The 267,500-nt window shown below is 35.7% G+C and overlaps 1 protein-coding gene, 1 long non-coding RNA gene and 1 pseudogene across 3 annotated transcripts; 2 read left to right on the top strand and 1 right to left on the bottom strand.

The window, feature by feature from the left end:
• Positions 1-4,230: 4,230 nt before the first annotated feature.
• On the bottom strand, positions 4,231-5,462 carry LOC149538967 (1-acyl-sn-glycerol-3-phosphate acyltransferase 2-like; annotated as a pseudogene).
• A 47,935-nt stretch (positions 5,463-53,397) lies between these two features.
• LOC149538966 (alpha-1,3-mannosyl-glycoprotein 2-beta-N-acetylglucosaminyltransferase-like) lies at positions 53,398-262,470 on the top strand. 2 transcript variants are annotated; one of them, XR_016356149.1, is made up of 18 exons: positions 53,398-53,704; positions 79,060-79,110; positions 106,461-106,548; positions 117,638-117,700; positions 144,569-144,606; positions 144,779-144,855; positions 145,001-145,046; positions 145,231-145,293; positions 213,064-213,130; positions 213,212-213,280; positions 213,400-213,469; positions 213,603-213,664; positions 213,759-213,849; positions 213,952-214,045; positions 260,857-260,919; positions 261,166-261,262; positions 261,400-261,570; positions 261,708-262,470. XR_016356149.1 is itself a non-coding variant. In XM_089800356.1 (18 exons), exons 1-18 carry the CDS (start codon positions 53,618-53,620, stop codon positions 261,816-261,818), a joined length of 1,350 nt encoding a protein of 449 aa, XP_089656482.1. In that variant the 5' UTR covers positions 53,398-53,617; the 3' UTR covers positions 261,819-262,470. The 2 variants fall into 2 exon arrangements, 1 of the variants encoding a protein (XP_089656482.1); XM_089800356.1 differs by having other exon boundaries at positions 261,224-261,262.
• A 729-nt stretch (positions 262,471-263,199) lies between these two features.
• LOC149538965 (uncharacterized) lies at positions 263,200-263,927 on the top strand. The gene is made up of 2 exons (XR_016356148.1): positions 263,200-263,422; positions 263,672-263,927. It is a non-coding gene; the product is annotated as an uncharacterized LOC149538965 (long non-coding RNA).
• The last annotated feature ends 3,573 nt before the right edge of the window (positions 263,928-267,500 follow it).

Genomic DNA, 267,500 nt, shown 5'->3' with positions numbered 1-267,500 from the left:
GTAGCAAGACAAGAACTAATAAAAACCCTAAAAAGGAGAAAGGAGTTGGCCATCAAGCTAAATGAGTTGAATTATGAAGAATTGATACTCAAGGACTATTTGATATTGGAAATTCAAGTGAAACTAATGCAGTTGTTGCAAGTCTACTAGAAAATAATAGTATCCTAAATGAAGAAGTCAGAGGACTAAAAAAGGAACATGAGATATGGTCAGTAAGGCTATGTGAAGTGACCGAATAAAAGAAGAAACTAAAAGAAGACAAGGTTGTTGCTAAGGAAGATAAAAGGAAAATGGCAATTAGACTTGAAGAAAGGTCATCTAATGTGCAAAATCTTACAAACACTCAACTAGACAAGATGAATCAACTAATGCTTGCAATTCAGGAGTTGAATGAAAACAATGTGGAAATAGCAAATCTAAGATCACAGAAGGACTCATTATGAACTGAAAACTGAGAAAGAACTTGAAGAAAAATTCAACAAGCCTAATGAAGCAATGAAATATTTTGAAGAACTAATGAGGCATTTGGAAACACTTCTAAATCAGGTCATTCATCTACTGAGCAAGGAGTATCATCCAAGAGTGGATAACAAAGGAATATAAAGACATAAGGAAAGACAACATGTTACCATTGTGGAAAACTTAGTCAGACTGTAAACATCTATAGAAGCAAAAATGGTATGCAAAACCCTAAACCTAAGTGTACTAGTTATTTTTTTTACTACAATAACCGAGGACATCATATACATGAGTGTAGATCAAGAATGAAGAATACATTTACTACACCCATATTTGAAGGCTATTATTACAATTGTCAAAACTATGCACATAGAGTATATGAATGCAAATCATAGACAAAGCCCTATTGGACTAACAAAAGGTAGAATTATGCACCTAACAATGCATGTTCCAAATGTCACAAGTTTGGTCATTTAAGGAAAAACTACGAAATCTGTGTACCAACATCACATCACAATTACAGCAAGGGTAAAGAAAAAGTGGACATTGAAAAAATAAGGAAGGAGATGAAACAAACCTGGAAGAAAAAGGTAGAAGATGGAAACAATGGAACAAATGGAGTTGAGATCATCTGATCCAAAGGAGGCAATCATATCATCTCAAACTAATCGAGAAAGGTATGCAAGGAACTATGTATTCAATGATATATCTTAGATTAGTTCCGAACATAAAATGAGCTGAAGTTCATAATTGCATAAGTATAGATGCATAAGAATACATCTTTGAAAATACTAGTGTAAAAAGAATCATTTACATAGTTAGTGTCAAACGTCAGTAAAATTGTTTATATTGACCGAGCATTGCTATATGGACCAAGTAATTTAGATGTCAAACTAGAGTATAGACTGAGTTAGATGGAATAGACCTAGTTGTATAGTAAAGACCTAGTTCAAAAGGCATAATATTGACCAAAATAGTTGGATTCCACCTACCAGTGACCACAACATTAATGGAGACCCTAATTCAAACAAAAGGAAGTATATACTAAAATTCAAAAGACATTGTTTCACACCTTGCATATAGATTATGAGAGCACAAAGAATTTGAGTGATTTGCAAAAGAGATCTTAAGGCTATTAAGAGAAAAATTGGAAAAGGAGTTTGATCGAGTGAAGATTTAAGCTGTGCCAAAGTTATCCAGAGAAAATAAGTTTGAAACCCTAACAGAGAAAAATGGTAGCTTCATCGTCCACAATAAAGAGCCAAGGAGAAGAGGTACGTAACATTCAATTGGTAAGGGGTGACACTTGTCCTCCACCTAAATTTTGTGCTATTCTTAAGATCACAATAAAAGGAAACTCAATCGGTGCATTATCCATGATACCACCTAAAGTAATCATGATCCATGACATATGAAGTTATTACATGTGTAATATTGGAGAGTTTGGTCACTATAAAATTTGAGAAGCATATAAAAAATTGTGTGACGAAGGAGTTTTGAAGGATAAATTCAAAATTATTGAGACAAAAGGGTTAACTTGTGCCCTATATTTTCCAAGGAACTTTAATATTGAATGGATCAAGGTTGTACTAAGCAAGATCCATGATATGAAGTTATGGCTACATAATGGACCAATTAAGATTTTTTTTATTAAAAAAAAAAAGTCAATTCACAAGGTTATAGGTCATCCCACTCTAGACAAGAAAAACACCATGTGATGTCTAAGTTGTGAAGAAACTGAGGCGAATACAAAGGTTGAGTGGAATGGGTGAGGATTTTCCATCTCAAATATCATTAATCCATTGATTAAATTGGCAGTGAGTGATTTCTCACAAATTCCATCAATTAAGTAGACTAAACAATGCGCCATGTATGGAAATTGACCAAACATGGAAAATCGTCATGAAAGATCATGAATACGATATTGTCAAGTTACAAAAATTACAATTGCCAGAAAACCTGATATCCATCAGGAAAGCAAATAACTCTATGTGTGAGTTTGGATCACTTATTATGTGTATTTCTTTTATGATCAAAAGTATTTTCCTAGTATTGGTAATATTGTTTGGGAGAAAGGCAAACCAATGAAAGGATAAATCAATGAATACATAACTCAACTAGGAGAAAATTTTGAAAATGTTATGGACATATATTTTGAAGAATTCAAACAAAAAATGAAGATGAGGATGAGAATACCAGAAGAGTTGGTAATGAGATACTATAATGATCTATTCTTTTTAGTGGACATAGATATCACATTTGTGCAGGCAGTGAAGTTGAGAAAGACATCGCTAAAAGTATTTGGATATGAAATTGATAGGGATTCAGTGAGTGCAAACATTGTTGCACTACTCAAAGAGGAGACTAACACTAAATCAGAACCTTTTGGAAAGTATGAAGAAGCTAAGGAAAGAATTACTATTGACATCAAAATAGCTTCTAAGGAGAAGAAAGAAATAAAATGATTAAAGACCTAAAGAAAAACTAGGCACACAAGGAAAAGGAAAAGAACCTTTGCAGCTCACACGAGGTCTTGGAGCAGATGAAGTGAAAGATAATGGTGATGAGGAAGAGGAAGAAGAAGAAGAAGATCAGGGAAAAATCCTAGTTGTTGTGATACCACCCGCCAAGAAGGCTAAATTTGTGTTAGTGAATAGATTGTCCTCCAAGAAAATGCATGCAAATATAACCTAGAATGCCCAATTGAGAGGATTAATCAGCACCAAAAGTTGGACAAGTTATCATTGGATTGATAACCTTCCTCTGAATTTTATCGGGTATAGCTCCCCATGTAAGATATACAATGAATTAATTATGGATGATTTTAACTAGAAAGCATGAAAGGATTGCAAAAATCTATCCATAAACACAGAGTAGACACAAAAATCTAATAACTGAAAAGAAAGAAAAGTAGAAAATAGTAGATTACACAAAGTTCATTTGTTGTATGTTGCATTACAAAGGATGAAGATCAAAGGAATATTTTCCATCCTCTTGAGAAAAAGAAGGATCAAAGCTTCAAAGAGATCTTGATATCAAAATGTGTTCAGAAAATAGCAACATCAAATGCACTTAAGGAAAATTGAAAGTTATGAAAAGACAACAATCAGTGGAAAGTAAACTGCCTAAACTCAAAGATCTAGTTTGCAGTTATCTTTCAAATCTCCCTTCTTTAAGATGTAAAAAGCTATACAAATCTTATTACACGTTGCATTAGATTTACTATCTAGAAGAAAGTGAAAAACCCTCTCCCAAACATTAGATTTCGAAATCAAATTCCCTTTAATAACTAACACAAAGTTTAGCAAAGTAAAGCTCTATTTTTCCATAGCTCCAAAGTTTGCTTTCTTTTCCCTCAATAACTAGAAAATCTCTCTATAGAAAACTTGAATCCTCTCCCTATAGTAGCATAAAATCTGCTTCCAAAAAGGAAAAATGGAACCTCTAGGTAATGTGAAAATCTTCAATAAGTAAGCCCCCCTTTTGTCTTTCCAATTTCTCAGCAGTTTAAATAATTGATTCTTGGTATTCCCCTGGCTTTTCAGTTATAATAACTGAATCTTTATTATTCATGGAAGCCATTCCCTTTTATAACTTTATATGACCCAATGTTTATTTAAAATTATCTTTATAAAGATAATATGATTGAGTTGAATTATTTCCAAATTTGGAATTTCCATGTGCCTTCTTGTACTAACCATATTACATAACTGGGACATCAATGCTTCAAGAAACAAAAAAACCTCTAGAATTCATTTCTTTATTAGAACATTATGTACCCTTTGTGCCATTTGTATCCTTGCCTCTAGGGGCAACTTTTGTTGGAGTTGAGTGTTCTGATTGAGAGAAAACTATAAGAATATGCATCAAGAGTGTAACCATAGCAATCCCTCCAATTAACAAAGAAACACCTTTTTGGGTAGTTGAATGAGGCTTTAGAAGTTTTGATGCTGTAATTATCGAAATGGAAGACCACCCTATGACAACCAACAAAGGCTTGGCTCCCCTTTGCATTGGCTGGTACAACTCCTCTTCGAATGTATTAGCAAGCTTGTGTTTATCTAACAAGTTATCCTTATAAACAAATACATCTCTACACCATTGAGCAACTCCCTTAGTTGTTCTAGGTAAATCATCCATAACCTATTGCTTAATATGCACGTGCATCACAGAAGGTTGACCCTTCAAAAGGTGCAACATTGTGGAAGATGGTTCCTCTTTAGGTATCGCAACGATGATATCATAAATGACTGGAACAAATGACCGTAAATTCCCAATAGCTAAAACAAAACCCCGATGGAGGTATAATAACACTGCCACCCACGCATACAACACTCTGTGGACTGGATTCCTCATCTCTTGTTTTAGCTTTTGTACATACAGTATTCCATCCCAAATATTAAGTTGCTTCAACTTTTTGATATGTAAATGCAAGTATTCTCGACCTTTCTTCACCATATTTGGTAAGATGAGTTCTAGTGGTGTCTTCATTCGAGCAACCCATTTAAAAATTCATGTTATCATAAAACTTTGGAGATTCATCTATATTTATCATTATGTATGCACAGGTATGGGATGGCTCGGGTCGGTTTTAATATTATATGGAAGACCCGAGATGAACATTTAATCAAACAATTCCATAGACGTTTACCTTTAAACAGTATGAGCATGACTTCTCTCCAAATGTTTTGAAAGTAGCTTTGCTAAATATTCTAAACTTGTCCAATCTGAAAGTGTCCATAATTAGAACTGGTTGCAAAATAACCTCTTTCCCTTCGTCGAGCAGCTATCATATCAGCACTCATATTGATATCAACTTGTGAGCAATTGACAACTCCAACCCATGGATTTTGTAAATGATTTGATCACCTTCCAAGAATTTTGGAAGCATCGGTTCCCTTATCCATGAGATCAAGCTTTGTCAAGACATCGAATGTCCTTTCACCTGTAGGATACACTTCTCGAGCACATTCCATAAATTTGGTCTTCACAGCCAGTACCATGAATCTAAGAAACAATTTTGAGTTCCTGCTTCTAATCTCTATAAATCATCAATGTTTGATCATTTCATGATAGACAATTGTAACTTCTATTGCTTTATATTTAAAAATACAATGTCTTTCTTCCCCTTAGCATTTAGCCCGAACCTCTCCAGTAACATCATGCATAAAACTGAGGAAAGTTGTGTATTCAATCCTTTGAGCATTTTCCTTCGAGCAATAAGTTACATATACATTTCTAGACTTGTGTATGTTGAACCTTTAAAACTCATATGCCTTAAATCTGAATTCAAAATCTCTGAAAACTCTAATCCTGAAGTTATGACTATAGCTTCATACATTCTGAGCAGAATCCTCTAAATACATATGTCCTTTACATCAAATCATTGATTTTTCTTGGAATATGGGATGAGCTTTTAGAACTACCAAAACACTTGAACCATTGAACTTGAACTCAGATTGGGAACTAAAAGTTGAATTTCAACATTGATAACTAGATGAACCTTTTGAACCAAGCCTTTAAGTTTGTGAATTGAAAAACTGCATCTTTGAACTGGAAATGAATCATCGAAAGCAGGCTAATGAACCTCTCAGAATAGATCATTAAACCTCCATGAAAAAATTGAACTATTTTGAACCAGTTTGAATTACTTCGAACTGAAGTTCGAAGTGGTTCAAAAATTTGCACTTGAAATTTTAAAGTCATGTCCATCTCAGGTACTAATAGGGGCTCTAACTGAGGGACTATTTTTTAATGCAAAAATAGAGAACTCCAGAAATCTCTAGCAAAAGATGAGTGCCTTGTCCATTGGGTGAATAGAGTCCACCAAGAAGAGAAAATTGGGAGCTACTTGCAGAACAAGTAGAGTGGAGTAGGGAAAAACCAACCAATAAAACAAACACCTATACTACTGGCAAGCATGAAGCTTGCACATTCTTCAAACTACCACTATGCACAACAAAAACTTATTTACAAAAAGATAGGCCAGCAACCCATACCTTTGGGAATGCATTCATCTGCTCATGGAAACCCATTGACTAGTTGAGAGAAATACATGCATGTTCAGAAGAGTGACTGATATGCAGAATGCACTAGCATTAGTAGACACCTTGTGATGACTGTAAAGATAGATTCAACAACCACATACTATAGGAACTCTTGCTCTTTGTGAATAGTAACTTCGTCATAAGAATGACATGCCTCCCATTCCACTTGTGTTTGCTGCAACATGATAGGAATGAAATGTTGTACAATATTCTGCAACTCTGCTTCATCAAAATTCATGGATTTTTTAACTTGTGAAGTTTCTTTACCATCAGTGCTTGTTAACAAAACCAAATATTTCTTGGTTTAACCCACCACATTCTTTGAAAGATATCCTTTCTTCATCACTACTTTAGATTGTAAGCATTCCTCTTGCTGTGGTACATATGAGAAAGATTCAGAGAGAGAAGTGTTGTACCCTGCTTCGTTGTTCATCTATTTTTTCTCTTGTTAATACACCATATCATGCTGATCAAAATCAATAACAAAGTGTATTGCCAACTTTACAAGCATAGCCTTGACATTCTAGAAAAAGAGCAACCATTGATAACCCTTCGTTTGACTCATATGCAACAAGTCCTTCACTTGCAACTGGTACGTTTGAGCTGGTCACTATTTTGTCTGATTGAGCAACACACTCCTCATTATTTTCAATATGAAAGCAACAAAATACTATCATCTTCAAAGTATTATCTTCAGCCAACAAGGGTTCTTGGAGATCTTCGTCATTAAAAATGGTTAGATTATGAAAAAGAGAAACATTGGGAGTGGATTTGGTTCCTTGTAGAACATGCATCTTATTTATAATTTCCTCATCAATGTAGTGTTGTTGTTCACAAAGATATTCTTCCATTGGTGGAGTCTTTATAGATTTCATGCCACTAAGAATCAAGGCATTGTCCAACCTGATTGCTTCCTTTTGTGTGTCCACCAAATTTTGCACTCCAAGGCGTTGTAACAAAAACTTGACTTCAACATCCATAGCAGCAATAAAGAAGCATACCTGATTGCTTTCATTTGGTTGGTGGGCTAGAGGGATTTTATCATCAGTCCAATTAAATCTATCAATGAACTCCCTTACAGATTCATCATCTTTCATCTGAGTTTGAATAAGACTTACCAACAATTGGTAGGAATCAATTGTGGGTTGAAACCTCTCAAGGAATCTTTCCTTAAGATCATCCCAATTTATGATACATCCATCTTATAGATTCTAAAAACATTCCATGGAATTTCCCACAAGGCTTTGAACAAACAGTCTGATGAACACATCTTCTTCCTGCACACCAAGAATCCCACATGCAACAGTAACTACTTTAATGTGATCAGTCAGATCTTGCGTTTTGTTTCCATGAAACTTAGGGAGGTATTCCCATGATCTTTTAGGTAAGGCTGAATATTGGGCCAAGGAAAATGGTCTCGTCCGAGCCCCACATGGCTGAGTTGCAACATCAGCCATAATACAGATTGAAACTCCAAAATCAAAGATTCAATAGGTTTGTAACGTAGAGGCATCAATGTCCTACACACAGAGATAACTGTAAAACTAAGGAAACAAACATTAGGCAATGATCTTCATTTCTATTCCCTAGCAAATTCGCCAAAAATTTGTTAGTGAACAGATTGTCCTCTAAGAAAATGTGTGCAAATATAACCTTGAATGCCCAAGTGAGAGGACTAATCGGCACAAATAATTGGACAAGTTATCATTGGATTGATAACCTTCCTCTGAATTTTGTTGGGTACAGCTCCCCATATAAGATATACAATGAATTAATTATGGATTCTTTTAACTAGAAATCATGAAAGGATTGCAAGCATCTATCCATTAACACAGAGTAGATGCGAAAACCTAATAACTAAAAAGAAAGAAAAGAAAAAAAAAACAAATTACACAAAGTTCATTTGTTGTATGTTGCATTACAAAGGATGAATATCAAAGGAATATTTTCCATCCTCTTGAGAAAAAGAAGGATCAAAGTTCCAAAGAGATCTTGATATCAAAATGTGTTCAAAAAATAGCAACATCAGATTCACTTAAGGAAAATTGAAAGTTACGAAAACACAACAATCAATGGAAAGTAAACTGCCTAAACTCAAAGTTCTAGTTTGCAATTATCTTTCAAATCTCCCTTCTTTAAGATGTAAAAAGCTATACAAATCTTATTGTAGGCTACATCAGATTTACTATCTAGAAGAAAATGAAAAACCCTCTCCCGTACATTAGATTTTGAAATCAAATTCCCTTTAATAACTAACACAAAGTTTAGCAAAGTAAAGCTCTGTTCTGCCATAGCTCCAAAGTATACTTTCTTTTCCCTGGAGAACTGGAAAATCTCTCTATAGAAAACTTGAATCCTCTCCCTATAGTGGCATAAAATTTTCTTCTAGAAAGGAAAAATGGAACCTCTAGGTAATGTGAAAATCTTCAATAAATAAGCTCCCATTCTATCTTTCTGATTTCTCAGTAGTTTAAATAATTGATTCTTGGTATTCCACTGGCTTTTCAATTATAATAACTAAATATTTATTGTTTGTGGAAGCCATTCCCTTTAATGACTTTATATGACCTGATGTTTATTTAAAATTATTTTTATAAAGATAATATGATTGAATTGAATAATTTCCAAATTTTGAATTTCCATGTGCCTTCTTGTACTAACCATATTACATAATTGGGATAGCAATGCTTCAAGAAACAAAAAAACCTTCAGAATTCATTTCTTTATGAGAACATTATGTACCCTTTGTGCCATTTGTATCCTTGCCTCTAGGGGTAACTTTTGCTGGAGTTGAGCATTCTGATTGAGAGAAAACTATAAGAATATGCATCAAGAGTGTAACCATAGCAATCCCTTCAAGTAACAAAGCAACACCTTTTTGGGTAGTCAAATGAGGCCTCAGAAGTTTTGATGTTGTAATTATTGAAATGGAAGACCACCCTATGAATACCAACAGAGGCTTGGCTCCCATTTGCATTGGTTGGTACATCTCCTCTCTGAATGTATTAGCAAGCTCATGTTTATATAACAAGTTATCCTTATAAACAAATGCATCTCTACACCATTGAGCAACTCCCTCAGCTATTCTAGGCAAATCATCCATCACCTGTCACTTAATATGCACATGCATCACAGAAGGCAAACCCTTCAAAAGGTGCAACATTGTGGAAGATGGTTCCTCTTTAGGTATCACAACGATGATATCATAAATGACTAGAACAAATGACCATAAATTCCCAATAGCTAAAACAAAACCCCGATGGAGGTATAATAACACTGCCACCCACGCATACAACACTCTTTGGACTGGGTTCCTCATCTGTTGTTTTAGCTTTTATAGATATAGTATTCCATTCCAAATATTAAGTTGCTTCAAGTTTTTGATATGTAAATGCAAGTATTCTTGACCTTTCTTCACCATATTTGGTAAGATGAGTTCTAGTGGCATCTTCATTTGAGCAACCCATTTAAAAAGTCATGTTATCATATGGCTTTAGAGATTCATCTATATTTATCTTTATGTATGCATGGGTATGCGATGACTCGGGTTAGTTTTAATATTATATGGAAGACCCGAGATGAACATTTAATTGAACAATTCCATAGACATTTTCCTTTAAACAGTCTGAGCATGACTTCTCTCCAAATGTTTTGAAAGTAGCTTTGCTAAATATTTTGAACTCATCTGATCTGGCAAGTGTCCATAATCAGAATTGGTTGCAAAATACTCTCTTTCCCTTCATCGAGCAGCTATCATATCAACACTCATATTGATATCAGCTTGTGAGTGATTGACAACTCCAACCCATGGATGTTGTAAATGATATGATCGCCTTTCAAGAATTTGCAAAGCATCGGTTCCCTTATCCATGAGATCAAGCTTTTTCAAGACACCGAATATCCTTTCACTTGTAGGATCCACTTCTTGAGCACATTCCATAAATTTGGTCTTCACAACTAGTACTATGAATCTGAGAAACAATTTTGAGTTCCTGCTTCTAATCTCTATAAATCATCAATGTCTGATCATTTCATGATAGACAATTGTAATTCCTATTGCTTTATATTTAAAAATCCAATGTCTTTCTTCCCCTTAGCATTTAGCTCGAACCTCTCCAGTAACATCATGTATAAAACTGAGGAAAGTTTTGTATTCAATCCTTTGAGCATTTTCCTTCGAGCAGTGAGTTACATATACACTTCTAGACTTGTGTATGTTGAACCTTTAAAACTCATATGCCTTAAATCTAAATTTGAAATCTTTGAAAACTCTAATCTTGAAGTTTTGATTATAGCTTCATGCATTTCGAGTAGAATCCCTAAATACATATGTCCTTTACATCAAACCATTGATTTTGCTTGGAATATGGGATGAGCTTTTAGAATTGTTGAAACACTTGAACCATTGAACTTGAACTCAAATTGGTAACTAAAAGTTGAATTTCAACATTGATAACTAGATGAACTTTTTGAACCAAGCCTTTAAGTTTGTGAATTGACAGATTTCATCTCTAAACTGGAAATGAATCACCAAAAGCAGGTTAATGAACCTCTTAGAATAGATCATTAAACCTGCATGAGCAAATTGAACTATTTTGAACCACTTTGAACTTTAGTTTGAAGTGGTTTAAAACTCTACACTTGAAATTTTAAAGTCATGTCCATCTCAGGTGCTAATAATTTGTAAATCCTAAAGAAAAGAAAGTTGCAAATAAGACATTGGTGGCACTTCCCCCCCCCCCCCCCCCCCCCGCTCTCTCCTCCACCACCAACCTAACCAAGGACCAGGGAAGCAGTAGCAAGTACCAAGTCATTTGCAAATAGATGAGTAGTAAAGATTACTAAACCAAGTGGCTCAAATGCACAGAAGAAGACATCACAAGCCCCTGTGAGCCAACCTAAAAGGAGAGTATTAGTCAAGAAGAAAGAAGTAGAAGAAGATGATATAGAGAGAACATAATTAGATGAACTAACTACTGTACATAGAGGAGAAAATAATATTGATAAGGTATGTGTCGACCTATGAATATCTATAGGCTTATCCAGTTTTAGATTTGTAAAATATGACACATTGGATAATGTTTATAGAATTAAAGTTGAGGAGGCCATGATAGATATGATGGAAAATAATAAATTGGCTCCTAATGAAATAGATAAGAAGATTCCTATTGATTTGTTTAATAGACTAGATAAAACATGGGAACAAGCATTGTCAGTAGAGAAAGACATTAGAGAAGGCACATTAGCCAAGGTTATGCCCGATTTATCAAAGGGGTACAAGGAAACATTTTTGGATAAGTATAGGAACTGATTTGTTCCTAAGTTCATAATTTTTATGATTTTACAAAATAAAATTGAATCTGTAGTTTAGTAGAATGAGTGACTGTGGAAGAGTATTTTTGGTCTCATCACTAAAGAAGTGACACTGGAAAATGAAATTGAGATAGTGACCATCCAAGATGATCAAAGTAATGAAATGGGCTTAGGTGTGCCGATTTTGCAAGGCAATATTTCACCTATTCATGCCTCCACACCTAACACTTTAGTTGTCTGGCAAGAGAAGCCCTTAGATGCATAAAAAGAGAAGCAAGTGGCTGAGGAAATAAATAAAGACACAAGATTTGACATTTCTACCAAAGGTCAAGAAGGACCAAATATGTCAGAACCTCAAATTGAGGAAAATAAGGAGGAAAACATAGTACCAAATGGTGACACCCCTTCACCTACTTCTATAAAGACAGTGTTGAGTAGCAACACTCCTTCACCAAGTAAATGAAAAGCAATAAAGGATAGCTAGCCAAATATTCAAGTTAATCTAGATGAAGTTGTTGAGATGTCAAAATAGCATTTGGAAAATCTTACTCTTGAACAAACCATCATGTTGCAAAAAAAATTGGTGAAAAAGAAGAAATGGGAAGAGATGTGAAGAGAGCAGCAACAGAAACAAGTGTTCCATGATATAAAGAACATTTTTGTTGATGATTTTGATATACAAAATTTTGATGAGAAAGCCCCAATTATTTCCCAGCTTGTACATATTGCTAAACAAATAAATGTTGGAGACATAGAAGCTAATGAAAAGTTAATGGCATAGTCAACCAAGAAATTTGAGAATAAGGTTGTGGAGAAAATCCCAACAATCATTGCCAAGAAAAAAGTTGAATCACAAGAATGTGTACAAAATACTAAGGAACTTATTTGAAAGGTACAACATTTCTGCAACATTTTGTGTGATGTGCCAAGATTCACAAGTGATCTTCAGGCAAACATCTAGTAGATTCAAGCTGAAATGTAGCAAATAAGTAGTGCCATTTCACAATCAGCTAAATCTAGCTCAAGATATTATAATATATTATTGTTTGCTCAAGGAAAAGTGGTCAAGCTTTAGATAGTTGATAGTAGCATGAGGTCAAATTTGATCTCTATCCAATCCATACTGATACCTCATTTGGAGGTTATGCAGCATGAATTGAAATCAACACAAGATCTTATTCAAGAAGATCATAATCTTTTTATTGTTGATAGTTTGATTGATTTGGTAGCTAAATTGGAGTTTTAGAATCACACTTTGGAATCAACTAAAGCCACTTGGGATCAAACACTTTCTATGATTAACCAGGTTCACAAACCATTTATTGAGAGATATGGTTTGATTCCACCCATTCAACCCCAACATCAACCATAAGTGACAAAAACAAAGGGGGAATGTAATGATGATTTCACATTTTGAATGGAAAATGATCACAAGGTGGAAGGTCATATCAAAAAATATCAAAGTTAGAATGAGAATTCAAAGATCAAAGTTCAGAAGACAAAACATGGTATGACACTAAAACAATTATATTACTTAGATTCATGTGCATATATGTATTGATGCATTGTTATATTGTTGCATCATTCATTGTTCATTCATTTGGCATAAGTCAAAAGTTTTGTAGTTCTATAAGAATTAAGTCATAGGGTTCAGGAGAGTACTCTTATTATCATTGTAATGATGTAATCATGACAAAGTGTTTTTGTCACTAATGTCAAAGGGTGAGATTGTTGGCATCTCTAACTATTGTTGTTTATTAGTGTCAAACACTTAATCATATACTAGGTAGAGTCAAATGATCATCACTACAACACAGATACTCTATACAGGTGATGAAGGGTGCTCCCCTTAATACAATAAACACATAACATAGACAAAGAAATAATAGTAATTTGCGAGAACAAAATATGAGCTTCTTATTATCACTGCAAATGTGGAATTACAAAATTTAGGATTACAATATGCTAACCCACATGGGCGCCTTCATTATAGTAATCTGCAAAATAAAGCTGTGAACTATCACTGAGAGTTGTCCTAGACAATGTTTGGGCATTTCTTAAATAGGCAATTTATGTCACTCGAGAAGGTTCTAGACACTCAAATTTAATACCTAGGGCCAATAGACCCTAACAATACATGTGCAGTCAGCCAAATATATATTTTACATTTATTTTGGAATTTTTGGTGGGCCCAACTTCAGAAGGCCATAACTCTCAAACTATTGCTCTGATTGTCTATTATAACCACTCTTCAGAATCCTTAGTTTCTAATCTATAGGCTTGGTTTGGCACAAGCACCCATCTGTTGAATTTTTGGGCATCATCTGGGCACATTTAGGCCTTCAATAGTGAGCCTAGATTTTTTATACCAAAATTACATACCAAAAATATGCAATAAATCTATGAATACACATGATATCACATTGAGCTTCAATTGGTAGACTGATATATCCAAGATGAGCATCCACCTCTAAAATTAGGACATTCCAAGCTCGCATGTTTGACTTACTCAGTAGGAAGCCTCCATAGACATCAACTCTACATTAAAATAACCCTTATTCAAAAAAATGAAATGAAATATTTTTGGGTGATGCAAGATTCCTCTTACACCTAGGATTCTCCTGCATCAGACACCTGGGGTAATTTGAGAAGTAACCATGTCACGTCTGAGGTATTTAGAGGAAAATCAAGATGGTTAGCCTCCTCCCTTGCCATCCATGATGAATCTTCTACTGGCATCCCTTTCCACTTGACTAGGTATTCTTCATAAGTTCTATTCCTTGTACTTTTTTCAACACGATTATTCAGTATCTCCTTAATCTCCTTTGTAGCCGAACTAGTTGCTAGAATATTGTACTACACTTCTACAATTTCATCCCTATCATCTCCTTCATAATACTTTGTCAAATCTAAAATACTAAATACTGGTGAAATATTCAATTCAATAGACAACTCCACTTCATAGCCATTTCCAAAATCATGCCTTTTCACTATCTTGCATGATCCAAACTTCTTCATTTTCAGCTTATTATATGTACCCACTAGAAAACACTCCTTTCTCAAATTAACCATGACTTCATGTCCAATCTAAAATTCCTTATACCTTCTTATTACATCTACCTTAGCCTTGTACTATGTATTCATCCTTATAATGTGCTTGCTCACCTCCTCATGGATGTTCTTCAACTGTTCCGAAAATTCTTTTGTTTTAGCACTATTTATCTCTCCTTTATCCAACTACCTCAATTCGAAAGCATTTATGGGAATGCTCCCATATGCAATCTAGAATGGTGATTTACCAGTACTCCTATTGACAAAATTATTAAATGAAAATAATGCATATGATAAAATTAGATCTCATCCTTTTGGTTTATCCCCAACCAAACATCTCAACAAGTTTCCCAAACTATGATTCACAACTTTTGTTTGTTCATCAATTTGTGGATAATGTGATGAACTAAACTTCAAATTTGTCTTCAATTTCTACCATAATGTATGCCAAAAATAACCAAAAAAATTGGTATCATGATTTGAAACAATACTCTTTGGAAAACCATGTAGTCTAACTACTTCTTTGAAAAACAACTCTACCACATGAACAACATCACTAGTTTGTAGGGAATGAAATGTGTCATCGTTGAAAACTTGTCAACCACCACAAAAATAAAATCATGCCCTCGTTGAGTCCTCGGTAATCCAAGAATGAAATCCATGCTGACATCCTCCTAATGGAACTCAAAATTGCATCCCCTTTTTTAGTACCATTATGAATTTTGAGTCAAATTGAGCCCCTATAAGAGCTTTTCATGCATGTGTACCCTAACATCATTTCGAAGCCTATAATGTGTTTCAGTTGTTTCACACCTTTCATTTAACATATGCTTACATCCCATGACGATAGATTTCTTCTAGCCATTTTGTCCCCCATTCAACCCATGACTGATAACTGATCTAAGAGATCTTCAATGGGTTGTTCTCTTTGTTGTAGGTTAACGTGCAATTTGTTTGGGGTTAACATTTCATGTTAACTTGATCTATTCATGGACTGAGTTGGCTTGGTTCCTTCATTGATTGAGCTAGTTCAGTTTGTTATTTAACTGAGTTGGCTCATTTTTCTTCATTAGTTGAGTTGTGGGTTAACATGCGTATCTGCAAGGGTTAACAGTTTGTGTTAACCATTTTTTCCATTTTGGGGAGTGACTTTTCTTGCTTATGCAAAATTGCATGATGCCTCCTCCACCATGTGTTTGCGAATGTATCGACCAATAGATTCATGCCAGGTGGCATATCCTAATTGTGTTGGGCTATTTTTAATTGGATGGTGATTGTATTTTTGCATCATTGCTTGGGCCTCTTGTGAAGATATGATGGCTATTAGATTTTAGAGCATCTTTGGATATTTTTTAGTGCATCTCAGTCGTCCATGGTTATGTGGAGATCTTCGATCTATGTTTGGGTTTTAATCACTAGTTGAGGAGATTTCTTGCATAATCTAAGTCTTCTATTTCAAAATGAAGATCTACATCGATGGCTCATCTTATTGGGGGTAAATTAGATTTATTCCACGTAGGTTAACTCTATATTTTTGTGGCGGGTTAACATTGTGTATTATCCCATCCTATGTTTTTTAGTAGAGATCTTTTTTATCCCACATGGAGAACTGACAAGTGACACGTGGGGATCATTGAGAAACAAGGTAAAGTGATAAAATCAAATATTGATATATCTCCAACCTACATGCATTCTGAAGATTTGAATTTTTTAAAATAAATTTGGGATATAATGTAAAGTTTAGACTTTATTAAAAAGTAAATACTTTCAACATTTAAATGCTTTGTTCATGGCCAAGGGCCAAAATTTTCAAATGCACACCAAGGGCACCATTTTTATTAGAAATATGAAGTATTATATAATGCTAGAATTGGGAGAAGCTCAATTTTCCATTTTTGAAGTCAAAATATGCACAGGTCTTAAGTGGTAGAAGTTATTGGTAGTTTTGTAATTCTGGGGCATTCTCAATAATAATGAGGATTTGATTTTTTAGATGGAATAAAATCATATTTAGATCAGATTTGGATGAGATTAGATTCACTGACAGCCATAAAGAATGAAATGAATGTTTTTGAAAGCAATTGGAAATGATAAGGTTTTGTCAGCAAAAGTAGTTGAAGGATTTTATGATTAAAGGTAGTAGAGGATAAATTGAATGAATTTGAAGACTCCTGAAATAATTACTTTCTACCAACTTTGAAATTACTTCCCCAAATTATATTGAATGTAGAGAATGTTTTAAATGTATTATTATGGAAATATCTCTATAGTTCTATTTCCAATCAATTTTTGACATGTGTCTTTCTCTCATTTATAGCTTGTTGCAATCCTTTATAAGGACTTCCAGGATAAGGAGGAAAGGGGTTCTAGTTTTACCACTGTGAGACCATAGTTGGTTTCAGTTTTGGACATTTTTCATTACTATATGACCACTCTGTTGGTTCTAGTCTAATTGAAATTTCATCCATAATTGTGATTCCACATTTTCTCAGCACTTTCTTTATTATGAATAGAAGTAGTGTAGTTTCCTGAAGCATTTAGATTATATAGTCATTCATTGTGTATTCTCTGAGTTTTTTGCATATACTATGATGTATTGATTTTAAGGAAATGAATATAAAGTTTCATTGAAAGCTTCATTCAAAATTTATCTCCTTTTCTATGGGTTTGTAGTTTTTTGTTAATATATGCCCAAAGTGCATATTGTCTAGTTGCAACTTGTTTTTTGAAGTTGTATGCCACTGTTTGTCTTGTTGTTGGGTCAAGAACCTAAGTAATTTTCTTGATATGCATTAACAGAATTGTACAGATCATAGGAGGATTTCATAAGTACAAATTTTGTTTGAAGATAGATGTCTATTTGCAAGGTGGATACATAGATCAAATATTCAAGTATTTTGGGTATCCATGTGTGTGTTTTTGACTTATTGAATCCCCAATGGATAAGGGACTGGTCAGCTTGGACATTACATGTTTTTTTTGTTGCATACTTGGGTTATGTTGATTCAATCTTTAATCGAATATCTTTTCCCATTTATGTTTAGGAGCTAACAAGAGTTACCCTCGCTTGGTTTATTAGATTCATGTGTCCTATTATTAGTTATTTCGTGTCCATGAATGGTTGCATAACATAGAAGATTCAGGGGTTTTTATGAATGGTTGCATAAACATAGAAGATGCAAGGGTTTTTATATGTTATCTAGGTTCAGTTATATGCCTTTACACTAGTACCATATAAATAATTTGAGGTCCACCCACCTAGGTTTTGTAGAGCCTGAAGAAGAAGGAGAGTATATCCTTATAGTTGGCCTTAGTGTCTAAATAGGTGCATTGACCATGGGAGTTAGCTTCCCCTAGGTGTATTTGTTCTTATCACTAGGTTATTCAAAAGCTATTAATTCAGAAGCCAATACCTCCCATGACTTCTCTAGTATAGGTAATGGTTGATAAAACCCCGTGTTTCACTTCACTCATTTTGCCATCTGACATACTCTACAACTCTATACAAACTTCTTGAAATCTTCCTATTGTTGAAAATATAAGAGGACTGACAAAGAGGGGAGGGGTGAATTAGTTACCACTAAAATAAATCTTATATCCCTTAGATGTCAACACACAACACAAACTTCACTGAAAATACTGGTGCTCGGCAAACACACAAGCACTTGGTTAATACTTATAATATGTTATAACTCAGTAAATTCTTAACATGAAAATCTTAAGATATTATCTATGATTAACTTAACTTAGTTGTATACACATAAAATAAATAACATGAACACAAGTGAAACCAAGATTTAACGTGGAAACCCAATTTAAGAAAAATCACCAATTGCAACTAGTTACTGATTTTCACTCTTCTCAAGTGTGCCCTATTAGGAGCCAACCCTAATTACTAATGCAACTAATTTTTTTATTACAGATCTCAATTCTAGCTTGTATACTTCATCCTTCCTAATAGAATGTATCTTTGCAACTCCACAAGGATATTTTGCTTATCCTTCTGATTCGCTTCCTCTAGGTACCTTCTATTCTTCCATACACTTCCATACATTCAATCCTCAACTTGACCTTATACTTATACCTTATGCATTGTCAAGTCAACTTGAAAACAACTTAGAATAATTAATATTCATTTCCTTAATCAACTAGAACCAACAAAAAATTCTATTAAACTCAATATAAGAAAATAAGAAAATTCTTCCTTAGCCAACCCTCCTCGGTAGACACTAACTCAAAAAACATTTTCATGTATTAACCAAGTGAACTCAGTTGACACTGCATCTTCACAAACTTCCTTTGGTAACTGAGTGAGCTCGATTAACACTAGTTGAATCCAACTTTACCTTCATTAACCAAGTGAGCTTGGTTAACACTCAACTTCTATGAACTTCTCTTTGTCATCTGAGTGAACTCAGTACACATTTTCTTCTAAACTTGGTAGACACTGGAATGCTTGGCAAGCACAAGAAACTATCTTGGTTACCTAAGTGAGCTCAACATACACTTACTAGAAAGGATATGATAGTTGTGTAACATCAAAGACAATACATAGTTAATCAATCATTTTCAACAATCTCCCTCTTTGGCATTGATGGCAACACAACATGTCATAATAAAATGAAATTTTAGAGTAGAATAAAGTAAGGAAATCATCCTTAGTTTTATCTTGATTCTCATCCATGAGAACTCCCTCTATCAATGTGAATGCCTTTTGCCTTCAATTTCACCCTCTGTCAACAAACTCTATCTTCAACATCTTCTTTTGATAGCAAAACTCTGTCACTTTTGTATTAGACCAAGTTCTTCCTCTTTGACATCTTGAAACAAAATGTATGTGATATGACAACAAACTCTCCCTCTTTGACATCTTATGCTAAAGACAATATCTGGTGAATATCAATGTACCTTATGTACTAATTCATATGCAATCTATCCTTCCAATACGGCATCAACTAGTTGATCTTCAACATGCTTTGGTTGATGCATCACTAAACTTCATTTAGTGAGCTTCAAATAGAGGAATAACCCCTAACTTACCTCTTAGATACCAAAAATGCATCCTTAGGCAATGACTTAGTGAATATGTCTATAATTTGTTCTTTGGAATTCACATATTCCAATCTTACCTCTTTATCTTGCACCAATTCTCTCTGAAAATGATATTTTATTGTAATGTGCTTGGTCTTGGTATGTGTCATAGGATTTTTTGATATATTAATTGCACTAGTGTTATCACAGGGGATAACCATTGGATCCTTGATCTCTACCTTCATACCTGCCAAAATTTGCTTGAACTAAACAACATTTGAGTAATTAATTATTGTTGCGACATGCTCTACCTCTATTGTATACTAAGAAATGCAATTCTACTTCTTACTTGTCCAAGGCACTAGTCTTTTACCAAGAAAGAACATTCCACCACTGGTTCTTTTTTTGCCATCAACACTTCTTGCCCAATCAGTATCTATGAAGGCTTTCAAATTTAAATTGCCTCCTTTCTTGTACCATAATCCATAATCTTCAGTACCCTTCAGATACCTCATGATTCTCTTGATTGTCATCATATGATTTTCTTTAAGATTTTCTTATAATCTTGCCACCATACCAACTGCTAATGCAATATCAGGTATTGTATGCACTACATAATGCAGTTTTCTAATCATTGATCTATATGTGGTCTAATCTACCTCCTTGGAATCATCATTCTTGGAAAGCTTATGTCTAGTAGATATAGGTTTTCCAACTAGTCTTGAATCTTCCATTCCAAACTTCTTTAGTATTTTTTTTATATATTTAGATTAAGTAATGTAGATACCATCTTTCTTATATTGAATCTGCAATCCAACAAAGAATTTTATTTCTCCAAACATGGACATCTCAAATTCTTTACTCATCTCTTCTAAAAAATCTTTGCACAAGTCATTATTTCAAGTAAACAATGTGTCATCCACAAATATTTATGCCAGTACAATCTTCATGTCTAGTCCTTTGATATACAAGATGTTGTTATCATTTGTTCTTTGAAAACCAATCTTTATCAAATAGTTATGAAGTCTTTCATACCAAGCTCTAGTAGCTTGCTTGAGACCATACAATGTTTTGTGCAATTTGCAAACCATATCCTTTTTACTAAGATCTACAAAACCTTCAAGTTGTTCTATGTAAACTTCCTCTTCAAGAATTTCATTCAAGAATGCAAATTTCACATCCATTTGATAAACTTTAAATCCTTTACATGCAGCATAAGTCAGTAAAGTCCTAACACCTTCTAATATTGGAATAGGAGCAAAAGTTTCACCATAATCAATACCTTCTTCTTGAGAATAACCTTTTCATACTAACCTTGCTTTGTTTCTTGAAACTTCTCCATTTTCATCCAACTTATTTTTGAAAACCCACTTTGTACTAATTACATTCTTATCCTTAGGTCTAGGAACAAGAATTTGTTAGAGATAGGTATTACTAAGAGGGGGGTTGAATCAGTAATATACAAACTTTAGTTGCCAACTGGATATTATTTCTTATTTTAAACCATACATAACAAAGTAATAAATAAATTTTGAATAGTAACAATAACCATGCACAAAGACAACTCATAACACCATATTTTGCTAACTAGGGAAACCCTAATGGGGATGATACCCACTAGATAATATACTGATATATAAGTTCCTTGTTAGAGGATGGACCTTGTTAGGAGTCAATCAAGAAATTCAATATATAATATGTCCCTATTAGGAAACGTTGAATCCTTATTAGGAAATTGCAACCCTATTAGGAGTTGTGACAACCCTGTTGGAGTTGTAGTATAGTAGATGCAAGATGAGCCCACTTCCCAAACGTGCACTTCTAATTACAAGAAGAGCTCACTGCCCAAACAAGTACTCAGACTTCTAGAATATAGGTAGTGTAACTTCTTTCTTGACTAATCTCTAATCTTCAGCTCGATCTTGGATCACAAAAGAGCTTTTCAAAACTTTGCATATATCGATTTCACAAAAGTTTGCATACAGTTGCTCAACACAACTATTACTTCAAGATAGCACACAAACCTTATCACAAGATGTCCTTTGCATAAATGTGATGCCTTTTCATAAATTACTACTAGGTCGGCTAAGATCATAGTACACTTTTCCAACTTAGAGTAAATATCCAGGATGTCAGTCGTAATTGGACAAGTAATTATTTTGTAAAAAAAATAATTCGTTTCCTTTAATTCTACTGTCTAATTTCATTAAAACATGAATATCTCTTTTCTGTACAGTTTGTACTAACTTCTGAGGTTATACATGTCATCATCAACATCTATACAATCTCCATCTAACTTCACTAGTCATAATATGATGTCAGCAACAAGTTACAAACAAAAAAATACACTGCTATATACCAAGCTCATACTTAGACAATTTTTTGAGTACCAAAAGCTAAGTATCTTTATTTTTGAGGTTTCTTGTAAGAGTGTACATCATGTCTTGCCATAAATGACAACAATTACATATCCTCATTAGCCAATTTTCAACATATTCTGGGTCTTGTTTCTCTCTAGTTGTTCTATCTCTTCATTCATAGATTCAATCCAATTTTCATTTTCCAAAGCATCTTTAACTAATCTAGGTTCAAATTTAGTAAGCAAACATGTACCTTTCAATTTGTTTCTTGTCATTGTACCATTTGACTTCCCTCCAATGATCTGATCAAGTGCATGGTGCCTTATGCCATATCTTTCTAACATAGGTACTTTGGATTTAGAACTCATTACACTAGCCTCGCCATGATCTTGTAAATCAAGCTCGGGTCCCAGTATCTATGACTCGGGTCCATCAGACTCAGTTTGCTCTAGTTGTAACTTGGTAGCCTCTAATTATGACTTAAGTCCTTTAGGCTATGACTCAGGTTGCATTGGTTGCAACTCGGGTGGTTCTAGAGATTTTGGGGACTTGAGAGGTGAAATCTCCTGACTTCCAATTAGTTTTGGCAATGTATCAGGTTCAAAGTAAATAAACCTTTTGTGATACTCAGGTTCTTTGATGCTCTCTTATTCACTTTTTTCTACAAAATCATCAATGCTCACATGTGCACTTTCTATTATCTTATGATTGGATAAATTCAAACATTTATATACTTTACTTCTATTGGAGTATCCTAGGAATATTCCTTCATCACCTTTGACATCAAAATTACCTTTCCTAGTCTCTTTTAGAATATAACATTTTCTACCAAATATTTTTAAGTAACTTACATTAGGTTTGTAGTCATACCATAGTTCATAAGGAGTTTTATTTGAATCTTTCTTCAGCTATACTCTGTTCAAGGTATGCATTGCGGTACTAATTACTTCCTTCCAATATTTGATTGCAACATTCTTTTCTATCATCAAAGTTCTTACACAATCCATGATGGATTTGTTCCCTCTTTTAACTATACCATTATGCTAAGGTGTACCATGGGCTGATACTTATCTTTTGATTCCTCTTTTAGTACAGAATTCATTGAACTCATTAGAGATAATTCACCACCTTTATCTGACCTTAAACACTTCAACTTCTTTCTAATTTCCTTCTCTACTCTTGCCAGATACCACTTAAACTTTTGGAAAGCTTCTAAATTCTCTTTTAGATACATTATAGTCATCATTCTAGAATTATCATCAATTAAAAGAATAAAATCTGTATCTCCACTATAGCTCTCAATTCCAATGGGTCCACATAAGTTTGTATGAACTAGCTCCAAGACTTCTCTAGAATGATAGTTCTTGCTTTGAAACTTGTCTTGCCCATCTTACCAATTTGACAATTCTTGCATAGGCCCATATTAAGTTTCCTCAAAATAGGAATTCCTCTTGCTCTTTTGTTTTTTCTTATCTTGATCAAATTATCAAATTTCACATGACACAACCTTTTATGTCATAACCAACTTTCTTCTACTTGAGAAATGAAACATGAAATTTCACTGAGATCTAGGTAGAATAGATTACATTTATTTTGTTTACTAGACCCAACTAGATTTCCTTTTCCATCCAGAAACTTGGTCTTCCCATTCATGAATTCTACCTTGAATCCAATGTTATCCAACTATGCCACACTCAATAGATTATGCTTTAGTCCTCCAACCCAATAAGCATTATCACATCTAAGTTCATTGGTTAATATGATACAACCTTTTCCTTTTATGCAACATGGTTCGTTGTTTCCAAATCTCACACTTCCTCCATCATAATGTTCCATATGTTCAAACTTTGTTTTGTCACCAATCATATGATATGAGAAAACCCTATCAATAATCCATGTATCATTTTTGCTAACATGACAGATAAGTGCCATTTTATCTCCTTCATCATCAGATTCATCTTTTACAATAATATAGACCATTTCATCATCTTCACTACTATCTAAATCTTTGGCCATAAAACAAGATTTCTTACCTTTATCCTTATAGTCCTTGAAGTTCTTGAAATCTTTCTTGCCTTTGTACTTGTTGTGCTTCTTTTCATCTTTGTCTTCTCTATTTGGACATCTTGTAGCAATGTCTCCAACTTCTTCACAAGAGAAATAGATCAAAGGGATTTGACCTGTGTACTCTTCTTTGCATTTGGGATAACCTCTTGCAAGTAATGCTTTAATGGCTTCAAGATCATTGTCAAAACTATCTTCCTCTTCACTTTCAAACTATTTTCTTTTGGAAATTTTAGCTTTCTTCCTGAGTGATAACTTGGCTTCAAATGCAGACTCAAGATTGCTAGAACTAGGAGTATAATTATCATACTTATCTAGTTCAAATTCAATCGATCTTCCAACTAGAGCATCCAAATTTATCTTGTTATTTGGATCACATATCATCTCTTGAATAACAAACACTCTGATTGTATAGATAGGAAGAAGGGTTTTGAGTACCTTGCTTACCACTAACACATCTTCAATTGTTTCTCCAGAGGCTTTGATAGCACCAGCACTAACTTTGATTCTCTTAAAATAGTTTGCAATGTTTTCATCCTCTCTCATCTTCATCTGATCAAACTAACCTCTCAAGATTTCTACCTTGGCTCTTTTCACATTATCATCACCTCTTTAGATATCCTTTAGTTTGGTCCACATGTCATGAGCAGTAGCACATCCTTTGACCTCATCAAATTTAGCATAGTTAAGAGCTTATGCAATCTCAATCATCATGATGCTATGATTCTTTTTAGCAATTTGTTCCATAGACAATGTTCTAGTAGGAGCCTTATAAGCATTTTCTATATTTGTTAAGTAGGAGATAATTTCCACAAGTAGTCAAATCGTGATATTGCTATTAGGATTTAACTGTGTGATTTTTGAGTCAAACTCATTGACCCATGTTTCATGAGTAGTGATTCAATAGGAATCCATCTCTCACGAGAATAAATGGAACACTTAGCACTCATTGGATCTAGGTGATGCTCACAGGGGTGAAGCACCGAGACTTCCCAGGAGGTCACCCATCCCAGTACTACTCTAGCCTGAGCGCGCTTAACTACAGAGTTTCCTCCATGGTTAAACCCAAAGCTTGCAACCCCATTTGCAAAACCTTCACCAAGTGTTGTGCACAAATGTAGAATTACATAATTTAGGATTACTATATGCTAACCCACATGGGTACCTTCATTACAGTAATTTGCAAAATAAAGCTACACATTATCACCCAAAACTATCCTAGACAATGTTTGGGCATTTCTTAAATAGGTAATTTTATGCAGCCCGAGAAGGCTCTAGACACTCAAACTTAATACCTAGGGCTAATAGACACTAATAATATATGTGCAGTCGACCAAATACATTTTTGACATTTATTTTGGAAGTTTTGGTTGACCCAACTTAAAAAGGCCATAACTCTCAAACCATTGCTCTAATTGGCTATTATAACCACTTTTCAAAATCCTTAGCTTTTGATCTATAGGCATGGTTTCACGTAAGCGCCCATCTATTGAGTTTTTGGGCCTCATCTAGGTGCATTTAGGCCTTCAATGGTGAGCCTAAATTTTTTATACCAAAATTGCACATCAAAAATCTGAAATAATCTATGAATACATATTATATGGCACCGAGCCTCAATTGGTAGATTGATATATGCAAGATGAACACCCACCTCTGAAATTAGGGCATTCTAAGCTTGTATGACTAAGTTATTTAGTAGCAAGCCTCCAAAAAAAACATTACATTAAGAAACCCTTATTAAAACAACCGAAATGAAATATTTTTGGGTGATGCAATACTACTCTTACACCCACAATGCTCCTACATCAACTGGTTGAGTCATATAAAGACTTGTAAATAAACATGTATATGCTGAGCTCTATAGGAGCCGAGCAATTCTTTGGTCGTCGAGTCTTTTTAATGAAAGATAAGCCTAATGATTGTCGATAAATTTGAGCACATTGATGCTGAGTTACATGGAAGGTTCCAACCACAGTAGAGATAAAGCATCAACAATGAGAATAGTGAATGTCGAGCATTAGAGACAATAAGCGTCGAGTAACGCAGAATTGACATTCAAGTTAGGAATGATACAAACTTTGAGGTAAATCATTTCAAGCTAACATTAACAAGATATTTAATAAGAGTAGAGGTTTTTACAAAGGTTATTTGTGTTTTATGATGTGGATCACAGATCCCTATGTGTTGTGATCAACCAATCAGATGAAGAGGAAAAATAAGGAAGCATCTAGAAAACTCTTTATGAACTCTTTAAATGGAGCAAATCAAAAATCTATTTTAATTCATGGTGAAGAATGAGCAAGCTATTCATGCAATCATAGAGAAGATCAAGTGTGAATATTGCAAAGAAGGCAAACGAGTTGAGTTTTATTATTGCAGAACAAAGGAATCACCCTTATCAAGCAATGAAGGACAATAAAGATATATCATATCAGATTGAAGAGAGGAGATCCAAAACCAAATTTTTGGAGAAGATTGAGGATTAGGTACTAAATCTATTTTGATAGATTCAGTTAGGGATAATCTCTTAACAGAGTGATCTTAAGAGATCTTTTGTAAATCTCTTAATTAAGTCCTTACTTTGTTGTAATGTAAAATCCTCTCATAGAGTAAGACCTAATAGTCTTAATAGCCTTTAGCAGGGCAGACCCCTCATAGGGTAGATCATTAGAAGTGATCAACATTGTAACCCTAACAGGTTAACTTTATTACTACAGTGGTGAAGATTTATGGGTGTCATCCCCACCCTAGTTTTACCTTCACCTTAGAGGGTTTTTGGGTAACCATATCTTTGTGTTATGTGCTTAAATTTCATGCATGTGATTGATAGATAAGATCTACATGTTATGTTATAAATGCATTAGGTATCAGATGGTAAATGTGGTGTGAAAAGGTTTAAGTGTTATAGATCTTGATTCACACCCCCCGCCCTTCTCAATATCTTAGTTTATCAATTAAGACTTCTAAGAAGTAAAATGATTCCAAAATGAGTTAACACAATCTTCTAAGTGAGGGTATACATATAGGATGTCATCCCTGCATTACTGAGTTCTTGAATTGTTAAGATGATTCAATATCTTAGCCAAATTAGCGAGTATTTCCCATGTACTCTGCCTTTACGATAATAGACCATCTTCTATTTATCTATCCAATTATCAAACCAACCATCATAGTAATGCTAGAGAACATAAGTATATCATGTATACTTTTTATTCTACCATAATTCAAAATTGTGTGCTTCCCTCTAGTTCTAGTTAACTAATGCAAACTGTTTGACTACTTATTTCTATTCCTAATGTACTTCGACAATTTTTTCACAATATAATACAGTAACTTTATATCTAACATGGGGAACCTTAACTACACATAGTGTTTCCATTAATGACAACATCTAATTATTTACCTTAACCAAATTGCCAATAAAAAGGCTTGTGATAGATATGGTCTATAGGCAAAATACTTAAAATGAGCCCTAGAAGCCCTCGTGTCTCACATCAAAAGAATATTTTTGGAGTCATTCTAAATGAATTTCTAACAATTAGACCAATAGCGTTATGATCCCCTTGCACCAAAAAAGTGACATCAATAACCATTCAAATTATTGCACTATAATGATGAACCCTTTATTTAGTAAACTTTTTGGGAGCATGGTAAAAAATCAAATCAACATTCAAGATAAAAATAAAGGAAAGAGTGCCAAAATACAAATATGATTTAGGTCAAACAATTATATGATTGATCATTACATAACACTTAAGCACTTTATTGAGAAGATTTGGGATACATAAGGAGGAGAGGTCTTTTATTACTTTGTTTACTTCGAGAAAGTGTTTGACATGGAGCTTGTTGGTATCTCTAACTATTGTTGTCTATTAGTGTCAAACACTTAGTCATTTACTAGGAAGAGTTAAAAGGTCATCACTATGACTAAGCTACTCTATATAGGTCAAGTCATGTACACAAGTATGTGTATACCAAGCTCTATAGGAGCCAAGTAAATATATGGTCACCGAGTATTTTCTATACAAGTCAAGTTCAACACCTACCGAGTTGTTTCAAAGCATACAAGTGTCGAGTTAAATAGTACATGTTGAGCACATTACAAAATGAGAAACAATAATGCCAAGTATCAGAAAATAGTAAAGGTCAAGAAATACAAAGTTTACATAAAAGTTAGAAATGATACAAATTTTGAGGTAAATCATTTTCAAGCTGACATGGAAGGAACATTTAATATATCTAGAGGTTGTTACAAAAAAATTTAAGCATTAATGATGTGGATCACAGATCCCTATGTTATGTGATTGACAATTAAAATTAAGAGGCTAATTATTGAAGCATCTAGAAAACTCTTTACATAACTCTTTACGTAGAGAATAACTTACCTAGATCAAATATAGTGATGGGATAAGAGGAGCAGAGTGTGTATGCAAACAAGGAGAAACATGTGAAAGGTGAAGTGAAATATTGAGATCAAATCAAAAGTTAGTGGAAGTGTTATGTTATCTCTTAGCAGAGCAAGTGACCTAATCAGAGCAGTGAAGGAGAAGAAAAGTATTATTAGATCATAACAGAGGATCAGTTAGCAAGGACAAGACTCAAAATCAACTTAAAAAGCATACCAAGAGTCAGGTACTAAATCAGTTCTAACCAACTTGAATAAGCTTAAATCTCTTAATAGAGTGGTCTTAACAGATCATTCTAAAACTCCTAATAGATTCCTTACTTTATTGTAAGTGTTAAATCCTCTAACAAGGTGAGACCTAGTAGTCTCAAATGCTTTTAACAAGGCAGAACCCTCACATGGAAGACCATATATTATGATCAAACATTGTAACCCTAACAAGTTAACTTTATTACTCTAGTAGTGAAGATTTGTGGGTATCATCCCCACCCTAGTTTTATCTTCACCTTGGAGGGTTTCTAGGTAACAAATATTATGTTATGTGTTTATCTTCATGCATGTGATAGATCAAATTTACATGTTACACCAAGTTTATTATTACAAGTTTTACATGCACAAGATAACTAGTGAATGGGTGAATAAATTGTAGAGAAGTAAAAGTGCTTAAGATTATGATTCATCACACCCCCCCACCCTCACTCAGTATCTTGTCATCCTATTTATACTTCCATCAATCAACAATTGGTATTAAAGCATTGGTTCTCTAAGAGAAGCTTAATCGCTTGGAGATTAGATCTTGGAGATGGAAGCTTTTAAACTGAACAAGGTCATTGACATCCAACTCATATTGCAGAAACTTGAGAAAGCAAAACAAGATCTAAAGAAATCCTTAAAAATTCAAAAGGAATTCGCTATCCAAGATAAACAATTCTCCTATGAAGAAGTTGAGACTAAAGGACTATTTGAATCAATCAATCCAAATGACAAGGTATCTACAAATATAATTGAAAACAAAAAACTCTCGAATGAAAAAATAAGAGGATTGAAAAGAGAACATGAAATCCAATTAGTAAGATTATGTGAAGTGACAACAAAAAGAAGAAAGATGAAGAAGACATGACTATGGCTGAGGAAGACAAAAGAGTAATGGCTACCAGACTTGAATAAAAGATATTAGATGTGCAAAAGCTCACAAACACTCAACTAGACATGATGAATCAAATGGTGCTTGCAAATTAGGAACTGAATCATAAGGATATGGAAATAGAAAATCTCAAATCACAAAAGGACATACTAAAAAAAGAACTAAAAACTGAGAAAGAATCTATGGAGAGATTCAACAAACCAAAAGAAGCAATGAAATACTTTGAAGAGCTTATGAAGTCATCTAGTAGTACTAATGGTTTAGGACATTCATATAGTGAGCAAGGAGAATCATCCAGGAATGGAGAATTAAGGAATGCAAAGTCAAAGGACAAACCGACATGCTATCACTGTGGAAAACTTCATCATACTACAAAAATTTGTCAAAGCAAGCATCATATGCAAAATCCTAAGCCTAAGTTTATTGGTTATTGTTTTTACTGCAGGAAATAAGGAAATCAAATACATGAGTTTAGGTTAAGAATGAGGAATGCACCTACTACACCTAGATTTGAAGGATATTTCTATAATTGTCAAAATTATGGGCATAGAGCATACAAATATTGATCTCATACCAAACCTTATTGGACAGATCAAAGGCAGAGTTATGCACCTAACAATGCATGTTCAAAATGTCACAAGTTTGGACATATAAAAAAGTATTTCAAGGCTCAAGTACATACAACAAATCAGACAAGAGACAAAGGAAAAGGAAACATAGACATTGAACAGATAAAGAAGGAGATGAACAAAAAATGGTAAAAGAAAGAAAAAGATGGAAATAGTGGAGCAAATGAAGTTGAGGTCACACAATCCAATAGAGAAGGTGATCAGGACATCTCAAACTAAGAAAGAAAGGTATGTATGGAATTGTATATTCAATTGATATATCATACATCAGTACCTTACATGAAATGTGCCAAAGTTCATATTTGCATATATGAAGATGCATAGGAACATATTTGTGAAGGGTTGTCAAACATCAGTAAAATTGTTTATGTTGACCAAGCATTGCAACATGGACCAAGCATTGTAGAAGAAAACTAGTATAGTGAGTGAAATGGTAGAAACCAAGTGATATGGAAGAGACCGAGCTATAAAGAAAAGACCTAGCTCAAAGACACAAAAGTTGACTGAGGTAGCTGGCTTCCACCTACTTGAATACATAGTATTAATGGAGACCCTAAATTGATCAAAAGAAGGTATATATTGAATTTTGAAGACATTATCTCATACCTTGCACACATATTTCAAGAGTGCAAAGCGATTTGGCAATTTTAGTGTCTAGCAAAAGATTTCAAGAGCAATTTCGATGAGAAGCTTGTACAAGTGAAGAACCGAACTATGCCAAGTAATTCAAAGGAGAAAGAAGAGACTTCAAACCCTTACAAGGATATGGAAACTTCATCTACTACTAGAATGATCCAAGAGGTTAGTAAAATTCAATTGGTGAAGATTGACACTTGTCCTCTACCAAAGTTTTGTGCTATTCAAGAAATTGCAATGAAAGGAGATTAAATGGGTGTGCTATCCTTGATACCACCCAAAGTTATTATGATCCATGATGTAAGGAGTTGTTATATGTGTAATATCAAAGAAGCAGGAGATTATTTGATAAGAGAAGCATATGAGAAGTTATGTAATCAAGGAATCTTGAAGGATGAATTTAAAGTTGTTGAAAGGAAAGGGTTAACTCAGGCCCTAGAATTTCAAGATTGAATGGATTAAATTTTTTTTGAGAAAAATCTATGATATAAAGTTTTGGTTATAGAATGGACCCATGGAAATTACAAAGAAAATGATTCACAAAGTTACATGCTATCCAACCCTAGATAAGAATAAAACCATGTGATGCCTGAGTCGAGAGGAAATTGAGGCAAATACAAGTGTTGAGTGGAATGGACAAGGTCTATCCATTACAAACATTTCTGATCCACTAATTGAATTCACTATGAGAATTATAGCTCACAAATTTTACTAATCAAGCTGATTGAACAATGTGTTGTATATGGCAGTGGATCAAGAATGAAAGATAGTGATGAAAGATCATTAATATGATCTTGTCGAGCTTCAAGGACTATAATTAGTAAAGAATCTGTCATCTATCAAAAAAGAAGAGAACTCAATGTGTAAGTTTGGATCCCTCATTATAAGTATTTTCTTTTATAACCAGAAATATTTTCCTGGTAATGGTGATATTGTTTGGGAACATAACAAACTAGTGACAAGACAAATAAGTGAATACATTACTCAATTAGGAGCAAATTTTGAGAATGTCATGGATGCTTATTTTGAGGAATTCAAGCAAATAATGAAGGCAAGGATGAGAATACCTGAGGAGTTAGTTACAAGGTATTACAATGAAATATATTTTCTTGTAGATATAGATAATACATTTGTATAGGCAGTAAAATTGAGGAAGTCCTGGTTACAAAGTTTTGATTATGAAATTGATATTGATTTAGTGAACGCAAACATTGTGGTACTATTGAAATAAGAAAAAGACATTGAGGTTGAATCCTTTAGAAAATATGAGGAAGTGAAGGAAAAAATAACTATAAATATCAAGATAGCTTCTAAGGAGAAGAAAAGGAAAGAATGATTGAAGACCTAGAAGCAAAAATAGGTACCCTAGGCAAAGGAAAGGAACCATTGTAGATAATACAAGGTCTTGGAGATGAGGAAGAAAAATATAGTGGTGATGAGGTAGAAAAAGATAGTGGTGATGAGGAAGATGAAGAAGAAGAAGGTGACAAGGGTAAAGCCCTAGTTGTTGCCACTCCACTAAGTGAGAAGGCTAAAAGAACTAACAAGAAGCTAGTAGTGATACCCATCTCTCTACCACCACCAAATAAGCCAAGAACCAAGGCAACTTCTAGTACTGAGCATATTGCAAAGCAAAGAGTAGTGGAGACTATTGATCCTAGTGCATTTAAACCAAAGAGAAGTAGATTGGTAAGAGGAACACCTAAAGGTAAAATAAAGTCTATTGATGAGGTATGTGTAGATCTCAGAAGATCTTCGGGATTATCTAGCTTTAGATTTGTAAAATATGATACACTAGATAATACTGACAAAACCAAAATTCAGGAGGATATGATAGATATGATTGCTAATCATAAGCTAGCTCCAAGTGAAATTGAGAAGAAAATACCCAAGGATTTATATGATAGACTAGAAAGAAGATGGTAGTAGGTAGAAGAAGAAGAGAAAAAGATAAGAACTGACACTTTAGCTAGAGTTATGCCTAATCAGTCCCAAGATCACCAAGAAACATTTTTGGCAAAGTATAGGAATAGATTTGTTCCTAAGTGTAGAGTGTTTTTTATTTTACAAAACAAAATAGAAGTTGTATCAAAACATTATGAATTTCCTTGGAAAAGCATTTTTGGGTTATCAACCAAGGGAGTAGATATAGAGAATAAACTGAAATTATGACCATCAAAGATGATCACAACAGTGGAGAAATTTTAGGTGTAGTGAATTCACAAGGTAACATGTCACTAGTATATGTCAACACCCCTAACGCTCTAGAGGGGGAGCAATCAAGGCTCACAAGTATAGAGGCAAAAATTGAGTTGCAAGACACAAGTGTAGTTAATCAAGCTACTTCAACACCTCACATTGAGGAAAATAAAGAGATGAGTTGAAATGAGTGCAACTATTGTTGTCTCAAGCACTGGTGCACCAGCATGATCGAGTGATGAAACTCCCTCACCAACTCCCAAAGCAGTGTTAAGCAGCAACACTCCTTCGCTGAGTAAAAGACAAGAAATGTTAGACATCTCACTAGATATTGATGCGAGTCTAGATAAAGTAATTGAGATGCCACAAATATATTTGGAAAATCATACCTTGGAACAAACAATTTTGTTACAAGATATTTTGGTGAAAAAGAAAAGGCAAGAAGAGCTAAGAAGAGAGCTCAAACAAAATAAGGTACTTCACGATGTGAAAAACATTTTTGTTGATGCTTTTGATATTTAAAATTCTGATGAAGAAACCTTAATTATTATTCAACTTGTAAATATTGTTGAACAAGTAAATGCTGGTAATATGGAATCCAATGAGAAACTCATGGATTGGTCAGCAAGAAGATTCAAGAATAAGGTTGTGGATAAAGTTTCCATAACCATTGCTGAGTAGAAAGTGCAATTATAAGAGCATGTACAGGTCATGATAGAACTCATACAAAATGTACAACATTTGTATAATGTTTTGTCAGACGTACGAAGATTCACAAATGATATCCAGGCATAAATACACCAAATTCAAGCTGAGATAAACATATCCAACAACATTATTTCACAGTAAGAAACATCTAGTATGGACTAGTACAATAAGTTAGTGAATGCTCAAGGCACATTGGTCGAGCTTTAGATAGTTGACCGCAACATGAGATTTAAATTGATCTCTATTCAATGGTGTTGATTCCTCATTTAGAGGTCATGCAGAGGGAGATGCAATTAAACTAGGATCTTATCAAAGAAGATCACAATCTCTTAGTGGCTGGTAGCTTAATTGACTTAGTTGCACTTGATTACAGTTGAAGAACCACATTTTGGAGGCAGCAAAAACCACATGGGATCATGCATTGTCCATGATCACCCAAGTTCATCAAACATTCATTGATAAACATGGTTTACTTCCACCCATTAAACCCTAGTCACCATGACATGCATGTTCAAAAATAAGGGGGAAATGAATTTTTTGTCATAGAGTAGAGTATGTGGATGAGTATTCATTTTACATTGTTTGTTCATTACTCATTTTGACATAAGTTATAAGACTTAGGGGGAGAGCTCAAAATCATATCATATTCATGATGATGTAAATATGACAAAGTGTCTTTTAATTATTACAATGTATTTTTTCCACTAATGTCAAAGGGGGAGATTATTGGTATCTCTAACTATTATTGTCTATTAGTGTCAAACACTTTGTCATTTACTAGGTAGATTCAGACTGTCATCACCGTGACTAAGCTACTCTATATATGTCGAGTCGTGTACACAAGTATGTGTGTACTAAGCTCTATAGGAGTTGAGTAAGTATATGATCACTGAGTATTTTCTATATACATGAAGCTCAACACCTATCGAGCATTTTCAAAGCATACAAGTCTTGAGATACACAATACGTGCTGAGCACATTACAGATCAAACTACAACAATACCGAGTATCAGAAAATAGTAAAGGTCAAGCAATGAAGAGTATACATAAAAGTCAAAAATGATACAGATTTTAAGGTAAATTATTTTCAAGACATTATAGAAGGAACATTTAATATATGGAGAGGTTGTTACAGAGAATTTTTTATGTTAAGGACATGGATCACAAATCCCTATATTGTGTGATCAACTATTTAGATGAAGAGGCTAATTATGGAAGCATCTAGAAAACTCTTTATTAAATTCTTTAAATAGAGAAGATCTTAACCTAGATCAGATATATTGATGGGATGAGAGGAGAAGAGTGTGTATGCAAAAAAGGAGAAATATGCAAATGGTGAAGTGAATGATCGAGATTGGATCAGAAGTCAGTGGAAATGTTACGTTATCTCTTAGCAAAGAAATTAACCTAATTAGAGTAATGAAGGGGAAGAAAAGTATTATCAGATCAGAAGAGAGGATTAGTTAGTAAGGAGAAGACTCAAAATCATCTTATAGAACATATCGAGAGTTAAGTACTGAATCAATTCTAACCAACTTGAATCAGGGTAAATCTCTTAACAAATCTTCGTAAATATCCTAACAAAGCCCTTATTTTATTATAAGTGTTAAATCCTCTAACAAGGTGAGACTTGCTAGTCTCAAATGCTTTTAACAAGGCAAACCCCTCACAAGGTAGTGAAAGATTGAGACTGGATCAAAAGTTAGTGGAAGTGTTATGTTATCTCTTAGCAAAGAAACTAACCTAATCAGAGTAATGAAGGGCAAGAAAAGTATTATTAGATCAGAAGAGAGGATTAGTTAGCAAGGAGAAGACTCAAAATCATCTTATAGAACATATCAAGAGTCAAGTACTGAATCAGTTATAACCAACTTGAATAAGAGTAAATCTCTTAACAAATCTTTGTAAATATCCTAACAGAGCCCTTACTTTATTATAAGTGTTAAATCCTCTAACAAGGTAAGAATTGATAGTCTCAAATGCTTTTAACAAGGCAGACCCCTCACAGGGTAGATCATATATTATACTCAAACATTCTAACCATAACATGTTAACTTTATTACTCCAACAATGAAGATTTGTGGGTGTCAACCCCATCCCGGTTTTCTCTTCACCTTGGAGGGTTTTTGGATAACAAATATTGTGTTATGTGTTCATTTTCATGCATGTGATAGATCAAATGTGCATGTTACAACAAGTTTATTGTTGCAAGTTTCACATGCACAAGATAATTGGTGAATGTGTGAATGAATTGTATAAAAGTAAAAGTTCTTAAGATTCTAATTCAACCCCCCCACCCCCTCTCAATATCTTGTTATCATGTTTATACTTCCATCAATGAATAATTGGTATCAAAGCATTGATTCTCTAAGAGAAGCTTAATCACTTGGAGATTAGATCTTGGAGATGAAAGCTTTTAAAATGGACAAGGTCATTGCCAATTAGGTGATTGACATCCAACTCATACTATATAAACTTGATAAAGCAAGAAAAGATTTGAAGAAATCCTTAAAAAGAAAGGAATTGGCTATCCAAGATAAACAATTTTCCTATGAAGAAGTTGAGACTGAAGGACTATTTAAATTAATCAATCCAAATGATAAAGCATCTATAGATATACTTGAAAAGAAAAAAACTCTCGAATGAAGAAATAAGAGGACTGAAAAGAGAACATGAAATCCAATTAGTAAGATTATATGAAGCGACTAAACAGAAGAAGACAAGATTATGCCTGAGGAAAACAAAAGAGTAATGGTTACCATACTTGAAAAAAATGATATCAGATATGCAGAAGCTCACAAACACTCAACCAAACATTATGAATCAACTGATGCTTGCAAATCATGAATTGAATCATAAGAATGTGGAAATAGAAAATCTCAAATAATAGAAGGACATACTAAAAAATGAGAGAGAGTCTATGGAGAGATTCAACAAGCCTAAAGAAGCAATGAAATTCTTTGAAGAACTTATAAATTCATCTAGTAGTACTAATGGCTCAAAGCATTCATATACTAAGCAAGGAGAATCATCTAGGAGTGGAGAACTAAGGAATACAAAGTCAAAGGACAAACCAACATGCTATCACTATAGAAAACTTGGTCATATTGCAAACATTTGTCAAAGAAAACATGGTATGCAAAACCTTAAACCTACGTTTACCATTTACTATTTTTACTACAAGAAACAAGGACACCAAATACATGAGTGTAGGTCAAGAATGAGGAATGGATCTAGTGCACCTAGATTTGAAAGATATTGCCATAGTTGTCAAAAGTATGGGCATAGAGCATATAAGTGTATATCTCAAACCAAACCTTATTGGACAAATCATAGGCAGAGTTATGCACCTAACAATGAATGTTCCAAATGTCACAAGTTTAGACATATAAACAAGTATTGCAAGACTCAAGTACATACAAAAAATTAGATAAGAGACAAAGACAAGGGAAAAGTAAAAGTCCTTAAGATTTTGATTCCCGCCCCGCCTCTTAGTATCTTGTTATCTTGTTTACACTTCCATCAATCAATAGGAGCCAAGAAGAAAATTATATAGTGAATTAGAAGATTTGAAAATTCCAAAACATTATAGGGTTGTCATCCATATGTTATATGACCAAGTATAGGAAAAAATTAGAACCAAACATGGCTTATTAGAATCATTTGAAAGTGATGTTAGGTTTAAGTAAGACTTTCCTTTATCCCCTACTTTATTTGAGATATACATTCAAAAAGTAGATGAATGACTAGAGCAATTTGGTGGTGGTAGGGTTGATTTGATCAATAATGTAATAAAGCTAGTCCTATATACAAATGACCTTATTTTAATAACAAAAAACATGTGATTTGAAGGAACACTTGAAATCTCTTGAATTGTTTTTCCATGAGGTGGAGATTCAAGTGAACACTGACAAAATTGTCATGATCTTTACCTTAGAAATAAAGAAGGTCCATAGAGAATTTATCTTTGAAGAAAACCCTTAATAAGTGGTCAATGAATATAAATAAACGTCTTGATTTTTATGATAAATTCGATTGAGAAACATATGGAGAGAAAAAGCTACAAAAAGGATGGAGAGCATTGCACTAACTATAAAATAGATGTAGAATTGTTGCACCATGGAACTAGAGAATGAAGAAAAATCTTTTTGGACCTTTAGTGGTTATAGTTGTACTATATGGTTATGAGGTATGAGGAATCAAACACTTCAACAAGTAAGTGGAGAAAGATAGAGAGACAAAAAATATATTTAATCGCAAGTAATCTTAAACTTAAAACATCTATTGTGAATGAGATTGTCTTGGCAGAGACAAGGGCCTTTCCCATTGAAGTAACTATTATGTCGCGTTTATTAGCCTACTGAAGAAGATTTGAAAACATGGAGTTAGAATGCTAGCCAAAATGGCAACAAAAGGAGAAATTGGATAGAACATAGAGCATGCAAGTGAAAAAAAAAATGTTTTGAATATGTGGGACATTAAAATAAGTGAGTGCCCAAGAACCAATAGGAAAATAAATCACATGTTCAAGGTAGACTCAAGGAAAGCATGTGGCGTGAACATCTTGAGAGGAAAAATGAGTACAACATTAGGTGTTTGAATTCCACACATGATCATACTAAAAATAACTATACAAGAATGGGAAAAAAAATGGAAAACAAAAATATTAATTGCCTAGATAAGAACTGGTTCACATTAGCTAAGTTGTGAAACCAGACAATGGAAGATATGTAAAGAAGAGTGGGTAGATAAAAGATGTTACTATTGCACTCAAGACATGGTGAAGAACAAATAGTATTACATCATAGAGTGCTTGGTGTACAAGGATATTTTGGACCAATTACATGGATACACTAAATATAAATACCTTAAGCAAGTTGTTTAAACAAGAAAATATTTAAAAGGTTGCATATTTCCTGATCATGAAACAAAACAAAAGATCCAAGCTATATATATATATAAGCAAATCTAGTCATGAGAGCCCTCTAATATAAACTCCATTACTTGTCTTGTTTGCTAGCTACCAGTAGGCCCCATATACTATTTCACCTTATAGACATTATTAGAATACTTCATTTCAATATTGATAGCAATATCACAAGTTTTTTGAGTCTTTGATTATTTGTATATTAATTTTACCAATTATTATTACCTTTTGTTCACTCAAGACATTTCAATCTTTTAAGAAACAATTTTGATATTATATTTGGATGTTTCTTATTTGTTCCAAATTTAATGATTTTTTTTTTCTCATAATGCATTTCTTTAAAGGCTATATAACCTTATGTTGGTCCCAACATGTATAGGGAGGTTAATAAGCATCATTTGTAAAATCAGTTACTTTCACTCCTATTTCAAATATGCTAACTAACAACCACTTGATTGTCAACAAGAAGATAAGTGTAGTAAAATAAAACCAAATATGCTCATATACAAAAGTATTCATCAATGGAAATGACCCAAATTTTATATGTGGAAACCCTCGATGTGAGGATGAAAACCATAGTGGGGATATATACCCACTACCATTTTACTACAGGTAAAAGGTTTCCCTATTAAGAGCTACAACATGTTCCTTCTGAGAACTCATTCTATCAAGAATGTTAGTAACTTGTTAGGATTACAAACAACCTATTAAGGCTACTTGGTTACAAGATTTAACACTCCTTCTAAGTGTCACCTCGTTAGAGGATTTAAAAAATGCTTACTAGTAAAGCATGTTCATTTAGGAGCTTACAAGATGATTGCAATTGTTAGAAAGAAATCAAAAGTGTGATCTAAGATATATAACACTTGTTTTCTTGAAAGATTTCTAGTGTCTACCTTGTGAGATGTCATGATCTCTCTCTGCCTCTTGGGCACACTTGGTGATATCATTTTGTATCACTTTTCTTTTTAGCTCACCCTGCATGTAGTGCACACTACTGACCCTAGTTAGATCTAGCTCTTTGTGTCTATCTTCTCCTTAACAACTCTTGCTTTCATTCTTTCCTTCTTCCTCTTTGGGTTTGTGTGGCATTTTTTTTTTCTCTTATTTTCTCTTTCCTAGATCTCTATCTCTAAATACTCACAGTTTCATTCCTTTTCTACACGTGCTAAATGCGTGAAGTTTTTCCTTATCGATGAGTGTCAAAACCCTAAGAGAGTATCCCACTCAAACCAGTAAATTCAAAATTTAAATTCAAACTATTGAGTAGTTCATGAGCAACGTATGACACCTACAATGTAGGGTCTAGACTGGTCGTGCAATCCATCTACTCTAGGTCTTGTTTGAATTCAATTGTCCTTTCCCTGCTCTATCATTCTTGTTAGAGTAAAAGACAACTTTGAATTTTCTCCATACCTGTTCTGCCATGTCATAGTGATGACTCCTTATGCTAATTATATTAGCTTCTCCCTTTTCTTATCCTCCTGTGCAGACTAATGAAGACTTCTTTAAGTGAGTGAGGTAATATATCTCTTTGACTACCTGCCAATCAATGACAACACACTTATACCAACTATACTTCATGTTTCCAAGGTGATTGGTTGGGTCAACAATCTCCCCCCTTGGCATTGATAATGAAACATATACCTTTATTTTACTAGAGGCTGGTAGAATCTTTACCCATGCATGGACTTGCCATTTTCCTTCTCCTTGTTGCTCCTTCTGGTGTGTCTTCATCTTGCTTTTTTTCCTACATTTTCTCCCCCTTTGTATATCATCTTCCTTTTCTTCATTTTCTCCCCCTTTCTTCATCATCTTCAGTTTCTCCCTCTTTCTTCATTTGTCTCCCCCTTTTTGTCATCAATGACAAAGGGTATTTATCTTTTGTAGTCTCCAGCATTTTCTTCCAAGTCATTGGTAGCTTACAGAGTGCTCTGGTTAGATTGGTCAATGTCCGTAGGCATTATTCCATTCCTTCAATGGTGTCTTCAACACTTGTGGAAAGTAGCACGTCTACCTCTCGAATGTGGCCTTAGATAATGCCTATGAGTGAAAATAGAAAACATTGTAGCTCAAAGAGGTTGAAGTTCCTCTTGTGTTGTTTTATCGCAATCTGGTTGATCTGGTGAAGTTTTTCATGAATCTAATCGGTGTATATGCACTCAATGAACTGGTTGACATGTCAAAAGTTGTTTTAGTGGTTTGCAATCTCTCATGTGTAGATTTTAGGATGCCATTGAGATCGATTAAAAAGTTTTGAGAATTTGATATTCTATGGAGTGTTGGAGAAATGTCCTTCAATAACTTTATTGTATTGTGTCTTGCTTCTTCAAATTTGTACAAGCGATGCTTAATCAGTTGGTTGAGCTTTTCCTTCTCATTCCAGTTGTTGAGTGAGCATGTTGTGTCACTAATGTTTGAATGTTGCAAGGTGTGCTTTAGTTGATCAATAAGATCACTATTAGTGTCATATTGCACATAACCAAGTATTTATGTGATCAACTTCTTTGCTTTGATCAAAGTGTGTGCATGTTCTTTTCACAAGCTTGCTTTCTTTACTATTGTAAGTTTCTTTAATAGGTGATTATGGTGATCAAGTTCTTCACTGTTCAAATCTTGCACATTGTCAATATACTTATCTAATTCAATTTGGATCATCTCAAGATTTTCTACTCCTTGAGTATTCCTCTCATATAGTTCTCTTCCATGTTCTGAGCTTGTGGATGATGAAGACAAGGATGACAATTTTATCCTCTTCGTCCTTATCTTTTTGGATTGTTCTAAATCAGTGATTCCCAGTTGCAACTTTCTCTTTGTAGATGTGGCCTTTATGAAGCTTTTGGTCTTCTCAGGTTCCAAGTGAGTGAATGGTTGGTCATCTGTCTTCTATGCATCTCTTTGTTCTTGTGAATGTTTTTTGACAATGTCACTTCTTGGATTACTTTTGCCTTTGTCTAGTACTTTTGTGGCTTCTGTTGATGTGACTTCCTCCATGTGTGATGTCTCTATTGGCTTGATTGATTGATTATTGCCTTCATCCCTCCTTTCTTCATGATGGGTTGTGCATGATTTCCTTGTTTTTGTGGCCAATTGCTTCACAATTGTCTTCATATCATCAGTTGATCTTTTTGTTGCTAAAGTGTCATGAGGTTTTATTAGTTTTGGTGACACTTCACCCTCTATAACCATTGTGCCTCTGGTTGTTGTATATTTTTCTTCTCCTGGTGAGGTCAGAGGATTGAAGGTGACTAGTTCTTCATCTAGTTCTTCAACATACCTCGTGTTTGATTGACCTGCTGGGGCCAATGAGTGAGATCCCTTTTACTTTCCCTTTATCATTTGGATTTCCCCTTGTTAGGAGCCTTTGTTTGTCTTATGGGTTTTAGAACACACATGAGCTCCATTTGATTTATAATTGATATCAAGTCTTTGATTTCCCTTTCAAACATTACCTTTCCTCTACTTGTTGTGATTAGTGCAACATTCTCTTGAGTTAGGAATTTTGAGATGTATGCTCCTACATACATTTGCCTCTCCAATGGGGTATACTCTAGCCTAACCCTTCATAGTGCATCAATGAGAATTCATTTAAGTTGTGTTTCTATAACTTGCCACTTCTTTACTGTAACTTCTTCCAATTCCTTTGGTAGGTCCTTTTTCACCATGTCAGATGTTTTCCAAAAATTTCTAATGCTAACTAGTACTAAACTTATTACACTACTCTAGTCCTTCTCACTCATTAGTATGTATCATAATCTTATTGTGTTGCAATTCCCATTGTTAAAAATATGGTTGATTATATCCTCAATTAAGAGTGGAGGAGTAAGATTGCCACATCCTCTTATAGGTTTTGTCATTCTCGGTGATGATGTACCAATGGATGAGATTGTTCTTCCCTATACTAGTGCGGGTTTTGGTTTTTTCTTGGCCACTTATTTAGCCTTCTTCTTTTTACTATAATCTTCCTCACTTGACTCTACTTCTGGTGAGGTAGTCTCTTTTCTTGAGTCAATATTTATTTCTTCTCTTTCTTGCCTCCTATAGTTTGTAGCTTTGGTACTAGTTGTCTTCTTCTTCTTGTTTGCTTTATTGGCTTCCTTTTTGTTTTCTTCTTTGACTGTTTCTAGCATGTCTACTATGCTTCTTTGAACTGTGTTGGTACCTTGTAGCAATAGCCTGTTGTCTACATGCATTGACAATATTAGTTTAATAAAAGTCCTTGACTCTCCTTCTATTATCTCATACTAAAATCCAGTAAGCTAGTGGGTTCTTGGCTTCACAGTTTGAATCATACATGTGTTTTTCCATGCTAGAAAAATTACATCATGTTTTTTATTCTTCTACTAGGGTAAAGGGTATCCTTTCCCTTTTCTTCATTATGTCCTTGAAACTTTCAAAGTATCTCTTGAACAAATTGTCCTTGTTGTCTCTTAACATTATGTATGATTTGTAAACTTGTTCACAAATTGGCTCATCCTTCAACCAACTGACACTGCCTTGTCCAAGAAATTGTCATGCAAAATAGAAAAAATATACATACTAGGAGAGCTCCAAACTTGAATAGGTGTACCTTAGGGTTCTCTTTAATCTTCATCATGTTCATCATCACTTGCTCCTACAACCACCCACCTAGGTCAAGTGGTGTACCTTTATGAATGATTTGATATGCTGCATGTACTGCTCTATAGGGTATGCTATTGGACTTGTTAGAGAAGTGGAGTCTGTATGCAATTTCTATTATGGAAAAATTCATTTAAGGGTCAAGAATTTCATCAATAACCAATGCTCGCCCTACCTTCTTTGCACCGATCATCTTACAACTTCATTGAGTGTAATTCTTCTTGTGTTTGGCCATGCTCCAGTTTCATTTAGTCCTATTACCCTAAGAAAGACTTGCTTTGTGATTTAATAGGGTTTATCAAGCTACATAAATTTTCCACGTACTTTGCTTAGTACCAGTCTTACCTAGTCCTCATGAATGACATCAGGCTATGCAGTGCAATGTTCTACTAAATAATTGTGACCATTCTTTTTTCAAAACATCTTCTAAAAATGTAGAGAATGCTTCATACACCTTGTCTTCTCCTAATTCCACAATATTTGCACTCAAGTATGCACTTACATCTTCAAGAAGTAAGACCTCTTTGGGTAGTGAGGATAATTCAACTATTTGGTTTCTTGTGTCTCCTTCCTAAGGTAATTGCATTTTTTGGTTTTAAAAGCTCTTCGTTGTTGAAAAACTCACTTTTGGGCATGTTGTCTTCCATGACACTCTTAGCCTTTATGAGACAATTATCTTTGTTAGATATGGTGTCAAGCACCTAAAATTTCATAAATTTTGTTGGTGGTAGAGATGGCACACAATTGACAGCTGGGTTTTTCTCTGATTTGCTTATCTCATGAGTTTAGAGTTCACAAAGTGATTAATCAAACCCTTCTTTAGCCTATTTGTACCTTTTGGTGATTTATCATTAGGTTTACATTAGTGATAAATGGTAAACAAAATGATTAATTACCTATCTTTTCACATTAAATGTGCATGATCCGTGCAACAACAATCACATTCTCATCATTCTCTCTTTCTCGATACAAACTTCCTATACTTTCTTGGTTCTTTAATCTACCAATTTTGAATAGGGGACTGATGTCTAAAGTATGATTTGTCATCCAACCCCTTTTAAGCTTGAGTAAGATTAGTTCATTATAGAGGTCTTAGCAGTAACTAGTGAGTTTTCTACCTCCTCAGACTTGGCTTCTTTGTTCTCATCTACTTTTCGTGCCCATATTTTGTTGAAGTCCTTTCCGAATTCCTCCTTGTCCACTACCTTTCTCTCTCCTTTGTACTCCATGTTGTACACTTGGGCTGCTTTCATTGATCTACAATCTTTAGCAAGATGCCCTATCTTGTTGTAGTAGTAATGGGTCATGTTTGTTCCTTTCCATGGTTTATAGCGGTTCCTATGTTTGATTCTTTTCTTCTAATGTTCAACTGTATATCCTCTGTTCTCATAGGTTGAGCATGCAGGAGTACTGAGCATGTTTTTCCAACCAGAATTGGAATGTAAGGCCCACACTAGTACCCTCTTCTAGATCTGGATGAAAGAAATATGGTTAGGAGTTAATTGAGTTATGATTTATATTTTGTTGTTTTACTAAGGGATCCTATAGGAGATTAATGTAGATGTTGATACTTATCCAGCAAGAGTAGGTCGATAAGATAAGACCACGTGGAAATGAGATTTAAAATGTCCAAGACAAGAACCTGACCATGAGACACTATGGATGATCTACGAGGCAGTTAGGAAGGATAAAATAACACTCAGTCTACTAAGAACAACTATGAGCATAGGTTATGATGATAATCAGACCTATGGGTATGTTTGAAATTGGTTCTAAATTATTACGACATAATTAATGGAACATTTTAACAGTCTGTGGAGTTAAACCTGCAAAATCACATAAACCTCTCATAATGAGATAAAGGGATATTGCTAGGAACATCACTATGTTTAACTTGATCTAAAGTTACTAGTTAACCGGTTTGTACATCCGTGATTTTCACCTAGGACCTATATGTTAAGATCCATTTTATATTGGTTTTACGATTTATTAAAGATGACTCAGAGTTTCATTGTTATGTGAGAAAGAGCTGTGATGATACTCTAATTGTAAAATGACTTATATTAAGAAAGATTATTGTTGATACACATTTTCAATATTTCAATGTTTTTAAATATTTTATGAGAATGATAATGCAATGTTTTGAAAATATGCACTTAGATGAAAGTTAAATGGAATACGATATTGCAATGTTTATGGATAGTGCTTAGAACAGAAACGATTAGATGACAATTAATTGTATACGTTAATGAGAAGTATGAGATATTGGATCTATGATGTACGTGTTTGTAGGTATCTTATATTATTATATTGGGTTACTGATGTTTAAATTGAGTGTGCAAGGAAGTGGAACTATGGAAACTTTACAGGGAAACAAGGCATAGACACATGTTTAATGACTCTGCTAAGGTGAATCTTTGTAAGATTCGTAAACCTCGTTGTGACGTGCTTATTTCGTGAACGTGTGATGCATGTGTGTGATATGTTCCTCATGTGTAGATTTTGAATATGTTATGGGTGACGTTCTAGTGCATTTTGTGTGTGCCATTTAGCACTTGCACTTGTTATGGGTAATGACATGTTGTTCTTCAATGGATCACGTGGCCACCTTGCTCCGTGTTATATGCCTCCATTGAGAAATTCAATTATTATCTTAGTTAGGAGAGGGCAAGGTTGTCACCTTTTTAAAAAAAATTGCAATTTGAACTACTTAGCTTTAGGAGGGTCATAGAGTAACTTTAAGGCCAATTGTGATTAAAATTAACTTTATCCATGATATTACTATAGGTTAGGGGGTTATAAATGACCTCTATGGTGTCTAGTGGACTTAGGAGACCCCATGAAAATGACATTCTTGAGTGAATCCGAAAATAAGAGGGTTATAAATAGAGGCATGGCTGAAAATTGAAGCTCACTTGGAAACTCTCTACTACTTTTAGAGACTAATAAGGCTGAAGAAAGAGAAGGGAGCTCTACTGCAAGTATTCATTGCCTTGCTTGGAGGAAGGTTGGTAACATGATCCATGAAGTCTCTTCATTTTTGCATGTAGGTTAGAATGGTGTTTTCATTACATGATGGGATTGTGGTGTCTCGTGGTGTATTTGTGAATAGATCTTGTTGTATGTTGCATGTGGGTAGTGTTGTGGGAGTCTTTCTTAAATGTGTTGTTTCATGTTATATGTCTTGTGAATGGGGTGTGAGGCATCACTCACCCTTGGGAGGGAAGAGATGCCTGGGGTGAAGGGGTTAGTTGGGCTCACACGTGGAGTTGAAGAGTTCTCCCTTGTGTGGAGATGGTTGAATATGTTTTATGGCATGCAAATTATCTTGCTCTCTTGCATCTTGGGAGGTATAAGGAGGTATGTAGAAGGGAAGATGCTTATTGCCCCGAAAGGACATTTTGATATTGAAAAGAATTGCCCCGAAAGAGCATTTTGATATTGCAAAGATGTGCAAATTGTGAATAAAGGCTAAGAAATCCTCCTCATGATGAGAACCCACCTTCATCCGATTCTTGATTCATTTGTTGAATCTTTGTGCAAAGCCTTGGGATGGGGTGTGTTAAGATTATATTGTGTAATCCTATCCATTTATTGTGCATATGCATGGCATGTGAATGTGAAGCATGAAACTGTTTATACCTTGTTTCCCTAAGCTTGGTGGGTGGCCCCCTTGAGGCCTAGGTTGGGAGGTGAGCCTCCATGGTTCCATTTGTTTTTTTTATTGCAGGTAGACATCTTGAAGAATTTGGAAGTTGATGTTCATGAGATTCTTCTTTGTATAGAAGAGGAACTTAATTGTTGTGTTGCAAATAGAGGAAAGAACTCCATTTTATTATGAGAAGTCATAATGTTGAAAAGTGTTGTTATTAGTCTCATGTAATTGCTAAAAGAGTGACTGTGAGATTCCTTGTTGCAAGTTATATCTTGGAAAGAGACTGACTCAAGCATTTGATATCGTCAATTCCTCAAGTTTTAGGAAAATTGTTTAAATATTTGATGATCAACATTGTTTAAATGATTGATGCTCAGTATTGGATTCAAACTAGATGTAAACTATGAATTGGATAACAATAGTTTTGGAGATAACTTAAATTTACTAAATAGAAATGTTATGATGCTTTCCTTTGCAGTTGTTAGTTGAGTTACAATGGATTTCATTCTTGTATTCAACTAGTTATTCTAGTTAGTAAATGGCTATGCAAGTGATTACATTATGTAATATAGAGGTTATGATATATTTTAAATTTGATGTTCATGGGATAAGTTAGCTTGAAATTCACAAAAGATCCATGTAAATTTTAGTTGAAATTGCAAGAGAAAAGATCTATGCTAAACTTGCTTAATATATAGAAAAACAAAAAAAGACAAGAAATGAAACAAGCCTATAGATACAAATTAGTTGAGTTACAATGGATTTCAATCTTGTATTCAACTAGTTATTCTAGTTAGTAAATGGCTATGTAAGTGATTACATTATGTAATATAGAGGTTATGATATATTTTAAATTTGATGTTCATGGCATAAGTTAGCCTGAAATTCACAAAAGATCCATGTAAATTTTAGTTGAAATTGCAAGAGAAAAGATCTATGCTAAACTTGCTTAATAGATAGAAAAACAAAAAAAGACAAGAAATGAAACAAGCCTGTAGATACAAATCTGCCCTCTGGAAAATGTATGGGCTAACAACCTATTCTATTACAGACATTAAAATAATAATTTAAAAAAAAAAATAAAAAAAATCAAGATAGATACTAACATGTCATCAAATATAACTTTAAAATGTTAACTAGGTAGTGATAAGATGGCAATGTAAATCTATTTATTAACACCTTCTAGGGCGACCTAGCATTTAATGGATGTCAGAATATGTTTGAAAAAATAAAAAAAAATAAAAAAACTTCCCTAGGTTGAAAGGGGAAAGAATATACATATTACATGGCAAATCAAAAACAAAACCACTAAAGAAAATACCCACCACATCCTAGGTGCCTTCATCTTACAAAAACCCATTGATTATGGATTCGATGGCTGTCTTGTCAAGTGTCCACCTTCCTCATGCTACCAAGTCAAGGCTGAAAAACGTGGGCAGCAAGAGAGGTGACCTTGTGGAGGGCAAAGTGCAGATTTCCAAGAGTTTAAAAGTCAAACAAAGCTGCCCTTATTTATGGTTATATAGGTGCTAAGGAAGATGTATAAACTAGAGCCTGGTACTTTGCCAACCACTGACGCCTAATTGGAAATATGGCTCACGTGGGCAAGGAAGAAAGTGCTGTTGGAAATTTAAATATATGTGCAGCACATAAAACTTGAGATTATGATGTGACCACATAGGTTTGGGTAATCTGATAGGATAGTGTAGGTTGAAGATATTAAATAGAGTATGTTGATGGGGTGGGCATAAATATTTATAGGTTATAATTTAGCACACTTTAAATGTAGTAGTGACATTAAGTATGATAGATATACATTAGTAGATCTTTGATAATTAGTTAGTGTATAAATAATATTTAAAATAATGAATAGAAGAGAAAATTGAAAATGATCCTTGTGGTTGTTAAATGAATTATGTATGCATTAAGGGATGGTAAATTGGATTTATCTTTTCAAGAAAATTGATTTAGGTGTTGAATAGATTGTGTTTTCCTATAATCATTAGATAACCGTAGGGATATTACATAAACGTAAGGTCCAAGTAATAAACGTTCATTGATAATAATGATGATTAAATGGGGTACAATCACAATCATGTAACAGGAAAATAATAATAGTAAGAATAAAAATATATATTAAATAAGAATTAAAATACAATGATAGTAACTAAGTGATAGAAAGGATTAAGTTGACATAGGATATAGAATTGAGAAATGTATGATCTTCCTGTGAATCAAGAACACCAGTATTAGATACTATGAGGAATTTTCTACTATGATGAATTATATATAAATGTGATATATGTTGTCAGCTATATTTATTAAAACTTTAGGCATATTATGAATTGCTTAGACGGTATGGGAAGCATTGAACCTGACGATAGTATTTTAATGACAATTGAGGATTAATTGCAATAGCTTATATTATGTAATAGTAATCTAATGAATAAAGAGTACATATTTAAAAGTAAGTAAAGGTAGTTCCAAATATTAGTAATCATATTAATCCTTTGCATATTAACAATAATGACATTATAATAGTAATGGTATTGTAATAATTAGATGATGGGACTCTTATGTACTTCATCCTTAAAATCTTCACCTGTACCCTGATCCAAGTTGGGATTACACTCGCACATCATAGTGCCTCATATTTGGGCTTGTTCCCATGGCATCTCAACGTAGTAGTTTTCTAGGATTAGCAACCATGTATTCCCTCTTGAGATCTTGAATTCATAATCCGGGGAAGATAGTTTCATTCCTTCACCTCTCTTCATCAAGTCTAAGTTATAGTAAACTAAGCCTTTATCTTACCTTGAGCCTTCAAAAAAGAAGAAGAAGAAAAGTTGTGTTTTGCCTCATAGTTTTGCCTCGTAGAATTATGGCAAGACATGGAGGTTCTCTAAGATTGCTGATTTTTCTATTGTTTTGATTTGCATACCTCAACCTTTTGTCCGTACTTGTTACAATAGTAACAATGCCCATCAAACCTTTTCTCATGAAAATGAGACAAACATTCTTGGGAGGAGTGGCCTTACAAGTGGCATGTGTTATGATACCCATAAAAGGTATATTGCACATTGGATGTAGCTTTTTTGTGCTAGCATACATTTGAGGCGTGACCTACTCTGCCACAACAATGATAGGTTGGTTTATTAGGTTTCTTACTTATAGACAATATTTTCCCTTGTCCTTGTTTGGTTTGGGTCTTGCTTTCAAATGTTTCCCTAGCTTTAGTTTTGTTTTCTCCTTTATAACTAAGACTAATTGTATCCTTGATCCTTCTTCGAGCTTTGAATTGCTCATTTATCTTCTCTAAGTTGTCGTTGAACCTTCTCATCTTCTCGTTTCTTTCATTTGTGCTTCTCAGTTCCTCAGTTAACTTTAGAATCTCCTTGTCCTTTTGTTTTGCATACTTTTTGTATGCTCTCTTTGCTTCCATGGCTTTACCTAGTACTTTCTTAGCTTTCTTGAGAATCAATGTATTATCATCTTTCTCCTCTTGTACTTGTCACATTTTATCTAATGCTTCCTCCAACTCTCTCTCTAGCTTTGACACTAATTTGTTCAACTTCTTGTTATTCATTGTAAGGTCAGAGATAGTTTCTTCGGATCCATCTAAGCTGCTATGTTCTTCCATTTGTGCAATAATCTCTTGGCTCTTTCTTAGTTTCTTTACCATCTTCTTTCTTTTTCTAGTGACTCCATCATCTTACCTTTTAGATCTTCTATAGTGTCAAGAGCTTCTTCATATAATTGATTGTACTTCATGGTTGCTATATGATCTTCTCTCAAGTTCTGAGGCTTACTACTATTAGGGTCCAGGCTTTGATACCAATTGTTGGTCCCAACAAGTACTAAGAGGGTAAGGGGGTGAATCATTACCATCTTTAAAACTGATTACTTTCACTCCTCTCTCAAATACACTAACAACCACTTGATTGTCAACAAGAAGATAAGTGTAGTAAAATAAAACCAAATATGCTCATGTACACAAATATTCATCAATGGACATCCAAATTTTGTATGTGAAAACCCTTGATGTGAGGATGAAAACCACAATGGGGACAATATGCCCACTAGCTTTTTATTGTAGATAAAAGCTTGCCCTATTAAGAGCTACAACTTGTTCCTTCTGAGAACACATCCTATCAAGAATGTTAATAACCTGTTAGAATTACAAATAACCTAGTAAGGCTACCTGGTTACAAGATTTAGCACTCCTTCTGAGAGTCATCTTGTTAGAGGATGTAACAAATTCTTACTATTAAAGCATGCTTGGTTAGGAGCATACAAGATGATTATAGTTGTTAGAAAGTAATCAAAAGTGTGATCTAAGATATGTAGCACTCCTTTGTTTGAAAGATCTCTAGAGTTTACCTTGTGAGATGTCATGATCTCTCTCTACCTCTTGGGCACACTTGGTCATATCCTTTTATATTACTTTGCTTTTTAGTTCACCCTTCTTGCAGTGCACACTACTGCCTCTAGTTAGATCTGGCTCTTTGTCTCGATCTTCTCCTTAACAACTCTCATTTGTCATTATTTTCTTCTTCCTCTTTGGGCTAGTGTAACATTCTTTCTTCTTTTTTGCTTATGCTCTCTATCTTAGTTCTCTATCTCCACATTCTCACTTTTTCATTCCTTTTTCACACACGTTGAATGCATGAAGTTTTTCCTTATCTATGGGTGTTGAAACCCTAGGAGAGTATCCCACTCAAACCAGTGAATTCAAAATTTAAATTCGAACTGCCGAGTGGTTCATGAGCAACTTGTGACACTTATGATGTAAGGTCTAGACTGGTGGTGCACTCCATCTACTCTAGGTCTCGTCTAGATTTAGTTGTCCTTTCTGTTCTTTTCCGTTCTCGTCAGAGTAAAGGACAACTTAGAATTTTTGCCATACCTTTTTTCTCATGTCATAGTGATGACTCCTTATGTTGACCATGTTATCTTCTCCCTTGTCTTATCTTTCTGTACGGATCGGTGAAGACTTTTAAATAGTGCGTGAGGTAATATATCTTTTTGACTGGTTGCAAATTAATGACAACACACTTATACAAACTATACTTCATGTTGCCAAGATGACTAGTTGGGTCAACACCTTATGTCCCCATGCGGTTGCTTAAGCACAATTTTAGCTTAAATTTAAGCCATTAGAGTGTCCCCATGGAAACTTTTAATCTTGGGAGAATGATAAATTGGAATTTTCCACATTAGTGAAGAACTATTATTTAGGAATTGAAAATAAACTATGGGAAAAATGGGGGTGAGGGGGCTAGAAATAAGTGGTGACTGCTTATTGTGAAAAACTACACAAGTCATCATCATATTTTTTTAATCTCTTTTTAAAAATCGGTTATCTTTTTGTTTCCAAATATATATTTTTAAGAAATATATTTAAAATTCTATTTAAAAATAATATTTATGAGGTTGCCTTAAAAATAAGCCGCAAACTTTACCATTCAGGGGTCATCTGCTCCACAAATTGTTTCACAAAAAGTAAACTACACATGGTACCTACTCTAAGAGATATCCCCTCTACCTAGCCCAACAACCAACGCCTTGTATCTTAAGTACATAATATGAATTAAGGCTACACTAACACCATGAGTGAGGTCATCAACTAACAAGCCATCTTCAATCCAGAGAGAACTACCCACAACCTCACTTTAAACTTCAATTCCAAATATCATTAATTTCTGGTCCATAATGCAAAGATTTAGTTGTAATGATACTTATATGTTATCCCTGGGTAGATCCTTTAACAATTTCATATCCTTAAGGTGTTGGTGTAGCGACTATATCCCCAATGAGCCCTCTCCACCACCAACACATGCTTTTGGTGTGATGACCAAATCTACATAGTCTTAGAGGGCAGGTCATTGGTTCGAGGCCTTCTCCCACATGATAAATGGTTGTATTTGCTCCATCGTGAGGGATATTGGGGTAGCAACAATATTCGCAATCAGCCCTCACCACCACCACTTGATGGCAAAATCTACAAAAGATAAAAGATAATAGTTGATCCATGATGTTTGGAAAATCCTCGTGTTTTACTTAGGACTCTTCCCCGTCTTACTTCACGATCATGCGTTCTCAATACGAGGGCCCGACTATAAAGAGTTCGGACACTGGACCAAGCTTTGAAGGATCGGTCGTTCAAACAATTTGAGTACACTTCGGGGCACAGACCACGTTAATGACGACTGGAAAAAGTTGGCTTGTAACATTACATCCTGGTGAGAGATTTCTCACAAAATAATAGCCTATCGGCTAATTATGTAACCCGCGAGACCACAATTTCATTAAAACACAAGGAGGGTACCTCAAGTTTGATCTGCCACGAAAAGGGAGGAAGAAGCGACGATGCCACCAGCAATAGCAATGGTCAGGCACATCTGTGACATGCGCATCCTACTTCTCTTCGCAGCTGTACTCTTCATCGTCATACAGGTTCTTACTTGTCTTACCCGACTTTCACATTTACACATCACTTCAACTAAACTAAAATTAAGCACAAGCTGTTAATTTTTTAAGAAAAAAGATCCAGATCTAGAGCTATCTGATCTTTGTTTTTGACGGTTAGGTCAAATATATGTTACCAGTTTTATGTTGATGGCTGTATGTGGCTATGTTGTGTAGTAGAGAATTTATGTAATTAATCAGACGCCAATGGAGTTACCTGAATTTCTGATAGAAATCAGCAAAGCCTATTTTTCATAGGTCTCTATTTGAGCTTTGAAATTCCGTTAGTTACTTGAATTGCTTGTGAGTTTCATATATAAGAGTGAGAGAGAACCATAAATATAGTGAGAAATGTTCCTTTGCTTTTAGAAAATGCGTTTGATATACTAATTTTCCATCTTCGTAGGTTGTGAACCTTAAAAAGCATTTTTTCGTTTATACTTTTTAAGCCAGAGTATGCTCCCTTGTTGGCAAGGAAAAGGTCGGGATAAGGGAAACGCTATTTAAAAATGAATCTTTTTTAAGAGGTCGATGTCGGCAATCTGCAGGGTTATATACTGCGGCTAGATCTTTGCTTGATGCCAGTAGGATGAAGGGCCGGTGGTTACTGTCACTGATAGATTAGGGTTTTGTGATATCCTAATGAAAGCATCCAATTTTTCAGCTTATTCGAAGAATACAGGTTGAATCATAAAATAAAGACAATGAAATTTGGTAAAACTGATGAAAGATGTTCTTCACATTTCTAATTGATAGCAGATTCTAAATGACACAGATATGCTTGTACCTCACACACAATGTATGCTAATTTTTATGGAAATGATCTTTCTTCATTTGACATAAGAAACTTGAAAGACCCTATGTCGCTTTTTCGAGGTCATCTCCAGTGTGCAGAAGAGTCGACAGATACAATGGTGTTAATAGTGGATATGCGATTTGAAGCAAGAAAATATGTCCCTTTTCTTTGTTGCAATAGAAAGTATTCTTTGGTAAGGAAAATTTAGTTAGCCTTTTCAAAATGGCTAAGTTTACACAAAGTAAGATACAATTTGGATAGGTGGAAGTGGACAATGGAGTATTTATCTAGAAGATTCTGGTGAGATTTTGTCATTCTTGAAATAGGATTAAATAATAAACAATAATAAGTAAGTTAAAAATATAAAAGAATGAAATTAAAAATAATTAAAATTTAGTTAAGTTCAACAAATGGTCAAAAGGTAGGAATGCAAAAATTGTTTCTCCCTCAAATGAAAGGGACAGAAGAGAACTTAATTTGAGTGGGAAAGATAGGGAGGAAGAAAGAGTGGAGCAGAAGCATTAAAGAAGGATAATGGAAAAGGAAAGGGAAGGAAATAATAAAAGTGACTTAAAAAAGGTGAAGGATTGTGACTCTTTGAAAGCATTGTGATCTGTAAGGTCCATGACTCTTTTTGAAAGGGTTATAATTATGAAGGTTGTAACTCTTCGAAAGAGAAGTTATTATGAAAGGTCATGGCTTTTGCCAAAGGTAGACATGATGAAGAGGTGTAAACTCTCCCTCACATGGGAAGATATAAAAAAGAAGGATTAAATGAAACGAGGAAAAAAGGAGCAGAGGAGATCTATAGGAGACTCAGAGCAGAAATATAAGGAGGGATCTGAAATAAGAATTGAGAAGGGTATAAGAAATAAGATAAGTAGATGTAGAAGAAGAAGATATGGAGATCTTAAATGGGTTATGTGCAGATTTGAAAAGTAGTACAGAAAGATTTGAGAAGTGAGAGATAGGAAGTGAAAGGAGCAGCAGTTGTTGTGAAATAGATGTATCTTTTCCAAGGTTGCACGGGTACGGGTACGCATATTTTTCAAAACAGGGGATGGGGGTATGTGTGTATGCTTTATATATATAATTTTAGTATTTTATAGAAAATCTGAAAATATCGGTCATGAGCATTCAAAACAGTAAATTTGAAAATATGAGCCATAAGTCATAAATTATAATATATATCTGCTGAATGTTTAAGCTTTAGATGCTTAACAGTGAACACAAAAGACAGACTTAAAACTTTAAATATGAACAAGAAGATCATTAATTTGAAATTTACTACATATTGCAAATGATAAACTTCTAGTTCTAACTTGAACAGTAAAAATCATAAAAAGTTTAGTAGTTTACTGTTATAAATTGTTAATTACTACTAAGTATTGTACGAAAGTTTCAAAATTCAAACTGATTACATATTGCCATATTGGATTAAGCTTGATAAACAGCAAGCTGATATGCAAATCACAAACTAAAGCAAAAATCAGACACGAGATGTCTTAATCTAATCATATTGTCTAGTCTTCTATGCCTTGATCATCCATATCAAGGTTCTTGGTTATGATACTATCCAAATAGTCATCACTCTCGAGCTTAGGTTCCTCTGTTGGTAGAATAACAACGGGTAAGTCAATAAGGCCATCTACTTCAACCTCTCCATCTACGAGGGCAGCAAGTTCCCCATCTGGTGGGATTTGATCCCATTTTGATGAAGGATCCTCATTGTATCCAGGATCTAGACGAGAGAGGAGACAAAGTGAGCTATGGATGTACACCAATTTCTCTGCTTTCTTTGACCCTAACCGATTCCTCAATAGTGAATGAATGAACCTGTAAGTACTCCAATTTCTCTCACAAGATGAAGAGCTAGCTACTTATGAGAGCAATCTTATTGCAAATGATTGCAATTCAGGACTTTACATCACCACCACTCTATAGGGTCTATCTTTAATTTCATATCATATAAAGCTTCCACAGAACCAAAATCACCTTGCCCACATGAGAACTTGTTCCATTGACTCCGCAAAATTGAAGCATCCTCACCTCGGCCATAAATCTTCTTTATTGCATCCCAAAATCCTTTCATTACCTCTCTATCCTGATGTGGAGCCCTCTTCCTAGTCGCTTGTATATCATGCCATTTAGGATTAAGAGCATATGCAGCACAATGAAGAGGCGTGTTAAGCTTATTCCATCTTCCATGTAACTTCTCCACTATCAAAGGATATAGAGAAGGATCTTTTGCATCAGTTATTGTCTTGACTTTTTCACACACGGAATCTACTGCTTCATTGATTTCTCCCAAATGTGCCTTATCCAAATCTGCAAATCTGATCAGCTCACATATGGGCTTAATAAAGTCCACAACAAATTTGACATCAGCCCAAAAATGCTCATCAAGAACCATACCTCTCACCTCAATTGCAGTATCTGATGTAGATTGTCTCGAAGTTGTCCATGAATCACTAACAACTGTGGAACAAAAAGCACCTTTGACTTCACAAAGGCAGTCAAGAAGAAGTGAGTAAGAACCAGATCGTGTCTCAGCAGGTTTGAGTAGCTCCACTTTGGCAAGTTTATGAAAGATGGCTTGTGTGTGGTGATGATTGCATATAAACATTTGTATTTGCCTCCCCTTCTCTATGAGATCTGTAATTCATTGAAACTTGCCAATGTCTTTGAGTGCATTATTCAACAAATACACACAACAAGGTGTCGAAAATATATGTTTGTACTTTTTTTGCACCAACAGGCAGCATCAGTAACAACTTGGACCACATGTGTAGGCCCCACTTCCTCAATGTACTCACATAGCTGGGTATGTAGAAATTCTGCATTCTTTTCTTTCCCTGAACAGTTTATTGCCTTCAAAAAATAAGGCCCTTTGCTGCATGTTACCATGATATTAAGTAGTGGACGATTTCTAGCATCTGTCCACCTATCCATCACAATACTGCAGCCCTTTGTAGCCCACACTCTTTTCATTGGTGTAGTTTGTTCATCTAATCTGGTTTTTTCTTTATCAAGTAAGGAGAGTCCAAAGCTTTTCATATCCAAGTGGTTTATACCCTGCTGGTGCATGATGGATAGCTTCGACCATCTCAGTGTAGAAAGGGGAATGCGCAACATTAAATGCTATTCCATTTCCATAAAAGAATTGTGCAATTGCTGCATCAACAATATCTTGACCTTGCACATCAAACAATCTTCCAATGGGGTTTGAGCTACAAATGTGTGCTCTCTCACGAACATGTTCCGTTGATACATCTGTAGATGAGACATCCACATCTGAATCTTGAATGTGACTCTGTATAGGCGTTGTTGAAGCATGAGAGCTCTTACTAGCAACCTTCCCTTCAGCCCTTTCTTGCTCCCTTATAGCATCATACCGTTCCACCTCATTCATACAAGGATCAACACCTACCCAAGATATGTGAAGGAAGTGAGCCTTACTCTCGTGTAAGAACCTTTCCACCCCAAAGGACAAAGCTTGCATTTGACATTGGCTGATCTACCCGAGCCCTTCGACCCTGCAACATGATCGACATATTTCCACAAAGGATACAACCCTTGCTTTCCACCGCCTGACATTCTACATGGAAAAAAAATTACATTGTTAGTATCAATTTTCAAACAATAAAACTCTGAATTCCATAAAAAAATTAATGACACTTCTGTAAGTTGTAGCCTATAATGCTGCTAATGAGTTAATAACACTCTGATTTTTTTAATAAATAATTAAAATTTAATATAAATATTTAATAATTAACGAACTAATGAATTAATATTAAATAATATTTATGACTATTGTTAAATATTATTAGTATTACTTAAATATTGAATAATAAATAATTGTTGAAATGTTTACTGTTTACAACTTTATTATTATATTAATTTTTAATATTATAATTTTTAGTTTTACTTTTTAAAGTTTTATTTATTTAATTACTTAATAATTAAACTTAATTGTACTAATAGTTAAAACTTAAACTTAGTACTAATTGTTAAACTTAAAAGTTATAGTAATACGATAGTAATGAGACCTACATTAAAAATAATAATAATAATAAAAAAAAACATAACATTGCAATGCATACGGACGATGCCTACATTAAAAATTAAAAGTAACATTAGTAATAATTTTTTTAGTTTTTAACTATTACTTTACAAATTAATAAAATCAATTGTTGATAATGAATGTTTACGATAGTCTAAACTTTATAGTATATAGTTATACCTTATAAATTAAAAAATTTAAAATGGCTTGTGTGGGCTCTTGTTTACATCAGTTGGACGAAATAATAAAAATTAAAACAACAAACTAAATCATAAAATACCTATGTGCATTTTTCTTTGCCTGCGAGCATCCTTGCCTCCATGTTTGAGATCATGACGTCTTTGCTTGCATTCGATTAGAAACCCTACTATGTGTTTGTTTGCGATGCGTTCGTCTGTGATTTTTAAACCTTTGTTGTGCGTTCGTCTGTCTTCAAAACCCTTGCTGTGCGCTTGTCTTTGCTCGTGAATGTGTAATAAATGTAAATGCCCTATGAATGTGTAATAAACATAAATGCCCTGTGAATATGTAATAAAGTTGCAATGTGTGATTGCATAAACTCAAAATGTGTAAATGGATAGACCTAAATGACAAAACGCAGCTTTTTTTTGTGACGTGGCTTTTATTTGACAGATTTTTTAATTTTGACAATTTCATTTGCTGACGTGGAGTTCCCAAATTTTGGGTACGTACCCCTGTCCATATCGGGTATGGGAAACATGTTCCAATCCTTAGTACGATTACCAGGGAGCTAGGTATGCATACCCGTGCAAACTTGATCTTTCCATAACCAAAGGATGAGACCGTTTCATTCAGGCATTAACAAATGAAAGGGTGTGAATTGCGATACTTAAAAGGAGGTATAAAAGAGAACATTGAAGAGTGGCGTGGAATGAAAAAGAGATATCAATTGGGAGAATAATACATTATTGTCAAAGGCACCAATGCGAAGTGTCGACTCAAATCTTATGAAAGGTGGTGACCCTTTCACTTGTAAATTATAAAGGGGAGATCATGTCATGAAAACATCAATACATCATCACAAAATCAAGCAATCTATGAATCAACAAAAGTTGGATAAAAAAATCTACCAGTCAGCAAAGATAATTTCAACAAAGTGATTAAAGAATCAATCGAATCATCATCAACGAATTCACATGTGGGAATCATAAATCAATCATCAAATGTTTGTCAAAACAATCAATTCATTATTCAAACATCAATCATTTGAGTGTCACCCTATCATACCCACATTAATTCATCATCATTGGAAGGGATAAGTAAAAGAAAACTGAATAGTTCAGAGATTTTGGCAGCAAGAAAGAATTATTGAAAGGAAGAAAACCCAATATCTTTAGACTATATATATGTATGTATGTATGTATGTATGTTGTTTATGATTAGTCTTGCTTGGTCATTCTGTATAGTAGAGAAATATAAATTATATTGATGGACATTTGTTGTCCTGTATTTTGTCACCACAAAATGTAGACAATACAAAATTTTTTCAACTTAGTTTCGCATTTCTCTGAGATAGTTCATTATTTAATTGGCTAACATTGATCAACCAATCAACCCCTATTTGAAGGCTTCCATAAAGTCCATTTCCTTTTTATTATATTAAGCTTATGTTTGATTTTTGAAGCCTTCAATGTCCTTTCTTGCATTTTTGCATAAGTGTTTAATTGCTTTTAGTCATTTTGAAGGCTTCCATAAAGTCCATTTCCTTTTTATTATATTAAGCTTATGTTTGATTTTTGAAGCCTTCAATGTCCTTTCTTGCATTTTTGCATAAGTGTTTAATTGCTTTTAGTCATTTGGTTTTGTTCAATCTTTTGCTTTCGTTTTTTCCTTTGATTTGGTATATCTTAGGGCTTAATCAGACTTGGCAATTAAAAGATATGATCATTTAAGTGCCCAAAACGTTGGATGCAATTGCATATTTAAAATATCATGTTATATTTAATGATGACATTCACTTTTTTGAAAAATACAACATAAATTGACTTTATGTTATGTTTTTAAGTTACTTTATCATTTAAATTTATCACTTAAGTGACTATAGTACATTTTATGTTATATTTTCATGTTGAGTTGCTTTTAATTTTTCTTTATTAACTATATAGCTCTAATTTAATGTTGAGTCTTACTTTATGTTTTATTTTAAGACGTCTAAGTTAAATATTACTTTTGGAGTAATATTTGTACATAATATATAAACTATATAGTTTAAATATTATTTTTGACCCAATTAAGTGATATCAACTAAAAATCAATTAGACATGTTCATTTAAGTTGTGTAAAACTCAATTACATGTCTTTTTTACATGTAAATGCATATTTGAAATATGTAATGGACTTCTAAGAGTGCAACTTCCGACCAATGAATTTAATATGTAATGTGTCTTGGAGAATCTGATTTTGCATTCAAAACTCATGTAATGACTCTCCAAGCCCCCGTTTTTGCACTACCAAGCCAAAAACGCCTAGATATATCATATGTAATGCCTCCTCTAGAGTGTGATTTGCACTTAGGAAGGAAAGCACATATGTAAGGACCCACTAAGTGTGATTTACACAATAATATTTATTTTAAACAAAATACAAATATGTAATGGCTCATTGAGAGTGCGATTTGCACTTTCAGCCATCATATGAATGCATTATTTACATGTAAAAGCATCTATAGGGTCTGATTTCACCATATCAATTCATGCAAATACATTTGAGGAACCTGTTTTTGCTTTCCTAAGTCAAATCACTTCAAACACTTCCATTTTTTGGCCACATTTTCACTAAAAACGCCCATAAATTTGGATTTTCATCCACATTTTTGCACTAGAGAGCCACATTCTTGCATTTGGATCCATATTTTAGCATTTGGGGAAGACATTTTTGCATTCTCAAGTCAGAAACGACCAATACATATGCATTTCGGAGCCACGTTTTTGTTAAAAATGCCCAGAAAATTGGATTTTAGAACCAGATTTGTGCATTTTTAGGGCCACACTTTTGCAAGAACATGCATTTTAATGCATGAGAAGGGCATGTTTTTGTCTAAAAAGGCCAGAAATCTGCACTTCCAGCTTATGTGTTTGGTATTGGAGGAGGTATTTTGGCATGTTAATGCCCATTTTGACATTGGAGAATCATGTTTTTGCCCTACCTATGCAAAATCGACCCATTTCTTTGCATCAAGAAGGCACATTTTTTATTGAAAATGTCTCATGAACACTTTCATGCAAAAAATGTTTTTCATTTCAAAGAGTTTGTGACTTGTATTTGCACCATTAAATGCAAAAACGACCCAGTGTTTGAGTATTTTGTATTCCATTTGCAACATTGAAAAGATCAAAGGATATTGAGTTGTTGCATGCATATAGACTTGGAGAGTTCAATTTTGAAGAAGACTTTTCCATTCCAGCTTCTCTTTCTTCTGCATTTGGCTCTTTGAGCTCCAAGTAAGTAGAAGAATTCAACTTTGCTTTCATGTCTTGCTTGCTTTGCTTTTATATTGCATGTTTTAGCTCATCTTTGTCCATTTGTTCAAGGGCATGCCATATCTTTTACATTTTTTCTTTAAATAAGATGAAATCTTCTCATTCCAAATGTTTGAAATTCCTCCAACCTCCAAAATCGAAAATGCATAATGAAGTTTGTCATGTTCGAGTCTATAGCAAGAGGTTTTTTTTTGTGCTTAGTTTTCTTGTTTGTTGGTTTGCTTGTATTGGTTTCGGGTTTTCGAAGAAGTTAGTGAATTTCCATCCAAGAATGCAAGTGCATCCACATCCTTTCACCTTTCATCTTTCCATGTCATTGCCTACTTCGTCCATTTTTGAACACATGCAATTACATCCTCTGAACCCAATTACATATTTACCTCAAGTAATTATTACATGTAATTACCACATGTAATTACCTCTATAGAACCCGATTTTGGTAAAAGGTTACTCTTTTAAATACCGAAGTAATCATTTGCACACATCCCTATGCACCTAGCTTGCATTCTTGGTCACACAAACAAAAATCCATCCTCACCCACATGCAATCCATCCTTTTGAGTCTCATTTTGTCCAAATGCATATACTTTCTATATTATATCCAAGCCATCACATTTGTTCCATGAGTATCTAATCAATACTCCGAACACGTTCCTCATAGATCTACCCTTGCCAACCAAAGACTAACATCATCATGGAATTGATCCCTTTAGATGACGTATTCACTCTTTGGAATTTCCATGTTGCTCTAAGTCCTGTTTTAACCTATTCTATGCGAATAACCTTTACCATTGGGGCACAAAGACTTCCAAAAGTAGGGAATTCTAACTATTTTTTGTGAATTTGAGATGGTCATACAAGCTATAGTCAAAGCTCCTAGTCTATGTATTGCCACAATTGCTCCCAGTTAAAGTTTCAGCTCCGATTGCTTCTTAAATCACTATGCTCTACCATTGAACACACAATAATAACATGAATCAAAGACAATAGGTACAAATTACAGTCAAAGCTTCTAATTTGCTCTATCACAATTGCTTCCAGTCAAAGCTTCCAATCCAATTGCTTCTTTTATTCACTTTTCTCCCAAATTGGTACTACACAATCAAAGTTATGCTTACACAAGTTTGGCAGAGCTTTCTTGCATACAACAAAAGATGATTTTTACAATGAGGGGGCACTTCTTTATATAGGCAAAGGAGTTGAGAAAGAAGTGGAGGAAAAAGTGGGAGCAACTCAATCAACTTTGACCTGGTCTAACTAAGAGAGAAATTATTGGGTTGCATGCAATTGCACATGCAACTCGCATTACATGTAATTACTTCCTTTCATGCAATGCATCCTCTCCAACTACAAACATGAAAGAACAAGAAAGAAGATGGAAGAGAAGGAAACAATCCTAGGGATTGTTCTGAAGGGCCTTGTACTTGGCGATGCAATCTTGGATGATCATAGGATCAAAAGTTCTTATATTTTCTGCCACTGCATTCACCTTGATAACCATGGTCTTTTGATAACCTCTGATTTTCTTTGATGAATTATCTGTTGTCATTTGAAATCTTGATGTGATGAAGCTTTTTCTCGTTCAAGTTGTCGTAAATTCTCCTTTGTAGATTGGCACATTCTGGAGTCTCTGACACTTTGAAAACCTTCTCAACGGTGTCCGGCTATAAACTTAGAACAACTTTCCACCAACACATTTAACTTTTTTTTTTTGAAACAAAGTGCTTGGTGCATTCCATCACGAACTCGGGTTCTCAGACAACCATTGGAAAAATGAAGACTAGAAGAATTCTCGCTTCTTTGATTTGAAGCACGCATTCTTTACTGGATATCTTTATTCTTTATAGAAATCTAGGCATATCTTGACTTGCTGCAACATGAAAGTTTCAATGGGATTGAATCCATGAAAGCTTTGAGATTTGATTTACAATGACGAATCCATGAGGAGTGGGTATTTGAAGTATGGATTAGATACTTATGAAGCACACGTTATGGCTGTAAATGAACTGGAAAGCATATGTAGAGGATGGAAAACGGTAGGTGGAGACAGAGAGAAAACATGAAGTGGGTGAAGAATATGCTTTGGGACATGAAAGTGAAACACATGAGAATGCGTGAAAATGAAAACTCTTGACTTTTAAAAAGTGACTTGGGCTTTCAAGATGTCATTGTGCGGAAAGTGGATTACATGTACATGCAACATGTAATGAGAAATGGAAAGTAAGATGACATGCGAATGTGGATGGAGGATGAGCTTACATATAAGTATGGATGATGGATGAGATGAAATGCGTAATGACATGAGAAGTGAAATAACATGTATTTGCTCATGGAGGTGTAAGTGCATATGGAAAGATGAAAATGCAATGTAACTTGATGCAAAGTGAACTTTATAGTCGTCTTTGTGGAAAGGTGAAGTCAAAGGACATGGGAAAACATGCACATGACAATTTTGACCTTTTAAAAAGTGTCTTTAAGTCAAAAACGGGTTTTAGAGATGCAATTACATTTAAGACTTTTCATGTAATCATGTTGTGCAATTGGATGCGGAAAGTGAGATGAGTGGAAATGGAAATGGAAAATGAGATTATATGTACGTGCAGATGATGAATGAGATAAAAAACATGTAATCGCATTTGACGAATGAGATGCGAAGTGTTGTGATATGTAAAGATGAAAATGGAATGAAATGATGCTCTTGCATGAAATGGAATGTAGAGTGAAATGAAACATGCTCAAGTTCTTGGGAAAGAACTTGCAACATCTCCAAAAATGAAGAATAACCGAAAAGCAAACACACAAAACACAAAAACAAACTTCAAAAGAAGAACGTACCTTTGGCAAAAGACTCAAACATATCAACAAACAAGTCATTTCAACATGCAAATTCGAATTTGGAGTTTGGGAAAAAACCAAAAACATGAAAATGAACCATTTCATCATATTTAAAGGAAAAATGCACTATTCATGGCATATATTTAGACAAATGTGCAATAACAAACCATAATATGCATGAAAATAACAAGATAGGCATGAATTGATGAGCAAGTTTGAAAATGTCCACTTATTTGTAGGTTATGAGCCAAAATAGCAAGATTTATAGATTTTGAAGACCAATTCTTCCTCAAATCTAGATTTTCAAACAACTTGTTGACTTCTTTGATACTTGCATTCAACAAATATTAATGAGCAATGAAAGGTCAAATTTGACATGAGAATGCCAAAAACGTGTTCTCCAAAGGCAATGACGTGCATTAAAACTCAAAAACAATCCGTATTGATCCAAAGGTATGGGCTAGAAATGCCATTTTTTAGTCTTTTCAAAAAAAAGTGACTTTTTAATGCAAATATCTGGGCCGTTTTTGCATAAACGTGACAAAAAGATGCATGTTTTTGAGTCATCTTTGACTTGTGAATGCAAAAACAACTTCCCCAAATGCTAATACATGGATCCAAATGCAAAAAAGTGATTTCGCAACGCATAAAAGTGGATAAAAACCCCAATTTTCTGGGCGTTTTTAGCAAAAACGTGATTAATAAAATACATGAAATGAAGCTTTTTTGACATCTAATGGCAAAAATGCGTTCTTCCATAGTAAATATTTGGATTGAAATGCCAAAATGATGACTTTAAAGGCCCAAATCTGGGTGTTTTTGTCCAAAACGTGGCTGTTTTTAGCATGAAAGAGGTTGCCAAATGCATGGGAATGCATAAGGATGCAAAAACGTCTACCGAGGGAAAGATTTCAAGTCATTCCATGGAAGAATCTAAGATAAATCATCAAAAACGGGTTCTTGGAGTCCATTGCCATGAAGTTTTGACTTCAATCTTCAAAAACAGGTTTTAGAAAGGCAAATGCATGAAGTTGAATGCAAAACGGACCTTTTTTGTGTGATTACATGTTTTAAATATACAACATAGACCCAAATGCACCTTTTAAGGCCATTACATATTTTAAAACCATGTAATGGGCTCTCCCAAGTCGGTGCATATGCATGAATTAAAAACACACTTTTTGCCCAAAAACGGGTTTGGGAAGTGCAAATACATGTCTACATGTCTTTTATGCAAAAACTCACCTTTTTGGTGTAAAGACATGTTTAAGTTACATGCATATGCAACTCAAGGCAAAAGTTCACTTTTTTGGTTTAAAGACATGTTTAAGTTACATGCATATGCAACTCAAGGCAAAAATTCACCTTTTTGGTGCATATGCATATAAGACATGTAGCTCATTTTTTTGATGTCATTGCACATTTTAAGTGAGTTTACATGCAATGGCATAAAAAAAGTCCACTTATAAGTGATTTTACACTTTAAGTTGAGTTTTACATGCAATGGCATGAAAAATGTCCACTTTTAAGTGATTTTACACATTTAAGTGATTTTAATAAACACATGTCAATTTAATTTTGATAAAATATTACTTAAGTGGGACATAAATTATATTTATTTCATCGTGTTAACAATATAATGTATTAACAATATAATGTGTAAATATAATTTAATAAGTAATATTTACGAGAGCACTTGATTTAAATGTCAAAAATTAAATTGAGAAAAATAAAAAAGCAACTCAACTTAAAAATATAACATAAAGTGCACTACAGTTACTTTAAGTGAAAATTTAATTGATAAAGTAATTTAAAAACATACCATAAAGTTAATTTAATTTATATTTTTCAAAAAGTGAATGCCAAATTAAAAATATATATTCTTAATTCGTGCAGTTGCATAAAAAGGTCCACTTTTTGGGCACTAAAATGGCCATATCTTTTGACTGACAACTTCGATTAAGCCCCAAGCTAGATCAAATCGAAGGGGAACCCGAAAGCAATTAATTGAGAATAACCAAAGGACTAAAAACCAAGAAACACATTCAAAAATGAAAGAAAGGATGTTGAAGGCCTCAAAAATCAAGCATAGGCTCGACAAACAAAAAAACGAAAAAGACTTGATGAAACCTTTAGTAAAATGATTCATTATATTAATTGAAGTTGATTGGTTGATCAATACTAACCAATTAAATAACGAACTAAACTTAGGGAAATGCGAAACTAAGTTGAAAATTTTCGTACTTAAATAGGACAACAACTGGCGTTGTCTAGGGAATGTTACTCATTTGTTCTTGGAAACAAAGAGTGACATAGAATCTAGTTCTCTAAGTGCTTTCATCCACTCTATTGGGCTATAGAGTCAGGCGACCAAAAACAAAAACTAATCTAACGTGACTAAAGCAAAGCAAATCTAATTAAACAAAAATGTGCAAGTGCACTTATTGAAAACTAAGGAAAGCTTACCTAATTAAAACTAGCCAAAAATGCAAATTTTAGATGAAACCATTTACGAGTTCAACAAAATAGCTACTTTTTTAGTAGCTTACAGTACCTTGCATGTTTAAATGCAACTTCATATTGATGGAACATGAACAACTGGAGCAATGATGTCAATGCCTAATGTAGCACCTCTTGGAAGAAATAAAAGAATTCACCTTTTTGAGATGAATCATGTGTACTGCTGCTCCAAGAAAGGTTCATGAATTGAAACTGCTCCTCCAGAACTAAACATTTTTCTTTGACGTCTTCTTGAGTGGTATTTTCATGTTCAAGTACATGTGGAATCTCTAACTCTCCATTAGCTTCCAACCAAGCAAGATGTCGGATTGGATATCCTCTTGATTGAACAAATTTTGAATTTTTCTTACCAACTACAATTTGCTTGACTGGTTCATTAAGTACTAGCACCTAAAGATGCTTGAGAAAACCTTGCTCATGGGATTTTTGTAAGGACATTATTGTATTGCTTGCCTCAACATGCTGCTTACAAACTTCTGACTTGGGAAAATCTTTATTGTTTATGAGAAATTCCTTTTCAAGCTTCGGGTTAGAACATTTATGCAAAGTGTTCCCAAGTTCATGACCTTGAGACACAAACATATCATTTTCAGCTTGACTAGAACTCGCTTGCATGCCAACTTTTAGGACACAACCATCTTGAACCTTGGAAGAAAAACTTTCCTTCCTCATCTTTTCAACACGGGCCCTTTTGAGACTTCATACACCAGATACGAGAGTCGTCAGCTATGTCTTCTTCCTTTTCCTAGAAGAGAATAGCAAGATCACTAGCTTCAAACATAGGGTGCGTCATTGCTACCTTTGCTAAGGGTGCTTCAATTGCAAGCTTCTTAGATGGTCAAGCTAACTCTTGTTGATTTTCAACAATAGAACTATGAGGAAAAGTTGGAAGAGGCCTGCTTGGTACATCTTCACTAGGAACAAAGAACATACCTTGAGCTATTTGCTTTTTGAGGGCAAGTAACTCATTCGCTAACCTTTGTACTATAGGATCCATCCTCGTGCTAGAATGAAGCAGGAGCATCTTGCATGGGAAAATTATTATTTAAAAAAAAAAAAAAAAAAAAAAAAAGTGGAGGAGAGAGAAAGTGACGAAAATTAGAGGAAATAAATAAATAAATAAAAAGGGAAAAAGGAGAAAAAGAAAAAATGAGGAATTTCTATTTTCGAGGTGCATAGGTTGCATAAATAGAAAAAATAAGAAAAATAGTTGTCATTCCATTTATCGAGGTGTGTAGGTGGCATCTTAGAAGCTTGTGAAAAGTTTCTTAAATCTTGCATTTAATATTTGTTGTGATCCATAAAGGAAATGTAATTTTCTAATTGGGCCACATGGTGGTGCTTAGTTGTAATTCTAGAAGGTTTTGGATATTGTGTAGGAGGAATTCTAGAAGGTTGTGGATAAGTCATGCATTGGGTGGTAAGTGCCTATTTAAGCAAGGCATATGAGCATTTCTAATCAAGCTCGAGAAGGAGAAGCTCGAGAAGTGGAAGCTTGGGAAGGTGAAGGCTTCAAGGTGTGAAAGAGAAGGAGGAAGTGAAGAGTGAGTTTTCCTGAGTCTGTGGACAAAGCGCCGAATGTGAGGCAGTTTACAGTAGGATTGTGATGGACTTGTGAGTGTGTAGGCAGTTTACAGCAGGATTGTCTTCATATTGTTGCATTCTTGGTTGTGAGTTGGTAAGGGTGGTGTGGCCCTTTGTTAGTGGTATTAGAGCGTACCTTCATCATAGAAGAAGGTGAATTGTAAGAATGGTGACTTTCTTCAAATTCACTTGCTTCGATTCTTATTTTCCTAGCAAGAATAAGATCATCTTCAATTCAAACGCCAATGCCTGTGCAACTGCAAAACTAGTTGGGGCTTCTCTCTTTAATAGAAAACTGACTTCAAGAATTTGAGCATCAACGAAGAAACACTTCAGATTGGCAGTTGTAGGTTGAGCAGCAACTGGAAGTCTTCGTGTCAATTTGTTGAAATGAGCAACAAATTCATGCATAGGCACGTGAGATGACTTCTTCAACTGAGCAAGTTGAGCCAATAATGCATGAGCATCTTCGGGAGGCTTGAACCTTTCCTCAAACTTGGCTATGAGAGTAGCCCAGTTTGTGATAGTACGTGGTGGTAAATGGTAAAACCAATCAGCAGCCACGCCTTGTAGAGTTTCCACAAACAACCTTATAGATATGTCCTCGTAGTCAATAGCATGAACACCACATGCAATGTAGAAAGTAGCAATATGCTCATCAGGATGTTGTTTATCACCAAAAAACTTGGGAAAGTTCTTCCGCGAGCCATCAGGAAGATCATGTAGAGGCGGAGCTAGATTCAACGGTTAAGTGATTTTTACACATTGAAGTGATTTTAATAAGCACATGTCAATTTAATTTTGATAAAATATTACCTAAGTGGGACATAAATTATATTTACATTATCATATTAACAATATAATCTAAGTTGCCGGTTCGGGTTCGGTTCCAAGTTCCAAGTTTGAGAACCAGTTCACAAGTTTGACAAAATTTTGGAAAGGGGTTTGGGTTCGTTAGTACAAAAACATGTAAAAATTATAATATATATATGTACATTTTTATGAAGCATGTCTTAAAATTAGAATTTAGCATAGTAGCATAAACACATTTAAAGTCTAAACAACAAAAACTTTAAAACACCAACCCCACTTAGAACCTAAACACACCCTAGAATTCACTGTTTTTATAAAGTTTAAAAGATATCCATGCTTTATTTTGCCATCCAGTTCACTTTGCCTCTTCTTTTTCATTTTCTTTAGTGATCCCTATCCTGCTGCATCTAGTCCCATATATCATACAGTTATTGGAAACGATATATGTAAAATTATACCTTTACAACAATAGCATTTACACAACTGAATGACAAGAAAATCCAAACAGTCCTGTGAATCGGGCTAATAGCATCATCAAAAGAATGATATATCGTGTAAATTAAAAACAAAAACAAAAAAAACAATTCTTAAGATTCAATAGAGTTAGGAATAGTTAAGTATAAAATTTTCTACCATAGTGATCCTTATTCCATAAGATATTGTATAAATCAAATCCACACTTGTTGCATTATATATAATATTGAAGCAAGCTGTGTACTATGAAGTATAAAACAGATAGTAGAATGTGAAGAAATCTAAGGGTGTTAAGCAATAACTGAGAGTCTTGATATACAAACTTCATAAGTAACCTTCATCACAATAATAATAGAATCTCATAAAAATGATTCAGCTTAGCCGTGGGTTTGAACTAGGTTCGAAAATTTCAAGGTGGTTCGCTTGGGTTTGAACCCAGTTCAAACTAGGAGTGCAAAAATCGCACCCTAGTCGAACCAAGTTTGAACCGAACCCGAACTTTGAACCAGTTTGAACTTTCTTGGGTCCGGAGGGGGGCGTGGGGAGGTCCTTGTGCAACTTAGAATATAATGTATAAATATAATTTAATAAGTAATATTTATTAGAGAATTTGATTTAAATGTCAAAAATAAATTGAACTATATAGTTAATATAGTCACTTAAGTGAAAAATCGAAAAGCAACTCAATTTAAAAATATAACATAAAGTGCACTATAGTTACTTTAAGTGAAAATTTAATTGATAAAGTAATTTAAAAACATAACATAAAGTGAATTTAAGCTATATTTTTAAAAAATTGAATGTCAAATTAAAATTATAACATGATATTTTTAATTCGCGCTGTTGCATCAAAAGGGTCCACTTTTTGGGCACTAAAATGGCCATATCTTTTGACTGACAACTTTGATTAAGCCCCAAGTTAGATCAAATCAAAGGGGAAACTAAAAGCAATGAATTGAGCAAAACCAAAGGACTAAAAACCAAGAAACACACATTCAAAAATGAAAGAAAGGACGTTGAAGGCCTCAAAAATCAAGCATAGGCTTGACAAATAGAAAAACGAAAAAGACTTGACGATGGCCTTCAGTAAAAGGATTCATTATATTAATTGGAGTTGATTGGTTGATCAATACTAACCAATTAAATAACAAACTAAACTCAGAGAAATGCGAAACTAAGCCGAAAAGGTTTCGTACTTAAAATGTAGGACAACAGATTAATGTGGAAACCTCAACATCATTTCACATGAATTCATACCTGGTTTATATTGCTACGGCCATGGGATCCCTCTGAGGACTTTCCACAAAAGTAGATTAGACTCTAGTTCTTATATGGGACTATTATGATCAAATTACATCGACCCAAAGAAAATTTCATTATAGGGGAGTTGAAGATGCATTTTTTGGACATTTTAGGTGTTAGTTTGATAAAGAGCTGGTAATGAGAAGGGTATCAAATGAAGCCTGGGAGAGGGGGTAAATCAATTCAAGATGCATCTTCTTGCATTTTCCAACTTTCACCTATTTGAAGGTTGGTGATTTTCAAGAACCCTATACCTTAACAAGATATCCTACTGATAGGATTATTTTGATGGATTTGGCCAGACATCTCATGGATGTGCAAACGTACCAACATACTTAACATAGGCTAGGATTTGGCATCACCATTGCTAAGCCCCTTGTAATTGGGCATTATATGCTCAGTTCGATATACAAAGCAAAGGCAATGGAGGAAAAACTCCAGCTTATCACCTTGAATAAATTCAAAGCTAGGTTCGACTTCAATTGCTGAGGAATGTATTCAAGAATCAAAAGAGCATTCACCCATGTTCATCGCATGGAGTATGTATGGATTGATTTGCGCACAGAAGTGAACATCATGAGAACGGACTATTGTAGACTCACATTGCAGCAAATCATTGACCTTAATATGGTTGAAACTCCACTAGGTTTTTGATTTAAAGATGATGGCAACATCCTAGATCCAGAATATCACCGGGTTAGTTTTGACAAACGTTGTCCATTTCCTATTCAATGGCAACAAAGAAAGGCATGTCCACCTTAGATAGATTCCAATCTATCTTAGCAAATAATAATAATTGGCTGAAAATTCAAGGCATCAGAAGAGTACATCCCAAACCTTGGCTAGATTGCAATAGTTTTGGATTTTTTGGAAGAACATCTTAGGTGGAGATTACAAGCAAAGATGGTTCATCTTCTCCAGTACCAACTAAACTTCTAAAGTTTAAGCTCAAAGGCGGAAAATGATCAAAACCACCTTTAGAATCCTCTCAAGCACCCATACAAGATCAAGAATCAGAGGAAGAGTCTAATGAAGAAGATAAAGGAGAAGAGGGAGAGATCATGATCATATCTTCTTCTTAGCCAACAAATAATTAAGGTCCCTCCACTCAGGAAAGACCCTTCTTGGATGACATAGACAATGATGTGGATTCATTCTTCACCATTTTTACACCTACCATCTTCGTCGCAAAAGTAAACATGTTGACACTTCCTATCTCCTCAGTAGCACCTCCTATCCTCATAGCGAAGCAGTGTGAAAATTTGGGAAATGTGTTTGAAGATTTCCCAACTCTCACAAAAGGTTAAGTTTCCCAACTTGATACCTCAGTTGTAGGGTTTGAAATGTTCATGATAGAATCATCTCAAAGCTCTCCTATGGTTACAACAATGCAAACTGAAGCATGCACGGTCACAACAAAAATACAATTAGGATCGATGTTTGCTGTAGCTACTATCCCTTGTTTCAACAAATGAGGGTTTCAATTTGAACGCATAGTTGTAAAATCCTATAAGCATTCAAATTGAATCCTATAGGGTTTCAATATTGGTAACACCCTTTCAAAATCTTTCAACTTCTTGCTTACCTTGAGTTGATTCAAGGAACGACAAGAAGGGAGAGCCTTCCCTTAAAGGTGTTGGGCAAATATCTTGCAACTGACGGTTTGGGAGCCTTACTCATTCGACAGTTGTGAATTCTCCGTTGTAGATTGACAAATTTTGTAGTCTCTGACACTTTGAACACTTTCTTTATTATGTTCAAATGTAAACCTCAACAACTTTTCCACCAACATCTGTAACTTTGTTTTTTCTTTTTGTCTTTTGAAGCAAAGTGCTTGGCGCATTCCCACATGAACTCAGGTTCTTGGATAGTCATTGGGAAAATGGAGACCAAATGAGTTATTGCTTCCTGAGGATCAAAGCTTTTCTCTTGATGTGATGTCTTTGTTCTTTGAAGAAGTTTTGATATATCTTGAAGAGTGGGATGCAACATGAAGATGAAAACATCTTCCAATGAAATTGGATCCATGAAAATTTTGGGATTTGAGTTATAATGATGAATCCATGAGGGATGAGTGTTCAAAGAATGGATTAGATACTTATGAAACACATATGATGGCTGGGAATGAACCGAAAAGCATGTGTATCTAGTGAAAAAGGGCCAAAATTGGACTCTCAAGGGTGGATTCCATGTGGGCAAAGATGGGCTTTTGTGGGTATGGCCAAGAATGCAAGTTGGAATGCATATGGATGTGTGCAAATGACGACTTTGGTGTTTAAAGAGTGACCTATCAAAGTCGGATTCTCCGGATGCAATTACATGTTAAGTGATTTACATGTAATCATGACTTGATGTAAACATGTAATTAGGTTCGGAGGATGGAATTACATGTAAGTGGATAAGGAGGTATTTACATGTAAATGCTGATGGAGAATGAGATTACATGTAAATGTGAATGGAGGATGGAATTACATGTATTTGCTCTTGGAATGTAATTGCATATGAAGGAAATGGATGCAATATGCTTTGACATGAATTGGTGGGATACAGAAAGATGTGATGCACTTGCATGGAAATGTGAAAAATGAAGTGGTGTAATATGCTCTTGCAATCTTGGAGAAGAATGCTTAACTTTCCTGAAAAAGGAAATCAAAACAACAAGCAAACATCAAACAAAAATATGCACAAAGTAAAAAACACATACCTTTGGTTATTGACTCAAACATGACAAATAGCAAGTTGGCTTCCTATATGCAATTTCAAAATTGGAGTTTGGGGAAAATCCAAGCATGTGAAAATGAAGGTTTTCATCTTATTTAAAGGAAAAATGCATTATTCATGGCATGCCTTTGAACAAGCGTGCAATGACAAGCCATAATATGCAACAAAATAACAAGATACGCATGAATTGACAAGCATAGTTGAAAGTGTCTACTTACTTGGAGACCAAAGAGCCAAATATGGAGGATTAATAGGTTTGAAGAATGTTTCTCCTCCAAATTCGAATCTTCAACCATTTTGACCTCTTCAACACTTGCAAATGATAACTTTGAATGAGCAATGAATGAGGTTTTTTTTGTATATGAATGCCAAAAACGTGTTCCTCAATCCTCAAATACACAAAACATTTCTGTAAATATCATGCATTTGGACGTTTTTGGGAAAAAATGTGCCCTTGTTTTGCAAGAATATGAAACGTTTTTGATCAACAATGATAAAAATGTGATCACCAAATGCATAAACATGCAACAAAACTCCAAAACGCCTCCAATCGAGCTAAAAACGTGAGCTCGAAATGACAAAATCTGGGAGTTTTTAGCAAAAATGTGGCTCCAAAATGCATACATATTGGTCGTTTTTGACTTGTGAATGCAAAAATGCCTTCCCTACATGCTAATACATGGATCCTAATGCATAAATGTGGCTCCAAAATGCAAAAACGTGAATGGAAACCCAATTTTCTGGGCGTTTTTAGCAAAAACATGCCCTATAATTGCATGTATTTGAGTTGTTTTTGGCTTGGGAATGTGAAATCGTGGTCTCCAATAGCATTTGCATGTGTTGAAATGCCAAATCAGGGTCTATGGATGCATTTACATGTTTAAAATGTATTCATATGATGGCCAGAAGTGCAAATTGCACTCTCAAGACTCTATTACATATTTAAAATATGTAATAGATGCCATGTGTTTGGATGTTTTTGGCTTTGGAGTGCAAAAAATGGGGACTCTAGATGCAATTGCATGTAAAGTGGATTATATGTAAAGGATTATATGTAAAGTCCATTACATGCATTTATAGTGCAAAACTCACTCTTGGAGGTCCATTGCATGTAAACATGTAAATAGGTTGAAAAACATATATATGCACAACTTAAGTGATAAACTAAGCACATGTCTAATTGATTTTTGAGGAAATGTCACCTGAACATTTACACTATAATTAATGTATTATGTGCAAATATCATTTCAAAAAGTAATATTTCACTTACATGTTTTAAATAAAACATAAAGTAACTCAAAAATAAATCAAACTATATAGTTAATAAAGTCACTTAAGTGAAAAATTTAAAAAACAACTCAACATGAAAATATAACATAAAGTGCTCTATAGTCACTTAAGTGATAAAGTAACTTAAAAACATAACATAAAGTCAAATAATGTTACAATTTTAAAAAAGTGAATGTCAACATTAAAATAAAACATGATATTTTAAAATATGCAATTGCATCTCGAGGTAACACTTTTTGGGCACCTAAATTGTCATATCTTTTGATTGTCAAGTCCGATTAAGCCCTAAGATATACCGAATCGAAGGGGAAACCAAAGCAAGGGTATGAACAAAACTAAAAGACCCAAAGCAAACAAATGCACACTCAAAAATGCGAAAAAGGACATCGAAGGCTTCAAAAATCAAGCATAGGCTCAATAAAATGAAAAACAAAAAGGACTTGACGAAAGCCTTCAGTAAAATGATTCATTATACAAATTGGGGTCGATTGATTGATCAATGTTAGCCAATTAAATAATGAGCTATCTTAGAGAAATGACAAGTTTGAGGCAGTACTCGTTTTAATCAAATCTCTCCTCTGGCATAATCCATATCACGTGTTTCATCTTGTTGGTATTTGTCATTATATTAATTAATGATTACATTTAAATCTTTGTAGTGATATATTGGTGCGATGTGGCATTGGTTATGTCGGTCATCTGTCAAATATCGTACACAGGAAGCAACCAAACATAGGTCGTATGACCTGGCTAACTGTATGTCATATCCATGCACTCCCATCACCTTGCCTCATCGTAAATCTCTCTTTCCAGCACTGTAGGAACACTTTGCGTCCACACACTACCATACATGCACACTAATTCCACCGTAGGACCTCCCAAATAACCACAATACGATCTACACAATTAGCTTGAACCATACGCCTTCCATACTCATCGTACTTCTTGATTGGTGTTGTACACCAAGTACATCCCGTACACTAGTTCATTCTATACGACTTGTCATTGCATGCTCTCTCTGCAAGACTAACAAAGACATTGTTACATCTGAAATTTTTGATCTTTTAAAATAATATTATAGCCATTGTAATGGTTAGTTAGAAACTATCAGATATCATGATCTTGTGAAATGAAAGTTATGATTAACCAAATTAATGCACGTGTAAATGACTTGTTAGTTGATTATTGTTATTTTGACTAGCAATGAATGCTTATATTTTAAGATAAAAGTTAGCGGTGGTTAGCCGTTGTGACAATTATTAGTTATCATGTTGTTTTGATATTTAAATTTAAATGGAGGAAGATGTTACTATTGTGGAATACACATTTTTGGTTGCAGTAGCAGATAAAGGGGGAAAGCATTGCTAAATGGGATTCAAGGAATGGGGCACTTATTTAGTCCATCGTTAGAACATCAAGTATGGGCTTTAACTACCTTGATGAAGGATTTAACAGCTAGGCAACAGAGTATACCTTGGACAGTCATGAGCTACTCAGTCAATTTTTTATAACACGAGAAATATTAAACATTTAATATCATTAAAAGAACTATTACCTCTCTCTTATTTTTAGATTGTGGAAGTGATCAACATTATAAACTTTATATATATATATATATATATATATATTATGCCACGATGATACTCTGATAATATCTATGAATTGTAGTTACGTGTCTATATACATATATGCGTGCAACCTAGAGAGAATATAATAATAAAAAGGAATTATACGTACTCTCAAAATTACACACGTGTATAGATATATGTATATATAGGTACAATTATAGGTAAAATTCAATAGCATGATGATATAAAACACACACACACACACACACACATATATATGTTTTAAACCATGAAAATGTATAATCTTTATGTTTTATTATGACTCCAAATCGATGAGCGTTTGCCACCTTATCTGCATTAACTTTTTAAAATTTGAAAATATAAAGTTCTTGTAACCGATATCGAGCTTCTTCTTGTAACCAGAAGCGTTGGAGGCTTTATCGCCCTTCCCTACGGCTGAAGGATCATTCTCTTTTTTTCACTCCCTTCTTGTTATGCAATTACTCTTTGAACCAAAGTATCCTTTCTTTCCACTTGTATTCTGGAACACAGTACCATACTTAATCTGCAGTGTTGAGCCGTGCTAGTGGAAGCCATATCGCATGGAGTTGTTTTCCCAAGGAATATTAATACCGAATGAAGGAGTATCATGATCACGAGCTTGGTTACGTATTTGGGCCGTAATTAAGGCTCAAATGTAGTGAGAAATTCTGAGAAGCATCAGCCTTGCTCATTCTTTAATTTATGACTAGTTCTTATCTATTCATATCGGGTCCATACCCATAGGGACTTAAATGTTATATTTCCCTTAAAACTGAATGCTCAACCATTATTTAATGCATAATATTTTATGTTGTACAAGGTATGCTCCATCTTTTGGCTTGAAGTATTTTCTGACTTATACACTGGTATTCTCTACATACCAGCTGTGGTTATAATCAGAATAGTATTCGCAAAATCTGGTTGATAAGAATCTCATAATTGATAGGCATGGGTCAATGAGTTTGACTCAAAAATCACACAGTTAAATCCTGATAGCAATATCACAATCTCATAATTATCAGCAACCTCCTAAGATGCACCCAAGGCTAGCAGAGCCAAGCGTAAATGGGTGAAGAGGAGAGGTATTCCAGCAAAAAGAATAAATTATTAGTCAATGTCTTAATTACTTGAACATTTAAAGAAATAAGTTGTTTAGTCCAAGTCAGCTCATGATTGTTTAATATATATTCAGTTGTTGAGTTGAGCGGTTGTGATCGGGCTGTTCATTTTCCCACCTAAATCCTTGGTCAGGAGGTCAGCATGCTTGCCACAAAATGATCACGAGAGGTCAGGAGTGCTAGTTGACAGGGGGAAGGTTGATGGAGGAATTCCTCAGCCTTCTCTGCTGCTTAGCCTTGTGTTGTGACCCTGCCTTGTGGTTATCATCAATACATGTGAGAGAAAGGTAATAATAATTTTTTTAAATGACACAAACTGATGATTCAAATGTGCATGGTTAGAAATCTTGAGAAAGGTAATAACTTTTTTTAAATAACACAAACTGATGATTTAAATTGGCATGGAAAAAAATCCTTCTCACCAGGTATTGCACATTTAATTTCTTTCTTTCTGCCTTCCTTGAGAGTGACATTCCACTAAAGCTTCATTAATCAGCTTGCAAAGTGGCTTTGATTTGTATGATGTATTTTATGTGCTAATTAATATTTCTTTAGTATGGATGAAGTAAGTTCAGTCGTGAAAGTGGAACTTATAATTGTATTGATACTTATGTTGGAAAATGGCACTTTTGGAAATTGTTATTGCCGTGATTTTGATAGTTATAAGATATCAGTTTTATTATTAATTTGTTTGTTTTGTGTTTCTTATTATTGCAGATGCGACTTTTTGCAACACAGTCTCAGTATGCAGATCGGCTTGCAGCTGCAGTATGTGTCAAGATTCCTCAAACATTGTATATTTATGAGAGGGAAAAAGGGACTGTTTGATACAAATTCTTTAAAACATGCTTTCAAATTGTTGTACACTTACATAGGTCAAACATTTTGGGACTTCAGAATTAGAGAGACAACCTACTTTTGTTCCATCTTCCTCTCTTAATATCAATTGCAGATTTAGGATCTAGTGTTTATTTGCTACTGCTGTTTGTCCATTTTGTGCCCATTACTCTCCCACTTCCTTCTTACTAGACAAGTAGATTTCATAGTTGTTTTCTAAGCCACATGGTTCAAATTTGAATTTGAGTTCATTGGTCATAAAATTTGGACGAAATTCAGCGAGGGTAAAAAATTCGGAAAAAATCGACATTCAATTTGCCTTATACAAATTTATTTATTTTTATATATAACTAATATATCCTCAAAATTGTCAAAATAGTTTCATATTGCTAAATAATTAAACTAAGTAGCTCAATATTATTTTAAAATAAAATATTATTATATTAAATGACAATATTATATAAAAGATAATAAAATTGGGATGAAGTTTGGAAAGGGTAAAAATTTGCTGAACTCGAATGGATGAAATCCGGTATATCCCGTGACTTAGGATATTTTGTTAATGCATTGAATTTACATTAGGTAATAATGCTGGTGATGGAATTAGTGGTTGTTTATTGGATGCTATATCCTTACATCTGATGTAATTTGTGGCAATCAAGACACGTAGTGTGTATAGCTAGTGATGGCAAATTTAAATTTGACATGGACCTTCTTTAGACATTGATGGTGTGAATCTTTATGAGCTTCCTTTGTACTATTGGTTCATTTTATCTAGAAGATCTTTGTGCCTCATATTTAATTTTAAGTGAGATTCAACTCTTATGCTCTTTTGTTAGAGTTAGAGCTACCTGTGTAGCACCATTGGATTTATTCTAATGCGCCAAATAACTTGGAAATATCCTTGTTAAGGTGGTCCCAAAGATTGAAAAGGCTTTATGTTCTTTTGGGAAAGCAGAGTGAAAGGAGTAATATTGTTTAGATGCTGATATCAAAATTTTCAATCGAGGTTTCGTCTATCTGTCTTTATATTTGTCTTTGTCTATGTGTTTGTCTATCTACCTATTTGTATAGCTATCTATCTGTCCATCTCCCTTTTTGTCTATTTGTCCATTTTCCTGTCTATCTATTCGTTGGCCTATTTGTCTGTCTATCTATTTATCTCTCTGTCTCTCTCTTGAAATGAACCTTACTAGTAATCAATTAAAATAAAACTGAAAACTAACATGCCTCAAATAATTTATCACCAAAAATGCAATGACAACTGAAACACCAAGACTTGCTGAAATTTGTATTACCAGCTTTGACAGTATTGAAAACAGTTTTTTTAATAATAATCCTGGTGTAATAAATTCCGCCCTTACTTTCATAGAATTATTAATAAGAACCTGAAATTATTGTGGCTCCCCATATTCGCCGTAGCATGGTGGATGACGCTGTTCCTGATGTAATCCGCTGATGAAAAATGGTGGAGATGAATCTGCTTCCTTGTACCTCGAGCTATATCTGTTGTCAGCAACCATCTTTCCTAGATCTGGTTCTTAATGTTGCATGTCCCGCGATCTTAACCCGTTTCCCAAATCGTTTTCGAAGATAACTCCATTCTGGTTATATATTGTTTTTCCTTATACTCTTGAAATGGTCCGATGATATCCAAGGACTGTTGGGAGACGCCCGTATTAAAAAGAGGGGGTCACGACCTCCGTTTCGGTTGATGGTGAGCGGACGGGAGGACGGGTTTTCTTTTTAAAAAAAACTTCACTGCTTGCCTCCGATCTGTTCCTTCACTTCCCTCGCCTCATACTGCGATTTTCCAATGAATTAATACCCACCCCGACGAATGCTATTCCTGACGTGGTTAAGCTGTCCGGGCACAGGAAATACCAAGTAATGGTCCGCTTGCAGATTCGACCAGATTCGGGTAATTAATGTATCTCCTCTTTCCTTCCCAAATTCCCCAATTCGGCACTGGTTAATTCCTTCCTTCACTGTCAATCCAACCACAAAGTTTGGCCTCAGGCCATAGATTTCCGATCTGATGAAATGACTGAAATGTCACCTCCTGTTGTGCAATAATTCGGGTGATATTCCACACCCTCAAAATTGCTTATCAATGGGAGTTTTCGTTCCTAAAGATAACTTGAGGAATTTTGCAGACCAAAAGTCTACAAACTGCTCCAACTGATAATAGAGATCAAATCCACAAACCGCTTGCCTCAAATGGGTGCCTCATGTCCTCTATTTATTCACTTTGTTGAGAAGTTACTGGAAGTTTTCCGGAATTATCTTTTATAATGTACTTTTATTCTTAAACTTTATAAAATTAAATAAATAACTTTATAAAGTTAAAGTACAACCTTAATTTAATATTAGAACAAGAAGGCCCCACTTACTGAATTATTATTCTCCGAAAGCAAAAATGTAATCATCTGGAAATAAAATGACTCTCTTTCCAAAATCATTTGCCTACGAGAGTCGATGATAGGCAAATTCCTTGTTAAAGTTATGTCACTAGAAAGGGGACATGACATCTCTCTCTCTCTCTCTATTTTTCTATCTATGTGTTTACCTTTTTGTCTATCTACCTACCTATCCATCTATCCATCTAATGTTCTTTTTGGGAAGTAGAATGAAAGGGGTAATAAATTGTTTAGTTTTTGTTATCAAAACTTTGAATCAAGGGTTCTATCCATTGATCTATCTATTTATCTATATATATTCTTTCAAAGGAGATGATTGCCCTGCCCAATATATTTATAATTGTAAGCACTTCCCAAACTGAGAATTTTCGACATTCTCTAAATAAATGATGGCTACTTTGATGGTCCTTTTGTCATGTCCCCTTTGCAAAATCAAAGGAAAGACTTATTGTTCAGCGATATGTTAAAGATCAGTGGTTGAGATTGCTGATTTACTTATGCTAGGAAGAGGATCGAAGATATTAGAGATCAGGCTTCGAGCTTGTGGCTTGATTCATGCTAAGAATTGTTGGAAATCATGGATCAAAGTTCTTGCTCAACATATGCAATGTAGGTGTCGAAGTGTGGAGTTCAAGCATGCCGCTTGATTCATAAAGGAAAGTAGTTGGGCATTAAGATTTGAATATACAACTCGTCTTGTGCTAGGGTGAGAGGATTAAAGAACTTAAAAACATATTGTGGCTTGAGGGTTAAAGATATTGCTCGACTTGTGGTAAGTTTGAAGGTAGGAGAAACCTTGAACCGTTGGAGGAAAGATTGTAAGGCCTAGAAGGCTGACCTACATTGAAATATGTAAAACACCCATTAAGCTAACCTAAACTATAATGTGTAAAGTATGAATTTGGGGCCTTGGTGCCAAACCTGTCTTGGGCGACTAGTTTAATTTGTATGTAGGTAACATATAAAACTAGGAAGGATCCTCTATTGTAAGGCATTGTAAGAATTTGCCTAAGGCAATAATTCAACACCAAGATCAAGAAGCTCAATAGATAGCACAAGAGAGACTAATGATGATCAAATGAGAATCTCAATAATGATCAAAATAATAATTGATATCAGATGAATACGTATCTAGAAGTGCCAGTCAGCAAAGAGATAAACATCACAACTAAGTACATGTCCACCAAGAGTGGATTATCCTCTATTGTGCATGAATGTACATGCAACAATGAGAGGATAAGAATACTAAGGTGTATCTCGTAAAAAGATATAGAAGACAACATGTGCTCAATTGGAGTGCAAACAACTGTGTTGTCTACGTGACAACTCAGATGAATATGCAAACTCCTAGGTGTCTACAACTAATATGCTAATGCATTAACCTAAGTAAACTTAAGTAAAGTGTAAATAGTAAATACTTATTTACACCAACACACCCCCCCCCGCCCCCCTTAAGTGCAACTTAGGGGTATGCACTTAAGCTTACAAAAGCTAGATGAAAATGCATGATGGGTTCCGGCTACAAGGCCAGGTTAGGTACCCATGTACAAATGCAATGCTATACATACAATGCTATGCAATGCAATCTCTTTGAAAACGGAAAGAGAGGGAAAACCTTGTGGGAAAAACCTCCTCCAAAAAGAAAGAAGTACAATAAAGAAGAAAAGAGTCATATGACCCCCTTGGTGAAAAATCCTACACCCCCAATAGATCTCGCAAATGAAGATACTTGACCTTAGTGAAGGGCTTGGTGAAGATATCTGCAATCTTCTGTTTTGTAGGACAATATTGCAATGCAATGCCTCAGTAGATGAAAGAGCAATAGTGTTTTTCTTTTTACTCTACCAAAAATGGGGTTGGAACCAAGATGAAACATGTATCCTGAAGTGCTTTTGCGAGAATCAAGATCCCCTGCATAGTCTGAGTTTGTATAACCCACTAACTGTAGTCTAGTACCAGCTGCATAGCATATCCCATATGTATGTATACCCTGGATATAGTGTAAGATGCGTTTGGTTGCTTTCGAGTGAAGTTCATGTGGCTCTTGCATGAAGCGAGAAACCATGCCAACGGCAAAGGATATGTCAGGGCGTATATGTGTCAAGTAGATGAGTCTTCCAACCGACTGTCTATACAAAGTAGCATTGACAAGTGGAGTGGAACACTTTGCTTCTAACTGAACACCTGAAAGAAATGGAGTAGATGCAGCCTTGCAGTCACTCATGCAAAATCGAGAAAGTAGATCAAGAGCATACTTGGGTTAGGTTGAGATAATGTGATCCTTGATGAAGATTGTTATATCTCAATACCAAGGAAATAATGAAGTAGAACCAAGTTTGTCATTGAAAATTTGTCCTGCAAAGTAGACTTGACACTATCAATGATGGATGTTGTACTCCCTGTAATGATTAAGTCATCAACATAAAGAACAAGTAGCAATTGAGAATCATCCTGGTGAAGAATGTAGACATTCGAATCTGAATGACATCTAGTGAACCCTGCTGAGAGAAGGAAAGAATCCATCTTGGCATACCAAGCTCTTGGAGCTTGTTTTAGTCCATAGATAGACTTTTTCAACTTGCAAACCAAAGTAGAATCCTGAATGAAACCCTGTGGCTGCTCCATAGAAATCTCCTCATAAAGATCACCATTCAAGAATGCACTCTTCACATCCATCTGATGAACAACCCATCTCCAAGCTGCAGTTACAGCTAGTGTCAAATGATTGGAGTTCATCTTAGCTACTAGTGCAAAGGTCTCAGTATAGTCAATACCAAGAACCTATGAGAAACCTTTGGCAACAAGTCTAGCCTTATACTTATCCACACTTCCATCCGCTGCAAACTTGCTTCAATAGATCCACTTACACCGAACCAATTTTCTTCCCTTAGGAAGAGAGACTAAGTCCCATGTGTTGTTTCTCATAAGAGAATTGTATTCTTCCTCCATTGCTTTATCCCATTCTGGAAGATGCTTCTTTGAATGATTGAGGATCAGAAGCAACTGCAATATAAGCATGAGGGAGTGACTTGTGTTCTGATCTTGTCCTCCTAGTATCGGAAGGATTCCCTACCGATGGTCCTGCTGCATCCAATCTCTACTGAGCTCATTTTGGTCTAGTGGAAGAAGATGTAGAAGTAGAAGGGATTTCCTCAACCTCATCTGTTTGCTGCCTCTATTTGGGTCATGGACGAACATCTTCCAAGTCATTGTCATCATTGTCACTCTCTTCAATAAAGGAGGAAGATGGAGGAGTTGAAGAAGTAAAGCTTGGACAACTTTCTTCAAAGTGTACACTTCTCTCATAGAAAATTTCATGTGTATTTGGATTCATCAATTTGTAGGCTTTATGAGAGTCCGCATAGCCAACAACGATGCAAGATTTACTTTGAGGTTCTAATGCCTTGCGTTTTTGTGGAGGTATGTATGCCCATGCTAGACAACCAAAGATGCTACAATGCTTTACAGTAGGTTTCCTTCCATTCCAAGCTTCAAAAGGAGTTAAACCATCCAAAGCTTTATGAGGACTCCTATTCTGGATGTAGTTTGCACAATTCATTGCTTCAGCCCAAAAAACTTGATCAGGAGACTTATGTAGTAGCATGCAAGTGGTCATCTCCTTGAGGGTTCTATTCTTCCTTTTTGCAACACCATTCTGTTGTGGAGTGTATGGTACTGAATGTTGAAGGTCAATTCCCTCTTGAGTACAAAAATTTATAAGTCTTGAGTTCACATACTTCCTTCCATTATCTGTTTGAAGAACCTTGATGGCTTTCTCTGGCTGCTTTTCTACTTGAGCCTTGAAGGTGAGAAATTGTTCAAACACTTCACTCTTATGAGCCATGAAGAATACCCAAGTATAGCGAGAGTAGTCATCAATGAAGGTGAGTGCATAGCGAGACTTTCCAAATGATGACACTGGAAATGGGCCGGCCACATCACTATGAACTAGTTCAAGAACACTGTGCTCTCCAAGACTTCCCCTTGTCAAACATTTTTTTTGGATGCTTCCCAAGTGTGCAACCTGAACAAACACCATCTGAGAACTGGACTTGATGTAGACCATGAACCATGTTCTTGCTGCTAAGCTGTTGAAGATACCTGTAGTTGAGATGTCTAAACCTCTCATGCCACAGTTTGCTTTCTGTATTCAAATGAATTAACAAGACTTGTGCATTAGATTTAGGCACGAAGGAAGAGAAAGTGTAAAGCCTTGAATCATGTTTAGCTTCACCTATTGCAATCATAGAATCATCTTTAATGCTTTTCACAACAACTGAATTTGGAAGAAATTCAACCTTGTTTCCATCTCCATAGTGAGTGATTTGGTAAACTGAAAGAAGGTTGGAGGTAAGATTAGGAACATCCTTGAATGCTCCACTTTCCATCTCAACTTCACCGTTTCCTTCAACTTCCACTTTAGTACCATCCTGTATAAAAATGTGAGGTACCCCTGAAGGTGTCATTGAAGAAAAATCTCTCTTTGAAGCACCCATGTGATGTGTGGCACCTGAGTCAATAATCCATTCCCCCTAATTGACAATGTTTGTGAGGAAAGCTTGCCCTTTGCTCTTAGAATTTGAAGATGAAGACCCCTTTTCCTTATGAGCATTAGGCAATGGAACATTGTGCTTCTTCATGATGTTTTTCAATTCATCATCTGCGTTTGATAACACTGATGTTCATCATGACCAATTCTTTTACAATAGGCACACTTCTTCTTTTCCTAATTATTGTCCCCCTTTTTGTTGGTATTAGGAGAAGATTTTCCTTGTTGATTTGATTTAGTTGGTGACTTTTTTGTGTCCCCTTGTTTGTTATCTTTCTCTTCTTCTTTTTGCCCTTGCCTTTGTTTTAACTTTCACTAGTTGGATTTTTAGAGCTTTCATTGTTAGCCACCAATGCCTTAGACTTTGAAGACTTGAGAATCCCCATTGTTATCAACTTAGCTTGTTCATCCTCTAACAACTGGGCATAGTCATGAAAAGTGAGTTTTTGATAAGAAGCCCCTGAGGTAGCCTTTGAGGTGTTGAAAGAAGAGACAAATTTGGAGTAGTCTGATGGCAGCTTATTCTGAATTAGATAAATCAACCTGTCATCCTTAATGGGACTACCACAATCATTAAGTTTTGTTCTCAACTCATTCACCTTAATGATAAAATCCTAGATGGAATCAAAGTTCTTAGGATCTAGGGAGATAAGTTCATCTTCAATCTTGTAAACATCCTCCTCAGTCACTTTCCCATATAGCTTTTTAAGGGCATCCCAAGTTTCCTTGGATGTATCATATTTTATGATCTAATAAAGGATCTTGTCAACAACCCCTAACCTAAGGATTCCTAGGGCTTTTCTATTTGCCAATTCCCAAGCATAGATATCACTTTGAGTTACTTTATCACCTGTGGGTTTAGGAAGAGATCCATCTACATATTGAGAAACTTCTTCATTCATTAATTGACACTATTTTTTAACTGACCATGTGGCATAATTATGTGTTGTTAATTTTGGAACCTTAATGTTTCCCATAATGCAAGGATACAAAGATAACAAGAAGAAGAAAGACACACAACATGAAGAGACACCCCCCCTTTTTAGTCAATCAAAGAAACCCCCCCCTCCCCAAAGAATGCTTTAGGCACTTTATACTTAGTGCGATTACAGTAGTCACTTGCCAATTTAGTGCCTAAGTGGATTTTTGATTTTGCTGTTTACAACCTCCTCTTGGAGTTCAAATCTAGCACTTAGCAATGTAGCTCAGATATACAACAAATTTGAAGTTTGATCAAAGCAATACAATGCAAAAAAAGGACCTATTTCTGAAAGTGTTGTTTTTGTCCACACAAACCTATAATTTGATTGCAAATCTGGAAAGTAGACGAAAAATTATGCACTTAAAAAAAATCAAAACTTGAATATGTGTCCAGATGAGCCTGTACGGAGCATTTGAAGTTGTAAAATGCAGGATTGGACAGATACAATCACAAAAATCTCTCAATTCTGTGAAATCTGCTCACCAAAACCAGAAAGTAGTTGCACTAATGCATAATTTAGGAAATGTAGCCCAAAATCAAAAAAAATTGTGCCTAATTTGAAGTCTGGATGAGTGACTTATGGCCCTGTGAAGTCGGACTACCAAACTAAAAATTAATGTGGTGAGGGGTCGAATTCCTGAACACCTATTGATGTCAGCAAAAACTAAGCCTGAATTTGATGGTTTGGGTTCCGTCAAGGTAAAAAAATTTAAAGAGACCACTAAGTACTGTCAGACGGGCGAATGATTGGCAAAAAAAACAAAAAATTGATAAATGTTACCAATTTGTCCGATGTGGCAACTAATGGATGTGTGATCCAATGTTGATTTTGCCCACGATGCTTCACCTTGGATGGTCAAGTATGATGATATCCGTGTCGGCGAATGCTATCATGTTTGTCATGTAGGACCTGGTCATCTTGCGGGAGACCATGAATTCATGAATTGGCTCGAATTTGAAGCTTGAGAAGTGGTATTTTGCCAACGCCTGCACCAAACATCGCCTTTCCGTGAGTGAAGCCCCAATTTGCCTCTGGACAAAGAGCAGAAAGACTATTGCCAATGGATCTTCGATGGGATTGTTGAATGGATTGCGTGGATCGGCTATGGGCAATTCAACAACAATCCCCGAGTCCTTGACCTCGACCTCACTTGCATACAAGACCTTGTCAGTTGGAAAGCCAACCTTCTTGATAAGAGCCAAGGTTTGCGATCCATGGACAAGATCAAAGCCAATAGCAGAGATAGCCTTTAATCCAATAATTGTCTTGTAGGTCTCAATAGGGATATTGACAAAGTAGGTCTCCACTAGCATTTTGACATCAGTTGCTTCTTCCAAGTAAGAATAAGCCTCGGAGAATGCCTCCAATTGTTGAGCTGCAAGGTCCAATTCAAGAGATGGTTCATCCAACTGCACCAGCTGCCATCAACTCAGAGATAACTTCCTTGTAAATTGGCAAGATTGAATCAAGCAAAGACAGGAGATTGAAGGTCTTTGACACACCCTTTGTAGGCTTTGAAAGCAACACGTACGACACTAGTCCAAGAGAAGATGTAACTCGGATTGGTTCTGCCAGTGAATTAAGACGACAAGCAGTTGATATATCTCCCTTGAGACATGTCAATCAGGCAGTCTATCTTCTTACCACTGGTGCCTGGGAAATACTGTTCTAATACAAGCCTCCGACCAAGTATTTTCTTATTTGAAAATATGCACAAAATAATGCCAAATTTTTAAATCTTCAAATAATGATAGAATATATGCAAATTTGAGGAAAGAATTGAAAATAGTGTTTTTGATAAAAACCTCAAATCCGTACTACAGCAAGCTTGTCCGATTTGCAAATTTTTTTTGCCTTGGATTTGACTTTTGCCAAATATAGCCAAATTTATAGTCAAAATTTATGGAAACGGCCACTCGGACACTATGGTGAGGTCAGATCTTCCTCAAAATGCTCCTAATTTCTACAGATACTCCGGATTTGAATCCTGGCCCTCCAAAATGAAGCAAGGTGAAGCTCTCCAATGGCTATACAATGAAGCTCCTGTCGCTCTGATACCATGTAAGAATTTGCCTAAGGCAATAATTCAACACCAAGATCAAGAAGCTCAATAGATAGCACAAGAGAGACTAATGATGATCAAATGAGAATCTCAATAATGATCAAAATAATAATTGATATCAGATGAATACACACTAGAAGTGCCTATATATAAAGGCAACTAGAATGACTAAGATTCAACAAAGAGATAAACATCACAACTAAGCACATGTCCACCAAGAGTGGATTATCCTCCATTGTGCATGAATGCACGTGCAACAATGAGAGGATAAGAATACCAAGGTGTATCTCGCAAAGAGATATAGTAAACAACATGTGCTCAATTGGAGTGCAAACAATTGTGTTGTCTACATGACAACTTAGATGAATATGCAAACTCCTAGGTATCTACAACTAATATGCTAATGCATTAACCTAAGTAAACTTAAGTAAAGTGTAAATAGTAAATACATATTTACACCAACAAGCATCTATATAATTTTATCCTATTGACTAGATACTTTTTGTTTAAATCTTCCTATGGACGAAAACTCATAGGAGACTATGATTAGTGGACAAAATTCCATTGGTTGCTATAATTAGAGGATGAAGGCTCTATGGTTCTTGGAGGACATTGTCAGATAGGGACTGCATTGGAGTTTCACGGATTTGCAAAAGAATCTAGTGAGTTAGTGTGAACATTGTTTATAATTGTTGTGTAGCGATTGTCATAATAGTCCGTTGCTGTAGAGATTAGATTATAATCAATAAAGTCATTGTGGGAGTTTCTAATCATTTGTGTAAGTTTGTGTGTTGTTGAATGTAATTGTTACTATTGTTGGGTGTAGTTAGTGAAGAGTGGTTCATGTTATTCATTGAATGTTGTTTATGTTTTGAATATGCTATTTTGATATAAGTCTAGGAACAAACATTGTAGGGATATTAAAGAAAACTTTCTTGCCATCATGTTAGCATGCATTGATACACATAAGTGATAGGGAAACTAGGTGCCCACAAAGGGAGAAGAGTAAAAGGAGCTAGGGTTTCAACAATGTTTAGATTCAGATCGAAAATTTTCAAACAAGAAGAGCAACAATATTTTAATAAAAAATTGGCAAGATATCACATTGAATTTATGGGACTTGGATCTAGCCCTTTGTTAAGACATGTTTTTTATTGAGTATTTTGAATTTTTGAGTTTCAAAGAAATGGATAGGGGAGAAGTTGGGACCTAGCTAGTACTATAGCTCGAAAAGCATAATATAAAGCAAGTTAAGAAAATTTGAAGGGTTAGAACTTATAAAGGAAAAATGGCTTGAGTAAGGAGAAAGGTGAGTTGAAACAAAGAAAGAGCTTGTTTGAGATAGTCTCAGTGTTTGTTGCCCCTTTGTAGTAGATAGAGATAGAGTTGTTTAAAAAGCTCTTCAAAATTGTTCAAATCATTATTTTTTAGAAGTTTCTCTTAGTGAGCTTATAAGTAAGTATTCCGAGCATATAGAAGATAATAAGAGTTGCGTCAAGCTTACATTGTTGATGTTCTTGTTCTTCTCTGAATCTTGTATTGTCATAGTACAAAGCTTGAAAACTCAAGAAATGAAGAAGGTTGCTATTTAACTTTGTGAATGATTGAGGATTAAGTTCCTAAAGTAGCTTTGTATGGTTCGGAATTACTGCTTGCTTTCAATCTTGCTCTTTTGTCAATCTCTCTTAAAAACGTCATGTTACTTATATGTATATATTCATATGTTTATGTTTATCCATTGATCTCTACTTTAGTTATTAAATTAGTGTTTAAACTCATGTTATAAGTTGGCTTCAAAAACTTAAAGTTTGTCATGTCCCCTGCTTAAAACCCAAATTATAATGTTTCCCTTCTGAAGAAAGATTTAATAGTAAACAATAAAGATAAATAAATAAACTATATACTATATTTTCAATAATTATTATTGAATATATAAATCCAAAATATATAATAATAATATATTATTATTTGCTTGCTAACAAGGGGGTTGAGTTCGAGCAGGGGTCTATGACGATTGATGGCCCAAGACTAGGTGGTAGTCTTAATATTTTTCCCATGTCAGCAAGTTTGGTTGAAGAACTAGGCCTTTGAGTTTAGCTATTGATAAAGCTATAGTTTTCTTAGTGGTTTAAACTGCTAGCTATTGGGGAGTTTTTGTGCCTTAGGGGTCCTTTGGAGTCTTGTTGGCTGCCCTCTATTGTAAGAATTTTAAACCCTAGTATGGATTGTAGTTCAGTATCACAGTTTTTGGGTGTGAAAGTAGGAAGTATGCATTGTTTTTGGTGAGCCATTTTGTTGGTGGCAATTGTCACAGATATTTCAATTATTTTGTTGGGGTTGAAACCTATTTGTTTCTTATGTCAAGTCTATCTATCGCTTGGGCGCAAATAGTAAAGTCATACTTTTTTTTTTCCTTATGTAATTGAGTGGGGATAGGAGGTTTCTTGCTGGTTATTTCCTCCTTGAGCTCTTGAGCGAAATTTTAATTTGAATAAAGTTTGGTGGCTTGACATTTTTTTCAAAACAAAATAAATAAATTATTATTTATTAACATAATAATAATTAACAACATATATTTAACTAAATAAATAACACTACTTGAATAAATTATATATATATATACATATCAAGCATCATATATTTGAAATGTAATATAATAATATATATTAGATAATATATTATAAACAATGAATATTAGTAATATATTAAAATAATAATAAGATAATTTTCATTAATATAATAATAATAGATAACGAGCCCTCTTGGTCCTAACTGGATGCTGAAGAAAAAGATAATGTTTTTTTAAAGTTTTGTCTTTGTTTACTTTTTTTTTTGTATTTTTGAAAGTATATGTTTTTTTTTGAATTTTTGAAATATGGCAAATAGTGAAAAGTAAACTAAGAAATAGACAAGCAATTTACTCTAAATTAGCAATTCCTTGCATTGATGAATAGTAAGTAATGGCTTCACAACAAGGATTTAAAATAAAAATGAATCCAATAGTAGCTGTAGACATTCAATTTGCACTAAGCACTACACTTCCTATGTTATGTACCACACAGAACTTGGGAAGGAGAAAACGCTACCTTGTTAATTGCTTGGAAAAACCCCATACATGGCTATAAGACAAACACCGCACCAAAGAGAACAAACTCATGCTGAATCGTGAGTGTTCGCAGTGAGAACAAACACTCAATATGGCATTAATAGCAGGGCTTGTAAGGATATCTCAGGCAGCCCAAAATGCAGTGCCACACCACACTAGTAAAGCTGCCAGCTATGTCTGGAATGCTGAAACAACAATATCAAGAATGCAAGACAATGCCACCTCCAAAATAGAGATATTAGATGCCCATACTCAGTGGCAACAACTTCTAGTTTGCATAGAAAAATCGCCTTGTTAGCAGAGATGTTAAACACCTAACGATAGTGATGAGAAACCAATTTACAACACAAATAATTGCCTTCCCAGACACAAAGGATACTGTAAAGGAAGACACTACAATTCAGATTGCATGAACTCAATACAAATCCACTATACCTCAGCAATGGATTGAATGCACAAACTCACCCAACCCTAGAAAATATCAAAAGCAATAAACAATGAGATGATTAATTCTCCGCAATGGAGTCATATTTACAACTTAAATGTGCAAACCAACTTCTTCATCACACTTCTCACTTAGGAGGCTTCTCATTCACAATTTCAAATTGTAACATGAAATAAGATGAATTCCTTTTAATAATTAATGCCTCATTTATAACTTAATTGTATGACTCCATAAATATGCTAAATCTACTGTAGATGATGACCAACCACTTTAGCCTCCACTGCACTGCTAAATATAGCAACCATCCCATAATAGACTTATTAAAAATAGCAAGTACGCCACAAAGGCCCTCAAAACTCACTATCAGATCACGAGGGTCGCAATGATGAATTGGTTAGTCCTGGCAAGAGGAACCTGTTAAAATGGGGAGATTACAGTTCTCTCTCCCCAAGATTGCTTGTCCCCAAGCAATCACAATCTTTGGTGTTGAAATATATCCTTAGGCTCCCAAGTGGCATCCTCATTTGGAAATTCTTGCCCCTTAACCAAAAAATCGCTGATAGTCCTTCGCAACTTGCTCTCCCTGGTATCAAGAATTGCCTCAGGATCAACTCAAGCCTGCTCAATCATCCATCGGGGGTAAGATAGGAGATGGGACAATATGCCTACCCAATGCCTTCTTGACGCGTGAAACATGGAACTCATTATGCAGCCTGTTGTCCTTTGGCAGATCCAACTCATATACCACCTCACCCATGTTCCTCACTATGCGGAAGAGACCATAATATCGGAGCTTGAGCTTCTTAGCTCCACTCTTCCCGATGGAAGACTATCTGTACAGCTGCAACATCAGATAAACCTTATCGCTCTTTTGAAAAGAGAGAGCAATCCTCTTGTTGAGTTTTGAGATTAAAGCCATATGTTTCATTGTAGGAAAGTAATTAACAAATTCTTTTGCAATTTCATTTGCTTCTTGTGCTATGTGATTTTCCCTTCCTGATATGATTTGTGGATTGTCCTTCCAAGTGCTTCTGCCATGATGGCAAGGAGGAAAGGGGACAATGGATCACCTTATCTTACACCCCTTGTTAGTTGGAACAAACCTTTGGGATTACTATTGATTAAGATATACAATTTGGGAGTGGATATACAACTGAAGATCAAATTTATCCATCTTTTGGAGAAACCGAAGGATTCTAAACATTTGCATAGGAACCTCCAGTTCACCTTTTCGTATGCTTTTTGGATATCAAGTTTTACTAACATACATGGTTCTTTGTTGGCCTGCATTGTGTGGATGATTTCCTAAGCAATAATGACGCCTTCTAAAATAGGTCTGTTTGGAACAAACCTTGTTTGTTCTTTTGAAATAATCGTGGGTCATAACCGTTTCAGTTTGGTAGCTATTGTTTTGGAAAGGATTTAATATATCTTGCGGCATAAAGCGATGGGTCTAAAGTCTCCTAATTCAGTATAGTTGGATTTCTTGGGTATGAGGGTAATGAATGTGTTGTTGATCTTGGATAGAAGGGTCCCTGAATTGCGAGTAGCTTCTATGGCTTCATATAGCTTGTTGCCTACTATACACCAGTGTTTTTGAAGAAACATATTGAAACCTTCCAGGCGCAAGGCTTTATCAAGGTGCATTTGAAAGACTATCACCTTGACTTATTTGAATGCTAATTTTCTATTTAGCCATTTGTTTTTGCTATCTAAAATTAGTTTTGGGATAGAAGTCAGCATCTCTTGTTGAGTTTTGAGATTAGAGCCATATGTTTCATTGTAGGAAAGTAATTAACAAATTCTTTTGCAATTTCATTTTCTTCTTGTGCTATGTTACCATGTTTTTCTTGATTTTAGTGATTCTATTAATTGTCCTATTTTTGGTACTGTTCTGATTTTTTTTTGTTCCTATCTCCTTTGGCTAACCATGTTTCTCGGGATTTTCGTTTCCAAAAGGTTTCTTGCTTTGCTAGGATTTTCCATGTTTTGGTAGGAAGTCCTTTTCTTTGTGAAAACTTTCTTCATTCATACCTTCCTTAATGACACTATTTAGTTCATCCAGTGCTTGTTCTATTTTTAGTTTTTCTTCAAAGATATTACTAAAGCATTCTCTATTCCTTTTGATAAGTTTGTTTTTTAGTGCCTTTAGTTTTGACATAAAGAAAAACATCTTGGAAGCTTCAAATATCTCCTCATTCCATCATTTTTCTGTTAACTCCATGAAGTCTTTATATTAGAACCACATGGTTTCAAATTTCAAGGTATTTCTGGTTGGCTTGTTAGGTTCTATATCTAGTCTTACCAGGAAGTGATCTGATCCTAAGAGTTTCAGAATTTCGGAGTCTAATGTATAGTTAAACTTAGTGGGATCGCCTTTGAAGAAGGATCTGTCTAATGTTTCTGCTATTTTACTAAAACCTGCCCTTTTGTTGTTCCTAGTGAACGCCATTATTAATTTTTATATCAATAAGATTATTATTAATTACCCAATGGTTAAAAGCTTTTTCTGATTGTAAGGTGAAGGATGAACCCCCATATTTTTCACTTCTGTCTAGAATTGCATTAACGTCTCCCCCTAAGATATGATGATCTGTCTGATATGATACTAGGTGGTTACTTAATTCTGTCCATGGGGCCAGCTTATGGTTATTGTGCATGGGGCCATATATATTGGTGATTATAAAAGATGGATTACTATTAATGCTTTTAATCCTACTGGATAATCAGATGTTGCTGTTAATTAATGGCTGATAAGATACTTTTCTAGGGCCCCACATGATTACCAATTCACCTGACACTCCCGATGATTCAGTCCATACTGTTTTCCATGTTCCTAGTTTGTTGTTCGTTTTCTTTGCTTTCTCTAAACTGAGTTTGGTTTCTCGGACTGTAATTATATGCAAGTTACATAATTTGAGATATCTTTTAATTAACCTTTGTTTGTTAGGGACATTAATACCCCTAATATTCCAAGTTCTGACATTTATTGGTTCTTTGGAAGGAACTGCCTCTTACCTGCATGAAATAAGTTAGTGTGGCCTCAGAGTTTTCTGGCCTTCCTTTTTATGTATTTAAACAATTATTGGAATTTCCAATCCATCATTTATAGCTGATAGTCCAAGTTGTTTTTCTATTGTTGCATTCCTTGTAGCAATTTGCACTTCCGAGTTCTGATCCACCTCTTCTTCAATTTCGTCTCTTAATGTTCTTTCAACTATCTTATTGAAATTGATTAAATCTTCATCATACTCTTTTGGGGCTGCTGCAGTCCTATATTATGTAATTTTGTCCTATTGAAATCCTTAATATAGTTGGATAGTGGATTCTGTCTCTTGATGGATGTTAAGTCTCTGAGGGAGTGTTTAGTTCTTTATCCTCTGATTTCAAGACCTGAGTTGGATCCTCTTGTATTTTACTGTCAGTACTCTGTATGTATTCCATTTTGGAAGTATCATGGATTTGGTCAAAGAGTTCTTGCCCATAATCTTCAATAACCTCTTTTGCATATTTTGCTGCTAGGAAGTGCATTGCGTTATTAATAGATGTCAATTCAGTTGGTAACAAATATTCCTTCTTAAGATCTTTGCTAGTTGAGGGATCTGCTGATTGTTGTGCTTTTTGTGCCATTTGCCATAAGTAAAGCTGGTCGCACACATCTTTGTGAACAAGGGTGATATCTTTGATCATTCTGTTGAGTATTCCCATATTTTCTTTAAGTTCTTCCATATAAATCACCTGGTGTTGATAAGAATTATTGCTCACATTCTTTTCTTTAATTTTATGGTCATTGTTCTTCACTTTTTTTGTGATTCTGTGTTGTTCTATCTGTTCTTGGTTGTTGCATTTGTTGTTTCCATGTTGTCTTTGGAACCATTGCTGCATTTTGATACTGCCAATTGAGGGAGCCTCTGTACTGCGTTTGATTGGATCCCCTGTGATTCATTTATCCCTAAGTTCTGATATTGCTCTTCCTCAATGATCTCTCCTATATCTCTACTAGGAATATATATTTGGCTGGCTATGCACACATTAGCTTTTCTACATTTTGTTTTCCCCCTAATCTGTGCATAATCTGAGTACATAGTTTCTTTATCCTTGCTGTTGTTTCCTTTTGTCCAAATGGGTAGTGTACAGTGGCGAAATTGGGATTTTTCTTTTAAGCTTGGAAGTACGAAAGGAAAAGGTGACTGAGTCTACTTCGTAGTTTTGTCTGGTTTCATGATCATATAAGGTGATTCCTGAATTTGCCCTTTAAAAATTGCGGTTGAAAGGTTGTAAAGAGATGTTTATTATAATATGAACAGGTTCTATCTCTTTGATGTCAGGCCCGAGTTTAACTAATTATTTGATTTCGTTGGAGTCTAGGAAGCAAGTTTCTATCCCTAATGTTTCTCCTATACAGTTACCAATGCATTTGATGATGGCTGTGGAGTAGTTCTGTTGAGTCATTTTTTATTTCTAGCCATGTTGGAATTAGAACACACTTTAGATTTTGTATATTGAAATTAGGTTGCCATTTGAAAAAAGTCATGCTATAACCTTCATAAAAACAAGCTGGTCCACATAGAAGTTCATTCCCGATGTTTCTATTTTTACATTGCAAAAAGATCAAATTGTTAGGATGGGAAGTAATACCTACCTGTTCACCAAAAGCTTCTTGAAATCATTTGACCATATTTGTTGCCTTTGTCCTAGGTCCATTCCAGAAAGCAAAAAGACCAAGTGATTTGCATTGGACCAAAATTCTTCAGTGTGACTATTGCTAATGATAACTATGTTAGCATTTGTGTCTTGATTTTTTTTGCAGTTCACTTGTGGGTTTTTTATACTGGCTGTTTCTGGTGGGATTTTTGTAATAATTTCAACCTTATTGCTAAATCTAACTTTTTTATTTTGCATGACTTCTACTTGTGATGCGTGCATTTTTATCTTTTGTTGCTATCCATTTGTTACCTTGATTGTCTCTGTTGCCCTTGTTTATAACCAGATCCTTGCTGGACAAGACTTTTATGGGCTCGATAAGGTTTAGGGTGTCGCCCCGAGAGCCGAGTATACGCTTATTAGATCCCAAGGGAATTGAATTTGCGCCAGTGATTGGAGTGTATCTAGACTTTTCAGCTTTCTGTCCATTTTCTATTTGCTTCTTCTTGATGAGCTTCCAACGCTCTTCTTGATCGATAGTTGAGGTTCTATGCCATGGGATTTTAGGTGTGTCACTAATGCCCACACCCTTCTTAAACCTGTTAGTTGTTTTGATTGACGAAGTGTCTGTTGTTGTTCTGTTTTGTCCATGTTTGAACTATGCTCTTGCCTCTTTCATCATGGAGTCTCTCGAGAGCTTCAAAATTGTTTTTGCAAATAATGTTACAACTTTTAGCCCTTTGAGATTGTGCCAAGTTTACCAAAGATTTGATGGATTGAATCGGGCCGAAAGCCGCTCTATATCGGATTCTATCCGCAACTTGATTATGTAGTGCTATCTGCGATCTTTGGGATGCCATATCTAATTCTGCCTGTCTAGAGTTAGAATTTTGGCTATTAGGGTTTCGCATTTTGTTTTGGGTATAATTTACATTTTTCGCACTTTATTCTGCCATAGTTTGCTTTTCGAATACATGTGGCTCAAATATACACCTTCATTTTGTGTTGTCACAAAAGTGACAATTGAATTGCTAACAATAATGAAGTTGAATTGCACGAAAGAATTTCCATCCAAATCAATTTTTCTTGTAATGCAATTGTTTATTGGAGATGCATAATTACAATAGTGTATTCATGAGTGACGAGATGAAAAGAGTAGAGCCATGTGATGGAAAGAGGACAATAATGAACAAATGTACAATCAAGAGTAGAATAGAAAAAATCTCCACAATTTGAGTGATGTGAAAGTAGAATAATAGATATTAGACAAACCATTTCAAGGGGGCAACCTCCACATTTCTTACAATTAAAACAACATTCATAATATGATGGAAAATATCAAACTACAAATATCTATTGTCTAATTTTATCATACCAAAGAACATTGGCTATTGTGGTTCCAACAATCTTTTATGAAATAAATTAACGTCGCTATTTGATCCGTCTTAGTAGATTTTGTAATCTTGTAATATCCCCATTTTTAGCACCTTCCTGCAGTTGGCTTGGTTAGTTCACCATCGCGACCCTCGTGAGTTGATGGTGGGATTTGAAGGTCTCAGTTGTAGTGTTATAGGCTTTCTAGCAGCTTTTGGTGTGTTTTGGCTTCGTTTGAGGGACTTACTATTTATAGTAAGTCAATTGTTGGTTCTGATGAGCTTAGTTGAGTTATAGGAGTTGGGGGATGCTCTTAGTTTTTATTTTGGGCTTTTGGTTTGAGCTCCATGAATCTTGGAGGGAGTGTCTATTTATAGTAAGCCACCCTGTTAGGTTCATTCATTGTCTTCCTTCATCAGGATCACTTTGGTGTTGTCAGATTTTGAGTCTGATGCTTCTTTAGTTGTTTTGCAAGACAAGTGAATTATTATTATTCATCTAAATATGTTGAGGTTGCTATTTTTGTCGGTGTTGTGTGTCGATCACCTCAGTATCATAGCTCATTGGAATCGAGTTGAAAAGTTTTACATTGTGGGCACAAGAAACAATGACCTTGTGTGCTAGAATATTATGTTATGGTCGAAAAGGTCATTTTTGGTAGCCAAAAACAATTAATAAATTATATTATAATGACACTTTATTATATTTTAATGTTGTGTGGAGGAAGCTCTTTAAGTGAAGTTCATTTGGGAAACTTGTGCCATTTGGAGATTATAAATATGAGCCCATTTGATGGGAAAGGCATCCGATTGAATATTATTTTTCTTTTGTTGTCTTTGTGACACTTTTGAAGTTTTGAAAATTTGTGCCCTTGCTAAAGTATAAGGTTTTGTTCCTGAGAAGTTCATAGTAATTCACAGCTGAGGTATTGTGAATTAGTTTTCTGAGAATTGTTCTTTATCTCCATTGTTGTATATGCTTTGGTGTTGGAATTTGGATTTTGGTGTCTACTCATACTGTTATTACTGTTGCTAAGAATCGGTTGTGTGTTGGTTAATTTGGAGTTAGTTGAGCACCTGTTTATATTTGCTGCTAGGCGTTATTTTCTAATTGCACTTTGGGAGCAACGTTTTCCATATCTGTAGTTGTGTTTGTTTGTTGAAGAATTATTTTGCTGCTGCTAGTCTTCATTTCAAAGGGTTTCAAGGCATGTCTTACATATGGATAGTACTATATTCCCTATGTAATATTTAAATATTTGAGTTGAAATTATTATTGCAATATCTTCTATTTTGCTGCTATATTGTTGTATTAAAAATTGCAAAACCTCAAAAACAAAAAAAGAAATCAATTCTTCAGCACAGATTGTTTGAGAGCCAGCAGGGCTCATTACAGATCCACCTAAAAAGATAACAGTGATGGCTTCGCCATCTGGGAGTAGTTGTTGTTCCCTTCATTACTGTATCAAAAATTGCAAAACCTCAAAAACCAAAAAAGAAATCAATTCTTCAGCACAGATTGTTTGAGAGCCAGCAGGGCTCATTACAGATCCACCTAAAAAGATAACAGTGATGGCTTCCCCATTTGGGAGTAGTTGTTGATCTCCTTCATTACTTATTTAAGAGGCATGTACATGAGAGGAGGCAACTCAATATTAAATTGCACCTTTTGCAATAACATTTCTTTCTATTTATGAAATTCCATTCCTTCTTATCATTTTTATTGCTTGTATTCATTCACAATCTTGTTGGCTAATGACTAATAATTAGCCTTTCCTTAGCTAATTGTTACCTTCTACAATGGATCAACATTGCTATTTGATTGACCTTGTGCCTGCTCATAATTGATTCTTGTCCATGTGTTTGCATATAAATTATTTAATTGTTATAACATTTCGTTGACTAATACATAGTCAATATCCCATGTTATATCGTTAACGCTCTGCATAATGGTTTACATAGTGGAATAATCCTTAATGTCTATCTTATTATGCTACATATTCTTGTAGTTGATAAAGAATACTAATATATCAACTTCTGCACCCGTGGTGTTATATATTGTTCACATTGGAATGTCTCTTCATTAAACTTGATAATAGTTCTGTTCTGTGCTTGTTCCAACAGAGGTGCATGTTTAGTTGAGGCTCGATAAACTCTGATGTCACAGGAGACTCAACCTTACTGAATTTCAATATACGGTGGAAGCTCCATATTGATGTGTCCTACATTTTGGTATCACTTTCAGTGATAGTATAATCATCTCTGATCAGTGCTTAGCTTATATTTGATAAGTTTTAACTGTTATGTATTAGATCATCAATAGCAGTTTGACTTCCTCATGTTTAATTATTTTATTGTATTTTTTCAGAATATTGTCTCTCTAGAAACTTGACAAAATCATATTTCTATTGTATTCTACTATTATTAGTGATTTATTTTCATATTTTTAAAATTATTATTATTTATCAGTAAATCCTATCTCATAAAGGGGACATTACAACCACAATACTCTTAGGTTGATCACTATTATATTCTTGAGATCTAGGAAGTATGAAATGACTAAGTCAAAGGTTATGGTTCCAAAAGTTGTCCACTTTATAGCCTGATACATCCAACGATTGAAGTGTGGCAAGACATTTTCCTTTACGAAGAAAGGAATTAATGCTAAAAATAAGCAGAAATAAAAAATAGGCCAATCAGACTCAAAATTACTATCAGAGACATTGGCAAGCACTAAAGTTTGAACCATATCATCTATTGTGCTACTGAAGGGTACAAACAAAAATGAAAAAATTTAACTGGTAAAGAGGGAGTTACAAATTCGTTGTTGATGTCAGGTGAATTGTCATTAATGATTTGATTAATAACAAATGCAGAGATGTATTACAAATACAGAGATAATAAGCAGCAGATGGCATTAATATTATGAAGGAATTTCTTATATAAAAGATGCTTACTTCGTTACATATTTGCATATCTCACAGCTGACTCAATAAGAAGCATTGATCAGTGATTATGTCTTAACAGCTGAATTTATTGAGAATATAGCAGCAACTCACATGCTTAAAACATTGACTCTTATTAAAAGAAAAATTAAGGAGCAAGGAAGACAACAATTTATTAAGGTTCTAATATGTAGCAGTTGGTTAGACTTTAGAAAAGACAATACTTCTATTTGTCTTATTCAAAAGACAAAATAGCGATTTAGAAACTAATGGGTAAACTTTCATCAACAAACAGATATTTGTAAATAATGAACTTCCTAATTAAAGGCAGTGATTCAAATGAAAGTTAAAAAAATTGTTGACAAAGAGTCATGTCTTTGTAAAAGGTTGTATATGTAAGGAAAGGTTTACTGTTTTAAATGAGTAATATACGAGAGATGAAAAGTATGTGCGGCGAGTGAAAAAGGCAATAGATCAAGCATGTACGCCAGAGTTAGGAAGAACGATTTATATGAAGATCATTTGCAGATCTATGAGGAACTTACAAAATCATTTGCAGGTATGATGATGATCGTTGGAGAATGACATGGATTGCATACCTTGCTGATCAATTCCTACAGAGTGCATGGAATGCTTCGTTGAGAATCTTGTAAAGGCCATGGCCAGTGATCCTCTAGAATTGGAAAAGAAGCTTTAAATGCTTTTTTGTTTGAATACCCTGGCCTAGGGGCAAGGGGGCACTATATTTCTTTTCCTTAGAGTGGTCGACCCACTACACCCGAGTTTGAGAATTGTTGTATGCTAGTAACTATTTGCAGAAGGGATTTGTTCTCATTGATCTATTAGTCTTTGTAGAATCATACAATCTAGCATTTGATTCTTATATATGGTTTTTGATGCTTCCAACCATTGAAACATGTGGGAAGAAGAAACTATATAATGTGACATTTCTTACAGTTTTCTGATTCTCCTACGAGGATGGACCTTTGAGAGTGCCTGCTTCTCAAACCTAAAGAAGAAGCAATTCTGGTTCGGGTAACACAAAAGGTAGCAAGTGACTCTGCAATATCTGAAAAATGAAGTAATATTGACCATGGATGGGGTCTGGTTTTTCAGTGTACAATTTTTTTAATTTGTTCTATTGTGATCTATTTTGTGGATTGATGGTTATTGTTTCCCCATGGGCGTCAAATTTATTGGTAAATACCTTTGTCTTGACTTTCTTGATTTTCCCAACAAAATCTTCTTTTAGGGGTTGTTTCCTGTTTTCAGTGTAATGGCATTAAATTGTAGCATTCACAAAATTCTAGAAGCATTATTTTCTTGATCTTTGGCTCTACGCTTTGACTCTATTGGTTAATACTCTCAGTATCTTTTAAATTCCATGTGGTCTGTTAGAGTGAAAATAGTTTGTCAAAAGATTAGTAAAGAGAAATAATTAAAAAGAATTAGTTGACATTCAGCAACAGTACTTGGCAATAATTTGACATATTTTCAATGCTAACCTACATGAAAGTCAAGAGTAGGTGAGATCATAATGGATGAGAACATGAGGTGTCTGGATGAAACCATTCAGAAAAGTGTTTAGCAAGGTGATCTAAAATGCACCAGATGGCCTACACTGGTGTTTGTCAATATGGCAATTTGCACATACAAAAAGAGACTATTCCAAAGGGAATTGCACTTGGTAAGGATATGCCATGGAATCAACTGCTTCAACATTATAAATGAACCTGGAACTCTGCCTTTTTCCCGAGAAAGGAAACTCAGCAGCTTTAAAAAAAGTAACCTTGCATGCTCATATCAGATTAAAATTGAAATAAAAATGATCTCTTTTAAATTGCCACACTCTAAGTTCAATATTTTTTTATGGGCAAATTTATTATGTAATACTTGGTATTTCAGCATATTAGCTTTGTATATTTTGCTTTGCTTCATCTTGCTTCTGGTTTAGTAGTTTTTCTTTTCTTAGGGCTGTTGGCAAACTCAACGAGCTGGTGAGCTCTTGCCAAATTCTTATCTTTCTAAGTTGTCTGTGAATTAACTTATTGGTCAAATTGGCTGAGATTTTGTTGAGTACTTACTTTTTCTGATGACCACTCATTAGAAACTCGACAAGTTTGGAGAAAAAGTCACCAAACACATTGAAAATGTGAAACATGGAAAAAGTAAGTAAAAAGGTAAAAACATTAAAAAAGTCACGATTTTGCCATGCAAATGCATGAACACTCCTCACACTGATAAGTAGGAGATAATTTCCACAGCAAGTCAAATTGTGATATTGGTAGCAGGATTTAACTGTGTGATTTTGAGTCAAACTCATTGACCCATGCTTCATGAGTAGTGATTCAACATGAATGCATCTCTCATGAGAGATGGATTCATGTTGAATCACTACTCATGAAGGATGGGTCAATGAGTTTCATGTTGAATCAACATGAGTAGTGAGTTCAATGAGTTCATGAGAAGTGATTCAACATGAGAGATGGATTCATGTTGAATCACTACTCATGAAGCATGGGTCAATGAGTTTGACTCAAAATCACATAGTTAAATCTTGATAGCAATATCATACTCCTCACAAAGCACTTGGAGAGGAATTTTTTTCACAGAAATGCGTGAAAAACTTAATTTCTCCCTTAAGTGATAAAACTGTGCAAATGGTGTTTGACATGTAGTTTTGTGCAGTTACAAAGGCCTTAATTTGGGCTTGGTGGTAGGGGAATCACCCATCAACTTCACCTTGTATTGTACTCGGGAATGTTCAATAGATGTTGCCCCTGAGCCTCATGATAAGCATAACCGCTTCACCCCATTGGAGGCATTTCACATAGATTTCCACAAGGTGCATTTTCCTTTCATCCTATTTGGGAGGCATAGCCCCGAATTACCAGTGAGGGGTGCCACTCCTTAATTGAGGCATTGCCCCCAACACCCAGGAGTGACACTACCCCTCAATCCCATTAGGGTTTACACTCCCAGACCCTCATTAGTTATTTGGGTCTTCTCTAACATAAAAAATTGATTGCAATAGTGGGATTAGAGAGGGGAAACATGAATTGACAACTTGGACAGTTATCATTATCACTATCATAATATCATTGATCGATGATGAAGTATCATGCTATTTGTGTCAAAGATCTAAATGTGATTATTATTAGAAAATACAACACAAAAGTTTCAGCTTTGCACAAGAAAGGTTGATATCTTACTACCCTGCACTTTCTTATCCTGATGATGGATCATGTAGTGTGATCCGAAACGTTGATGAAATAAACAAACACAATCTAATCCAGAAAACTTAGTACTTAACAAATTAGAGGTCATTGATTTGGTTGAGTCACAGCCAGAAACACAGTCTTCAATGTCGAGCAAGGAGTTGCAAGGGAGTGCAAGGATTAGAACCTCTCCCAAAATTTATAATACTTATGAATTATGATAATGATTTCTCAAGGCAATCATCATAAATTCATAATAGCTGCTGCCTAACTATTGTATCAGTAATTTGCATGATGCAATTTTGTATTCAGTTTGTTTCAAATGAATCAAATTTTATAGAAAATTCTTTTGGACTCATTGGATATGTTTGTGATTAAGCAATTTTTTAAACTGTCCAGGTTTTGCAGAGTCACAAATTTTGGGTCTGCCTAGGTTTTGCTGAGTCTAAGCTAGCCAACTATGCAGTAATCCCTGTGCCTTTGAGGTTTGGTCAAGGCTTTGGGCATTTTGTAATATCACATAATTTAATATAATAGTATCTTAATTAGAAAGAAATCTGTCAAATTACTAGTGCTTGTGTGTGAACTTCGAAAAAATAAGAACATTATGATAGTCCTGACAAAGTGAACCTTGTTGTAGTATTAAAGAGATTGAAGCATGTTAACTAGCAATTCTAAACCTAATTATTAAAATCAACAAAATTGGAATAGTGCAATTCTGTTCTTGTAGCCATACTTGACTATCCCTATTGCCGCTAGTGGGAATGTCAACTAGAAATTATTGTTAGAAAAAATGTCTCACAAGGTGATAGCTTGAATTAGCTTTGTGGGCATATATTTTGCTTTAATCATGAATCAAGGATATGCAGATTCATCATTTGTTTTTGCAATACCATATCTACAGTCTAATTGAATGCTGTGACCCAACGAGCGACACACTTAGTATCATATTTGAAATATTGGGTTTTGCTAGTTGCATTCTATTGAGACATTAGAACATGTGTTTGGTGCTATTGCTCTCACAACTTTTCCTCTAGCTTGCTGAACCTGTTTGATTGGTAATGAGGTTATGAATTGCTCCTAGAGGGATGGTTAAATTAATATGGCTGGCAGGAATCGCTCTGTTGCAAATTTGTGTTAATTACATCTAGAATTATCATATGTATGCAATATTCAGTAGCAGACCATTCTATTTATTCTGCTCATGGTACATGGAAAATACGCATCTTACAAGAAAGTTTTCTGAGTCTGTTATTTTCCTAAAGTCATAAAGTTATTGTCACTGTACTCAAGTTGCAAATCTTTATATTGTGATCCTTGAATGACACCACTTTAATGTGTAGTGAAGGCAGGTTTCCTTCCTCTGCTGTGTAAAATGAGGAGCTTCATGTGCAGTTCTTTAAATTGTGCTGTGCTTATGCGTTTAAAAACTGTATAGTTTAAAAATTTTTGTTGGAATTACAGATTTTTCAGAAATATGTATGATTTACCAGAGTTGTTTCAGAATATGAGAATGTACCCATTGATTCTTAACAGGTAGAAGCTGAAGACCATTGTACGAGTGAAATGCGGTTGTTGATTGACCAGATAAGCACACAGCAAGGAAAAATTGTGGCCTTAGAAGGTACAACACAGATATCAAAGAATTATTTTAATAGAGAGCAATTGCATTCTTGTGTTTAATTTGAGCAAGTTGACAATAATTTGGGTGTGCTGCCAGCAATTGATATTTCTTAAGATTGACTGGTTGTCTTGAAAGTTACCATCCTTAAATATAAATTTATTTAATATTTCTTCCTAAAGACAGCATAAATATATGGAATAAATTCTCAAAAGGGCTAATTTTCAGTCAACCAATTGTGGGATATTGTAGCATTATTAAAGTAGGATTGAAAAATGAATAAATATGATGAAAGTGATTTGTCTTGTGATAATTTCACTGAAGGAGCTTCAGCTACTCCTTTAAAGTTTATATAGGTTCTAATTTCTTAACAAGCTAAGGTAGATACCATTCACTGGACTATCTTTCTCCTGTTTTTGTAGTGTGGTTGGGTAAAATGAAGATTAAAGAAGATCAAATATAAAACAAAAGTTGAAAAGAATTAGTTAAAATATAAGGTCAATGCAAGTACTGCTAATACTTATTTCGAAAGTAGATGCAGGTTAAAAAATTGAGTTCAGTTCTTCTATTTTTCCTGTATGCAGACTAAAAATAATTCCCTTGCATATACTCCCTTTTTAAAACTATGGGAACTTTCATAGAGAGACCACTTTCTGTATGTTTTATCAATCTACATATTTTAATCTAGAAGGCTAACATCTGAATGAATCATAGTTTACTTTCTGATTTGTTTTAAAATTGTAGAAGGATCTTGTGATGGGAGTCGATATTTAGTATTACATTATGGTAAGTGAAAAAGTGGTCTTTGTGGTCTGCACAGATTAAGTTAGGAGAAGTTGTTCAATGAGGAGGAATGGGAGGAACTAGTTTCACCAGTTAATACTCAATAGGTACTTGGTTTCTGTATGTGTTTTCCTCTATTGGAGGTAGGAGGTTTGCCTTATTTGAGTGCACGGGCATTTATATCCTTCAAACATTCAAAATGAGAGCCGTTCTATAATTTCTGCTGATCTGTTACTTACATGGACAAAATTGAGTTTTTAAAATTCTATTGAACTTATCATAATGTGCTCACTTTCAAAATATTTAATGCTTTATCAATTAATGATCAAAAGAAATCCCTTATTGATAATCCATTTCTGATTGTAATCTCAAGTGGAAATGTAGAAAGCTTAAGGGTATACATTTTGGCTTACTAACTATTATGACTTAAAACTGGACTGAGTTATCACATTTTAACACACATAGTTCTAGTTTAAATAGGTTATGATAATATTATTGGAGAAAAAACTAATCATGCATTCTGACAATAGTGCCATATATAGGAAAAAAAGCCATTTTATGATCTTTGAAAGGGGATGCAGGAGCATCTTGGGTTCGGAGCAATCTTGCATCAACCAAAAGAAAATCCATTTCAAGTTTGTGCCAGTTTGTGTACAGCCTGGAAGATCAATCCAATGGTTCTTCATATCCTCGAGTTAGTGATTACGATTATCAGAAATATTTATGTAAAACTAAAACTAAATACATCATTACAATTAAATCTTCCTCTTCCCATCTCTAGTAAAAAGTAAGGGGGAGGTATAGCTAGAGGGGCTAGTCCTAGAAGTTTGCAATGGCATGACTGTACCTCCTTGCTTGGTATGTGTGAATCAGTTTGTGGCTTGCCCTCCATCCTAGATGTTGCTCTGCCTTTAGCTTTTCCTAGCACTAGCATTGGCTACTAAATGAACTCAATGCCATCTAGTGTGAAATCAAATCCATTCCCTTCCTCCATAGCCTACCTCTCCCCAAGACCATAGTGAGCGACAAGGACAACAAATTCTTGAGTTCCTTTTGGCAAGAACTTTTTAGGATCACGGGCACAGAGTTGACACCTAGTACTAGCTACCACCCTTAGACGGATGGGCAGATGGAGATAGTTAATAAGTGGATTAAGGGGTATCTGCATAACAATGTGTCGGGGCAGCAGAAGGCATGGGTGTGTTGGTTGTATCTGGGTGAGTATTGTTATAATACTACGCACCACATATCCATTGATATGTCTCCTTTCAGAGCTCTTTATGGCTATGATGCATTATCTTTTGTTGATCTGGCTTTGAGTGACAACAAAGTTCGTTTGCAACAGGATCGGTTACTGGAGAGCCAGGATATCATGAGTTCTCTCAAGGAGAATTTACAGCATGCACATAATCAGAAGAAGATGTACGCTGATCGGCATAGGACCGAGAAGGTATTCGAGGTGGATGAGATGGTTTTTCTATGCTTACAACCCTACCAACATAGCGCCCTTAAAGGGGGGGGGGGGGGAGATGAGAAGCTCAAACCTCGTTTTTACGAACCTTACAAAGTTCTCAGGGGAGTTGGAGAGGTTGCTTGTGAGGTTGAGTTACCACCTGATAGTAGGATTCATAATGTGTTCCACTTATCATGCCTGAAGAAGGCACTGGGGCAGCATATTATAGCATCACTCGATTTACCTCTCTTGGATGAGGAAGGTAAGTTGACTTTGGTTCTTGAGGAGATTTTTGAGGTGAGGGAACGACGGCTAAGAACCACGATGATTCGGGAGTATTTGGTACGCTGGAGAGGTCTACCCATAGAGGATACCACTTGGGAGGGTGAATCCATTTTGCAAGACCTAGCATTGCAATTGCTTGTGGGCAAGCATCTCTGAGAAGGGAGGACTCTCATGTCCCCTCGTTAGTCTGACTAGCAGAGTTATGTGAGTTAGCCTATCATGGGGGTCTTGTAGGGTAGCAGTAGTGGATAGAGACTCATACAAGATATTCAGTGATTGACCTTGACTTTATAGGCAATTGGGAGCCAGTTGGGTGCAATTCCTTGATTTTAGTGGGTATCCTACATTTTAGGAGGATGTGGTAGTTTCTAGATGTGAGGTTCCACGAGACCATTCCATGGTTTTAGTTTCTGGATGACAGGGTGTATTCCGTAGTTTCTAGGAGCATCCCTAAATTATAGGGAAGAGACTGCCAGTTGTCCCATCTCATTTGGTATCAGTCACAAATAGGTGACATGGTTGGTTTCACATTTATTTGGTTGGTTTGGGCTTTTAGAGGCAAAATGGGGAATATTTTAATATATTTAAATATTTCCTAAGTTAGCATTTAAATAATTTATAATAAGGCTATTTATATAGCCATTTTGGAGTAATAAGGGGAATATGGCTTTGTTTGGTCAAATGTGCTCTTTTGTTATAGCTCGTTGGAAAGGTCTTGAATTATTATAAACTATTTTCACTACTCGGAGACCTTTTTGGCGCTTTGAGTTATGACATTTTAATAAAGTAATGTTTTTCCTATAGCTTGGATGCCTTTTTTAGGAAAATGTTAATTTATTATAAAGTGCAAAGTGTAATTCTCATTTAGGGTTCAATTTGCACTTGGGAGGAGTTATAAGGAGATGAAGTCCTAATTGTGGAGTATCTTTTGAAATTTTGAAACTTGCGTAATTGGAAATTGCTCTAGTGGTGCGATTCAAAAGCTTGGAATGAAAACCCTAAGTCAGGAGTGTTGGGACGCAAACGTCAACAAGGATATGGTGGTTCAGTATTGGAATTGGAAGGTGCTATTCTCTGTGGCAAGGATCGACATTCTTCATAGCACCATTTATCAAAAGGAAACATCACATTCAACTAGGCAGCTAGCTTATTCCAGCTTGGGCATTTATTCCAGAGGCAACTCGGGCTTGTATTGTGGGCACTATTCCTTATTAGCAGCCACGTATTGCAGTTTGGAGATCATACAAGGGTTTGTGACAACAATCTTTCCATAATTTGTGATTGTAAAACCCTTCTACAGCTGGCTACAGGTTCATTTAGACTACAACAAATCCATTTGATCTATTTATTTCATTAACTGCAATAATTTGAATTTTATGCTTGGTACGATTTGAATCATTTCTAGATTGTTAAGTGTTTTCAATATATGGATGCAGCTCATCATTCTTAGTTCGAAGTTATTTGTTGTTTTTTATTTACTTGCATATATCTTCAAAAACACCTAAAAACTTGAAAACGAGAAAAAACCAAAAAGAAATCAGAATTCTATAAAGTCTATTTAGAGGTACAAAATTTTGGTCAAAGTCTCGAATTTTGAAACAATCATCACTTTCCAAGGTCATTGAGATTGGGGATCTTTCAACTATGAGAACTTTCTCCGGGCTCTCTATCAAGGGAGATAGGGCCTTTCCGATTTGGAGCTATTGTGAATAACTCACTCTTACAAAACGCAAGAACCATTATAGAGTACGAGATTCCTTCTATGGACATTTCAAGTGTTGCTTTGATAAAGAGTTGGCAAAGACTAGAGTATCTAATGAGGCATGGAAGAAGGTGCGTCATTATGGATTGTTGTTTTTACTGGTCCCAACTTTCACATATGTGAGCACTAGTTGCTCCGAAGGAGACCCTACACTCTACCAAGGCATCTCATTGACAAAATCATCCTAATGGAATTGGCTAGACAACTCATGATTGCGCAAGCATACCAGATTAGTCAACACCGGCTAGGATTTGGGATCTCCTCTACAAATCCTCTACAAATTGTCAAGTATATGATCACCATGGTGCACAAGGCCAAGTCTATGAAATTTGAACTTCAATTAATTACATTGAAGAAGTTCAAATCCACAGAAGATTTTCACTACAGAGTGATGAACTCCAAGATGAAGAGAACATTTACTCATGTTCATTGCATGGAGGATGTTTGGAATCTTGGATAGACCTTTGACCAAAACAGAGGTAACCAGAATGGACCATTGCCGGCTCACATTGCAACATATTATAGATCTTAACTTAGCTCCTATTCTAGAAGAGGTTTGGGATGATGATATGATTTTGGATCCATAGTACCATAGAAGTCAAATCACAAAGCTTCCTCCCGCTCTTACCTAGTGGCAACATGAGGGATCTACTTCCATATTTGACGGATTTTAGGCCATCCTCATGAATACCAATTTATGGCTGAAAAGTAAGGGTCTGAAAAAGATAAAGCTGAAAGCAGGTATAGATTGCAACCATTTTGGTCCCGTGGGCTGGACATCACAGATTGAGGGTAAAAAGAAAGATGGTCCCTCTACTTCAGAACTAGAAAAGGGGTCAAAATCGAAGATTAAGAAAGTAAAGGGTATTTTTCAGGCATCTCATTCTTTTCCGGCTTCACCAAAAGTGCATGATTAGGATGAAGAAGAGGTAGTCATCCTTTCACCTCCGCAATGGTCAAAAGCCAACGAATCGTCTATCCTAGATTTGCCTTTCTTGTCTACATTGGACAATGATGTGGATTCCTTTTCTACAGTCTTTGTACCTACCATTCCTATCACAGAGGTGAATGTTCAATAGTCCCTATGTCTTCTGCAGCTCATCCTTCCCTCACAACAAAACAATGCAAGAATGTGGAAAATGTTTTTGAGACCTCTACTTTACCGACTCTTGCAGAAGGTCAAGTTTCCCAACTTGATACTTTAGCCGCCGGATTTGAATTTTTCATGACAGAGTCATTTCAGCAAGCACCAATGATACCAGCTGTGCTAACAGATGTATGCATCATGACGACAGAGATACAATTAGGATCAATGTCTTCAATAACAACCATCCTAGTCTCCACATAGGAAGGTTTCAGCTTACCAACACGGTTAAACAATGTTACAATGAAGAGGAGGAAGATAGAATTGCCACCTGACTACCTTTTTCTTTAAAGGAATAAATCTAAGCTTCTAGTACACAAAGCCAAGATTGTCTCACGAATCCTTTTTGATTATGAGAAAACCAAATATGCTGAAATTAAAGAACCCTTAGTAGACAAATCGCCTGGAGAGCTTCAAGATTCAAATTACAAGTTCACCAAAATTGAACTTGGTTAACATTCACAGTTGGGATGTCAAAAGGTTGCATAAAATGTAGTTTCTACCTTGTCACAATGCAATGATGAACTTTGAGAAAGAAAAAATCAGCTCAAGATGGAGAATACTCACCTTCACGAGATTATTTGTCAGCATTCTTCATAATCCATTGTCACCTCACCTCGTTCTAAACAAGTGAATTGGAGAGCTGAAGCCGCATAGAGTTGGGTCGAGAAAATTGTCATAGAGGGAGTTTAGGCCATAAGAGCTGCGCATAAAGTCCTTGGACGCCTTAAAACATTGTCTCCAAGCTCAAGAGTACTCACTTTTCCTTCAACCAAGAATTAAAATCCTTGAACAAAGATTTGAGTATCTTTTACAAAATGCCCGAAATGGACTTGGATGTCTTGGCCACATACGAGATCATCGCATCCTATGAAATGTTTGATGAATATTAGGGCCTCATTGTTAACAAGGTACGAGTAATAGAGGGGATGGTAACAAAGGTACAAGAAGCCCTTAGAAGCTACAATATTGTTGAGATTGACATAACAGACTGTCTTGACCAAATGGGATGCAAAGTATTCATAGAGGATAATAACTTGTTGGCAGAGGAAACTATAACCTCAGAATTCACTAGAAGGATCATTTCAAAATTGAAGTGGATGATTTTGGGGTTCACACTATGAATAAATTTTTAGTCTATAAGTTCTCAGCAAAGCACCTATGGTAGTTTATTGAAGAGAATTGCCAGGTTGTCAAGAAATACAATGCTATAGGTATCAAGGTGAATGCAGTGGTGCAGAACACAAGAGCCCCTCACCTTTCAACCATCTATGATTGCATCACCAAGTACAAGGCCTGCAGTGATAATTTGCTAGATTGATTCAACAATTTTCAAACATTTTCTTCATTTTTGTTTAATTGTGTTTTCAGTATCGTAGTTTAGAAGGTACACAATGTGTAATCCATTTGCATGCAACCCAATTACACCTACCTTCAGTCATGTAATTGAATAAATCTTCTTTGTTTGTTTGACTTAGTCAAGGTGGTTTGAGTTTCTCCCAACTTTTTCTCATATTTGCTCACTCCTTTGCCTATATAATTAGGTGAGCTTCATTGTAAATAATCATCATTTTATATGCAAGAAAGCTTTGCAAAAGTTGTGCAAGCATAACTGTGATTTATTGTACAAGTTTCAAAGGAAGGTGAATAGAAGAAACAATCCTTTTGGAAGCTGTGTTTGGAAACAATTGTTGTAGTACAAATTGGAAGCTGTGACTACAATTTGTGTTGCTATCTTTAGTTTATGCTAATCTTGTTTGTATTTGGAGCAAGTGAGTAGAAGAAACCATAGTTTAAAAATTCAGTATTGGCAATATCTCGGCCAACCCAAAATTATTGAAAATCTTAGAATCGACAAAAACTTGGCAATCAATCAACACTTTTATCGAACATTTGAAAATATCCCATATTTCCATAAAAAAGTATTAAAATAGTAAAAGTTAAAATAGAGTTACCATTTTAATATTGTATGACAGTATTAAATATTAATAAACATAGTATAATAAATATAAATTATAAACGTAAAGTATTACTATTCAATAATATTGTATTTCATAATATATGTATTTTACTATTTTATATATACTATAAGATTGTAAGTCTATTTAATTAGTTAATATAGGTAATATATTATTTAATAATACATAATAGTAAAGTTACATATAGATACAATATTATATTATATTGATTGAAATACTATATAATTTAATTATTACTAAATTAAATATAATTTAATAATGTAAAATTACAGTGGAATACAAATACAAATGCCTGTACTCCTACAGCCGGTGACTTTGCCCCTAGTCGATTCTGCCTGAAACTAGTGGATTCAGCAAAATCACCAGACGATTCAGATTCAACAAATCACCATCATGATTCAGCAAATGCCCACACGACGATTCAGATTTAGCAAATGCCCACACGATTTAGCAAGCGAACACAAAAATAGTCAAAACAAAATATGCATTCAACGTTAGCTATCCATGGTAAAATCTAAAAAGAGTTCAACATGTTTTAATATAAAAAATGGTCAACAAAAATCCATGTTTTCAACCCTATTAATTTGCAAGATTTGGCAATTTTTTGAAAATAAACGTTGCGATTTTCTGGGAAAACCAATGTCGATACTTTGGGCGATTATATCGGTTGTAACATTCACCTGCGATATTTCACGCAACTGGTGATATCTCGCCATTTTTTTGAACTATGGAAGAAACAATCTATTTTAAAGCAGTGTCTAGAAACAATTGTGGTTAAAGAAGTTGACATCGTGTCTCCAATCTGTATCGCTTTTTTGAATTCATGCATCTTATTAGAATCAATAACTTTCATGTCTATGTTCTGAAATAACATATAGGTTTAGAATTTAGAAAGCATCTACTTTTGGAAGTCTATGTGCCCCAATAGTAGAGTCTTATCTTTGAAGGATTGCATAGTATTCTGTGAGGTCCATAGCTGTTCTTATAGCGTAGAAATAGACATAGATCTAAGTTGTTACGCTTACAATCAGCTTGTGTATTGATTTGAGTTTATCAGTATCATTGGTCCAATTTAAAGATAGAAGTGTAGTTAGAGATCCATCTTTCCCATTACCCACTCTGTGAGTAAGTGGATTCTTTCTTGAAAAAAGAAGAAAGAATATAAGTAACACCCTTTTTAGTATCTCTAAACTTCTTGCTTACCTTGAGTTGATCCAAGTAACAGTGAGTAGGGGGAGTCCTTCCTTTAAGGTAGGAGAGACTTTGTCCCACACACGTTGTGGCTAGTACTCTTCTTTTCTGATAGAAGTTACACAAATAATCAGTTGCAAAATATCCACCCAACATACAACACACAAACATTACAAAATCCTTATTCACAACCGTTTCTTCAAGCAAAGTGAATATTTACATTTTTCTTGCTTCCTTTTATGTTTTACATTTCAATTCCAAAGTTGGTTTCTCAATCTAGGGCTTGTCAAAGGCAATCCCTCATCAAACCAAAAGAAAAGCCAAGTTTACTGTATGCAGAAGCAAAACATCAAAATTGGCACCACAGATCTAAAAACTACTTGCCGAAACATTTTTGGAAAAGTAGGGCTGACTTTGGTACTGTGTTTTGAGAACATGTCCATCTTCCTATAAGGTGTCCAAATACTTTATAACCAGGTCGACGTCTTCCTAGAGGCTTGAGAAAAACAACATTTTCTGGGCTTTTTGTTGTGATCGCATATTCACGGTCAGAAGTTCAATCACAAGTTTAGATCCACAATTTTCAGAGTGAAAAGGTACTATCCCTTGCACATTTCAAGGTGAGTATTTGGTCATTCATTTCACTTTTTTGTCTATACCTATTTTCGTATCTTAAATGGGCCGATTGCATATGTTTAGCACCTAGATCTATCTTACACTTGTCATTAAATCAGTTAGTTCAATTTCATATTTATATTGCATATCTTTAATTAATTTACATTGCATGAAAGAGGACTTGCTTGCGTACTTCCTTGATACAATTTGGGTTTAGTATTGGCATCCCTTCATCTATTTGGGTTTTGCTAATTTGACTTGAATGATATTGAGAGTTATGTTTGGAAGCCCCTGTTTTTCTTGTATTGTATGTTAGTGTGAAAGTAGAAGTCTTATATTTACACATCTTACTAAGTGCTTCCATTTTTCACTTAACCAGTATTGTTTCTAAATTTGATTTGAATGCATAATGACGTATGATACTAACATTCTCTTAGTATGAAACATTACAAGTGTCCATCCCAACGTGCAATTCAAACCCTAATTGGGAATTCTAGAACAAATCAAGTAAGGTCCCAAAGAGGGGTTATTATATGAACTTTGTAGAATTACATATCAAGTATTCTTTTTGATTTGGGGCCATTTTGTATGTTTTAAAAAATTTGACAGTAGAAGGGATGACAAAGGAACATTATGGATGGATGCATACAAAAATGGACATCATAAAACATTTTGATTTTGGGATAAAAGAGGAATGTTGTGTCCATTATTAGATGTCATTGAATGTGGCATGTCCAAAACATATCATAAGACCAAAGCCGTCCTAGCAATAAGGATGGACATTATAAAACATTTTGATTTTGGGATGGGAGGGTATTTGTTTGCATTACTAGATGTCATTAAGTGTGGCACGTCAAAAACATATCATAATACCAAAGCCATCCTAGCTATAAGGTAGGAATAAATAGGATGGTAATCAAATATTAAGCTATTTTATGGTAAAAATAAATGAAAATGCAAGTATGTTTTAGAAATATAGAATAAAGCAAATGAAGAGTAGAGAATGCTACAAATAGATTCTCCTATTAAAGTAGAGTAAAAAAGGTTTATTAATTAGAAGATTTGAGCGGTGATTCCTTTAAAATAAAGCAAAGGTTGCTTATTTTGCCTTGTTTATAAATATTGCAACATCTATTGCAATAAGTGCATGATTATTTGTAATGAAAATATATGATCTTTAACCTATTGAAGATTGGTCGTCTTCAAAATGGAGAGTAGCTCGCCGGTGAACTTGACCTTTTCTTGTTATAGGATGCAATCTTAACAGAAATACTGCCCGTTCCTAGAAGAAATCTTCATAAATCTGTTTCTTTTCACAGCTTAGAATTTACATTTCAAAATTTTATAGACAAATTTGTTTTTCAAAATTTTATCAATATCAATTCGGATTGATTGAGGTTCATGATAGCTGATAAAAATGGAGTTCAAATTCCTTAAATTTCTATGACAATAACTTGGATGCTGAAATGTTTTTGTCATTTCCTGTATAAATAATATTCGTCGATTGCCTCATAACTTTGACATGTAAAATTTTATGCCTTTTTACCTTATGTATACTTGTATGTCATATTTTTTTGTTGGATGAGATTTACAATGTAAAAAGAGTTGTGAAAGCCCTAATCACAAGGATGCCGTTTTTCATTTTTGTGTTTATTATTTTATATAAGAAGACACAACCTTAATTATGTTCAAATGAAAATTTGTACAATGTTATGAAAGAATAGCTTAAACATAAATAGAAATTCCTTTGTACTGACATGCAGTTAGTATTGTGTACTATTTCACTTTTAGGTTAATCTAGGTATATCTGTGTTTATATTGACCATATTGAATTTTCTGAATATGAGTCCATTTTATGTATCCCTCTTCATTTGTTACAGAGGCAAAGCAACGCTTGGACATAGAGTGTGGACAACTTCGCAGTCTTGTTCAGGATCTTGAAAGTAAGTCATATTTTTCTCCCATTTTTGAACAAATTTGTCTTTCAATCCTTGATATTAACAATTGGATATTGTTTGCCTCTACATATTTTCAGTCATTAACTGATTTTTACAGTCACTCTTAGAATGCCTCTTACTTTATGTTGTGTGTCAATAAGAGTACATTGAAGGATGCAACTAGTGGTAAATTAGGCATCAATTTTCTCTTGAAATATGTAAGCAGAGGACATGTTGGAGTCCACCTTTTGGATTGGCAATTTTATGAATTTTTCTATGGTGGCTACAATGTGAATGGTAGAATTCTGTTTTAAAACTTCAACATTTGCCAGATCTAGGTAAGGAAGAGCTCTATGACAAGTGGTTATTTATCTTTGGTTCCAACTGAAATATATCCAGTATCCCTGATGGTGTTCAAATCACCCTCCCCCCTGTTCAAACATCCAAATGTTGCTGTACAGTGCAGAATTTCCTAAAGATATCCCGTAAAAAGGACCAGTACATTTTGACAGCCCATTTTGATTTTTAGAATGCTGGCGAATTTGTACTGATGGATCCATGCTTATTGATTACTGTCGGCAACTTACACAGGCATCTGCTTTCAGCTGATAAGTTGTCTGTCCAATACTTTCTGTTCTATTTGATAAAATAAATACATGAATTAATAATGGAGATGACATTGTATACTTGATACAAGAGTAAAGAATACTTTTCTTTGCAACCTGGAATCAATATAGAAGATGACTGGAGATCAACAGCTAAGGATCCAATTTGGTTCTACTAGATAATCCTACTTTCCTTGACGATATACAATCTGTTTAGGGACCCGATTATCACTAAGGGAAAACATCTACTAATTGATGCGTATAACTACCCAAAGCAAACAAACACTTATTATGTTGTACGTGATTGACATCATGCCCCCTGCGCCCCCCCCACCCCTCCGAAGAAAAATGAAAAAAAGAAGAGGAAAAATTGTCTTTCAAACTACAAGTAAACAACAAGTAGTATTAAGAAGATTGATGCTGATATTGGAGATGAAGACTTGTACATGAACTTAGTAGTTAGAAGTGTACAAAGAGTTTCAATGATCTTCATAAGAATGTGAGAGCTCTTTTATTTTACTGCAAAGTGTCTTTGCAATTGTAAATATCCTCTCCAATAGAATCAATGCTTTAGAAACCTTCAATTATCCTATAATCGTACCTTGTACCCAGATTGCAAATAATATTTCTTACATGATCTTCGGATGACACAAAAATCTCGACTTCTCCATTTTTGGTTCATAGATTTTGTCTTTGGCTCTTTATTTCAAGCCTTCTTTTCAACAAGGTTATTTTGTGTATCACTCCATTTGGTTAAACTATCCACACACCTTTCTCACTTGCATGCATAACCGATGGGAGCACTTAAGTTGTAATATTTGACACCACTGTCATCTTGTGATCCTTTTATGATTTCTATGTTCTTGTCTCAATTCTCACTATCATTTTTATTCATTATTGTCATTTCCATGATATAATCTAGCATTCAGCTCATATTCTGTTCTGAGATTTCACATTCACTTCATGTATCTATAAGGACATTCAAACTTTAATATTGACCATAGATGACAAATTCTGCAATCAAGATCTCTATTTCACACATGATCTACAATTTGTAATTACCTCGTTCCATTATTGACGATCTTTGCATTCCATGAAGCTTGTATTAATTTAAGGCTTTTTCTCAGAATATTCTGGTGCATTGTTTGCCATTCTACATCCCACAAGCATTGTATTCACTTAGCTGCAAATACAACAAAAATTCTTCATCCCTTCATGTCATTCAATTTTTCCATAACTTGTTCCAGAGCTTACGTTTTCTATGGGTTTGAAGGAAGGTTAGAGTTTGCAAAGCCTTTTTATCAATGTCCTTCGCGATGATACCATAACTATCATACTTTGTTCCTTGAGATGAAACCTCCGTGATCCATTTTGACAAAAAACTACTGCACAATGACTTTGTATGTGCTTGTATGCAATATGTGCAATAACACCTGATGATATTTCCCAACTGTTATGCTCTAATGATTGTTCACAACCTTCTTCAGAATTGACACTTGCATTTACTAAGCAGTTTACAATCATTCCTTTCATTGAATAAGCTGCTATTTCTTTATGGAATTATGTCAAACAATTCAAGTGTGATGTTTGTTTCTCTGCATTTTGAATGCATCTGTGACATTCTAATGCCTTCTTTATGATCCCTTACTTTGCATGCACATCTATGGTGAGCATCTTGTATGCTTGTATAATTTAAAAAAAAAAGATAGTTCTCATGTTCTCATCCCATTACAGATAGGAAGAACGATGGCAGTCGCTTCATAGTTTGTCTCTTACAATGCCAAGTACATTCACTTGGATAATTTTATGTTTTTTCACCATTAGTGAGTGTGGGCAGAGACACAACTATCTGTTGGAAGGTGGCTGCTGAATCTGCAGTGATCAGCTTCATGCTTGCTAGTCACACAAAGCTTTCCAAACTATTTTCTATAAGAGCCATATTCAGCAAACCTGAAGATTCTTTACCTGAGGTGATATCATGACTCTAAGGCTAAAGTCAAACAATGTGATTTATTGTCTGCGATTCCACATCTTTGAATGCATGCTTTATTGAGTTTCTGGACTACAAAATCTGACAAATTACAACCTTCATTACGTTTTAATGGATGAACTTACCATTTTGTAAACCTCTGTTTTTAGTTTGGTAGTTGAATGGAAGCAAAGGTTATGCAATTCAGCATCACACTCGCTGATTTGCAGTTTCTAAAGCTATTTCAATGAATTACAAGATGTATATGCACTTCTATGGTGGATGTTGCTCACATTTTGGAACCATTTCAATTTATTTCCTATGACAACCTCTTTCCCAGGAATCCTATCAATCATTCCAAATGTCAAGTTTTGTGATTCACATTTTGTATACATGTTGCATCCTGTACAAAGCCATGAATTTGACAAATTATTATATAACTTTAATGTATTAGAAATCTTCTGCTTATATTGCAACAGAGAGGATGTAACAAAATTGTTGAGCTTGGCTCTATGGCTGCCAAAGGCAATTGAATTCGACTTCAAACCCACTGATTGCATGTAATAACCCTGTCTGGTTATACCTTAAGCAAACATCAATTTCCCTTACAATTTAATGGTTGGACATTTTGTCAAACACTTGGTAGTTATATTCTAATAGTTTGCTCATGTTGTTTATAAGATTTGCAAACATCTGGGATTAAATAATAAATACCAATATAAACTCCATGTTCAGAAGGAAATAACAACAATAACCGTTTCAATTCCTTCAATTCAAAAGGGATGGAAACAATGGAAATTTATTTACTCTGAAATTCGAATTTGCATACAAAGTAACCTGTTTTATTTGCTGGTGTATGAAAGCAAGAACGACGATTACAATCTTCAGATTATGTCCGCAACTCCCAAATGTATAGCCTCTTTGTTGTCATTTCCCCTCTTTCGCACTAGTTCTTTTGGCGCCTGGTTAATCTATCTCCACATCCGGATAGATTAATGGCATTACCAGTAAGGATGCCTGTCAGTCACAAGGGAAGATTTGTCTTAAGTTCGTCATTTAATGTATTAAAGTATTTTAATAAAGTTTCTTTATGTTTTAATAAGACATTCACTTTATAAAGTGACTTAAGTGACTAGAAGACGAAATTGGTGTTTTATCCCACATCTCTTATTCAAACACTATTCTCTCACTTCGAGGTTATAAGTAAGGAACTCTGTCTTTGGAAAGACACAATGAATATTTGATATCTTTTACAAAATCTGAAAGGTTGCTTAAATGCGGTTGGATATTTCCTAGGACGAAACCCCTAAGGAAAATAGTGAGGCTGGATGCAAACCTGGCACTCACATTAGTTTTCAGTATTGATGTAATTCACCAGATTGATCTATAGAAATGTGAAACTCAAAGTCAAGGAGAACAAGAGGTTAAAAATCAGTCAGCATATGACAAGTATGTACGGATTTCATTGTTAACTGGACAATATTCTGCAACTGAGGATTCAGTGATTTTGAGGGGTGTACAGCTGGTTGGCAGTAGTGATAGTTATGCATTAACAGTGGGACATCAGTCTGTGAAATTTGAGCATGGTATTGCACGACGTGAGCCATCTATCTGCAGCTACATAAATCATAACTACCATTGCAGTAACCATTGATAAGTACATGGGTTTGGCCACAGTAGAGTTATCAAGGTGAGCATCCAGTTAACGAGAATGGAAGGAACTCTGCAAGGTAGTGCAGAGCAGTAGAGCATGCTGTTGGGAGTGAACTTCAGTTTCGTTGGGTGGGAGAAGAGCGTAGCTGTGGCTGTTACTTCCAAAGCCGTGGAGTTATGACGTCTTCCTTCAAGTTCTGTATATGCTAAGGAACCAATCTAGGAAGTGATTGCGGGGGAGACATTGGCAGGCAGCATTCAGAGTAAATATCACGCCAGTCTGCAGACGACGGGATTGGGGCTGTATTGGTAATCATACATAACTTCAGCAGGCGGCAACTCCCTGAATGAATATGGGTGTGTTCACTATCTCAAGATCTGGTTAAAATGTTTAAGTTTATTCTTCTAATTTCTTGGCATAAATGAAATCGCAAAGCCTGTATTTACTGAACTATGACTATATATTCGATTTTTTCTTGGTCATTGTTGAGATCACTGTGTTGTAATTGTTTGGCATTAACAAGTTGCCTTGTGAGAAATAGTTGTTTATTTACATGAGATTTTACAATCACAACGATAGTATCAACATAGTTCTTTATCCAGCCTGCAGGCCAATTATTTGACTAAGTTCCTAGGGTCAGAAATTGATTTTTTTTTCTAGTCAGATTTAAGGGCTGGATTACTAGAGTGGTATTAGAGCCACAGGTCTTGCCATCTTGTGTGTTAAACAGGAAACAAAATGATAGCGGGGTATGAAGAAAAAAACTTTATAATTTCCGTCCTCCAATCGGAACAAGGAGGGTCTTCTATACAAATTGATATTGAAGATAGCTAATAGTGGATGAGGAATTGATTTTTGGAATAGGTGAACAAACTAAACAATCTAAATAGGTTGATCATTTTGAACAGGTAGAATAGGTAAACAAATTTCAAATGACACATAATAAAACTGAACAGGATAGGGAAGTAAAGGAAACATTGCGGGCTATTAGAGATGGGCAGAATAACATTAGTTGATGCACTTCAACAACTTGCAATTAATATACAACAATTAGCCCCTGTTAATAGGAGAGCCCCAAGCTATCACAGTGGAGGTAATAGTGTAGCTGGACCACCCCGAGCTGTTAGGGCTACCACACGTAATACTAACAAGCCTCTAATGCCAGTGTTTAATGCAGAAGAAGAGGTAGTACCACTAGCAACACCAAATTTACTACTGGACAATGTTATGGCAATGTATGCTGAATGGGATTTGTTTCCTAATCCTATTAAACGAAATATGTCCTTTGTCCAATATCTAAATCAGAAAAGGGAGTTAGATAGACAACAACAGGATAGGAGGCCTAGAGCACCATACAAAGACCTAAAGCATGCTATGAACAAATTATCTTTCCCTACTTTTCATGGTAGCAGTAAGACATCTGCGAGAACATGGATTCACAAGCTAGACACGTACCTAACTCTTAAACCTATGTCAGAGACAAAAGCCATCAGATTTGCTACGATGCATTTGGAGCAGCATATGATTGGTGGCACCACGGGTTGGTTACACAAGATCATGGTCTCATTACATCATATGAGACTTTCAGCTCTAAGATGATTACTCGCTTTGACAAGAAGGATATAGACGTTTGTTATAGGGATTTGGCACAGCTACAACAGGGCGGATCTCTAGATGATTTCATTGACAAGTTTCAGCAGATCTCAGTGATGGTTCCTGACATGACAGAACAATGTAAGGTAATGCTGTTCACTGAGGGTTTGTAGGATAGGTATAGAGGTTTTGGTTAAGGTACTTAAACCAAACACTCTGGATGATGCTATTAAGATCGCACACGATCTCGAGTCACCCTCTTCGATATTACAGCCTCCTAAGAAGACGTATAAGGGGACCTCTTCTTTCCAAAAGAACAAAAACCAGCATAAGGCTACACCTCCCAGGATGGACTTTGAGACACAAAATGAACTCAGGAGGAAGAAGCTATGCTTCACTTGCAAAGAGCCATGGATGCCGGATCACAGATGCCTTGGAAAGGGCAAGATACATTATGTAGAGGCACTTACAGAGGAGGAGGATGAACAGGAGGAGGGCAGTGATGTTGAGGGTAGTGATGAGGAGAATGAGGATCAACTACCTAGAGGGAAGAAGGCAGGTACCCAGGGCTAGCCTCCTATCATAGCGTCACTTTCTAGCGATCCCACAGGGTACCCCTTTCGTTTGAAAGGAATTGTTAGGGGATAGCGTATTATATCTCTTGGATACAGGTGCCTCGCATAACTTCATAAGCTCACGATGGCTTACCAAGAGGAATTTATAGATTGATGACATACTTGAGTTTGAGGTTAAGGTGGGAGCAAGTGAGAGATTGAGATGCGCAGGGAAGGTGTCAGGACTTCTGATTCATTTTGATGATTTCCTTCTTGAGGCAGATTTTAATGTGGTGGATTTAGATGGACTAGATGCTATGTTGGGGAGACAGTAGTTACAGACCATAGGCAGATATACGGTTGACAACGAGAAAATGTAGTTGGAATTCTTACAGGATGGCCAACAGGTGGTCCTCAAGGCTATGCCAGAAGGGGAGCCTAGATAACAGCTCACAAGATGGAAGCCATTTTGAGGCACGATGATATCGAGTGGGCGACACAGTGTTTCATATCTTTTAAGGAAACATAGGATACAAGACAGCAGTACCATTGTGAAATCCAGATGGTGCTTGACAAACATAGGAGAGTATTTGAAGATCCTTGATAATCTGATTCACACACTTTTTGTAGTCATTTCATTTGGTTTCTTTGGATGATAAATTTGAGGTACTTTGTCAAGAAAACTGTGAGTTTCCTATGCTTCCACATTTTGCATGTAAATTCTAGAGCATTTGCCACTACATCTAATGAGAAGATCTATGAAAACATGCTTTGATTAAATGCCATTTGTGCAAAAATGAGCTGGACTTTTACTGGTGCACTTCGCTGCATTCAATCTCCTTGTTGTTCACAAGGTGATTAAAGACGAAAGTGGAGGTAGGCTCGTGTATGTCAATTACTTGCCACTTTTTTAAAACTTAACTACAACGAACTTACATCAATCATTACTATTTAGATGCAGTTACCAGAGTAATTTGTCAAACAACTTACTATCAAGCTCCATTCTATGTAGGCGTCAAGCATGGAATCACGTGAAGTGTGTCCAACAAGGGTATTTTATAGCACAGTCTCTAAGCAACAAATTGCTTCTTTCACTAGTCATTGGAAGCAACTAGCCGAGCCCTCCAACAGTGCTCTATCTTATGGGAGCATTCTTCTATTTTCCTGCCTATTTTCCTCATATTAGAGTTACTAATTATCCTTGTTCATTGCACGGGACATTGAGGCGTGCTCTGAGATGATGCGTCTTTTGGCATTTTGTCAAACAATTAGTGTGCTTTCACTCTCTTTTGCCTTCTACACCCCCTATTATCTAGCGATAGTTCATCCACGCTTTGGAGAAATCAAATAGAAGCCCATGTAGATGATGCAATCTTACACTGAAATTCATATTAAATTTTTTAGATAGTGCGCATGCATCATTTAAACATCTCTCCTTGTATACAGACATAGCAATAATCATATCCTCCTCAACTTTACCTACTAGCCCAAGGTGTCTCGACAATCAATTTTTCTTTAGCATCAATTGGCACTAGATTTTGAACACGCATATGTCCATGGTGCTAACTTGGCAGCTTACATTTGCTTGATAAGTTCTGAATCTCCTTTAATGGATGTATTTTGCATGCAACATAACAATTATTTCCCTCTACGGGACCTAGAGTTACAAAGTGGAGCTTCATTGCACCCATGGTTCTTTAAGGCTTTGTACTGAACATTTCACATGCCTTTTTGCGAAACAAAACTAGAAACCAATTTTTGTCAAATCATTGCTATAACTTTTATTGGAGGTGTTTTTTTCATACCATGGATGCTTCTCATTTTCTATTTCAATAATCAAGCAGCAAATCCATAACACGAGGTCTTCCACTTTTCTCAAATCCTGCAAGCCAAGAAGTAGTTATTCAAGGTTCGAGTTTTAATTCTTGAAATTTCACTAGGTTAGGATTAGGGCAAAAATTTGGCCAACATTGAGGTTTCGACCCCTAACTTTTTATTTTTTAGAGTTAAGGTTGGGGAAAAGGTTAGGATGTTAACCAACTCAAAACGTACATAACTTTAATCCTTGGCTTTGCTATTTCACAAATTAAAATGCTAACCATTAACCCTTAACTCTTTAAAAAGTTATGGTTTGGAAAAATGTTAGGATGTTGACTCTAGAGAATGAATTGTTAACCCTTAACTATTAACTTTTTTTGAAAGTTAAGGTTTCATTTTTGAATTTTAATTTTAAGTTTTAAATAATCTTAAATAAAAGTACTAATCTTTAAAATAACATAACTTTTGACTCATAGCTCCAATTTCAGAAATTTGAAGTGCGGGACGGAGTTGGGAATGACCGAAGAGGTTGTAATCGCAACACCATTCAAAATTTGATAAAAGACTGACTATTTTAAAGCTCAAAGTTAGATGTTCCTTTGCTCATTTTGACTAATTTTTTTGAAATTAGGGCAGGGTAAATACCAAGGGCACAAGTCTCCATAAAGCTTAACTCCAATAGTATAATGCTACCTCACACAAAACATTCCTAGCAATATCGTAACATGCTACACAAAGAAAGTTCTCACCAGAAATTGAAGAAAAGAGTCCTACTTTGCAAAGAATTTGAAGCTGCCCTCATTCACAAATGAAAATGTTACAGATCCAATGTTGTCAAAGACAAGCTATTGCACCTAAAAAGTAAGACAAATGAAAGAGTCTTATTCAAATAAAATGCCAAATATTAAACTATTGAAACCATCCATGTATTATTGTCGCACCGCATAAATCACTTACATAAATGAGTGATAAGTGCACCGCAACTGATTGCACCAAATAAGGATTGATTCGATTCCACAGAAGATCAATATTTTTGAAGATTCAACCAATGATGTGGTACATAATCTGACTTAGCACTAGCAAGTAGTTGAAGTAGACAAGCAACCAGCTTAAGCAGATAACCAAGGAGCTCAAGAACACAACCTAACAGCTGAAGCACACAACCAAGTAGCTTGAGCAGCTTGATAGGCATTTTGTATGACCTTGATCATCAACATTCGACATCAATGGTAAAATATTCAACAAAAAATGCTCACTTAGTTTTAACTTTTAGTTTTGATTCTCCTCCTTAGTATCTACATTTCCTAGTGATGGCCTCTTTGAAGAAATTTTTGGCACAGGGAGATTCATATGGTGTTTAATCTTTTATGGAAATGCCCTCTAATGTGTTCGTTTGAGGAGCATCTTCCAGCAGAGCTGATGGAGGCATTTCTATCTAAACCTAGATATGGTGGGTCAAAAACAATGCTGTTTTATTTGCATTGATACCATAAAAATATAATTTAGATATTTTGATGTGTTTGGCTTCTCTATTCATGATGTGAGCCCCACTTTTGGCGAAGAATAACATTTCTTTAACTGCTTATATGCTCTTGCCTAATGCATGGGAATATTGTTAAAATTTCATTGAAGTCAATAATTACTCTATATTTCCAATTTATGCATTGTTTCTTCCTAACCATGTCTATAACAATTTCCAAGTTTGGAGTTGCTCCAATAGCATGTCCAACCACCTTTTGGCCTTGAAAATCTTGAGGCTTGCCATCACTGAGTTATTCTACTAAATTTTTAGGAGTATTGTTTTAAAACTTTGACCTGTCAATTCATTGTGTAATGTTTTAAATTGCATCCTTGCAATTCTTCATTGCATAATGCCTCTGCTTTAGCCAAAATTGAATTTCCACGTAGGTTTCCATCTCATCCTGCTTGCTTATGTTCCCTCTTTGTTCGAATCCTGGACCACGTGATCTGTTTGGTTTAGGATATGTGCACACTGCGGAGATGTCCATGTGGTGCACACTAGTCCTGAAAATCTGCAGACTGCTAGTGGCAATTGGGATATTACAGTTGCTGTTTCTTGCAGTGTAAATGCCCGTATAGCAGGCTACAGAAATCCAGATTCCTCTTGATCTGTTTAAACCTCTGGTTTTGCTTCATATTCCCTCACTTGGATCTCACTTAGTTATTCAGATTGCTCCGTGAGCTATCTCTGCAACTTCTTCAATGTTTTTGATAGTCGTCAGTGCTCACAACTTGTTGGTCTCTTTACATTGCTGCTCCACCACTTTCCATCACATGCAAGTCTTTTCTCACCTTCAATTGAAATATCCCTGAATGGATAGAAAAGGAAACCAACACAATCTACCTCAAATTTGTATAAATGAATGTATTCAGATATAGATTTGCTATGAAAAACTTCAAGTTCATATAGGGTATATATAAAGATCATATAGTGATAGCATTTACCGAACAAACAAGATGTCAGCTTAATGAATCCTGACCTTATACAGCTGATAGTAATTGGATCGCATTACCTTACTGCTGATGATTTATATTGAGTGAGCCTTGGCATAGGAAGTTCGCAAAAACAGAATGCAGTTATTTGCAGTGCCATTAATATCTGAAGGTGTTCTTGTAGAAATTTCTGAAGTCCAGTAGAATATTCCTACAACCAGTGATTTTCAGGAGTTGATGATCTCTGACCAATATACTCCCAAAGAATGCTCCCATGCTGAATGATGAAACCTATTGATAAATTTTGAATGCTCAATGTTGAATTGTAAAGGTCAAGGCTTGTATTCACACCATCAACAAGGATTTTGTTATGCTCTATGTAATGTCCCCAATTTAGTAGGGTCCAGAAGAAGGGGCATGTTAGTTCATCATCGTGACCCTTGTGAGGTGAAACTTAGATTTGAGGGTCTCAGTTTGTGCGACTTGCTATTTATAGAAAGGTGAATAGGGTTTCTTGTTTACCACATAGGTTAATTAAGAAATGCACACAGATAATGAACACGAACACAAACAGCAGAACTCTTCTTTATTATTCGCATATCCAAGATGTTACATTAGGTTCTCATGATCATGATTACAATGATCTCGAAGGGAAATATAAATACTGTTCGAGGAACCTTCTCGAAGGTATCCGTCAGCCACATACAACATGCCAGTTATAATAATAGAACCTTCTGGATACATCTCGATACATGTCGGCCTGATGGCACACATCCCGATACACTAACAGAAACCTCCCGATGCACCGTCGGGAACATCCTAATCCACTGTCGGGAACCTCCCGATACACCGTCGGGAACATCTTGAAACACTATCGGGAACCTCCTGATACACCGTTGGGAACATCTTGAAACACCGTCGGGAGCCTCCCGATACACTGTCGGGAACATCCTGAAACACCGTCGAGAAGCTCCTGATACACCATCGGGAACATCCTGAAACATCGTCGGGAAGCTCCTGATACACCGTCGAGAAGCTCCTGATACACCGTCGAGAACGGCCCGATACACTGTCGGGAGCCTCCCAATACACTTTCCTGACGACATCATCTCCCCCAAAAAGAAAAGTCGTCTCCCGACGACGAGACCACAAAAAACCCACACTATCTACATTATTCATAAAACAAAAACAACATGGATGTATACATCATCAACCCGAAGGTTGAGTCTCGGACTGTGACGACCGGCTGTGTCGAAGCTGATACACTTGTTTTGTCCGTATCTCCAAATCAGCTCTAATCTGTGAGTTCTCCTCCACCATTTCTTTCAGCATCAAAGCAACCTCCTGACACTCAGCTTCCTTCTGATCGTGAGCCTGTTGCACTGAGTCCTTCTCCTGACATGCTGTTGTCAACTGCTGCTCGACTGTTGCTAGTTGCTGCTCCCCTGTGGTTAACTACTGTTCTGCCTGCTGTTTCCCTTGCGTACTCTCCTCGAGCTGTGCTAGCAGCGCTGTCCGTTTCGCTTCCCATGCAAGGTGCTGGGTGGTAAGTTGGTCAGCCATCTCCTCTCGAGCCTTTTCTGCTGTCTCCTAAGCCTTCCACCCAACCTTTGCCCTTCTTCGCTCTATCAGCACCATTTGCGCTATGGACTTGCTCTGCTCCGCAATGATAGCCAGGCGAGAATGAATATCCATCTCCTCCGTCTCTGCTGGTAGAGGATTTGACGCTTGCACTCCCATGGCCACTTTCTTGGTTGCCGTTGCACTCTGATCCTCCCCTTCAGGTGATGCCGGTATCTCGACTATCTCACTGTTGGACCAATGGGTCTCCAAGGGCGTGTGCTCTCTCATGGGAGACTGAATGGAATGACTTCTGGTGACAGGGGCAAGTAGTCGGCGCCTCAGGTACTCACTCGCTCGACTTGCTACACTTGTTGCTGGGGCTTGGGGTGCCGCTTTAGGGATACCGGAGTGAGCACTCTGATTCTCACTTTGCAGAGTGTCGGCTACAGTGACTACCGCATCTGACCCAATCACTTCCAGCCGAACCTGCTCTTGCGTACCTCTCCAACTCCCTCCTCTATCACAGGCTTCGCCATAGGAAGTGGCTGAGGCAAACTCTCTGGTATAGGTATGGGAGTTGGTTCGTGAACCGCTGGCTGCGTACTCGTGGCTACAGGTGCTGCTGTCCGCTGGCGCACTGCTTGGTGCACAGGTGCTATTGCTGTTCGTAATGCAGGATGTAGAGTAACCGGGGTCATCACCACTGGACGCCGAAACTGACCAAACCCTGGGATGTAAACATCTGCCATGGTGTGAATGTGAGGTGCCGAAATTACCAGAGCTGAAGTGATAGTCACAGGTGTAGCTGGTCGCGGAAAGCGAAGTGGGATTGTTGAGACTGTGCTACCTTCCTCATCTTCTTCCTCCTCTTCTTGTTCTACCTCCATACCTTCAGAGTCGTCATCCTCATCGCAAGATGTGTCCTGATGGCCACCATCGGTGTTACCCGATTCCTCCATTTCCTGCTGTGTCCTCTTCTGACCCCCGCTCTTCTGACCTATAGGTGTATCCAAATGCTTCCATTGCATTACCGGAGGCTCGCCAGGTACTGCCGGAGTCGGCTTGACTTCTAGCTGCTCATGGGGTATTGTCCTGGCCGTGGCGTCCAAAAAGAGTTCGATGGCGTAGTGCGGCATATAAAATGTTTTGTGTTGTAAGGTCATGAACTCCTCCATGCGCGTGGCTAACAATGAAGCCCAGTCATAGACCTTACCATTCATGATTCCACTCATCATACTGACTAAGGGTAAGGAAATGTCAGATGCCCTGCTGGATCCGGTAAGCCTGCTTTTAACCACATCCATCAAACACTTCCAATGTCCTTCACGAATCTCAGACTTCCGCAGCCCTCTTTTCTTCGACGTGTTCATGAGAGTATCGATATGCTTCTGTACTTCGTCGTTACACACCATCCATATGAGCTGCAACTTCGTCTCCTTGCTCATCTTTTTGGGTTTGCCATCAATCTTGGTTCCACCTTGCGCCGCCCCTGGTATACCAAAGACTCGTAAAATCAGTTGGCCGAAAGGATACCACTATGTCATACCCCAAATATGGAATTTAGCATTTTCGAGAATGCCTGTCATAAGCCTCAATCATCGGCCGCAAAACGCCCTCAAAGTCTCTAATACAAAAAAGTGGCATCCGGATAGCCCACTCCACCTGCACCTTTCTGATGCTTGCTTTAACTAGGTGAGTATCGGGATGTTCCTCCCACCATTACCTACAATCCCCTCCATTCAGCCCTTCAAAAGCTACAGTTTGTGGCGTTGTATGGACATCCGGCTGAGTTTGTACTTTTGCCCTGTGCTTGCCTGTCTCCTTTCCCTGTGGCCTTGCTTGCGAGGGTCCTGTCTGCACCTCTTGATTCATGATTGAATCCTGCTCCAGGTGTTTCCTCCAAGCTCTCTTACCAGTTGATTGCATACTATGCCTTTTGCTGAAAAGAAAGTTGTTATTTCAGTGACGTGTCCATACAGCTTGCAAATTTTTTCCTTCTTGACGTGAGTGCAGATGCTTATTATCTTTTCCTGTGCCTGCCGTATAGTTGTACGTATTCCCTAATTTCTCATGTTTTTCCTGCTGCTTGAAATTTGCCGATCCCAACGTATAACTATTACAATAGCTCAGTATAATCATGGATGACGGGATGACGTGTTCTGCCCGTGTCACTGTTGATAGGGGGGAACTTAGTTCTGCTGTGGACATTAAAATTGTCTCTCATGCTATTACTTCATGCTAACCCGGCTTGAAGGAAAATTTGCGTGAAACCTCATACCGCCCAAGGGTCTGTGCAACCATCTTTATCAGTTTCGCCCTCAGAGCACTGTAACTCCTACTGTAAGTGCCTTCCGATGAAAACTTTGAAAGTACTACTTCCAAGCTACAGTCTAGACGGCTTCCAAATACTCACTGACGGTACTCAACAGGCGCATAGACCTTTGAAGAAACCCTCTAATGATATTGCTATAGGCAAGGGCAAGAACATATGCAGAATGTGGTCTGTCAAGTAGCGGAATGGAGTAGAGCTGATGATAGTCTGCAAACTCTCCTCCGCGTTGTTTTACTCATTCACCACATCAAGGGCCTTGATGAAGCCACAACTCAGCCAAATGAAGAGAACTCAAATCCCGAGAGGACTAATGACGCTTCATGTAAGGATGGTATCGTTCAAACTATTGTGACATTGATCCCTCTACACCAATGAGTCGAGTTCAGGCACTGGAATTGAAAAAACAACGAATGCAAATTCCGTAGAGCAAAACCCTAATTATAATAACTCAATCCTCCAATTTTCAGATTCTTTGGAAGGAGCTAGAGCATTCGCAGTAGAGGATCGGAAAAGAAAATGGGTTTCAAGGGGATGAAAGCGGAGAAAAAGGTGATCTACGACAAGAAGATATGCGAGATGCTGGAGGAGTATTCGCAGGTGCTAGTGTGCCTCGCTGACAATGTGGGTTCCAAACAGGTGCAGTTCATTCGGCAGGGCCTCTGCCCGGACTCCATCGTGCTCACGGGCAAGAACACCATGATGAAGAGAACTCATGTAAGGAGGTTCTTGCCGGTTTGCTACTTCGCCCTACGCCCTCTCTCTCCTAATCCGCAAGCACTGTGCTGAGAACAGCTGATTCGAAAATGGTCTTTGTGTTCAGCTTTCACTCATCTCTAAGTCGAATGGCTTCTTTGCACATTTCATTTTCTTATACAACCAAAATAGGACCGTACGGTGACATGGACAACACCGTACGGTGACAGTGACATGGAATAGCCTGCCGTACGGTGACCACCGTACAGTGCTCTCTTTTTTTTTTTTAATTTTAATTTTTTGTTTTTTGTTTTTGTTTTTTTTTAAAATTTTTAAATTTTTTTTTTTACACAACAGAGTCAGTTTTCTCTTCGACCGTCAGCAATTTCAGTCTGCGACGAGGTCATCCGAAGGTCATTTTCTGACACAAAAGTCTTCTGACCGTGGTATACCTTGAGCTTTGAGCCATTTATCGCCTGGGGCACTTCCTGTCCATCCAAAGTCCATGATTTTATTGCTCCATTGTCTCCTACTTCCCGAATCTGATACGGTCCGACCCACTTAACTTTGAACTTGCCCGGCTTGATCTCATTTCAGTCGTCGTACTTCAACACCCACTATCCGGGCTGAAACCTATTCAATTTCAAGTGCTTATCGTGCCACACCTTCCGCCTGTTCTGGGTTACTTCAATTGCCCACTGTGCTAATAATCACTTCTCCTCTAACCTGTTCAGTTTATACAGCCGCTCCCTTAAGCTTTCCATGTCGCCCAACTTGTTTTCTAGTGCTATCCGCAAGCTTGGTATCATAAATTCCACTGGTACTACGGCCTCTTGTCCGAACATCAGTTGAAACGGCGTGTGACCTGTTGTAACTTTATACGCCGTGCGGTAAGCCCACAGAGTAGAAGGTAATTTCTCCTCCCAATCCTCCCCTTCGACTGCGCAGGATTTGTATATAATTGATACCAGGATTTTGTTGGTAGCTTTGGCCTATCCGTTTGCTCTTGGGTAGTACGGACTTGACAGTGAATGATAAATTTTGAACTCCATGGTAAGCAGTCGGACCACATGATTTACAAAATGTCCGCCTCTATCACTTGTTAATTGTAACGGAATGCCGTATCTAGTAATTATTTGTTCATAAATAAACTTTGCTGTACTTACCGCTGAGTTGTCCGGTAGTGCACGCGCCTCCACCCATTTAGTCAAATATTCCGTCGCAACAACAATGTAACGACACCTTTTGATTCTGCTTGTCTTCAGCGGTCCTACGAAGTCCAAACCCCACCGTTCAAAGAGCTCCTGAGCATGAGAAGGATTCAGAGGCATGAAATCTCGTTTCAAAGGTTTTCCAGCTCGCTGACATGTATCGCATGCAACAACCCATTCCCTGGCGTCATTGTATACTGTTGGCCACCATAATCCTGCTAGAAGTATTTTTCGTGCAGTTGTGTCCGGCCCCATGTGTCCTCCTGCTGGTCCTTCAATACCCGTGGAATTTCTTCCTTCAGGACACAACGCCTCAGGATCTAATCGAGTCCCATTTTATACAACAATCCATTAATCAGCTGAAATGTTCCGCTCCGTATCACCAACCGTCTTTCATTCGGTGGGATGGTATTTGGAAACTGTCCTGTTGACAAGTATTCGCCGATGCTTGTATGCCACTGCGGTAGTGCAGCAATCTGAAATAGCTGTGCGTCAGGAAAGTCATCATTTACACCGTCTGCTGGTTCTCCTATTCTCATACGTGACAAATGATCCGCGCTTACATGTTTCTTTCCTGGCCGTACAATGATTTGGAAGGTAAACTCCTGCAACTGGAGTAACCATCGGCTGATTCTTCCTTGAATGACTGGCTTGTTGATCATATACAACAGGGCCTGATGATCGACATAGAACACAAACGGAGTAGCCAGCAAGTAATGTCAGAATTTCTGCACAGCATAGACCATCCCCAATGCTTCCCGTTCGGTCGTACTATAATTTTGTTCTGCTTTTGATAGTAACCGACTGGCAAAGTAGATTGGATGATCCAACCTGTGGCTACCGGTTTGTGCGAGAGTTGCTCCGATCGCATAGTTAGATGCATCAACATGCACATGAAACTCCTTATTCCAATCCGGGTAGGCCAGGATGGGTGCAGTAGCCAACCTTACTTTGAGCCCTTCAAATGCTTCATCTTAATTCTTTTCCCATCGGAATGATTCTCCCTTGCTCGTCAACCTGTCCAGTGGATATGCTACCTTGGAAATTTTTTTGATGAAGCGTCTATAATAGCCTATATGTCCAAGGAAAGATTTTACCTCCGTTACATTGGTGGATGGTTGCATCTCCAATATGACTCGCACTTTGTCCGGATCTATCTTTAGTCCCTCCTTACAGACTATGTGTCCGAGCAACCTCCCCTGGGGAACCATAAATCTGCATTTCTTTGGATTTAGGGCCAGGCGCGCACGTCGGCACCTTTCCATACACTCGCCCAATGCTGCCAGGTGTTTGTCCTCCGCATTGAACAACGACCAATTATCCAAAAAATGCCTTGAAGTTTCCGACAGACATCTTATCAAAAATATGTAGTATGATTCGTTGAAATGTTGCAGGTGCATTGCACAGACCAAACGACATCCAATTATAGGCATACACCCCATCTTCTACGAAAAATGTCGTCTTCAGCTTATCCTCCTCTGCGATGGAAATCTGATTGTAGCCGGAAAAACCATCCATGAATGAGTAGATCTCGTGTCCCGCTACCTCTTCCAGGATGCTGTCTGTGAATGGAATCGGAAACGGATCCTTGATGGTGACGACATTTAGGCATCGGAAATCAACACATATTCGGATCTGAGTGGAGTCCTTTTTCAGTGAGATCACTATCGGGGATACCCATTCACTGGTGTGCACCTTGAAAATAATGTCGACCTCTAACATGCGATTGATTTCCTCCGTAACCTGTGCCGCATAATTTTTGTTCATTCTGTAGGGCCGCTTTCTTACAGGTATTGCTCATTGGATCAACTGAATGCGGTGCACCCACAACTCCGGCGGTACTCCTTTGAGGTCCTTGTATGCCCACTCAAACACATCCTTATATTCTAAAAATATCTTGAATGCTGCTGCCTTTAGTACTGGGTCCTAGTTGTCTCCTACCAGAATGTTCCGTGGTTCGGCTTCGTCTCCCAAATTCATGGTCTGCAATGCGACTTCATTGTATTTGATGGGTTCCCCTTCAGCGAATTTATGTGCCGGGGTCAGATCGAGTGACGCATCGCCTTCCTGTATTTCAGTAAACTCCTTTGGAAATTCATCATTACTGAATCCTTCTATTGTTAGTACGTTGTAGCTGTGAAACAATTCATAATCCTCTATCTGCCAATGGTAGAGACAATTTACTGAATCCAAATCATCATCTCCTTGCAGTCGTAGTACTCCCTCCTCATCTGGTTCCATACTTTGCCCCTTTTCATCTTCTTCGCCTTCGGAGTCTGACAATAGGGCTTCTTCCCCGACCATCTGAGTGTGCAGATCAATAACATACTTCCAGCCTTTGCTTTCGAGTGATAAAGTATTTTTCTTCCAATCGTGCTTTACCTTGGCTTGTATCAGCCACCCCCGACCTAGAATAGCATCGTACCCCTTCCGCCTTAGAGGAATCACAACGAAGTCCAACAGGAATGGTTGTGTTCCAATTGTCACTGGTTGCGCTGTGAGTATTCCCAATGGCTTGATTCCATGTTGATCGGTTGTTAACAATTGGAAGGTAGGTGGCCACAATGTCGGCTGTCCTAACTTTTTCCAAGTATACTCTGGTAGCACATTGACACCGGATCCTCCGTCGACGATCGTGTCCGTTAGCACAGTCCCGAGAATGCCCATTTCAACAACCTCCGGATAGCGTCTAGATGAAAGAGCTAAGAGCATCGGGTCTTCTGTACTTGTACCCCCCTGTTTCTCCTTGTCTTTATCTATGAGTTGCTTAGCACTCGGGACTATATTTGTGAGGGCCGTACGGAGTTGAGGCATAGTGAGCAATAGATCATTTATCCTGACGGGTATCTCAGCTTGCAATATTTGCTGTACAATGTTCTGTTCTGCACAGTTCCGGACGAAGGTACTTGGCGGGTCCTTCAGGTGTGCCATTTCTGCCTGTGTTGCTTTTTGGATCTCTACCCGTGCTTCCTCCAGTCTCTTTTTTTCCTCCGTTGGGTTAGGGTATAGCTTCGCCTGCTTCCGAGTGATTGCCAGAACTTCTTCATCCATCCCGACAGTAATCAAGTTGACTCCGGACTTCGGGCACTTAGCATCGTCATGATCGCCAGGTCCACACCATCGGCATAGTAACTTCGGCGTGTTCGTTGTTGTGCACTCTCGGGCAAAGTGACCCCACAGATTGCATGCGCAACATTGAACAATTGGCCGACCATTTGCATCGTACTGAATTCAACTCCTTCTGCCATTATTGTTGTTGCCGCCATTGTTGTTGTTTTGACTGCGCCGGTTGTTTCTGTATCCTCCCGATGTGGCACCCTCCGTACTGTTGTTCCCGCTCCCTCCGGACGTGGATGCTTCCTGTGTTAGGAACACTTGCTGTGGTGTTCTTGTTTTCAAATTGAAAGGGCATTCCTTTACCGAGTGTCCCATAATCTGGCAGATCTCACAATATTGCTCTTTCGGGCAGGATCCGTTCGTATGGCCTTCCTTCGTGCACTCCGTGCACCACAGTTCATTGCCCTTATTCTCCTTGTTCATGTTCTTGAATTCCTTCATCATCCGAATCATGTCCTTTTGAAGGGCACAAACCTTTTTGCTGCTGCCTTCATCATCACTGCTATCTTCTCCTGAAGAGGCGTCGTCATCTGAATCGGATGAACTATTCTTCCTCTTCTTCTTGGTCTTCTGCTCACTTTCCAAATTCATTGCCCGGTTATATGCTTCAATGTAGGTCGATGGTGGCACGATCTTCATCTTCTTCCGCAGCTTTGGGTGAAGGCCCTCAATGAACCATCGTTTCTATAACCCGTCAACTGGCTTATTCTCCATTTTATTGATCAAGTCCTTCAATTTCCTTGCGAAGACTCGGACTGTTTCATTCTTCCCTTGCTTAGTATTGAATATCTCCGCTACAATTTCATTATCGTCGCGTAGGAGTTGAAATTCAGCGATGAACTCCTTTTTAATGTTATCCTAACTGTTTAACTTTTGTGGATCGGTATCGGTAAACCAATCAATTGCAACACCTCGGAGGGTTGCTGAAAATTGCCTCATCCATTCATTTGTATCCGTTATGCCATTAGCTCTCCAAATCGTTTCACAGGTTTTACAATGTCGGATGGGATCAGCTGCTCCATCACCATCAAATTTAGGTAACTTCTCCTTTGGTCCCGCCATCCCGACGCTCACACTTGGTATTCCGATGCTCACGCTTGGTATCTTGACAGCTGTGTTTGGTGAAGAAGGATCTTCGTTAAGTGAATCTGTTCCTTTTGGAAGTGGATCCTGGACGAAGAGTTCCCTCTATGCTCTTGCTCTTTCGGCACTCCGAGTGATTCTCTTCCGTTTGGACTGTCTTCCCTCGGCAAACACCAATTCAAAAAATCCTCCCTTGCCTCTTCCACCAATTCCACACGCTGTCGTGTTTCCTCCAATAATGCATCCACACTTTTGCGTCCGTCGACAACAATCTTGTGGAATCTTTTTCTGCGTTCAGCTTGCTACGCCAAAATCAGATCGCCATGTGCTGTGCGTATTTCATCCTTGTCCTTTACTTTGTTCTTATTCTTGTTCAGCTGATTCGGCATTACTCTTCATTCTCTTGCCTTTCCAGGTCCATCGGGCAACGGCGCCAAATGTTTACCGCATAGGTTAATTAAGAAATGCACACAGATAATGAACACGAACACAAACAGCAGAACTCTTCTTTTATTATTCGCATATCCAAGATGTTACATTAGGTTCTCATGATCATGATTACAATGATCTCGAAGGGAAATATAAATACTGTTCGAGGAACCTTCTCGAAGGTATCCGTCGGCCACATACAACATGCCAGTTATAATAATAGAACCTTCTGGATACATCTCGATACATGTCGGCTTGATGGCACACATCGCGATACACTGACAGAAACCTCCCGATGCACTGTCGGGAACATCCTGATCCATCGTCGGGAACCTCCCGATACACCGTCGAGAACATCCTGAAACACTGTCGGGAACCTCCCGATGCACCGTTGGGAACATCCTGAAACACCGTCGGGAGCCTCCCGATACACTGTCGGGAACATCTTAAAACACCGTTGGGAAGCTCCTGATACACCATCGGGAACATCCTGAAACACCGTCGGGAAACTCCTGATACATCGTCGAGAAGCTCCTGATACACCGTCGAGAACAACCCGATACACCATCGGGAGCCTCTCGATACACTTTCCTGACAACATTTCTATCTTTGACAATGTAGTTGTCACACTCTCAGTCCAGACTTCGTTAGTATTTATTGGGCTTTAATAATGAGTTGCATATTGAAAGTTATTTATTAAGTCTAACTTGATAAATGATTTTATAAGCTTCATGTTCTAATTTGATGGTGTGTTGAAGAAGCCTCTTCAGTGAAAAGTGTGCACAAAAAGACTCTAGCCATTGAATTATAAAGGAGTTATTATATTCAAAAGTTGAATATGATTCTAAATGCAAAATCATAATTCAAGTGAGAAGTGTGAGCATTAAGTCTTTTAAGTGAAAGGTGTGATCATGAGGCCTTCTAAGTGAAAGGTGTGAAGGAGAAGCTTTTTGGATTGAAATGTTAAAAAAACAATGCTTTGTGAGAAAACATTTTATTCTATTATCCCTTGTCATTTGCTTTAATGAATTTTGTGAGTTTCTTGAGGGTTTCAAGGTTGGCTGTTGGAGAGGATCGATTCCTCCTTTTTGATTGACACAGTGAGCTGTTGAAATACAGAGTGATTTGTGTTTCTGATTCTGAGAATTAATTCTGTATTTGGGCTTGATAATTTGGGGCTAAAGTATACCTAATTATTCTTCAATTTGCTGCAATTTACATAAAGAAGGGTTACTGATTCGGTTGCCTTTCTATGGCCTTTATTTCTATTCAAAATACTGTTGCTTTGAAGCCGTTTGTGGGCTGCAATCAAGTGTTAAATCTGCATTTGAATTCCTTCCTTGAGTGGCTTGTTTGAGAGCGTAATGCGGAGAATTTCTAGAGCAGCGTTTTCCATATCTGCAACTGCATTTGTTTGTTGAAGAATTCTTTTGCTGCTGATATTCTTCCTTTCAGAGAGTTTCAAGGCATGTCTTACTTGTAAGTTCATGGATTGCAACTTCTATTTTTTCTGGGTATTCTTGATTTAGATAATAGGGGATATTTACGAAGTAGGTTGTTGATATTTTGTGAAAATATTGAGTATCTCAGTTGATATTAAAATCTGGAATTTGCAGCTGTATATTCCCTATGTAATATCCAAATTTTAAGTTGAAATTATTGTCATTTATCTATTTTGCTGCTATATTGTTGTATAAAAAATTGCTAAACCTCAAAAACAAAAAAAGGTATCAATTCTTCAGCACATATTGTTTGAGAGCCAGTAGGGCTCATTACAGTGGTATCGGAGCGGTTTCTTGCCATCCTGTAGGGTAGGGAATTTAAATTTATTGTGCATATATCAAAATTATGGCCACTACTCAGAAACAATGAGATGGTATTGTGAAACAGTTGCATGCGCTGGTAAATGAATCGAATGAAAACAACAAATAGATGACAAAAGTGATTTTAAATCCAAAACTTAAGCAACACATGATATCATTTTTTGAAAGGAAGAAATGTGATGCTACAGCGGACACCATTAGAGATCAATAAAATATTCTCAGTCAAAACAAGTCTGATTTTGAATTTCAGCAATGGCTCACGTGAGATTACAGTTGCACTTGGTGTCACAGAAATGTTGGTAAATATTGTGTGAACAGAGAAATGGATGATAGTGCACATGGTATTGATGATACTAAGGAAGATAAGATGGATATTGATAGTCACATTAGTTCTGATTTGCATGACAATACTGAGGATTTTTGGCATCATGATGATGCAATTGTAATACAAATGTGCAAGACATTTGTTTTGAGTTACCACATGTCTTTGCTCAAGTATTGGACACATTGGATGTGGGGTGTGATTGGAATTCATGTCAAGTTTTGAGTCGGATAATGTAGTTGTTGGTACAAGTTCCCAAGATTTTGCATTTGATTGTAATGCAATGATAGTGGGAGTAAGAGTATGTGATGATAATGTTAGATCACCAGCTACTTCCATACCATTTGAGTCATCTATTGAGATGTTTAGTAGTATGCATGGGTTTTTGATGTGTGCATTGATGATAGCACACATGTTGATATAAGGTGAGTGATGTTTTGATAGTGTCATGGTATAGTACAAATGAGCTAAGTGGTGAGGTTCACTTTGTAGACAATCCTCTGTTCGAGATGGATGCAACAGTCTTATGATGATCCACCTTTTGAGATTGATGTTGATCACTCATCAGAGTGGAGTTGGCTATAGTTTACACCATTTGTCGACATAGTTCAATTTCCTATAGGAGCATAGTTGGTGATGCTCCTATACTTATAGGTGCAAATGTTACAGTTGGGATGAGTGCATCTAAATAGGGTAGCGGGAATGCACATGTTGCATTGGGTTCTCCTATGGTTACACCTGCTATAGATGTTGTTGGTGATGAGCTAGATGTCAAGGATTACATTTAGAGCTATGATGGTCAACGTTTGGTCAAGGTGGGAGCCTTTTACTGAGACTACATAGGGAGGAGTACTTATCACTTTTTCCTATGACCCACACATAGAGCTTTTGGTGAGAGATCAATGTGGACTGATTTCAGGGCTGTATCATTCTTTTTGGGATGAGTATTTGTCATTTGTAGTAGATGGGATCGGTGGTTGCAAGTTGGATTACTTGCAGAGTCAATACATCCATGGGAGCTTTGTAGAAGATAGAGTCGGTGCTCGTGATACAACCACTTTCAAATGTTCTGATCTCTATAGTACAGATGGATATGCATTTAGTGTGCTTTGGCCCGCCACTGTTGACATGGTGAGCACTGAAGTTTGGTAGATTAGCTTCACCATTCTGGGCTTGGTGATGTTGAGTTTAGAGTTGAGCAATAGATGTTGGATGCTGGCTTTGGTAGGCTTCTATTCTTTGTTTGGGATCCTACTAGTGCATTGAGATTTCTGATAGGGCTTGCAAAGGAGTTTTGGGATGTGTACATGATGTCGAGTACATATGCTTTTACTTTTGACTTTCATGTGCATGATCTTTTTCAGGTGCATAGTTTAGTTAGGCATGTGTTAGATGGTGTGTATGGCAGCTCACTTTGTGCAGTTTGGGGAAGCAATTACTGAGTCGCTTCCCTTTGAGATGTTCACTCCTCCGATTTATGCAGTCAGATTTGATTTAGTTTGGCAGGTTCATCCAGGTGTATCGCTGATGATGTTACAAGAGCTGGTTAGTGATGACAAGGACATTACTCAGTCTTATCTTTGGGATTTGGGCGGGCTGATGGGTTATGTGTTTCTGAGATTGTTGGGGAATAAGCAATTTTAGGGAGGGCAGATTGTAATATCCCCAATTTAGTTGGGCCCAAAAGCATGGGTATGTAAGTTCATCATCACGACCCTCATGCACTGACACTTAGATTTGAGAGTCTCAATTTGTGTGATTTGCTATTTATAGGAAGTCAGGTGAATAGGGTTTCCATCTTTGGCATTGCAATTGTGACACCCTTAGTCCAGTCTCCATTAGTATTTTATTGGGCTTTAATAATGAGTTGCATAGTGAAAGTTATTTATTAAGTCTAACTTAATAAATGACTTCATAAGCTTCATGTTCTAATTTGATGGTGTGTTGAAGAAGCCTCTTTAGTGAAAAGTGTGCACAAAAAGACTCTAGCCATTGAATTATAAAGGAGTTATTATATTTAAAAGTTGAATATGCTTCCAAATGCAAAATCATAATTTAAATAAAAAGTGTGAGCATTCAGTCTCTTAAGTGAAAAGGTGTGAGCTTGAAGCCTTCTACGTGAAAGGTGTGAATGAGAAGCTTTTTGGATTCAAATCTTATAAAAGCAATGCTTTGTGAGAAAGCAATTCATTCTATTATCTCTTGTCATTTGCTTTTATGAATTTTGTGAGTTTCTTGAGGGTTTCAACATTGGCTGTTCGAGAGGACTGATTTCTCCTTTGTGATTGGCACTTTGATAATTTGTGTTTATGTGAAAATTAATTCTGCATCTGGGCTTGATAATTTGGAGGTGAGTTTTACCAAATTATTCTTCAATCTGCTGTGATTTACATCAAGATGGATTACTGGGTCAGACGCCTTTCTTTGGCCTTCATTTCTATTTAAACTACTGTTGTGTTGAAGGTGTTTGTGGGTTGCAATCAAGTGTTAGACCTGTGTTTGAATTCCTTCCTTGAGCAGTCTGTTTGAGAGGGTGACATGGGTTATTTTTGGAGCAGCGTTTTCCATATCTGCAGCTGCATTTGTTTGTTGAAGAATTCTTTTTCTGCTGATATTCTTCCTTTCAGAGGGTTTCAAGGCATGCCTTACCTTTAAGTTCATGGATTGTCACTTCTAATATTTCAGGGTATTTTTGATTTGGATAATAAGGGATATTTTATGAACTTGGTTGTTGATATTTTGTGAAAATATTGAGTATCTAAGATTCTAAGTTCATATTAAAATCTAGAATTTTCAGCCGTATATTGCCTATGTAATATCCAAATTTTGAGTTGAAAGTTTATTGCAATATTTTCTATTTTGTCGCTATATTGTTGTATCAAAAATTGCAAAACCTCAAAGACGAAAAAAGTGAAATCCATTCAACACAGATTGTTATATAGCCAACAGAGCTCATTCCACTCTGTGTGGAGAAGATGAGTTAACATTCATAAATGCTCCCACAATGATAATTTGGTATCTAATACCATTTGATCTGGTGAATTCTGTGATCACCTGCTACAAGCAGTTTTTGTTGCTGGCAGGTGCTTCTCACTGATATTCCATGAATGAGTCATCATGCACATGCTTACCTAACCTAGGCTTATGTTTGCTATCAAAATCAACCACTTGAGGCACAGGATGTTAAATTGTCAGCATTAGTATTTTCTTTCTTGTTATATCAATATCATGTGATTTAAAACTTAAATTCTGTTTTTGATTGTCTATTGATTCAGTACAAATGTTTAAAAGTTTAGCAAAAATATTGCAAATTATTAGTTTGTTTGATTAAATTGCAAATTGATATCTTGTACACAATTTTATTCTTGGACATGGACAATTAATTGAGAATGTATTGCAAAATTTTATTTTCCCCATCACACCTCCTGCTTTGCCCCCGATCATTTATTCAATCTTTTAATCCTTTAAGAATGTGTGGGACTAGCATGTTTCAAAATTATGCCATATTTATGGCACGATTTGAATTTCCTTCTGCTTTGATGCATTGGTATCATTTATCAAATAGCTTTATGATAAAATAAAAACTGTTCTATTCCACAATAAACTTATGTCTCGTCCTCATTGTCCACACTTTGTGTAACATGTTGCTTGCAGAAAGAGGAGTAAATGGACTAAAGAATGAAGGTGTTGAGGTGAGAGTTCTAGAGAAAATAAGTCGTTAAGCTCTTTGGAAATCTGATTATATTGAAATGTTTGGCAATTTAATCTGTATTTTTTTATTAAATTTCCAAGAGATGCTTGCTGCCAAATTTGTGCTAAGCAAGATTATGTTGGCAACTCAGTCGGGAATTTTAACTTGAACAGGATCCTGTAGCAGCTGTTGTGATAATGGCTTGCAACCGTCCTGACTACTTAGAAAGAACAGTGAAGTCTGTACTAAGGTAGAGTATGGTTAAACAACACAGTTCTCATGAAGAATATTTTTGTTCATTGTATCATGGCTTTTAGATTTTATTTCATTGCCATCCATGGGAACCACTATACATGTCCATTCAGATCACTGAAACCAGGGTTTCTTGTTTTCAGGTATCATGGATCTCTGGCTAAAAAATTCCCACTTTTCATTTCACAGGTATTTAAGCAGTATCTACACTAATAATATCAGGTTCTATGCTTATCACTGATATGTTATCTTTTTTCATTTTCCATTCTTTTCAGAATCTTCTTTTGTTAAAAAAATGATTGTCATATGATTGATATTTAGTTCTCTTCTAAATTTTTTGATTTGGTATCTCTTGTTGCTGACTTTAATTCAGGATGGCCCAGATCTATCAGTGAGAAGCAAAGCTCTGAGTTTTACTGAGTTTAAATACATGCAGGTATACTTCAGAGACACACAAGTTTGACATTATGCATAGTGACATAAATGATAAAATCCAACCTGTCCTTTTGTTCAAATATTTGACTTGCATTTTCTGTATGTCAAGAAACTTGTGTTAAAGAAGAATGGAACTTTTTCGTCCATTAGTCAATAATCATAAGAAAGCCACATATGCAGAAATCAGTAATTATAACAAATGATGCTATACTAGATAACATGATCAAATCACACACAACAATACATTGAAAGCAATGCTATTGAAACATTGGAATGATCCACAAATAGAAAATCACAGTGTACGCATCACATGAAAGAAACCATCGTTGATAATATACATAAATAGCAATCCCGAAACATCATTGATAACCATAAACTACAATATCAAGATAAAGCATAGACAAGCAGCTATACAAGGTACATATGTGCAAGGAAGTACAAAAGATGCTGCAATTCATCTGGCTTTCTAGTAATTTTGTAGAAGCCATTCACTCACTTAGCTATGATGCCAACATAAATAAGTGTATGTAAAATCCATAGTGGCTATAGGTCTTGATGTAAGATCAAGCTGGAGTAGCACTAGGATGGGTGACCTCTCGGGTAGTCCCGATGCTTCACCTCTGTGAGCACCACCTATACCCAATGAGTGCGAAGTGTTTGATTTATTCTCATGAGAGATGGATTCTTGTTGAATCACTACTCATGAAACATGGGTCATGAGTTTGACTCAAAAACTACATAGTTAAATCCTAATAGCAATATCACAATTTGACTTGTTGTGGAAATTATCTTCTACTTATCAATTGATGAGCTTAAGGGGCTTTCTAATGACTGGCTCATAAGGCACAACACTTGGTGAAGGTTTTGCAAATGGGGTTGCAAGCAGAATGGGTTTAGCCATGGAGGAAACTCCGTAGTTAAGCGCGCTCAAGTTGGAGTAGTACTAGGATGGGTGACCTAGGAAGTCTCAATGCTTCACCTTTGTGAGCATCACCTAGATTCAATGAGTGCTTAATGTTCCATATATTCTCATGAGAGGTGGATCCATATTGAATCATTGCTCATGAAACATGGGTCAATGAGTTTGACTTAAAAACTACACAGTAAAATCCTGATAGCAATATCACAATAAGAAACCATCTTAGTTAAGTGATGTGTACCTTGGGCTGTGTATTTAGTTGCATCTTAGAATATCATGTTGTAAGACCTTTGGTTTTGGATGGAGCTTTGGCCCTAAAATAATTTTTTTGCCTAGATTAGATTGAAAGCATTTTAGAAGAAAATTCACTGTCAATTGCAAATAATATCTAAAAATTGGTAGGATTTTTATTAGAACAAATAAGGGAGTCGTCCCCTATGGATAAAGGTTGTGTGTCAATTGTTTATCTTTGATTAGCGTCATGATTCTCAAGGCTTCGGTAGACTTTCTTCACTGTTTTTTCTACATTGACATCTACCTGAGTGATTCTTCCCCAATTTTGAGAATTTTCGGATTGAAATTTTGAATTTGATTTAAAAATCTCCTTTAAGTCTGCATAAAATGACTTGGAATCTGTTTATCAGATAAGAGAACCTTAAGAAAATTCTCAAGAAATTTATGAAAATTGCTTGACAATTGAAAGGCTTTGGAAACTTGAATGGAAATCTATCGTCAACTTCGAGCAAACATTTTGATGACACTCCTGAGCTTAGCGAAATTCTAAGCTTTGATTAAACTCCTAAATTTCACACTGGCAAAAGACTAGAGACTGAAATTTAAACACTTAAGCAAAACTCTAAAATATAAAAACTTTGGGGTCTCCTTTTGCAATGAGTTAATATTTGATATTGTTATAACAAGATCTATGTAAATGTTTGGAAGAGCCTAAAAATATCAAGTATAGAATTGAGTTCAACAAGGTTTGGGGTATTCCTAAAGACAATGTAGTTGTAATTCCTACTAATTTGTCTGGTAGGATTCAAGTTCAAACAATTCAATAGACGCAGAGGCAACCACATGTTTTTGCTTGTATGTTATATTAGAGAGTAGGAACAATATTAGGCCAGTCTCAGAGCATTTATCTACTCATGGTGTTGTGGTGGAATCACAAGAGGGCACGAAGAAACACAAGATGCAAAGCAACCCTAGCTGATTTGTTCAATATGCAGTTAAAAGATGAGATGATACTCTTGACAAGCTCTTTGCCAATGGTGTCCCGTTTTATGTAACTTAATCTCCTTGTTACAAGGAGATGATGTTGATGATGATGAGGGGAACCATCATATGTGCCACTAGGTGAGCACAAATTGAAGACCAGAATCTTGGATAAAAACTATGGTAAGGTCAATGTTTTGATGGAGCAAATAAAGGCATGTTGGATGAAATTTGGATACAACATAATAATGGATGTGTGGATGACCATTAGCCATCATCCACTCATCAACATAATGGTTAAATGTGCAGAGGGCCCATACTTTCATAGGTTAGTTGATTGATTGTTTTGTGTTTAAGGTCCTTAGGGAGGCTATTGAGGAGGTTGGGCCACAAAATGTGGTTTGAGTAGTGACAAATGCAACAAATGTGTGCAGAGCTATGTTGTCAGTAAACTTAGATCTTAGTATATGTTAGTGTGTCCGAAGGGATACATAGTTTGGGTTGGCAATTTGGATTACTTGCGATGGTTGGTTGTCGCATCCCTTTGATACTTATATATGAGATGTAGTTGAGAACGAGAAGAATCATTATTGTGGAGTAAGATTTGTGTTAGCATTGTGAGTTTGGTATATATATGGCTTTAAGCATTTTCTGATATTAATAAAGAAGACTCGATGAGTTCTTTGATACTTGTGTTACATTGCATTTCTTTTTGTTTCTATACTCTTGTGTGTATCAACTTATTACCCAAAACACTAAACAATTGGTGTCATTGTCTATAAACAACTTTAGAGTGATAGAGTATAGTATATGATAAAGGATGAATAATGGGACAACCAATAGACGAGGGTAGTAGCCGTAATGAAGACAACACATTCCAAGGGTTGTTTGAAGGGGAAAGGGCACTAACATCTGATTGCATCTTACTGTTGCAAGTGTCAATAGAAACTCATGTACAGAGAGAAGCTGCGAAGGAATAGGTCCTTGAGAGTGAATTGTGGCACTCTCTTGGAGTAAACCCTGTACTCGACCATTGATGAGAAGGCTCCCACGTCTATTGCCTTTTATAACTCACTGGAGGGAATTAATAGAGATAATAGATGTCAATAGATTCTACAAACGTTTGAAGAAAATAGGCGAAGGGAGACAAAAGATAGAAAAAGAAGACAAAGCAACCCTTTTGAGAGGAGTAATTTATGCCAAATCTTCTAAATAAAGACAAAAGTCATAAGGAGCACATAGACAAGTTTGAGGCCATTTAGAGGGCATTAAGACAATAGGAAAAAGAAGAGCATGGAAGAAGACCGTGAAGCCTTGCCAAGGGATTGCATCTTACTATTGCAAGTGTCAATAGAAACTCATGTATAAGGAGAAGCTGTGAAGGAATGGGTCCTTGAAAGTGAATTGTGATATTCTCTTGGAGTAAACCTTATAGTTGACCATTGATGAGAAGGCTCCCACGTCTATTGGCATGAACATTTTTGGCCCTTTATAACTCATTGGGGGAAATTAATAGAGATAATAGATGTCAACAGATTCTACAAACGTTTGAAGAAAACAGGCGAAGGGAGACAAAAGAGAGAAAAAGAAGACAAAGCAACCCTTCTGAGAGGAGTAATTTATGCCAAATCCTCTGAACAAAGACTAAAGTCATAAGGAGCACATAGACAAGTTTGAGGCCATTCAGAGGGCGCTAAGACAAGAGGAAAAAGAAGAGCATGGAAGAAGACTATGAAGCCTTGCGAAGGGATGACTAAAGGGAAGGTTGTTGGAGGAAAACCAAGTAGGTGCTACACCAAGTGACAAATCGAAGTCACAGGGTATGATATAGAATCAAATCTAAGTCATGATAAAAAATCAAGGTCTATTATTCCTTTACCTCAATGCTTCCAGAAAAATGCTTGCATGATATCATAAAATAAAAAATGAAACACACACTCACCTGAGTTTACTTTAGCGTACTTGTGGCCACATTAGCATCACTTTGAGTTGATCATGTTTTAGGATATTCTATTTCATATTCTTGTCATACTCATGTAGACACTCATAATATCTTTAGTTCAATTCTCATATTGATATCTCATGTAAGAGAATTTTTAGTGTTCAATAATTGAGAGTAAGATAAGCATTCAAAATTTGTAATTCCTCAACTAACATGTTCTAGATCATAAATAATTTAAATCACTCATACATACCATCTGGCATATGGTACTAATTAATGAGTAGATCATCCTTGTAAGCTCACAAATCACCTGGAAGAGGTTAGTAGATCCATGTTTCCATTTATGTAACCTCAGCCTTCATGCCCATATTACCACAATAACATTTCATTAGAATAATCGTTTCATGATAGAAATATACTTCATCTCTAAAACAATATGAAACAACTCAGTATGTTGTGATATTACCATATAAAATCAATATCGCATGTGTGTGCATAACAATGCGTGAAAAGGTTAAAACATGTTATACTATTAAAGATCACCATACATCTAATCAAAATCATAGAGGTTAGGATAGACATGGTACCACACTATCTGTATGCTAATCTCCTAGCACTTGGACTACATGCCCACACGCAATCCCTGAGATAGGGGTGTGGCCTTGATGCTTGTATGTTTTGTCCACCATATCTTGATTGTGGCTTAGACATTGTGTTTTATCTATCCACAAAACTCTTACATTTCTATGGCACTCCACCATTCATGCTGAAATTTCTTAGCTCAGCCCATCCTTGGGTCGTGAATTGATCATAAGCATCTGAAACAATTTATATAGGCTTCTTATCGAGTAGATCATCTAGGCGTGCTCACTTGTTGACTATAAATATTTGGGAATTTACCTTTCCCATTTGTGTGACCTAGGCTTTCATGCCCACCGTAATGTTTCAAGGAAAAATTCAAGTCAAACATAAGTTACATTTATAAATAAGCATTGATAGTTTCAATTATGCAAGTGTTCTTACTCCTATTGGAGCACAAGATGGCCTTCTTGTCATTTAATCAACATTAGAAAGGATCATCATTTTCAAGTTAAAAGAATTGTCAAAATCATGGTTCATAATTATGTTTTTTCCTTCAGTTCGAGTCCAAAAATGGATAACAAAATATTACTACCATTTCATATGAATAGGAATGTACTTGCATAAAGTATAATGCTGAAAACATGCAACTGAAAAGAAATATCTAGTCACCATCAAGGTTTAGATAACACTGCATCAAGATTTATAGAAATTGGTTTGTATTGTGCAAGCCTTGGCATTTGGACCTAGTGTAATCTTCTCATTCTTTACCGAGAATGGCTCTCCCTCTTGGGATAAGGCACATGTACCATTTTGGTCCTAACATTCGAGCATCCCGGTGTTAGAGTGTCCGCTCAGCAACAAACAATGTTGAGGATAAACCGCCACCAACCTTCTCCTTGTTAGCTTGCACCATCGACCTCTTAGTGATCCATTTAGGCAAGCATGCCTTTAATCTACCCTGGCCAAAGATTTAGATAGGCAAATGAATAGCCCGATCATGTCATAGCCCCATAATGAGATATAATGGATGTAAAACTAAACATTATTATAAAATAGGTATTCAATTCACTTTTAGTAAATCATTGTGTCTCATTTATCATTATAATACCAATTATTTACATTAACACAATAGAAGATATCATATTGAATTGTTATATTAAAAAATGATCATATTTGATAAATGGTTATAACAATTATATTTAAATAATCATACTTATATAGTAACAAATGGTTATAATATAATAATATTCAATAAATGGTATTCTTATAACATTGTTATTATATAGTTGATATATTCGTCAGGAGTCAAAGGGACACGACCCTCGACCATACAATAAGTGTGTAAATGAAAAGGGGTATAAATAAAGGAAAAACAACACGTATCTTGGGGGCAGCAATTCGACAATACTAGATATGAAGGACACGTAGAAACTTGACAATAAATCAAGAGGCCATTTGAAGAGGTCAACACATAAGTAAAAAACCTAAGGGAAGGACATTTGAAAACAGGAGCAAGTACATTATCGTTGAAATCCAATACAATGGATTAATGTAGAAGGTGTGATTAACATCACCGACGGTTCACTAGTGATCCCATATCACATGGTAAGAGGAGCTACACCTACAGTTGGGCAGCGAAGATTACAAAGGTACATCCACGTGGATAGACACCATGGATACTGACGAGACTTGGAACGACAAAAATAGCAATATCCAATTGTAAAAAGGCACCAAGGCTATGTGAATAGGAGCGTGATAATAAGTGATTTATCCTTGTAAACCACTGCACATACCACCTATGGAGATTGAGGTAAAGATAGTTGCTTGACGTGGATGTGACAGAGACAAAGTTTGACTATGTGATGTGGCAACCTCATGCACCGAATACAAGGGACATTCTTCTTATATCAAGGAGGCAGTACAAGAAAGGGTCCGGTATATGTGAGGAAGCAACGTTATTGTGGGCCAGTGTGAGGAGTCGACAGACTCATAAGGTAAGGTTATTAATAAACTGCTTACAATATTGATAAATGGCAATCTATTTACAAATACCAATACTAAGGTAAATACTAGTTTTAAGATTCTTATTTAATAAGACTATGGTTATAGATGTTGATCCATTTATATTATAATATAGTGTGATAATAAATGTTGCATGTATATATTATATATAATGGAATCAATAATCAAAGTAATGAAAGATAGAATGAACAAAATATCTTAGATCCAAGAGTAATCTTGGTGGAGGGCATTCATGGCGAATGTCAATATATGATCCAAGCATAGCTTGGTAGAGGACATTCATTATGAATGTCATATTATGATCCAAGTGCACTTGGGGAGAATGATCCGAGTATAACTTGGTGAAGGGCATTCCGTATGGATGTCATAGTTGATCCAAGTTTTCTTGGTGGAGGGCATTCCATATGGATGTCATAGTTTGATCCAAGTTTTCTTGGTGGAGGGCATTCTAGAGGAATGTCGTACATAATTTGAATTATTCCGGTGGAGAACATTTCTTGCAAATGTTAATTAATTATTAAGGATATAAGCTATTTAACTAGATTTATTATGATCATATCAATCTATTATAGTTTTAATGTATTCCAATCTAATCCTAATAGTGGGGACACTACAGATCATCACCGCTCGACTTGCCAATCTTGTTATTTTCCTTAGTTCTGATTCATCTTTATGATTTTGCAAATTTATCCATCCGTCCATTTCATATGGATCACACCATCATCTCAACCCTTCCTTGGCTATTTTGGATGATCTCTAGTGTGGTTTTCCAGCTTACATAATATAATATTCAGTTATACAAAAAAAAATTGCTCATCCTGTCTTATTAAACACTACAGTTTCAGCTTCCCTCAAACGGTGTTGGGCCCAAGGTTCAGTGTCGAATCCAGAGCTCTCATACCATATGTAACCACTTTTTTCCGGGTCTTAACTAAAAACTAGCATATCAAAGAAATACAATTATTACTTCATATTCATAGGAAGATAATATAACAGTTATGTTCATGTGAATGAGATTAATGGTTACAATCAGATAAATGAAAATTCCATAACTAACAATTGATAGCATCATCAATAAATCTAAATATAGAATTTGAGTTTTACATTCCCTAAATTACGAAACCGAAATTTGCCTAGGGCAACATTTGTAAAACCCAGGTTAATCCACATATACCACTTAGGGCACAAATAGTTTTTACCAATATCGAAATGTCAATTACCATTTAGGACATCAAATACCACTGCATCATAATGATAAATACTATCTAGGGCATCAAATACCACTGTATCATCCTTTTTTATTTCCTATTGCTAAATATGGCAATAACATATAGTTTAAAAGATATGTTCAATTTCATTTTTCACATAAAAGGAGGACAGTTATAATATCCATCAAGTAGACCTATCTCAAGTATACAGATATAATTCATGTCAAATTGGAAGATTAATTGATCTAATTGGTTGCCATTTACATTGACGAGAAAGCTGATTTCATTGAAGGAAATAACTAAATTCAATGATATAAATCATTCTAACATATCTTCAACTTGTAATTTCAAATATCATAAACGTAAAATCCTTGTTACCAACAGATGTTGAAACTTGAAACTTATCTTTGTCTTGTGCATGTTTTTGCATCTAATGGAGAGGGGAAACATTGTCAGGTGCTTAACCTCCCAACTGTGGATCCTTAATTATCTCCACACAATCTCATCAGAGAAAAACCCTCCCTACCCGGAAATAGACACGGAACACCTTGTCTAGCCACTGAGCAACCTGGTATTTAATTCCACCACTCAACTTGACAACTGAACTTGGACAATCATGAGCTGGCTTGGATTTTAACAATTTCTTTTTAAAATGTTCATGCAATTGAGAATTTGATCATAGATTGTTCTTCCTTGCAGGATTCCTCTCCTCTTTACCCATTCACATGGCTTCACTAGCCTTGGGTGCATCCCAGGAGATTGCTATTAATAATGAGATTTTTAACATATGGTTTCTTTGAGTGCCACTTTGATTCTTACCACAGCTAGTGTAGAACAAATACTAGTGAGTAAGTTAGAGTATCATAATATAGGATTCAGATTCTCACAATTACTTCATGCATAATATAGTAAAGAACATGTTATAGGGACTATGATCCGCTCCTATGTAGTTATCATGCAAGATCAGAAATAAAAGAAAAGAATTAGAGCTTATGTTTTTTGGTTTCCACTACTATGATGACCCGTGGTTGCAGACCATGGTAATTGCAGGTTGTATTAAAGAACCATTATTCGATTGATAACATCAGAACTTGGTATTGATAACAATAGATAATTATGTGAAATGAAAAGAAGCATGGAAAAGGAAATATCTGTGGTCGATCAATGACTTGTAAAATAATATTGATCAGCTCTTGCTGAGATAGATCTTGGTTACGCTTCAATCCACGTTACTGTTGCTCAATCCACGTTACTGTTGCTCAATCCATAGTGCCGATAGAGAAGGAGAAGAAGAATAGGGAATAAGTTTAGGAAAGAAAATACTGAACTTCTCGTTTTGAGATGTTGCTCGATAGTAATATGATTTTCTATATGCTTAGCCATTTGTAGCCGCAGAAATTTATAGTTTCACAAAGCATTGGTTTCAATAAGGTTTCGGAAATTAAAATATTGAAAAGATGAATGCCAACTTGAAGATGGCCACTACTCATGTAGAGGAGTTTTAAAGATTTTATTTCTCCATGGTTCAAAACAAATGTATGTGTATATATATATATATATATATATATATATATATATATAGACACACACACACACATATATATAGACACAGACATATACATATTATGTCATCATGCTATTTAATTCTACTTATAATTGTACCTATATATACATATATCTATATGCGTGTTTAATTTTGAGAGTATGTATAATTTATTTCTATCATTATATTCTCTCTAGATACGCAGGCCTATATATATACATATAAGTACAATTCATAGATATGATCTAAGTATCATGGTGGCATCATATATATATACAAAGTTAATAATGTTGATTACTTCCATGGTCTCAAAATAAGAGGAGGTAATAGTTCTTCCTATGATATTAAATGTTTAATATTTCTCTTGTTATAAAAATTAACCAAGTAGCTCATGGTATTGTCCAATGTATACTCTTGCTTGTCTAGTCGTTTACCCTTAGCCATGGTGGTTCAAGACTTGTACCTATTTGCCCAATGATGGTGGTGCTCCTAAGCCTTATTCTTTTTTGACAATGGTTCCTCCCCTTGATGCGCTTCTGCAAGGAAATTCTCCACAACTATATCATATTCCTCAATATAATAATAATTACCATAACAAGTTATTAGTCATAAACTATCATAATAGCTAACCACCATTTCACTTCCCATGAATTAATGATGAATAACCAACTTTCCAAAATAACATTAAAATATCATCATAATGGTTAACTAGCATGCCAACTTCATATGAAATTATAACGATTAACCATCTTACCATTTCACATGATCATAACTAATTTTACCTGTCAACTGACTTCACATGAAACCTCAACGATTATATGAACATTTCAAATGGAGCCAAAATTGGGATGTGACATACCCTCCCCCTTGTGTTTCATCGTCCTCGATGAATTTTGAAATTTTTAACGAACACTATAAATGAGCATTAAAAATTGGGATGCAACACCCAAGCTATTAGCGGATGCACATAAGCTGGAAGTAACTGCATTCATTTTCTGCTCACTGTTCTTAACAAATTGCCTAAGTTTTGCCTCATAGTCCAGGAGCTTTCTAGGAATGTCCCCATCCTTTTCTTCCAACTCCATTCTTTTCAGATAGCAGGTAACCTTACCTTTTTCAGCTGCTCCAAACAGGTTGATTCTCTTTCCATGCCTTACAATCCGATGGCTCTTGCTTTCTCGGCTCACTTCCCATTTTCCAAGCTAGAAAAAATAGAGATCCTTCATAGAGAAGAAATGACACTAACAAAAAGGATGAAAAAGAACAACTTTTAAGACCCAAACGCTCCTTTGCCAACACCTAGAATACATGCCTCATTAATATGATAATAATGAAAAGGTACTCACCCAGATTTTGAGGAATCGTTTCATTATTACCAAGGTTCCTGCAGTTTGTATAAAAAATATTATTTAGTCCTCCCCACATTAGAGTTAGGCACATCAAATTTTAATAATTCCTTAAGCTCCATATAGGCACTCATGTCCTCCCTCCACCTTATCTGTCTCCTAGTGCTGACGGCCATATTAACGATCGATTTAGCCACCTTATTAGTTTCTCGGTAGCTATGGGAAATATGGACTTTATCAAAGTTATTTAAGAGCCCCTCTATTTGCATGATAGTAGCTTCAATAGTCCATGAGATACAATTTTTATTGTTTAAATTATTAAATATGTTAAGAGAGTCCCCTTCTAGCCAGAGATTCTGGTATCCAGTTTTCACTGCCATTCTAACCACATAAGGTGCAACAGTTGCCTCCGCAATATGACTCGAGGAAATGTCAATGGGGACTGCAATAACATTAAACAACTCTTCATGGGTTCCCTTTCGCCAACCCTTTAAAATTTTCTTTTAACCATCCATTCGGAGGGGAAAGCCAAACCACACCCTCTCTTTTAGAATTAGTTTTAACAGAGATATTCATGGTTGGGTCCATGATATTGAAATCCACTTTTCCTCCATTGTGCAAGATGAAATTCTCCTTAATTGCCCTAATGATTTTTTGACCCACCACCCAAGCTAGGGAATCTTTGTCCCTAAAGATACAATTGTTCCTTTCTTTCTATATGCCCTAGCAAAAATGAGGGAGAGAGGAGTTACATAGAACATTAACTTGAATACCTTTTATAGGAAATTTCCAGCGCATAAAACAAACCCTTCTCGGGTTCCCTTTTGCAGACCCATCAAAACTTGCTTTTAACCATCCATTTGGAGGGGAAAGCCCAACCACAACCTCTCTTCTAGAGTTAGTTTTGATAGAGATTTTCATGGTTGGGTCTATAATATTGAAATCCACTTTTCTTCCATTGTGAGAGAAATTCTCCTTAATTGCCCTAATGATTTTTTGGCCCACCACCCAAGTTGGGGAATCGTTGTCCTTGAAGATACAATTTGTTCCTTTCTTTCTAGATGCTCCTACACAAATGAGGGAGAGAGAAGTTCCATAGAACATTGACTTAAGTACCTTTCAAAGGACATTTCCAGCTCATAAAACAATTGGTCAAATTATCAGCATGAACCCAAGTCACTTTCCAATAATTTTGAATAATCTTCCATACCTCTTGATTAAAGCTACAATGGATGAATAGATGGTCAATGTTTTCCACATCTTTCTTGCAATGATTACATCTATTAATGAACTGAACCCTCTTTTATTCAAATTATCAATAGTCAATATTTTATTCTGAAGAGCAATCCAAAAGAAAATTTATATCTTAGGAACAAGACCTCTCATCGATGCCTTCACCCACAAAGAGGAACTATCTTTAGTTTTAGTTTTGAAGGCTGTAGCCACTTTGTATTTTCTAGTAGGATGGATTCCCCAAATAAGAGAATCTTGAGAGTTTTGATTAATACATAGAGAATTGAGAGAATGTTGAGTAAGTCCAAGGTTTGAATTAATTTCCACAATATTCACCCAATTTCCATTGTTCCAATAATTAGAAACACAATCTCTAAATCTCTGTTTGCACCTCTCTATACGGTCAAGATCATTAAAAGCACTTTCCAGAGGATAGTCCAGAAGCCAATAATCCTCTGAGAACTTCACTCTCCTTCTATCACCCACCTTCCATCTGCTTCCTAAAGTCTTAATCTCCTTAACCCCTTGAACAACATTCCGAATGGATGAAGCATTGGAAACCAAGCGGGGTGGGGAATTAAGAAACTCCTAGATAGAAGGTGTATTAAACAAATACTTATGTTTGCAAATCTTACTCCATTACTTGGTTTCCTCAAAGACTCTCCAACCCTGCTTAGCAAGAAGAGCTTTGTTCATTAGTCTCAAAGACCTCATTCCAAGACATCCTAAACTCTTTGACTTACACACTAAGTCCCAAGCCACCAATGACATTCTTTCCTTTTCCTCCATCCTTGTCCAAAAGAAGTTTTTCTGAATTCTTTCAATAGCATCAACGTACTTTGCCGAAATTCTAAAGAGACTCGGGGCATAGGTAGGTAAACTTTGGAGACAAGATTTCAGCAGAGTAATTTTAGCAGCTTGGCTGAGCAAATTTCCTTTCCGGCCTGCTAGCTTCCTATTAAACTTATCCATGAGAATCCCAAAATGACTTAGGGTGACTTTAAACCTAAAGGAAGACCCAGATAAGTTCTTGGCACCAAAGAAATAGCACATCCCATAATACTTGCAATCTTCACCTGTCTTGGAAGAGGAGTATTAATGAGAAAATAGAACTTTTCTCCAAATTTACCTTCTGACCAGAGGCATTAGAGTAAAGATTGAGGGCCCTCTTAAAGCTCCTTGCTTCTGTTATAGAGGGTATACCCATAAAAATCGTGTCAACAACAACAAATTGTTCATGAGAACAAGAGAAAGGGTTAGATTAAGGCATAATAACATGAATGGTTCCCTTATTCAAAAGACCCCTAATATGTCTTCCCAAACATTCAGCCATTATAGTGAACTGGATAGGATAAATAGGATCCCCCTGCCTCAACCTCCTAGTGGGTTTGAAAAAGAGAGAAGATGCCCCATTAAAAAGAAATGCTGTAGAGGCTGTAGTAACCAATTGAGAAATAAGCATGATGCACCTTTCACCAAAAAAAAAGGCCTTAAGAACTTTAAAAAGGAAGCTCCATTCCACCCGATCACATGCTTTAGACACATCCGCTTTCATATCAAATCAGTGAGTATTATAAATCACCATGGAGTGGATATTCTCATGAACCTTAATGATGAACCAGAATCTGCCTTCTAGGAACAAGCCCATTTTGCTGCTCAGAAATAAAATTTGGGAGAACTTTAAGAATCCTTAGAGTCAAAACTTTAGAAATGATCTTATAGATCGAGTTACAAAGACTAATAGGCCTAAAAGAAACAGGGAAATCTGCACCAACCTTCTTAGGAGTTAGGCAAAGCAACGTGGAATAAATCTCTTTTAACATTTTTCTAGCCCCAGAAAACTCCTTTACTGCATTACAAACATCATTACCAATCACATCCCAAAGAATATGGAAGAAAAGCATAGGAAACCCATCTTGCCCTTGGGATTTGTCCCCCTCAAAAGAAAAAACCGCCTTCCTTATTTCCTCAGCTGAGGGGATAGCCAGCAGAATTTTATTCTGCACTTCAAAAGTTGAGGGAATAGATTCCAAAATTTCATTTTTGACTTATCTGCGAAAGACCCTAGTTAGAAGTTAATAAGGAAGAGAAGAAAGCCACCATTTCTTTAGTAATTTCCTCCTCATTCAAGATATCTCTAGAAATCAATCTTCAATGTGGAAATTCTGCTTGCAACCCAATGTTTCATATTTGTTAGGTGGAAGTACTTCGAATTTCTATCTCTTTCCTTTAGCCATATAGCCCTTGATCTTTGTCTCCAAAAGACCTCTTCCTTTATGACTATATCATGGTACTCAACCAGCTTTGCATTTTCTTCTTCTACAAGATCAATGGTGTACCTTTCTACCTGAATTTTCTGTTCAATCTCCTTTAGATCTTCTTTCAGGGAAGTCTTTTGCTGAAAAATATCTCTAGAAGGCAACTTATTCCATATTTTCACCATATCTTTGACATATCTCAGCTTCTTCGCCACTCTGAAGAGAGTAGACCCCTCCACCTTAATGTTCCACCACCTTTCAAAGTCATGCAAAAAATTTGGGTACTGGATCGACATTTTTTCAAATCTAAAGGGGAAATTCCTTCTCCCTAAAAACGAATCAGCAAAAAAACTAGAGGAAAGTGATCTAAAGCCACCTTAGGAATGAAAGATAAAGAATGACAAAATTTTGAATCCAATCGAGAGAAATGGGAACCCTATCAAATGAGCTTGAATGCAGTTCTCACCCATCCTTTTATTACTCTAGGTAAAATTGATTCCTTGGATGTCCATTTCCACTAAGGCTTCATGATCAATAAAATCCATGAGATCAAGTCTACCTTACAATTGACTTGGATTACCTCATATTTTTCCATGATCATAGAGGGGCACATTAAAATCCCCCATTAAGATCCAACCACCAGCATCAATCTTCCCCTTTAAAGAAGATAAATAGTCCCAACACTTTCTTCTAGCATTCTTATTATTTGGAGCATAAATATTAACCAGAGTCCAATTTACATCTAACTTGGAGTGATTGATCTTAAGAGCCAGCAAATGCTTACTAGAATCAACGATTTGACCATTCAACACAGCCTGATTCCAAATCATTATCGTGCCTCTAGATGCTCCTTTCGGACTGCTAGCCATAACACCGCAGTTTTTCAAAGACGTAATCTTCTCCGCTTTTTCGTTGTCCATCTTTGTCTCTTGAAGTAGAAGAATTTCCGGTTTATGGTCTCAGACCAAATTTCTAACCACATCAACTTAATATTGGCTATTTAGCCCCCTTATATTCCATGATATGATTTCATTTCTTTCTTCGGGTATATTCCAGAATAGTAGCCTGTTTTCCATTAGCTATATTTTGTATACTCTCATGTTCTCTTCTATTCTTTAAAATTTTCCTTCCAACATTTCTTGGAGAACCAACATCCGCTTTTACAATAGGGGAAGCTGACTTAGAAAGCTTTCTTCTAGTTGACACCCCAATCAAAGATGAGGAGGTAGAACCCCCTTCCTTATTGGGCTTCTTCCTATTTCCATTTTTCTATCTCTTTTCTTCGACTCCAATTGCCCCCTTTCTTAACCTTTAAATTATTATGAGATTCCCCAACACTATTTTTATCTTGCAGATAGGTCGACATTACAATCTCAACCGAGGGGGAATCAGAACCCAAAATCTCACATTTTGTGCGTCACAGAAGGATTTAGTTCAAGCTTCCCCTTGTAATGAATCTTTCACTTGACTCCCTAGAGTTTCACCTTGATCTTCATTTTCATTCTCAGCGATTTCTCCATCTCAATGCCCCACTTTAGAGTCAAAGACTCTAAGAAAGGGACCCGAGATTCAACAGGTAGTGCAATTCCATTCTAACAATTCAATTCCCATCCATGGGGGTTAGAGCAATAGCTCCTTCCGTCACTCCAGCATTCACCTCATCCTGGGCTGCCACCTCTCCTTCATTCTTAACTTTCTTTTCTTCAATATTGGAGTGAGGTTATTGTAGCAACCTACATACATAATTCGTGGACTCCATGTTTTGTGCATGCCATGAACAATGCATTTAAGGACATGGGGAAGATTGATTGGATTAGAGAAGTAATTAACGATGCGAAAGATGTGAAAATATTTATGTGCAACCACCACGCTTCACCTGGACTCTTTAGGAGTTTTATGATGAAGCTCTTGAAGCTTGTCGAGATTAGATATGCATCCTTTTTCATTCTCTTGGAAGGAACACTTGAGTTGCAAGAGGTATTGCAACTCTTGGCTTTGGCGAATGATTGGAATGAGTGGGTGAAGGCCAAGACAAAGAAGGGGAAGAGGGTGAGGGGGGATAGTGAAGAGTGATTGTGATGCAAAATGCACTCTCTATGATTGCTTCAATGTTCCATCTAATTAGCATGCATGCACCTACCCTTGGAGAAGTGTATGAGCGCATCAATTCTATGCTTGAGAGATGAGGATTATTTTTGTTTTCTATCTCAAGCTTCTGGTTATTCATCTGCAAAGAGGAACTGGTCTACTGATAGCTTCTGTGACACTCTTAAGAGGATCAAACTTACCTCTAGGAGAGTAGAGAGCTGGTGGTTGTACATAGTGCTTTGTATATCATTCACCACAAGATATGTATGTACAAGGAGATCCAAACACCATGATGGGATGTAGGGTTGCTCAAAGTTCGTTTGGAAGATCTTGACCATGAGGTGAGTAGTAGTTCTAGTGACGAGGATTTTTCCTTGAGGGATGATCAATGACCTCCCTTTATTGCATTTTGACATTTTGTAGTTGTTTGATATTATTATACTCATTGTAATCATCTTTATGATATTTTTGATATAATAGAAATCATCCATTTGTTGATTTGCCAATTTCATTCGTCAAATTGAAATGTTATTTAGTATTTTAATTTCTAATTTCTATTTTGATATTCAATGTTCATTGTTAAATGTTCAAGTATTCAATATTTAGCATTTGCAACTTTGCTATTTTATTTCTTATGCTGTAATACATTTTCCATAATTAGCATTTAAAGTTCCATATGTATGGTATATAGTATATACACCTCTCCCCTTGCTGCTGACCCCTTGGAGTTCCACGGGTGTCCACAAATTGGGGCCTTTTGTCCTTTAGTCTGAGAATCCCATCCCAGTGTGAAGTGGTGGAACACTGGAAAAAGGCCAGAAAACCCCCTCCTTTTAAAAAAATAAATTTATAAAATAAAAAGTGCTTTGTTACTATGGTTCTTTGAGTAAAACTATGTTTTCCCCTTTATGCTACTGTTGATGATTTTTTAAGGTTGCAGCATTTTCTCTTTGAAGGTGAAGGCTGTGGGAGAGAGATCTACACGTAATGGTGAAAAATTGTTGCATTGGGAAGATTTATCTATCAAAACCAAGTGAATCATATCATTTTTCAGTTATTTTCTCATTTTGTTTTTAATCTTTAGAAATGTTTTCAAGATTATTCAAACTTTTTATAAACGATAAACGGATCTTTTTTTTAGAATTTATGTAGTATAGGGTTATAAATTTGTAGTGTTTTCCTTTGTTTTGTTATTCATACATAATTGTGGGTAGTTCTAGTTTAGTAGCCTGAAATATATGGAACTCATTTAACACAATGTCACTTCTTTGGTGACATATAATCATGATTGACCAACATATTGATGATGGGGGATATTGTTGGCATTGTAGTGAATTCTGCCATGAGTATAGGAGCTCATATAGTTGAGTGAAAACTTATCTATGCACTATGAGTGGCTAAGGAATAAGAATTTGTTTAGAAACAAATGAAAGAGTTTGCCAAAAGATAAAATAATCGATATAGGATTTGTTTAGGGCTGAATAAAAAAAATTCCAAAAGAGAAAGTAATGGATTATCAAGTAGCAAGAGGATGGTGACATTGTAAGTAATAGTTATAAGAAACGAGTGCAACCTCTTTACAAGAAAGGATCACAAATTCTTCTATTTTCTTAACACAAATGGCTGACTAACACCTTTTCATGCCACCATTGTTTTCTTGGGAAAATAATGCTCTTTCTTTTCTATGCAAAAGATCTGTTGGTTGTGAGGAGTAAATGAAGGATTTGATCTTCATTGCCAATATCCTCATGCAATTACTGATATGGTGGCCATTGAAAATGTTGTCTAAGTGATAATAGGAATAATTTTTTTTTTAGAGCAATTGGTTCATTATGGAGCTATGAGCAGCTTAGGAGTAAAAAATTGTTTAGAACCAAATGAGAGAGGTTGCCAAAAGATAAAATAATGGATATAGAATTTGTTTACGGCTGAATAAAAAAGGTTTCAAAAAGAGAAAATAATGGAACATCAAATAACAAGAGGATGGCGACATTGTAAGTAATAAGTCAAAGAAAAGAGTACAGCCTCTTTATAAGAAAGGATCACAAATTCTTCTATTTTCTTAACAGTAACGGCTGACCAGCATCTTTTCATGCTACCATTGTTTTCTTGTGAAAAGAATGCTTTCTCTTTCTATGAAAGTTCTGTTGGTTGTGAGGAGAAAATGAAGGATATGATCTTCATTGTCAATATCCTCATGCAGTTACTGAGATGGTGGGCATTGAAAATGTTGTCCAAGTGATAGTAGGCATAAAAAAAAAAAATAGAACACATGGTTCAATATGGAGGTTATATGAGCTTATTTTTCCTAACATCATGTGCCATTCACCTCCTTGACTTTACATTGCAAAGGATTGGCACAAAGATCAAGTGGGTCAAGGAAAACTATGTAGAGGACGTGGAGATTCAAAAGCATGTCATTAGGCATCTTTAGAACTTTCTCCAACTAGGAGTTGAGACTAATTTTATCTTTACCAAATTTTAAAATTGTTTGATTGTGATCTACATTTTAATTTGTTTTATTTTTCATGTTACATTGGGATGATGTGACTTGATTTGTATCATACAAAATCGAGATGACTTGTGAAGGTGTGAGAGGTATTTGGCAACATGGTCATCAACACTCTTTTTGAGGTGTATGAAGGCAATCAAATATAGTGAGAGCCCAAGTCAAAGAATTGATCTTTGATGACGAGTGCCAAGCTTGTATGTATCATAAGTATTCATCTTCTTTTTGTACTTTCTTACTTTTCTTGCTCCTATATATTATAATTGTTAATGTTGAATTCAAAATCATTAGGATGGGAGCTTTTCTTTAGGTGAGTGGAATTGTGGTGCATATTGCTTTATCCATTGAGTTAAACAAAAACCAATTGGCTGTAAAAAATGCTGGGATTCGGTCTTTGTGCACTCAACCTACATCTATTGTCACATAAAAAAATTGATTACAATAGGTGGTGATGAGGAATTGGGATCTAACTGTTTTTTTTTTCCAATTTAGATGCTATTTCTGCATAGCTTTCTGAAGTCTCTGTAGCTGAGACAACTTCTACATTTGATGTAGTTAGTGGGAGTGGCTATACACCTAAATTTTGAACCAAATGTTGATTTTGATACTCTTGATAAGAGCAATATGAAGATTATTGAATAATGAATATAATTTTCACTTTATATGGACATTATACAAATTAAGTTAATAATGAATCGATGAGGAGTTTCTTTACTGCAAACTTTGGACATCATTTTTCTTTATTGGCAACTCAGGGCTGACTTTAATAAAATAGGTTTTAGTTTTCTCTCTAGTTCCCTTGCTTTCATCCTTACATTAACCATGTATTGTTTTTTGGATATCGGATTACCATTACTAGGGTTTTCTTACAACATTATCAATAAGGGTGCTTTTAGTTCTAGTGTTTTTGACTACGGGTAAATTGTGCTCTGAAGGGACTTGGAATAAACAATTATGACGATAATACAATTGAACCAAAATGCACTACTAAAGGTGTTTGAGGGCCTCAATAATCCTACCCTCAATTTTTTTTCAAGTTTTTGTGTAATGTCCCCATTTTTAGCAGGTTCTTGCATTTGGCCAGGTCAGTGCACCATCGCGACCTTCGTGAGCTGATAGTAGGATTTGAGGGTTTCACTTGTATGGTTATAGGCTTTCTAGCAGCCTATGGTGTGTTTTGGCTTTGTTTGAGGGGGTTACTATTTATAGTAAGTCAATCTGTTGGTTCCGATGAGGTTAGTTGAGTCAGAGGAGTTGGAGGATGCTCTCAGTTTTTATTTAGGGCTTCCGGTTTGGGCTCCAAGAATCTCAGAGGGAGCGTCAATTTATAGTAAGTCACACCATCAGGTTCATTCATCGTCTTTCATCATCAGGATTACTTTGGTGTTGTCAGATTTTGATTTTGATGCTTCTTCAGTTGTTTTCGCTAAACAAGTGAATTATTATTATTATTTATTTGAATACGCTGAGGTTGCTATTTTTGTTGGTGTTGTTGGTTGGTCACCTCAGTATCATAGCACGTTGGAATTGGGATGAAAAGTTTTAAATCATGGGAACAAGAAATAGTGGCCTTAAGTGTTAGAATTTGAAGTTATGGTGGAAAATGTCATTTTCGGGGCCAAAAGCAATTAATAAATTAGTTTATAATGGCACTTTATTATGTTTCAATGTTGTGTGTGGGAAAGCTTCTTAAGTGAAGTTCATTTGGGAAACTTTGTGCCATTTGGAGATTATAAATATGAGCCCATTTGATGAGTAAAGCATCCAATTAAATATTATTTTCTTTGTTATATCTGTGACATTTCTGAGTTCGAAGTTTGTGCCCTTGCTGAGGTATAAGGGTTTGAGCTGGTTGGTGTTTTGCCACTGCTGATGTATAGTGGCATTAGTCTGATTGCAATCTGAATTCTGTTTTCTTCTCTACTGTATCTACTGTATATGAGAAGAGGTTTTTTCCTGAAAGATATATTAATAAAATTTGGAAGGGATTGACATCAATCTTCGCAAGGGAGCGTTTGATTACAGGTGGCATTTCTTTGGCATTTATATCTGCACTATATGCCTTATTATCTTTGTTATTTTGGAGTGAAGAATCTGTACTATGCAGCGTTTATATTATCTACTATTGGATGCCAAGATTCATCCATTTTTGGATGCCATTGCTCTTGGGGTTTAGACGTCAATCTATTGAGTTCGTTGCCTTCGCTTGGCAATTTTATTCTAGACTGTAAGTGCCATTTCCAGGTGTTCATGTCTCTGCTGAAAGGGCAAGATAGCATGGTGTTTGTGCATTACATTTCCTACTGTTGAATGCCTATCTGCAACCTAGCATCACTTAATTTATGCATTTGAACACCCAACTGCATCTTTAATTGGGCATTTGTTAAGACTTGCTGTGGCGTTTGATATTCTTCATCCTTGGTATTGGAGCTGCCTGTGTGTGGATTGATTGATTGGCTGCTCATAGACACCCAGTATTTCATGTTGGTGGCATGCTTTTCCCTGCTATGGATGACTGAAAAGTGGTGTGGACAGTTGCTGAAACTAATGCTTCTCCATTAGGTGTTGATGACTGTAGCATTTTGGGTGTTTGGACCAGATTGTCATATATACAAATACCTATCCCAATGTGACCAATACTGCAAGATGAGTATTTGCTAGAGTTATAGGTTCACACTTAGTTTCTTATGTAAACTGATCATTGGTATATCTAATAAAAGTTCTATTCCATTTTTGTTACTAGCATTGGTTTGATAGATAGTTCAGTCTACATGCATATTTGAAAGTTCCATGAGTAAAAGACACAAGCAAACAAGAAATATAGATTGAGATCTAACAGCTTAGGCAGTCCAAGTTCATATCAAATGTTTGCCAGGTGTTTGACAAAATGCCACATTGGTGATTATTAAAGGAAATTGGTGTTTGTTTAAGCTATAACTAGACAGGTTATTACATTTTGTTTCATATTTTTGATATCTTGCAAACCAGTTTTAGTCTACTTCGTGTTACCCTAAAATTTGAAACTTTTGGTCTTGCTCCTTTCCCCAAGTTTATTCTTTCCTTTGGTCTCAAATTCTTCATTGTCGACCTCATTGCCCTTGCTAAATACGTAGTGGGTCAACTTGTCAAAAAACCCACAATCAAAGTTTTGCTCACACAAGTTTAGAAAACCACCAACCTTGCTGACTATGTTAATCAATACCCATCATCCACTGAATTTGTGACTACATTGTGTGGCATGTTTTTCAAGATGCAATCTTTTCAAAAGCCTAGGAAAGTACAACTTTCAAATGACAAGCATAATGAAGTGGATTTACTGAGGTGGCCACATGGTTTCTAATCAATTATAGCCATTATTATCTGCCTTCAAAATTAAATGAACTTAAGGTCTTGTAATGTCCCCACTATTAGGGTTAGTTTGGGACAAGTAATCTTGCAAAATAATGGTTAGAATCACAAGAATAAAAAAACTAACTATATCATTCTATCCTCTAATTTAACCACAATCTTAAGGATGTATCTAGATCAGTGTAATGATCTGGTCTGAATGTGATCAAAAGAATTAAATTTTGACTTGAGGTACTTTGTCAAGTAATTGGCATGTAACCCTGATATTAAGTTCTAACGCTGCTGTGAATGGTTCACTCCATAATATATAACAATATGATTACGGAGTTTGATGTAACAAGTTCAGAAAATATCAATACTGTATTTATAGTAATCTTCATATACAACAGGCACAAACAATGCTTTGACTATCTTAGATTATGAAGAAATGAGTATTGAATGAGTTCACACATTTTATTTATGTTTCCAAAACATTAACACATAGTATTATAAAACGCGGACATGAAAATGAAGGAACTTGTATATGGTAGTTGCTAGTAAACTGGTGTGCTTTGTAATGGACTCCGTCCTGGACTGCCAACGTTTAGTCACACTCCTGCCTGTATTAGCTATTAGCTGCTTGGTGTGAAGGTATTGATCTGCAGTCTCACTACTGCGACTTCCACACAATTGCAAATAGCTGTAGTTTGGAAGAATGGAGGCCGGTGTAGCTACACCATGAACTACTGTTCTGTTCCTTGGACATCCCGACAATCACCCTTAACTCCTGTGTATTGTTCCTGCTGTTACCTCCTACCCGTCACTAACTGGAGTGAAGATATCCGTGTATGGTATTCACTGTGGAGGGAGTCTAAGTTGCCGTCCCATTGCTCTCAGATTTTACGTGCTCTGTTACTACTATGGAAACTAAGAAGAATGCTGATAAGATACAACAATAACCATGTAATCGATACTCACACAATGTATTCTTCTATTGCCATAGAATGAATGACCTTTCTACTTGCCGTCCAAACTTGCATTAACCAACTGGCATTTTGCACTTTTCTAGTTGTCTAAAACTCCAGCTTTCTATCGACCTTCCAAATCTCCAATTGAACTTGAGTTTTGATAATGCAATGTGAGATGCTAGGTTTGTGTCTAGCTTCACTATTCCTCCTTAAGGGGTTTCGTCCTTAGGAAGTATCCAGTCACAATAGGCAATCTTTCTGATTTGTATAATAACATATATTCGTGGTCCCAAACCCAATGTAGCTCCATGCTTTTATAACCTCGATATGAGGGAAGACACAAACCACTAGACAATGTGGGATTAAAAGTCAATTTTGTCCTTTAGTCACATAAGTTACTTTATAACTTTATAATAACATTAAAATATTTAAATAAATCACTTAAATCACTTGAACTTTAATATCTCTTGAAATACTTGTCTGATTGCTATGCCGTCTGAAATAGGAATTTCTTCTCATAATTCCCCATGTGACCAAATACACTTTCTAAAAATAGGAAGGGTCTATCTTTATTACTCCTGACTTACTATACATAGTAAGTATGGCAAATGGAGTCCAAATGATATCGAACGAAGGCCAAATCCATAAATTGTTGAATGTTGGAGATGAATCAATCCTTAGAAAACCCTCTAACCATCCTCATTAGCCTATGAGGATCCAATTTTAAGCTAATCCTTGAAATTCTGATGCTGGCAACAAATGGGGACATTACAATCGGGCTTCCTAGCTCGTAGCTACCTCACCATCTTCCCAGGGGTGCATCCCTTTAGATTCTTCTTGGATGGGACATCCTCTATCCAAGGTCAATCACATATGCATATATTGACATCATCAGAATATTCTGGCACATGGAGATTATCCATTGATTCTTGACCATGGTGGTTAGATGGAGATCTTAACATGTTGGATACTCCATGCTTCGAGTCTCATTAATCTCCATGGTGTTAATCCCATGAGATAACACAATATTATCCACAAGTATGATTCATTAATATAAATAAATTCATAAACATAATTAAACAAATATAATCCATAAACATACCTTTCTTACCTTCTTTTCCTTGGTCCATGTGGCTCTATCCTTAGTTGACCCTTCAATAAATTATTCCTTCTAGATTTTCTCAACTCTATATTTACTTTCTAAAACTCTTCCCTTTCTAATTACAAGGAAAAGATAAAATATACTTTTTTGTTTCTTCTTTTCCAAGAGTCATGACCTTTCATAATACAAGTCCTTTGAAAAGTCACACCACTTCATAGTTATAATCCTTTCAAAATGTCACAACACTTCATAACTAAAATCTTTTGGAAAAGTTTCAATACTTCATAATCACAATATTTTTGAAGAGTCGCAACTATTCATAATTATGACCCTTTCAATGCTTCACATCCTTTTAATATCATTGATACCCTTTCGGAAAGTCACATCCTTATTTTCTTCATATTTTCCTCTTCCATTTTATTCTTGTTGAACTCCTATCTTCTCCTCTTCTTTTTCCCTCTCTCTAAGATAAACTCTCCTCCCTTTTATATCTTAATTTTAAGAAGTCATGTCTATTTGGTAAACATCTCTTGACTTTTCATTAGAGTTAGTTAATTTATATTATTCTATGTTGTATTATTTATTTAGATACTTATTTGTGTTTATTATTATTTGTTATTAAATTCTATTTAGAAAGTTAACATACTTTCTACGACACTGTCTTTTGTATTTAATTTTATTTCTTTATTTACTCATTGAAATTTAATTATTTAAAATATCATATTAAGTATTATTTTATTGATAATATAGATTAAATAGTAATTATTTCCTATTTTTAATATTTTAGTATTAGTTTAAGTTAACATACTTTCTACGACACTGTCTTTTGTATTTAATTTTATTTCTTTATTTACTCATTGAAATTTAATTATTTAAAATATCATACTAAGTATTATTTTATTGATAATATAGATTAAATAGTAATTATTTCCTATTTTTAATATTTTAGTATTAGTTTTAAAATAACTTTATTATCTTAATTTTTTTAATAACATTGTATTATTTAATTATTATCAAAATTCTATCTTAAATGGGGATATGACAGGTCTTGCAACAAAGAAAATGGTGGAATTTCTGAGTCTAATTTTCAATTAACCAAAATACTTTTTTTCTCTCAATGATGAGGCTTCCTGGACTAATGACTGTTGTGTAACTTGACTTGAATTGGTCCAAAGGAAAACAAGTTGATATTGCTTCTTAACTGCACTCAGTTGTTTGGAAGGTAAAGACCAGTTATGCTGACTACTGCAGTGTAATCTTTGTTCTCGAGGAAGATGAGTGTGTTGAGGTGCACAATCATTTTATAGAATTGTAGTTGGAAGCGGACAAAGCCACTAAATCTTGGGCAGTTTAATTTTCTAATTTAGTATGCATGAAATATTATTATTTTTTATTGATAATGGATGAAATCTTTTTGTTATTAGTGGCAATAACAATAAATTTGAGTGATCAAAGTGTTTCTGTTACAAGGTCCTTCCTTGATATCAGTCACTTTCAAAAATTATTATTTTCAGAATGAACAGTTCCATTTTGTATATATAGGCATTTTGAATGTAAGGTGGGAAGATAGGTCTAATAGGAAATTCGGGGATGGAGCGATTTTTTTGTAGAAAAAGTTACTGAACTTTGTGTCATTCTATTCTGAGCATCTTTGAATGAAAATATATACCAAAACTGTGTGTTTCTGAGCAGTTTAATTTTCTAATTTATCATGCGTGAAATTTCATTATTTTAGATTGTAATGGATGAATTCTTTTTGTTATTAGTGGCAGTAACAATAAATTTGAGTGATCAAATTGTTTCCGTTACAAGGTCCTTCCTTGTATCAGTCACTTTCAAAAATTGTTATTTTTCAGAATGAACAGTTTCATTTTGTATGTATAGGCGTTTTGAAAGTAAGGTGGGAAGATAGGTCTAAAAAGAAATTCAGGGATGCAGCGATTTTGTTTTGTAGAAAAAGTTACTGAACTTTGTGTCATTCTATTCTGAGCATCTTTGAATGAAAATATATACCAAAACTCTGTGTTTCCTATATATTTTTTGTAACATGAATTAAATTGTGTTATGATAGCCTTGTCACGGTGCTCATCTATTTAACTTGGTTAAAAGTGTTTTGCGCTGGAAACTGTGTTTTGGAGTGATCACTCATTTGGGTTAAAATTATCCAGCCCTATTTCTTTTCCAAATGCTATATTATAGAATGAACTTTGTGTCATTTTATGCTTCCATTGTTCTATCTAAAATTATAATTCCATCTGCACCATAACTATGTGTGGATGTTAGTTTTTCTTTCCTATCTTCTGGTTCAAGGCATACCCCAGAAAACCCAGTTATATCATAAAAGGGAGTTGTAAAACCAAAGGAGGATCATCCATTTTACGGGGATCTCTCTAATTGTGGTTTGCTAATATGTTCATATTACGCAATAGGGGTCAGTTTTGAGGTTATTTTAAGAGGAAACAAAATCTACAACCAATAGATTTTTGGTCACTCCGTCGGGGATAAAATTTAAAGACTAGTGTGTTTTCTTGGCGCCTTCCCATAAGAGAAGGCAGGTCACTCTATTTGTTTAGAAAACCCTTGGAAAATGTTCGAATGCTAGGCCAAGCAAAGAAATTCACACCAACCTAAAAGGTGGCCTATACAAACTTTCTAATAAATATTGGCCAAAGATGACAAAGTTCTCATTCTAGAAAGCCTTCAAGGAGAGTATTTCAGAAGTCGAGAAAAAGAAGTTACATTCATCTGAAGACCATAAATATGTGTTGTTAAGGGGCATGCTTAGTAGGGTGCTATTTGCTTAAAGATTTGGAACAAAAGGTGCAATAGCTTTAGGCTTCAATGGGAAGATTGAAATTGTTGAACAAAAAATGAGAGTGTAAGACTGGTGACTTTTAATTTCTTTGTCCTTGGTGAGAAAGATTTTGTATTGGCATGTGATAAGTCATTCTTGTGCCATGGCGTCAATTTGCAGCAAGAATTTTTCTGGCATCAAAATAAATATGAAGAGTTGAAGCCCTTCTCAACATGCATTCAAACATGTTCAATTGATCAACCACATTTTTCTTCGAAGGAGGAAATGTTACCAGAGGAGCATAAAGGTACCCTTCCAATTGGACATCTTGAAAGGCTAGTCGATGAAATACGGTGCGAAGACAAGGACATAAAGGTCACAACACAAAGACAAAGATTGAGGTAGTTGCGGATTACCCAAATGTTAACTAAGGTACAAATCATATCATCTTTGTGCCCTCATTCTCTTCCGAGTTCAAGGTTTTCACTTAAAATAGAATATGAGAATCAAGATTCACAAGTGGACGTTTTTGTTTTAGATGGCACAGATTCTAGACTAAATCTATTTGAAAAAGAAGTTGGAAGTGTAATCCTTATCTTTAAGGTCTCTTGACCAAAGAAATAAGGAGGAAACACATGATTTAAGCATAACTATAAGAATCTTTCACCTAAGAAAGTTCATGCTGATACATAAGACCCTTTTTTAGAGTCATACCATTGGGCATCTGATTTGTGCAACTAAAGATGAAGCACTAGATAGTTTAATCTGCCTCTTGATAGGAGCCTCCGATTAGTAAGTTTGACCCCATGATATGATTGGATGCCAGATTCAATAGTCCGAATCTGCAATCAAGTGCATAGAAGTTGATTCATCTTGTGATTTGGAAAATGTTTGCATAATTCCTAGCACTTCTTTCCTACCACCTAATAATGTTGATAATCTTATAGAAGTTGCACCTGAGGCCAATAAATTAACTCATTATGATCCAAGCGTCTATGATGAAAAATGGTTTTATGGCATACAAGTGTCTATCGAGTCCTCTTTCTTTCAGCTTGTTGGTAGTTATTATTTCCATTGTCTTGAGGCTTTCTCTAATCTTGCTATGTGGTAATGATCCTCTGTTTATCAGAGGCTCATACATCTCATAGTTTGTCAATGGTTTCACATGAACGACCTATAGGGTTTTTGGAATAAAGGGGTTTTGCCATAGTTGTTTGTAAATAAAATTTTGGTTGTGATGTAGATTTAGTTAGTCTTTGGTTTGTTGTGCCTTTGGATTGCCCAATTCCTTTCCATTCTCTTTGTAAGTAGCTCCCTATTTTCCACTATTCCCCAACTTTGTTGCCCAATGGACATGATGCTAATCTTTGTTTAAAGTTTTGGATTCCTTGTGTCCTTCCATTTTTCATCCCCAATCAAAGCCTATTGTTACCTCAAAATTTGAAATTTTTTGTCTCGCCCCTTTCCCAAGTTTTCTCTTCTCTTTGGGCTCAAAATTTTCATTATCCACCCCATTGCCCTTGCTAAATGTCTAGTTGCCCTAACTTGTCAAAAACCCACATGCAAACTTTTGTTTGCCAAAGTTCAGAAAAGTGTCGACCTTGCCGACTATGTTAATCATTTATCATTGGGTGGTCTTGCTAAGATTCAAGTTGCTTAATGTTTCATAGTGGTTTGGAGTACTGAGTCGGCCTTTGATCACTGGTGGTTAGTAAATCGGAGAAATTATCAAATTAGAGTCGCCGACTTAGTAATCAATTCCCATCATTTGCTGACTTTGCAACTACATTGTGTGACATGTTATTTCAAGAGGTAATCTTTTCAAAATCCTGGTAAAGTATAGCCCTTAAATAAAAAGCGTAAAAGAATGGATTTATGAAGGTGGCAACATAATTTTTAATGGGTTAAAAGCCATTATTATCTTCTGCCAAAATTAAATGAACTCAAGGTCTTACAACAAGGAAATGTGGGTGTATTTTAGAGTTCAATTGTGAATCAACCAAAATTCCTTTTTTCTCAAAGATGAGGCTTCTTACAAGCGACGAGACATGGAATGAAGAACCCATTCTTCTTGTGCAATCTGAGCTAAATTTGCTTGAAGGAGGATAAGTTGATATTCCCTCCCAGATATATTTAGTTGCCTGGAAGGAAAAGACCAATTATGGAAAATAGTGCAGGGGCCTATGTTTTGGAGGAAGAAGAGTGTGTTGAGCTTCACAATCTTTTTATGTAACTAGAGTTGGAAGCAGATACATCCCCTGTGCCCAAGGCAGTTTAATTTTCTAATTTAGCATGCATGGAACCTTTTTTGTAATTAGTAATAGTAATGGGAAATTTGGAGTGATGAAACTATTACCATTACAAGGACATTTCTTGATACTGATTACTTTCATAAATCGATATTTTTGGGAATAAATAGTTTTGTGATGTGTATATAAGCTTTTTGAAAGTTAGTAAGGGGGCAAGATAGCTCCAAAAATGAAATTTGTGGATGTATCCATTTCTTTTGGTATAAGAAGTATTTGAACTTTGTGTTGTTCTACTTTGAGCAACTTTGAATGGAAACATATACTAAACTTGTGTCTTTTCTATATTCTCTCAATGTTGTGTCTCTGCTTAATACTAATAACTTTATCATTATTGGTCACTTCTTAATGTCATTGATATCACAATTTGTGCTATGTTTTATCTTTCTTAAATATTATTTTTTGCTTCTTTCCTTAAATCGATCTTTTATTTTGTGCAGTATGCATTGGTGAGCTACCGATGGCATATGCAGGTTTCCTTAGGTACATCGCTTCTTGTTAAATCAATATCTCCTCTCTGGAATGGAGTTCAACTTTGTCTTTTCATTTCCACCGTTTATTGTAGGCAAATATATTGAATATAAACCTTAATCACTGCTCTTTCCTTAGATATAATTTCTTCATTCAATGTTGTTTCTACTTCCGTTTTAACTAAATTGGGCCTTCATATATTTGAAGTCACTATAGGACTGTGGCTTTTGTATTGTATGTAATCGGCTTATACATATGATAACAGTTGCTGCTCAGATTATTTACTTTATCACTGTGTTTCAAAGACCAATTGCAGATGATATTTTTGTCTTCAACACCGCCCTCCATACTTGTTCAACGCTGGCCAATGTATATGAGTATTCATTAAATGTTTTATTCAAACTGATGGAATGCTGATTTGAACGGCGACTTTTCCTTCAGATCGCTGCTTATTCTTTCTTTGAAGTTGTGTATTGTATTTGCATCAATGTTTTCTCATCAAATAAAACCACTTAGACATCTTTACTTTCTGTTAACATATATCATTGTTTCTTTCAACTATTATGCCACTGATTAGTTCGATTTCTCCTTTTACGCATCGCTTGGTCAAACCTTGTCTCTGCTCTCCCTGATTCAATTCACATTCATTTCTTATGTCTTTCACTGCTCATCTTCTCAAAATAGTCTTAAATCTTGATGATAGTCAATAGTCCTACATTTTGAACTATTGATTTGTCTTGAACAATATATAGTCGTTTTTCTTCATATTGTATGCTAACGTATCATGACTGCAGTTTGATTCAAAATTCATATCACTTCTTTGACGCCACCATGTATCGCTTGCTACACATTCATTGTTTGACATAGCACATCATCTTTCTATGTTGATAGTATAGGTCTCTATCATGCTGATTATAGCCAAACATTCATATGTGCCATTTCAACTTCATTTTCTTAATAACGGAGACTCTTGAATATACTAGATTTCTATTAATTTAATCATTGACTTCAATTTATAGTTCATATATATATATGCATCTCCTGGTTATGCCTTTGACTTTTACCTCAATACCGATATTCCGTCAATCTCCCCCTTTGTAATTGATGACAACACATCCTTGTTTCTTTTGGCTTTCTACTTTTCTATGTCTCTCCCTCTTTGACATCAATGGCAAAGTGATGTCGATTAGAATGCAAGCTTAATCATCAAATATATACGGTTATATAAGTCCCCCTTTGAAGGTTCTCTAGTACTCACCCTAAGAAGGATTCTTCAATGCTTCTGCATGCACTCGTGCTGCCCTTAATGGATCTACCTCTTTTGAAAGTTCCTCTTGGAAACTTTGACATCAATGCAACCATATCACTCTTTTCTCCAAGGGTTTAATGAATACTCTCATATGCATCTCGCGATGAGTTCATGTTTCTCCTTACAAACTAGGAGGTGTATGAATTGCAAGTTCAACTTGCACTAGTTTCTCCTTCTCCTTTAGCTATCATCTTTCTCCAAATTTTTATTGTTCTTCCCTTGTGATTATCATGTCTCTTATCATCTCTATGTGTTTCTCCAACATCAAGTCTGCAATTTTTCACTATATGCCCATAGTTATAGTTTCTATTTCTCCATTCATGAAGATTTTTTTTTTTTTTTCTGCATTCTCTCACCTTGTGACCAAAATAGTTGCATGAAGAGCAATATCCATTAAAGCTAGATTGGGGTCTATGTTTCTATCCTTGCTTTCTATAATCCTTTTTAATTTCTTCTCCTATAAATTTTGTGGATGAATCTTCCATGCTACTTCCTTTCTTACAAAGCCTTTGAAAGTATGATTTTGTTTGTTTGCTTCTCCTTCATAACCTATTCTTGTCTTAGTCATGGATGGTCATAGATCATCAATGATATCTGTTAGAATTTCAGAGTTCTTTTCAAATTTGAGGTTATTATTCAGCTTGATGTTACTCTACTCTAGGTCATTTTTTAATTTTCAATTTCTTGATTCAATTTTGGCACTTCTTCTTTTGTACTTAGATTACTTTTCACATCATTCTCAACTTGTTTGGCTTCTTCTAGTTGAGTCTTTAAATCTTCAAGAGTTTCTGACATTTCTTTAATCTTCAGGAAACTGCTCTAATACCACTGCAAAGAGCCTTGTTGGCTCTAACCTCAAAATTCAATTTTGCTTGTTTGACATTTCGTCAAACAATTGGCAATCAAAGTCAAATTCAAATTTTTGTGTGTATGCAAAAGTATGTTTTTTTTCTTTTCCGAAATATAATAAATACGTACACTTGAATGAAAAAATTAATAACAATGTTCACAAACTATAATTTGCAATTGAACAATAGCTAGTATTGAGAATGTTCATACTATGCAACAAATTAATTTTTGAGAAAACTTGGATCATATAGGAGATTTAAATTGAGAGCTAGAAATCATCTGCAACAATTAATTCCAGCTGTATATGCCACTCCTTGTTAATTAATCACCACTTCAAGATGGAGCACGTTCTCCTAATAGTGAAGAATTCAAATGCAATGCATGAAATGCTGCTACAGCAGTAGGAAATATGGAGCCAGTAAGTAAATGGGGAATGCTGCCAGCAAATAAAAAACAACACATAGATTTAGAACACAGGTCCAAGGTATGAAATTGCAGCTCTATAATGGAGATTGCTTCCACTCTAAAGCTCTTCAAAATGACACCAAATTTGTGGTATTTTTGCAGAGAAATATCCACACTGAATTAAAAACCTCCTACCTCCAATGCAGCAGTAGATAATGCAGAACAAATACTCAATAGATAAACCACAATTCACTTGGTGTTTCACAGACTCCAAGTGCTGAAATGGTGAAGAATTCACAATTCTCCAACAATGTTGAAACCCTTTTTTCAACCTCTTTTCAAAACACAAAGTTATCAAATAACACAAGAAATAGAACGAATTCTTTTTTCACAAAGCATTGCTTTTATAAAAATAAAGATGAATTCTTTAAGACACCTCTCACTTAAAAGCCCTTTGCTTTATACTTAGGCTCATATTAGAGTAATACAATTTATTAATTCCCTTTGGCTCAAAAAATGAGCTTTTCAACCATATTAAGATATTCTGACACACAAGGTTGTTGTTTCTATGCCAAGATTTTAAACTTTTCAACCCGGTTCCAATGAGCTATGACACTAAGGTGGCCAATATACAATACCATTAAAAATCACAACCTTCACGTATTTAATTAAATAATAATCATAATTCACTCATCTTGCAAAAATGATTGAAGAAGCATCATAATCGAAATCCAATAGCACGTGAGTGATCCTGATTAAGAAAGATGATGAATGAACCTGATGAGGTGACATAGTAAAAATAAATGCTCCCTCCAAGATTCTTGGGCCCCAAACCAAAAGCCAAATCTAAAAACTCTGAGAGTATCATTCAACTCCTTTAACTCATTTGAGCTCATTGGAACCATCCATTGACTTACTATAAATAGTATGTCCCACCAAACAAAGCCAAAATCCTCAACAAGGTCCTTTAATCACTAGTATTAGCCTACAAGGACCTAGTAGTAAGCTAATTCTATCCACTATCATAAGCATGCTAAAAAGGGGACATTATAGTCCTCCCTCCCCAAGATTGCTTTTCCTCAAGCAATCACAGGGATCATAATGAGTCTTGCTGGCTCACTCTATAACTGTGTTAGATAGATGTTTTGGTTTTGAATGTCGTTACAATTTTTAAATTTTTTTTTTGGGATAAAAATGTTTATTTTTATTTTCAGAATATACATAGGAAACACCAGATATAATTAATGAGAAACAATTATAGCTTGCCAGTATTTTGGATTTCATTTGCAATTATCAAGCTTTGCAATTATAATTTATAACAAATATGTGGTTATGAACAAAACAAATTATCTAAGGAACCTAGTATGTACTTTGGCATTGATTTAGATGCAGCTGTTGTAGTAGATTTTCCTACACAACATTCAAATAATGATTGCAGACCAAGCCTCCAATTGCTGTTGTAGGATGTAACACCAAATAAAGTGACTTGGCTACTGCAAAATGACTCCGAAGTGCTAAACGAAGGTAGCGACAAACCCCAAGCATGAATAGGAAATTAATCACTGGCTTAATGAGGTAGATCGCAGCACTAACAAGACCCAAGGAAGTGAAGTTGATTGCAGAACTACATGCAGCTCAATAACCAAACTCCCTTCCTAAATTTGCAGTAGTAACATTTCTTTACAAATCCTTTTTCCTCGGCTTCCAAAAGGCAGATTAATGTTAATTAAATTGGTATACAACAACACAAATTTGATTACAAGTTGAATTTAGAGCTCAGACACAATTTATTGGATCCTTGGATCCTTTACTAGCTCAGAGTGCAACCCAAATGGAGGAATCAATCCTCTATAAGTTTCCAATGCTGAAACCCTCAAAGCCTTCACCGAATTCATAAAAATGCAAAATAACAAGGGATAAATAAATAAAAGCTAGAGGCTTTTTTTTAAAACAATGAAAGCCAAAATATTCAACACACCAATGGCCAATAGCTTCTTCCATACACTTTTCACTTAAATGCAAACTTTGCTTTTGGTTGCATATTTGAATTTGTAATAATATCAATTGATAATCGTTTACTCCAAAACTTTAATTAATTCCTTGGGATAGGCTTCGATGAATTAATTAAATATATGGCCCCTTCCCATGATGACTCAACTCTTAACTTTAGTGAAATTAGAAAGTTAAATTATAACTTTGTGATAAGCCATTTAATGATTCCATAGTAATTTTGCTACTAAAATAATTAATTAAATAGTAAACCATTTAATGATTCAATACTAGTTTTTCCACTGAAGTAATAATAACTCCCAAAGTACTTATCCTTTGAATATGTCACCTCAAACAAGAGTCACACATATTATTTCCCCATGTGACCAAATGCACTTTCCTAAAATAGAAAGGGTTCACCTCAACTATCACCAGACTTGCCATAATTAATAGGTGCATAAAACTAAGCCCAATCTAACTCCAATTTGAGTCAAACAAAGACTAAACTAGAACATATTGAATTGTGAAGAAGACAAGACCCTCCCATAATTGACCCTTTGCCTCAAAAGTCTCGCTATCCACAATAATTAGCCTACGATGATACAATAATAGGCTTATCCCTAAAACTGTAATGCTAACGTAAATGGGGCCATTATAGCCCTCCCCAAGCAATCTCAGAAGCAAATAACACATCTGTCCACTTGGGTCCCAAGGGTAGAATTGTGTAATCTCCCCATGATCACCAACTACCTCCTATAGCATCATCACCAATCTGTAACAACCAGTTCTCCCGGGTCTAAATTACAACTAACATACTTGAGAAATTTAGTTATTACTTCAATTTCATAGGAAGACAGTTATAACAGTCATGTTCATGTGAAAGAGATTTACCGTTAAAAACAGTTAAACAAAATTTCTTAACTAAGAACTTGAAGCATCATCAATGAATTTACTATAGAAATTAAAATCCACATACCATTGAATTTGAATCGATACATCATTGTAGGGATGTTTTTGCAATCACCCAGATTAGTTCACAAATACTACTATAACGACTTCCATCCAATACCGCTCTATCAAAATCAAATGTTGATTACCATTAAATACCACTATATAAAATTAGGGCATCACATACTACTGTACTAATTAGGGCATCAATTACCATTGGATCATTTAGGGCTTTAGATACCACTGTATCACTTAGGGCTTCAATTACCATTGGATCATTTAGGGCATCAGATATCGTTGTATCATTTAGGACTCCAAATATCACTCAATCATTCCTTTCCTTCCGTTTGCTTTACTGTGGCAACAACTCAAGATTAAAAGATATGCTCATATTCAATATTCATATAAATAAAAGATTGAGATAACAATCCATCAGATAAATCTCTCTCTTGCAACTAAGTGTAAAGTAATTGTAATGATGATAAAACTCAATTATTCTTATCTTCATCTTGCATGTACTTCATAAAAGTAACAATACCTGTTTTCGACAACAATTGAATGTATAGCTTATCTTTGTCTGTTGTATGTCCCACAACTTGAGGAGAGGTGAAACATTGTTAGGGGCTTAACCACCCAACCTCAGACCTTAACTTATTCCCCACGCAATTTCTAATGGGAAAGGCCCTCCCTACTCGGAATTTGGACTTGGAACATCTGTCATCTATCGAGCAATCCTAGTATCTACGCCACCCTACTCGATAGCAGGAGTTACATTAATAGGATATGCATGAGCTATTAAATAATTCATATTAAAAAAATGATAAACATTGATATGTCATAATTGATTAATATTTCATGTTATTGCAGATTCCTTTCTCTCACCTCATCACCCATTTCTTTGGCTACACAGTCGAGTGAGTCCTAGGTGTTTGGAATTCTCAGAACAACTGGTTCTGTCCATTATACAAGAAGATTACATGCATCCAACATTTCACAATCTGTGATTACATGATTATGTTCTCTTAAAGATTTCAAAATTGATTCTATTATCCAGTGGCAAAATGATTTATGGATCCATATCATGGTTACTTGGTTATCACCTGGTATGAACAAGGCTAATTTAAAGAAGTTCAATCTGCAATTTCAAACAAGATATCAACAAGATATCATCATGATAAATATTGAAACTTGCTGCAATCCGTTCTATGCATAGATTCCTTGCTTAGTATGCTTATCACAACTGTGACCAGAAGATTAGGTTCTTGAGACTATTTGGAAAATATCCTCGGATAGTATATTTCATTTCAGACTTCAATGCATTTGGAAATATGCTTCCATAAGGGTTGTATCTAATTTATTATGAAAGTTTAAGGAAAAAGGACTGATAATAAAGGCATTGAATAAGTAGCATCTCATATTAGTTCTTGAAAATAAATCTGAAATGATAAATATCTTAGACGCCTGATTGGCTGCTTTGGAAGGTAAATAAAATAATATGGAAATGTCATACATGACCTGATGTAATCATTGGATATGCTTGAGTTCTCTGAAATTTCGAATTGGAATCTTCTACTCTTTTGTTGTAGACGTATCAATGCATACTTACTCCAAAGTTTGAGTTCTTATAGTAGAATAACCATTGCAAATTGGATGCATAGACTGGAAGTAAATGGAAGGAACTTTGGCTCACGGGTTTATGTGGATTCAATGCTGAAAATGTTAAAACAACAATGAATGCCGTAGAAATGGAAGACTGATGAAATAAGAAATGCAGTAAAAAGTCAAGTTGAGATATGTGGAAAAATCATTTCAAGAATAAGACTCAACGTTAAGGCCATTGAGCATAAAATAAATAAATGCCGAACTTCATACATGGCTTAAGTTAAAGGAAGGCCGATCTTCTAAAAAGGTAGATGGGTGAATGAAAGAATAGGTCTCTTTGCCGCCTCCCTCAAGACTTCCATTTAAAGAGCAAGCCATGACTTCTTGGCTCCCATCAGTTACAAAGAAAGAAATCCATTCGAATTCAAACATTAATTCGATTTGAAAAGAAGAGAAATGAAGAGGGAAAAGAATTAAGGAGTTATAGACCTTATTTCATTATTATAATACATTCTTATATACGTTCACATGAGTCTATTGATGAGGTGACATCATTAAATTATATTATTATAATTTATTGGTGCCATTTCATTTTTATATTTATGTGTTCGTATGTAAGTGTTTATTATAATGATAAGATAAAAATTAATAAACAATCTCTAAAGGTATGTATTATATTTTAACTCAATTATTTTATGTTTCTCAATTTATTTATTTAAATAGCTCATGTGGGTCCCATAGATGTATCCTGTTTCAAGTCGCTAGGTTCTCAACCCATCTGCCCAGTAATGGTGATGCTCCTGTGCTTAATTCTTTTCTGACAATGCTTCCACCCCTTCGACGTGCTTCCTACAAGAAAGTTCTCTACAGTTAAATTATATTATCATAATAAATTATTTAATCATAATCAAAACGGTTAACCATCTTCTCAATTCCATGAATTTGTGACAAATGATCAACTAACTTGTTATCTTCATTTTGAAATTATAACGACTAACCATCTTACCATTCCACAGGATTATAACCAATTTGTCAACTAACTTCATGTGAACCTCAATGGCTATATTTTAAATTAGGTAAAAAATTAGGATGTAACATAATCTAACTGATAGATTTCCAAATTGAAATGAATTTGACTATAGATTTTGTAGGAGTGAATATCTCATAGGGAAGCAACTTAGAAAGATGATAAAGATTGCTTTCCCATAGTGCGCAAAGTGAGCTTTCATATACACTATTTGACACGTGTAACTCAACTGTGCAGTTGACATAGATCATGCACATGAGAGTCAAAAGTAAAACCATATGTACTCGGTACCTGTACTTATCCCAAAACTCCTCTGCAAGCCTTATTGGAAATCCCGATGCACTAGAAGGATCCCAAACATTGAACAAAAGCTCATCAAGAAGAATATCCTCTGACATAAGCTGCTTAACTTTAAGCTCAACTTCACCAAGCCCAACCAAACTTCAGTCACCATGTCAGTACCAGGGACCCAAAGCACACTAAATGCACATGCATTAGTACTATGGAGATCAAAACATCTGAAAGTGGCTATATCACTAGCACTATCTCCATCCTCTACAAGGCTCCCATGGATGTGCTCACTACACATGTAATCCAACTTGAAACCATTGATCCCATCTACAACAGATGGCAAATATTCACTTACCAAAGGATGGTACACCCTTGGAACCAATCCACATTGATCCATCATCAAATCCTCCATGTGTGGATCTGAGATGTCGTGGTGAATACTCCTCCCTAAACAGTCACAATAAACCCCTATTACCTAGCTCATTACCAACAACATTTGCAATGGATGTAACCACATGAGAACTTGATGCAGTGTGTGGTTTATCCCTGCTCTTTACAGATGTTCTCATCCCAACTGTATCATGTACACCTATAAATGAGATATGTCTTGGCAAAGGATGGTACACCCTTGGAACCAATCCACATTGATGCATCATCAAATCCTCCATGTGTGGATCTAAGATGTCGTGGTGAATACTCCCTAAATAGACATGATAAACCCCTATTGTCTAGCTCATTACCAACAATATTTGCAATGGATGTAAGCACATGAGAACTCAATGCAATGTGTGGTTTATCCCTGCTCTCTATAGATGTTCTCATCCCAACTGAATCATGTACATCTGTAAATGAGATATGTGTGGCCACATCCTCAACCTTCTCACAACCATAGCTCGTGGATATCGATTAATCACCAACTACAACGAAAGATGACTAAATCGTAACTGTAGCCGGTGAAGTTTGTACTTTGCTCAACTCCACAATAACCTCATCCAAATGTGATTGTGACTCTTGGAGGGCCAACTGAGTACACTGGAAAGAGTCCATAGTCACCTTAAGTGCATGGATGAGCTCGTTAACCTCCTCCTTTCCCTTGAAGGCATCATAACATATATAGTCTCTCTTGACCAATAAATCCCGATCTACTAACAACTATAATAATAATGTCTCATAATCCGAATACCCATTCATAGAGCATGAAACTCGTCAAGGGAAATACTACCATCATAGCGCTCATTTGTCATAGGAGCACCCCAACCGTAGATGGCCAACATTTGTTGGGCTACATGAAAATGCTTTGAAGCTATGGTATCATGCTATTGCCAACCTTCAGCTGCTCAATCAAATCATAAGGAACTTGAAACTGCTGACTTTTGCACATGCCCTTAGACCCAAACTCGACATTGTGATAGGAAATTGCATTTGCATCGCTCACCGCATGACACATAATATTTGGTGCGCTATCATCCTCCAACACACCAACAAATGAGGTACCACTACTTGGTAACTCGACGAATGTCTCATCTGAATAAGTAGAAGTTGTTGCTATATCAATCTCCTTGCATGCTTCCACTCCCATGTAACTGCAAGTCCCTACGAGTCATGATCCTCGAATCTTTCATCAATCAATGAGTCCTCCAAAGCATTTGCTAAAGTTTGATATGACAAATAAGAATCACTGCAGCTTGGGTCATCCTCATAAATAACATCAGTAGTACCCAAATGACAACTACCCACATCATCCACCTGTAAAATCTCTATTGTCTCATGTTTTGCAAGCATGGCTCACTACTGTCATAAAAATCAGAATTATTATGACACAAAACTGTATCATGTAACTCACTTCTAACACCTGAATCTTGGGTGTCAACATAAGGGAACTCGATGCAACCATCACCTACATATGGAAAAGTCACTATCTCCTACATAGGCTCAACATTATAATTGCTGTCATAAAAATCAGAACCGTTGGAGCTCATATTTTCCATGCAATCCTGAAAACTAATACTCTTGTTAGGTGAGTCAAAACTCGTAGTGATACCAACAACATTCTCCACACTCGCTCTGTCATAAACACCATTAAGAGTCTCACAAATAAGACTGCTGTCATAAAGATCAGACCATGTATGACTAACATTTTCAGTACTACCAACTAACGTAAGGCTGCCATCAAGACTGGTTATCATGTCATCAACATTTTTAGGGTTACTAGTCCTGTCTCATGTAATTGTTGGGACTCGATGCAATTGTCCTTAGTCAAGTCTTTCATAACACATGCACTTGAGAAGAGGCTCCAACATCACTTATATTAGAATGACTAGTAGCTGCCCCAATAAGCAAAGGCTCCACCTCTTGATGGTTGTTGTTTGATGAAGCTACACTTGCACAATCCTCTTGATTCTCTTCTTGTTTTCTCTATGAGGAAGACTTTTCAAAAATGGAAACCATATACCTTGCATAGTTGTCCATGGTTGTGAATTAATCACCTCTTCAAGATAGACCACGTCCTTCTAGTAGTGGAGAATTCAAATGCAATGCATGAAACACTGCTACAATAGTAGGAAATATGCATCCAATAAATGGTGAACGGTGCTAGCAAACCAAGCACATCATATAGATTTGAACGCGGGTCCAACGTATGAAATTGCAGCTATGTAATCTAGGTCATTGTCACTGTAAAGCTCCTCAAAATGGCACCAAACTCGTGGTATGTTTGCAGGGAAGCACCCACAATGAATTAAAACCCTTCTAACTCAAACACAGTAATAGATATGATTGAATGATACACATCAACACCATTTAATTCTTTGAAAGAATGCATAACAAATGCTTAGTAGATAAAACACAATTCACTAGGTATTTCACAGATTCAAAGTGCTAAAATGGTCAAGAATTTACAATTCTCCAACAAAGTTGAAACCCTTGTTTCAACCTCTTCTCAAAACATAAAGTTATCAAATAACATAAGCAATAGAATGAATTCCTTTCTCGCAAAGCATTGCTTTTATAATAAATAAAGATGACTTCTTCAAGATACCTTTCACTTAAGTGACCTTTGCTTTATACTTAGGCACACATATGAATAATATAATTTATTAATTCCCTTTGATTCCATGAATGACCTTTTCAACCATATTATGATATTCTGACACACAAGGTCATTGTTTTCTATGGCCAAGATTCAACTTGGTTCCAACGAGCTATGACACTAAGGTGGCCAGTATACCATACGAAAAAAAATAACAACCACTATGTGTTTAAACAAATGATAATCATAATTCACCCATCTTGCAAAAATGATTCAAGAAGCATCAAAATTGAAATGTGACAACGCAAGAGTGATCTTGATGAAGAAAGACAGAATAAACTTGATTGGGTGACTTACTAAAAGTAGAAGCTCCCTCCAAGATTCTTGGAGCCCAAACAAAAGTCAAATAAAAACTAATAGCATCATTCAACTCCCTTAACTCATATGAGGTCATTGGAACCATCAATTGACTGACTATAAATTTTAAGCACATCAAAAAGAGCCAAAACCCTCAATAGAGTCCTTTACTCACTAGCATTAGCCTATAAGGACCCAATAATAGGGTAACCCATCCACTACCATGGTCATGCTGAAAGAGGATATTACATGCCTCGTCAAGATCTTCTTCTTCTTCTTGCTTACTGGTTACGGCCCAAAAGAGTATTTCATATTCTACAACATCACTTTGGTATTCGTCAACACTCTCTTCTAATGAACTACTTTTTCTTCTCATAAAAAATCGCATTGTGTTTGTAAAACTTCTTCTTATGATTGTACTTGACATGCTTCTCTCCCTTTTTCTTTGTGTACTCTTCCTCTTTATCATTACTAAAGTTACTGTTGTTTAGAAGGCATTTGGATGCACAATGTCCCACTTTTCCACCATTAAATCCGTTAAGGGAAATTTTCCTTTGTAATTTCCATTACCATTTTTCAGCTTTGTTTTAAAGTAGGCATTTACTTCTTCTGATTCACTACTCAAGCTTTTGTTGAAATCATTCTTTTCATGCTTCCCTTTCTTCAATGCTATTTTCGTTTGTATGTTCTTTACCTCTAACTCTCATTTCGTAAGCAGTAAGAATCCCATGTAATTCATACTTTGTTAGCGTATCTATGTCTTTGCTCTCTCCAATTGTAGACACTTTAGAATCAAATCTTATTGGTTAGGATCTCAAAATCTTTTCCACCACAAACTACTTCTCCACATCTTTACCAAGGGCATTCATTGAATTGACAACATCAGAGTTTAGCTTTCTTTACATTATCGGCCCCTTCATAAATATTTTTCAAGTTGTCTTGCACTTTGTCACCCCAAAATGTAGGTGACAATACGAAATTTTTTCAAACTAGTTTTGCATTTCTCTGAGTTTAGTTCATTATTTAATTGGTTAGTATTGATCAATCAATCAGTACCAATTGATATAATGGACTCTTTAATTGAAGGCTTTGTTCAAGTCTTTTTTGTTTTTCTGTTTGTTGAGCTTATACTTGATTTTTGAAGCCTTCAATGTCTTTTTTCTCGTTTTGAGCGTGTGTTTGTTGGCTTTTGGTCTTTTGGTTTTGTTCAAATCATTACTTTCGGTTTTCCCTTCGATTCAGTGTATCTTAGGGCTTAATCGGAGTTGGCAATCAAAATATATGATCATTTTAGTGCCCAAAAAGTGGACTCTCCAGGTGAAACTGCGCGAATTAAAATATCATGTTATCCTTTTAAGTTGACATTCACTTTTTGAAAAATATAACATAAATTCACTTTATGTTATGTTTCTAAGTTATTTTATCATTTTAATTTTTCACTTAAAGTAACTATAGTGCACTTTATGTTATATTTTTAAGTTGAGTTACTTTTTGATTTTTCACTTAAGTCACTATATTAACTATATAGTTTGATTTATTTTCTCTAGTAAATATTACTTTTAAAATGATATTTGCACATGATATTTTTAATATGATAGTGTAAATGTTTCTTATGACCCATTTAAGTAATATTTCTTCAAAAATTAAGTAAACACATGCTAAATTGATCACTTGAGTTGTGTTGTGAGGTTTTCACACATCGCCCCAAAATCTTGGGGACCCCCTTTTTAATCGCCTTTACGGCCAGTGGAGAAGGTTAGATGTATTTTTCACCCGGTTTCAACTTGATTTTCCAGAGCTATCAGTTCTATCCTTAGGCCGAATAAGTTCAAAATTGATTTCAACTTGGCAGGATAAGATTGTGAATTTTGTACTTAGACGATTTCTTTAGAAAATTTGGATTTAATTGTAAATTTGAATGATTTTCAAATAAGGAAATTTTTCGTTAGACTTAGGTTCTTGGAAAATCTTATTTTTTTTGGTGAAATAGAATTTAATTTTGTAAGATGAAGTTAAATTGCAAAATCGATTTTTACTCTAGAGGCAATTTTATTTTTTGTCATAAAATTTTAATTATTTGGCAAAATCGATTTAGAGGAAAATTGCAAAAATTGGCTTTAATAGATTAAATTTGCCTTGAAAGCTTTTGGTATTTAATGAAATTGGTAAATTAATATTAAGAAATGGCTTTTGGTTAGCCAAAATTCAACTTCAAGGATGTATTAATTAGCAAACCCTCATTAAATAGAAATTTTTAGCATCCCCAAGGCACCATTCAATTTCGTTTTGCAATTTGTGGTTAATTAGTAAATTAAAAGTGCAGTTTTCATTTTAGAAAATTAAAATTTTGGCAAAGTATTTAAAGTGGGCCACTAACTTAGCTTTAATTTTGGTTTTTTTTTTCCTCTATAGGACCAAGTCGGCCAGCCTGGGAGGAAGGTGAAAGCTGCTATAAAGGGAGTCCCCTCCCATTTCATTTTCATCAATTCATTTGCTCCTCATGCTTGGGCGAATTTGAAGCAAGGGCAGATTTCCAGACTTGGGCGAAATTGGTGGAAGGCAGTTTTTTGGCGATTTTTGGGCAATTTCTCCATTGCCATTGTTGGGCGATTTGTCTAAGGGCCGGATTTTTTGCGTTTTTGGGAATTTTTGCTCCACTTTGTGGGCTGCGATTTGTGCCCTAGGTGGCAGATTTTACAGATTTTGCTCCTTCTTTGCTTGGGCGAATTTTGTGGAAGGGCAGATTTTTTTTCATGCTTAGCCGAATTTTGTGGGGGCCGAAATTTGTGGAAGACAAAATTCTGATTTTCTAGAGGGGCTGCAATTTTTATATCAGATTTGGGCAATTTTGTTGGGAGAAGAGATACATATGAAAGTTTGATTTTTGCATAGAAGGCAAGTGTTGGATAAGCTTAGAGGCTTTGTTTTCTAATTTGCAAAGGGATTTGTAATTCTTTGATGTCATATCCCGGGTTCCGAAAAGTTGCTGTAAGATTATTAGTTAAGGTGAAAGTCATCATCTAGAGTTGCAAGGAGTGCTTAAGCTGACATCCATTCTTTCGCTCTTTTCTAAGAATTGCACTACTTGGTTCTTCTTGCCTTTTGGTCCACCACTCTACCATCCCGTAATAGGGCGACGAGCATGGAGGATGATAGTGCAAGTAAGAATCCCAAGCGGGCAAACGCTAAGAAAGACAAAGAGGATATGACGCCCAAAACTTCCTCCTTCTCGAAAATGAAGAAAATAACCGATACTAATATCGCTACAGTGGACATGATACGGATGAGGGACAGACTAAAGGAAGGACAATCCCCCTTGGCAAAGAGGATATACAAGAGCGGAATTGTACATGCAGCAGCTTTTCCTCCTACTTTGCCTTGTTCGGAATTGATTATGGAGTGTGCATCCAGATTTGATCTAGACAGTAAATCCATCATTTTTGGCGAAGGGAAGAGAGTGTTGGCCAACATTGGCGAACAAGCAATTGAAGAGACATTTAATATTCCCCAGAGCAAGGGCATGACAGTTGTAATGGTGGATCAGGCGGCCAAATCATTTTAAGGTAACCAAGAGGCCTACTTCTCACATCTAAAGCGGAATTGGATACACAAAGGAAGGAAAGGAGTTAACAAATCAACAAGGCTTACAGTGGCAGATTTCAAGCCAGAATATGGCGATCTCATTGTTCTTCTCAGCCGGATCATGGGCCTAGCTCAAGCTATGCAATTCGAAAACTGGATGTACTTCTTCATTGATGAAATTGAAAAGGGAAAAGGAAAATTTGATTGGGCTAGGATCATAAGTGAAAATTTAGAGTTGCAACTTAGAACAGTTCAAAACCAAAGGCAATTCTACATGGGATCCTATCTGTTTTACTTAATTGCTAGATTGTATGAGAGTCCGGGACTTAGGGCCTTAGGAGAGATTGGTAATGGGCCGGGGCAATATTTGGTGCATGAATGCTATCCGTAGCTTCATTTGCACAATAACAAGGATTACAAGATGTTTTGCGATGCATTTGCCATGAAGACAGTAAGGGTATTACAAGGGGCGCCTGCTAAGAGACTTTCATCGGAAGCAGAAGCAAGGATTAAGAAGTTTGGGAGTTGGTTCATCCAATTCCCGCAATTCACATACATTAGAGTGGCAGGAAGTACAGTTTGTCCCAAGAGGCTTCCAAGATACCCGCCCGACAAGGTAGTTTTGATGGAATTGGCTAGGCAGCTTGAGCACTATGATAGAGTAATGAGGAATGAGGGGAAAACAGGCGTTTCCTTCTCAATTATAATTGGCAATGATAGTTGCCCAAATCGGGCCACCTTTGAGGCTGCGGAAAAGGAATTGGAGTGGTATCATCTAGGATGGTACAGAGCAAGGCAAGGATTCGACCCTGTTGGTCTTATCAAGGCATCTCATGGAAGCGAATTTAAGCATGTTCCCACTATAGAGGACTTTTGGGCCAATGCAAAGGATGATTTTCACGTGAGAAAGCTAGCTTTCTCGAGATTGTCGGTGAACATGATGAGAGATATCAGATGGAGAGGCCTTGATATTCCCGATCAATTGGAGGATGATCGTAGTGTGTTGAGAGAAGACTATGAGACAGTAGTTGGAACAGAGTTGAATCCAGTGGATTGGGACGATCATCAGGATCCTTCCTTGGAGGCAGTCACAAGGACAGTAGATTTGCATACCGAGTCGTGGTATAATGCCAAGTTGAGAAAGCTACAAAGACAAAAGGTTCTCCTTACTTATGAGATGATGAAACCGAAGGAAGGTCTAGTAGAATCAATCGGACAGAAGGGTGAAGGAAGTGGCCGGCAATCGGAGACAGTTAGAAATAGCAAGAAGAGGGCTTTGGAGGTAGAGAAAAGCCATGAACGTTCGGAACCTCCAGCCAAGAGACAGCGGGCAGCGCCGTCAAGGGAGAGTATAACTAAGGCTAGAAGCCAAGAGGTCAATTCGAGTGATAAAGGGGCCGCGATGGAGGTGAGCTCTGATTCGGAATCAAGTGGCTACAGTGAAAGTACGGAGTACTCCCCTCTCTCGGAGAACCAGCAAGGAAATATGGCAGAAACTAGTAGAGAAGAAGATGGGCCGATTGATATTGAAGAGATAAGTCAGGCGTCTAAGGCCGTTGGTGATGCTTTGTTGGTCAAACCGAATCCGGATTTGGGGAGATGCACTGCACCACTATGGTTAAGGCAAATGCTTATGCCGAGAGGCGAGGTGGTAATGGCTCACGCAGTTGATGATATCCAAGGACTAATAGAAAAAGATGATAGCGAGAACCAAAAACAGATGGCAAATACGGTGGCAAGGGTAATCAGAAGTGACAGTGATGGTCACCGAAGGGTTCAGATTGCTATACCAACAGTCAATAAGGCAGCGGATGAGATTGCAGCCCAGGAGTACGAAATAGTAGAACATAATTTGGGAAGAAATACAGATGATATGGAATGTGAGGAGGTTCAGGAAGGCATAGCATCAATCAGAGAAAGATTGAGGAAGGCAAACGAAAGGATAGTAAAGTTGGAGGCCAAAAACAAATATTGGAGAGATTGCCAGCCAATCCAACAGCTGCATCAGGCAACCCTTCCTCAAGACAGCGGGAGCAATTCAGAAGAGGTATCAGCTCAGTTACATGAAGTAAGGGGTTGGATCTATGATACAATCCAAGATGGGCGAAATTTCTTGCCTTCCTTCATCTCAACATTCCAGTCATTGGTGACTGTTAGAAACAAATTCAGATTATTTGAAGAGGAATGGAAGAATTTTCTTCCCATCAAGGATTTGGTTATTCCTAGGCTGCAGGCGTTCATTAGGCTACCAGAGGCATATTTGGAAAGAGCGTGGTTGGTTGATGAGAGAGGATTGAGCATAGTTGAATCTTGGTATGTCGCATTGACTACCAGATTCAGAACACTTGAAGAAATTCATGATGAGATTGCACAACACGGCCCAAGCGTCGACACTTCCATTTCGACCATGATGAGCGACGTTGGGGTGGCGCTTGATTTTGAGGGTATTAAAGAGGAGGATGTCAGTGAGACAGGATTTGGATCGAGATTGGATGAGTTAGGAAAGGCTGCCGTCAAAAGGAAACATCTGAACACCCTTTCCTCACTCAATGCTTTTATTGGGTTTGCAAAGGAATATGAGAAGGATCACGAAAGGATACTACAAGCAGCAAACAGCGTGGCAAAGTCAGCAGAACTCCGAGCGAAGCACACACCTTGTCCTCCTATGGAAGAAGTTAACGAAAGGCTAGCTAAGTTCATTGCCTTAGCTAAAAGAACAAAAGAAAAAGGAAGAATTATATTAGAAGATCATCTTATGTAAGCCCAAGTGGCAACTTTCTCTTTCTTCTAGAATAGGACAAGTGTTTGTTTCTGATTGGCCACCATTTTGGTGCCTTCTCATTGGTTGCCACTTTTGCACTTTTTTCATTGGTCCATTGATGAGGTGGCATCTTCTCATTGGCCGATGGGGTGGCAACCCTAATTAGGGTTTTTGGATCCAATCTGGATCGTCGATCTTGTTTTGATCTCTACCGTCCATTGTATTTTGGACCTCTATATAAGGCCATTGGCTCTCATTTGTAAAGGAGGGGGGTTGGAGAAATTGTTGCGAAAATAATACCAAAGTGCTCTCTTTTTCATTGCATGTTGACTAAGAACATTGGGTGTTATTGCATGTTTTCTACTTCCATATAGTTAAATTTTCTTTTCAAGTTGAAGCAATTTCATTTCAAGTTGTTAGAGTAAGAGTAAAATAAAATGGATAGTTGCATGGTAGCTTTGATAGATGTTTGATAGGGGTCAACACTAGGCCACTAGCATCCTAGCGGCTGGTTGGGAGGCTTTGTGTGGTGATCTAGTTTACTTTCCTTTGAAGCGTTGCATCTATGGAGGTAGGGCCGTTGGCTAGCCTTCATTAGATTCGATCCCCGTCCATCTGCTAACCTTCCATTCTTAGGAGTAGGAGTAGTTGAGTAGCCAAATTTCATGCTTAGAAGAGGTTAGTTAGAGAAGTAAACCAAAACATCGGCATTCTCACCTTCCATCGCCATTCACCCTACATTGCCATCATCGCGCCATCAACATCATCTAGCATTCACACCGAACCACCATCTCCATTTTCTCACCAAGATCCAAATTTTTCTCAAACAAGAAAACGTAAGGCCGCCTACGTGATTACCAGCAAATCACATTGATAAAACTGAGCGAGTATCCAACGGTGTAAGGAACATTGGAGTTATATTCATGTCCCATGAGAGATAACTTTTCAAGAGAGGAATTGTGTATTTGATATTCTGTATCAAGCATCCAATTACTAATATGTTATGTAGTGACACAAAACTCGCATCAACATTATCTGGCGCTAGAAGGAGGGCAAGAAATTTTCCCTTTTGAGAAACTTTCAAGATAAGTATGAAGAAGAATGGTGCTTCCTAGATCAAATCAACCTAGAGCAACTTGGAGAACACTTCAGGATCACCTTGTAGCCAGTTTGGGCTCAATTGCTTGGGAGGAAAGTGAAAACACCAGAGAGTATTTGGACACCATTGAAGTATTGAATCAAGAAGAAAGGAAAGCAAGAGCTATTGAAAGGAGAATTCAAAGGAAGTTGGAACGCCAAAGAGAATTGGAAAGGAAGCTTGAGAGAGAAAGAAAGGCGCAAAGACAAGCTCAAGCTATTATCAAAGAAAACTCGAATTAGAGAATCACTTGAGTCGGGTCTGAACTATATTCAAGCTGGATAGAAAGATTGGATCTTTTTCCCCTGAAAGATTTGAGAGATTGATATCAGATAAGAGACAGAGGATATTGAGAAATACACCACACCAAGAAGAAGACTTACTTGTGTTAGAATCTCCCAAAAGGTCAGGTAGCTGATATCTCAAACTTAGCTAGCTCCTCAAGTGGTCAAACAATCCAAGCTTTGGTTAATTCGCCAGTTCAAGTTCAAGTTCAAGTTCAAGCCAATCAACCAACAATGGCTCAACCACCATGGATTCAAAACAATGCTTCACCCATTTCATTCCAACAGTACCATGATCTACCTAAGAATCCTGAGGTTTTTTGCTCCAAGTTTTTTGTCAATAACCCTGACCGCACAGCAGAAGAGCATATCAAAGTGTTTCAAGAGGCATTATGCAACAGAAGAATTCAAGAAGAAGATGTTGCATGTAGGCTTTTCCCCTATTCATTGAGTGAGGAACCATATTACTGGTTTGTCAATTTGCCAGCATCATCAATAACGGGATGGGTTCAACTCAGGGAAGCCTTTATTGCAAAGTTTGGTATGCCCACCACACCACTGGAGTTACATAGAATGTTTGTGGACATCAGAAGACGTGATAAAGAGTCAATAAGTTCCTTCAATGATCGTTTCCATAAGGCTTACACGAGATTGCAAGCTCCTTACACAATAACAGAGGCGGGTGCATTGGAAGCATACTACAGTGCCTTAGACAGCCAGACGACTATGTTCACAAGGATGGCGAATCCTGCTCCTACAACGCTAACTGAGGCTTACACTAAAGCAATTGAGATTGGGAGGCAATTAGGCCAACAAGGAATAGAACCTCAAGGTGTAAGGTATCCGAACAATCCAGTTCCACAACTTGCTTACCAAGCTCCTACAAATCAATTGGTGGTACACTCGGGACCTCCATTATCTCAAGCACCACCCTCAGTACCAGTTTATCTACAAGGTGCAGGTTCCTCCACGAGGACACAAGAAGAGAAGGATGAGATGAAAGAGTTGATTGACCAAGTCAAGAAGCTATCCACGGAAGTCACCTATTTGAGAAATCAGAACAATCAACTCCAAAGTTCCCATAGAAACAACCAAGGAAGCAATTATCAGAACCAAGGGAATTATTACCAGAATCAAGGTGGAAGTTATCAAGGAGGGTATCAAAGAAACCATCAAGAAGGGGGATACCAAAGAAATTATCAGGATAGAGACTACCAAAGAAACAATCAAGGTGGTGGTTATCAAAGGAACTATCAAAACAACAACTATCAAGGTAACAATCAGTCACAAGACCAAGGATATAGCAATCAGTCTAACCAAAGGAAGACTTGGAACACAGGCCCAAACAATGGAAATGTGGTGTCGCCACTTGATAATCAGGCCTCAGCGGACAGTAGACCGGTAGATAGAATATTTCTAGCTGAGTCCGCTATGTCCAAATATTGCAGATTTCATGAGACTGATTTACATTCGGAGTTAGGATGTGCTGAGTTCAAGAGGGCATCTAACCTGTTTCAAAACATAATAGATGAGTCAAATAGTCAGGAAGATGTGAAGGTCACGGGGTATGAGATTGTTCCATCCCCGGGATATGATCAGTGTTTGACTTTTGAGGAGTTTTCATTCCCGCCAGAATTTGAAGCATATAAAGAGCACCAAGGAAGATTTCCACCCGAATCAGCCAATGGGCCAGTTAGCGAGGTGATAAATCAAAATGAATATAACAATGAGTCGGATTTTTCTTTCCCACCTTTGGAGGATACTGTTCTAGTTCAAGGAACAGGTGGGAATCAAACATTTCAACAACCGGCTAGCAACGCAAGATTTTATCAGAGAAACAACAGGAGGAATGACGGACCCTTCACATCCTCCATTCCCCCGAATAATTTCAATACACCTCTACACCCCAATGCGAGCAATGTACCAAATGCTTCAAGGGATGCCCCTGAATACAGACAGAGTAACCATAGCAGTGGGAATGGACAACAGAATTTTCAACAGGGTACACAAAAGAACAATCAAGATGTTCAAAGATCACAGAATGTCCAGTCGACACAAGAAACAAATAGAGGAAGAACGGGAAACAACACTGTCAATAACGAAGAATTGAAGAAGTTGGGACAAAGTGTGACAGAGGAGATGAGGAAGATCAAGATCAGTCTCCCTTTGTTCGAATTACTGAAGATAGCAGAGGTTAGGGATACGTTCCTTAACAATTTGAAGGATAACAAACCACAAGGATCTCAAACTCAAAGTACAGTAACACATACTCAAGGGAGGTCTCCTCCTAATTCGGTGCATGTAATCCAAGACGCTCTAGGAGCGAATATGACAAATTCATCTCAAGAAATTTCGTATGGTGAGGGGGAGAACCCTACACAAGAGGTTGCATATGGCGACATTAGCAGTTTCAATGGCCAGTTAGGGCCTCAACCAATTTATGTGGCTCAAGGATCGACGCCTATAGAACAACAAACTCAAAAGAGTCAAAATCCGGTGAACAATAAAGAAAAGGTGAAGAAGGAAGAGATTACTCAAACAATAGATTTCGGAGTGAAGCCAAAGCAAGCACATAAGACACCTGTGGTATATTATCAAGGGAAAGAGGAACCAGCCCCATTCTTGTTGTCAGTAAGGATGTTCGGGAAGTTGCTTCACAATTGTTTGATAGATTCAGGAGCATCAAGCAACGTCATGCCTTTGAACATTTGCAGAAGGTTAGGAATCACGCCTTTGGACTCCAACAGAAGAGTTACTCAATTGGATAAAACGGAAGTGCCAGTGGTAGGAGAATTACACAATATACATATGCAGTTGGCATCTGATCCGAGGATGGAACACATGGTAGACATTTCAGTAGTGGATGTAGCCGATACCTACGGATTGATCCTAGGGAGAGATTGGGCTAGAAAATTGAATGGATATATGGCTACTGACTTCTCCCACATGTGGCTCCCATGGAAAGGTTTGGCGAATCAAATTAGAATTGATAGCACCCCAAGGTTGAGATTGACAGTGACCGAAAATGGGGAGTCAAACGAAATATTGTTTGTGGAGACAAATATGAGCACCTACAGACCAAAGAAAGTAGAAGTATTGACAATGAATATCATAAGCAAAGGAAGGGATTCCACTGAGATCCTGATTGAGTCAGATCCAGATGCTTCGTCCGATGAGGGTGAAGGCATGTTTGAAAATTTCAAGAATTTCGTGACTAGGACCGTGCAACAAAGAATGGAGTTGGGTAACCGAACACCAGTAAGAGACTTATTATTACCCAATTGGTGCAGAATTCACAATGCATTCCACTCGGAGTTATCTTGCTCTCTGTGTACAGTAGCCTTAGAACAAGTTTAAAAGAGAATACCAGGGGCTCTAAAACGAGAAGATCAACATGGTAAACAGAAGGTTGAGATTCAACAAGTTGAGAAGGTTGAGATTCAACAAGTTGATGAAGCAGAAAGCAACATGATGGGTGAAACAAAGAACCAAATTACGCCACCCAGTGCGGAAATAAAAGAAGATGATGAAATAGACGAGTCGGAGAGTCTCCAAAAGGAGAAGCATCTAGAAAGAAATGGAGTATGGACTCTAAGATTCGATGGTTCCAGAACCAAACAAGGAGCTGGAGCCGGATTTGAGTTAGTCAGCCCAACAGGGACAACATATTTAGAGGCACATAGATTGCAATTCTCATGCACTAACAATGTGGCAGAATATGAAGCTTTGATTTTAGGATTGTTATGCGCTATCAAGAAAGGTGCCAAAATACTACATGTTCTTGGGGACTCATATTTGATAATTGAGCAGATAAAACAGAAGTTCGCCTGCTATGACAAGAGATTGAAGAGATATAGAAACAGGGTTTGGGATTTGATAGAGGACTTCAATGCCTTCAATATCAAGTTTAGCTATAGAGCGAACAATCAGGTGGCAAATGCCCTCGCACAGACTGCAAGCTCGCTGGCACCAATTAAGTTGGATGGTTTGAAGAAATTCAGAGTTGAGTTGGCATCGGTTCCATCAGTACCAGAGAATGTCAAGAATTTCCAAGTGTTTGAAGATGATAGACATATCCTCAAATTCTTGACCAATTCAGATGTTTTCACAGCGCAAATCATAGATGGTGAAGTGGATGAAGAAGCAGAGATTGATGCAGAAGGAATTATGAGCTTAAAAGAAAATACTATTCCAAAGGGGATTATTGAGTTAGAAAGGATATTTGACATGGACCAGTTCCACAAAATGCAGTATCAACCCACAGGGGGCGATGAGTGTGAAAAGGTTAATTTGGGGACAGAAGATTGTCCCAAAATAGTTCACATTGGGAAAGTTTGCACACCTAAGGAGAAGGCAGATATATTGAGTTTGATGAAGGAATTCCCAGATGTAATTGCTTGGGGATATGGAGATTTGAAAACATATGATCCTTCTATCATCACACATACAATTCCACTGAAGGAAGGGAGTAAGCCATTCAGGCAGCGGCAGAGGCCAGTCAATCCTTTGTTAGAACCATTGATATATCAAGAAGTTGCTAGATGCGCGGATCATTTTCCCAGTGAGACATTCAACGTGGGTCGCCAATCTTGTCCCAGTAAGGAAGAAGAACGGAGAGATAAGACTATGTGTAGATTTCAGAAATTTGAACAGAGCCTCAGAAAAAGACAATTATCCATTGCCATCACTAGACGAGGTTTTGCAAATTGTAAATGGAGCCCAAATGATGTCATTTATGGATGGATACTCGGGATACAATCAAGTGATAGTCGAAGAAGAAGATAGGTTAAAAACGGCTTTCACCACGAAGTGGGGAACATTTGCATACAGAAGGATGCCTTTTGGCTTGATCAATGCAGGCACAACATTTCAAAGAGCCATGGATTATGCTTTCAAGGACTTAAAAGACAAGTGCATTATAATCTACATGGATGACATAACCGTATTTTCAAAGAACAGAGAAGATCACATTCTGGATTTGAGGAAAGTTTTTAGGAAATGTAGTAGGTATGGAATTTCTCTGAACCCGAAGAAATGTATGTTTGGAGTCACCGAGGGTAAATTGCTAGGACATATAATTTCAGAAAGAGGTATCATGATAGATCCAGAGAGGGTGGAAGCAATTTCCAAACTTGGCATGCTAGGAAGTAAGAAGGAGCTCAAATCGTTCTTTGGAAAGATCAACTTTGTGAGAAAGTTCATATCTGCATTTGCTGAGATCGTGAAGCCAATGAATGACATGTTGAAAAAGGATGCAAAAGTGGATTGGACTCCAGTAGCTAAGAAGGCATTTGAAGAGATAAAACATGCTATCATCAATGCACCAGTTCTAGTGAGTCCAGATTATGAGAGGCCATTCAATATATATTCTTTCGCCTCTGATCATGCATGCGTGGCTATTTTAACACAGAAGAATGAAGAAGATGAAGAGCACCCGATAGCCTTCATGAGTGCACCTTTCAGAGAAGCTGAATTGAATTATCCAAATGTGGAGAAGCAAGCTTATGCCTTGGTGAAGGCAATCAAGAAATTCAGGCACTACATCTTGAGAAGTAAAGTACGTGCAATTGTACCTGATATAGCAGTGAAGACGCTACTGATGCAGAGTGAGCTTGGAGAAAGAAGAGGCAAGTGGGTCGCCACTATCCAAGAATATGACATAGAAATCCTACCAATGAAATTGGTTAGAGGACAACAATTGGCACAGACCATGGCATCAGAGGGGCTTGGACTTGTGCAACAAGTTTATGAATTGGAGGATGTACATCCCGATGAATGGTACCAGGACATAACCAACTATTTGTTAAATCATCGGTGCCCTTCACATTTGAATCCAGTACAGAAGCGAGCATTGAGATTCAAGAGCAGAAGATATATGTTACAAGGAGCAGTATTATACAAGCAAAATCATGAAGGGATATATTTGAGATGTGTCGGAAAGGAAGAAGCCAGATATATTTTGGAACATTTTCATGATAAATGGGGAACAGGACACGGATCAGACTTGGCCACAGCACATTGGATACTAAGAGCAGGATATTATTGGCCAACTTTGTTCAAGGATACTCACGAGCACGTAAAGATTTGTCATCTTTGCCAAACTTCGGCAAAACGACAAAGGAATCCGGCAATGCCTCTGCGGCCAATCATCAAGGTGAGACCTTTCGCGATGTGGGGACTTGACTTCATCGGTCCTATCAATCCACCTTCCTCAGCACAACACAGGTATATTCTAACCGCAACTGACTACTGTACTCGGTGGTCAGAAGCCCAAGCTTTCAAGAATTGCACTGCTGAGATTGTTATCAAATTTTTAGAGGAAAGAATCACTACCAGGTTTGGGTGTCCTTCTGCTTTTGTTTGTGATAATGGTTCTGCTTTCACTTCTTTGAAATTTCATACATGGGCATTTGATCACGGGATTATTTTAAAATTTTCATCAGGTTACTATCCCCAGGGAAATGGCCTAGCAGAATCCACAAACAAGAACCTTTTGACTGTGATTGGAAAACTTTTAGACAGGAACCCAAAAGATTGGCACACACAACTGAGATACACTTTGTGGGCAGATAGAACAAGAGTTAAAGAGTTCATAGGGATCACTCCTTTTCATATGGTTTATGGACAAGACCCTGTATTCCCAATTCAATTGAAAATTCCAACTTTAAGGTTCATACAGGAATACTATGATGAGAACGAAGACAGAGTCCAAGTCAGGTTGACTCAACTGATGCAGTTAGATGAGAAAAGAGACGAAGCCCTGGACCCGACAACAAGTTTGATGGAAAAGAACACTTTGTTGCTTGGAAATTCAAAATTATGATGATTCTTGAAGACAATGATGTGAAATAGTTTGTTGATAAAGAATCCAAGCAACTTGATGTTGATCCTCATAAAACTATCTAGAGTAAAGGAAATAGGAAAGCCATGCAAATCATATTAGATGGAGTGAAAAATGAAATAGTACCTATGCTAATGAAACATCAAACAACATTTAATATAATGAATGCATTACAAAATGCATATGAGGTTAACAATGCAACTAGAACCCTTGCACTAAAAAGACAACTAAATTGTAAACAGATAAAGAAGGAAGAATCTATGAATTCATACTTCGTAAGGGTGGTTAGTCTAAAAGGTGATCTTGCAAGTATAGGGACCAAAATTGAAGACAGAGCTAACACTTATGGCTATGTATGAGTTATCGGATTCATGAGAAACATTCTCACAAGGAGTAAGTGCAAGAAACAATCTTCTATACTTTATTGACTTAAAGGAGATTGCCTTCAAGAAGAATCTAGGAAACTTAAGAAAGGAAGAAAATTGAAAAATTGAAGATGAAGAACTTCATGTTCTCAACCCAAATTCCTATAAAGGTAAGAAGAAGCACTTCAAGAAAAAGAAGGGTAATCAAAGAAATGACAAACCTAAGAAAGACTTATCCAAAATAAAATGCTTCAAATGTGAAAAATTTGGATAGTATAGATCTAATTGCCCTGAGAATACAAAGCAACAAGTAAACTATACATACGTTACTAGGAAAGAAGAAAACTATGATCCTAAGAATCGTGTATTGTATTCTGCACTATCAAATGAAGTATCGAGCAAAACATGGGTAGTTGATAGTGGCTCATCTCAACACATTATAGGATACAAAGAAGTACTAGACCCAATATCAGAAGAAGTTAGTGACGAAGTTATTATAGGTGATAATTCTGCTCATTCAGTAAAAGGAATTGTGAACTGCACCTTGAAACTAAAGTTGGGCATTTCTCTCTATCTCAAAAGAGTACTCTATGTACCAAGAACAAAGAGGAATCTAATCTATATTACAACACTTGAAGATGATGGACATAATGTTGCATTCAGGGATGGTAAAGTAATGACCTGGTCTAAGAACTCCTCATTTAAGAAATCAAAGTTGATTGGTTAAAAAAAGGGATACTTGTATGAATTAAACATAGAACCTATTCAAGGCTTAATTCATGAAGCTGCTAATATAAACGAAATGTGGCATAGAAGGTTAGGACATCTAAACTTCAAAACCTTATTGAATATGGAGAAGATGGTTACTGGTTTACCTAAGATAAATAAAGATTATTCAAGCATATGCAAAGGATGTGCTCTAGGTAAGAACACCAAAAATCCATTTCAAGAGAGGACTAGAAAAACTAACAATGTTTTGGAATTAGTCCACTCAAATTTATGTGGACCTATGTTTATTCCTTCTCTTGGAGGATTTTGGTAGTTCATACCTTTTATAGATGATTTCTCTAGGAAAACATGAATTTACTTCTTAAAATATAAAGAATCAGAAGAAATCCTTAAGAGATTTAAAGAATTCAAAACTTTAATTGAAAACCTATCAAGGCATAAAATTAAAACTCTTAGGATTGATAATGAAGGGGAATATACTTCAGATTTGTTTAAAGAGTTTTGTAAAGAAGTAGGAATTAAGAGGGAGTATATTGTTCCTTATAACCCATAGCAAAACGGGGTAGCAGAAAGGAAGAATACAACAATTATAGAAGTAGCAAGAGCTATGATATTTGAACAAAATTTAGAATATTATCTTTAGGCAGAAGCCTCTTGTACTGCTGCCTATATTTAAAACAAAAGTCCTCAGTCCCACCTTAGAGATAAAACTCCTGAAGAAGTCTTTTCTAAGGTTAAACCTAATATAAGCCATCTTAGGATATTTGGGTGCCCAGTATAGATACATGTTTCAAAAGAAAAGAGAACTAAGTTAGAACCCTCCAGAAGAAAATGTATTTTTATCAGGTATAGTGAAATATCTTAAGTACATAGAATTTTCATACTTGGTTCGAAAAATATTGAACTTAGTAGGGATGTAATATTTGAAGAAGATTTAGCATTCAAAAGAGCCCTTAGTTCTAAAGATCCCACACATTTACCTAGTTTTGAAGAAAATCATGAATCTGAGATTTTGAGGAGAACATTGAAGAAATTGAAGATGAAATTCAAAATCTTAATCTTGAGGAAACTCAAAATTATAAGAAAAGATCACTTTGGGCTATTAAGACTGTAGAGGAAGCACAAGACTTCGCTGTGCCACCTGGAACCTTCAGAGAAAGCAAAAGACCCAAAAGATTTTCTAGTTATGCAACAAACATGAGTGATCTATTTAAATCAAAACCAACCAATGTTTCAAATGCTAGTAAACATACAACTTGGAAAGATGTTATGACAGAAGAATACCAATCCATTATTAAGAATGATGTTTTTGAAATTGTTCCAAGGCTAGAAGGAAAATTTGTTGTTTCTTCTAAGTGGATATTTAAAATCAAGCATGTTGTTGATGGTAGCATTGAAAAATATAAAGCCAGATTTGTAGCTAGGGTATTCTCTTAGAAAGATGGAATTGATTATGAAGAAACCTTTGCTCCAATTGCCAGATACACCTTTGTACAAGTAGTCCTAGATATTGCAACACCAAAGGGATGGAAAGTGCATCAAATGGATGTAAAAACATTTCTGAATGGAAAGATTACAAAAGAGGTATATTTGGAACAACCAAAAGGATTCAAAATTGATAACCCTAAAGTCTTTGTTTGCTGGCGCAAGAAAGTTATGTATGCGCTTAAACAGGCTCCAAGGGTATGATATGAAAGAATTGATAAGTATTTCTCCAGTTTAGGATTCTCCAAGAATGAAGCTGATCCAAATATCTATTATAGAAAAGGATAAAGATGATATGATAATTTTGATACTATATGTTAATGATTTACTAATAACGGGAGATGATCATCTTATAGATCAATGCAAGAAAGATCTAATCAGAGAATTTAAAATGAAACATTTACGACTCCTTAATTACTTCCTAGGATTGGAAGTATGGCAGAATTCTGATAGCATCATACTTAATCAAGGAAAGTATACATTAGAGATCTTGAAGAGATTTGGAATGTGGAATTGCAAACCTATGTCTTCTCCAATGGAGACTAATCTACACAAACTTAAGGAAGTAGCTGCAAAATCACCCTTCATAGATTTTAATCTTTAGAGACAAATGATTGGGTCTTATGTACCTGGTAAATACAAAACTTGATATATGCTATGCTGTTAATGCCTTAAGTTAGTTCATGTGTGAGCCAAAGGAGATTCACCTAGTTGCAGTCAAAGACATTATAAGATACTTACAAGGCACCCTTAACCTTGGGCTCAAATATGAGAAAGTTGATTTGGACTTACATGGATTCACAGACTCAGATTGGGGTGGAAGTGTTAATGATAGGAAAAGCATTTTGGGATGTTTCAGTTTAGGCTCAACAATGATATCATGGATATGTAGAAAGCATTCATTAGTAGCACAAAAGCTGAATAGATTGCAACAACAATGGCCTCTCGGGAAGCAGTTTGGCTTAGAAAGTTACTTGTGGGATTATTTGGTCAACCCATGAATCCCATGATTATTCACTGTGACAATCAGAGTTCCATCAAGCTTTCTATGAATCCAGTTTTTCATGACAAGTCCAAGCATATTGAAATTCCTTACCATTATGTAAGAGATATGGTAGGTAGGAATACTGTAAAATTAGAATACATTTGCACTGCAGAACAAACAACAGATATTCTTACCAAACCTCTCTCTGAAGTGAAGATAGATCACTTCAGGAAAAGATTTGGTATGGTTGAATTATGTTACCTTTGTATTTCTTAATTATTAATAAAATAATTTTGTGTTAAAATTATTATTGTCAGGCTATTGATTGTTATGGGCTTCACCATTTGTATTCATTATCTAAGACGTGACGATCTCTGAGATAATAAACACTTTCATAAAAGACATTATGAAAGATGACGATCTCTTAGATAATGTGTTGAACAGTAGAGAATTACTGTCATATCTGAATGAGTTCAAGATCGTATTGTGATGTAGACATTTCTATGCTTGTGAGTCACAACTTGGATAAATGAAGAATTTAATTATTCTCCGGATTTTTAAAATATGTAATGGCACTTGGAGAATGCGTTTTTGTCTTGAAACATGATTTTAAAATAACTAATGGCACTTCTAAAGTGTGTTTTGCATGAAAAGATCAATAACATGCATTTTAAAACATATAATGGCACTTGGAGAATGTGTTTTGCATATGTTTCATGCATTTGCAAATGATGAACCTGAATTTGCAGAAAGAAGGGCAAACAACTTCACATTTTTCCTCTCCAAGAACATGTTTTTCACTAAAAATGAGCCCCATGATGTGGCTTGAAAATCCCCAAGAAGAGGGCCATTTTTGTATCTCCTCGCATTACAAAGCCCTAGGGGTTGAATCTCATGCAAAAAATGGTTCATTTCATGGCATTTTTTACCCACGTTTTTGTGAATAATGCCTAGATTTGGGGCAGTTTTGATCACTTTTTGGCTCAAATAGAAATTGTTTTGAGGTTTCAATCCATATATACTATTGAAGAACAAATTTTTGCTAAGTTGCCGATTTGGGTTCGGGGATAGATTTGGGTTCATGGGTTCGGGCAAAAAAAAGATTTCCCATTTGGTTTCGTGGGTGAGTTCGTGAGTGTATATATGTATATATATGCGAAAAAAGAGAGAAACATGCATAGTTATAAAACTAACTTACAAAGTTATTTCATAGTATGAATATATCATTGTTACTTGGTCATTGATCAACGCCAAATGTCAGAGATAAACATTAAATACTCGCTCATTAATCAATGTTAATATTGTAAAGAAAATCATACATTGACATTATTAAAAAAATGATATTTTAATGTAATTTGAAACACTTTTATGGCCCACAGTCCCAATCAAGGACTTTGCCCAGGCCCAGATCCAGACCCAAGCATGAATCCGAACCCAGACGAATCTAGATCCAAACCCAAGCTCTAGGGTCCGAACCCGGTAACTAAGAATTTTCGCTTTTAGATGTCAAAAAAGCTTCATTTCATGCCTTTTATGAATCACATTTTTGCTAAAAACGCCTAGAAAATTGGTTTTTTAATCCACTTTTTTGTCTTTTGGAGTCATAATTATGCATTTGGGTCCATGTATATTTATTTGGGGAAGACAATTTTGCATTCCTAAATATAAAATGACTCAAATAGATGCATTCTTTTTGCCATGTTTTTGCAAAAACGACAAAATTTTGCATGAAAAGGGCATGTTTTTGTTAAAAATAATTTAAAAATGGCATTTCCAGCCCATACATTTGGATCAATAGAGGTTGATTTTGAGTTTTAATGCATGCTATTGCCTTTGGAGACCATGTTTTTGGCATTCTCATATCAAATTCAATCCTTCATTGCTCATTAGTATTTGTTGAATGCAAATATGGAAGAAGTCAAATTATTGTTTGAGAATCCGGTATGGAGGAGAATTGGTCTTCAAAAGTTTATGATTCTTGCTATTTTGACTCTTTGATCTCCAAGTAGGTGGACATTATCAAATTTACTCATTAAGTCATGCTTATCTTGCTATTTTCATGCATATTATGGTTTGTTATTGCACATTTATCCAACTGTATGCTATATGGAGTGCAAATTCTCTTTGAATAGGATGAAAAGATTCATTTTTAAGTGTTTGGAATTTCCTGAAATTCCACTTTCGAATTTGCACATGAAAACAACTTGCTTGTTGACATGTTTTAGTCTCAAACCAAAAGTATGTGTTTGTTTTGTGCTTGTTTTCGTTGTTTGGTTGCTTGTTTTTTCATTTTTCTTCTTTTGGAAGAAATGGCAAGTTCTTTCCCAAGAATTTGAGCATGTTTCATTTCACTCCACCTTTCACCATTGTCATGCAAGTGCATCATTTCATTCTACCTCCATCATTACATATCATAACCCTTCGCATCTCACTCTTGATAGGCGATTACATGTATTTCCATCCATCATCCGCACATACATGTAATCTCATTCTCCATTCCCACTTTCACACATTTCACTCTCCACACCCTTTCGCATGTCATGACTACATGTAAATTCCTTTACATGTAATCACATCTTGAGAACACATTTTTGACTTAAAGTTACTTTTAAGGAGTCAAAAAATGTCATGTGCACGCATTCCCATGTACTTGGACTTCACCTTTCCTTAGAGATATCTATAAGAGCTCACTTTGCCTCATTTTCTCATCATCACAAGGACATTGCATCCATTCCTTTCATATGCAATTACACTTCTACATGCAATTACATGTAATCTCATTCTCCATCTGTGGTTACATGTAATCTCATCCTTTTTCCTTGTACATTTACATGCTATCCATCTTCCTAAGTCCCATTTTAGCCCTTCACATGTACTTTACATATCACATCCAATTCATTGCATATGTTCCATGAGTATCTAAAGAATACTCCAAATATATAGTTTCTTAGAGATCTTTTTTACAAATATTCTCATGGAGTTAGAATCCATATCTTCCAATGATGGATTCAATCCCATTGAAACTTTTGTGTTGCAGTAAGTCAATATATGCCAGGATTTCTATAAAGAATGAAGACATCCAATAAATAAGACGTGCTTTGATTCTCAAGAAGTAGTAATTCATTTGATATTCATTGTCCCAATAGTTGTTTGAGGACTTGAGTTCATATGGAAATGCACCAAGCAATTTCTTTCAAAAAAAAAAGTTGCAAATACTTGGTGGAAAGTTATTTCGAGTTTACATTTGGACATTATCAAGAAGGTTTTCAAAGTGTCAGAGATTCCAGAATGTGCCAATCTACAAAAGAGAATTAATGACAACTTGAACAAGAAAAAAGCTTGATGACAACAAGATTTCAAATGACAATAGACAATTCATCAAAGAGAGTCAGAGGCTATCAAAAGATGCAACACCATGGTTATCAAGGTGAATGCAGTGGCACAAAATACAAGAACTCTTGATCTTGTGATCATTTGGGAAATCATTGCCAAGTACAAGGCCCTTCAGAACAATCCCTAGGATTGTTTCTTTTCTCTACTGTCTTTCTTCTTTTTATTTCATGTTTGTAATTAAATAGGATGTATTACATGAAAATGTGTAATTACATGTAATACAATTTACATGTGTAATGACATGTAATCCAATAATTTCTCTTGTTAGTTTGACTGGGTCAAAGTTGGTTGAATTGCTCCCACTTTTTCCTCCATCTTTTTTTGAACTCCTTTGCCCTTTGCCTATATAAGGAGAGCCCTGTCATTGTAAAAATCATCTTTTGTTGCATGGAAGAAAGATCTACCAAACTTGTGCAAGGATAGCTTTGATTGTGTAGTACCAATTCGGGGGAAAAGTGAATAAAATAAGCAATTGGATTCAAAGTTTTGACTGGAAGCAATTGTGATAGTGCAAACTAGAAGCTTTGATTGTAATTTGTGCCCATTGTCTTTGATTCATGTTATTATTGTGTGTTCAATAATAAAGCATAGTGAGTTAAGAAGCAATAAGAGCTGAAGCTTTGATCGGGGGTGATTGTGGTAATACATAGACTAGAAGCTTTACTTGTAGCTTGTGTTACGATCTCAAATTCACGAAAAATAGTTAGACTTCCCTACTTTTGGAAGTCTTTGTGCCCTGATGGTCGAGGTTATTCTTATATAATAGGTTAAAATAGGACTTAGAGCCAAATTGGTATGTTTCAGCTAGCTTTTGAGTTAGTGTTGGTTTATCAGTCTCACCGTTTACAACTTTAGATAGAAGTGTAGTTTGAGGTTTCATCTTGCCCATTACTTTTTCCACGGGTAAGTGGATTCTTTCCTGAAAGCTAAGAGGAAAGAATATTGGTAACACCCCTTACAAAATCTCTCAACTTCTTGCTTAACTTGAGTTGATTCAAGGAATGGTGAGAAGGGGAACTTTCCCTTTAAGGTAGGAGAGACATTGTCTCACATGTTGTGGCTGGTCATCCTATTTTGCGGTTGTATTTTACCCAAAACTCTCAGTTGCAACATATTCGCCCAACAAACTTGTCCTAATCTCCTATGCTGATTTACAATGCATAACTTTTGTAAACTCCAAGTCGGCTAGATTGCATAAAATAGCATGTTTTTCTTTGGCATTATTTTCAATTCTTTTCTTTCCCGCTGAATTTGCGAGTGGTGTCATTGGCAATGCATAACCATCTAGCATTGATTGCCAAATGTCAAATCCAATAGCTTTTAGATAAACTTCCATTTTATATTCCAAAATGCATAATTTGTCCTTTAAAAAGTTGGTGTCCTATTTTGAAAACTCACGGCCATTTGTGCTCTTTAGATCTATCTTCAAGCTGTTAGGTTTTAAAGAAGGAACCAAATCTGATACCAATTGAAGAGCACAGTATTATATTGAGAGAGGTGGGGGTTGCGGGGGGGGGGGGCGGGAGCGCAGCGGTTGTGAATCAGTATAATAATAACTTTTATCTACACAATAACTTCAAATACTGAAATAAACAATTATGCACTTGAACACGATGACACCACTTCTTCATAGACACCAAGCTAATGGAAGCACCAATTCCCACTACTAGTCTTTGTGCACATCAACCCACTGTACCCAAACTGTTTTTCCACCTTATCAATGTTGCTTGCTCAATTGATGATGGATACTTTTATTGCACACTTTTCTCTCCTTATCTTCATATAAATTTATTCTCCTCTCATCCCGAAGTCAGCCAATAACACTTTACTCTTCACTCTTCCTTGTATATTTATGAGAATAAATATTTATATATCAGATAAAAATGTGATTATATGAAATCTTTGATCAACACATTTTTTGTGTTATTTGTATATACTTCTCTTGTTTTATAATTCAACACACTTTCTTTTAACTCATGTATATATACACTTATATATAAATCAGATTTATATATGTATATTCCTATTATACCACTTAACTCTTCATTCACTGCTGACTTCTAATATACCTCACACACTTCACCCCTTTTTTCCCAAATGAAGTACTATCTACTTATACCTTTTAATTCCAACTAAAAGTTACATCTCTATAATTATGTCTTTTCATAATTATTAACTTTTTCTTAATAGTAATAACTTTTATCCTTATCGAGCACTCCTTAATGTCATCGATATATGTGCTATGTTTTATCTTTCATAAATCTTAATTTTTTCTTCTATCCTTAAATCAGACTTTCATTTTTGGCAGTATGCATTGGTGAACTCCCGATGGCATATACAGGTCTCCTTAAATACATCGCTGCTTGTTAAATTAATATCTCCTTTCTGGAATGGTGTTCAACTTTGTTGTTTTATTTCCACCATTCATTGTTGCCATATATATTGAATATAAACCTTAATTGCTGCACTTTCCTTAGACATAATTTCTTCATTCCATGCTGTTTTCTCTCCCTTTTTTACTATATCAGGCCGCCATCTATTTGAAGTCAGTATACGATTGTGGCTTTCGTATTGTATGTAATCATCTGCTAGGTATGATAACAGTCGCTGCTCAAATTGATTACTTTATCACCGTATTTCAAAGACCATTCACAGATGATATTCTTGTCTTCAGTGCAGCTCTCCGCACTTGTTCAAGGCTGGCCCAGGATACATCAAACTGTTTTGTTCAACTCGATGGAATACTGCTGATTTGAACATCAAACTGTTCATCAAACTGAGGATACATCAAACTGTTTTGTTCAACTCTTCCTTCAGATGACTGTTTATACTTTCTTTGAAGTTGCTGCATATTGTATTTGCATCAATGTTTTCTCATCAATTAAAACCGCTTAGACATCTCTCACCATTAACATAAATCTTTGTTTCTTTCAACTGTTCTGTCATGATTAGTTCAATTTCTCCTTTTACAAATCACTTAGTCAACTGTCAAACCTTGTCTCTGCTTTCCCTGATTCAATTAACATTGATTTCTTATGTCTTTCACTGCTCATCCACTCACGATAGTCTTAAATATTGATTATAATGATAGTCTTACAGTTTTTGCTATCAATTTGTCTTGAACAATATATCGTTGTTTTTGTTCATATTGTATGCTAACATATCATGACTGCAGTGTGATTTGAACAGCAAATCACTTCTTTGGCATCACTGTTTATCGTTCGCTACACATTTTTTGATGACATAAGTCAATGCATTTTGCTATGTTGATAGTATATGTCTCTATCATGCTGATTGTACCCAAACATTAATCTTTGCCATTTTAACTTCTTTTTCTTAATAACAGTCTCTCGAGTCTATTAGATTTTTATTAATTTAATCATCCACTTCAATATATAAATATATCTTTGTTTGTATATGTGTGCGTGTGTGTGTGTGTATATATATATTTGTATATATATAAATACACATATACATACACACACACACACAGAGATATTGATGCGTCTCCTGGTGATGTCTTTGACTTTGACATCAATGACAATCTTCCATCAACCACTATGTTGGCCCTGGAACCTGCCATAGCACAACTTTCCTAAAATATATGGGGTATAAACTTTAAAGATCTCATCAGAAGTGCTGATGGATGGATTGATTCATTCTTTTAAGTCTAGACGAGCTAGACTTCTGAATCCCCTTGAAACATTGGATTATATTGAGGGAATCACCTTCAATCCGTACTCTTTTGTACTCCTGAGAATGCACAGGTTTAAGGAAACGTTGAGTAGCAAATGCTTCAGCATGGTGATTGGTCTGGATTCCCAGTTAGTTATTGTGTTTTTCGCTCACCATTTGTCATTTTTGTTTCTGTTTCTTTGTATTTGTAAATTTCCCATTCTTCAGGTTTGCAAGGTTAGGCCTTGATCTTTTCTATTGAACTCTTTTCAATGTGAACATTTGTACTTTATTTAAAGAATGTGTGTGTTTGACTTAATTGTGCACAATGACAGGCTTTATTTCTTGTGAATTTATTAATGTGGTGAAAACTGTCAATTAATTTTGTTTGTTAGAAGAATGATTAAATAAGAGTATGTATAAATAGAAAATTTGGTGCTATATCTGTATAAGTTGGTATTTGTTATTTTGTGTTATTGCAGATATCAAATTTTCTGTGACTACATTTTTTTCTGGAAGTTATAATTTTGGTAAGGGTTTTTAATTTTCTAATTAGCTGGCATTTGCGTATAGAACAATAATTTGTATGGGTGTAAAATAATTATAGGTGTCATCATAATATTTTTCCAAAATTTGACAGTGGTGTGATGGTAGGACAATATCTATTTGGGTATTCCTAGTCTCTTTGTTATATTGTTTCTGGGGATGTGTGGATTGGTTGCAGAATGATCTATGCATTCTTATAGAGGCTTCCTTGTAATCTGTTTATAATTGAATTTTCTGTTGATTTATCTGCCCACACTAACCACATATTTTATGTCTGAGATTCAGTGTTTACGTCAATGTAGTATATTTTATTTTATTTTCAACTCTCTTATTAGCTATCTGGTTGCAGCACTTGGATTTTGAACCAATAAAAACTGAAAGACCTGGAGAGCTGATTGCCTACTACAAAATAGCAAGTATGGATGTTGTTCAGTTTATCTCCAGAGCTGACTAGCATATCTTATTTCTTTATTGATAGTTATTCACATGTTCTTCAGATCATTATAAATGGGCACTCAATAAACTTTTCAGTGAACATAATTTTGGACGGGTGATTATCTTAGAAGGTGCGGCTACTATCTGAAGTTGAAATAGGATTCACATTTAACTTCAATATTTTAACTTACTTTTGTCTGTATGTGGTTCTAATTTATTATACTGAGTCACTATGCTTTTTGGATGGCAGATGACATGGAGATTTCTCCTGACTTCTTTGAGTATTTTGAAGTTGCGGCATCATTGCTTGAAAAAGACAAGTATGTTGTTAAATGAAAAGTGAAGATGGCTATGATGCATTTATATTCAGTTTCCAACATAGAGAATTATGTTTTCTTTCCTTGATATTTATGTTTCTCTGTGGGATTTTACATTATTTGTTTTGGGTAAAAGCACCCTCATGGCAGTTTCATCTTGGAACGACAATGGGCAAAAGCAGTTCGTTCAAGATCCTGGTGAGCATTGCGATATTGACATGTATTTTATTTCAGTATGAAATGTTAATATACACAGAAGATTATATAGTGATCACTTGACACTGGCTTGTAGAAACACTTTATCGTTCAGACTTCTTCCCTGGATTGGGATGGATGCTTACCAAGCAGTTATGGGATGAGCTGGCTCCAAAATGGCCAAAAGCATATCCTTTTCTTTTCTGTTTGTTTGTAGATCATTGTCTTGTACATCACTGAAATATTTCTGTTTGATTCATTACTCCTTTGTATACTTAATGTAATTAAACTTATTGGGATGATTGGATAAGATTAAAGGAAGTACGTAAGGGTCGACAATTTATTCGTCCAGAAGTGTGCAGAACATATAATTTTGGTGAACATGTAAGTGCGCTTCTAATTTCTTTTACAGAGATGATTTCCAGCTGCCTCTTTAAACTAGAATTTACTTGTAACGTGATGAACTCTTATTGGATTCCACTCTCCATAAGTGTTTGGAAAGGTTGGCCTTTTTGTTGATTGATTTATTTTCTAGTAGTTGAATATTTGTGGCAGCTTTGATTTTGATTAACAAATGTCTTCTATCAACATGTTTCTATTTAGGTACAAATTTGAACAATACTTTGTACATCAGATCTAAACATTGTTTTGATTGGCAAGGGGCCAAGGCCCAATATGGGAAAGTATATTGGACAATTTCATTTCAATTTTTCCTATCCTCTGAAAATTCACCAGTAACTTCTCTGATCAAAACCATCTATCCTTCATATGGAGATACACACAAATTAAGTAATAACTATATCGTTTTTATTTAAATCTGAATGCAGCAGTTTTGATCTTCCTACCGATCTTAACAGTCCTGAACCTTAATTCTCCTCATCTTACCAAGCTTTTACTTCCTTTGAATACATTTGAAAAAGGTAGGGACAATAGTGCTTAAAGTTATTTAAAATAAATAAATATAAACAAAGATTACAATCTATACTAGATAAGCTTTCAGAGTCCAATGGCCTTGCGTCTGATACTTGTTAGGAATTGAGGACTGTTGTTGGCACTTGAATGAGTTTCTGAGATGTATTATGACTAGTTTCGTCATTGATGATGACATATGTTTGTACACTCATGACAGACACAAATTCTGTATATCGTAGGGTGATTATCAGTTCAGTGAGTTTAGTTGGTGACCATATTATATATATGGGATTACATGTGTGCAGTAGAATGAATAAAGACGTCAGATACTGCCTCTAGGAAATGAAGCCAAGACAGAGGGTAAAGACGTCCACTAAGGATCCAAACAAACATAAAAAGAGAGATAGGATTTACAAATAGACGAGCATTACCTCGTACACATGGCCTGGAAACATTATGAAAGATGCCAAATCTTTATCCATGATGACATAAGAACCTAATCTACATAGAGCCAGAAGGAAAAAAATCTGCTAAAGGAATTATCAACCAAATACAAACAAGAGCAATCTGGAGTGCACGAATACAGAGATACAAAGATATCAAGAATGAGAGAACTTGAATAACATCAAAAAGGACTTGACGTAGAAATGAAAGATGCCAAAGACACATATAATAGAGAAGAGATCAAGCATGCAGAAAGAAACAGATGATGAGATCACTATCGCTGCTACAAATCTCAACAGACCCACAATTCTTGCTGTTGAACCTGGCTCTGATACCATGTTAAAGTATAGCCCAAAAATTAAGATAAACAACAATATGAAAAGTAGAAAAGTAGCACAAAAATGCAGGACGACTTTATCCTAGGAAAACCCTGCAACCATAGGGAAAAGCCCAACCACACCAGAAAATATACTTTTATTTACAAAAAAGAATTGAGTACAATGCTTTCACTTGATATATGGTTGTATACAAAGTAATCACACATATATAAAGAATTGAGAGACTCTTAACATCACGCACGAGGGTCTCTTCAATTTTCAAATTATAAGACTCGTCATATTTCCAAACGCATGCCTCTTCACATGACGCATGTCTCAAATATTATGATAAATATATTCTTCAGCTGAAGATGACCGTAACGGTCATATTTCTATTTCATAAAAAGATCTCTATTGCAGCTACAATCTTCAACATGATTATCTCTTGTAATATATCGTGGCTTCGTCAAAGGTAAAGAGTCCTCTCATACGATACCATCAGAGATTAATACCCTCTGCATTGAGTGTCCATCATGGTTTGTCTCATGAATGTGAATAGAGCATTTGTACTAATATTCAGGAAAGCTCATGCCTGTGTTAATTGATACCATTGTTGACATGTTTAACACTATGCCTCCTTTAAGTTGATAGGTTACCATACCCATGTGGGTATTATCAAATGCTTCAAATATAATTTGGAGCACCAACAAATTACATTTGTGAAGACCAGACACTTATGTGTATGATTATTGTTTTTAAATTATGTCAAAGATATATATTTGTTGATATACAAGACGCTGTTACCTGAGATGATTGATCTGCGTAGTAAGTCATATTAGTTTAGGGGTGTTTTACCATGACTTGTGAACAAATCCCTATCTTTAGGTAAAATTCATTATAATAGTAATCTTGGATTCAGGGACATGTCATCTAAGTGTCGTTTATTTTGAAGTGTCCTGGCCTCTGTTGATGTAAGATTGCCGCAAATGTAATAGCTCTGCTGTAACTAATGTGTTTTCCAGGTACAGATCTGAAAGTAAATATATAATGGTAGAAGAGACATGTCCCGTGTACGGACATGGCATGGGACTTGTCTCTATGTTGATCAATAACATTAATTAATAACTATTTCATGTCAATAACATTACACAGTCTGTGTGTGTATATATATATATATATATATATATATATATATATATATGTATGTATGTATGTATGTATGTATGTATATAAATACTTGGTATATATATAGATATATATAAAATTATTGGTAATAATGTTTAATTGGTAAACATAATCTCTTGATCAAACTAGTCCGATTGAAGCTACAACATTAACACTTCCTCTTAGGGAGGATTCTTTGTAAGATGAGCACACTATACTCTCGAGTAATGAGAGAGATATCATCTCAATATTATATTTTGAATTAATGAGAACAACATTATTTAGATGCTACCTTACGGTATCATCATGTATGATTAAACCAGAAATATCAACCATTTGATAGTCATCATACTTATATTTTCTTTGGTATGTGCATTGGCATCAAGTCTCGTGATGCCTACCAAGGAAAATATCTGCACATGGTGTCTCCAATACTACGTCTCATAGTATACTCCATGCAATATCTTAGTACGATAACTTCAAGAATTATCTATGATATATGTACTATCATAATCTCCACAAATATCAACCGAATGATATCCATTAGGATAGTAGGTTAAACTATTGTTACAATCATCACTTTACAATAGTAACCATAATCAAAACATCAATGACAAATTGTCGCATCTCATGATGTTTACATAGAATCATGTAGTAACTCATATGATATCCACCATGAACCATATCGTAGGGTGAATCCACCATGGATATTCCTAGAGGGCAGAGAAAGGGCTTTAACCTCAAACTTCTCTCTGATAGAGAAGAAAGCATTACAAGGAATTTCACCTTGAACTCCCTCACAAGGAACTTATTAAGTAGATATTTGTCTATCCAAGATTGCTTTTGATAAACTGTCAAACTCCCTCTAAATTTGATATCAATCGTCTGACCTCCTAGCAATAAGTTGTTTCATGCTCTTTGATTCAACAAGTATGCATCTATTTAGAAATGTCATAGTCTAGATATTCGCATAAAGGTCTTCCAACCTACATACATGGAACTTCATCTCATGAATCATATTCCTTTGAATTCTATAGTCTTCTGAGATCTAGAGAATCCATTTCGACATGGTCTACTCCCTCTGAACAAATATGACCAAGATCTCAAAGGTCAACTGAAGTGTATCCTCTAGCTGCTCCCTCTATTATGAAAGTGTATCTTGATTCATAGTAACATGAGTGAAAGTACTAAATTGTGGATTTATCTTTAGGCTTAGCATCTCTAGACAGTAAAGATAATGTTGTTCCCTTTTGAAGATTCAAGTACATGCTCCTAACTTCTTCATCCAAAGTTTCCTCTAATGAAACGTTAGGCTCCCTCTTGTTAAAGATAAGATAAGATAAATATATTAATGTCCAACAAAAGACCACCAAAAGGTCTATGGGACTGAAAGATTACAGCAAGAAATTTGTCAACAACAGGACCACCAAACGGTGTTTGAAAAAAACCAGCAACAAAAACAAGAAGATGAATAAAGAAACAGAGAGTGGCAGCAACAATGACTAGGAGTCCTTTCTAGGCAAAAAGAAGTCAGCCACCGAAGGAGACGATTGTGGATGTGCAAAACCTCTAGTCTACTTCTGTGGTCTCATGGAAGATTGTGTCCAAGGTCCGACAGATCTGGACTGATCACATGATATGGTAGAGCTAGATGACCTCTTCACACCAAGTATACTCATAATCTCAATCATAGAAAATATCTTGCTCCAATAGCCTCACTTTATCTAGCATGATCAACATATGACTAATGAATCCTAGATCCAAAACTACTTTGAAGCTAATTCATAATAGTGAGTTGTACACAGTATTTTGGTAGCATACCTAATGTACCGTTCTTCTTTTCTTGCAAGAACATCCTTATAAAAGATTAAGGCAAATAGCTCTTATAGTAGATACATATAGAAGTACAATAAAAAGAGGTTGACCACCAAAAATAAATAAGGGTAATACTCAAGAAATAGTAATTAGGAAATACTTATCTCATTATTTGGGAACAAATGCCCAACGACATCCTTCATTATGTGAGTCCTTTCTACATGTATGTGGGAGTCTGACTTGGAGCTTCTTCTAGCATCTTAACTCAATGCTATGCAAATTGTAGCTGGCATTTGTAATGATATGAAATGCACACCACTTTACTCACTGAGAATCCCTAAATAAATGAGTGGTGCAATCTTAAAGATGCCCCTACAATTCCTTATTATCCTCCGACTCTTGTCAACATTCAATTTATGCTAAGAGAAGATGGTGATTCTTATGGTACCAATAGACAATATCTGAATAGATGTATTCCTTTGCTTGTCCAGTAAAATATTCTTTATATTCAGGTCTCTATGTGCAACTCCATGTTTATTTAATAACGATGTTCCTTTCACAATAACAATAGCAATAAGAGGCACATCCTGCAAGTGATCCTCTTGTTTCAATGAATTGCTTCATGGAGAATTCCTCCATTCATTTTACTATCGTCATTTGATTGTATACCATCACTGCAGAATTATAGTCCTTGACTGCTCAGTTGAAGTCAGTTGCTCCCTCCACATCTATATTTAATGGCAATGATCCTTCTTGAAAGAATTCTCTCTCTCTTCACTATTAACAACTTTATTTATTCTCTTTGATGTGCATATAATTGTTTTGTGCATTAAGCAAAGTCTTCCTGATATTTGTCAATTCTGAGGAAAGAATATATCATCCCCCTTGATGCAAACTTCAAATTGATACCTCGTCTCATAGTGAATTCATTGACTATTTTGATATAATCAGCTTCCATGGGTAATATCAGGGACCATTCATGGAGTCTCAAGATTGAAGACCTGGGAACCTCCAGACTCAATATGAGACTGAATTTTTTTGGCTTTTGGTCTTTGGTATGACACTTGTTGTCTTCTTTGCAATAGTGATCAAGATACTTTATATGAATCACTGAAAGTATAAGTAGGAGTAGTGATCATATCAGATACCCTTCATAAACTTCTGTGTCAACAAAATTAGGAAAGTATGAGTAAATCTCATTGCAATCCTCTTTTTATTCTGAACACCGTATTATTGATGATACAATTTCATTGTAGCCACTGCACCAATCAGTTTTCTTAGTACACCTTTAATCCTTTCTATTGGCAATGTAACTCTTTTCTATGCAATGTATGTCTCACAATTGTCAAATGAATGAAGCATAATATATAAACACCCAATTTTGAGGAAGTTGTGATCTAGTTATAACTGACTGGAAACTGCTTGACTTCCATTGACTTCTATTTATCCTTGCTTAAGGTTATTACACACATCTCTGCAGTCAACATGGATAGACGACTACCAAATTATTCAAATCCCTTTAAAATTCCTTTATTAGCTATGGCTAGTAGAAGGGCCTTGATTTCAGAGAAACATTTTCCTGCTCTGAAAATTTAGTAGAAGGGCCTTGACTCAGAGAAACATGTTACTTCAAAGTATGTATATTTCTATTCAATTCAATTGATGTTTTATATTATCATCAACTTTGAAATAACATAGTTGCCGACAAATCCCTTTCCATCACTGGTGTAAGTCATGGAATTGTGACAGTTGCTTCCCGTCATCCAAATCCACACTGAAGTGTTGACCGCAACATCTAACTTCTGGGCAACCAATTCAGTCTTACTCAATAGGTTAATTCAAAATATTTCCTCACTGCTCTGCAGTTGTAATTCCATCTTATATACAGAGGCCCTTGTTCATAGTATTGCTTTCCACTGGAACACAAATATTGTGTGGAAAACCTGCAGTATGTCTCTCTTTCAATTTCTGTCAAAATGGATCCCGTGCATGTGTCCATTCTTCAGTTGATACATCCTTTGTGCATATGGTCTCTTAGAAAGAGATGAAAGTCTTCAATTATGAGGGGATCGTTGTCCTTAATGAATATTTTCTCTCTACTTGATAATATTGTTGTTTTAGGAATATGAATCATTGCACACAATTTCTTTACCAATTTTTCATTTAATACCATCTCTTATAAGGTAATTAGTGGTATGATTTATCCTTGGTAATTGGCTCTATAATATGCAGGTCTGTGTCTTGTTTCTATGGTTACATCCCGTGATTCCAGTGTCTGTGCTTAGCTTTTATCAAACCAATTTGAATTAAGAATGTTTTGTCGTGTGGGATGGCAAGCCTTTCAAGTGCATCGCTTCAACTCCAAAACTTTGTCGAAATTCCATTTTTACATCTAAGTTTTAATACCTTTGAGGTGACTTATCTGTATTCATTTTACTCCAGGGAAGACAAAAGTGGTATTTCAGGCTTCCATATTCGTTTTGAAGCTTTTTATTATGCGTGCCTGGTAATAGATTCCATTCTAGCAATCCACAATAAATCATTTGTGATGATACTATATGATTCCTTTTATTCCCCGTAATTAGTATTCCTATTATTTATAAATCTGTTTTCATTGTGCTGATCCTACTCCTGGGTGTTACAGATGGATCACGAAGACCATAGGACTATATTCGATGAATTATTAATCATAATAGTCTTCCTCCTTGACACTTGACAACTTCAAATATCCTATCATATCAAACTTCGCAATTTCCCTTATTTTGGAAACTTCACAGGCTAGTACTGAACCTGCTCTGATATCATGTTGATGTAGCTGTATTAACAGTGCTGTAACTTATGTGTTTTCCAAGTGCAGATCTGAAAGTATATATATAAGGGTAGAAGAGACATGTCCCATGTTGATCAATAACATTGAATAATATTGATTAGATGTCAATAACATTACACAATATTTATGTGTGTGTGTGTGTATACACACACTGTATGACTCTCTAATAATTATTAGTTATTTGTAATAATGTTTAATTGGTAAACAAAATCTCTTGATCAGACTAATCCGACTAAAGCTACAACCTTAACAGCCTCTGTCCACTTTGTCTAATACTCGAAGCCTGCCACTATGTACTTGGACCATCATGTAACACTTACCTTCAAAGGTCCTGTAACGTTATAAAAAGCTGATCCAATGATTAGACCATCAAGTTATATATTAACTAGGGAAAGAGAAGGAAAGGTCCTCAAATTTAACCCTTTGGGGAACCCAAATCTGATTAGCATAGCCCAATATGGATGGAGGGGTTCTATTGCATAATTCAAATCCTTTCAGGGGATTCAATCCAAAAGTCTCTCTTTCTTCTCCCTTTATGTTTGTTTCTTGATTAATGTTAATTGATTGAAGTGTGATGGATGAAATGCAAGTAAAGTAGGAGCATATATAATGATAAACAAGTGAAAGATCTAATCTAATATATCAAAGTAAGTGTTATGAAATGACAGAGAGGAAGGTATACTCACTTTGAGGACTAGTACAGGACACAAGATCAGATCTGAAAATGAGCTATCAAACTACATAAGAAACTAGAACAAAGATGGAACTGAAACCTGGAACATGGAATCTGCCAAGCGTGAACATCCAGTGGTCTTAGGAATAGGTCAACTTGGGGTATAGGTCAAGGTCGGTGTATACCTCATAGGCTTGAAGCTTGAATTTGTAATGTCCGAAACTTTGATTACCATACTGATCTGATTGTGCGGATCGCACAGATCTTATCTTGCATGAAATGCCTTATGAAGGCCTATATATAAATTGCTCCTTGTCTAGGCATGATCGGTGTCTCCTTTGATATGATTGTGTTTAACTTAGCTAATCTTAGTTAAGTTTGATTACAGACCAATACCTCCTTTGAGTGCCGATTATGAGAATTTTATGGGCCAACCTAGATAGGGTCATGTCCCTTCAAGGGACTTGCCCTTTGGTTGACATATTTACATAGGGTGTGGTTGTAGTTGAAGGACACACAAATAACAATAGTCTGCTCCTTGAACAATACTGCCCTAGATGAATACTTGCTGAGATAAAACATTTTCAGAATTATATTTATCACTTCACTCAAGTCTGGTTATTGAAGATCATCTAGTGCAAGCATCATAGAAGAAGGTATTATTAAACTTTGATTTATAGCAGAACTTGCAGAAACTTTACATGATATCAGAGCTCTGGTAGTCGAACCTAGGCTCTGCGAATTAAATGATCAGACTTTAATATCTAGCAACATTCTTCTATCTTCAATGGCAAGCACAATCAGACCCAAGGAGAGATTTGATGGGAAAGAACACTTCATTGCTTGAAAATTCAGAATTATGATGATTCTTTAAGACAATGATGTGAAACAGTTTGTTGATTCAGCATCCAAGCAATCAAATGTTGAACCTAATAAAACTATCTGGAGTAAAGGAAACAGGAAAGCCATGCAAATCATATTAAATGGAGTGAAAAATGGAATAGTACCTATGCTAATGAAACATCAAACAACATTTAATATGATGAATGCATTATTAAATGCATATGAAGTTAACAATGCGACTAGAACCCTTGCACTAAAAAGGCAACTAAATCATATACAAAGAAAGAAGGAAGAATCTATGAATTCTTACTTTCTAAGGGTTGCTAGTCTAAGAGATGAACTTACAAGTATAGGGGTCATAATTGAAGACAAGGAACTAACACTTATGGCTATAGACGGGCTACCGGATTCATGGGAAACATTTGCACAAGGAGTAAGTGCTAGAGACAATCTTCCTGACTTCAATAGACTCAAGGGAGATTGCCTTCAAGAAGAATCTAGAAAATTGAAGAAAGGGGGGAAGTTGAAAACTGAAGGTGAAGAACTTCATGCTCTCAACACAAATTCCTATAAAGGTAAGAAGAAGCACTTCAAGAAGAAGGGTAATCAAAAGAATGACAAACCTAGAAAAAATCTATCCACAATAAAATGCTTCAAATGTGAAAAATTTGAACACTTTAGATCTAGTTGCCATGAGAATATAAAGCAACAAGTAAAATGTACAAACATTACTAGGAAAGAAGATAACTATGATCTCGAGAATCGTGTATTGTATTCTACACTATCAAATGAAGTATCAAGCAAAGCATGGGTGATTGATAGTGGATCATCTTGACACATTACATGATATAAAGAAGCACTTGACTCTATATCAGAAGAAGTTGATGGCAAAGTTACCATCAGTGACAATTCAACTCATTCAGTCAAAGGAATTGGGAATTGCACCTTGAAACTAAAATCAGGTAGTTCTTTACATCTCAAAGGAGTACACTATGTACCAAGAATAAAAAAGAATCTAATCTCTATTACATCACCTGAAGATGATGGACATAATGTTGCATTCATGGACGGTAAAGTAATGACCTGGTCTAAGATCTCTTCATTTAAGAAATCAAAGGTGATTGGTCAAAGAAAGGGATACTTGTATGAATTAAGTTTAGAACTTAGTCAACCTATTCAAGCCTTAATTCATGAAGTTGCTGATATAAGCGAAATATGGCATAGAAGGTTAGGACATCTAAATTTCAAAACCTTATTGACTATGGAGAAGATGGTTGCTGGTTTACCTAAGTTGAATAAAGATCATTCAAGCATATGCAAAGGATGCGCTCTAGATAAAAACACCAAAAGTCCATTTAATGATAGCACTAGAAAAACTAACAATGTTTTGAAATTAATCCACTTAGATATATGTGGAAGTACGTCTGTTCCTTCTCTTGGAGGATTCTGGTACTATATGCTTTTTATAGATGAGTTCTCTAGGAAAACCTGGAGTTACTTCTTAAAGTGTAAAGAATCATAAGAAATCCTTAAGAGATTTAAAGAATTCAAACCTTAACTAAAAACTTATCAGAACAAAAAATTAAAACTCTTAGGATTGATAATGGAGGGGAATATACTTCAGATTTGTTTAAAGAGTTTTGTAAAGAAGTAGGAATTAAGAGGGAATATACTGTTCCTTATAACCCGCAACAAAACGGGGTAGCAAAAAGGAAGAATAGAACAATTATAGAAGTAGCAAAAGCTATGATATTTGATCAAAATTTAGAATATTATGTTTGGGTAGAAGCCTCTTGTACTGCTATATATATTCAAAATAGAAGTCCTTAACTCCTACCTTAGAGATAAAACTCCTAAAGAAGTCTTTTCTAAGGTTAAACCTAATATAAGCCATCCTAGGATATTTGGATGCCCAGTATATATACATTTTCCAAAGGAAAAGAGAACTTAGTTAGAACCCTTCGAGAGGAAAGGTATTTTTGTCGGGTATAGTGAAACATCAAAGGCATATAAGATTTTCATACCTAGTTAGAAAAACATTGAACTTAGTAGGGATGTAATATTTAAGGAAGATTTAGCATTCAAAAGAGCCCTAAGTTCTAGAGAACCCTCTCCCTTACCCAGTTCTGAAGAGAATATTGAATTTGAATTTCAGAAGGAGAACATTGAAGAAATTGAAGATAAAATTCAAAATCTTAACCTTGAGGAAACTCAAAATCCAAAGCAAAGACCACTTCGAGCCATTAAGGAAGTAGAGAAAGCACAAGAGTCCGCTGCAACATCTAGAACCTTCAGAGAAAGCAAAAGACCCAAAAGATTTTCTAGTAATGCAGGAAACATGAGTGATTAATCTAAATTAGAGCCAACCAATGTTTCAGATGCTATTAAACATACAACTTGCAAGGACGTTATGACAGAAGAATACCAATCCATTATTAAGAGTGATGTTTAGGAAACTGTTCCTAGACCTGAAGGAAAATTCGTTGTTTCTTCTAAGTGGATATTTAAAATCAAGCATGCTACTGACAATAGGATTGAAAAATATAAAGCCAGATTTGTACTAGGGGATTCTCTCAGAAAGCTGGAATTGAGTATGAAGAAACCTTTGCTCTTGTTGCTAGATACACCTCTGTAAGAGCAGTCTTAGCTATTACAACATTGAAGGTATGGAAAGTACATTTGATGGAGTTAAAAACAACATTTCTGAATGGAAAAATTACAGAAGAGGTTTATTTGGAGCAACCTAAAGGATTTGAAACTGATAACCCTAATTTTTTTGTTTGCACGCTCAAGAAAGATCTCTATGGGCTTAAATAGACTCCAAGGTCCTAGTATGGAAGAATTGATAAGTATCTCACTAGCTTAAGATTCTTCAAGAATGAAGCTGATCGAAATCTATATTATAAAATGGATAGAGATGATATGGTAATTTTGATATTTTATGTTGATGATTTACTAATAACAGGTGATGATCATCTTATAGATCAATGCAAGAAATCTAATCAGAGAATTTGAGATGAAAGATTTAGGACTCCTTCATTACTTCCTAGGACTGGAAGTATGGTAGAATTCTGACATCATCACACTTAATCAAGGAAAGTATACATTAGACATCTTGAAGGGATTTGGAATGTGGAACTGCAGGCCTATGTCTTGTCCAATGGAGACTAATCTACATAAACTAAAGGAAGCAACAACATAATCACCTTTCATAGATTTTACTCTTTACTGACAGATGATTGAGTCTCTTATGTACTTGGTAAATACAAGACCTAATATTTGCTATGCTGTTAATGCCTTAGGTCAGTTTATGTGTGAACCAAAAGAGATTCACCTAGTTGTAGTTGACTTGGACTTACATGGATTCACAGACTCGGATTGGGGTGGAAGTGTTAATGATAGACAAAGCACTTTAGGATGCTGTTTTAGTTTAGGATCAGCAACGATATCATGGATATGCAGAAAGTAGTCATCAGTAGTACAGAGTTCCACAAAAGCTGAATACATTGCAACAGCAATGGCCTCTTGGGAAGCAGTTTGTCTTAGGAAGTTACATGTGGGATTATTTGGTCATCCCATGAATCCTACTATTATTCATTGTGATAATCAGAGTTCCAACAAGCTTTTTGTGAATCTAGTTTTCCATGATAGGTCCAAGTATATTGAAATTCCTTACGATTATGTAAGAGATATGGTAGACAAGTTAGAATAGATTTGGACTGCAGATCAAACAACATATATTCTTACCAAATCTTTCTCTCGAGTGAAGATATATCACTTCAGGAAAAGACTTGGTATGGTTCAATTATAAAACATTTGTTTTCTTTAAATTATTAATAGAATAAATTTTATTGTTAGGCGATTGACTGTTATGGGCTTTACCATTTGTATTCATTATTTAAGAGGTGACAATCTTTGAGATAATTAACACTTGTATAAAAGAGTTTATGAGAGATAACAATATCTTAGATAATGTGTTGAACATTTGAGAACTACTATCAGATCTAGATGAGTTTAAGATCATTATTTTGATGTAGATATTTCTCTGTTTATGAGTCACAATTTGGATAAATGAAGAATACAATTATTCTTGCAATTTTATCTTGTTTTCTGGTAGATCTTAGACTCAGGATCATGTTGTGATATAGGATTACTAGTACCTATGAGTCACAATTTGGATAAATGAAGAATTTAATCATTCTTCGGATTTTATCCTGTATATTGTATGCTTTGAAATATTGTTATCACTAGTATCAATGATAAGTCATATCACAAGTATGGTAATATTACATAGTATAATGTGTTCAAAGATACCGCATGCTTAGAAGATTCAAATAGAAATAGAGTATCAATCTATGCTTATTCATCATAATTGATGATGCTAGATATATTATCTCTCAGTATGGTTATCAAGTTAAGAGGGAGTGTTAAATCTGTAACTTTGATTACCATACTGATCTGATTGTGCAGATCAGACAGATCTTATCCTGCATGAAATGGCTTATGAAGGCCTATATATAAATTGCTCCTTGTCTAGGCATGATCGACGTTCCTTTGAGATGATTGTGTTTAAGTATTAACTTAACTAATCTTAGTTAAGTTTGATTACAAATCAATACCTCCTTTGAGCGCCGATTATGAGAATGCAATTGTGGGCTGACCTAGATAGGGTCATGTCCGCTCAAGGGACTTGCCCTTTGGTTGGTGTATTTATATAGGGTGTGGTTGTAGTTAAAGGACACACAAATAACAATAGTCTGTTCCTTGAACAATACTGCCCTAGACAAATACTTGCTGAGATAAAACATTTCAAAAATTACATTTATCACTTCACTCAAGTCTGGTTATTGAAGATCATCTACAACAAGTATCAGAGAAGAAGGTATTATTAAAGTCTAATTTATAGCAGAACTTGCAGAAACTTTACACAATGGAGATTGTAACACAAGATCTGCCAATTTTGATTTTGAAAATTTGTAAGTTTGTTCCTACACACAAGAAAAATGGAATTTGTTGGGGGGAAAATGGGCTTACCTTGGTCAAGCCTCCATTTAGGAATTAACCTTGAAATAAGATGAATAAATTATGTAACACAAGGAAAATGTTAGTAGTCACCTTGCTTCTCAAACCCTTATGGATGGATTCAGATGTGTTATTCACCAATTTGTATGAATGCTTGTATGTAGAATGTAGGATGTCTTCACAAATGCAATGAATATACAATCGTCAAATTATAGGCCATAGATGTAAATTAGGCTCGATATGCTTGAAGATGAATGGATGTACAATGATGGTATACTTAGATCTCCTTGTATGATGTTAAACTCATCTATCTCCTATGAAGAAAGAAGCTAGATCTATGGAAGGAAATGTGTGCTTAATTGAATGGATGGATTTCTATAATGAATCCTTGATTGCCTTACTTGAACTCCTTGAATGCACCTTAGACTTGATAACTTGGTTACAAATTGATGGATGGAATGCACAATTGAGAGAGATCTCTTGCTTGATGTTGGTGGATTGAGTGTGGATGGGGTCTTACAATTGATTAGGTATGATCAGATGAAGAAAGAAGGCCTCCTTTTATGGCGATTTTGGGCTCCAAAATCAATAAGGGCGACTACAGTAGGCGAGAAAAAGTTAAAAACAACAGAATGAGCTTTGAAATCCTGTTAGTTGCAACCTCGAGTATAGTTTGACCTCGACCTATATCGTTGTAGATCAACTTATGGGACATATACCCTATAAATCCCACGTAACATAAAAAACTTAGAGATCTCGAGTGTGTAAACAATTCAAGGAAAAATAAGGGGAAATGCAAAGAATCAAGCATAAATGCATCCATGTTTTAGGAGATCACTAAAATGGGGCCTAATAAGTCCTGAAGCTTCCAAATTAATGTGTACTAACTTTTCGGACTATACAATTAGCCCCTACTTTAGCGGTAGTATGAGACAAACTCATAGTCATGGTAAAGTAGATCAAATGCATGAGATGGACTTACCAAAGTTAAGGAGACAAGAAAATTTCAAGCACCCAAGTGACTTGAGTCCTCATCAAACCCAAAACTATGACAAGAGAGACATCACTTAACAAAGAGAGAAGGGATAGGGCTTGATTATCTAGGCCCAATAAGCACACGTCTTACTATAAATCACACAAAAAGGCAATGCTTTTAAAGATGGAATTGAAAGTCTAACATGGTTCGATTGTTGTGCTAGTCAATCCATCAAGGATTTTCCCTTAAGGATTGTGTGTCCAAAAAGGGAATTTGACTAAGATGATCAATTCTTAAGGACTTTTGTGTACATAAGAGATCGAAAGTTGCAAATACAGGGATCAATCCTTATGGATTTTTGTATTCATAAGGTATTGAAATATAATGTACCAAAAAAAATTGTGTGTGTGTGTGTGCAAAATCTGAGCGAAGTGTATGCCTCATGTTAAAGCTATTGCAAGCACCTTACTGGGAGCAATGGTTTTAACAGAGCATATATGCATCCTCTAAAGATGTTTCCACCATGAAATGCCCTCAAGAAAGGACAAATCAAGGGAAGTGTGCACGGCATAAAGAGAGTACAAGAGGGATCAACTAACTTTGGAGTTTGTGTGATCAAATGATAATATGTAAAATATTATGTCTCAATAAAATATTGTCATTCCTCGAAGGTAGTAGAACTATAAAACAAGGGAAGAAAGACACGCAAGAGTTACAAAGAAGAGGCTTTTTGAGCCAACATCATGAAGATCAGAAAGAATATAGAACTACTATTTTGTGTCATTCCAAGTAGACAATCACAAAGGCACAATTTACAAACACTGTCACATGTGCCACATACCATAGAGGATACAAATAGAAGAATGATTACAATATTTTGCGATTCCTTTATGATCTTGCACAAACAGGGCAACATGGGTCATTTAAAGAAATCTAAACAAAACATATAACAAGAAACACATCATGGGGGAAGTGCATTACTATAGGCAAGCACCAAGATCCATCGTACAAGAGAAGCTAATCAAATGTATTTCTTGTCCTCCCCATCTTGGTTTGTAGTGTTTGGGAAGATGGACAACTTGCAAGAGGAGCAACATCCACGGAGGGAACAATAGCCAGTGCCAAACAAGGACCATGCTATGAAGATAAGCCATTGTGTTTGTTACTAGGAGTGAGTGATAATTGTTGTGAAAACATTATTGGTAAATCATGATCAATATCAATAGTCTCATACATATGATTGGAATCACTAGCATGGATATCATTGTTAGTATTAATAACGTCATCAACAATATATTCTTCATTTAGATTAATAGAATCTAAGATATGGGTAGTATCATCATGGTTCATTTTAAGTTTGTCAATATTTACTTTGTCCATAGGTTCATTCATGGGTTGGTTAAAGGAAAGTGAAGCATGAGGTGTATCATGTAAAAAAATGGTTTGAGAAGCATGTTCACGATCTCTAGCTCAACATTTGTGACGACAATCATGAACATGGCAGTTATGTTTGGCTTTATTAGATGTGTGAGGTGGGGTAGGATCAATCAACATTTGGTCGTTGTCTTGTTTAGGTGGATAGACAACAGGATTGACACTAGGTTGGGAGATAATAGGAGGATGATTCATGTAGGAAATAGGAGGTGGAGAAGTAGATAAAGGAGGACGAGTGGTATCGTAGAAGACCTTGACTAGGATCATCCTTTGATTTGCTAAGTTCAAATATCTTTCGTATATGATCAAAAGATAATCAAGACGAGTTTGAGGTGATTGAGGTATGAAAGGCCAAAAGAAATCACGTTCAATGGAGTCTCGAGGCCTAAAAGTATGATAAAGACTATGATTAATGGTCTTGATCTTACCATCATGAGGAAATTTAAGACGGATGTGAATCAGAGAAGCTACACCTTGCATAGAGATAAGCCAAGGAGTCCCAACTTTGACTTGAAATTGGTCAGAAGTAGGAATGACAACGAATGTAGCATCCACAATTTTACCAAGAATTTCCATAGGAAAAGACATGGAACCATGGGAAGGATAAAGGAAACCATTGCAAGTTTGAATCAAGACATCAAATTCATCATAATTTTTTTTGCAAGTGTTTACTAAAATGGTGTTCTCCAGTTATTACATTCAACATACAAGTGGGATCAATAAGAATACCATGGGAAGGAATATTAGCAACTCTAGTGACATGGTAAAGAGGACCATCAGATGCCTTAATGTTTCAGTTGGATTAAAGGAAATGCATGGTTGAGGTTGAGGTTGAACATGATCAATTTGATTAACAACATGATTAGCTTTGTCAACTTTGTCATCATAAATAATATTTGTAGAAGAAGATTGCACAATAGTATTGGTTGAATGAGATGACATAGTATTAATTTATATTTACAAATTCTGATTGGGAAGTGCAACTGATTTGTTTCGATGATTAATATTAGCATCAATAGACATAGCATTGGAACTAATGAGGTTGGATCGTGCTTTTCAAAGACAAGCATTTTTCAATATCATGACCAACATGACAGTGATATTGACAAAAGGCCTTAGGATCAAAGGATTGAGGAAGAGGTTTGGTTGGGTCAATTATTTTAATAGGAGGAAGTTTAATCATGTTTGCATTCATTAACTTTCATCATCACATAATGTAGAGATTGAAAAAGTGGAGTAAAATTACAAGGTCTAAAAATAGTGGAAAAGGGAGCCAAACCTTAGGATGCTGCTGCCACTTGTTGATCTATATTGTTGGATGATTTTTTGATCTTACTATAATTGTTAGGTTTATGAAACTTGTTGGAGTTGGATGTGGCATCACTCTTATGAATAGGCACAAGAGCCATTGGAGTGTTTCTCTCAAATTGACTCACTTGTAGTTGATAATGATGAAGCACTGCACACAATTGTGAGAAGGAAGAAAACTCAATAACTATCTTATGCCCTTTTGTAAATTAGAAACAAATATACGTTGTATATCAACATCAGGTACACGATAAGAAATTTGAGTATGCAAATGCTTAAATCAACCAATGAAATCCCTAACTTTTTCTTTAACACCTTGTTTACAATGCATTAAACTAGTTAAAGAAATTTGAGGACCAATATTGTCTCAAAAATAAAAGCATTAGCAAATATTTGGAAGGAATCAATTGAATAAGGGGGCAAAGAACAATGCCATTGCAAAGCTTTGTCTTGAAAAGTCGTAGTGAACAACTTAGTTATGAACCTATAGTCATAAGCAAAATCATGACACGGGGTTTGAAAGGTTTTAACATGGGTTGTTGGATCATCCTTACCACTCTTAAGTCTCAAGACATGGAATCTCAATATATTTAGGAATAACGACTTGAATAATATTGAAGGACAAAGGTCCCACAATATCACATGTAGGAATACTGAATCTGGATTGAGTTAAGGAAGCAAGTTGTTGTAAGGAAGAGATAGTTTGATCTAGGCTATTAATTGTGGAATCGGTGCAAGAAACCATAGGAGAAATTTTAGAAATATTATGTAAGTTGTTTAATGTGGAAGGAATATGGGAAGAAGCACAAATCAAATTAGGAGCATTAGTGGAAGGAATATTTAAATAATATAAGGCAATAGTATTATATGAAGGCATTGATGAAGGTAATGAAACACGTCGAATACTCATGGGATGTGAAGGAATTGTAGGATTAGGGAGACTCAAATGTGTTGGATTAGAAGGTTGAATTGAGGTAGTTATGGGCAGTGGAGCATAAGTGGAGATACTAGGGATGAAAGTAGAGATAGGCAAAAGAGTTTTCAGCATATGTAGTGGATGGAGAATAGGCTAATTCTTGAGGACATTCAAAATTATGTTTGACATTAGAGTCAATAAGGTGGAAAATACTATGCAAAAGGTGAAGACCATGTTCGTCATTACAAATGAGCTTCCTTAAGGCTTCTAAAGAAGAAATAGTCTTAAGATTATGATTCTTTTGAGCTAACCAATGTTCAAATTTTCAAAATCTTGAGTGAGTTTGTTAAGTTGAGTGGGAGGAACTCTTATATCTTCATCTTCATCATTTGAAGAATGAGAAGAGTTGTTCTTCATGAGAGGATTTGGGTCATGAGGGACCATGTTGGTTTCATCGAGATTCTTACGAAAGAAGGGGGGTTTGGGACCAAAAGAACCACGAGCCAACGACTTCTAACTAGAATGCTATAAGTTGAAGTCAAATTAATAAAGCTCATACAAAAAGGATTGCAAAGAAAGGATGGTGTGATGCAAGATGGAATGAACTATCAATGTAGAAAAGATGTAATAATGGATCTAAATGCATACAAAGTAGATCTAGATGCGAAAAAAAATGCTCTAGGAAGATGATATAACCACAATACATCTAAACTACTACATCAAAAGAAGAAATGGCATAAGTTTGAGTTTACCAAAATATAAGTGAGCCTATACATTCACTATAATGCATCATACTACCACATCAAAAGAAGAAATGTCATAAGTCATGTTCACCAAAATGTAACATATAATGTGGTGATCCAATGTGATAAGACCACTGAGTTGTACATACATAAGGGAAAGAGAAGGAAATACACTCAAATGTAACCGTTCGAGGGACTCTAATTTGACTACCACAACCCAATATTGTTGTAGGGTGCTAATGCAAAATTCAAATCCTTTTAGGTGTTTCAATCCAAATTCCATCTTTCATTTCCCTTTATGTTTGTTTGTTGATTAATGTTCATTGATTGATTGATTAAGTGTGATGGATGAAATGCAAGTAAAGTAGGAGCGCATTTAACTATAAACAAGTGAAAGATAATTTGATATATCAATGTAAGTGCTATGAAACAACAAAGAAGAAAGTATACTCACCTTGAGGGCTAGTACACAAGATCAGATTTGACAATGAACTATCAAACTGTAGCAGTAACTGAAACAAAGTTGGAACTGAAACCTGGAAGATAGAATCTACCTAGTGTGAAAATCTGGCGGTATTAAAAACAGGTCAATCTATACTAGATTAGCCTGAAACTTGAATTTTTGATGTCCAAGGGAAACTATAACTCAAGATCTTTCAATTCCGATCTAGAAAATCCAAATATCTGCGAATTTGTTCCTATGTGAGAAAAAAAGAATTTGTTGGGGGAAAGGGGCTTGCCTTGGTCAAGCCCCCATTTATGAATCAACCTTGAAATGATATATATAAAGCATGTAAAGAAAGCAATGTTAGTATTCACCTCACTTGTCAAACCCTCATACATGGATTCAAGTCTGTTATCCACAAATATGTATGAATGCTTGTATGTATGTATCAATGTGGAATGTATGATTTCTTTAGAAATGCAATAGATCTACAACTGCCAAATCATACACCATGGATGTAAATATGCTTGAACAAGTATGAGAGTGCAATGATGTTGTATGTAGATCTCTCTTGATGACCAATTCCTCTATCTCCTATGAAGAAAGAAGCTAGATTTATGGAAGGAAATGTGTGCTTAATTGAATGGATGGATGCCTTCAATGAATCCTTGCTTGTCATGCTCGAACTCCTTGAATGCATCATGGACTTGATAGCTCGCTTGCAAATGGATGGATTGAATGCATAGTTGAGGGATATTACTTGCTTGATGTTGGTGGACTGAGTGTGGATGTTGTCTTGCAATTGATGGGATATGATTAAATGAAGGAAGAAGACCTCCTTTAATAGCAATTTCAAGCTCTAAAATCGAGAGGGTTGACTGCATTGGGTGGAAAAATATGAAAAACGTTGAAATAGGCCCTCAAATCCCACAAGTTGCAATCATAGGTATTGGTTGACTTGTTGAGCCTATAGCTAAGAAAGCCCACATAATGGGAAAATCTCAAAGATATTGAGTGTGTAAATGATTTGGGGAAAAATTGAGCAACCATACATGCATCCATGTTTTAGGAGATCACTATAATGGGGCCTAATATGTCCTTGAGCTTCAAAGTTAGCACTTGGGTGCTAACTTTTGATGACCTCCTAGGGCTATGAAGGAAACAATGGCATGAAGTTTAGTTTTGATGGCTTGCCTACCCTTTGGCAATTGTGCCCTGCTACTTGCCCTTTGTGAGACTCCAAGACACTTAGGATTTTCTCCTCCACACACCTGCACAACACATGGTTAGGTCCCATCTTGTACAACTTGCTAATGAGTTGGAATATTTTACTTTTCAATGTGAGCTTTCTCCTTTTACTTGGTGGCATCTCTTGGAAGAACATGGAAGTGGATAGGTTTTGACCAATATGGTTGTACCAAGAAGGTAGGACATCTATCTAGAACAAGTGAGCATCCGAGAATTCTTTGTTCACCTCATTGACAAGTTCTCTTGACTTTATATTGGATAATTGGTCAGTAATCACATGGCTCTTCCTATGGTGTAAGATGATTTCGAACATGAATTTGTGGATTAGGAGCAACCACCGACTTACCCTTCCTTGTATGATGGGTTTGTTTACCAAGTACATCAATGCTTCGTGATTTGTGTAGAATGGAAAGGGTGTAACAAGGAGTTAGTGTCAAATTTTTTGGATAGTACACACCATCCTCAATGCCTCTCTTTCACTCGTACTATAATTTGTTTCAGTTGTACTGTAATTCGTTTTAGTTGTTGACAACAATATGCTCGCAAAGTATATTGGATGGTCCAACCCTCATGTGCCAGCTCGTGCCTGGGTGTTACCAATAGCATAATTCAAGGCATCTACATGTACATGAAATTCCTTGTCCTAGTCTAGATATGCTAAAATAGGTGTACTTCCTAGTCTGGACTTGAGTTCTTTGAATGCTTCTTCTTATTTAATCCCCTAGGTGAATGGTTTGTCTTTCCTTGGCAACTTGTCCAATAAAAATGAGATCTCCACAAACCCATTGATGAACCACCGATAATAATTGACATGCCTCAAAAAGGACTTCACCCCCATCACATCTACTATGTTTTCTATCTTGACAATAAACTTCACTTTATCAAGGTCGATCTTTAGTCTTTTGTATACTATATGCCGAAGTAGCTTACCCTATGGCACCATGAACTGACACTTCTTTGGGTTAGGTGCTAGTCTAGCCCTCTGACATCGTTCCATACACTCCCACAACATTGTGAGGTGGGTTTCCTTCTCACTGTATATTGACCAATACCCAAGAAGGCTTTGAAATGTCAGACCGACATCTTGTCAAAAATATGGAGTGTAATTCTTTGGAAGAAGGCAAGAGCGTTGTACAGTCCGTAGGGCATCATGTTGTGTGCATACACCTCATCTTCCATGATGAATGTAGTCTCTACTTTTTCCTCTGCAATACTAATCTAGTTGTAGTAGGAAAACCCATCCATGAATGAGAACATCTCATGCCCTGCGACCTCTTCGAACATGTTGCCAATGAACATGATGGGGAAGGGACCTTTGATTGTGATGACATTTAGACATTTGAAGTCTACACAAATTCAGATTTGGTTGGCTTCCTTTGTTAAAGAGATCACAATGGGTGACACCAAGTCACTTGTTTTCACTTTGAATAGGATTTGTGCATCTAGCATTTTCTTGATTTCTTCCAAGACTTTCACCCGGTGGTTCTTATTCATGCATTATAGTCTCTTCAATATGCAATGTGCACCTAGTACCAAGGGAATTCAATGGACACAACTATGGGGGGATATCCTTCAAATCCTTATATGTCTATGCGAACAAATCCTTGCACTCCAAGAATATTTTGAATGTTGTTGTCTTTAGTATAGGGTCCCAATCATCCTTGATGAGGATTACCTTCAGGTCATCCTCTTTCCCCAAGTTCACCTTTTCTATGGCTGGGTCTTCATATTTTGCCACCTTGTCCCTGTCAAACTGATGGGCGGTGGTAACATCCTCCCTTGCCATGCCTTCGATGTATTTCTCGTACTCCAAGGTGTTAGTGTTAGGATAAAGGTGTCTCAACCTTTGAGTCCAAACATGATATTGTATTTATTTATTTGTTTTAACCCACTTTAGAAGTCCTAAAGTTAAGGAGCTAGTGTGTAATATCCCCTTGTCCCAATAGAATATACAAATAAAATAATAAAATAAAATAAAATTTGATAAATAAATAATAGTATTAAAATAATAATTATAATAATGATAAGAAAATAAGATAAAGTGATAAAAATATTATATATTAACACAAGAATATTATTTATTAAAATAATAATATTATAATAAACAAATAAGGTTATAATATATCAATAAGCATACAAAAAAATTAATATATCAATTGTTGGATGCATATACGCTGAAGTAGAAAACATGGAATGAACTTGCCAACGTCAACTCCTCTCCCGAGTTCACACAATTAAACTAGACCGATCAGTACAAACCCGCAGAAGTGGTGAATGGAACCTATCAAACACAAAGAGGGCAACGATGAGTGTCCAGTGTTGAATCAATATATAAAACAGCAACAGCAAACATGATCTCATCGCTTTGTGTCTGAAATTCGATTCAGATATAATACAGTGCCAGTTATTATTAGAAGTCCATATCGTGAACCTTGGCAGAGAATACAAACATATCGTGCTTTAAATAGATTACTGAAGACGGACATTCAAAACAATGGAGGCACACTCTCAATCGCTTAGAGGATGCTTGAAAGGCTCATAAGATGCATGGGCATTCCAAGTGTAGGATAAATAAGACTAAAAAAGGGAAGCACTACAAGGGTAAAAATAATGTGCGTAATACTATTGAAGAACCAGATCCAAAAAAGAAACAAGCAATCCTTTATCTTTGTCAGAGGCTCGATGGGAGGTTAAAAATGCAAATATGAAAAGACCCCTTCCAGAATACTTGACTCTATTTATCTTCCAGAATACTTGACTCTATTTATTGATTGGCAGATTATTCTAATTAATTAACCGCTGTTGACAAAATAAATTATATAATTTTGAAATTTATGTTTACTAAAATAGGATTATCTGCTCTTTTGAAAAGATGTGATGGTTGAGGAAATGCCTCTACATTTGCCTTTCCTCAATCGGTTTATATGATATATAATTGAGAGGGTGAACATAGGAAAAGGGAAGGAAGGATTTCTTTGGCTACAGATTGGAAATTTCAGGCCAGTTGGATTTAATTATCACCCGAAGCAAGTAAATATAAATCAGTCTTCCTCAAATCTGCAATAGCCATTATCATGACAGTCTAATCATAAGTTGATTTACAATCACATGGTATCATAGAAAGGTTTGGTCTTAGGGATCTTTCTGATATTGAGTTGTCAAGAAATGGAGGAAAAAGCCTGAATTAGAAGTTACAATCATCAAACACACAGTAACAGTTTGAGCCATATTCAAATACAGCGAACACCACAGCACTTATGTGACCGCATTGAAGTCAAAGAGGAGCCCTGGAACTTTCTATATTCATTTTTAGCAATTTCAGATTAGAAACGTAGACACAGATACAAGACAACCAAGGAACTTCATAAGATATTGCAGAGATCAGAGGATACGTTCTTTAAGCAGCAACCTGATTGCTATTGATAATTATTAAACAATATTACAGCACCTTCATTATTGCTGAACAGAGGAAGCTATCAATACCATCTTGTATATTTAATCAATCATCTGAGATATAGAAATGATTTCTATCTTTCATACTAACCATGAATTCAGGAAGCATATATCTAAGGATTGCATTGCAAGTCATACAGTGAGAGCCACTCTTATCAAATATCTTGAAGTAAAGTTGCCAGTTCTAAATATCTTATGTAGAGTACATATTAAAATCATAGCAAGCAAAGAATTTGAGGAAATTGTTTCCAAATCCTTGAAATACTTTATAGGGGACGTTACATAGTGTCACAAGTTGCTATGTTGAATCTATGTAATGATTATGGAAGATTCTAGTTTGGTGGGAGAGTCATGGAGAGTAAAGGTTCTACAATTTATATTTATGGTGGAGTTCAATGTTGACAAGTGGTGTGAAGTACGTGTTGCATGTTGACTGCTATGGTTAAGTATGCTTTGTTGTAGCAGAAGTTTCGATGTGCAATGTGTCATTGGTTGAGCATGTTGACACCAAATACCCATTTGGTATTAGAGATGGTTTTGGAAACCATGGGCTCTTTCCACTTGTTTTGAGCTATATAAATATGTAGCCACTTAGTGTATTTTGTGTGGTTAGGTTGGATATCTTCTAAGGAGCATTTATGTGTCAGATATTCTCTAGAATTCTCTGCTGATGTAGTATCTCTTGTTAAACATTGGCTGAAGGATTGTATTGTAATTGTTCTTGTTGCTGATAATACAATTGAGTCTAGCTTTTGGAGGGTGGGTTTTTCCTGAAAGGATTTTCACACGCATATTTGGTGTTGTGAGTTTATTTGCTTCAATCTGATTTCATATGTGTTTATCTAGTTTGCAATTACTTAAGGGTTTGTAAGAAATTTCAGCATCATCTCTTTTGTTAGATTTAGCATTTAGAAGGGTCATTCCACACTTTGGCTTCCTTTCAATTAGTATAAGAGCTTGGGCAACTTTGTTATTGTTGTTGTGTAGATGGGTTTTTTGTGCTGATCTAGTTTCAGTGGGAGTTTTGCAGAGTTTTTTCTCATAATCTTCTTGTAGGTTAGATATAGAAAAGCACATCCAGTAGAGTAGAGATGGATATATTTAATTGCAGCAATTTTGAGTTGTGGAAATTTAAAATGGAGGACATGCTTTGTAGATAGAGATCTGTGGGTTGTTATTTCTTCAACAAAACCTTAAGCTACATTGCAGGATGGTTGGGATAGGATGGATTGAAAAGCCAAGTGTTTGATAAGACTTTGTTTGGCCGATTCAACGCTCCTGAATTTCCATGAAGAGAAGACTCCTAATGATCTTGAGAAGAAGCTTGCTGATATTTATCAGGAGAAATCCCTGGTAAATAAGTTATTGAAGCAATTCTTTTTCAGGATTCGATTGTGTGTGTTTATTTAGCATCGACGTTTTGAATGACACTCAATGATCCATCATTAGAATAAGTGAGAAGGATGGAAAGATATGCAGATTAGACAAACAAAGAGAATAATAAAAAAGGCAAGGAGAGAGAATGGCTTACACCATAAGATAGAGTAAAAATAAGATGAATTAAAAAACCAAATAAAAAAAACCCAAATGTCTAAACATCTCCAAAGAAGAAACACGAGACTAAATAAGAACAAATAGACACAAAACAAAAAATAATAAAAACACAAAAAAATAAAAGACCCAAACAAGGTACAAAATAAAAGCAAAATTGTATATATAAAGATGTAAATAGATCACCCACATATATGCAAACTTAATAATAATAGTGTGTTCTATAAAGTATATAGTACATTAAAACAATAATAGGAATAGTTAATATAAATTAATGAGAACTAATGACAAATATATAATAAGATAAAAAAGTCATATATATATATATATATATAGGAAAATGAAGCAAATAAAGGCAAGAAAGCAAAATAAAAAGATACACAAAAAAGTAGAAATAAACTAAAAAATCTAAAAAATCAATAATATATAATTTAATGAAAGGGAATGCATAAACTAGAAGAAAATAAAGTGCTCAATGACATAAATGTAAAGCTATTTGCATCTATAAGAACTAAAAAGTAATAGCACACACAAAAAATAAAGTTCTTATATATAAAATAATTATATATACCTAAAAACAAGCTATATAGTACTTTGTAAACATTAGGTAATATGAGGAAAAATAAAATGGAAGATACCTAAAAACAAAACAAAATAAAAAGTATACATAATATAGACCACCCACATATGTAAGTTCTATATATATATATATATGTATGTATGTATGTGCACTAGAAGGTATCTAGAATATGAAATATATAACACAGAGAAGACTAATATATAAGAAACGAGAAAACTAATAAGAACTATATAATATAATAAAATAGACCATGGATCACCCAAAAGGGAAAAAATAAAAGAGTAAATGAATACAAAGATCACCCACAAGAGTATGTACTATAATATGTACACTAGTGCACTACTCTAAAAAGAAAAGTAAATATGCAATATGTTGTGGAAATCTGGTATAGTTAAATAAGTTACCCTAAGAAATAAGTTGTAGTTATCCTTTGGTTTTGGGCTTCTTTTTGATGACTACAAACTGCTAGTTATTTTGCAGTCTCATAGTCTCTCTTGTGTAGTGTTGTTTCTTGTTTTGTTTGCTTCTTTTTTTCTCGGACATTGTTTGGTGGTCTTGCTGCCTTCTGGCTTCTTTTTGTATCTTCAGTCCCTTAGGCCTGTTTGTGGTCTCTTGTTGGACATTAATAGTTTATCTTATCTCTGACGATGGAAGGAGGAGGTTTTGTTGCTGATCACTTGATTGCATTTAATATGCTAGTTGCTCAATTGAATTTTGTTGGTGATAAGATTGATGATTAAGATACATGCATGCTTTTGTTATGTTCTTTGGTGGACTCATGGGTTTACCTTGTTATGGCCATTTGAAGCACAACCACCACTTTCAAATTGGAGGATGTGGTTGTTTCATAGTTATCTAAAGAGGTGCAAAGAAAATCTTATGAGATGGCTACGGAGGCTTTAGTTGCTCGTGGCTGAACAATGGAGAAAGGAGAGAAGGACAAGGGTAAATACAAGTCTCCTAGGAGATCTAAATCTGCTCGTAAAATTTCCAAGGGAAAATGTTGGAACTGTGACAAATTTGGTCATCTTAAAAAATAGTGCGAGGAGAAGAAAAAGAAAGTTAAAAAGGATTTCTTTGATTCTGACTTCAAAAAATCTGCTCAAGATGATGAAGATGCTTTTGTCAGAGCCTTGGCAACACATGCATCAGAAGACGTGTGGTTAATAGATTTAGGTGCTTCTTTCCACATGACATCTCAGAGAGATTGCTTTTCAAAGTATGAAGAGTTTGATGGTAGGAAGGTGTATCTGTGTGATAACTCTTGCCTGAATATTGTTGGCTGTGGTAGAGTCAAGATTAGATTCCCTGATAGTAGAGTGAAGGGGATTGATGGTGTGCTAGATATCCCTGGTTTGGCACAAAACCTACTTTGAGTGAGCAAGCTTGGTGATGTGGGTGTGTAGGTTGTTATCTCAAGTGGTGTATGCAAAATGACAAGAGGCTCTATGGTGCTTGCTAAGGGTGTTGTATTGGCACCTTGTATAGGTTGGATGATGCACAATTCAGTGCGATAGCACTTTTGTTAGATCCAAGAAAAGGGCTTTGGATTCTTCATCCTCACCACTAGATCAAGGAAAGAAGAAGACAGTGGTTTCTACATCTGATGGTTGTTCTTTCTGGGTACCTAGGGGTGCAAATGCTTTGGAGATGAAGCTCCCAACTAAGAAAACAATGTTATGGCACCAAAGGCTTGGTCACATTGGTAAGAAGGGTTTTAGAGCCCTGTAAAATAAGAGCCTTGGTGATGGGCTTGATGATTGTAATTTGGAGTTTGACTTCTATGAACATTGTGTTTATGGTAAACAACACAATATTTCTTTTTATTCCAATTCTTACAAGTCTTCTGGGGTTTGGATTATATTCTTTCTGATGTGTTTGGTCCAATTAATGTTCCTTTGATATTTAGATCTATGTACTTTGTCTGATTTTCAAATGACTATAATAGAAAGATAATTGTGTATTTCCTCTGAAGTCAATCTTAAGTTTCTAGACAAAAATAAGGAATTTGAGTCCTTGGTTGAAAATTAGACTAGTAGGAAAAATAAGTGCTTGAGGAATGACAATGGCAGTGAGTTTTGTTTAGCAAAATTTGACAAGTTCAGCAAGGATCATGGAATTGAGAGACATAAGACAACTCCATACACCCCACAACGAAATAGAGCTGCAGAGAGGATGAATACAATGTTGATGAAGATGGTGAGGAGTATGTTGAGTGGTGTTGGGCTTGAACAAAAGTTTTGGGCTGAAGTTGTAGCCATTGGATGTTATTTAACTAACAAATCTCCTACTTCAGCACTTGTTGAGAAGACACCCATGGAGGCGTGGTTTGGCAAGAAGCCCTGACTGAAACATCTCAAAGTCTTTGGTTGTGAAACATACGCTCATGTTCCAAGTGAGAAAAGATCAAAATTGGAGAACAAGGCAGTTAAGTGTATCTTCATTTGCTATGGTTATGGTGTGAAATGTTACAAGCTTTGGGATTCATTTGTTAAAAAAGGTTCTTTACAATAGAAGTGTGAGATTTCGTGAGCTGAAACCTTCCACAATTGATTTGTAGTAGAAAAGGAAGAGAAACATAAAAAGGAAGTGGTTCATATTTCTTGTACCCTTAAGGAAGAAGAACTACGACCTTTTGATTGACTTGACAATGAGGAGAGCTCAAGTAGCTCTGAAAGTTCTGAAGAAGAGCAAGAACCTCAACCTCAAACTTTGAGGACGTCTACTCATGATAGGAAGTGACTTGATAGATATAGTTATTCACTTGAAAGGTTTATATATTCTTTGTTGGATTCCAGTTTGTATATTTGCTTTGACTGCTAACACTCATGAGCCTGGGATTGTTAGAGAGGCTATGAATGATGTCGATTCCTAGATGGAAGCCATGAATGAAGAGATGACAACATTGAAGAAGAATGCTATGTGAGATCTGGTGCCTTTTGTTGAAGGATAGAAACCTATTGGATTTAAATGGGTGTTCAAGAAGAAATTAGATTGAGATGGAAGTGTTGTTGGTCACAAAGGGATATTGACAGGTGGAGGGAATTGATTATGGTGAAATATTCTGTCTTGTAGCGAAGCTGACATCCATTCGATTCTTGTTCATGTTGTGCATACTAAAGGTGTTAATTTCTTGCCATCCAGAAGCAACTTATGATTTTGAAGTTGAGCAAATGGATGTGAAAACAATGTAATTTTGAGGAAATTTACGTCATAGCTAGAGAATTTTGTTGAAAAAGGTAAAGAAAACCTTGTTTATAAGTTGAAGAAATCTTTGTATGGTTTGACATAGTCTCCTAGAATGTAGTATTAAAAGTTTGACATGTATGTGTTGTCCTTGGGAATTCAAAGATCTAAGTCTGACCATCGTGTATATTATAAATTTGAAAATGGACACATTCTTATCATAGTCCTGTTTGTGGATGATATGTTGTTTATTGGAGTGGTAAAAGAATGATTGCAAATTTGAAGTCTCAGTTAGCAACACAGTTTGAAATGAAATATCTCGGTGGCTAGATATATTCTTGGGATTGATATTATTAGAGATAGAGCTAGCAAAAAGCTTTGAATAAGCCAGAGGAAGTATGTTAACTCTATGTTGGAGAAATTTAGCATGATTGCTTGTAGGCAGTTAGTTTTTCCAATGTTACAAGGAACAAAGGTTTCTAAGAAGGATTGTCCAAACTTTCCTACTGTGATGGAGGACATGTCTAGAGTACCTTCTGTCATTATTGTTGGAAGCTTGATGTTTGTTATGGTTTGTATGAGGCTAGACATTGCCCAAGCAGTGGGAGTCCTTAGTTAGTGTATGGCTTATCCTGAAAGGGTGCATTGGGATGTAGTTAAGAGAGTGTTAAGGAATTTGAAGAGCACATCTGAGTATTCCTTGTATTTTCATGGTAATCCTACCAGATCTCGACATTCAATTTGTATTCGTGGATATGTTGCAACTCTGATTGTGTAGGTGACTTTTGTAAGGAAACTCAGGTGCCGAAATAGCTTCCTACACTAATCTCTTAAGGAAAGTATTGTGCAAATTCTTTTAAATCCTTACAATTTCAGATTCACTTTCGGTAGAATAACAATATTGCAATCAACTATGAATATAGAAAACAGATAGAGAAATAATAACACATAAACACAAGATATGCCGGTGGGGAAAAACCTTTTGGTAAAACAACCCCACCCCTCCAAAACCTACACAATGTATTATCTGCAACACAAAGGTTACAACACACTTGCAGTGCAAGCTCTTTTAGGACATGGAAGACTTATTCAGTAGCTACCAACAATACACTACTCACTCACCCTCCGCTATCTACAGCCCTCAAAGTGCTTATATAATGTGCTTTCCATTATTAGGGCATCTTCCAACGATAGCTCTTACGCATCATAGGAATCCGTTATAACAGTTTCAGTCATGGTTTCCTTACACAATTAAATCTTCCAAAGATAATTCTTACATGTCATAGGAATCCGTTATAACCGTTTTACTTATGATCTCCTTAGACAATTAAATATTCCAAAGATAGTGTTTACGCGTCATAGGAATCTGTCATAGGGATCCATCATAATTCAAGATGCCAACACATGCAAGTGGAGTGACACATCAACATGCCAACTAGACATGTACACTCACACTTAATTACATTATTTGCAAAAAATACATTTACAAAGAAAATAATAAGAATAGGAATTATCCAAGGTTGAGACACCTTATTCCTAACATTCTCCCACTTGTCGAACACCTTGTAAGAGCAACAATAACATAACAAGAACTAACCGTTATAGGCTGAAAGGCCCATAGACTTCGAATACCATCTGAACTTCTCTGTGCCCATTGGTTTCGTCAATGCATTTGCAACATTCTTTATAGTATCTACCTTCTCCAAATTTACCTTTCCATCTTCCACCATATCTCTCACAAAGTGAAACTGCACATCAATGTGCTTCATTCTGGAATGGAAAGTTGGATTCTTTTCAAGGCAAATAACACTCTAACTGTCACAAAACATAGTAATCTATCTTGCATCAATACCAATATCAGAACACAATCTCCTAACCCAAATGGCTTCCTTACAAGCATGAGTAGCAGTCATGTACTTAGCTTCCGTAGTGGACAAAGCAACCACAAGTTGTCGCTTACTCATCCAACTGATGGCACCACCAAACATAGTGAACACATAAGCATTGGTCGATCTCCTGCTATCAATATCACCTACCCAATCTGAATCGACAAATCCACGAATACAAATTGAATGCAAAGCTCCAGAAAAGTTACCATGATAACAAATGGAGTAATCTGATGTACCCCTCAAATATATGAATACTCACTTAACTGTGTCCCAATGTACACATCCAAGATTAGCCATAAACCAACTCAAAACTCCCATTGCTTGGGCAATGTCTGGTCTAGTACAAATCATAGCATACATAAGATTGCCAATTGCACTAGCATAAGGTACTCTACTCATGTCCTCCACCTCACTAGGAGATTTTGAACAATCATCTATAGATAACTTTGTTCCCATAGAAACAGGAACACACAATGGTCTACAATCAGCCATGTTGAACCTTTCCAATATAGACTGCACATACTTACTCTGACTCAACCAAAGTTTTCTGTTAGACCTATCTGTACTAATTTCCATACCCAAGATGACCTTGCTGCCCTAAGATCTTTCATCTCAAACTGTGCTGACAATTGAGATTTAAAATAAAAAATCATACCCTTACCCTTCCCAAATAGCAACATATCATCAACATATAATACAACAATAAGAAGGCGATCATTTTCAACTCTAAAGTAAACACAATGATCTGTTTTCGATCTTAAAGATCCAATTGACAACACAAAGGCATCAAACTTAAGGTACCACATCCTAGGAGATTGTTTCAAACCATATAGAGACTTCTTTAATTTGCAAACCAAAGATTCTTTATCTTTAACAATGTAGTGCTTAGGCTATGACATATAAATCTCTTCCTCCAAATCAACATGAAGGAAAGTTGTCTTCACATCCATATGTTCTATCTCTAAATCATATGATACAGCAAGAGCTAACAGAAATCTAAGGGATGTCAACTTTGCAACAAGAGAGAATATTTCACCATAATCTATTCCCTCTACCTATGAATACTCCTTCACAACCAATCTAGCTTTGTACCTTTGAACACTGCCATTTGCACAAAATTTCTTCTTGAACACCCATTTGCTACCAACAAGTTTTTGTCCTTTAGGTAAAGGTACAAGGTCCCAAGTTTTGTTTTTATTCAATGAAGCCATGTCATCATCCATGGCCTCAATCTAGGAACTTGCATCTTCCATATCCAAAGCCTCTTTCACAGATCTAGGCTCATTAGTGTTAGTAATCAAAGTAAAGGCACAACTGGAATCTAACATAGAATAACCAAACCTTTCTGGTTGCTTCCTTATTCTCGTGGATCTCCTCAAGGGCTGAGGTTGAGGTTATTCTTCCTTTTCTTCTGAACTATCAAAGCTACTAGAGCTCTCCTCATCATTAGACCCAACATGGTCTTTCTGTTCAATCTTCTCAGGGTTAGGAGGCAACTGAACAATATCTTCTTTCTTTTCTTTTTCCTCTGGTTGTAGCACAATAGGAGAAGATATTAGCTCTCTAAAAATAACATTTATGCTATACAACACATTACTAGTCACAGGGTCCCAAAGCTTGTATCCTTTCATACCAACACCGTATTTGATGAAAATACATTTGATAGCTTTGTTTTCCAACTTAGATCTTTTCTCCTTTGGAACATGTGCATAAGCTTCACAACCAAAAACACGAAGATGTCTACTTAAAGGCTTCTTACCAAACCACACCTCCATGAGTATCTTACCAACAAGAGCTGATGTAAGAGTTCCGTTAACCAGATAGCAAGCAGTGGCCATAGCTTCAACCCAAAACTTTTGTCTAGCTCCACTAAGCATACTCCTAGCCTTATCCATCAGTGTCTTGTTCATTCTTTCTGCAACTCCATTTTGTTGTGGAGTGTAAGGAGTTGTCTTATGCCTCTTGATACCTTGTTCTTTACAGAACTGTTTGAACTCTATTGAGCAAAATTCACCATCATTGTCAGTTCTCACACACTTAATCTTCTTACTACTCTGATTCTCTACAAGGGCTTTAAATTCCTTGAACCAACTAAAGACTTGTGTCTTACTTTTCAGGAAATAAATCCATGTCCTTCTACTGTAATCATCTTTGAAAGATACAAAAAATACAAACTTGGAGATTGAAGGAACTTTTACAGGACCAAATACATCAAAATGAATAAGATCCAAAAAATCAGAAGATTTGTTAGAACTAGAGTAAAATTGAACATGATTTTATTTACCATAGACACAATGTTCACAGAAGTGGAACTCGAGATTACAATCATTTAACCCCTCAATGAGGTTCTTGTTTTTCAGGGTTTGGAGAACCTTCTCACCAATGTGGCCAAAGCTCATATGCCACAACATTGTCTTTTCTACAGGAAGCTTTCTTTCCAATGTGTTTGCACCCTTAGGTACACATGTTGCATTGCCATTAGAACCAATAACCTTAGTCTTCTTTACTACTTGTTCAGATGATGGGGGATGAAATGATAGCTGCTCTCTTCTTTGAAATAGAAGAACTATTGCACTGAGAAATACAAGCATCAAGCTGAAATAGAGTACCTCTCCTAGTACCCTTAGCAAGCACCATAGCTCCTCTCATCATCTTGCATCCATCTTTAGAAAAAACAACTTGCAAACTTACATCATTCAACATACTCACAGATAATAGGTTTCGTGCCAAACCAGGGATGTGCATTACCCCGTTGATCCCCTTTACTCGTTCATTAGGGAATCTGATAGTGACCTGTTCCCGTCCAACTATCTTTAGGTGGGAATCATCACCCAAGCACACCTTTTCACCATCAAAAACTTCATACGTTGAGAACTAGCTTCGATGAGAGGTCATGTGGAAAGAAGCACCCGCGTCTATCAATCACACATCATCAGATGCATGCACTGCCAAGGCTGCAATGAAAGCATTGCCATCTTCTTGAGATTTTTCTTAACCTGAATCTGAGGCCTTCTTCTTCTTCTTTGGCTCTTTACAATCTTTACAGAAGTGCCCAGTCTTATCACAGTTCCAACATTTTGCCTTGGACTTTTCAGGAGTCTTTGATTTTCCACGGGATTTGGATCTAGCCTTTCCAAACTTGTCATTTTGCTTGCCTCTGTCGTTGGATCTACCGCAAACAACAAGAGCTTCCTTAGCTGAATCTGATGACTTTCTCCTCATCTCCTCAGATAATAGCGAAGACACCACATCATCCATTATGAAAGTGACTAAAGTACTTCCAAGAGCCATCACAAGATGGTCCCATGAATCCGGCAAGGAACATAACAAGATCATACATCGATCCTCCTCTATCTTGACACCAGATGATGTCAACTGTGCAATCGGCAAATTAAAAGCATTTAGATGATCTATAATAGATCCTCCTTCCTCCATTCTTAGAGAATACAACTTCTTCCTCGGGAACAACTTGTTCACCGAAGATTTGACCTGATACACAGACCCAAGCCATGTCCACAAACTGTTTGCGGTCTTCTCATCAAGAACATTTAGAAGAACTTAATCAGCTAGACAAAGTCTAATAAGACCCTTAGCTTTCCGATCCTTGAAATCCCAATCTGCTTGAGATATTTTTGCAGGTCTCACATCAAGTGAAGTCACCTCCCATAGATCACAATCTTCAAGCAAGTCTTCCATCGTGAGTTTCCACAACTCAAAATTACCACCATTAAATTTCTCCACCTTCATTTTTTCGTATGATGAACTAGCCATCTCAATCTACAAATAAGATTCGGAATGCTTTGCACAAAACTCCCACTCAAACTTGAGATTAGCTCAAAAAACCTTACCCAACAACTAGAATCAAAAGTTGATCAAGCTTTGATACCACTTGTAAGGAAACTCAGGTGTGGAAACAACTTCCTACACTAATCTCTTAAGTAAAGTATTGTGCAAATTCTTTTGAATCCTTACAATTTTAGATTCACTTTTGGTAGAACAACAATATTGCAATCAACCATGAATACAGAAAATAGATAGAGAAATAATAACACATAAACACAAGATATGCTAGTGGGGAAAAACCTTTCGGTAAAACAACCCCACCCCTCCAAAACCTGCACAATGTATTATCTTCAACATAAAGGGTACAACACACTTGTAGTGCAAGCTCTTTTAGGACATGGAAGACTTATCCAGTAGCTACCAACAATACACTACTCACTCACCCTCCACTATCTACATCTCTCAAAGTGCTTGTATAATGCGCTTTCCATTTTTAGGGCATCTTCTAAAGATAGCTCTTACATGTCATAGGAATCCGTCATAACCATTTCAATCATGATTTCCTTACACACAATTAAGTCTTCCAAAGATAGTTCTTACATGTCAAAGGAATCCGTCATAACCATTTTTAGTCATGATCTCCTTACACACAATTAAATATTCCAAAGATAGCTCTTACACGTCATAGGAATCTGTCATAATTCAAGATGCCAACACATGCAAGTGGAGTGACACATCAACATGCCAACTAGACATGTACCCTCGCACTTAATTACATTATTTGCAAAAAATATATTTACAAAACAAATAATAAGAATAGGAATTTTCCAAAGTTGAGACACCTTATTCCTAACAACTTTGATAGAAGATGATGCACTAGAGGATATGTTTTCGCAATATTTGGTGGTGCAATTAGTTGGATGAGTAAGTAGCAGGCAATAGCTGCTTTGTCCACTACAAAAGCAATTTATATGGGATCTGCTCATGCTTCTAAGGATGCCATTTGGCTTAAGAGATTGTGTTCAGATATTGGTTTTGATGCAGGACAAACTACTATATGTTGTGACAGTCAGAGTGTTATTTGTTTAGCAAAGAATGATAGTCTCAATGCTAGAACAAAGCATATTGATGTTCAATATCGTTTTGTCGGTGAAATGGTAGAAGATGGAAAGGTGAAGTAAGAAAAAATTGGTATTTTGGAAAATGTTGTAGATGCATCAACGAAGCCACTGAGTGCTAAGAAGTTCAAATGGTGTGTTGGTTCTATGGGCCTTTAGTAGCTGATAGAGATTTGAATCTTGATAGGTCTTTGACAAGTGTGCAAATGTTAGGATAAATGTGTCTTAACCTTTGAGTCCATACATAATGTTTTATTTATTTATTTCTTTTAACTCACTTAGAAGTCCTAAAGTTAAGGAGTTGGTGCCATAAGTTGCTACGTTGAATCTATGTCATGATTATAAAAATTACTAATTTGGTGGGATAGCCATGAAGAGTTAATGTTTGGTGATTTTTATTTATGGTGGAGCTCATTGTTGACAAGTGGTGTGAGGTAGGTGTTGTATATGGAATGGTGACTTTTATGGTTGAGTTATGCTTTGTTGCAACAAAAGTTTCTATTTGCAATGTGTCATTGGTTTAGCATGTTGACACCACATTCCTCTTTGGTATAAGAGATGGTTTTGGAAACCATTGGCTCTTTTCACTTGTGCAGCTACTTTGTGTGGTTAGGTTAGATATCTTCTAAGGAGCATTTATTTGTCAGATATTCTCTAGATTTCTCTGCTACTGTGATATCTCTCAATAAGAATTGGCTCAAAGATTGTATTGTCAATGTTGTTGCTGATAAAACAATTGAGTTTGACTTTTGGAGGGTGGGTTTATTTGTGAAAGGGTTTTCCCATGTATATTTGGTGTTGGAAGTTTATATGCTTAAATCTGATTTTCCTATGTGTTTGTCTAGTTTGCAATAGCTCAAGGGTTTGTTAGAAATTTCAGCATCATCTCTCCTGTTAGATTTAGATTGGAAGCATTATTCTACTCTTTGGCTTCCTTTCAGTAAGTATTGTTTTCTACCATTTCAACTTCTAGTATCCCTAGCATGTTACAACTTTAATGAAAGACTTCGTAATCTTCCATCTACTAATAGAACAATCCATTGAGCGAAGTAGTTTTTTCCTCTGAGTAGTCCCCTAGTCTCAATATCCCTTCATCATTAGGTTCCATCTCTCCTTCCATGCTACAATCTTCCCCTTGGACTAAGACTTTGATAACAATTCTTGGGCTATTGCCCAGTTTAACAGTTCAATGACATATTTCTTCCTTGTCACATTGAATCGAGAGTGTGTTCTTCTTCCAATTGCAATTGGCTTTTGTTGTAATGAGTCACCCACAATTAAGGAGGGCATCCTACTCCTTTCTTTCTAGTGGGATGATAACAAAGTCAAGAAAGAGCTATTGGGTCCCTATAATAACCTTTTGGGGCATTAACGTTCCAATTGGTTTATTGCAATGCTTGTCGGCACCTACCAAATAGAAGGTTGGCGGCCAAAGTGTTGGCTTGCCAAGGGCCTTCTATGTCTCTTCTGGTAAAATATTTATGCCAAATCCACCATCCACATGGTGTTGGTCATTATATGCCCCATGATTTCCATCTCAACTAGTATCAAGGTCCTTCTAACACTGATTATTAACAACATTAGATCCATGTACCATTTGTGAAAGCATTTGTCCAACTGCCTTCCATGGGCTTATCGTTTTCTTGACCACCATTTCTGTCACCTACATGGGTGATTGTCACCTTTAGTAGTGGTAATGTCTCTAGGAGGTCGCCACCTATAGTTTGGTATGATGGCTTGCAGCATCTCTTGTTTTCTTGACCACCATTTCTGTCACCTACATGGGTGATTATCACCTTTAGTAGTGGTAATGTCTCTAGGAGGTCGCCACCTATAGTTTGGTATGATGGCTTGTAACATCTCTTGTATGATATTTACTTCCAATGTTAATCGCATGGGAGTAATAGCAATGCTAAGTTTTCATTCTGTCTTTATTGCCCATTCAATATTTGCACTCGTCCTTCAATCTCGCTTTCCTCATGCAAGTGTTGGGGTACATGGCTTTTTTTGCCTACAATCTTCTAATTGCCAAGACTTCCTCCTTTGGATATGTGATGTCTACCATGTTCATTTCTTTCCCGTAGATGATCAGCATCCTTGTGGTTGCCTGGACCACAACGTTTGCACAACATGCTTCTCCCTCCTTCCTTGCTTTGATAGTCCCATGTGAAGTGGCCTAACTCATTGCATCTATGACATTGTATCATGGTTCGTCTCTTTACGTCCTTTTTGGTGTGGCTTCTTGGTGTGGTAGTGTTGATGTTATTATTGCTTCCTCATTGCTTGAAATAGTACCCACCAGGCGAGGCATTAGATTGTTGGTCTCAGTGGTGTGGTGGGTGGCATTGCTTGTTCTCCTCAACGGGTAGTGTTGATTGCATTTAGTATGTAGTATTTGATCATTTCAAAAAAAAAAAACAAAAAAAAAAATCCTAGCAAAAAATCAGACTTAGCAAGAATCCATATCCAAGGGAGCCTATTAGAAAAGTCACCATCAAATGCTTAAACAAACAATACTAAAAGTTTGCCATGAGATTTCATTGATACCATATTCCACATTCAACACAACTAAGATGTGTTCAATACTCAAAGGTCTTCTCTAGAAACTTGAGAGAAATAAATTCCCAGAGGCAATGCACAAAAGAAATTCCATTTGTTTCTACAACCTTCAACACTACTCAGACCTATTAGGAACCCTTAGATGTCAAATTGTAGATGATTTGTAGCCTTAAAGCAAGAAAATTCCTTGCAATAATCGCATATTAATTACATAAAACTAGGCGTTCCTCTCTAAGACCAGTTTTGTGCTAGAAAATAAATGGCACATTTTATTGTCCCCTTCCTAAACTGCCCTAGAAGCTGTCCTAAACCACAATTGCCACATATTAGGATTAGGGTTCTCTTAATAAATGGTTTCTTTAATATGTGACATAATGCAAACAGTACTCAAAAATAAATGAATTCTTAAAATAAAGAGAGTATATCTTCATCATTATGCAGCAGTTAAGTTGTATTTCAATTCCAATTATTGAGGACGTTGAGTGATGAGGCATGGTAGTACGAAAATAATGTGAGTTTCTTTAATGGCCATCTTAGTTATTTTAGGCAGTTTCTATTTCTGTCTTCTATTTACATATGTTTCATTTAGAAATATCGTAATGTAATAGCCTATAAAATGTAACTTTGCATTCATTATTAAATATGCAATTAACATTACATGATATCAGAGCATGTAGATGGGATTTCATAAAGTTTGGCGAATTGTTAAATAAAAGTTTGAGCCTCTTTGAAAGATTTTCTAAATTTTTTTATTCGATTCCTCATGAAAAAATAGCTATTAGTTTTTGAAGAAATTTCTTGGAATTTTTTTTTTTTGAGGGTTGAAGAAATAAACTTATGAGCATTTATCTGCTCACTATTCGTGCATTCATGGGTGTCATTTGTCTGCTGAAAGCATATTTTTTATAGATGAGATATAGGGTTTTCCTCCTGCGTGACCTTTTCATTAAGAGGTTTTTTTGGCTCGCATCTTCAAACTAGGTGCTTTTTTGTTCATATGCTGTTTTTTTGCTGTTTGAGTAATCATTATCTCTATTCATATGCAGTTTTCTGAGCGTTTTTGTTTTTCCTTTTTTAAGCACTCACATAAAAAAGACAAGCTCATGTTTTTGCACTCAATCTGTTTGCAGCTGTTTGGATTTTGTCTAGTCGTCGGTATTTGGTATGTCATTATCTCATGATTTCTTCTCTAGTCCGATGGGAAGTTTTGCAGGGTTTTGGTTTGCTTTTTTGTTCGAAATCTAGGGTTTCGCATTATTATTTTTCAAAACCCATGGGTTTTTGGCCATTCTACATATGTTTTGGATAGGGTTTTTTCACTTGTTTTCAAGAAATGCAAGGGTGGTTTTTTAATCTGTTCTAGGTTTTGTACAATTTTTTCCACAAAATTGCTTTGTACAAGGTTTTTGCTTTATGTTTCTTCAAAAATTGTGATCATGCATTTTTTTCATTTTTTGCACAATTTTTTTACACCAAAATCGTGGGATCTTTCTATATGCAAGAGGGTTTTCAATTTTTTTTATAGAAGAAATCATAACTAATGTTTTAAGGTTTTTGGTTTTAATCAAATTTTCTCCACAAAAGTCATGGTTTCTTGCAGTCCGTTTCGAATCATAGTATTCATTGTCAAATGTTTTTGGCAATTATTTGAACAAAATTGTGGTTGTTTTTCTGAAGTAGTTTGGTTTGGCAATTTTCTCCACAAAATTGTGGTTTAGTTTGAAAAGTCGTGCTTTGCATTTGTAGCTCCAGGGAGGGATAGTTTTGTTACCCAATGTTAGGTTGGAGGGATTTTTTATTATCTTAGTCATATCTGAAAGCTTTGCAGGACCAGGGAGACTCTTGACAGTAGGCTCGTTTTGCAAAGCGTTCTATGCATTCATGACTAGAGGGAGCCAGCCTTCTATGCACTGTGACCAAAAGACCCGCAAATTGTCTTTTGTAGGGTAGTCAGAATGATGACCATTAAGAAAGGGTATTAACATAATTTAGTGTTTCTTTAATGGTGATCTTAGTTAGCTTAGCTAGTTTCTAATTCTATCGTTTGTATGTTCATTTTGTTTAGAAACATTGTAATACCATTTCCTATATAATGTAGCTCCATTTTCATTATCGAATATTCAATTAATATTGTAGGAAGGTTGCCTAAGACAATGATTTCCTTCCATATGGTCCTCTATTCTTTTACGGGTGGAGTTATCGATAATTACTCAATAGTTCCCCAATGTAGGTTTTGGAAAAGGACTTGCAATAGGGTGTTCTTAGTGGTGATCCCTCTCATGGTGTAAAAGGCAGCACTCAAAGCTATCCTAACTGTCATTGCCACATGGTGTCCTTAGCAGTTCTCCCTTAATTGTAGACTCTTTGCTCACTCTCGTGACAGGCTATTGCAAGATTATATTCATGTTTCAGTGTGTATTAACATCAAACAGAGATGCATTATGTCATGTCCCCTCTTTAGTCTGACTAGTAGAGTTATGTGAGTTAGCCTATCATAGGGATTTCGTAAGCTAGTAGTTGTGGATAGAGACTCATATAGGATATTCAATGACTGGGCTTGACTTTACAAGCAGTTGGGAGCTAGTTGGGTTCCTTGATTTTAGGGGGTATCCCTACATTTTAGGAGGATGTGGCAGTTTCTAGATGTGAGGTTCCATGGGACCATTCCATGTTTTTAGTTTCAAGATGACAAGGTGTGTTCCCTAGTTTCTAGGATCATCCCTAGATTATAAGGAAGAGACTGCAAGTTGACCCATCTCGTCCGATGTCATTCACAGACAGGAGACATGGTTAGTTTCACATTTATTTGGTTGGTTTGGGCTTTTAGAGGTAAAGTGGGGAATATTTTAGTATATTTAAATATTTCCTAAGTCAACATTTAAATAATTTAGAAGAAGGCTATTTATATAGCCATTTTAGAGTAATAAGGGGAATATGGCTTCGTTTGGTCAGATGTGCCCTTGTGTTATAACTCGTTGGAAAGGTCTTGAATTATTATAAACTATTTTCACTATCTGGAGACTTTTTTACATTGAGTTATGACATTTTAATAAAGTAATATTTTTCCTATAGCCTAAACGCCTTTATTTGGGAAAATGTTAATTTATTATAAAGTACAAAGTGTAATTCTCATTTAGGTTTCAATTTGTACTTGGGAGGAGTTATAAGGAGATGAAGACCTAATAGTTCATTATCTTTTTCCATTTTGAAACTTATGAATAGTGAAATTGCTCTGGAAGGGCAATTTTGTGGCTTGAAACGAAACTCTCAAGTGTGGACTGTTGGGACGCAAATCTCAATAGGTCTTGGTCTTGGTGATTAGAATTGTATTTCATTGCATTCAAATTGATAGAGGAAGTGATCGATTTACCTTGGCATTATCATTTGAGTGGAGTAGGGCACATGCAACTGGGCGGCCAGCTTTTGGCAACAGGCATTTCCTTGCAACAGCTTACGTGGGGGTTGGAGAAGGTCTTTTCTTCATCACTGGACGCCATAGCTTTCTTTTGGCATTTGACAGTTTATTGCAGCAATATCTTTAGGGTTGAATCGTTCTCAAAGCATCTCCCTATAGTTGGTGTTGATCCATGTTTAAGACAGTATTGTATATTGGCAGTGATCTCTTTGAAGTTAATATATCAGGTTGCTGGTTAGTTTGGGTGTGTACTATTTCAGAATTTAATAATGAAAAAAATTGCAGCATATGTTCACATTTCTTAAGTGCTATTTATTTTCTATTTGTTATGCAATTATTTTATTTCCAAAAAACTCCAAAAAACTGAAAAAACAAGGAAAAGAAAAAAGAACTCAGAATTCAGCTAAGCTCATTCAGTGGTAACGAATTCTAGTCATAGATTCAGATTTTGAAACAAACGGTAATTTCTATGGTCATCGGAATTGGGAATCTTTCACATTATAAGTTCATAGAAATAAGCTAATCATTGATTCTACATTATTGATAATGGAATAATATAAAGCTACACCCTAGAATCAGATCTGATTTTTATATTCTGTAAATGTGATAATCGTTTGTCAACAGATTATCGTTATCAGTAATGAGCAGATATTGATAATGTATATTCTCCCTTAATTGCAGACTCTTTGCCCACTTCCTTGTGACAGGCTATTGCAAGATTATATTCATGTTTCAGTGTGTATTAACATCAGACAGAGATGCATTATAAGTTGATAGAAATAAGCTAATCATTGATTCTGCATTATTGATAATGGAATAATATAAAGTTACACCCTAGAATCATATCTGATTTTTGTATTCTGTATATGCGATAATCATTTGTTAACAGCTTATCCTTATAAGTAATGAGCAGATATTGATAATGTTTATTATGCTATGGTAATCAGTCATAATCAACAATGCATTATTAATCACGGTGTGTGAATTTATTTTACATCTACTATGCTATATATAAAGAACTCAAACAACAGTATGAAGCTGAACTGCTGTATATTTAATATCTGATGCGATACCCTCCTCTTCCATGCTTCCTCTCACACACACATCAAAAGGTCACACTCTTTTGAATGGAAGTCATAACTTTTCTTATTTGATATCCTTTCTTGAAATCATGCCTCTTAAAATAGCTTTATTAATTATAAACAAACCGTAGCCTTTTGAAAATGCTTGGTGAATTCTCTAAATTGTTCCTTTAGGAAATCACAGCTTTTGATACATTTTGTTATTTGCCTGCATCGGTATATTAATTTCTTCTTGTCTAAATAATTCTCAACTCGGCTGTCAAACTTCTCACGTGATTGCTGACCTGTTTGTACTAATGAGTAATGACTATTGCCTTTGCTATGTACTCGGTTGACCTCAAAAGAAACTATCCTGTATGATGGATAGATCTCTTAGCCAAATCGGCTCATACTGATATTCTACCTAGCCAGGTCGGCTCTGTGGAATAATTAATAATTATATTATCCTCCTGAGCTGGGCTGGTTTTTTAAATAACTATTATTACTACCGTACCTATTTCTGATATTAGTTGGCCTTAGAGGCTAATGCCCAGGTTTGGCAGTTGCATTATATATTTACTATTGCTGCTATTTATAGTAGTTTCACTTCTCATCTACTTCATGAAGACAACTATTTGTTTAATGTATTAAATTGTACAGAAATATGTGATCGGTTATGATTATGAGAAATTTCTATCAACAGGTTCATAGTTAATGCTATCATTTAGGCAGGGACATGACACACGCCTAAACCCTCTTCTGATATTCGAAAACTCATCGCCTATCAACAAGAAATTCCTTGAGCCAATACCCAAAACCAAATAAAATCACTCCAAGAGTTTTGAACATAAATGTGATTCTTTGTGTAGCTGGAATTGAATGGTCATCATTGAGAAATGTCTCCTAAATCTATTGAGAAATGTCTCCTAAATCTCTTGAAAAACATTGAGATGAACCATAAATTAGTAATTACACCAAAAATAGGAAACCCAAATCAAATACCTTACTATTTTACAATATGTTCATCAAATCCTTATCACCAAACTTTGAGCAAACACTGAAAAAATCTTAGATCAACAACCAGCCATGGTGGATCTTGCAACGCCAAAATTGGGCCTATTGAAGAGGGTTTTCGTCCTCAACAATCCAAAGAAGAGGTCTCCAATTTCAGTTCAATAGCATCTTGTTATGTGTTCTCAAGTAGAATGAGAGCACAAATCCAAATAAATGAATTGAAGGGAGAAGTCAAGGCAAGTTCACTGAGTTACCACATTCGGTTGTTCAACCCCAAAGTTGAGAGTGGGTTCGTTCGGAATGCGGAAACGGTGCGAATTCGACTAAAATTCGAGTTTTGACTGAGAAATTCGCTTCCAAATTGGTCAGCAAGACCCTGCCAGAACTTAGAATGAATTCTTATTTAACTTTTAACTATATTCCCTGCAAAAGGTTCCCATATAACTTTCAAAAAAATCTTATGTATCCAAAGGAGGCTTGGGAAGAGAGAATTTGCAGATTTTGCAATTCTGGGAAAGTGGAAACTGAACAGCACTTTATTCTAGAATGTGAGGCCTACAAGGATAGCAGGGATAAGTTTGCGGATACTATATGTGACAGTTCTTGGCATAACCTGTTCAACGAAGAGTACATTGAGCAATTGGGGGGGCTCATCATTAGTCTACACAAGAGGCGAACAGCGCTACTTAAGTCTGCTTGAGTTGTCTTGCTGTCCCATAGGCTATTTTTGGCCTCGTGGACGTTAAAATTTTATCTATCTATCTATCTATCCCTTAGCCTGGGCGTCCGAATTCGAGACACTCTTTGAAATATTAATTCACTTAAATATTTAAAAGTCACTTTTAGAACACAAGTGAAACTATAAAAATATTTTTTTATCACCTTAGGTATTCTCGCCAAGGCACCGAAAACAAAGAATCGAACATGAAGCCAACTAGAGCCGATTGATAATCGCTGAAGCTGGCATGAGCACATACTATAAATCTAACTCACAGTGTCTGCCGAATTTTCGGCTTGAGGTTCAAAATTCGGCGAACCCATAAATTTTTTTAAAAATTCCTAAATGTTCGCCCAAAATTCGTCTACAACTCTTCAACATTTTTGGCCTTCTGCAAATCATAGACGGCGGCTGTCTGCAGCTCTTTTGTGCTCTGCAATCCCAACTTCCGTCCGTCATTTTATGACTTCTGCAACTCTGTTTGTGTGTCTGCAAGTCGCGACTCTCGTCCAAAATTTCCTGTTTATAGTCTTGTACGTCATTTCCTATATCCGCAACTCCACACTCTTGTCCGTCACTCTGTAAATCCTCGTCAACCCTGTTCAGATCATCTTCTGTAACGACTATTAATAGTTACGAACTTATTAAGATTTCTATCCTATGTTTTAAAAGGTTGAGTTTAGTTTGAATATAATTTATTTTAATTTACATTTATTAAAATTTAATAGAATTAGAATGTTTACATTTATGTTACTATTTGTAATAATTTAAGTTTAGTATTATTAACTTAAATTTACAATTAAAACATTAATGACTTATTTGTTTATCAATATTAAACTATTACAGTTTATTTTGTTAAAATATTAATAACTTATTTCTTTATCAATATTTAAATTTTACAATTAATTTTATTAAAATGTTAATAATTTATTTCTTTATTAATATTAAAATATTACAATTTGTTTTGTTAAAATATTAGTAACTTATTTCTTATCAATATTAAAATATTACAATTTGTTTTGTTATAACGAAACTCAAACATATAATAATAAATAACATTTTTTTTTTTAAAATATTATAAAGCGAACACTTTTCGAACTTCATCTGAATTTCATAGTTGTCGAACTCAAACTTGAACCATGTGACTTAGCTATAAATAACAGTCTTCTCCAAGAACCAAAGAGAAGGAACCCAGAAATATTGGTCCAATGCTTAGGCTTACTAAAAATAGAAACTTTTTCAAAACCCACTGAAACTAAGAACTGAGCTCACTAAGAACACTGGAAACCTCCCAGCGTATCGGGAAACCCACGGTAAATTCTGAAAACTGGCTAAGCTTGTAGAACGGGATGGCTTGAAATTGGGAACATTGCTTATTACACAAAAGAATGATTGTTGTTTTCAAGGAAGATCACTCAATGGCACAATGTTAAAGATGTGAACTGGTTTATGAATAAGAAAATGCACCTAAGTTTGACTATTATTTGAGTCTCCAGAAAATACGTTTTTCTTTGATTTGTCACTTCGGCATTGTGGGTTTCTGATTTTGTTGATTTTAGAAGCCTAGATTGTAAATTGCATTTTTCTACTATATATATTTTAGTACTTTGCAATTGAGTTTTTAATTTAGCCGCACCTTTATATTTTCGGTTTAGCTCAGTGAATATTTGTTTCAGTATCAGGAAGATTCTGCTCATCCATTACTAATCTCTATTGTTCCTTCTCTAATCAGAATTTATCTGAGCTGATTACTGTTTTATGCAACTGTCCAATGACAGGGATCTAGTTTGGGGCAGTTCTTCCGACAATATCTGGAGACAATCAAGCTGAATGATGTCCTTGTATGGTTCAATATTTTCCTTTGTTTTGCGAATCCATTCTCTTGCTGTTTATATTATGTATGCATTCAATGAGAAGGGAATATTTATGTTAGGGGTCTGACTACATAGTTTTATTATACAAGGCACCTTGATTGATTGTTGTACAACTTTATGCTTCTGCTTACTAATGAAACCTTATTTTTATGTTTCTCCATTCTTGGAATCCCTCGTTGCATGTGAATTATCATTATGGTTGAAAAAACGAAGTGATCCTAGTATCTTTATTTGTGATTCTAATTGCAATTGGCATCTGCATCTTGTTAAGGTGAACTGGAAATCGAAAGATCTAAGCTACCTATTGGAGGTGAGAAATGTGTACAGAAGCTATAATGAGTATAAGGTTTTCAGAATTTAGTATTACATAATTTTATGTTTTGAGTCACACATAGTTGCCTATCTTATAGTTTTATGAGTCACTCATAGTCGTTTATCTGAATGCAGGAAAACTACAAAAAGTATTTTGTTGAACTTGTTTCAAGTGCAAAACCTGTATATGGGGAGGATGTTGTTCGTAAGGCATACGATATAGATGGTGACGTGCTGATAGAATATTCAAATCAGGGACACTTTGAACAAATTGCACGGCAGTTTGGGATCTTTGAAGAATGGAAGGTAGATTTTTCTGATAACATAAGTTGAACTAAACATGAATCGCATTATATGTTGGTTTGTATTTTCAAAGTCTGTGTTGTTAATAGCTTTTGTAGGTGTTTTAGATCACTCAGTTTCTAAATTGATCCTTTATGCAGGATGGGGTACCAAGGACTGCTTACAAAGGAGTAGTAGTATTCAGATGGCAAACACCAAGACGAATATTTTTAGTTGGTCCGCAATCTCTAATAGAACTTGGGATCAAGTAGGTGGCTGGAAAAAATGATTGTGCTCTATTCTTTAAAACCGTATAGTTATCCTGCAATTCTGTCAAACAGCAGGTGGCTTTCCTGGAAGACGAAGAGAGTCTTAAAGTTAATGAGTATTTAACCATTATAAAGATCGAGTCAGCTGGACAACATTTTCTCAGATTGAAGCAGTTATTTGTATATCCAGGAGGGTAGCAGCTGTCTTCACGTTCAGGAAAATCTAAGGTAAAATAGATACAGGGAAAGGTTTCTTAATCATAAAGCGAAGCGCAAATATGGTGGTAGTGTCAGTACTCTGAACACTTGCCAAAGGCACGAGGCTTATTATTGCAGTCTTCTTTTTTCACGAGTGGCCTGCCCAGCCATCAGATGGTGTGATTCTTTTCGACAGAATAAAATTGTATTGATATTGTGATCAATTTGATTTTCCAAGTCAGCATTTGCTATATTCTACAATGCCTGGTTTTTGTTCAAATCCTCGTCTTCAATGTCTGCTTAAACAAACAATTTTTGCCTATTTAATGATATGAAAATGTGTGTTGTTTCATGCAATGAACACCGATATTGTAATAATAATAAAACCTTCGCTCTTAGAAGGTCATTTAAATGTATAGACGAACTGTACGGGAGCGCAAAGCATTAACAAATTCAATTTGCTTGTTTGCGATGTGAAAGTAAGAATATCAAAAACTCAGGAATGCAGCATTAAGAAACATTTTATTGTACCACTGCTAAAAAAATATATTGAAGTCAGGAAAATTGCTCGATCAGTTTCTTAGAAGATGCAATATGGGAGAGATTCAAAATCATAGATCAAGATAACTGTAACATTAGGGTTAAAGACCAATCATGGATGAATGTAAATAGAATTTTGAAGTGATATAACCAGAATATTAGAGTACGTTTGAGAATGCAGCATTGTCAACCGAATTATTGTAAACACTGCACGGTCCACACGAATATTTTCAAGTGAGGAACTAACTCGAGTGCATTTTGAAAGGTGAGAGATGAAAGAGCAAAGGAAATGTAAGATCAAAATTCATGATCATCTCATCGGACCAAACAAATGTGAACAAAATTCTTGTCTTAATTCGTATAATATTGTTTTTCTCTAAGCTTCGGGAGTCATGGCTCTCAATTCTGGCATCTCGTTTAGGGTACGTATGATTTAGGAATTGGAATTTAGAATTTCGGATTTGGATTTCTGAAACTTATTTTCGAAATTTAGTTTAGGATTGTTTGGTACAAGTCCAAAAAATATTTGATATTCTGAATTTGTTATTTCCAAACTGTTTGGTTCAAACTCAAAAATCTGACATTAAACTTCTTGGGCATCAACCAAACAATTCGCCTGCAAGCGATGAAAGAGGTAGCATTTTTTTTCACTGTGAAAGCACATTCTTGAGAATACAAGTTTGTAAATATGAAGACATGTGGTCTTCAGGGGAGTTGTGTGCAGTAAGAAGAATGTGTAGTGCATCCTTCAATTGGCTTTCTATACATAATGCAGTGAGACTGAGAGTAGTGGAATATTTTGCATGGCAGGAGATTGTGAAGACGAAGGAAGCGAAGGCGTACTAGCTGCACGTTCCTTGGGCGCTGAGGTAAACAGTGCTGTTTTGCTGTTTTGGTGCTACTGTGAAATCGTTTGGGCCTGCAATGCTTTCTATCTTGAGAATTCTCCATGTTCGTAGAAATAACAGCGAAATCCTCACCATCAATTTCATTTTTAAATTTTATTTTTTTGCATCCTAGGGACCTGCAATTATCTGGGGTTCTCATTGTTTTATCAAGGAATTCCCTCAATAATGAATGTTTTTTTTGCTAAAATAAACAAGTCCGATCTCTCTCAGGAATGAATGTTTTTAATTAAACAAGGCCAGCTACTCTGGTTATCTTCAAGATGGGAAGTACTGAAGCTAAAGCTTGCAGGAAAAGCATTAGCAAGATGAAAAATATTCCAAAGATCGCCACAAGTCATCAACTATTTTGATTACTCAAATAACAAATAAAACACTATAGGCATATATCTATTATGAAAATGTAAATAAATTTATGTAAAGCTGACCTCAATTTTTTTTAAAATTTCAATCAATATCCAGTGCTTAAGTTTGTCAAATTGGATTAAATAGGAATTGGAGCAATTCTACATATTTAGATGGAAGATCAAATTCTAAATCTAAGGATAAATAGGGAGTACCAAATTCTAATTTTTACCAATTTGAATTGTGAATTTTGCGCACCCAGATAGTGGATTAGAAATTTTTCGGAATTACAAATGCCAATTCCTATCTAATCCAGCAACCAAATTGACCCTTATTAGGGTAATAAGGGTCCGTTTGGTTGTTGGAATATGATTTCACAATCTTTGATTTGGGATTTTGGAACTTGAAATTTAGATTACGGTTTTGGAAATTTGATTAGGGACTGTTTGGTTCACCAAGAATTTATTATGGGAATGCGCATTTCCTTTGTTTGGTTGCAAATTTTTGGAATTGGAATATGGATATATATATATTGTAAGATGAATGGAATGTGTTTTTAATACATCATTTTAGCATGATTAAAATATACCTTACACATGATTTTAAAGCCATTATATTTGTTGTCATTAAAATTGTGCTAAACATGGAGATCTTACTCCACCAAAAGAAAACTACATAAATTTATAATTTATTGTGATATTACAAAAAAAAAATCATCGAATATTTGTATACAAAATAAATATATCAAGTTAACTCATAAAATATATAATAAAGTTCTATCTTTATTAAGCTTGTTATCACATAACGTTTCATTATTCAAGGGCAAATAAGAGGTCAATAATTACACATAGAAGGCAGTGTAAAACATGTAATAAAGTTCTATCTTTATTAAGCTCGTTGTCAAATAAGGTTCCAATATACAAGGCTGAATAAGAGGTCAATAATTACACATAGAAGACAACATGAAAAGATTATTTCAGCCTCTTGTGCCTTAACACGTTTTACACTTTTTGTCATTGAACCAATCTTAGTCCTGGCTACCTTTCGTGTCTTAGACATTTTCCACTCATTTTATTCATTATGTACAGTTGTAGAGTCAACCCAATTGAAATGTTGACAACCATCTTCCCCTACAATACAAAATATACACTAGTTCATACTAAAGAGATTACATGTCATTAATTTGAAACACACAATATATAACATGTCATAATTAATAACCTTTTTACTCTCTAGACAACACCAAAACTCGTGCCCATAATTGTGTCTCGTGGGCGACACTTTTAATATGCACACCGCAACACCATATGGGCAAATTATAAATTGGCACAACTCTTGAAGCCATGAATCTTGTATCAAAAAACAATGCACCATGTCTAAATTTGTGTAGAGGCCAAATAGGCATATAAACATTCATGGAAATTAGGTGCAAGGAGGATTTATGTTGTTACTACGTAGTAAAGTATAAATGTTATGTAATAAATAATAAGATAATCTGTTAATCATGGTGGCTAAGATGACCAGATGGAGAGTGGCCTCTTTTGGTTACAAAAATGTTTCAACTTAACTTGGTTTTGCATAGCCTTGAAACTCTTGGCGATGTTGAGAATGGTGGGTTAAAGGTGTGTTCCAAACTAATGACCCTTGTTAAATGGATAGGCATGAGGAAATTGGTTTCTAGGTTTTATAGATTTGGACATGACAAAATTGTGAGGTGGGAGGGGATTTTTGGCCATGCTTGTGTTCTTAATTTGCCCAAGGACAATGCCTTTCATTGGTGGGATGTTCAAATTTAGATCATCAGTGTAAGGAGGAAGTTTTTAAGATCATCAATTCACAAAATTGAGGTTACTATGATAGTGAAAGGCACAAACAAACATGAGATAAAGAAGTAGGGGTTTGTTAACTGTTTGATGGAAAGATAATGCAAGGGGTTATTGACAATCTGATGGAAAGGCACAAACAAACATGAGATAAAGATGCAAGGGGTTGTTAACTGTCTGATGGAAAGATAATCCAAGGGGTTGTTAACAATTTGATGGAAAGGCACAAATAAACATGAGATAAAGATGCAAGGGGTTGTTAACCGTTTGATGGAAAGATAATGCAAGGGGTTGTTAACAGTATGATGGAAAGGCACAAACAAACATGAGATAAAGATGGAAGGGGTTGTTAACAGTTTGATGGAAAGACACAAATAAACATGAGATAAATATGCAAGGGCTTGTTAACAATATGATGGAAACATCAAAAAAATAGAAAACATTGTCAACATTTTGTAAAAACCAATCAGTTAGCAACTTCAACACACCATTGTTATGATTTCCATCCATCAATAATGATAGCATAAATGTTCCTAAATAATACTTCTGAACCTGTAGGGTAAAATATGAAATTTGAAGTTCTAGATTCGAACTAAATTTGTAAGCATGTCATTGGCTGCTATATAAAAATTTGCCACAAACACATAACAGCAGATGAGAGTTATTCCACTACTACATTTGGGCCCGAATTGCGATGTAGGTCGTTGCATTACGACAGTAACCCGTCACCCAATCGACATCAGTCAGAATTGGCTCTTGTTGGATGAGTGTCACACTTTTGCTGTCACAAGTTGCGATGGTAAGGGTTGTTGTCGCAATTGCAATAGCCACAGGTGTCATAAATTGGGCTATCGTTCTAGCAAACCATTCATTTACACTGTAACAATTATGATGGAAATCTATTGGAGACATCATCGCATTTGCGATGTCTGTACAATAGAAATGCTATGGGCCCCACGACAAGCCATCGGAAACATTCGTCGCAATTGGGAAGGGCATGTGGCATGAATGTTGTGAGATCGATGGCCAACCGTCACAATTGCAACAACGTGCTATATTAATTTAAAAAATGGTAGCAAATGTTGAATAGCTATGATGCAATCATAGGTTAATATTGAGCTTCGCTTGGTTTCAAAAATAGTTTAATATTCTCTACTAATCAGGGCCAACCATATGAAGGTGGAAGCTCATTTTCCCTCTCCTCAACCCACATCCAAATTCCCCATTAACATCTAAAATCTTTAAGAAATGATCAATGTTTAAAATACAAAAAAAAGTTTGACCTGCAAAAGTGACATCATTTTCCTATCTTCTGGTGCATGTCATTTTTCGGTCACATCCGAAATAAGATTCTGCCACTTTGAATTGAGAATTTACATGCAATTGTGTTATGTATGCATAGACAGTAGAAGGAGCTGAAAAAAACCTAGGATATTTAGATTTATTTAATAGGTTTAAGCAAACTTGTTTGATTTTTTTAGCTCCACCTAATGTTGTATGCATCTGAATTGAGATTGCATATTCAACTATGGCATCCTTCTGCATTGCTTGAAACCAATAGATTCACACAGTTAGTTATCATACAATCATAGGTTAATGTTGAACTTCACTTAGTTTCAAAAATAGTTTAATATTCTCTAGGATCCAATATTAGAAAATGCCCCCTAAGAAATAATAGTTAAAGTGAAATAAACACATGAAAAATGAGAGAGAAAAAGAGGAATTTACTTACCAATAGGCGTTGCCATTGCATTTGTGGCCATGCTACCTGTCGAGTGAGTTTTTTTGTTTTTTTGTTGTGCCAAGATCTCTCTGTTTTGTATACATACATATACACATATATACATATACATATACATACATACATACATACA

This window comes from Cupressus sempervirens, chromosome 9 (assembly GCF_028749045.1).
Source record: "Cupressus sempervirens isolate cs-2001-9-10 chromosome 9, ASM2874904v1, whole genome shotgun sequence".
Classification (NCBI taxonomy): Eukaryota; Viridiplantae; Streptophyta; class Pinopsida; order Cupressales; family Cupressaceae; genus Cupressus; species Cupressus sempervirens.
The sequence above is the reverse complement of the archived record's forward strand: the minus strand, read 5'-3'. Positions and strand labels throughout refer to the sequence as shown.

Excerpts from the sequence above, each read along its gene's own strand:
- LOC149538966 (XM_089800356.1), top strand. The coding sequence starts at position 53,618 with ATGCCACCAGCAATAGCAATGGTCAGGCACATCTGTGACATGCGCATC. Across the intron at positions 213,470-213,602 it reads TCATTGCTTGAAAAAGACAA|CACCCTCATGGCAGTTTCAT; the intron begins GTATGTTGTTAA and ends TTTGGGTAAAAG. Across the intron at positions 213,665-213,758 it reads GCAGTTCGTTCAAGATCCTG|AAACACTTTATCGTTCAGAC; the intron begins GTGAGCATTGCG and ends ACTGGCTTGTAG.